This window comes from Tachyglossus aculeatus, chromosome 18 (assembly GCF_015852505.1).
Source record: "Tachyglossus aculeatus isolate mTacAcu1 chromosome 18, mTacAcu1.pri, whole genome shotgun sequence".
Classification (NCBI taxonomy): Eukaryota; Metazoa; Chordata; class Mammalia; order Monotremata; family Tachyglossidae; genus Tachyglossus; species Tachyglossus aculeatus.
The window spans coordinates 9075609-9351732 of NC_052083.1; the positions used below are offsets into that span (position 1 = coordinate 9075609).

Below are 276124 nucleotides of genomic sequence, written 5' to 3' on the forward strand. Positions count from 1 at the left end.
TACTATGTGCAAAGCACTGTTTTAGACTGTGAGCCCACTGTTGGGTAGGGACTGTCTCTGTATCATCATCATCAATCGTATTTATTGAGCGCTTACTGTGTGCAGATTGTTGGGTAGGGACTGTCTCTATATGTTGCCAATTTGTACTTCCCAAGCGCTTAGTCCAGTGCTCTGCACATAGTAAGCGCTCAATAAATACGATTGATGATGATGCAGAGCACTGTACTAAGCGCTTGGGAAGTACAAGTTGGCAACATAGAGAGACAGTCCCTACCCAACGGTGGGCTCACAGTCTAAAAGGGGGAGACAGAGAACAAAACCAGACATACTAACAAAATAAAATAAATAGAATAGATATGTACAAGTAAAATAAATAAATAAATAGAGTGATAAATATGTACAAACATAGGGACCGTCTCTATATGTTGCCAACTTGTACTTCCCAAGCGCTTAGTCCAGTGCTCTGCACACAGTAAGCGCTCAATAAATACGATGATTGATTAAGCGCTGGGGAGGTTACAAGGTGATCAGGTTGTCCCACGGGGGGTTCACAGTCTCCATCCCCATTTTCCAGATGAGGGAACTGAGGCCCAGAGAAGTGAAATGACTGGTCCAAAGTCACACAGCCGACAAGTGGCGGAGCCGGGATTTGAACCCATGACTTCTGACTCCAAAGCCCGGGCTCTTTCCACTGAGCCACAATGCTTCTCTTTATTTATTGAGCGCTTCCTGGGTGCAGAGCACTGGACTAAGCGCTCGGGAAGCAGCGTGGCTCAGTGGAAAGAGCACGGGCTTTGGAGTCAGAGGTCATGGGTTCATTCATTCATTCAATCGTATTTATTGAGCGCTTACTGTGTGCAGAGCACTGTACTAAGCGCTTGGGAAGTACAAGTTGGCAACACATAGAGACGGTCCCTACCCAACAGCGGGCCCATAGTCTGTTGCCTACTTGTACTTCCCAAGCGCTTAGTCCAGTGCTCTGCATTCATTCATTCATTCATTCATTCAATCGTATTTATTGAGCGCTTCCTGTGTGCAGTGCTCTGCACTCAGGAAGCGCTCAATAAATACAATTGAATGAAGGAGTGAATGAATAGTAAGTGTTTTAATAATAATAATAATGGCATTTATTAAGCGCTTACTATGTACCAAGCACTGGTCTAAGCGTTGGGAAGATTACAAGGTGATCAGGTTGTCCCCCAGGGGACTCACAGTCTTAATCCCCATTTTCCAGATCATCATCAATCAATCGTATTTATTGAGTGCTTACTGTGTGCAGAGCACTGTACTAAGCGCTTGGGAAGTCCAAGTTGGCACCATATAGAGACAGTCCCTACTCAACAGTGGGCTCACAGTCTAAAAGGGGGAGACAGAGAACAAAACCAAACATACTAACAAAATAAAATAAATAGAATAGATATGTACAAATAAAGTAAATAAATAGAATAATAAATATGTACATACATATATACAGGTGCTGTTGCCCAAATCAATCAATCAATCAATCGTATTTTATTGAGCGCTTACTCTGTGCAGAGCACTGGACTAAGCGCTTGGGAAGTCCAAGTGGGCAACACAGTCACACAGCTGCCGTGGGGCAGTGGCGGGATTTGAATCCATGACTTCTGACTCCAAACCCCTGGCTCTTTCATCATCAATCGTATCTATTGAGCGCTTACTGTGTGCAGAGCACTGTACTAAGCGCTTGGGAAGTACAACATATAGGGACAGTCCCTACCCAGCAGTGGGCTCACAGTCTAAAAGAGCACAGTCTACAGTGCTCTTTCCACTGAGCCACGCTGCTTCTCTTAACAAATTTGGCCTAGCAAATGCTATTATTATTATTATTATTATTATTATTATTATTATTATTATGAGGGTCTCTGTGGGTGGTCCGGGTGGCCAAGGGGCGTTGAGTTCCACCTGTCAGGTTGGGGAGACTACAACTCCCGGCGTGCACCGGGGCCCCGCTCGTGGCGGGGGTGGGTGGGCGGAGCGAGGGGCCGAAGGGAGCCGAACGAAGCCCGAGCGCAGCCGGACGGAGCCGAACGGAGCCCGAGCGCAGCCGAATGACCGCTCAATAAGCACGATTGAATGAATGAATGAATGAATGAATGGAGAGGAGCGGAGCCGAACAGAGACGAGTGGAGCCGAGCAGAGCCGAACGGAGCCCGAACGGAGCCCGAGTGGAGCCGAACGGAGACGAGCGACGCCAAGTGGAGCCGAACGAAGCCCGAGCGGAGCCGAATGAGCGCTCAATCGTCATCCTCATCAATCGTATTTATTGAGCGCTTACTATGTGCAGAACACTGTACTAAGCGCTTGGGAAGTACAAATTGGCAACATACAGAGACAGTCCCTACCCAACAGTGGGCTCACAGTCTAAAAGCTCAATAAACACGATTGAATGAATGAATGAATGAATGGAGACGAGCGGGGCCGAACAGAGACGAGTGGAGCCGAGCGGAGCCGAACGGAGCCGAATGGAGACGAGCGGGGCCGAATGATTGCTCAATAAACACGATTGAATGATTGAATGAATGAATGAAGACGAGCGGAGCCAAACAGAGACGAGTGGAGCCGAGCGGAGCCGAATGATTGCTCAATAAACACGATTGAATGAATGAATGAATGAATGAATGAATGAAGACGAGCGGAGCCGAACGGAGCCCGAGCGGAGCCGAATGATTGCTCAATAAACACGATGGAATGAATGAATGAATGAATGAATGAATGAATGGAGCCTAACGGAGCCCTAGCGGAGCCGAATGAGCACTTAATAAACACGATTGAATGAATGAATGAATGAATGAATGAAGACGAGCGGAGCCAAACGAAGCCCGAGCGGAGCCGAATGAGCGCTCAATAAGCACGATTGAATGAATGAATGAATGAACAGAGACGAGCGGAGCCGAATGAGCGCTCAATAAACACGACCGAATGAATGAATGGAGACGAGAGGAGCTGAATGAGCGCTCAATAAACACGACTGAATGAATGAATGAATGAATGGAGACGAGCGGAGCTGAATGGAGCCCAAGCGGAGCCGAATGAGCGCTCAGTAAACACGACTGAATGAATGAATGAATGAATGAATGGAGACGAGCGGAGCTGAACGGAACCCGAGTGGAGAAGAACGGAGGCCAAGTGGAGATGAATGAGCGCTCAATAAACACGACTGAATGAATGAATGAATGAATGGAGATGAGCGGAGACGAACGGAGCCCGAGTGGAGATAAGCGGAGCCCAATGGAGGCCGAGTGGAGACGAATGAGCGCTCAATAAACACGAATGAATGAATGAATGAATGAATGGAGATGAGCGGAGATGAACAGAGGCTGCGTGGAGACGGATGAGTGCTCAATAAACACGATTGAATGAATGAATGAATGAATGAATGAATGGAGACGAACAGAGGCCGAGTGGAGACGAGCGGAGCCAAACGGAAGCAGAGTGGAGACGAATAAGCGCTCAATAAACACGATTGAATGAATGAATGGAGACGAGCGGAGGCCGAGTAGAGACGAATGAGCGCTCAATAAACACGATTGAATGAATGAATGAATGAATGAATGAATGACAGTGAATGAATGAATGGAGACGAGCAGAGACGATCAGAGGCCGAGTGGAGCCGAGCAGAGCCGAACGGAGCCCGAGCGGAGACGAGCGGCGCCGAACGGAGCCCGAGCGGAGCCGAGCGGCGCCGAACGGAGCCCGAGCGGAGCCGAACGGAACCCGAGTGGAGACGAGCGGCGCCGAACGGATCCGAGAGGAGCCGAGCGTCTTCGTGCCGCCGGCAGGGGGCGGGACGAGGAAGGAGGCGGCCCCGGCCGGAGCCCCCGGGGGCGGGGAGCGGGAGTCCGGAGGACCGTCCGGAGGAGGAGGACGAGGAGGAGGAGGAGGAGGAGGAGAAGAAGGAGACGGAGAAGCGGGTCCGGGGCGATGGGGGAGCGGGGCGGCGCGTCGGGCTGCCGCCGTCGGAGGCCGGGCGGGCGGCACCAGCCCCAGGGCGGCGGGGGCGGCCCGGAGCAGGACCGGCCGGCCGAGCCCGGGGCGGAGGGGCTGCCCACCGGGGACCGGACCACCCCCCGGGGGCCACCGACGGCGCCGGGACCCGCCCCCGCCCCCGACAGAGACTGGAGGTACCCGGCCCAACTGAGCGGCGGAGCCGGGGGCAGGGCCGGCTGCACCTCGGGGAGCCTCAGCCGGGCCCCGAGGTCAAAGGTCACGGGCGGGAGGGCCTCCCCTTTTGAGAATAATGATGCTGCTGATGATGGCGCTTATTAAATAAGTGCTTACTATGCGCAAAGCGCTGGGGAGGTTACAAGCAGCGTGGCTTGTAGCATGGTTACGCGCAAAGCACTGCTCTGAGCGCTGGGGAGGTTGCAAGCAGCGTGGCTCGTAACATCATCATAATAATGGCATTTATTAAGCGCTTACTATGTGCCAAGCACTGTTCTAAGCGCCGGGGAGGTTACAAGGGGATCGGGTTGTCCCACGGGGGACTCGCAGTCTTCATCCCCATTTTACAGATGGGGGAACTGAGGCCCAGAGAAGTGAAGTGACTTGTCCAAGGTCACAGCTGACCAGTGGCGGAGTCGGGATTTGAACCCATGACCTCTCGACTCCCAAGCCCGGGGTGTTTTCCACTGAGCCGCGCTGCTGCTTCTTGCTTCTGCTCCAAGCAGAAGCAGCGGGTGTCAGTGGAAAGAGCCCGGGCTTGGCAGTCGAGAGGTCATGGGTTCGAATCCCGGCCCCGCCACTTGTCAGCTGGGTGACCTTGGGCAAGCCACTTCGCTTTTCTAAGCGCCAGGGGTGTGTGTGTGGGGGGGGGGGGTTACAAGGTGATCAGGTTGTCTCACGTGGGGTTGTCTTCATTCCCGTTTTACAGATGAGGTAGGTGAGGCCCAGAGAAGTGAAGTGACTGGCCCAAAGTCACACAGCCGATAAGTGGCGGGGCCGGGATTTGAACCCGTGATCTCTGACTCCCAAGCCCGGGCTCTTCCGGAGCGACCGTTGGGAGCCGGTGATTCCTGGTTTTCCCCGTGGTATTGGGGAGGGGGAGGTCGTGGGGTCCCCAGGGCCTACCAGGGGCTGTGGCCCCTTTTTTTTTTTTCCCTCTCCATTCCCGGCCTCCTTTAATAATGATGGTATTTGTTAACCAATTGTATTTATTGAGTGCCTACTGTGTGCAGAGCACTGTACTAAGCGCTTGGGAAGTCCAAGTTGGCAACATATAGAGACGGTCCCTACCCAACAGTGGGCTCACAGGCTAGAAGAGGTGATCAGGTTGTCCCACGGGGGGCTCACAGTCTTAATCCCCATTTCCCAGATGAGGGAACTGAGACCCAGAGAAGTGAAGCGACTTGCCCAAAGTCACACAGTTGCCAAGCGGCGGAGCCGGGATTAGAACCCATGACCTCTGACTCCAAAGTCCGTGATCTTTCCACTGAGCCACGGTGTTAAGCGCTTACTGGGTGCCAAGCACTGTTCTAAGCACTGGGGGAGAGATACAAGGTAGGTTGCCCCACGGGGGGCTCCAAGTCTTCATCCTATTTATTTTATATCCTATTTATTTTATTTTGTTGGTATGTTTGGTTCTGTTCTCTGTCTCCCCCTTTTAGACTGTGAGCCCACTGTTGGGTAGGGACTGTCTCTGTGTGTTGCCAATTTGTACTTCCCAAGCGCTTAGTACAGTGCTCTGCACATAGTAAGCGCTCAATAAATACGATTGATTGATTGATTGATCCCCTGAGGGAACTGAGGCCCAGAGAAGTGAGGTGACTTGCCCAAAGTCACACTGCTGACAAGTGGCGGAGGCGGGATTAGAACCCATGACCTTTGACCCCCAAGCCCGGTCTTTTTGTCCCCTGAGTCACGCTGCTTTAGACTGTAAGCCCCTGGTGGGCACGGAATGTGTCAGCCAACTCTGTTGTGTTGTACACAAGTGCCCAGTAAGTACTCCATCTGGGGAAGCAGCGTGGCTCAGTGGAAAGAGCCCGGGCTTTGGAGTCAGAAGTCATGGGTTCAAATCCCGGCTCCTCCAGTTGTCAGCTGTGTGACTTTGGGCAAGTCACTTCGCTTCTCTGGGCCTCAGTGACCTAGTCTGTAAAATGGGGATGAAGACTGTGAGCCCCACGTGGGACAACCTGATCACCTTGTAACCTCCCCAGTGCTTAGAGCAGTGCTTGGCACATAGTAAGCGCTTAATAAATGCCATTATTGTATTATTATTATTATTATAAGTACCTCCATCTATTGATGACCTTGCCCCTTTCCCTGCTGTCCAGCTCCTGAGAGAAGCAGACCCTTCTCCTGCCCCTGATTTTTTTTTTAAACTCCTGTGCATTTTTTTTTTGATGGCGTTTATTAAGCGCTTACTATGTGCAAAGCACTGTTCTAAGCGCCGGGGAGGTTACAAAGTGATCAGGTTGTCCCACGGGGGGCTCACAGTCTTCATCCCCATTTTACAGATGAGGCCCAGAGAAGTGAAGTGACTTGGCCAAAGTCACCCAGCTGACAATTGGCAGGGCCGAGATTTGAACCCATGACCTCTGACTCCAAAACCCGGGCTCTTTCCATTGAGCCACGCTGCTTCTCTTATCAACCTGGCCTTCCTACCAAGAGGTGGGCGAGGGCCTGCCCTGGGGTTCTGGAAAAAGTGGATCTCCCTGCAGGACCAGACTGGGGTGTTCTCTACATGGAGTGATGTGGGAAGTTGGGTAGGGACCGTCTCTATCTGTTGCCAATTTGTCCTTCCCAAGCGCTTAGTACAGTGCTGTGCACACAGTAAGCGCTCAATAAATACGATTGAATGAATGAATAATAATAATGGTATTTGTTAAGCGCGGCTTAGTGGAAAGAGCCCGGGCTTAGGAGTCAGAGGTCATGGGTTCTAATGCCGGCCCCGCCACTTGTCAGCTGTGTGACTTTGGGCAAGTCACTTCGCTTCTCTGGGCCTCAGTTCCCTCATCTGGAAAATGGGGATGAAGACTGTGAACCTCCAGTGGGACAACCTACCTTGGATCTCCCCCTCAGCGTTTAAAACAGTGCTTGGCACACAGTAAGCGCTTGGCACCGCGGTTCAGTGGAAAGAGCACGGGCTTTGGAGTCAGAGGTCACGGGTTCTAATCCCGGCTCCCTGGGCAGGTCACTTCTCTGTGCCTCCGTTACCTCGTCTGTAAAATGGGGATTAAGATCGTGAGCCCCACGTGGGACAACCTGATTACCCCAGTGTTTAGAACAGCGCTTGGCACATAGTAAGCGCTTAACGAACGCCATTATTATTATTATTGATGTATGCCAGGCACTGTACTAAGCGCTGGGATGGTTCAAGCAAATCGGGTTGGATTTAGTCCAACTGGATGCTTGGAGATAGAGGCAGGTGTGGGTTGGTATAGCCAGGCTTCCTGGATTCTGCCAAACTCCCCCGAATCTCATCTTTTTCTGGATCCGTTCAATTGCACCCCACTGACCCAGCGGAATAACCAAAGGTGAGACAGGCAGAACACCTGAGGCCCAGAACCCCCCGATAATGGAATTTGTTGAGCGCTTACTATGTGTCAAGCCCTGTTTTAAGCACTGGAGAAGGTACAAGCAGCGTGTAGTAAGCGATTAACAAATACTATTATTATTAATATTATTACAAGGTAATCCAGTTGGACACAGTCCCCATCTCACGCGGGGCTCACAGCCATCATCCCCATTTTACCCGCGAGGGAACTGAGGCCCAGAGAAGTGAAGTGACTTGCCCAGGGTCACGCAGCACACAAGAGGCGGAGCTGGGTTTAGAACCCGGGTCCTTCTGACTCTCAGGCCCAACCGTCGCTCCCTCTGGAGCCGCCGGTTGGCAGCGGGTAATCATCATCATCATCATCATCAATTGTATTTATTGAGCCCTTACTATGTGCAGAGCACTGTACTAAGCGCTTGGGAAGTACAAATTGGCAACATATAGAGACAGTCCCTACCCAACAGTGGGCTCACAGTCTAAAAGGGGGAGACAGAGAACAAAACCAATCATTTTTGGGGTATTCGTTAAGCGCTTACTGTGTGCCGAGCACCGTTCTCATCAGTCAATCAATCAATCAATCGTATTTATTGAGCGCTTACTATGTGCAGAACACTGTACTAAGCGCTTGGGAAGTACAAATTGGCAACACAGACAGTCCCTACCCAACAGTGGGCTCACAGTCTAAAAGGGGGAGACAGAGAACAGAACCAAACATACCAACAAAATAAAATAAGTAGGATAGAAATGTACAAGTAAAATAAATAAATAAATAGAGTAATAAATATGTGCAACCATATATACATATATACAGGTGCTGTGGGGAAGGGAAGGAGGTAAGATGGGGGGATGGAGGGGGGGGTGAGGGGGAGAGGAAGGAAGGGGCTCAGTCTGGGAAGGCCTCCTGGAGGAGGTGAGCTCTCAGCAGGGCCTTGAAGGGAGGAAGAGAGCTAGCTTGGTGGAGGGGCAGAGCTGGGGGAGATACAAGGTGATCAGGTTGTCCTACACGGGGCTCACAGTCTTAATCCCCATTTTCCAGGTGAGGTCACCGAGGCACAGAGAGGTTAAGTGACGTGTCCAAAGTCACACAGCTGATAAGGGGCAGAGCCGGGATTAGGACCTATGGCCTCCGATTCCCAAGCCTGCTGCCTCTCGGCTGGTCGTTGGCCGCTTCCCAACACTTCCTGGCTGGGTGAGGCCTTCCATGAAAGGCGAAGCCGAGGGTGGGGTTACCCACCAAGCCAGGGTGCGGCCGGACCCCCAAAAGCGAGTCACTCTCTGATTCAGCAGGAACCTCCACACCTTCCCCTGCCACCTTACTGAGAAGCAGTGTGGCTCCGTGGCAAAGAGCCCGGGCTTTGGAGTCAAAGGTCGTGGGTTCAAATCCCGGCTCCGCCAATTGTCAGCTGTGTGACTTTGGGCAAGTCACTTCGCTTCTCTGGGCCTCAGTTACCTCATCTGTAAAATGGGGATGAAGACTGTGAGCCCCCCGAGGGACAACCTGATGACCTTGTAACCTCCCCAGTGCTTAGAACTGTGCTTTGCACATAGTAAGCGCTTAATAAATGCCATCATCATCATCATCATCACCTTTTCAACTCCTCCCCGCCCCAGCCAAAGTCCCTCGTCTGCTCAGGAGTTCCTGAATTACGTGACGAGGTAGCTCAGTTCATCATCATCATCAGTCGTATTTTTTGAGCGCTTACTGTGTGCAGAGCACTGTACTAAGCGCTTGGGAAGTCCAAGTTGGCAACATCTAGAGACAGTCCCTACCCAACAGTGGGCTCACAGTCTAAAAGGGGGAGACAGAGAACAAAACCAAACATACTAACAAAATAAAATAAATGGAATAGATATGTACAAGTAAAATCAATCAATAAATAGAGTAACAAATATGTACATACATATATACAGGTGCAGTGGGGAAGGGAAGGAGGTAAGATGGGGGGATGGAGAGGGGGACGAGGGGGAGAGTAAGGAAGGGGCTCAGTCCGGGAAGGCCTCCTGGAGGAGGTGAGCTCTCAGTAGGGCCTTCCAGTTGTTGGAAGGGCAGGAGCCAGAGAGAGAGGAAGTGTGCGGTGTGCGCCTGTTTAATTGATTAAGAGCCTGGACTTTGATGCCGAGATTAGGGGAGTCGAGGGCCAGGGTTGCCCTGCACCTCCCCAAATGTCAAGGGATGCCCTCCCTTGTATTACCTTGTAATAATTATAATAGTATTTGTTAATCGCTTACTAAACGCTGCTTTAGAACAGGGCTCGACACATAGTGAGCGCTCCACAAATTCCATCATCGGGGGGTTCTGGGCCTCAGGTTTGACCCCCTTCTGGTCCCTCCCAACGCCTTAATCTGGAACGGACGCCCGGAATTGGGGAGGACTACCGATGTTCAACTTGTTTTAGTTTAGGCCTCCATTGGGACAGGGACCCAAGGGTCCCAGAGAAATGACATTTTTTTTCCCCCAGGCATCAGGGAAACAGCATGGCTTAGTGGAAAGAGCAGGGACCTCCTATTCAGGACCCGCGTTCTCGTCCTGGCTCTGCCGCTTGTCCGCTTGCGAGACCTTGGGCAAGTCACTTCACTCTGGGAATAAGAGATCTATTCTCCCTCCCTTTTAGACTGTGCGTCCCTGGCGGGACATCCTGATCTGATTGCATTGTCTTTACTCCGGTGCTTCGCACAGTGCCTGGCCCAGAGAAAGCATTTAACAAGCAGCATAATAATAACAATTATTATTTTTATTGGTCTCCCCTTTCAGAAATGGAAGAGCCTCTTATGCCCCGGACTGGTCCCCGGAGGGGCAAGCGTAGGGGCAGGGTGCCAGAATAGTCCCGGACAATTTGCTTTCTACATGGAGGAGGCAGGGGCATCCCTGAATTCCCGATTTGGGGGGCTGGAGGTGGTCTGGCTCTCTGGTGGAGCATATAATAACGATGGCGTTTATTAAGCGCTTACTATGTGCAAAGCACTGTTCTAAGCGCCGAAGCACTGCGGAGCAGGGAAGACTGATAAATCCAGGAGAGCCGGGGAGGGAGAAATCACCGGGAAGCCGAGAGAATTTGTCAAAGAATGCCTTCTGGAGGAAATGACTTTTGTAGGAGGGCCTCTGCTGTACTTTCCCCGCTGCTTAGTACAGAGCTTGGCACTCAGATAAGCGCTCAGCAATCGGGGAGGACGTGGAGGTGGGATAGTAGAGAGGTTTATCGCCGTAGAGGGCCCAGATCAGGCTTAGTTTGGGCTAGCGGGGGAGGCGTAGCTGGACTGAGGGGGTTATTAGGTGGGTGGGCAGCTTGGGGTAGGGGAGGGCCAACAGGGCCTGGAGGACTTACTCTACCCCAGCGAAACAATGCCGCACAATTCCCCTTCACCCGCCTCCCCTGCCCAGTCTTCCTCATTGTGAAATGGGCCACCTTTGCCTGCTTCTTTGCCCGCCATTTGGCATGGGTCTGCTTGGCGGCGGTCTCCCCAGGAGTATTATAATAATAATAATAATAACAATAATAATGATGTTGGTATTTGTTAAGCGCTTACTATGTGCAAAGCACTGTTCTAAGCGCTGGGGTAGATACAAGATATAATAATAATGTTGGTATTTGTTAAACGCTTACTGTGTGCAAAGCACTGTTCTAAGCACAGGGGTAGATACAAGATATAATAATAACGTTGATATTAAGCGCTTACTGTGTGCAAAGCACTGTTCTAAGCACTGGAACAGATACAAGATATAATAATAATAATGTTGGTATTTGTTAAGTGCTTACTATGTGCAAAGCACTGTTCTAAGTGCTGGGGTAGATACAAGATATAATAGTAATAATGATGTTGGTATTTGTTAAGCGCTTACTGTGGGCAAAGCACTGTTCTGAGTGCTGGGGTAGATACAACATATAATAATAATAATGTTGGCATTTGTTAAGCACTTACTATGTGCAAAGCACTGTTCTGAGTGCTGGGGTAGATACAAGATATAATAATAATAATAATGTTGGTGTTTGTTAAGCGCTTACTATGTGCAAAGCACTGTTCTGAGCGCTGGGGTAGATACAAGATATAATAATAATAATAATAATGTTGGTATTTGTTAAGCGCTTTCTGTGTACAAAGCACTGTTCTAAGTGCTGGGTAGATACAAGATATAATAGTAATAATAATAATGTTGGTATTTGTTAAGCACTTACTGTGTGCAAAGCACTGTTCTAAGCGCTGGGGTAGATACAAGATATAATAATAATAATGTTGGTATTTGTTAAGCGCTTACTGTGTGCAAAGCACTGTTCTAAGCGCTGGGGTAGATACAAGATATAATAATAATAATAATGTTGGTATTTGTTAAGCGCTTACTATGTGCAAAGCACTGTCCTAAGCGCTGGGGCAGATACAAGGTAATCAGGTTGTCCCACGAGGGGCTCACAGTCTTCATCCCCATCTTCCAGATGAGGTCACCGAGGCCCAGAGAAGTGAAGTGACTTGCCCAAAGTCACCCAGCTGACAAGTGGCGGAGCTGGGATTTGAACCCACGGCCTCTGACTCCAAAGCCCCTGCTCTTTCCACTGAGCCACGCTGCTTCTCCCCCCCACCCCGGGGAGGCTCCCTTGGGGCTGTGGGCCCCACGCGTGGTTGGATCTCTCCCCTCAGGGCTCTATTAATCAATCAGTCATTTGTGGAGCGCTTACTGTGTGCAGCACCCTGTATTAAGCGCTTGGCAGAGTATAATATAAGAGTTAATATAATATAAGAGTTAATAATAGAAGGTCGCCAGTGAGCGTACCTCCAGAAACCCCACTTCCACACCTCCTTTTCTCCGGCCCCTGTGCTTGTGTCTGATTGGGCTGGGTGGTCTTTTTTACCCCCTTTTCCCCCTTCTTCCTCCTCCCGCTCTATGCCATGCCACACAGGTGCCATCGGGTACAGGAGTCTCTGTTCAGCTCAGCCAGCGGATTCAGTAACTACCGGGGCATCCTCAACTGGTGTGTCGTCATGTTGGTGAGTGCGAGGGTCTCGGGGGGGAGGGAAAGGGGGTCGACGACGACGACGACTCAGGAATGGCCCGTCCCGTGGTCCAGGCCCGGTCCCGGACCCCGCCACTGCTGGGTGAGGTGGGAATGTGAGGAGGACTTAGGTGGGATTGGTTGTGAAGTGGGAGAGGGCTGGGGGCCAAGGAGGGTAATGGAGCTGGCTGGCTCTTAGGGATTTCTATAAATAGCCCCCCACGACTCCCCCCCATCCCAAAGCGGGCTGGCCCGGATGGTAAAACGGCCGGCCCGAGGCATCTCCCGCCTGGCTACTTGGGCCAACTCCGAGTGCAGCCAGATTCCGCCTTCCTCCCAAAGCCGGGGGCCTTGGCTGTCTGTCAAGGAACGGCTGAGAGGGTGGGGGGACCGGGGTTTGGGGGGCGGTGCAGGCTCTGTCCCTCCCCTTTCTAGACTGTGAGCCCGCTGTTGGGTAGGGACCGTCTCTAGATGTTGCCAACTTGGACTTCCCAAGCGCTTAGTACAGTGCTGTGCACACAGTAAGCACTCAGTCGGTACGATTGAATGAATGAGTGAATGTCTGCACTCTTCTGCCGGGTGGGGAGAGGTGAGGAGGAGGGAAAGTCTCCCCCCTGCCCCCCGGGGAGAGGGCTGGCCCAGGGAGTGAAGACTTCACCCTGAATCCGCCTTCTTTGCCCCCCAAACCCAAGGATGACAGGGAGAGCCGTTGGCCCCGGGGAGTGGGAGGGTTCCATTTTTTCTCCCACCCACAACTCATTTTCTCCACAACCCAGGAATCATCATCAGTCGTATTTATTGAGCACTTACTGTGTGCAGAGCACTGTACTAAGCGCTTGGGAAGTCCAAGTTGGCAACATATAGAGACAGTCCCTACCCAACAGTGGGCTCACAGTCTAAAAGGAATTCCTTCGCTCTTGGGGTGGAAGAGCCAGGGCCAGACTCCCGGGATCAGTTTCTCCCCGGGGGCGTGGGCAGGTGGGAGAGCCCCCCCCCCTGCCAGATTTTGGATCCAGGAGGGATGGGAGCTGATAAGCAGGGCCCTGGGGAGGGAAGAGGCTGAGAGTGGAGCTCGGGCCCTTATCTCTGGGGACCGGGCCTCCGCAACCCCGATCCCTGGGCGTTGGCTAATCTGTTTGCTAACCCTTGCCCTGCTGTATCAGTTCTTGCTCTCCACATCGCAGGGTGACAGGGTGACAGGGCCCCGATAGGACTGACCCCTGCCCTTCCCTTCCACTTCCACCTCGCTCGTGGGGATCAGAGGCCAGGCTGGCGGGCCAGGTTTTGCTATGAAACTTGGGGGCTGTTAGGGGACCCAGAGGACACTCTCATTTTTCATTTTTTTTTTAAAAAGCACCGTTCTAAGCGCTGGGGGAGATAAAAGGTGATCAGGTTGTCCCACGTCGGGCTCCCAGTCTCCACCCCCGTTTTGCGGATGAGGTCACTGAGGCCCAGAGAAGTGAAGTGACCTGCTCAAAGTCGCACAGCTGATAAGTGGGGGAGCCGGGATTAGAACCCGTGACCTCTGCTTCTCGCGCTCTGACGTGGAGCGCCCAAATGCCGGCCCGGCCCTCCGGCCATCACGTTGTACTTATGGTTGTACTTATTTATTACTCTATTTATTTATTTATTTTGCTTGTACATGTCTATCCTATTTATTTTATTTTGTTGGTATGTTTGGTTCTGTTCTCTGTCTCCCCCTTTTAGACTGTGAGCCCACTGTTGGGTAGGGACTGTCTCTATGTGTTGCCAATTTGTACTTCCCAAGCGCTTAGTACAGTGCTCTGCACATAGTAAGCGCTCAATAAATACGATTGATTGATTGATTGATCACGTGTCCCGAGGCCCCTCGCTGGGTCTGGCCAGGGTCCCGCCCCTGGGCGGAAATTCCCTCCCGCTTCAGCTTCCCTGTCCCACAGCTGGCTCTTCCCAGGTGGGATTCCTATGGAGTCAAGATCACGTTGCCTGTAGAGGCCGTCTCCTCCGGGTCTCCTCCGGCCACCGTCGGGGTCTCTCGGCCGGCCGCGGTCTACGGGTGCCGAGGCCGGCCTGGACAGAGCGTTCTGTTTTCCCTTGGCCTCTGCCCAGGCTGGCGGCAAAAACATCTCTCGTAAAAATAATAATGATAGCATTTATTAAGCGCTTACTATGTGCAAAACCCTGTTCTAAGCGCTGGGGAAGTTACATCAATCAATCGATCGTATTTATTGAGCACTTACTGTGTGCAGAGCACTGGACTAAGCGCTTGGGAAGTCCAAGTTGGCAACATAGAGAGACAGTCCCTACCCAACAGTGGGCTCACAGTCTAAAAGGGGGAGACAGAGACTGACTATGTGTAAAGCACTTCTAAGCCCTGGGGAGGTTACAAGGTGTTAAGGTCGCCCCACAGGGGGCTCACAGTCTTCATCCCCATTTTACAGATGAGGGAACTGAGGCACAGAGAAGTGAAGTGACTTGCCCAGAGTCACACAGCTGACAATCGGCGGAGCCGGGATTCGAACCCATGACCTCGGGCCTCCAAAGCCCGGGCTCTTTCCACTGAGCCGCGCTGCTTCTCCACCCCCAGGCCATCCTCCTTAGAGGTCAATCCATGTCCTACTGGGCTCATCCCCTCCCCGCCTCTTCCCTCTGGCCTAGAAGTTTCACAAGGACAGGGCCGGGATCTCTTCTTGTTTTTAGTGTGTTTTCCCAAGCCAGGACCGAGTACCCAGTTGGCATTCGGTATAAGTTGTCGTGGTGCCGCTGGGCTGGCAGCGGTGGTGAGGAGAAGGGAGGGGAAAGGAAGGGAAGAGGGAGTGGTCGGCCGGGTGTCGGTTTCCCCTGAACTGGCAGCTGCGGCCCCTGCGGCTCAGCCGGTCTGAGGTAACAGTGTCATTTCTTTCCTCTGCCAGATCTTGGGCAACGCACGACTATTTTTAGAAAACCTCATCAAGTAAGTGTCCCCGTCCGCTCCAGGCGGGCCTAGGGTTGAGGGGAGGCAATAGGCTCCGGAGATGGAGGGGGACCCATCCCGGGCTGGTCGGGGCCACGCTCGCCCCGGGCCAGGCAGGACCCTGCTGCCTGGTTTTGGGGCTCCCATTGGTGTGACCCCTGGGGTCCTGCCCCAAAATGTCCTTGTGTAGCCTCACCGCCCTTCGGCTCGGCCCTACGTAAACCGGGGTGTCTCGTCCTTGGGATCCGGGACGGGCTCGGCGGGCTGTTTTCCCCTGGCCCTGTTGGATGGGATGGTCCACCCCTAAACCCTCCTCCCCCTCCCCATCCCCCCACCTTACCCCCTTCCCCTCCCCAAAGCACCTGTATATATGCATATATGTTTGTATTTATTTTGTACATATTCTATTTATTTTACTTTGTTAATATGTTTTGTTTTGTTCTCTGTCCCCCCCTTCTAGACTGTGAGCCCACTGTTGGGTAGGGACCGTCTCGATATGTTGCCTATTTTATCTGTACATATTTATTCTATTTATATTACTTTGTTAATATGTTTGGTTTTGTTCTCTGTCTCCCCCTTCTAGACTGTGAGCCCGCTGTTGGGTAGGGACCGTCTCAATATGTTGCCTATTTTATCTGTACATATTTATTCTATTTATTTTACTTTGTTAATACGTTTTGTTTTGTTCTCTGTCTCCCCCTTCTAGACTGTGAGCCCGCTGTTGGGTAGGGACCGCCTCTATATGTTGCCAACTTGGACTTCCCAAGCGCTTAGTCCAATGCTCTGCACACAGTAAGCGCTCAATAAATACGATTGAATGAACAAACCCCCCCCGGGTGGTGGCAACCTCTGGGGAGGTCGGCTCTGTGAGTTGTTAATTGCTCATCAATCAGTCAGTCGTATCTGTTGAGCACTATGTGTACAGTACTGTACTAAGCGCTCGGGAGAGGGCAATACATCCTCCCCAACCTGCCTGGGAAGGCAGACGGCCCTGGGGAGCCCGACCCAGAGGCCAGCGTCCGCCCTCCCCACCGACCAGCTTCCATGCTCCCTCCGCTTCTTCTTCCCGACGCCCAGGTATGGCATCTTGGTGGATCCAATCCAGGTGGTGTCCCTGTTCCTGAAGGATCCGTACAGCTGGCCCTCCCCCTGCCTGGTCATCGGTCAGTCAGGCCGGGCGCTGCCCGCGGGGGAGCCTGGGTTCTCACGGGGTGGACGGGCCGGGCCGCGGGGCAGGTGGGGAAAACCAGACAGAGCAGGTGGGAATCAGCGCTGTCTGGGGAATGGGGGCCGGGGGAGACCGATTGGGAAGCGGGAATCCTCCGGGAGGAAGGCTGGGGGTGGCAGTGGTGTCTAAAACTTCCTCTCTGTTCCCAGTGGCCAATATATTCGCCCTAGCCGGGTTCCAGGTGGAGAGGCAGTTGGCAGCGGTAAGGGCCGGGCCCACCCCTCAATCCCGACCCTCACCCCGGAAACGGGTCCCGTCTGGCCACCTCCTCCGCGGTACCTGGGCGAGGGGCCGGACTCAGAGCCCCCCACATATAATAATAATAATGGTGGTATTTGTTAAGCGTTTACATGCCCGAAGCACTGTTCTAAGCGCTCGGGGGGATACAAGGCGATCAACGTGTCCCACGTGGGGCTCACAGTCTGAATCCCCATTTGACAGATGAGGGACCTGAGGCACAGAGAAGCTAAGTGGCTTGCCCAAGGTCACGCAGCTGACAAGCGGTGGCGCCGGCATTCGAACCCGTGACCTCTGACTCATTCATTCATTCGCTCAATCGTGTTTATTGAGCGGTTACTGTGTGCAGAGCGCTGTACTAAGCGCTTGGGAAGTCCAAGTTGGCGACATAGAGGGACGGACCCTACCCAACAGCGGGCTCACAGTCTAGAAGGGGGACTCCCAAGCCCGCGCTCTTTCCACCGAGCCACGCCGCTTCCGTGGGGTCGGGGGGCCGCATCGGTCGGGTCCGGACCCACCCAGACCCCTCTCTGGTCCGGTTCAGCCCCGCGGGACTTCCGTTAGCCGCCCGCCGCCCGATTTCATTCATCCACCCCCGTCTCATTTCCCTCTCAACCACGTCAAGCAGGCCGTGGGGTTGGAGAGGGTCAGGGCAGCTCCGGGGGTTGGAAAGGCGATTGGGAAGAGGGGGCGATGAGCCTGGCTGAAGCCGCGCGTTGCCCTCCCGCCGCCCCCCAGGGCACCATGACAGAGCGACTGGGGATTCTGCTGCACACGGCCAACCTCCTCACCATCCTGTGCTTCCCCGCGGCTGTGGTGCTTCTGGTCCGCTCCATCACCCCAGGTACCCTCCACCGCTGCCTCCTCCTCATTCATTCATTCATTCAGTCGTATTTATTGAGCGCTTACTGTGTGCAGAGCACTGTACGAAGCGCTTGGGAAGTCCAAGTTGGCATCATATAGAGACGGTCCCTATCCAACAGCGGGCTCACAGTCTAGAAGGGGGGAGTCCTCGGTAGGTGAGAGCCGGCCTCAGATTGCACCCCACCTTACTCCCTTCAGGCAGAGGAAGCCCTTGAGTACTTGCGTTCTCACTGCCATGCTGCCCGGGGGTAGGAGCGAGCCAAGGCACGGGTTCGGAAGCGGGGCGGAGGGCCCAGTGAGGTTCTGACGCTGACCTAGTATCATTTCCACCCCCTTGCCGTGCCATCCAGTTGGCTCCGTGTTTGCCCTGGGCGTCTACACCATCCTGTTTCTCAAGATGTTCTCCTATCGCGACGTCAACCTCTGGTGCCGGGAGCAGTGGGCCGGCGGCAAGGCAGGCAAAGCCGGTGAGGGGGCGGGCGCGGCGCGGGGACTGGGGGAGCCGGGGGCTTGGGGGGAGGCGTCTGCCGGCTCCCGGGGGTGGGGACGGGGAGGGGCGGCTTGGGGTGAGGACCCCAGAGATCCACCCCTCGGGTCCCCCTGCAGCCTCCGGGGCCAAGAAGGCCAACGGCGATGTGGGGTCCGGTGAGGTGAGCTACCCGGACAACCTGACTTACAGAGGTGAGGAGGGGTAGTGGGGCCTGGCGGAACCCAGACCTCCCCACCTGCCTTGGATTCGTCCAGTCGGGACGGGGGAGGGAACAATGGGGGGCACCTGGCATCACCACCACCGTCACCTCCTCCTCTTCCTCCTCCTGAGTCAGTCAGTCGTATTTATTGAGCACTTCCTGAGCGCAGAGCCCTGGAGAGAACAACAACAACGCTTGAGAAGCAGCGTGGCTCAGTGGAAAGAGCCCGGGCTTTGGAGTCAGAGGTCGTGAGTTCAAATCCCAGCTCCGCCAGTTGTCAGCTGTGTGACTTTGGGCAAGTCACTTTGCTTCTCTGGGCCTCGGTTACCTCATCTGTAAAATGAGGATTAAGACTGTGAGCTCCCCGAGGGACAACCTGATCACCTTGTAACTCCCCAGCGCTTAGAACAGTGCTTTGCACATAGTAAGCGCTTAATAAACGCTATTATTATTAACAACACGACAACAGAACAGACGCATTCCCTGCCCACAGGGAGCTTGCAATCTAGCGGGGGAGTCAGACACGGAGTAAAGTTACAGATGTGCACATAAGTGCTATGGGGCTGGAAGGTGGCGATGAATAAAGGGAGCAAGTCAGGGCAGCGCAGAAGGGAGTGGGAGAAGAGGAAAGGAGGGCGCAGTCAGGAAAGGCCTCTCGGAGGAGATGGGCCATCAATAAGCAGCATGGCTCAGTGGAAAGAGCCCGGGCTTGGGAGTCATAGGTCATGGGTTCTAATCCCGGCTCCGCCGCTCGTCGGCTGTGTGACTCTGGGCAAGTCACCTCACTTCTCTGGGCCTCAGCTACCTCATCTGGAAAATGGGGATGAAGATCGTGAGCCCCACGTGGGACAACCTGATCACCTTGTATCCCCCCAGCGCTTAGAACAGTGCTTTGCACATAGTAAGCGCTTAACAAATACCACCATTTATTATTATTAATAAGGCTTTGAAGTGGAGGAGGATCATTGTTCGTCAGATGGGATGAGGGAGGGCTTTCTAGGCCAGAGGCAGGATGTGGGCGAGGGGAGGCCTTCCCAGACTGAACCCCTTCCTTCCTCTCCCCCTCGTCCCTCTCTCCATCCCCCCCTGCCTTACCTCCTTCCCTTCCCACAGCACCTGTATATATGTATATATGTTTGTACATATTTATTACTCTATTTTACTTGTACATATCTATTCTATTTATTTTATTTGGTAGTATGTTTGGTTTTGTTCTCTGTCTCCCCCTTTTAGACTGTGAGCCCACTGTTGGGTAGGGACTGTCTCTATATGTTGCCAATTTGTACTTCCCAAGCACTTCGTACAGTGCTCTGCACATAGTAAGCGCTCAGTAAGTACGATTGATGATGATGAGGTAGACGAAATCGAGGTACAGTGAGAAGGTTAGCGTTAGGGGAGTGAAGCGTATGGGCTCAGGCGTAGTAGGAGTGCAGCGAGGCGAGGTAGGAGGGGGGAAGGTGATGGAGGGCTTTAAAGCGTTAAGTTCCCCTCCGCCTCCAGACCTGTACTACTTCCTGCTGGCCCCCACTCTGTGCTACGAGCTCAACTTCCCACGCTCCCCCCGCATCCGGAAGCGGTTCCTCCTCCGCAGGCTCCTGGAGATGGTGAGTCCCGAAGCGGGAGTGGGGAAGGGCGGCGGGTGGGCCCGGGCAGCCTGGGGCCCCGTGGCTTACGGGCCCTTCCCTCTCTCTCCCCTCCCTAGCTGTTCTTCATGCAGCTGCTCGTGGGGCTGATCCAACAGGTACGGGGGGCCGGGGTTGGGGTTCGATTCTGGGGAATCCACACCCGGGTGGCACCCCACGCCCCGCCGTCAGCGCCCGTCTGGGTGGCGCGGGGAGAGCGATGGGGCTCACTCCTCTTTCTCTCTCCTCCCCCTCGCAGTGGATGGTCCCCACCATCCAGAACTCCATGAAGCCGTTCAAGGTACGCGGGGGCTTAGCGGGAGGTGTCAGAGCCGGGGCTGGGGGAGACGTGGGGCGGGCATGGAGGGGAAGCATGGGTCGTGACCATCCTGTCCCCCCCCAGGACATGGATTACTCTCGCATCATTGAGCGGCTCCTGAAACTGGCCGTGAGTCTGTCTGTCTCTCTGGCAATGCAGCAAGGGAACAGAACCGCCCCCCACCCTCCCTTCCCTTCCTTTCCCCCCCACCCTCTCTCCATTTTCTTCATCTGCTCCCCTGGGCCTAATGTCTCATGGGGCCACGGAGGACGGGCAGTGCCCTGGTTAGCTGTGGGAGGCCGGCGGCGCTGGGGGTTCTTCTGGACTTATGTTCTTCTTCTTATGTTGCCAATTTGTACTTCCCAAGCGCTTAGTACAGTGCTCTGCACATAGTAAGCGCTCAATAAATACGATTGATGATGATGATGATGATGGACTGCCAGCTCACTGTGGGCAGGGGATTGTACGAGAGGAACTTTAACCTACTGCGGTTTTGAACTCAACAGAGCAGAGGAACTACATATAAACACTTAGACCCCAATAATAAAAATCACCTTACAGGCCTAAATAGTGAGTGAACATTATGAAGAGGAGTCAGAGGACCTGGATTCTAACCCAGCTCCGGCACTTGTCTGCCCTGGGACCTTGTTGAAGTCGCAGGTCTTCTCTTTACCTCAGTTTCCCGATCTGCAAAATGGGGGTGAGGTTGTCCCTCCCTCTTAGGTTGTGAACCCCGTGTGGGAGGGAGACTGTTCCTGTTTCCTCTCGTAGTGTCCCGTCCCAAACGCTTAGTACAGTGCTCTGCCCGCGGTAAGCACCCAAGAAATACCTTTGACGGATTTGGTCGTGGCACTGTCTGGCTGCATTCCCTCTCTTGGTCTGCTGTGCCCCCAGGTCCCCAACCACCTGATCTGGCTCATCTTCTTCTACTGGTTCTTCCACTCCTGCCTCAACGCATTGGCCGAGATCCTGCAATTCGGAGACCGCGAGTTCTACCGTGACTGGTGGTGAGGGGGGAAGGCGGAGGTTGTGGGGGGCTGGGGACGGGGGTTCTGGGAAGGGCAGAGGCCTCGGTGACTCCTGCCTCTTCTCCCTCTCCACCCAGGAACGCCGAATCAGTCACCTATTTCTGGCAGAACTGGAACATCCCTGTCCACAAATGGTGCCTCAGGTGGGAGTCAGTGTAACCTTTTGGGGGGTGGGGGGGTCTGGCCTCCCGCCGGGCACTGCTTAGCGTGACCTCTCCCCCCTTCCTTCCTCTCCCCCTCATCCCCCTCTCCATCCCCCCATCTTCCCTCCCTCCCTTCCCCACAGCACCTGTATATATGTATATATGTTTGTACATATTTTTTTTACTCTATTTAATTTATTTGTACATATCTATTCTATTTATTTTATTTTGTTAGTATGTTTGGTCTCTGTCTCCCCCTTTTAGACTGTGAGCCCACTGTTGGGTAGGGACTGTCTCTGTATGTTGCCAATTTGTACTTCCCAAGCGCTTAGTACAGTGCTCTGCACATAGTAAGCGCTCAATAAATACGATTGATGATGATGATGATCCCACCAGACACTTCTACAAACCGGCGCTGAAGCGGGGGATGAACAAGTGGTTGGCCCAGATGGGCGTCTTCCTGGCGTCGGCCTTCTTCCACGAGGTGGGTCGGCCAGGCCCGGGGGGCCGGGCCGGAGGCAGGGAGAGAAATCTCACCTCGCCCCCCGTTCCCTTAGGCTGGGTCACTGGTCGGCAGAGGGGAGGGTGGGGAAGGGCTGGGGCAGCTCTTGAGAGCACCGGTTTGGAGGGTGAGGGGTGGGGGGCGAGATCCAAACTGGGACGGAGCTGACCCTGCCCTGTCCGTCCCCCTCTCCCCAAACAGTACCTGGTGAGCGTGCCGCTCCGGATGTTCCGCTTGTGCATATTCACTGGCATGATGGCCCAGGTCAGAGCTGTGCCCCTTCTCCTCCCTTTCCCCTCCCTCAGTTCTCCCCCGTTCTGCCCCGCCCTTCTCTCCAGTGGGCCCTGGGGGAGGCTTCCCGGGCTTTCTCCCCCATCCCGTCCCGTTGACCCTCTCCCCTGCCCCCCCCGCAGATCCCGCTGGCCTGGGTCGTGGGGCGCTTCCTGCGGGGGAACTACGGCAATGCCGCCGTGTGGCTGAGTCTCATCATCGGGCAGCCCTTGGCCGTCCTCATGTACGTGCATGACTACTACGTGCTCAACTACGAGGCCCCCCCGCTCGAGGCCCCCTGACCGGACGAGGAGCGAGCGGGCCGGCCCGCCCGCGGGGGGCTGGCCCTCTCCTGCTCACGCTGCAGGCCGTCCACACGGCTCGTCGGGGGCCCCCTCCGCCCGCTGCCCCCAACGGGCCTCGGGCCGGGGGACCCAAGTCTGCCCCGGACGCTGGAGGAGGGAGAACCCCTCTTGTTGGGGGGCACCCTGATCACCTGTCCGTCCATCCGTCCGTCCATCCCCGCTCCTCTCCCCCCCGCCCAGGGACTTCAGAACGTGCGTCTGTGCCAGGGCCCGCCGGGGTCACCGCCCCCGTCCCCGCGTCTGCCATATTTTCAGGGATTTGGGGGAAGGGTGGACCGTCCGGCCTGGGCGCTTCCCTACCCGTGGAATTCCCCCTCCCGTGGCCGGGAGAGAGGGAAGAGCTCAGGGGGCCCGGGCACAGTGGGTGAGGGCTGGGGGGGGTCTTACCGCTTGATTGATTGATTGATTGATTGTTGACTTTTTATTGATTCCACTGTGCTGCGGCCATGTCTGTCATTAAAGTGTCGTCCAAAGTGGCTGCTGGGTGGGTTGGCCCCTCTCCCGCTGGCGACGGGCTGGGTGCTGGGGTGCTGGATGCCACTGGCCCCTTTTGGGCCCCGGGACCCCAGGTAGGTCGAAAGCACGACTGAGGGCTAGAGGGGGGGAAAAAGCCTAGCGTGGTCCCCTCTCTCCCGAAAGTGGCGTGAGTTAGGTGCCCACCCCAACTTCTGCCAGGCCTGAGGGAGGCAGCCCGGGACCCTGGAGGGCATCGTCTCCCCAGCCCTGTGCTGAGGGAGAGGCCACCCCAGGACAGTGGACTAAATCAACTTCAATTTCTACCCTGAGGAGGGGCCCGGCCTAGCAGCCTTCACCTCGCACCCCCCTACTATTTGCTGCTGTTTCTCCGCCTCTCTCCCGGGAGGCCTGCACCGAACTTAGCCACAATCCAGTCCAACCACCTCGACCCATCTCTCCCTCCTGGGCCAAAGGCTGCAGGGGGCATTTGGGGCTGGGAGCTGGCCGGCAGCGGGACCTCAGAGCCGAAGGATCAGAGGGAGGAGGGTCGTTACGGGGGCCGGGATCCCTTTGGGAGGAAAGATGAGACCTCAAGGAAGGGGCCCTACCTGTAGATTTGGAGGGGAGGAGGGCTCTACTTGGGACAGACTCCCCTCCTCACCTGCCTCTGTTCTGTCTTATGACCGTCCCTACCCACGGATTCCCGGAGCCGGGAACAGGGAGTGGGCCGTATCCTTGATGATGGAGTCTGGGAGCGGGTGCGGGGTGGTGGGGAGGATGAGCTACCCCTCGTTTGACGGCATCCTTCCCTCCCCTGCGCCTCCCTCTCCACCTTACTGAAGTAGGAGCGGTCTGTGGCACACCTGAGCGCCCAGCTAAGCCTGGAGGTCTGAGGGCAGCAATCCTCTGCCCTCACCAGGTGCTGGTTCTCATCACGGGAGGTGGGCGATCCCCAGGCCCTCTAATAATGACATTTATTAAGCGCTTACTATGTGCAAAGCACTGTTCTAAGCGCTGGGGAGGTTACAAAGTGATCACTTTGTAACCAAGTGATCAGAGAAGCAGCGTGGCTCAGTGGAAAGAGCCAGGGCTTTGGAGTCAGAGGTCATGGGTTCAAATCCCGGCTCCGCCACTTGTCTGCTGTGTGAACTTGGGCAAGTCACTTAGCTTCTCTAGGCTTCAGTTCCCTCGTCTGTAAAATGGGGATGAAGACTGTGAGCCCCACGTGTCACAACTTGATCACCTTGTATCCCCCCCCCCAGCGCTTAGAACAGTGCTTTGCACATAGTAAGCGCTTAACAAATGCCATCATTATTATTATCAGGTTGTGCCACAGGGGGCTCACAGTCTTAATCCCCATTTTACAGATGAGGGAACTGAGGCACAGAGAAGTTAAGTGACTTGTCCAAAGTCACACAGCTGACAAGCGGCAGAGCTGAGATTTGAACCCCTGACCTCTGACTCCAAAGCCCGGGCTCTCTCCACTGAGCCACGCTGCTGCAGACCCCTGAGCCTGTGGACTGGGTCTCCCGCTCCCACTTCACCCCACATATACCCCAGTGGCTTCCCCTTGAGAAGCAGTATGGCCTAGTGGATAGAGCACGGGCCTGGGCATCAGAAGGACCTGAGTTCTAATCCTGGCTCCACCACTTGTTTGCTGTGTGACCTTGAGCAAGTCACTTCACTTCTCTGGGCCTCAGTTAACCTGTAAAATGGGGATTCATTCAGTCATATTGAGCGCTTACTGTGTGCAGAGCACTGTACTAAGAGCTTGGGAAGTACATGGAGATTAAGACTGTAAACCCCATGTGGGACAGGAACTGTGTCCAACCTGAATGACTTGTATCTACCTCAGTGCTTAGAAGAGTGCTCGGCACATAGTAAGTGCTTAACAGCGTGGCTCAGTGGAAAGAGCAGGGGCTTTGGAGTCGGAGGTCTTGGGTTCAAATCCCGGCTCTGCCAATTGCCAGCTGTATGACTTTGGGCAAGTCACTTAACTTCTCTGGGCCTCAGTTACTTCATCTGTAAAATGAGGATTAAGACTGAGCCCACCGTGGGACAACCTGATCACCTTGTAACCTCCCCAGTGCTTAGAACAGTGCTTTGCACAGAGTAAGCGCTTAATAAATGCCATCATTATTATTAGTAGTAGTATGAGGGGCCACAGCCTCAGTGACCCTGCGTTGATCTAGCCTCCCTTGACGACATAGCTGGGAAGGGAGAGGGGGTGGGCGAGGATGTCTAGCTCATCAACCGTTATGGGTCAAATGGATTTCTGGAGTTTGCCAATTTTTAATATTGATCCTTTAGGGGAAAACCCCCCAGATATTTGGAAAGAAAATAATCATAATTATGGTATTTGTTAAACGCTATGTGCCAAGCACTGGGGTGGATACAGGGTAATCAGTTTGTCCCACATGGGGCTCACACCTTTAATCCCCATTTTACAGATGTGGTAACAGGCCCAGAGAATAATAATAATAATGGCATTTATTAAGCACTTACTATGTGCAAAGCACTGTTCTAAGCGCTGGAGAGGTTACAGGGTGATCAGGTTGTCCCATGGAGGGGCTCACAGTCTTCATCCCCATTTTACAGATGAGGTCACTGTTCTAAGTGCTGGGGAGGTTACAGGGTGATCAGGTTGTCCCATGGGGGGGCTCACAGTCTTCATCCCCATTTTACAGATGAGGTCACTGTTCTAAGTGGTGGGGAGGTTACAGGGTGATCAGGTTGTCCCATGGGGGGGCTCACAGTCTTCATCCCCATTTCACAGATGAGGTCACTGTTCTAAGTACTGGGGAGGTTACAGGGTGATCAGGTTGTCCCATGGGGGGGCTCACAGTCTTCATCCCCATTTCACAGATGAGGTCACCGAGGCACAGAGAATTGAAGCGACTTGCCCAGGGTCACACAGCAGACAAGTGGCGGCGGCGGGATTAGAACCCACGACCTCTGACTCCCAAGCCCCGGCTCTTTCCACTAAGCCACAACGCTTCTGCAGAATTACCCCCGGCTCCGCCACTTGTCAGCTGTGTGACTTTGGGCAAGTCACTTCGCTTCTCTGGGCCTCAGTTCCCTCATCTGGAAAATGGGGATGAAGACTGTGAGCCCCCCCACCGTGGGACAACCTGATCACCTTGTAACCTCCCCAGCGCTTAGAACAGGGCTTCGCACATAGTAAGCGCTTGATAAATACCATTTAAAAAATTAGGATTTCATGCAAGGACATTGGTAGAGAAAACCTAGAGTTTGCCGACCAGTGAGGGGGCGCCGGAGCTTGCCCCTCCGCGCCACCAGGGGGCGCTTGGCCTTTTCCACTTGTGTCCTCCGCCACCATAGAGACGGCCCCCCCTTCATTCATTCATTCATTCATTCATTCAATCGTATTCATTCATTCAATTGTATTTATTCAATCAATCAATCGTATTTATTGAGCGCTTACTGTGTGCAGAGCACTGGACTGAGCGCTTGGGAAGTGCAAGTTGGCAACACATAGAGACAGTCCCTACCCAACAATCAATCAATCAATCGTATTTATTGAGTGCTTACTGTGTGCAGAGCACTGTACTGAGCGCTTGGGAAGTCCAAGTTGGCAACATATAGAGACAGTCCCTACCCAACAGCGGGCTCACAGTCTAGAAGGGCGTGACAGAGAGGAAAACCAAACATATTAATAAAATAAATAGAATAGATATGTACAAGTAAAATAAATAGAGTAATAAATCTGTACAAACATATATACCGGTGCTGTGGGGAAGGGAAGGAGGTAAGGCGGGAGGGATGAAGAGGGGGAGGAGGGGGAGAGGAAGGAGGGGGCTGAGTGTGGGAAGGCCTCCTGGAGGAGGTGAGCTCTCAGTAGGGCCTTGAAGGGAGGAAGAGAGCGAGCTTGGCGGATGTGGGAAGGGGGGGGCATTCCAGGCCAGGGAAGTACATGGAGATTAAGACTGTAAACCCCGTGTGGGACAGGAACTGTGTCCAACCTGAATCATCATCATCATCATCAATCGTATTTCTTGAGCGCTTACTGTGTGCAGAGCAATGTACTAAGCGCTTGGGAAGTCCAAGTTGGCAACATATAGAGACAGTCCCTACCCAACAGCGGGCTCACAGTCTATAAGGGGGAGACAGAGAACAAAACCAAACATACTAACAAAATAAAATAAATAGAATAGATATGTACAAGTAAAATAAATAAATGACTTGTATTTATTGATGATAAATTTATTGATAAATTTATTGATGAGAAATAAATGACTGAATGACTTGTATCTACCTCAGTGCTTAGAAGAGTGCTCGGCACATAGCAAGTGCTTAACAGCGTGGCTCAGTGGAAAGAGCAGGGGCTTTGGAGTCAGAGGTCGTGGGTGTATGCTGGATGCCAAAAGCGAGTAAAATTGAGGAGCTGGATGTTCCCCAATACTGCAGGTGCGAGATCCAATTTTTCTTCATCAAACCGAGTAACTAAGCAGAAGCCATCGTGAGGCCAAAATGAAAGGGTTCCGCTGAAGCGGTAGCCAGCCGAGGCTAGACGGCTCCATCTTCACCAATTTGTACTTCCCAAGCGCTTAGTCCAGTGCTCTGCACACAGTAAGCGCTCAATAAATATGATTGATGATGATCTTCACGCCTCCTAAAGATGATTTCTTCCTTTGTCATGGGCAGGCATTGACTGAAAACGTTCGTCTGTGGGGTGTGATGAAACCAATCCAATAATCCGTTTTGAATGCCCGACTCCTCCTCTAAACTCCCTGTGGGCAGGGGTCCCATCGACCAACTCTGTTGGAGTGGACCCTCCCGGGCGTTTTGGACGGGGCTCTCCGCAAAGCAAGCGAGCGCTCAGTACATAGCAGAGATCGATCGATAACCATCGATAGATAAACAGTATGGCATGGGGATAGGGCACGGGTCTGGGTGTCAGGAGGTTTGCTGCTGTTTGTCTGCTGCATAGGGTTAGGGCATGGGCTTGGGTGTCACAATAATAATAATAATGATGATGGCATTTGTTAAGCGCTTACCATGTGCAAAGCACTGTTCTAAGCGCTGGGGAGGATACAAGGTGATCAGGTTGTCCCACGTGGGGCTCACAGTCTTAATCACCAATTTACAGATGAGGGAACTGAGGCACCCAGAATAATAATAATAATGATGGTATTTGTTAAGCGCTTACTACGTGCCAAGCCCTGTTCTAAGCGCTGGGGGGGATACAAGGCGATCAGGTTGTCCCATGTGGGGCTCACAATCTTAATCCCCATTTTACAGATGAGGTCACTGAGGCACAGAGCAGTCAAGTGACTTGCCCAAGGTCCCAGCTGACAATTGGTGGAGTCTGGATTTGAACCCATGACCTCTGACTCCAAGGCCCGTGCTCTTTCCACTGAGCCACGCTGCAGAGAAGTGAAGTGGCTCGCCCAAAGTCACCCAGCTGACAAGCGGCGGGGCCTGGATTTGAACCCATGACCTCCGAGTCCAAAGCCCGGGCTCTTTCCACTGAGCCACGCTGCAGAGAAGTGAGGGGACTTGCCCAAAGGCACACAGCTGGCAAGCGGCGGAGCCGGGATTAGAACCCATGACCTCTGACTCCATCGTAGTAAGTGCTTAACAAAAAATACCGTCATCATTCCCAAGGCACACAGCTGACAAGCGGCGGAGCCGGAATTAGAACCCATGACCTCTGACTCCATCGTAGTAAGTGCTTAACAAAAAATACCGTCATCATTCCCACACAGAACCCTGGACCCTCACGCCTGCTGGCCTGGAGGCTACAGCTTTAGCCCTGAAGTCCAGTGAGGCTGAGCCGGAGGCCTGGTCTGTTCATCCCCCTGGCTGCCTCTGGGTCAAGATAATAATAATAATAATTAGTAATAATTGTGGTATTTGTTAAGCACTTACTATGTGCCAGGCAATGCATTCATTCAATCGTATTTATTGAGCGCTTACTGTGTGCAGAGCACTGGACTAAGCGCTTGGGAAGTCCAAGTTGGCAACATCTAGAGACGGTCCCTACCCAACAGCGGGCTTGCAGTTTAGAAGGGGGAGACGGAGAACAAAACAAAACATATTAACAAAATAAAATGCATATGGAATAAATATGTACAAATAAAATAAATAGAGTAATAAATACGTACAAACATATATACAGGTGCTGTGGGGAGGGGAGGGAGGTAAGGCAGGGGGATGGGGAGGGGGAGAGGAGCAATGTACTAAGCACTAGGGTGGAAACAAACAAATTGGGTTGGACGCAGTCCCTGCCCCATGTGGGGCTCACAGTCTTAATCCCCATTTTACAGATGATAAAATAAAAAATAATAATACAATGATAAATATTAATATAATAAATAGCAACAAATGAATGATAATAAATAATAATAAATGAATGTTAATAAACAATAATGAAAGAATAATAAGAAAAATAATACATAATTACAAATGCATGATAATAATAATAACAATAAATAATAATAAACGAATGATAATAAATAATAATAAATGAATGATCATAAATAATAGTGATAAATAATAATAAATGAATGATAAATAACGATAATAAATAAATAATAAATGAAAACAAACAATAATAATAAATGAATGATAATAAATAATAATAAATGAATGGTAATAAATAATAGTAATACATAATAATGAATGAATGATAAATAATGATAATAAATAATAATAATGGAAAATAAATAATAATAATAAATGAATGATAATAAATAATAAATGAATGATAATAAATAATCGTAATAAATAATAATGAATGATAAATAATGATAATAAATGAAAATAAATAATAATAATAAATGAATGATAATAAATAATAATAAGTGAATGATAATAAATAACAGTAATAAATAATAATAAATGAATGATAAATAATGATGATAAATAATAATAAATGAAAATAAATAATAATAGTAAATGAATGATAATAAATAATAATGAATGAATGATAATAAATAATAGTAATAAATAATAATAAATGAATGATAAATAATGATAATAAATAATAATAAATGAAGATAAATAATAATAAATGAATGAGAATAAATAATAATAAATGTATGATAATAAATAATAGTAATAAATAATAATAAATGAATGATAAATAATGATAATAAATAATATAAATGAAAATGAATAATAATAATAAATGAATGATAATAAATAATAATGAATGATAATAAATAATAGTAATAAATAATAATAAATGAATGATAAATAATGATAATAAATAATAACAAATGAAAATAAATAATAATAATAAATGAATGATAAATAATAAATGAATGATAATAAATAATAAATGAATGATAGATAATGATAATAAATAATAATAAATGAAAATAAATAATAATAAATGAACGAAAATAAATAATAATAAATGAATGATAATAAATAATAATAAATGAATGATAAATAATGATAATAAATAATAATAAATGAAAATAAATAATAATAACAAATGAATGATAATAAATAATAATAATAAATAACAGTAGATGAGCAATGAATAATAATAATAATAATAATAAATAAAATACAGATGATAAAATCCCCATCTTACAGGTAACTGAGGCCCACAGAAGTGAAGTGACTTGCCCCAGGGCACACAGCAGACACGTGGCGGAGGCAGGATTAGAACCTAGGTCCTTCTGACTCTCAAGCTCGGGCTCTATCCGCTAGGCCATTGCAAGAGAGTGTCTGGGCCCAGGAGCCCCTGCACGCCTGTTTTTCCAGCTGCTGCGGGGCTCCCAACCCAGCTGGCGTGTCCTGGGCCAAGGCGGGCACAGCCACTTCATTCATTCATATTTACTGAGCGCTTACTGTGTGCAGAGCACTGTACTAAGCGCTTGGGAAGTCCAAGTTGGCAACATATAGACGGCCCCTACCCAACAGTGGGCTCACACTTGGCTGGGAGTGGCAGTGGTGACGACAATACTGCAGCAGCAGAAAGTGACTGCTCTCCCCCTTATGTCTCTCCCTCACTCTCACCCCCCGTTTCCTCCCAAACCCCCCAAATCCCTCTTACTTTCTTCCCCCTTTTGACTTTCTGCCACTTTGGTGTCCTGCTTCACCCCCAAACTGTAATTTGTCCTACCTCCATTTCTCAGTGCTTAGAACAGAAGCAGTGTGGCTCTGTGGAAGTAATAATAATAATAATAATGATAGCATTTATTAAGCGCTTACTATGTGCAGAGCACTGTTCTAAGCGCTAGGGAGGTTACAAGGTGATCAGGTTGTCCCACGGGGGGCTCACGGTCTTCATCCCCATTTTACAGATGAGATCACTGAGGCCCAGAGACTTGAAGTGACTTGCCCAAAGTCACACAGCTGACAAGAGGTGGAGTGGGGATCTGAACCCATGACCTCTGGCTCCCAACCCCGGGCTCTTTCAATCAATCAATCAATTGTATTTATTGAGCGCTTACTGTGGGGAGAGCACTGTACTAAGTGCTTGGGAAGTACAAGTTGGCAACATATAGAGACGGTCCCTATCCAACAGTGGGCTCACAGTCTAGAAGACTTTCCACTGAGCCACGCTGCTTCTCAAAGAACCTGGGCTTTGGAGTCAGAGGTCATGGGTTCAAATCCTGGCTCCGTCACTTGTCAGCTGTGTGACTTTGGGCAAGTCACTTCACTTCTCTGTGCCTCATCTGTAAAATGGGGATGAAGACCGTGAGCCCCCCGTGGGACAACCTGATCACCTTGTATCTCCCCCAGCGTTTAGAACAGTGCTTTGCACATAGTAAGCGCTTAATAAATGCCATCATTATTATCATTATTAGATACAGACACACTCGGGAGCTATAGAGCTACGCAGTATTCAGACAGAACCCCTGGCTCGGCAAGCCCACATTTGCGGGGGACCAACTCAGGGAGGGAAGAGGGAGACGAGGCCGTCGTCCCCACCGGATTAGGATTGTGGGGTTAAAGCGAAGGCCTCCAGGAGGCCTTCCCAGACTGAGCCCCTTCCTTCCTCTCCCCCTCGTCCCCCTCTCCGTCCCCCCCATCTTACCTCCTTCCCTTCCCCACAGCACCTGTATATATGTTTGTACATATTTATTACTCTATCTATTTATTTATTTATTTTACTTGTACATATCTATTCTATTTATTTTATTTTGTTAGTATGTTTGGTTTTTTTTTTCCTCTGTCTCCCCCTTTCAGGCTGTGAGCCCAATGTTGGGTAGGGACTGTCTCTATATGTTGCCAATTTGTACTTCCCAAGCGCTTAGTACAGTGCTCTGCACATAGTAAGCGCTCAATAAATATGATCGATTGATTGATAAAGCGATAAGGCGTTAATTAGCTTTCCCCCCAACAGCTTCTTGGACTGATGGGCAGACCTAGCCACCCTTTCCTGCTCCTTGGAGCTGGCTGGCGTCCAGCTGGAAGGGGAGCTACCATCTTGGCACATTAATCTATTCCTCTGGCCCAGCCTGGGGGCTCCTCTCACTGTTCTGGTCTTCAGGGCAGGGCCGAAGACGTTTTATTTCCCCGCCGGGGCCTGGGCAGGGCGTTCCACCCCTGGAAGCCAGGTCCCATAAACCCCATCTCCTGGATGCCACACCCCAATTTGTCAGGCACTCACAATGGAAGGTTGGCACCTGTGCCCATTTTGGGGACTTTCAGGAATATTCATACACACATACACACACACATATACCAGGTAGTTCGGTTCTCAGATGGGTGTGGGAACCACAACTCCTTGGGAGGGGAGGGGATGGGATCAGGAGGAGGTTGGGGGTGTGGGGTGGGGGAAGGAGACTTGGAGAGTAGAGCTGGGAAGAGCGGAGAGGCATGAGTTGAGGCGCAGGGAAAAAGAGGGGGAGTGGAGTTACCTGAGTAGCCGTCACAGTTCCCTGCACACGATCTGCTGAGTCCTGCCTTCCTCTGCTCTGCCTCTTTAATCCTCCACACAAAGGGCCTCTGAGCCCAGGCCAAAGAGGCGGGGGTGGGTGGGTGGGTAGGGGTGGAAGTGGGGGTGAGGGGATGGAGTCCAGACCTCCCTTCCTCCCCTCCCCAGGGGCTGGGTGGTGGGGTGAGGAGAGGGATTGGGCTTTGGGAGAGGTGGGTGGGGTAGTGAAAGGACCCAGGTGGCAGGACTTCCAGCTTGGCATTCCCCTGTCTCTGTAGTGTGTGTTGTCGGGGGGGACTAGACTAGGGGGCAGCCAGAGGATGGGGGCTTGGTGTGGAGTATCCCTAGACTCCTGTTTCAGCCAGGAAACAAAGACCCCTCCTAAAGCAGGGCCCCTGGGCCTGTCCCCGGCTCTTTCCCTCCCCCCCCAGGCCCCTCCTCTCCCGGCATCCCTCTTTCTTGGGGGCAGCAGAGCGGAGCCACCCAGGAGCAGCAGACAAAGGGGTATTGAGCGGGTGGGGTCTCCAGAAAGGGGCCCTTGTCCTGCCTCTTTCCACTGGCACCACCCAGCCCAACCCCAGTGCCCGGAGTCCCTTAATGCCTGCTCCCCGGACATGAGGTTGGGTCACTGAAAGGGCACATGCCAGGTCGGGGGGACCCAGGGACAGGAAACACGAAGGCGAGGTCAGTCCTGGGAGCCAGGATTCCCTGCCTCCTGGTCCCCCACAAAATAGCATCCACCTTCCACCTGCCCCGACCGGTGCTGTCTCCCTGGCAGGGGGTCACACAGCCAAGTCAGAGGTTTTTACCCCACCGAGTGGAGAATGCAGCTGTGACCCTGGGGGTCAGGATGGTGGGGGGAGGCCAGAAGCCAAAAGAACATAAAGTATTGCTCCAGCCCCAGAGGGAGAGGAATTTGTGTGAGTGTTGAGGGGTGAGGGCGGACACAGGAGCTGCCTGGTTTCAGGGAACACCATTCAGTTGTATTTATTGAGCGCTTACTGTGTGCAGAGCACTGTACTAAGCGCTTGACCAGCATCCCAGCTAACCGCTTGGAGGAGGGGGCCCCTACTAGATTCCCCATGACGCCCTCCAGGGAACCCTTCCCTGTGACCCCTTCGTCTAGGGTGACTTCAAACAGTCCCCCTGTCCTCAACTCCCTCTCAGAAGGGGGAGAGGTGGGAGGAGGGACGGACAGGTCAGTGGCTAGCCCCTCCCCAAGGCGGGCCTACCTGCTCCACCTCGTTATAGCCCAGGCCCCAGTGACCCGGCCCCCGCAGCCTCTGCTACCCACCTTCCTGCCGCAGCCATGGCTCCGTTGGCCCGGTGAGTGGGGGGTCCTCGACCTGCTGCCCCTCTCTCCTGGCGATGGGTCCCTGGGGCCAGCAAAGACTGGGAACCCAGGGAGGGCAGGATCCGGGCGGAAGAAAAGAGGGGAGAATGGGGGCGAGGGCCTGGGGTAGCGGAGACTAGGTATAGCAGGGTGGGCAGGAGGTTGGCAGGGAGGGGAGGAGAGATGAGTGGGAGATGGAGTACCTGGTGTGGGAAGAGGGCAAGTCGGCAGGGAAGGGGTAGCAGTGGGAATAGAGAGGTAGTGTGGAATTAGGGGACCCAGAAAGGCAGGGAAGGGGGCACGGGCTTGGCGTTCATGACATCCTGCCTGGGGAAGGGGCCAGGGCTCCTGAGACTCCCACTTTCCAATTCCAAACCAGTCAAGGGTTCAGGGACTGGCGGGGAGGGCCTCCCTGACTCCCAGAGGCCCCAGACCCAGGGTGGAAAGATCTGGGGGGGTTGTATCTGGTGCCTGAAGGGTAGGGGGGTCTGGGACTGGAGGCTGTGGGTAGGGCCTCCCTGACTCCCAGAGGCCCCAGACCCGGGGTGGGAAGATCTGGGGGTTGTTTCTGGTGCCTGAAGGGTAGGGACTGGGTTGGGGGGTCTGGGCCTGGAGGCTGCTGCTCTCTGACCCCTGCCCATTCACCTGCAGTTTGCTGTTGTCTGCCTCCGCTCTGGCAGTGTTCCTGGCCATCTCCGCTGCTGATGGTGAGGACTGGGCCGGAGCTCGCCCCTTCCCCCGGCCAACCCCAGCGGGGCCCGTCTCCCCCGCAACCTCGAGTCAGGGCAGAAGGTGGGCAGGGAGGGAAACGGCCGGTGCCTAACCCTGCCACCACCCACTTCTTCTCTCCCCAACCCGCGCAGACCCTGCCTCCACCATGGCGCCTTTCTCTTCCCCCTCAGACCCTGGCCAAGGTGAGTCCGGTCAGGGAGGGAAGGCTGCGGGTGGGAGTGGGGATGGAAAGGCCCTCTCGCCTCAACTGTTGTGGCAGTTGTCTTGGCCCCCTCAGGAAAAGTGGGGATCCCCACCAGTTTCCCTGGCCCAGGAAACACCACCCAGGCATCCTGGGCCCCAGTTTGCCCCTCCCCCGGACCCTTACCCTCCCACACCCCCACTCCTCCTGGGCCAGAGCTGCTGGCGGAGACCCCAGCCGTGGAGACCGGAGCCACCGGCCGGGCCCTCCCGGAGGCGGAAGACCTCGCCCCGGAACAAGAGTCGGATGGGCCGCACCCCAACAGCGATGCCAACCTCCCGTCGGCGCCGGATGGCAGCGAGGCTCCGAGCGGTGCGCTGTGACGCGGAGGGTCATGGGGTCGGGGCTGGAGCAGTGCCAGTTGGGAGTGCAAGCCACACCTCTAGATTGGAAGCTCATTGTTGGCAGGGAACATGCCAACTCGTGTTGTACTCTCCCAAGCACTTACTACAGTGCTCTGCATACAATAAGCATTCCGTAAATATAACCTGATTGAGCACCAGTAGTGCAGAGGTAGGTGCTCTTCGGCTTCATCTGACCCATTTCCTTCCACCCTTTTTGTGTTCCTTCAGAGCGAACAGGAGACAGCCCAGCCCAGTCCCAGGAATCTGAGGAAGGTGAGTACCCTTAAGTGCTTAGTACGGTGCTCTTCACACAGTAAGCGCTCAGTAAATGACTGAACCCAATGAATATCCTGCTATCCCTACCCTCCAGTCTGCCTGACATTTCTCTCTATTTCTCTCCCAGGTGTGGACCCGGACCGTGACTCGGAAGAAGAGTCTGCCCCAGCTCAAGGTTATGGTGGAAGGGTTGGGGAGGGGGGAACTGGAGTGGGTGGCGGCCCGCCTCTCCTTGTGAGCAGGAAACATATCTACCAAATCTAGATTGTATTCTCCCAGGCACAGAGTACAATGTTCTGCACATAACTACTCAATAAATCACATTGAGTGATTTAGCGTGGCTCAGTGGACAGAGCCCAGGCTTGGGAGTCAGAGGTCATGGGTTCAAATCCCAGCTCCGCCACTAGTCAGCTGTGTGACTTTAGGCAAGTCACTTCACTTCTCTGTGCCTCAGTTACCTCATCTGCAAAATGGGGATTAGGACCGTGAGCCCCACACGGGACAACCTGATCACCTTGTATCCTCCCCAGAGCTTGGAACAGTGCGCCACACATAGCAAGCGCTTAACAGATACCAAAATTATTATTTCTGACCTCTCTGTTTCCCTCCAGGCCTCTGAGGTCGACACGGGATTCCGGTCCAGGGCTGGAGTAGCCCCAACCATCAATCCTGGATCCTGCCGTGACCGGCAATTTCCCTTCTCCCCGCGGTGTCCCTGCCCTGCTTCGATTCCCTTTGGTGCTGGCTTTTCTTTACCCCCTCTTCTCCTTGCCCCAGCCCCCGTCCCCTCGGCTAATAAAGACTGCTCAGCAAATGGGTGGAGAGCTATTGTGTATATGGGGACAGGGGTGGGTGGGGGGAGCGGCAGGTGCCCCTGGGGCCACTGGCACACTTTCAGAAGAGAATGTGTGTTCTGGTGGCTGGGTGAAATGCCCCTTGCCCTGGCTGTGAAGGGGGCTGCAAGGTCAGGAGGCCCTCTCTGGAGCCCCTTTGGGGGAGGAGGAGTCTTCCCCACCCAGTTGGGCCACTCCTCGACCCACCTGCCGCCGAAGTGGGAGCCAGAAGAAATTCTTGTGTCTTGGCCCCCTCAATCTAGGGGCCGGCAGGCGCTGGGGGAGGGGGCCGCAGGCGGTGAACAGGACAAGGGGTGTCCAGTGGTCTGAGATTACCCGGGGGCCTGGAAGACCCCTCCACCTTCGCCCTAGCCCCCCGCCCCACCAAAATAAAACCGGCGCCAGAGTCAGACCAGCCATATATCCTGTCTGTTTATAGATCTCTGTCTGTCTGTCGGTAGATATATATTCTCTATATGGGCGGGAGGGGGTGTGAGGGGGGAAGTTGGGGCTTCTCTCTTGTAAAAATCCAAAATACAATTCTATTAACAATGGTAGGGCCAAGGGCCCATGCAATCGACGGGGGGACACACCTGGGGATTGCAGGGACTGTGGGGGAGCACGTGGCTGTGAGGGCAGGTGGGGGGGTGTCCCTGGGCCAACTGTGCCCGCTGGCGTGCGTGTGTCGGGGTCACAGAGACAGACCCGGCCTCTTACCGGCAGGGAAAGAAGGGGTGGTTGGATAGCTGGGGCGGGGAGGGAGTGGGGGGGAGGGGGCAGCGGAGACCCTCTCTGAACTCAGCCATTCCTGCTCCTGGTGGGGCCGGCAGCCCTGCCCCCCTCGGCGGAGGGGGCTCTTCCTCCTCCCCCCTCCACTCCGTACGACCATCTGCGACTCCTGGGCAGCCTCCTTCCTGACCGTCCCGGCCCCGATGCTCGCTCGCTCGCTCCCTCAACCTGCGGGTGGTCTCTCCCAGCGGAGGGCAGAGGGGCGGAGGGTTCGCCGCCGACCCTTGGCCGGGCGCCGTCGCGAGGGCCCGGCCTCGCTCCCCACGCCCCGCCGCCACAGAGGGGCCCTTAGGAGACGGCGGGGTCCTCGGCTTTGGGTGGCTCCGGGCCGCCTAGCAGGGAGGCGGTGGGGTCGTCGGCGTAATTGTCGCCCTCGGAAAAGTAGGACCCCTCCCCCAGCTCGAAGAAGATGGGCAGGTCCCCGGCCCCCACGTCCACGGCGCTGGAATCCACCAGGAAGAGTGGCTGTGCGGTGTAATGCACCAACTGCTTCCCTGTGTGTGCTGGGGGTGGGGTGGGGTGTGAAGAGCAGGACCAGAGGAGGGGATGGGGTGGGTGTTCTGGCCTGCAGGGCCCGGCCCGGCACTGGGGCTGCTCAGATTCTGCCCTCTTACCCAGCCCGGGCTCCGGGATCTCGGCACTCCCCCTCCTCCATCTCCCCTTTCCCCCCAACCTGGGCGGGAAACCCCATGGCCAAGGGGGAGGGTCTAGTTACCGCCGAGGGGTGGGCAGGCCCAGAGACGGGATTGGGTCCGGGCTGGAGCCAGGGCCGAGGGCCAAGGACGGTTGGTGGCTGGGGGAGCCTGGACTCACCCGAGTCTGTGCTACTGGGTTCCGTCTCTGCCGGCTTCGGCTGCTCCTGGGAGGAGAGGAGATCCTGGATCTGCAGAGTGGGCGCGTGCCCGCGTTAGAGTTGGGGGTCCGGGAACAGGCACGTGGTGGGCCACAGGCCACACGCAAACCCGCCCCCAGCCTGGCCTGGGGAAACTAAGTAAGGGCCGGGCAGTGTTCAGACCCCCTCCAATTCCCCCCCCGACGGCCCCCGTGGCCTTGGGTCTACAGGCCACTCACGCTGGCGAGGCTGCTGTCCAGGTCGGGCAGGTTCACGTCGGTCACCGTCATCGAGGGACTGAAGAGCTGCCGGGGGGAGAAGGACGGGGTTTGGGTTAGAGAGGGCACAGGGTGGGCGGGGGCCCACCAGTTGGGACGGGAGACCGCCGACTCCCCACTCACGTCCAGCAGGGCGCTGGTGTCGACGCTGAAGCCGTGGGCCGTTAGCATGGTCTGCAGGTTGTCCAGGTTGGAGTCCATGGCCTCCAGATGGTCACTGAGCTCGGCCCTGGCACAAGAAGGTGGCGGTGAGGGGAGGCTGAGAGAGGGCAGGGCTGCCCCCGCTGTCTGCTTCTCGTTGGATGACACGGATGGGGGCTGCCCCCCGCCTCCACACCCACTCTGTCACTGCTGGACCTCCCGCACACCTTTCCCGCCAGCCTGGCTGGCGTCCAGACCTTTCATTCATTCATTCAATCGTATTTATTGAGCGCTTACTGGGTGCAGAGCACTGTACTAAGCTTGGGAAGTACAAGTTGGCAACATATAGAGACGATCCCTACCCAACAGCGGACTCACAGTCTAGAAGATCTCTTGGGTTCCTCCTGCTCCAATCTCTCCTGCAGGCCCTGAGCTGAAGCCAATGGCTAGTGGAGGAGGTGGAAGCAGGGACCCAGCCACTAGCGCAGAGACCAGACCAGACCCCCCTTCTCCTGCTCTCTCAGCCTTCCTCCACCACCCAGAGACCCTCCGGTCCCCCCTCACCCAAGGAAAAGACTCCACCAGGACTCTGTTTTTCCCAAATCCACGCATCCCCAACTGCACCTTTCCAACTACTCTCCACACCTCCTGAGGGGCCACCTGTGGTCCCCCTAGACCGTAAGCTCATTACAGGCAGGGAACATGCCCGCTGATTCTGTTGTACTGTGCTCCCTCATTCATTCATTCATTCAATTCAATCGTATTTATTGAGCGCTTACTGTGCACAGAGCACTGTACTAAGCACTTGGGAAGTACAAGTTGGCAACATATAGAGACGGTCCCTACCCAACAGCAGGCTCACAAGCACTTAGCACAATGCTCTACACATAGTAAGCACTTAAATACGACTGACTGACCCTGGCTGGGATCCCCGTCCCGGTGGAGAACTAGGCGAGCACCTCTGGATGGACCGCAGGGCCGAAGGAGGGGTGACTGGGGGCAGGGGAGCCATGCGGGGCAGGGTTAGTGAAGACAAGAGCAAGAAGTGGGAGCAGAGACAGGGGGAGGCCCAGAACCTGGGAACGAGGGGCATTGCTACCTTGGGGTAGAGGGGAGACGGCAGAGCTGGCCCAGGGGAGGGAGAAGCCTCCTGGAAGCCCCCGAGGCTTGGGCAGAGAGATGGACGGGCACTGGAAGGGGCTGGAGACCCCAGGTCCCCGGTTGGGTAACCGAGCCTTAACCCGGGAAGGGGGGGGGAGGGATGGGGCTAACCCTGGCTGAGCTCGGCCGTGGAGAGAGGATGAGGAGGGGCTGGGGAAGAGGCGGGAGACCTCAGTCATCTGTGGAGAGCGGGTCAAGCTGCAAGACAGAAACACAACAGGGCAAGCGATTCAAAGCCCAGGAGCCGTGGCCCGGGGCGGCAGGAGGGGTAGGCAAATTGGCCCTCTGTGCTGTTCAGATCCCATATGGCACCTCCTCGGAGGGGAGGAGTACCCCCCTCTGGGAAACAAGGTGGGAATCCACGAAAGGGGACGTGAAAGTAGACGGGCAGTGGCATCGGCAGTCTTGCTTGGGCACCGTGTGGCTCCTGTGGCCTCGGCCCGGGCCCCGGCCACTGTTCTCTGCAAACACCCTGCTTGACCCGTCTTAGCTTCAGGTCCTTCGTGGGCTCCCGGGGGGCGGGGGGGGGGGGGGGGGGGTGAAGGCCTGAGGGGAGCTCTCCGCACTGAGCCCATGGCATCACCCAGGGTGGGGAGAGGGCCCTATTGCCGGAGGTGGCAGACTGGAAGGGTGGAGGGGATGGGTGGGGAAGGAAGGTGGGAAACAGAGAGCATCTGGTGGGTTAGTAATAGTGCCAAGAAGGTGGTATCTCAGAGTGGAAGAAACCTGGGCTGTCCAGAACCCCTAGATCAAAGTCACCCTGCTCACCCCTCTTGTCCACCTTTGCATCTGGCTTGGGCACCCTGTCCCACCACCCCACCCCGTCACCTGTGGAAAACCCAGCTCTGGAGCCGGGTGGGTCACAGGAAGCCCAGTGTCCCTGGGCCCGGACAACGCCCTTCCCAGCCTCTGGCCTTGCCCCGGAGGGTGTGGCGGTGGTATGTGAGGGGGCTCCGGATGCCATGAAGAAGTCGTGGTCTGTGTGTCTCCCCCAACCCCCCACTGGCTGCCGAGGGCTTCCTGAGCCTGGTGGAGCATCGCTTTCCCTGCTGGGGTCAGACACGATGGAGCCCGGGTGCCCACACGTTCTATCGCCGGGCCTGCTTCGACTCGGAGCGCCCCACCCCACTCCGGCGGGACTGGGAGGGGTGCGGGGACCCCGTCTCCCACTCACTTATCGAGGCAGGCGACGCTGAGGCACTTGTCTGTGGAGGGGCCGCCCCCGGCTCGGGTGGGGGCGGGGTTCGAGAGGCCCGGCTCGTGCTCCTGGAGGATGGAGTCGATGAAGGTGGAGGGTGACAGGGGCGTGGCCGCGGAGGCAGGGTGGCCGGGGCTGGCCTCCTCGATCCGGGGGCTGGGGGCCGGGCTGGGCGGCTCCTCTTTGATGCGCACCATGGGACTGGCTCTAGGGACACAGCCGGGGACCGTGAGGGGGGTGGGGGGGACACCAGTGGGGACCATGATGGGAGGCACAATTGAAGTCCGTGCCAGGAAGAGACTGACGGAGACGGGGGGAAGAGGGGTTTCCACAGCTGGGGCTGTCGTGGCCCAGACTGGCCCACGCTGGCCACCAGGATTTTCTCAGATTTCCAGTGGTCCACTCCAAACCAGAAGCTTTAGGGTGACGGTCCGAGACACAGCCCCCTGCGCCCTCGCCCACCCGCCCCGGCTCCCCTGAGGGTCCCACGGCCCCACGTGAGCGAGGGGCCTGGGCCGCCTTCCCCACCGTACCTGTCATCCAGACTGCCGCCGGGCGAGGCCGAAGGGCTGGATTCTGTGACGTCAGAGATGATGGGCCCAGAACTGATCGCCGAGTCGGCGGGGTAGAGGTTGGGGCTGCTGTAGGCTGGGGATGAAGCCTGGAACAGGCCGGCCCGCCGGGGAGGGGAGATGGATGGGTGTGCGGTGGCAGAGACGGGAGGGCAGGCAGAGAGGTGGGAGAGGCGGGGGCCGTTTCCCGAGACCTGGGCATCCCCGCCCTCTGCGCTTCCCTCCGGCCCCGGCCCGGCCCAGCCCGGCTCCGCTGCACTGACCGTGTACGGGGAAGAGCCGGGCACGTGCTCCAGGGAGTACTGGCGCCCATACTTGGGCATCGAATGGGTAGAGCTGCTGTCGTTCAGCATCAGCGGGCTGTGGTGGGGGGAGCGAAGGGCGACAAATGGTGGGCAGGCGAGAGGGTGCTGGGGGCGGGTGGGGTTTAGGGAGAGGGGCTTCCAGGAGACGGCAGTGGGGACGGGGGCCCTGGGGCACGGGTGTGGAAAATCCCTGAGTGAGGGGGAAGACGACAGGCTCAGGTGGGGCAGGGTGGCCCACCCCCTCCCCACCCCTCAACTCACATCTTCCTCTTGACGCCCAGGATCCGGTTCGACTGCACCAGCGAGATCAGGAACTGGATGAGCTGTGGAGGTGAACCGAGGGTCCTCAGTGGGATCTGGGGTCCCCTGCCCCCCAGCCTGCGGCCCCTCCCGTAGCACCACCGAGGACGGTGAGGGGTCCCCAGGTCCGGGGGAGCGGGGCGCTGACTGGTAGCCGGTAGCCCCAGCTGGCCGTGAGCCGCGTCAAGGGAGGTGCTGCTGTGATTGAAGCTGCTCTGGAGATCCCCCCCAACCTCAGCCCTGGACGGATCTCCAAACCTACCTGGCCCAACCACCCCACTAAACAATAATTTTGGTAGCCGTCAAGTGCTTATCGCGGGCCAAGCTCTGCGGTACGTATGAGATAATCAGATTAGAAACAATCCCTTGTCCCATACAGGAATCACAATCAAAGCGGGGAATAATAATAATGATAATGATGGCATTTGTTAAGTGCTTACTATGTGCAAAGCACTGTTTTAAGTGCTGGGGAGATGACAAGGTCATCGGGTTGTCCCACGGGGGGCTCGCGGTTTTAATCCCCATTTCACAGATGAGGTAACTGAGGCCCAGAGAAGTGACTTGCCCAAAGTCACACAGCTGACAAGTGGCGGAGCCGGGATTTGAACCCCGGACCTCTGACTCCAAAGCCCGTGCTCCTTCCACTGAGCCACGCCGCTTCCCCTAAGGGAAGAACAGGCACTGAATCCCCATTTTACAGATGAGGTAACTGAGGCCCAGAGAAGTGACTTGCCCAAAGTCACACAGCTAAGTGGCGGAGCCAGGATTTGAACCCCGGACCTCTGACTCCAAAGCCCGTGCTCCTTCCACTGAGCCACGCCGCTTCCCCTAAGGGAAGAACAGGCACTGAATCCCCGTTTTACAGCTGAGGGACCTGAGGCAGAGAGACAGGTGATCTGCCCAGGGTCTCACACCAGGCGAGAGGCGGAGCCGGGATCGGGATTGGGGTCTCCTGGCTTCCATTCCCAGGCTCTTTCCACCAGGGCCCGCCGCCTCCTCCCCTGGGGACCTTTCCCCGGCGGCTGCCATTCACCTTGTTGACGACTTTCTGCTGCTGGGCGTGCTTCTGCCTCAGACTGGCCACCTCCCGCCACAGCGCTTCGTTCTCACTGCAACAGAGCGGCTGCTGTCAGCCAGGCAGCGGCAGAGAGCGAGCCAGTCAGTGGCCTCTGGAGCCGGGGCCCCTGGCTGCACCCAGAATGCGACTGTAAATCTGGTCCTCCCGGCCCCCCACGGCCCCCGCGACCCTGCTGCTGGGGGCCGGGGGACCGACCTCCTTCCCGGCCCTGCCGTGCCGCACCATCCCCCGGCCTAGGCACCCCCGGCCCAGGAAAGGGCAGAGCTTTGTGCGCGCCCACAAGCAGCAGGGCGTGGGGGAAGGCAGACAGGGTCATCCACTGAAGCATTTCACCGGACCGCTGGGGCTCTGGGATGTCGTCACCTTGCAATTAGGGCCGCTATCAGTTGCGCCAGATCAGAGCGTTGGCCCGCGGCCCCGTGTTTGAGGCGGCCCTGCCCACCCCTCAGCTGTGCCTCAGCCCCCGGCAGATCTGCCTATCTATTCTATTTTATTTTGTTAGTATGTTTGGTTTTGTTCTCTGTCTCCCCCTTTTAGACCGTGAGCCCACTGTTGGAGGAGGCCTTCCCAGACTGAGCCCCTTCCTTCCTCTCCCCCTCGTCCCCCTCTCCATCCCCCCATCTTACCTCCTTCCCTTCCCCACAGCACCTGTATATATGTATGTACATATTTATTACTCTATTTATTTTACTTGTACATATCTATTCATTTTATTTTGTTAGTATGTTTGGTTTTGTTCTTTGTCTCCCCCTTTTAGACTGTGAGCCCAATGTTGGGTAGGGACTGTCTCTATATGTTGCCAATTTGTACTTCCCAAGCGCTTAGTACAGTGCTCTGCACATAGTAAGCGCTCAATAAATACGATTGATGATGATGATGATCTGCCTATACCTCCTGACCTCTGCCCTGGTGACGAGGGGGGCCCGGAAAATGGGAAGCGGTCGAAATCCTGAGCCCTCCCAGTCGCGGGCCCAGAGAGACCCGCTGGGTGCCGACCCTCTTCCTCACCAGCCGGGAGTGCCAGGAAGGGCCCCTCTCCGGGTCCCCTGCTGCTCCTGGGAAGGGTTTTTCTCTTTGGGAGGCTGGGCAGAGCGGGATTACGGAAAAGCAGCCAGGACTTATGGGAGGGGCCCGGGGAGCGCTCTCTCTGAGGATGGGACCCTGATGGGACAGAGATGCCGACCCAGCTGCTCGGGGTCCACCTGCCCCTCTCATGGGTCGGTCCATCTGATAGCGAATTGAATTGAATGAACGAATGAGGGAGCACAGTACAACAGAATCAGCAGGCATGTTCCCTGCCCGTAATGAGCTTACGGTCTAGAGGGACCACATTTGGCCCCTCAGGAGGCGTGGAGAGTAGTTGGAAAGGTGCAGTTGGGGGTGCCCGGACTTGGGCCAAGGCCAGCCTTGGGAAAAACAGAGTCCTGGTGGCTAGGGTGAGGGGGGACCGGAGGGTCTCTGGGTCTTTAGACTGTGAGCCCACTGTTGGGTAGGGACTGTATATGTTGCCCAATTGTACTTCCCAAGCACTTAGTACAGTGCTCTGCACACAGTAAGCGCTCAATAAATACGATTGATGATTGATGATGACTGATGACTCCTCACCCAGGGCCCGATCAGAGTCAAGGATCCCTGCCACAATGGGCTCAGCAAACCTCCCTGCTGGACCCACAGCTCAGGGCAGGGAGACAGCAGTGGGGGCGATGAGAAGAGGCGGAGAGAGAGGGAGGGAGAGGGAGCATGTATGTGTTTGGTGTGGTGGGGGGGTGGGACTAAGGAAAGACCGGACACTCACTGACCCACAGGGCTGCCCAGAAACCCAGCAAGATCCACTTGGCCCTGCCTGGCGGGGTATCCTAAGGAAACTGAATGTGTACATCCCATCCCACGCAACCCCCCCGCCCCACCCCAGAGCTGACTGAAGCAAATATGTATCAGCCCTGCATTCTCTGGCCAAGGTCCAGGCACCCAGGTCAGATCCCCGACTCTCTCCGCGTTTCCCTCGCCGCTGTCTCTGAAGCCCCGACTCCCGGCCTCCCTCTCCCTGCCTGCCACTTGCCCCAGGCTTCAGCCAGGAATGGCCTCCAAGATTCTGGCCCGGTTCGCCCCCTCCGTCAATTTTTCCAATCGAGCTCAGGGCCACCTCCACTGGGAAGGCCTCTGGGATTGACTCCCCTACACCCCCCTCAGATCAAAGAGACTGGGGACTGTTGAGGGGTCTCAGTTTGTCTTGGAGACTGCACTGGGCAACTCCCTCAAGTTTGGGGCCAGTTCTGTTTTCAAATTGTGAATGCAAGTGCCTAGCCCAAGGCTCTGCTAATTGTATAGTAATGACCACCCCCCCCCTTCACACACACACTTTAGGGAGACTAAGGTCCTCTGGCAGCACTAGAGCTTTGGGGAGAGGGCTGCTGGCTGGATCAGGGAAGCCCTGTCTGGAGTCAGGGATTAGATGGAGCGACCTCTTAGGACTCCTTCCAGTCTTCTGGTTGGGTGGGCCCTGGTGGTCCTTGGCGGGCACGGAGGGCCCTGCTCTCCACAGGGATGGGAGCTGAGCTGGTCTGCTGAAGGAGGGTCCGGGTTGGGGCCCGCCCACCCAGCTCAGCCCCCGCTCCCCACCCTAACCACTCTGACAACCCACCCTGGACGCCCAGCCTTCCCTGACGTCTAGCTGACATCCTTCCCGCTGCAATTTAGGCAGGGCTCGGTCGGGTTTCAGGTGGCTGGCTGAGTCCTGGGGCTGGAGGCCAAAGAGAACCTCCGACCCCAAGGCCTGCTCCTTCAGAAGAGGAATTCTGGGATTGCCTCTCTTCCTTTATTCCCGGGTAACGGCTCCCATGCCCTCGGCCCTGGGCTGTGGCCAGCCGGAGAGGAGAGGGCCCTTGCCGAACCCGGGCTCAGGCACTTCTAGGCAGGGTGAGGGTGGGCTGAGGTCAGCCCGACTAATGCCCCTGCCCACTCTGGGCTCTCTCTTGGAGCAGAGCTCCTCGCAGTCACCCCCAGAGCAGCAGCGCAGGTTCTCAGCACGGGGCTCCTGGATGTCTGGTGGGGCCGACTAGCGGGACCTAGCCATCCTCCAGGGAAATGACATAGCGGGTCCCCGAGGGGGAGGGCAGGGACGGCAGGTGGAGCACGGCCTTGGTGTTCAGGGGACGATGGCAGATACGAGCTGAGCAGTTGCCGCTGGCTAAGGACTGGCAATAGTTGGGGGCATCTTGGCCCTAAGTGGGCCCGAGGGATCAGGGCGCCCCACTACCAACATCTCCCAAGGGGCTGGGGTGGGGAGACTGCTCGGGGAAGGACGGTGCTTGACAAATATGAGGCCATGGAAGTGGGCTGTGGGTGATGGGGTCTTAGCCAAAGCCAACACCCCAACTCTGGGGGCACCGAGACCCAGAGAGATGGTGCTAGCAGCAGCAGCAGCTCGGGGCATCTAGGGTGCCAATGTTTCCACGAGCCCAAGGTGGCGGGGTGACGCTGTCTACTCCCGAGAGGAACATCAATCAATCAATCGTATTTATTGAGCACTTACTGTGTGCAGAGCACTGTACTAAGCGCTTGGGAAGTACAAGTTGGCAACATATAGAGACAGTCCCTACCCAACAGTGGGCTCACAGTCTAGAAGACTGTGAATATGTAGAGAACATATCCTCTCCTCCTCTCCATCCCCCCCCGCCCTACCTCCTTCCCCTCCCCACATCACCTGTATATATGTTTGTACAGATTTATTACTCTTTCTATTTTACTTGTACATATTTCCTATTCTATTTATTTTGTTAATGGTGCACATCTAGCTTTCTGTCTTTTTATTTTGATGATCTGACACCTGTCCACACGTTTTGTTTTATTGTCTGTCTCCCCCTTCTAGACTGTGAGCTCGTTATTGGGTAGGGACCGTCTATGTTGCCAACTTGTACTTCCCAAGCGCTTAGTACAGTGCTCTGCACACAGTAAGCGCTCAATTAGTACGATTGAAAGAATGAATGAATGAAATACAGCCGCCCGCATGTTCCCCCAGAGAGGCCCACCAGACTTGCCCCTGCTAGAGGCTGGAAGATGGCAGTGATTGCCCGGGGCTCCCTGAGGTCTAGACCCCACCACCCCCACCTCCTTGGAGTCCAGACCACCGCCCTCAGACCCCCTCTCCCTAGCTACTTGGTTCCAGGGGTCCCCCGCCGTTCTCGCCCCACCACCACGGTCCCCAACAGCACGTACTGCTTCATGGCGATGAGCTTGGAGTCCATGCTCTCCTGCTTCCCCTTCATCAACTGCACGTCTGTCAGCAGCTTGGTCACGTTGTCCTGCCTGACCTTGAAATCCTCACTCTTGATACTGGAGACCTGGGGGCCGAGGAGAGAGACGGGTAATCCAGGTGGCCCACTCGGGGATGGCCCGGGCACCCAGCCCCTGCCCCCACCCCCGGTGACTAGCCTTGGGCCTGGAAAGGTCTGGGGGTGGAGGGGAGGGCGAGGGAGAAGGCAACACGCACTTACACTGGTGACTTTCCTCTTGATGCTCTCCAGCAGCTGCTCCTGGCCGCGGACGAAGTACGGGTGCTGGAACTCCGTGTCATCCTTCTCCGGCTTTACCAGGCCACCCTGTTCGATGTGGACCACTTTCCGGAAGCCATCTGCCATCCCCGGGAGAGAGCGACCCAGCGTTGTGGTGGGGCCCAAGTAGGAGGGGGTCCCCTCCATCCTTCTAAGCAGGGGGCCCCTTCTGAGGTCCCAAGCCGACCAGAATGGACTTAGACCCCTCGGACACTCGGGTGGTGAAGCTCGCTTTCTGGTCAGGGGTTGTGTCCGGACACGAAGGCCATCCCACAACCGCGGGGCAGGGTGGTGGGGATGGGGCGCGAGGTTAAGGGATTTCTCCCACCCACCCTCTCTCCCGGTTACGGCAAGGGGACGGCAGGTGAGCCTGGCCACGTCCGTTCTCCCCTCCCGCCCCCCTCCCCACTCCATCTGATGCCAGCAGGGCACTGGCAAGCTGGAGGGGCGACTCACACATGTTAAGCTGCCGCACGAAGCTGGCCATGTTGTTGTGCTTGAAGTACTTGGGCAGCACCTCCTTGGCGAACTGTCCTTGGTCGAACACGTGGAAGCTGTTACCGCTCTGCCAGAAAACCCAGAGCAGGCCACCTGTCACCCGCTGCCCGGCCGCCCCGAAGGAAGGCCGGCCCGGGAAGTGGCCTTCGGGGACCTCTCTGCAGTCCGATGGCCCTCGGACTCCACAGGGGAGAGGTTTCTGAGGGTTTCCAGGAACCCGGCAGCCCAGACCCTGACGGCCTCCACCTAGGCCTCTGTGTTGGGGGGCGGGGGAGGGAGGGAGGGACCCAAGTTAGCTGGCATTGCCGGCTGCTCCCGCCTGGTGGAAGGAATAACAATGATTACGGTATTTGTAAAGCGTTTACTATGTGCCAGGCACTGTACTAAGTGCTGGGGTGGATACAAGCAAATCGGATTGGACAGAGTCCCAGTCCCACGTGGGGCTCACAGTTTCAATCCCCATTTTACAGATAAGGTAACTGAGGTACAGAGAAGTTAAGAAAGGGGTCCGGAGAACCTGGGGGTCGGGTCTCCTGGAGGTTCAGGAGAGCTAGAAGGGAAGCAGGGAACGGGGCTGAGGCCAAGAGGCCGGGCTTTGTCCCCCGATCCCTCCCTCTCCTGGGTGTTTGCCTTGGGAAAACAAACCCGCCTCGGCCCATTTTCCCTCTGTCCGGACGAAAAACACGCCACCGGCTTCTGGAGTGAAATCTCGTTTCCCTTCTGGTTCGTGAGGCAGGAACCGGACAATGGCAAAATCCAGGGAGGTGACCCAGTCCAAGGGAGACGGGGTTTCACATCCCAGCCAGGCGGGTGAGGGATGGAGCCCAGGTAAGGGTGGGCTCGCCCCTTGCTGCCAGGCCCCCACTTAGCCCCCTTTCCCTTCCAGTGCCTCGGTCCCCGAGGGGCAGCCGAGTGGAGCCGCTGACAAGCCCTAGATTTTCAGCGGGAGAAGGCCAGTGGCCGCTCGCTCTCCAGACCACCCACACGGAGCCAGGGAACGACAGAGCTCCCGCTGCCCTCCTGGAAGTCCGCCCAGGAGCCAGAAAACTGCCCAGAGAGTCGTCCGTCAAGCGGCACTCCCGAGAGTGGGGAGGAATGGGCCAGGCAGGGGAGAGACCACAATCATCATCATCAATCGCATTTATTGAGCGCTTACTGTGTGCAGAGCACTGTACTAAGCGCTTGGGAAGTACAAGTTGGCAACAATCCCAGGCCCCTCCCCAATTTGTGTGTCTCAGGGAGGGGGGACCATCCACAGGCCCCCAGAAGCTCCCACTAGATGTACCCTGCAGCCCCGGTACCTCGGTCCGGGCCGGAACGGCTCCGGTGTCTCAGGAGCGAGGAGGAGCCAGGTTGCAGGGAGGCCCGGGTTACTGGAGAGGAGCGGGTGCCCCTGGGGCTGCCGATTACACACATGGGGGAACACAAGTCATGAGCACACTGTGGCACCCCACTCACTCCCCTGGCTGAAGTTCCCAAATGAGGTCGGGAGGTGAGGCAGGCTCGGGATTTGGGGGGCTGGCTACCTCCCCTACAATTCCAGTCTGCTTGTTGTGGGCGAGATGTGTCAACAGGGTTCTCCCCACAGTGCCAGGCCCTCTGGCACCCCCATTTTAGGCTGGGCTTGGGCCATGGGGGCATTTGGGGGTTGGCTGGGGAACACCTGGGCACGTTTAGTGAGTTTGCTCACTCCTGACATTGTGGGTCCTGGGGAGAGCACCCACCCAAAAGCAAATTCACCCCCAGGCCAGGCAGGGCCCCTGGAGTCCGGGGCCTGGGTCTCCGACCCGTTCCAACGGGGAGGCCCAGCGTTAAAATTGGTCGAGCCCAAGCTTGGTGAAATGGATCAGGCCAGACAGTGCAGACGCAGGCCTGGCCCTGGAGAGCATCCAACCCCGCTTCCAGCTCGGCCTGGCAACCTGTTGAGGTCAGTGCTAACTCGAAGCCTTATGCCTCGGGTTCCAGCCTCCCTACTCAAAGAACACAAGGCGGACACCCGCAACAGGAACAGATGATGGTGCAGATCGGCTGGCCCGCCCTCACCCAGCCCCCTGCCAGCAGTCCAATCTGGGAGCGCCGGGGCTCTTAAATGGGCATTAAAGGTCTTGATTTGTGGCGATTCCAGAGGCAGATCGGTGGGGACTTCAGGGAGTGGCCCGACCCCGCTCCCCGCTTCACCAAGAACTGGGACGGTGCCAGGCAGAACCACCAGCCCCTAGGCCCTTCCGAGCTAGAGTTCAGTACGGAATTGGATGAATAGCTTGCCAGTGGCGGTTCTGACATCGCATTTCCCAGCAACAGGGCTGAGAGAGAAAGAGAGAGCGAGAGTGATGGTGGGGGAGGGAAGGGGAAAAGGGGGCATATGAGGCTATTACACAGACAAATGGCTTTGGGATCCTCACAGTTGGTCGGCAACGGGGACCAAATCACCCACCACCCCTCACCTCCCGAGGATCCCCCTGTGCGATGGACTCTGGCTTGATTGACTGACTGGTATCTGTTAAGCGCTTACTGTGTGCCAGGTACTGTACTAAGCACCGAGGTCAATACACCATCTTGCTTTTGTTTTCAAAGGTTCGGCTTCTGATGTCTCTGGGTACTCCCTCCTCCCTCAGAAGAGCTGAGATTGGGGCTGACACCGGAATGCTCGGTAAGATGGGAAGTAGGCCCGCTCAGCCTATCATTAGGCAGTCCTAACTCCTCAGGGAACTGGGATACCACCCCCCCTTTCTCCTTCCCACTCCCAAACGGCAAGACGGTGGCCATGGTACGGAACGATGGGGTTCAGGCGGAGTTCAGTCCTGCTTCGATGGTTGGGTTGCCGGTCCTTCACTGCCTGGAGAAGAATAGGGTCTAGCAGCCTCTCCCTCACAGCCCCAGGAGTGAGAAGTCCTGCCTGGTCTAAAGATGGGAATACCAGCTTGGGGGGGCGGGGGGGGATCGATGTCCAGCTGGATGCAGGGTAGACTGCAGGGGGATCCCCAAGACCCCCCTCTCCCTGGTCTGATTGATTCCATGGGGGCAGGAAAGTTCTTCAGAGTCCAGACCAAGGCACTCCCTCATCCTTGGACCCTGCCTCCCCTTTCCCCGGAGATCCCCCTAGCAGCGCCCGAGATGCCAGTTGCAGTGGGTGGGCGGGACCCCATGCGGGAAGCCCCCGAAGACACGCAGGCACGTGTGCCAGACGCACGAGACCCTCACCCCCCTGGAGCGAAGCCCAGACTGGGCCCTGGTCTTTGGCCTAGACAGGATTCCACTGGGGAGAGCCCAATTTGGGTCCCTGCCAGTCTCCAATCGAGATTCTTGGGACACGATGCCATCTCCCTGGTTCCGGGAACGGGTCCATGATTCCTCCCTCTCCATTTCCTTCAGAGTTACGGGGGGCAGAAAGTCTGGCCCGCAGACATTCCCACTCCAGAGAGGCCAACAGAGAAGAGTTCCGATGCCCCTTGGGAAGAAAGAGAGGGGAACATCTTCCCTCCCGATAGGGTACCGACACCTCTACTCACATCAAGTCCTCCCCATCCACTGTCCTATTGGCTTGGCCAAGCCTGGAAGGAAGTGGCGTTAAGTTTGTGGAGGCCGGGGCAGGTGGAGAGGAGTTTGGGCAGAGGGCTGCAGGGGAAACGGAGTAAGAAGGATGAGAAAGAGGAGGCTACGGACCTCCTTTGGTGTGGTGAGGCCCGGGACTCTTTCCCTGTATGCGGGCCTGGAGGCTGGAGCTTGCTGTGGGCAGGGAATGTGTCCACTTATTGTTATACTGTACTCTCCCAAATGCTCAGTACAGTGCTTTGCACACGGTAAGCACTCAATAAATATCAATGAATGAATCCCAGATCCCCCAGGATTCTGGGACCAGGGTCTGCCAGGACAAGCCTCGGGGCGGTAACCCTCAGACCGGAGAGGCGCATGGAACCTCCCTCCCAGCCCCGCCACAACGCAACTTCCTCCGTCAGTGGGGGGCCGGGCTGTCAGATGACGGTTTCCTCCACTGGGCAGGGGAGGGGAGAGAGAAGGGCCACGTCTGGGCCTTTTCTCCTGCCCACCCCGGACCTGCGAACTCCAGGGAGCTCAATCTCCTCTCTGATCTCATTTGACGTTCACACCAGTCCGGCCAGACCCAGAGGTGGCCCAGGAGACCTGGGGTGAGGACGGCCGTTGGGCTTCCGCTCGGGCTCTCCACCAAGGGGTTGGCGGGAACGGATGCTCCCACTCCCGCCACTGGCCTGACCCCCTGAGTCCAGGCCTACCTCAGAACCCCTTCTCATTTTCCTCTCCTCCCCGGTACGGCGTGTCTGGTCTGTCACCACATCCTGCCGGCTCCCGGGGCCATAGTGCTCCCTCACCACCGGGCCAGCTCAGCGCTATCCTTTCGGGCTCTCCGGCCTCGCCTCTTCAAGCTAACGGGTGAACAGCTGCACCTTCGCCATCTGATGAGGCTGACCAGAGCCCATCACTTCTCTCCTCAAAAGCCTCCGATGGCTCGTCATTGCTTCTCCCGTAAAACAACATCTCCCGCCCCTTGGCCTCGGGACTCTCCAAGACGGCCCGGCTCCCTTTTACCTCAGCGCTGTCTCCTTGCTCAGCCTAACCCTTCTCCTAGCCGCCCCATGCCCTTTTTAGACTGTGAGCCCACTTTTAGACTGTGAGCCCACTGTTGGGTAGGGACTGTCTCTATATGTTGCTAATTTGTACTTCCCAAGCGCTTAGTACAGTGCTCTGCACATAGTAAGCGCTCAATAAATACGATTGATGATGACGATGCCCTTGACTCCCCTGCTCCCAACAGTTCTGGGAGAACCCCTTCCTCTCCAGCTTCACCAAACCACATCCACCTCCTCCTTCCAAGCCCTCCGTAGAAAGGCTACCTCCTCCAGAAAGTCGTCCCCAACTAATCCTCCAAACACGACACCCTATCGTTGCCACAGAACTCTAGCGGTATCCGTTCATTCACTGTCTCGGTCGGATCTTTTACTTCTTTTGTCTGTTTTCCAAGGCCTCAGGACAGTGCTCTGCGCACGGTAAGTGCTCGATCAATACCACTGATTAAAATAAAAAAGAATGAGGATGACCCCAGGGGTGACAGACCAGTCAGCTTGATTTCAAGGCCATTCACTCAATCGTATTTGAGCGCTTACTGAGCGCAGAGCACTGTACTAAGCGCTTGCCAGGGAAGACGGCCACCAAAACCAGTGAGGAGACGATCCCCAGTCGAGGCCCGCGACGTTGGAAAGTGACCAAAGAAGGCCGTGTCGGACGGACCGGATCAATTGGGGTTTTGGTTACTCCAGCCTGGCAGGCCCGAGAGCCGGGGGGCGGGGAGGGGAACTCGATTACCCAAGGACGTCTTTCGTCCAGCTGCACATGGTGTCCTCATCCACGAGCCAGCGACTCGCAAGTAGGGTTTCATGGAAGCTTCTGGGCAGCAGGCTCTGGAATTCTATCACATTGCCATCTTTAATTTCCCCCCACCTGCGGCTCCCCAGCTGGGAGGTGCCTCAGGACCCCCCGCGCTGTAGTCACCCGGCAGAGTTGAGAGCTGGGCCCTCACCGTTCGGCTCGGCCCGGAATATAAAGACGGAGGCACCGACTCACGGACCAGGGCCTGGAGCCAGGCAGGATTCCTGTCACCCGGGGCTACCCCAGAAGGGCAGCTGACCGGTGCTCGGCATCAGGCTAGGGGACCTACTGGGTGGGGTGACCCTCGGGGAAGGGAGCGGGGGCCTGGGGGAAGGACTGTTCGGATCTTCTTTAAGGAGCTGGTTGTGTTCATCAAGTCTGCAGATGGCATTCAGTTGGGTGGTGGCGTTAACACCTCAGAAGGCCAGGAACAGAAGTCAAAGAGAACTGAAAAAATTTGAGAAAATAACCCTCAATACTAGGATGAAATTCGTCCGGGACCTACGTGCCAGGTCTTCCGCTCAGGCACAAACAACAGACCTCGTGGCGACGGGATGGGGAGTCTGGCTAGGTACCGTTTCAGCAGAGAAAGAGCAGGGGACGGAGGTTCCAGTTGACCCGGGGTGAAGAGGAGTCAGCAACTCTGTGCAATTATTCAAACCACCAACGCGGTCACGGGCTGGCTCAACACAGAGCAGCGTGGCACGTGGGCGCTGGGCCAGGAATCTGCCTGATCAGGCATCTCTGAGTGGCCCGGCTTCGCTCACTGCGCTTTACGTGAGATGGGGAGAAACCCGAGAGGCCTGTGGGGTAGTGATGGAAGATGGGTACCAAGAGGAAACGTTAAATAAAGGAACGGTGGCGGTTCAGCGTGCGGAACATCAGAAGCAAAGTGATCCTGGGTCAGGCTGACGAGACACCCGGCAAAATATTCTGTTTCCGACACCCGCAGGAGACGGAAAGGCCAAAGGATGGGGGTGTGAGAGGAGGAAGTGGACGGACTGCCTGAGATGCTGCCTTCTAAGTCTCTCAAGATTTCTAGGTGGAGGATCCCAGAGCCGAGACAGGAGGAAAGAAATGGTTTTTAATTGCAGCAGGAGAGAGAGCTGGATTGGACACAAGAACTTCTTGGCTGTCAGGAGGTTACCCATAGCGACAGCCTTCAAGGGAGCCGATTCTAACCGGGCAAGATTGGAGTTGCCCGTTGTGACGAAGGCCTGGGATTCAGATTCAGGCTCCTGGCCTGACTCCCTGGCAGCCCAGCTCCTGAACTCGCTTCTTCGGGCCCCGCTTAGCCGGGCTTGAAGTAGTTTGCACAAAGGTTTTCGGGCTCCTAGAAGGCCAAAGTTCCCCGATGTCTAAGTGTGGTGCGGTGGCGGCAGCGGGGTGGGGGGACTGGGACTCATACCTGATTACTAGATTTGGGAGTCTGGCCTGGCCCCAACCACCCTGGGCGGTGCCACCTGGCTGGGGCAAAGTCAGGAGAGAACCCAAGCCCCCCCGTGCTGGCCGTACCGTCGGCCCTACGGGGTGAGCTGAGCCCACGTTCCCAGCTACTTCCAGTAGCCTGGCTTAGCTGGTGGCCAGCTCTGTCCTGGCCAGAGACAAGCAAAAAAGACAGGCCCATTTTGGGGACCTCCAGGAAAGAGGATTGTGCCCTGGGGAAGGGGAAGAGGGGAGTGCTCTGGACACTAGGACTGGCGTCCTCACCCCCACATGCGATGTGAGCAGTAGATACGGAAATATTTCTCCAAGTTGATTAGAAAATCCTCAGATTTAGAAACTGGTCAACTACAGGTCAATAACACCCCCGCAAGCTCCAGAGAACGTCACAACGTACGGGCGTAATTTAACCTCCTAGAAGTGCCTGGGCAGTGGGCTGATTTTCCAGCCCGCTTCTGGAGGGGTCAGGCAAAGCGCTGGGACAGTTAAGGACAAACAGACGACTGCTCCGGGACCAGATGAGTCCAAGCAGCAAGTAGCACTCGCTGGGCAGGGTGCTCGGAGCAGGCTGCCAGGGAGAGGCCAAGTACTGTGGCTTTGTGAGAAACAAGAGTCCATCTTTCCTTTTTCCCATCCTTTTGGGGAGGCGCGGGAGGGAGAGACAGAAATCTGAATGGCACCCCAAAGCTTTGGTGTCTGTCTCCCCCTTCTAGACTGTGAGCCTGCTGCTGGGTAGGGACCGTCTCTATATGTTGCCGACTTGTACTTCCCAAGCGTTTAGTACAGTGCTCTGCACACAGTAAGCACTTAATACAATGAATGAATGAATGAATTTCGCTCGGGGTGGGGAGGGTGGCCTCAGTTTGAAAGTTTCTACCCAGATTCCTCCCCATGCCCAGGCTATTGATCCCTCAACCCTCCCACTGTCTTTGCTGTTCACTACACACCCAACCCCACAACATCCATCCCATGTTAACAATAAAAAGAAGAGGAACGATATTTGTTACTTACTATGCGCCAAGCATGGTTCTAAGCACTGGGGTAGACACAATGGGGTAGATACGTGGGACAACCTGATTACCCTGACTACTTCAATACCCTCATCTGCAAAATGGGGATTGAGACTGTGAGCCCCAAGTGGGACAGGGACTGTGTCCAACCTGCTTTGTATCTACACTATGTGCGGGGCACATAGTAAGCGCTTAACGAATCTCATAATTATTATTATAATTCTTAGTGCTGCTGCCAGCCCCGGGGAAAACTGGGGAGTCCCACAGACTTGGGGCATTTCTGTCGAAGCAGACCCGGGCCTTCCTAGAATTCACTGGCTTGATGCCCTGGTATCCGAGTGGAAGCTGTTGCTATGGAAACGAATCATCTGATCCCAGGGACTCAGCAGAGAGGCCTTGCATGCTCTAGCGGGTTTAAAGGCTATGACCCCACTCTCAACTCTGCGGGGGACCCACGGGGAGGGGAAGCACCATTAGGACACCCCCCCCATCCCCCCGGGGGCAACTTGGTCTGTCCACGAGGTCCTGCCCTCTCTGCTGTTCACTACAGTACAGTGCTCTGCACACAGTAAGCGCTCAATAAATACGACTGAATGAATGAACCCCCCCAATATCCATACCATAATAACGCAGCTCCGTGGAAAGAGCCCGGGCTTCGGAGTCAGAGGTCATGGGTTCTAATCCCAGCTCTGCCCCTTGTCAGCTGTGACTTTGGGCAGGCCACTTCACTTCTCTGTGCCTCAGTTACCTCTTCTGTAAAATGGGGATTAAGACTGTGAGACCCATGTGGGACAACCTGATTACCTTGCATCCCCCCAGTACGTAGAGCAGTGCTTTGCACATAGTAAGCACTTAAATGCCATAATTATTGATATTATTATTACTTTTAATAAGCAGGGTTCTAAGCACTGGGGTAGAGAAGCAGCGTGGCTTAGTGATAAGAGCATGGGCTTGGGCGTCAGAGGACGCCTGAGTGACCTTGGGGAGGCCACTTCATTTCTCTGTGCCTCAGTACCCTCATCTGGAAAATGGGGATTAAAACTGTGAACCCCAAGTGGGACAACCTGATTACTACTCTGTATCCCCCCCCCACACCGAGCTTAGAACAATGCTTGGCCCATAGTAAGCGCTTAACGAATACCATCACTGTTATTATCATTGTTACAAGTTGATCAAATTGGACGCTGTCCATATCCCACACGGCACTCGCAACCTTCACCCCCATTTTACAGATGCGGTCACGGAGGCATGGAGCAGTAAAGTGATGTTTTATCTGAACTTAAACTTTGGGGCCCGGGCCTCAGTGCCCGTCCCGGGGGCGGAGACCCCAGCCTGGGTGCCCCCGGGGGAGGAGGAAGAGCAGGTGGGCGCGAGTCACTTCACTTCTCCGGGCCTCAGTTCCCTCATGTGTAAAATGGGGGCAAAGACTGTGAGCCCCACGTGGGACAACCTGATTACCTTGTATCTCCCCCAACGCTGAGAACAGTGCTCGTCACACAGTAAGCGCTTCACAAACCCCATCATCATTACTACTATTCTCCAGGCCTCAGTTCCCTCATCTGTAAAATGGGGGTGAAGACTGTGAGCCCCACGTGGGACAACCTGATTTCCTTGTATCTCCCCCAGCGCTTAGAACAACGCTTGTCCCATAGTAAGCGCTTCACAAACACCATCATCATTACTATTATTATTATTCTCTGGGCCTCAGTAACCTTTGTAAAATGGGGATTAAGACTGTGAGCCCCATGTGGGACAACCCGATTACCTTGAATCTCCCCTAATGCTTAGAACAGTGCTTGGCACATAGTAAGCGCTTCACAAACCCCATCATCATTATTATTATTGCTCCCCGGGCCTCAGTGACCTCATCTGTAGAACGGGGATGAAGACTGCGTGCCCCATGTGGGACAACCTGATTACCTCGTATCTCCCCCAGCGCTTAGAACAGTGCTTGTCTCATAGTAAGTGCTTCACAAACACCATCATCATCATCATTATTATTATTTTTCTCCGGGCTTCAGTTCCCTGATGTGTAAAATGGGTTGAAGACTGTGAACCCCACGTGGGAGAACCTGATGATCTTGTATCTCCCCCAGCGCTTAGAACAACGCTTGACATATAGTAAGCACTTGACAAATACCACCACCATTATTACTATTATTCTCCAGGCCTCAGTTCCCTCATCTGTAAAATGGGGATGAAGACTGTGAGCCCCACGGGGGACAACCAGATCACCTTGAATCTCCCTCTAAGTTGGCTTAGAACAACGCTTGGCACATAGTATGCGCTTCACAAACCCCATCATCATTATTATTCTCCGGGCCTCAGTGACCTCATGTGCAAAATGGGGATGAAGATGTGGGACAACGTGATCACCTTGTATCTCCCCCAGTGCTTAGAATGGTGCTTGGCACATGGTAAGCGCATAATAAATACCATTATTATTATTATTATTACATACTAGGCGCTTAACAAATACCATCATTATTATTGCTATTATTCTCCAGGCCTCAGTTCCCTCATCTGTAAAATGGGGGTGAAGACTGTGAGCCCCACATGGGACAACTTGATCACCTTGTATTTCCCCCGGCGGTTAGAACAGAGTAAGTACACAGTAACTTACAGACTAAGTACATAGCAAGTGCTTAATAAATGCCATCATTATTATTATTACATAGAAAGGCTTAAATACCATCACTGTTATTACTATTATTCTCCGGGCCTCAGTTCCCTCATCTGTAAAATGGGGGTGACGACTGTGAGCCCCAAGTAGGACAACCTGATCACCTTGTATGCCCCCCGGCGCTTAGAACAGAACTTTGTACATAGTAAGTGCTTAATAAATGTCACTATTATTATGATTATTACAAAGTAAGCGCTTTACAAATACCATCATTATTATTACTACTATTATTGAGAAGCAGCATGGCTCAGTGGAAAGAGCCCGGGATTTGGAGTCAGAGGTCATGGGTTCAAATCCCAGCTCCAACAACTCTCAGCCCTGTGACTTTGGGCAAGTCACTTAACTTCTCTGTGCCTCAGTGACCTCATCTGGAAAATGGGGATTAAGACTGTGAGCCCCATGTGGGACAACCTGAGTACCTTGTATCCCCCCACCACTTAGAACAGTGCCTGGCACATAGTAAGTGCTTAACAAATGCCATAATTATTATTATTCTCTGGACCTCAGTTCCCTCATCTGTAAAACAGGGATGAAGACTGTAAAACCCCACCGTGGGACAACCTGATCACCTTGTAACCTCCCCAGTGCTTAGAACAGGGCTTTGCACATAGTAAGCACTTAATAAATGCTATTATTATTATTATTCTCCAGGCCTCAGTTCCCTCATCTGTAAAAACGGGGATGAAGACTGTGAGCCCCCCGTGGGACAACCTGATCACCTTGTAACCTCCCCAGCACTTAGAACAGTGCTTTGCACATAGTGAGCGCTTAATAAATGACATGATTATTATGATTATTCTCCAGGCCTCAGTTCCCTCATCTGTAAAATGGGGGTGAAGACTGTGAGCCCCCCATGGGACCACATGACTACGCTGTATTTACCGCAGTGCTTAGAACAGTGCTGGGCACAGAGTTAGCGCCTCCCAAATGGCAGGGTGATTCGTGGTGGAGGGTTCATTCATTCATTCAATCGTATTTATTCATTCATTCATTTCATTCAACCGTATTTATTGAGCGCTTACTGTGTGCAGAGCACTGTACTAAGCACTTGGGAAGTACAAGTTGGCAACATAAGGAGGCGGTCCCCACCCAACAGCGGGCTCACAGTCTAGAAGGGGGAGACAGACAACAAAACATATTAACAAAACAAAATAAATAGAATAAATATGTACAAGTAAAATAGAGTAATAAATATGTACAAACATATATACATATATACAGGTGCCGTGGGGAGAGGAAGGAGGTAAGGCGGGGTGGGGTGGGGAGGGGGAATGAATTCATTCATTCAATCGCATTTATTGAGCGCTTCCTGTGTGCAGAGCACTGTACTAAGCGCTTGGGAAGTACAAGTTGGCAACATCTAGACACGGTCCCTACCCAACAGCGGGCTCACAGTCTAGAAGGGGGAGACAGACAACAATTGTTAGCTGTGTGACTTTGGGCAAGTCACTTAACATCTCTAGGACTCAGTTACCTCATCTGGAAAATGAGGATTAAGACTGTGAGCACCCTGTGGGACAACCTGATCACCTTGCTACCTCCCCAGCGCTTAGAACAGTGTTTTGCACATAGTAAGCGCTTTACAAATGCCATCATTATTATTATTACTGAGTGCTTGGGAAGTACAAGATGGCAACACATAGAGACGGTCCCTACCCAATAACGGGCTCACAGTCTGGAAGGGGGAGACAGACAACAAAACAAAACACGTAGACAAGTCGGCAACATATAGGGACGGTCCCTACCCAACAACGGGCTCCCAGTCTAGAAGGGCGAGACAGACAACAAAACAAAACATGTGGACAGGTGTCAAGTCATCAGACTAAATATAAATAAAGCTAGATGCACATCATTAACAAAATAAATAGAATAGTAAATGTGTACAAGTAAAATTAAAAGGGTAATCAATCTGTACAAACATATACAGGGGAGACAGACAACAAAACAAAACATGTGGACAGGTGTCAAGTCATCAGACTAAATAGAAATAAAGCTAGATGCACATCATTAACAAAATGAATAGAATAGTAAATGTGTACAAGTAAAATTAAAAGGGTAATCAATCTGTACAAACATATACAGGGGGAGGCAGACAACAAAACAAAACATGGACAGGTGTCAAGCCATCAGACTAAATAGAAATAAAGCTAGATGCACATCATTAACAAAATCAACAGGATAGTAATTATGTACAAGTAAAATAAATACGGTAATAAATCTGTACAAACATATATACATATTTGTATATATATATACAAACATATATACATATATATACATATATATGTATACACATATACATATATATATATATATATAATAAATGCCATTATTAATATACAGGCTCACAGTCCATGTTGCCAACTTGTCCTTCCCAAGCGCTTAGTCCAGTGCTCTGCACATAGGAAGCGCTCGATAAATATGATTGAACGAATGAATGAATGAACATGTGGACAGGTGTCGAGTCATCAGGCTAAGTAGCAATAGAGCTAGATGCACATCATTAACAAAATAAACAAGATAGTAATTATGTACAAGTAAAATAAATAGGGTAGTAAATCTGTACAAACATATATACAGGCTCACAGTCTATGTTGCCAGCTTGTCCTTCCCAAGTGCTTAGTCCAGTGTTCTGCACACAGGATAAGGCTCAATAAATACGATTGAATGAATGAATGAACATGTGGACAGGTGTCAAGTCATCAGACTAAATAGAAATAGAGCTAGATGCACATCATTAACAAAATAAACAGGATAGTAATTACGTACAAGTAAAATAAATAGGGTAATAAATCTGTACAGACATATATACAGGCTCACAGTCTATGTTGCCAGCTTGTCCTTCCCAAGCGCTTAGTCCAGTGCTCTGTACACAGGCAGCGCTCAATACAATTGAATGAATAAATGAATGAACACGTGGACAGGTGTCAAGTCATCAGACTAAATAGAAATAGAGCTAGATGCACATCATTAACAAAATAAACAGGATAGTAATTACGTACAAGTAAAATAAATAGGGTAATAAATCTGTACAGACATACATAAAGGCTCACAGTCTATGTTGCCAACTTGTCCTTCCCAAGCGCTTAGTCCAGTGTTCTGAACACAGGAAGCGCTCAATAAATATGATTGAATGAAAAGGGGGGGACAGACAACAAAACAACACATAGTAACGAAGTAAAATAAATAGAATAGTAAATATGTACAAGTAAAAGAGAGTAAGTAATCTGTACAAACATAGAGGTGCTGTGGGGAGGGGAAGGAGGTAAGACTGTGAGCCCACCTTTTAGACTGTGAGCCCACTGTTGGGTAGGGACCGTCTCTATATGTTGCCAACTTGGACTTCCCAAGCGCTTAGTCCAGTGCTCTGCACACAGTCAGCGCTCAATAAATACGACTGATTGATTGATTGACTCCCCCTTTTGGACTGTGAGCCCACTGTTGGGTAGGGACCATCTTTATATGTTGACAACTTGGACTTCCCAAGCGCTTAGTCCAGTGCTCTGCACACAGTAAGCGCTCAATAAATACGATTGATTGATTGATTGATTGATTGACTCCCCCTTTTAGACTGTGAGCCCACTGTTGGGTAGGGACTGTCTCTGTATGTTGCTAACTTGGACTTCCCAAGCGCTTAGTCCAGTACTCTGCACACAGTCAGCGCTCAATAAATACGATTGATTGATTGACTCCCCCTTTTAGCCTGGGAGCCCACTGTTGAGTAGGGACTGTCCCTCTATGTTGCCAACTTGGACTTCCCAAGCGCTTAGTCCAGTGCCCTGCACACAGTCAGCGCTCAATAAATACGATTGATTGATTGATTGACTCCCCCTTTTAGACCGTGAGCCCACTGTTGGGTAGGGACCGTCTCTAGATGTTGCCAACTTGTACTTCCCAAGCGCTTAGTCCAGTGCTCTGCACACAGTAAGCGCTCAATAAATACGACTGATTGATTGATTGACTCCCCCTTTTAGACTGTGAGCCCACTGTTGGGTCTGGACCGTCTCTCTATGTTGCCAACTTGGACTTCCCAAGCGCTTAGTCCAGTGCTCTGCACACAGTCAGCGCTCAATAAATACGATTGATTGACTGACTCCCCCTTTTAGACTGTGAGCCCACTGTTGGGTAGGGACTATGTTGCCAACTTGGACTTCCCAAGCGCTTAGTCCAGTGCTCAGCACACAGTCAGCGCTCAATAAATACGATTGATTGATTGATTGACTCCCCCTTTTAGACTGTGAGCTCACTGTTGGGTCTGGACTGTCTCTCTATGTTGCCAACTTGGACTTCCCAAGCGCTTAGTCTAGTGCTCAGCACACAGTAAGCGCTCAATAAATACGATTGATTGATTGATTGGCTCCCCCTTTTCGACTGTGAGCCCACTGTTGGGTAGGGACCGTCTCTCTATGTTGCCAACTTGGACTTCCCAAGCGCTTAGTCCAGTGCTCAGCACACAGTAAGCGCTCAATAAATACGATTGATTGATTGATTAATTGATTGATTAAGGCGGGGGGGGGGAGGATGGGGAGGGTCTCACCGGGCTCCAGCAGATGAGGGTGTCGGTGTCCGGGTCTCCCACCAGGCTCCACAGCTTGGTGAGGAAGGCCGGGACGTTGCTGGGCCCCGCGGCTCCGGGGGTCCCCGACAGCTCCATCGCCCAGGGCGACTGAGGGGCGACTGAGGGGCTAGTGCGGGCCCAGTTCCCTCAGGCCCAGCATGGCCGCCGCCATCTTCGGACGGGCTCGTGCCCGCCGCGCGCATGCGCCGCAGGGGCGCGCGCCTCGGCTCGCCGGGCCTCACCGCGCATGCGTCCCCGGCCGTCTGGGCGCGCCGGCCTCACCGCGCATGCGTCTCCGGCCGTCGGGGAGCGCAGGCCTCATCGCGCATGCGTCTCCGGCCGTCGGGGAGCGCCGGCCTCACCGCGCATGCGTCTCCGGCCGTCGGGGCGCGCCGGCCTCACCGCGCATGCGTCTCCGGCCGTCTGGGCGCGCCGGCCTCACGGCGCATGCGTCTCCGGCCGTCGGGGAGCGCCTGCCTCACCGCGCATGCGTCTCCGGCCGTCGGGGCGCGCCGGCCTCACCGCGCATGCGTCTCCGGCCGTCGGGGCGCGCCTGCCTCACCGCGCATGCGTCTCCGGCCGTCGGGGCGCGCCGGCCTCACCGCGCATGCGTCTCCGGCCGTCGGGGCGCGCCGACCTCACCGCGCATGCGTCCCCGGCCCCTCAGGCCGTCAGGGCGCGACCCTCATCGCGCATCCGTTCATTCCATCGCATTTTCATTCATTCATTCATCCATCCATCCATTCATTCATTCATCCATCCATTCATTCATTCATTCAATCAATCGTATTTATAGAGCGCTTCCCTCATCGCGCATCCGTTCATTCCTTCATTCAATCGTATTTTCATTCATTCATTCGTTCATCCATCCATCCTTGGGAGAAGTAGCGTGGCTCAACGGAAAAGAGCACGGGCATTGGAGTCAGAGGTCATGGGTTCAAATCCCGGCTCCGCCAATTGTCAGCCGTGAGCCCGCTGTTGGGTAGGGACCGTGTCTAGATGTTGCCAACTTGGACTTCCCAAGCGCATAGTACAGTGCTCTGCGTACAGTAACCGTCAATAAATAAGACTGAGTGAATGAATTAGTCTATTATTATTACTATTATTATTATTTCTAGACTGAGTGCTCTGCGCACAGTAAGTGCTCAATAAATACGATTGAATTAATCTATTATTATTACTATAATTAAAGCGCTCAATAAATACGCTTGAATGAATGAGTCTATTATTATCACTATTATCATTACTTCTAGACTGCGAGCCCGCTGTTGGGTAGGGACCGTCTCACGATGTTGCCAACTTGGACTTCCCGAGCGCTTAGCCCAGTGCTCTGCGCCCAGTAAGCGTTCAATAAATACGATTGAATGAATGAGTCTATTATTATTACTATAATTATTATTTCTAGACTGTGAGCCCGCTGTTGGGTAGGGACCGTCTCTCTACATTGCCAACTTGGACTTCCCAAGCACTTAGTACAGTGCTCTGCGCACAGCAAGCACTCAATAAATACGATTGAATGAATGAATTAGTCTATTATTATTGCTATTATCATCACTTCTAGACTGCAAGCCCGCTGTTGGGTAGGGACCGTCTCTCTATGTTGCCAACTGAGAGTTCACCTCCTCCAGGAGGCCTTCCCAGACTGAGCCCCTTCCTTCCTCTCCCCCTCGTCCCCCTCTCCATCCCCCCCATCTTACCACCTTCCCTTCCCCACAGCACCTGTATATAGGTATATATGTTTGTACAGATTTATTACTCTATTTATTTATTTATTTATTTTACTTGTACATATCTATCCTATTTATTTTATTTTGTTAGTATGTTTGGTTTTGTTCTCTGTCTCCCCCTTTTAGACTGTGAGCCCACTGTTGGGTAGGGACCGTCTCTCTATGTTGCCAACTTGGACTTCCCAAGCGCTTAGTCCAGTGCTCTGCACATAGTAAGCGCTCCACAAATACGATTGATGATGATGATGATGACTTCCCAAGTCCAAGCGCTTAATAAATACGCTCCACAAATTCATTCAACGATTGAATGAATGAATGAGTCTATTATTACTACTATTATCATTACTTCTAGACTGCGAGCCCGCTGTTGTGTAGGGACCGTCTCGCGATGTTGCCAACTTGGACTTCCCGAGTGCTTAGTGCAGTGCTCTGTGCCCAGTAAGCGCTCAATCAATATGATTGAAGGAATGATTTATTTATTTATTTATTATTCTATTTATTTGTTTATTACTCTATTTATTTATTTATTACTCTACTTATTTATATTTATTTTACTTGTACATATCTATCCTATTTATTTTATTTTGTTACTATGTTTGGTTTTGTTCTCTGTCTCCCCCTTTCAGACTGTGAGCCCACTGTTGGGTAGGGACTGTCTCTCTATGTTGCCAATTTGTACTTCCCAAGCGCTTAGTCCAGTGCTCTGCACATAGTAAGCGCTCAATAAATACAATTGATGATGATGATGATATCTATCCTATTTATTTTATTTTGTTAGTATGTTTGGTTTCGTTCTCTGTCTCCCCCTTTTAGACTGAGAGCCCACTGTTGGGTAGGGACTGTCTCTCTATGTTGCCAATTTGTACTTCCCAAGCGCTTAGTACAGTGCTCTGCACACAGTAAGCGCTCAATAAATACAATTGATGATGATGATGATGACTGTCTCTATGTGTTGCCAATTTGTACTTCCCAAGCGCTTAGTACAGTACTCTGCACATAGTAAGCGCTCAATAAATACGATTGATGATGATGATGACTGTCTCTATATGTTGCCAATTTGTACTTCCCAAGCGCTTAGTACAGTGCTCTGCACATAGTAAGCGCTCAATAAATACGATTGATGATGATGATGATGATATCTATCCTATTTATTTTATTTTGTTAGTATGCTTGGTTTTGTTCTCTGTCTCCCCCTTTCAGACTGCGAGCCCACCGTTGGGTAGGGACTGTCTCTCTATGTTGCCAACTTGGACTTCCCAAGCGCTTAGTCCAGTGCTCTGCACCCAGTAAGCGCTCAATAAATACGATTGATGATGCTGATATCTATCCTATTTATTTTATTTTGTTAGTATGTTTGGTTTTGCTCTCTGCCTCCCCCTTTTAGACTGTGAGCCCACCGTTGGGTAGGGACTGTCTCTCTATGTTGCCAATTTGTACTTCCCAAGCGCTTAGTGCTCTGCACACAGTAAGCGCTCAATAAATACAATTGATGATGATATCTATCCTATTTATTTTATTTTGTTAGTATGCTTGGTTTTGTTCTCTGTCTCCCCCTTTCAGACTGCGAGCCCACCGTTGGGTAGGGACTGTCTCTCTATGTCGCCAACTTGGACTTCCCAAGCGCTTAGTCCAGTGCTCTGCACCCAGTAAGCGCTCAATAAATACGATTGATGATGATATCTATCCTATTTATTTTATTTTGTTAGTATGCTTGGTTTTGTTCTCTGCCTCCCCCTTTTAGACTGTGAGCCCACTGTTGGGTAGGGACTGTCTCTCTATGTTGCCAATTTGTACTTCCCAAGCGCTTAGTGCTCTGCACATAGTAAGCGCTCAATAAATACGACTGATGATGATTGAAGGAATGGTTGAAAGAGCCCCGCGCGCCCTCGCCACGCATGCGCGCGCGCGGCGTCGTCGCGCATGCGCGCCCGTGGCCTCGCGCGCCCTCCTCGCGCATGCGCCCCCGCCCCCCACGAGGGCGCCTGCGCGAGCCGGGCGGCGCGAGGGGAAAGTGGGCGGGGCCGGCCTTCCCCCGTGCCCTTTGACCCCGCCTCGCGCCTCACGCGGCGGCCGGTCCTGCGCGAGGCCCGGCCTGAGGCGAAGCGGCGGCGGCGGGAACATGGCCGGGGACGGGAGGAGCCGCCGGGAGAGGCCGGGGCCCGTCAAGAGGGCGGCCCACCGTCACCACGACGACGACGACGACGACGACAAGGAGGGGGAGCCCGTTCCTGAGGTGACCGGGGGACCCTGACGGGAACCGGCCCACACCGGAAGTCGCGTCCCCCGCGACGTGCCCATCCGTCCTGACGAGATCAATCACCCCCATACCGCTTCAGAAGCGCCTACGAGGTGCCGGGCACTGTACTAAGCGCCGAGGGCGGCGGGGGAGACAAGCGAGTGGGGACGGCCCTCGTCCCTGACCCGCACGGGACTCACAGTCTCTTCACTCTGCACGTGAGGAAACTGAGGCACGAAGAAGCCCAAGTGATTCTGTAGTGATGATGGGGTTGGGGAAGCGCTTACTAGGTGCCAAGCGCTGTTCTAAGCGCTGGGGGGAGAGACACGGTCATCAGGTGGTCCCACGTGGGGCGCACAGTCTTCATTTTAAAGATGAGGAGACTGAGGCACAGAGACTTAATAGTAATGATGGTCGTTGTTAAGCGCTTACTATGTGCTAAGCGCTGTTCTAAGCGCTGGAGGGAGAGACACGGTCATCAGGTGGTCCCACGTGGGGCTCACAGTCTTCATTTTAAAGATGAGGAGACTGAGGCCCAGAGAAGCCCAAGTGGTTCTGTAGTGATGATGGGGTTTGTGAAGCGCTTACCAGGTGCCAAGCGCTGTTCTAAGCGCTGGGGGGAGAGACACGGTCAGCCCGTGGGGCTCACAGTCTTCATTTTGCAGATGAGGAGACTGAGGCACGGAGAAATCAAGTGACTTAATAGTAATGATGGTGGTTGTTAAGCGCTTACTATGTGCCAAGCACTGTTCTAAGCGCTGGGGGGAGAGACACGGTCATCAGGTGGTCCCACGTGGGGCTCACAGTCTTCATTTTAAAGATGAGGAGACTGAGGCATGGAGAAATCAAGTGACTTAATAGTAATTATACTTGTTGTTAAGCGCTTACTATGTGCCAAGCACTGTTCTAAGCGCTGGGGGGAGAGACACGGTCATCAGGTGGTCCCACGTGGGGCGCACAGTCTTCATTTTAAAGATGAGGAGACTGAGGCACAGAGAAGCCCAAGTGGTTCTGTAGTGATGATGGGGTTTGTGAAGTGCTTACCAGGTGCCAAGCGCTGTTCTAAGCGCTGGGGGGAGAGACACGGTCATCAGGTGGTCCCACGTGGGGCTCACAGTCTTCATTTTAAAGATGAGGAAACTGAGGCCCAGAGAAGCCCAAGTGATTCTGTAGTGATGATGGGATTTATGAGGCACTTACCAGGTGCCAAGCGCTGTTCTAAGCGCTGGGGGGGAGAGACACGGTCAGCAGGTGGTCCCACGTGGGGCACACAGTCTTCATTTTAAAGATGAGGAGACTGAGGCACGTAGAAGTCAAGTGACTTAATAGTAATGATGGTCGTTGTTAAGCGCTTACTAGGTGCCAAGCGCTGTTCTAAGCACTGAGGGGAGAGACAAGGTCATCAGGTGGTCCCACGTGGGGCTCACAGTCTTCATTATAAAGATGAGGAGACTGAGGCATGTAGAAGTCAAGTGACTTAATAGTAATGATGGTTGTTGTTAAGCGCTTACTATGTGCCAAGCACTGTTCTAAGCGCTGGGGGGAGAGACACGGTCATCAGGTGGTCCCACGTGGGGCTCACTGCCGTCATCCCCGTTTTACAGATGGCCTCCCAGTCTTCACTTTGCAGATGAGGAAACTGAGGCACAGAGGAGTCCAAGTGATTCTGTAGTAATCGTAATGGTGATGGGGTGATGGGGTTTGTGAAGCGCTTACCAGGTGCCAAGCACCGTTCTAAGCGCTGGGGGGAGAGACACGGTCATCAGGTGGTCCCATGTGGGGCTCACAGTCTTCATTTTGCAGATGAGGAAACTGAGGCACAGAGAAGCCCAAGTGATTCTGTAATGATGATGGGGTTTGTGAAGCGCTTACCAGGTGCCAAGCACTGTTCTAAGCGCTGGGGGGGAGAGGCACGGTCATCAGGTGGTCCCACGTGGGGCTCACCGTCTTCATCCCCGTTTTATAGATGGACTCACAGTCTTAGTTTTGCAGATGAGGAGACTGAGGCACAGAGAAGTCCAAGTGTTTCTGTAATAATCGTAATGATGATGAGGCTTGTGAAGCGCTTACTAGGTGCCAAGCACTGTTCTAAGCGCTGGGGGTGAGACACGGTCAGCAGGTTGTCCCAGGTGGGGCTAACAGTCTTCATCCCCGTTTTACAGATGACTTAACTGAGGCACAGAGAAGTCAAGTGATTTAATAATAACAACGATGGTGGTGGTTAAGTGCTTACTAGGTGCCAAGTACTGTTCTAAGTGCTGGGGGAGAGACGCGGTGATCAGGTTGTCCCATGTGGGGCTCACAGTCTTCATCCCCATTTTGCAGATGAGGGAACCGAGGCACAGAGAAGTCAAGTGACTTAATAGTAATAATGATGGTGGTGGTTAAATGCTTACTAGGTGCCAAGCACTGTTCTACGCACTGGGGGAGAGACACGGTCATCAGGTTGTCCCACGTGGGGCTCACCGTCTTCATCCCCATTTTGCAGATGAGGGAACTGAGGCACAGAGAAGTTACGTGATTTGCCCAAGGCCACACTGCAGACGAATGGCAGAGCCGGGATTAGAACCCATGACCTTCTCACTCCCAGGCCTGGCTCTGTCCACTACGCCATGCTGCTTCCCCTGATTGATATTTGACCGGCAGCACTGACGTACCTATCTTTAAATTGTATGTTATAAATTATTTACTTGTATTAACGGCTGCCTATCCCACTGGACTGCAAGCTTGTTCTGGGCAGTCAGTCAAGCAGTCCTATTTATTGAGCGCTTAACTAGGCATGGAGTACTGTACTAGGCGCTTGGGAGTTGGTAGGTACAATCCCTGCTCACAATGAGCTTACAATCTAGAGTCAGGGAAAGTGCTTATTCTGTTGTACTCTTTCAAGTGCTTAGTACAGTCCTTTGCACATAATTATGGCATTTGTTAAGTGCTTACTATGTGCCAGGTGCTGAACTAAGCACTGGAGTAGGCGCTCAGTAAATACCATCGATGGACTGGGATGGTTTAGGCTTGGGCCTGCCTAGATAAAGGCGGATGGAGGATGTGATCTGTCAACAGGGCTGATTATCCTATCGTTCAAGGCAGGGGACTGTGTGTGTGGGGGTAATTCATTCATTCAGTCGTATTTATTGAGCACTTACGGTGTGCAGAGCGCCGTCCTAAGCGCTTAGTACATGTAAATGTAACTTCAGAATTCGAGTCAAGGGCTCAGTAGTCTGGGAGGTGGAAAGGCTGTTTACTTGTTTTGATGCCTGTCTCCCCCTTTCTAGGCTGTGAGCCCGTCGTGGGCAGGGGTTGTCCCCATTTGCCGAATTGTACTTTCCAAGCGCCTAGTACAGTGCTCTGCACACAGTAAGCACTCAATAAATACGATCGAATGAGTGAATGAAAGGCTGAACAAAAGGGGTCCAGGTGAGAGTATTCCTGGAGAAGGTGACACCTAGGAAGGAGTTTGAAGGAGGGCAGCGTGGCCCAGTGGATAGAGCAGGGGCATGGCAATCAGAAGTACTTGGGTTTTAATTCTGGCTCCGCCACTTGTCGGCTGTGTGATCATTTAGCTTATCTGGGCCTCAGGTACCTCATCTGTAAAATGGGGATGAAGACTGTGAGCCCCATGTGGGACATGGATTGTGTCCAGTCTGATAAATAACGGTGGTATTTGGTAAGTGCTTACCGTGCGCCAAGCCGTGTACTAAGTGCCGGAGTGGAAACGAGCGAACTGGGTTGGACACGGTCCCTGTCCCACCTGGGGCTTACAGTCTCAATCCCCATTTTCCAGATGAGGGAACTGAGGCCCAGAGAAGTGAAGTGATTTGCCCAAGATCCCACAAGAGGCACGTGGCAGAGCTGGAATTAGAACACATGACCGGTCCAACTCCCAGGCCAGTGCTGTATCCACTATGCCGTGCCTCTTCTCACTATCCATCCCTGTGCTTAGTACAGTGCCTGGCACATATGTAGTAAGCGTTTAACAAATACCATAAAAAAAAAGAGAAGAGAGGCTTGATTTAGCTGAGGAATGGGGGCGAGGAGGGCATTCTTGGGCTACTGTAGGGGCATGTTCAGGGGAAGGACTGTATACGGTGACAAGTTGATTTGCCTGAGGTAAGGGCGATTAAGTAAAGTGTTTGGCACATAGTAAGCGCTTAACAAATCATCATCATCATCATCAATCGTATTTATTGAGCGCTTACTATGTGCAGAGCACTGTACTAAGCGCTTGGGAAGTACAAATTGGCAACATATAGAGACAGTCCCTACCCAACAGTGGGCTCACAGTCTAAAAGGGGGAGACAGAGAACAAAACCAAACATACTAACAAAATAAAATAAATAGGATAGATATGCACAAGTAAAATAAATAAATAAATAGATAACAATAGATAAATACCATCATTATTATAACTCTTGTGTTCGTTAAGCGTGTCCCATGTACTGAGCGCTGGGCTAGAGTCTAAGAGGCTCAGAGTCTGAGGAAGGGAGGACAGGTATTTTATCCCTATTTTACAAGTGAAGAAACTGAGGCACACGCTTCGAACAGTGCCTGGCACATAGTAAGTGCTTAACAAATACCATCATTATCATTATTATTATTATTATTAAGTGATTTGCCCAAGATCACACAGCAGAGCCAGAATTAAAACCCAGGTCCTTGGACTCTGAGGCCCAGGTTCCTTCCACTAGGCTACGTGACTCCAGCAAGATGCTTTCAGGCTAGGAATGGAAGTTGTATGTTTATTCAAGAAGTAACTTGGGGCTATTTCAAGACTCCGGGAGAGAGGAATATTGTGGTCAGAAGGGCTGCCGGAGGAAGAGGAGCCTTGCTCTCTTTGAATCAGTCGTATTTATTGAGCGTTTACTGTGTGCACGACACCGTACTAAGTTCTTGAGAGAGTACAATTCTGCAGTGCAGTAGAGTTGGTAGATACAATCCCTGCCCTCAAGGAGCTTACAGTTGAGTGGGGGAGATGGGCATTAAATGGACATTAAAGATGGACAGCGAAAGAGACTGAGGAGGAGCCGCCGGAGAGAGAGAAGGCGATCCAAGAGAGGACGGGGTCAGTGACGCCGAGGTTCGGTAATGTTTCCAGGAGAAGGGGGTGGTCCAGTGTCGATGGCAGCTGAGAGGCTGAGGAGAATTAGGAGGGGAGTAAAGGCCGTTGGATGGGGCCAGAAGGAGGTCATCGATGACCTTAGAGACGGCTGTTTCTAAGGAGTGAAGGGGAAGTTTGGAGGCGAGGTGGGAGTTTCAGGTGCCCCTTGCAGTGGTCTAGGTGGGAGGTGATGGAGGGCTGTAGTTGTGGACATGAAGAAGCAGATCTGTGAAACAGAGCAGAGGAAGAAACAACAGAATTTGAGGATGGAATCAATGAGAGGGGCGAGGAATCCCCAGCCTTCCCGCCCCTCGACCAATGGAGAGATGAGTCCAAAATATTCATTCATTCAATCGTATTTATTGAATGCGGTGTGCAGAGCACTGTACTAAGTGCTTGGGAAGTACAAGTTGGCAACATATAGAGACGGTCCCTACCCAACAGCGGGTTCACAGTCTAGAATGTTGCCCGGGTTTTGAGTTTGAGGGAGGACCTGGGAGGATCAAAGTGCCACTGTCAGCGAGGGAAAAATTGGGACCAGGAATAGGGGAAGGGATTGGACTCTGTTTCGGCAGATTTTTGGAAGGCGTAGACGGAGAAGTGTGAGATTGGTGAGAGGTTAGAGCTAGAGATCTGGCAGTGAGCTTCATGCAGGGGCAAGCCCATCCAAGGTAGAGCTGTTTGCCTTTTTCCGTTCTTCACTTTAGCTTAGAGATGTATATATACAGGTATGTATGTGTCTATATATAATATATATCTATATATCTGTATGTAGCTTACAATTACATGATGCTTATACGTATATATCTGTACATGTGCAATTAATATGAGCCTGTTGTTGCGTAGGGACCGACTCTATATATTGCTGATTTGTACTTTCCAAGCGCTTAGTACAGTGCTCTGCACACAGTAAGCAGTTAATATGACTGAATGAATGAATGGTGTAAGTCTTCCTGATACCAAACGCTTAATCGCTTGTTTGCTCCGAAGGGCCATCCAGTTGAAGGGATCTGAGGTGCTCATCCCCCCTTCCCCACCCAGGGGCTGTTTTTCCTGTGTTCCTCCGGCCTAAATTCCTGGCCACTGTATTCCTTTGACTCTCAGGAGCTCCAGCAGGCAAATCTGACACCCGGGAGGTGAACTCTGGAGAAACTGCTCGCCCTGGCATCTGGTGTCTCGGGACATCCAAATCCTGGTCCCACGGACGAGGCCTGGGATCCTCGGATGTGTGACCTTTGCCCAGCGCAGAGACGAGATTTCGATCTCACTCCTCAAAGTCTCTGAGGTTAGGGGAGCGGCGTGGTGGTAGTGAAAGCCCCACACAAGGGCTTCTCATCAGGAACTCCTGGCCGAGGGCAAACCACTTAATTTCTCTAGACCTCGGTTTCCTCATCTTTAAAATGGGGGTTCAGTACTTGTTCTCCCTCCCTGCTAGACTGAGCCCCAGGTGGAACACGGACTGTGTCTGACCTGCTTATGTCATGTTCATGCCAGTGCTTAGTACAGGGTGGGGCACATAGTAAACGCTTACCAAAATTACTATTATTATCTTCTAGACTGTGAGCCCACTGTTGGGTAGGGACCGTCTACTATATGTTGCCAACTTGTACTTCCCAAGCGCTTAGTACAGTGCTCTGCACACAGTAAGCGCTCAAATAAATACGATTGAATGAATGAATTACAGTGTTTGATTTCTCAAGTGGGCAGTAGACGTCTTTGCTCTTAGAATCTGTCACCCTTTTCCCAGTGCCAGTGGATCGCTGTCTCCCAGCCTCATCATCATAATAATAATTGTGGTATTTGTTAAGCACTTATTTGTTAAGCACTTAATATGTGCCAGGCACTGTACTAAGCAGTGGGGAAGATAGAAGATCATCACAGGGCTCCCCCGGGGGAACAGCTAATGTGCTTCCCGCTCAGACACAGTCTTTGCCACAGCTTTAAATGTAGGTGGTCAGTAAGTATCAGTTATGATTGCCACGAGAGGTTGATGGCCCCACACCTTGACCCTGGTTCTTCTTTTGCAGTTGCCGCTCTTCAGCCAGCTGGACCACGGCCGGAGTGATGCGGACAGCGAGTCTGACCAGTCAGACAGTGAAGAGAGTGTGTTCTCCGGGTTGGAGGACTCCGGCAGTGACAGCAGCGAAGATGAAGAGGAGGAGGAGGAGAGTGCCAAAACTCAAGCTGACCATGGCATCAGTGTGAAGGACAGTTCAAAGGGCCACACGGCTTCTCTGCAGACACAGGTAAGAGGGATGATTCTCAGTTGCCCGGGAGACAGAGAGATGGTGGTCCACTCTGTCTCTCTTTTTATGGCTTTTGTCAAGTGGTTACTATGTTTCAGGCACTGTACTAAGGATTAAGGTAGATTAAAGCTAATGAGTCGGACACCGTCCGTGTCCCACATGGGACTCACCGTCTTATTCCCCATTTTTACAGATGAGGTAACTGAGGCGCAGAGATGCGAAGTGACTTTCCCAAGGCCCCCCAGCAGACAAATGGTGGAGTCAGGATTAGAACCCGGTCCTTCTAACTTCCCAGGCCCGTGCTCTATCCATTAGGCCATGCTGCTTCTCTTGTTGAGTGTTTGTTATTTGGGAAACTGCGACCCGAGCATGCAGTGGGACACCCCCGGGGTCCTCTTGAGAGGTAGGTGTCAGGCCGCAGATTAGGATGCCCAACCCTACCCTTGAGAACACCACAGTTGCCTCCTCTCCTTCACATTCCCAGCCTTGGCCTGACGTCAGCCAAGCAGTAGTATTTATTTATTGAGCGTCCCCTGTACTAGACTGCACCAGACAGCTCTGGAGAGTATGTTGGAATTAGCCGACGACTTGAAACCTCGCCCCCGAGGAGGGTCCCGACTGGCTGGAGTCCCAAGTGGGAGCTGGAGGCAGATGGTTGGGAAGTGGGGAAGGAGAGAGGGGGCCTCCACAGGAGGATGGGGAAGCAGGTGGCCATCCTGGCCTCCTGGGCGAGCGTGACAAACCCTGTGGTGGAGTGGGATCTAGGAGAGTCCCACCTCTGATATTTGGTCTTGGTTTATCGAGAGGACTTGGGGCCCGGCGGGGAGGGGAGCGGGAGACTTCCCGATAGCTCAAGTGGGCATTTGCGGAGCGTTTGGTGGTTATTTCTCAAAGTTTTGGGGAAGGGGATGGTCCGGACTCAAGCCAGTTGATGAGGGATGGAGGCAGATATGGCTGTGCCCCCACCGGGCGGGGCAGAGACCACCCCTCTGGTAGGTTAAGCCCTGTGGGGCTCAGCTGTGTGTAGTTTCTAATTTAATTTAATTAATGATGGCATTTACTAAGCGCTTAACTATGTGCAAAGCACTGTTCTGAGCGCTGGGGTAGATACAAGGTAATCAAGTTGTCTCACATGGGGCTCACAGACTTAATCGCCATTTTCCAGATGAGGGAACTGAGGCCCAGTGAAGTGACTTGCCCAAAGTCACACAGCTGACAAGTGGCGGAGCTGGCATTTGAACCCATGACCTCTGACTCCAAAGCCCGTGCTCTTTCCACTGAGCCACGCTCGAGTCGTGGAGAAATGTCCCGACTCTGAAAAGTCTGTGGTGAAGGGCACCGGGCTGAGGGAAGGTCTTTAGCCACGGGAAGCAGCGTGGCTCAGTGGAAAGAGCACGGGCTTTGGAGTCAGAGGTCATGGGTTCAAATCCCGGCTCCGCCACTTGTCAGCTGTGTGACTTTGGGCAAGTCACTTCACTTCTCTGAGCTTCAGTTCCCTCATCTGGAAAATGGGGATGAAGACTGTGAGCCCCTCATGGGACAACCTGATTACAGCGTTTAGAACAATGCTTTGCACATAGTAAGCGCTTAACAAATACCAACTTTATTATTATTATTATTTAGGGACCACCTGGTCCTTTTTCTAACCTCCTGCTCCTCGGGAATAACAATAAAAATAATAATAATAATGATTGCATTTCTTAAGTGCTTACTATGTGCAAAGCACTGTTCTAAGGGCTGGGGAGGTTACAAGGTGATCAGGTCCCACTGGGGGCTCACGGTCTTCATCCCCATTTTACAGATGAGGGAACTGAGGTGCAGAGAAGTTAAGTGACTTGCCCAAAGTCACCCAGCTGACAATTGGCAGAGTCGGGATTCGAACCCCTGACCCCTGACTCCAAAGCCTGTGTTCTTTCCACTGAGCCACGCTGCGGAGTCTGTGTCGAAAGTCACGGGCCTGGCCCCCCACCCCACTGCCCGTCCCAGAGGACCCCCGGGTGGACTTTTAGACTGTGAGCCCACTGTTGGGTAGGGACTGTCTCCATATGTTGCCAACTTGTACTTCCCAAGCGCTTAGTACAGTGCTCTGCACACAGTAAGTGCTCAGTAAATACGATTGATTGATTGATTGATTGACTTCAGATTCCAGCCCCTCCCAGCCAGGCCGGGCTGGGTTGGACCCATGCTCCAACGGGATGAGAAGGGCTTTGGAGTGCCGGATTAACTTCTGCCCTCGGTGCCATGACCTCCCAGGAGGCCAGGATGGCCACCCGCTTTCCTGTGACGCACCCCTCTTTCCTTGACCGGGGCCCTGACCAGAAGCATCGGAGTAAGGGTGCATGAAGCAGCGTGGCTCAATGGAAAGAGCACGGGCTTTGGAGTCAGAAGTCATGGATTCAAATCCCGGCTCCGCCAGTTGTCAGCTGTGTGACTTTGGGCAAGTCACCTAAGTTCTCTGTGCCTCAGTTCCCTCCTCTGTAAAATGGGGGTGAAGTCTGCGAGCCCGCTGTGGGACAACCTGATCACCCTGTAACCTCCCCAGCGCTTAGAACGGTGCTTTGCACATAGTAAGCGCTTAACAAATGCCGTTATTATTATCATTATTTTTTGTGCCTCAGTTCCCTCCTTTGTAAAATGGGGATGAAGACTGTGAGCCCCCCGTGGGGCAACCTGATCACCTTGGAACCTCCCCAGCGCTTAGAATGGTGCTTTGCACAGGGTAAGTGCTTAATATAATGCCATCAGTGTTATTATTAAGGGTGGAGTCGGGGGGGGGTAATAATAATAATAATAATAACGATGGCGTTTGTTAAGCACTTACTATGTGCCAAGCACTGTTCTAAGCGCTGAGGGATGAGCGAGGAGCACCAAGTCTGGAGTCTCCCAGTGTCCGGCAGAGGAGCAGGAGGGTGGGGGGTGGGTTCTTGTAGACTTGTGAGCCCACTGTTGGGTAGGGACTGTCTCTATATGTTGCCAACTTGGACTTCCCAAGCGCTTAGTACAGTGCTCTGCACACAGTAAGCGCTCAATAAATACGATTGATGATGATGATGATGATGATCCCCCCCCACCCCCCCAATCCCCTCCCACCCACCTCTCCCAGCATCTCCTGGGAGAGGCCTTCCCAGACTGAGCCCCTTCCTTCCTCTCCCCCTCGTCCCCCTCTCCATCCCCCCCACCTTACCTCCTTCCCTTCCCCACAGCACCTGTATATATGTCTATATGTTTGTACATATTTATTACTCTATTTAGTTATTTTACTTGTACGTATCTATTCTATTTATTTTATTTTGTTAGTATGTTTGGTTTTGTTCTCTGTCTCCCCCTTTTAGACTGTGAGCCCACTGTTGGGTAGGGACTGTCTCTATATGTTGCCAATTTGTACTTCCCAAGCGCTTAGTCCAGTGCTCTGCACATAGTAAGCGCTCAATAAATACGATTGATGATGATGATGATGATGATGATGATGATGATGATCTCCTGCTGCCCTCTGGTGGATTCCGGCCAGCGGTGCAGCCTGAGCATCTCTTGCCCCTCCTCTCCTTTGGCCGGCCTCCCTCCCTGAGCCCGGGGTCCCTCCTGGCATCCCTCCCGGCCAGCGGTGCAGCCTGAGCACCTCCTGCCCCTCCTCTCCTTTGGCCGGCTTCCCTCCCCGAGCCCGGGGTCCCTCCCCAGAGCGATGGCGGACGGGAAGAGGGAGGTGGCTCTGCTCTCACTCTCCCCCTCAGTCCCTCCGGAGAGCCGTCCCCCCATTTTTGTCCCTGTGCCTCTCAGCGGGCCCGGCTCAGACCGGCGTACCCGGTGGTATCCTGAGCTGGCCTCGCCGGACCGCCCCCCGCCTTCCCACGGGTACTAAGCTGGGCCCCGGCTTCAGGACTAGAGGGAATCTGGGGCCCGTTGGTCTGATCTTTGCTGTGGTAGGGCCTAGAGGATCTGGGGGGATTGGCAGCCCTGGGGCCACCCCCTCATTGGCCTTCTGGGGTGCCATCCTCAGAAGCAACTGGGGGCCCGCCCGGGAGCACAGCGATGCCTGCTGGGGGTGAGGGACGGAGTCAGCGGGGGCTTAGCCGAGAGACACCGAGGCAGTGGTACTCTTCGGCTAGAAGGCGGGCAGGTCCCCAGGCAGGGGTGTTGGGGGTGGGCATCACCCAGCCGCCGGGGCCAACTTCCGGACCTTCCCGGGCCCGGGGCACCGCCTCAGCTGCGCTAGCCCAGCTCGGGCCCACGGGCTTGCGGCAGGGCGCCAGGGAGGGAAGAGGCCAGAGACCTGGAAACTGAACTCCACCCTCGTCCTCGCCTGTAGAAAAACTTAGCCCCCATCTTTCTTTCTGAGCACAAAAGGGTAAAGGCGGATTTCAGCTTAACGAAGGCTTTTGTCTTTGTGGCTGCAGTGTGAGGCCAGCAGAGCCCCCGGCTGGCGGGGGTGGGGTGGGGGGCTTGGAGGCCGGGGGTGGGCCAAAGAGGCTACAGAGGCTGAAGGTGATCCTTGCACAGTGAGGAGTTTACTACTCCCGAGAGAGGCGCGACGGGGGCTGTTTTTCCGATCATTTCCTGGTTCCTCCAGCAAACCCGACCCGGCCTAAGTCCCGCTCCCCACGCCCCAGCCGGGGGAGGGAGCGGCGGGAGAGGGGGGCAGTGGGAGAATCTGTTTTCCAGGGCAGGATCTGAGCATGTGCATGCCTCTGCGCGCCCACTCCCTGACCTTCGGAGTGGGTGCCAGGCCTGACTAGGGAGGGATAGCGAGCGCTGGGTCTGAGCCCTGGCTTCCTTCGCTGCCTATCCGTGGCTGCCGGCTGGCGTGGGTGGGCGGGACTCGCTGCCGTTGGGGAGAGGGTCACCCCTATCCGGATCCGGATTGGGAGATGATGCGCCCGGAGCCCTGACACCGGAGACTGGGTTCAGACTCCGGGCGGGCAGGGAGGGGACCAAAGCTCCAGGCAGAATGGGGGCCAAGCCCCGGAGGGTGCTTCCCGGGGCCGTGGTGGGGTTGCACGCCGTCACAGGTGCTTGGGCGCATCATGGTGTATGTGTATAACTGCTGGGAGGAGAAGAGAGGAGGGGGAAGTGAGCCACCGCCCCATCCGGCCCCCCTCCCGTATAGTTTTCCGACAGCTTTCCCCACCTCCCCTTTTCCTTGGGCTGCAGCTTCCCCTGCTGGGCCCGAGCCCAGAGTGAGGTGGTTGTGCGGGGGCCATCGGAGAAGACTCCCGACAGCCGTTTTTTGACTTATCAGAATTTGCAGGAGTCTGGGGGGGGGGGGGGCGGAAGATTTCTAGACACCCCTACTCTGTTGGGTCTCTAATCATCCTCTCCCCCACACCCCCAGCCCACTGTCTCTGCATCCCTCAGGATCGGGGTTGGCGGGGGTGGACAGACTCCAGGGTGGTGACCGGCACCTGGGGGAAGGGTGACGGGCTCTGGGCTTCCCCCAACGCATTGCCCAGGTGCCCACGGACCTGTCCAGCTCGGGGCCCTCCCTGGCACAGGGCCACGTGGGCTCCTCCAGCGATGCTGCACCCCACGGCCCGCGTTCTTCGATAATAACTGCTCTCCTTCCTGTCCCCAGGCCGCCGCCAGACCCCGGAAGCCGGAGGAACCGAGCTCCCAGCGCCCCGCCTCTGCCCCGGAGCCGAAGAAGGAAGACGAGTATGCGGAGGACAGCTCCGACGAAGAGGTGAGACCCTTGTGGGGCGCCTGTGGTGTTTGGTGTCGGGGTGCTGAAGGAGGTGGTGGGGAGTAGGGTGCCGTCTTCCCCGGTCCCGTCGCTGGATCGGGGTGCGATTCTCCATCCCGGACCAGAGCCAGGTTTGGGATCTTTAGCACCTTTGTCTCAGATCCTGGCCTCCCAAAAAGGTGGGTCACGGGGTCGGGGTTTTGTTTGGCGCGGTGTGTGCTCGGTGCCAGCGCCTCCCATTAGGCCGGAAGAGACCAGCGGCCCCAGGTTGGCAGGCCGCTCTCCGTGCCGTGCGGTTCCTCGCCTGCCCTCCGGCGGGAAACAGGTGGGGAGGTGGGAGGGGCAGCCCAAGGGATGTCTGGTTCTGGTTCCATTTTCCATTTTCCATTTGACCTCGCGGCCCCTTTCGGTCTGCCCTGGTTAGGAAGCTGAGGGGCGGCACGGAACTCAACTCTTCCCAGGTGGGCTCCCCGGGTTGGGGCGGGAGCCGGGGCTGGGCCGGACCCCGGGAGGTTGTCCCTCCCGAGTCGTCGCCGGGTGATCGGTGGGGCGTGACCTCGAGAAGCCGGGGCGAGCGTGGGGCGGGCGGAAGGGGATTTGGGGGTGGGGGGTGGGGGGGCGCGGGCTTGCTTGATCAGCAGCTGTAGATGAAGAGCCCCCGCCCCAAGATCTGGAATAGAAATTTAGGAGCTGGGAAAATCGATGAGTGTAGAAAATGTGCACGCGTGTAATGTCTCAGACGTTGCCGCCCGGGGTGGGCGGGAGGGAGGGAAGTCGGCCCAAGGACCCTTCGTGCAGGAAGCTAAGGTGTCTCTTGCCTCACTTGTCCTCTGTGTGTGTGTGTGTGTGTGTGTGTGTGTGTGTGTGTCTGCGCCCAGACCCCCAGGGTGGGCGGTGTTAGGGTACCTTCCCCAACCCGCTTCCCCCTCACCTCTCCGACCCCACGCCCACATCTCGTCTTCAAAAGAGCCCCGACTTTGGTGACTCGGGTACTGGTATTAGCTGCGTCGTCCCAAGCAGGTTGGGTGGACCCAAAGTGCTCTCGGGCCTGTTTGCGGTGCAACTGATGGTCACTCTGAATGGTGGGCCTAGCCAGAAGGTTCTGCTCTCGGTGACTTCGCCAAGGTCACCCAGCAGTCAAGCGGCGGAGCCGGAATTAGAACCCGGGTCCTTCTGACACCCAGGCCCCTGCTCTGTTCACTCAGCTTCACACATGGGGCTGTCCCTCTTGGGACTCCCAGTCTAAGGGGTGAAAGGCAGAACGGGTATCCCCATTTTATAGACGTGGAAACGGAGGCACCGAGAAGTTGTGCCTCGTCCTGGGTCACTGGGCGGTGCAGAGGCGGAGCCGGGTTTAGTTAGGTCTCTCAACTCCCAGCCTCGTGCCCGTCCGGCAAGCCGAAGACGTGCCCATCGCCGCGTCGGGGTGCTGCCGGTGGACAGGCCGGTGATGAAGCCGACTCGGGCCCAGAGGCTCCCGTTGGCCCGCGTCCTGGCTGCACGGTCTACTGGGAACCGTAGTCCGCCCCTGCGGGCGTCACCTCCCGGGGACAAGGGTGGGTCCCAGTGGGCCTGTCTCTCCAGGAAGGGATTTTCCCTTTGGCGTCGTCGCTTCCTTCTTCCCCCTTCCTTGCCGGGCCGCATTCAGGTGCCCAGTTCCTGCCCGTGGTCTCGTGTGACCCCCCTTTCGGGTAGCCCCAGCCGGGGTCGTCGTCTCCCTTCCGTTCCCCACTTCTCTGCCCCCGCCACTGGTTCTGCTAGTCCTCCCCACTCAGCCCTCCCGCCCTAGCCCGTTGTTGGGGAGGGACCGTCTCTATCTGTTGCCGATTTGTACTTCCCAGGCGCTTAGTCCAGTGCCGTGCACACGGGAAGCGCTCAGTAAATGTGAATGAATGAATGAGTAGGGGAGGAGCTTCCCCCATCCCCTTCCTCCCCCGGCCCTGCCCTTTCCTCCCTCCCCTCCCCTGCTCGGCACACGCCACCGTCCTCCTGTTCACTTGGCAGTCCGCTGCACAAGCCTTTTGGCCGCCCGCCCGCCAGCCCGATCCGCTCTCTGCTGTGTGTTCGGCGAACAGAGACAAAACAAAATAAATTGGTTTCCTGGCCGGGAGCAGCCGGGCGCACTTGGGCCGCCCCCCTCCCCTCGCCCCCCCCCAACCCCTCCCCCGCCCGGCATCCCCCTCCCAGGGGCTCTGGCTGTCGGCAGCCACATCCTGTCGGCTACTTTTTATATTCCGAGTTTTCTAAAATAGATGGTGATTGCACATGGTGCGTTGGTCCGGGGTGGGGGCGGGGGGGAGGTGGAAGTCCGGCCCCCATCGGCAGGTACGGGGGGGGCGAGGGGGGGCAGGTGGTCATGGGCCCTCCCCCCTCCCTCCCCCCACCAAGCCCAGAGCGTCTGGTCCTCATGCCCGGCCGCCCGCGGGGGGCTGAGTGGTGGTGCAGCCGCGCTGGGAGGAAGCAGGTTGGGGGCTGCCTGGGTCTGTTTCCTCCCGCGATGACTATTCCATATGTCCGGGCTAATGAATGACAGCGCGCTGACTGCTCCTCCGTGAGCCCTCACCCCCACGCCCATTCCAGCTCCGCCTCCTCCCGCTTCTCATCCTCCTCCTGCCACCGAGGCCGCACAGCGGACCCAGGGCTTGTGAGGGACCTTCCCGTCTCCCCACTCCCTCTGGCCCTGGGCCTTCAGGGTCTCATTGCCCCGTCTCCAGTACGGGCAGGCTTGATCCAGGCTTAGTATCCTGCCCGTCAAAGCTGAGCAGGTTTTTCTCTGAGAGTCCTGCCCCAGGGTGAGGGGTTGCGGGGAATCGGGGCTAGCCGTGACCTAGGTCCACCCTCCCCCCCAGGGTGGGATCCTTGCCCTCTAAGGGAGGGGTATTTGGGCTGGTGGTGGTGGGAAGGTGATGGGCTTTCTGCCAGACTGTGAGGGTCGCAGGGGCTTGCCCTGCCAGTGACAGGGAAACCTTAGGAAACCTGGGCAGGGGGTTGAGTGGGGGGGCCGTGGACCGTTGCGAGTTGGGGCTCCTGGACCCAAGGTTACTGGAGCTGGGCAGAGAGTCCCCCACATCTCCCGGTCGGCCACCCCCAAAATGAGGCTCGAGGGCTCTAGCTACCGGGAGCCCCGGTCGCTTGGGCGATGGCTCTTGGCAAGGCCACGGGGCTAGTGTCAGGGCCAGTACAGCCCTACCGCTTCCCATTTCGCCTGCCCTGTTACCGCCGTGGGTCCCGTCCCCGCCTGGGGGGCCGGGCACCTGGCCAACCAGGCGGGGAGGGGGCATCGTCCGGTAGGATGCTCAGGGACCATTTCCCCTTCACCCTTTGTGGTTGGAGTGCAGGTTTTTCTAGGCCGGGTGTGTGTCTGTGTGCGCGCGCGCTCTTCCCTTTCTGTGCAGAGAGGTCATGGCGCCTGTCCAGCCTGGCTGTGTTTTAGAGGGGCTTGACCGGTCGGGGTTTGTGCGTTTCCAGGCCCACGCTGCGTCGGCCCCGAGGGGACGCGGGGCAGAGGGCTCCACGGGAGCGGTCCCAAGGGCTGCCGGAGTCCCCTCCCGTTGCCGTCCGTCCGTCCACCCATCCATCCGTCCGAACTGGCTCGCTCCCCGCCAGACCGGGTTGGCAGAGCCACACGGAAAAACAGATTGGCCTTGGGGCGGCTGCTGGCACAGCGGGCGGGGGAGTAGCCACGCTGCTATTCTGGGCCCTCCCTTTCCCCTCCCTCCCTCCTTCCCCTCCCCTTCTCCCACATCCCCCAGCTCTGCCTGGGGGGTCTCGAGTGGTGAGAGGAGCAGGAACCGCGGGCGCTGGGGCCCTCATTAAGGCGGGCCTGGTTCGGTTTCCGCCGTCCGTCCATCCCCGTCCCCCCCTTTCTGGCGCTCCGGCCTTGGGGCTGGTGGGGCGGGATGGGGGGGGGGGGTTCTGGAGAGGGCTGCTCCTCTGGAAGAAATGACATCAGCGAGAGCATTGAAAGAGAACGCGTCTCTCGGTTGCGGTGGGGGGCGCAGGGGGACCCGCAGCGCCTCCGACTGAGGAGTGGAAAGTCCGATCCTCGTTAAACACCGTGGGTGTGCTCCTTGGCTTCCCTCCCCCGACCCTCCGAGCCCAAGTGCCGCCACTCGGGGCCTTCCCCACCCTCCTCTTCCCTGGCTCGGGCCGGGCTGGGCCGGTTGGGACCGTGGGGCCCAGGGCGCCGGGATCCCTGCCTCCCGAAAGGCGGGCCGTCGGCTCCCCGCGGCGCTCAGCGGAACGGGGCGGTGGGGGGCTGGGAGACAAAGGCTCGGAGGAACCCGACGGCCTTTACAAGAAGCGGTGTGGCCTAGTGGAAAGACCCCGGGCTTGGGAGTCAGAGGTCATGGTTCTAACGCCGGCTCCGCCACTCATCCGCTGTGTGACTTTGGGCGAGTCACTTAACTCCTCTGTGCCTCAGTTTCCGCATCTGTAAAGTGGGGATTTAGACTGAGCCCCACGTGGGACAGCCTGGTTACGTTGTATCTACCCCAGCGCTTAGAACAGCACTGAACAGATATCATCGTTATTATTACTTCTCAAGCTCCCCGGCCTCATCCGGTCACCCAGAACCGGGGCAAGAGAGAGAGGGCTCGCCCCAGGACCCACAGAGACCTTCCACCTCTGGCCTCCTTCCGTCCGGCCTGCCCTCGGCGGGCTGCCCGCGTTCGGTGGCTTTTCAGTTTCTCCTGAGGTCGGGGCACCTGTGCTCCCACTCCCCGCTTTCCTCATCCCCCGTGTCACACCTATTCCCGGGCAGTCGCTGCCCTGTGGTGCCCAGAGAGGGGTCTGGCCAGGGGGAGGAGACGGGAGACCCTCCCTCTGCTTCCCCACACTCCTCTCCCCACAAACCCTACCGCTTCACAGACATGATCTCATCCAGCCTCCTGGCCCCCCGGGGAGGAGGGGGGCTGGGGGTGAACGGAAGGAGTAGGGGGAGGCCTCAGAGATGGGGATTTCTCTCTCTCCCCTCCGCCCCCCCCCTCGCTTTAGGGAAACTGAGACACTGAGCAAAGCAGGGTTGAGCCTCCGAGTTCCCGGGACAGCCAGGGGTGGAGCCGGGAGCCGAACCCAGGCGTCCTGGCTCCTCGCCGGGCACCGGTCACTGCCCCCGGCCTGGGCCGTGCGGCCGCTTCTCGGCGTGTGCAGAGCCTTGTTTTTCTAGGAAGTGCGGAAGAGGTCACGGGAGTTCGCCTGCCGCTGTGAACTTTCCCCGAGAAAGACTCATTTAGCCTAGCGGGGCGGGGGCGGGGAGCCAGAGGCTTTATTCTTGCCGCTGCACCCGCCACCCGGTAGCCCCCCCTCCCCTTTACCTTTCCCTCTACCGTCCCGCTCGGGGGTTTCCCAGCATCCCAGGTCGGGGCAGAAGTTGGGACCCCCTGCTCTGGTGGGCCCCGGGCCCCGTGTCCCCCCCCCGGCCAGTGGCCGAGGCGTCGGTTCCGCCGGCCCTCCGGCCATCAACAGTAGCGGCGAGGGGCCGGGGCTCTGGGGACCGGGGGCCGTGGGGGCCGGTGGCCCCGGGCTCGCCGTCCCGCCCCGGGGCTCGACCGTAACCGTAGATCCCGAGGGGCCGCGGCCCCGGCCTGTCTGTGTGTCCAGGAACCGCGATCCCCTCTGCTCTCCAGCCAAATGCCGTTAATGGCTTCTCCCGGCTACCGAACCGGCAGCTGCCTGCAGTGCTGGCGGCCTCCCCCTGCTCCCGGAGCGGGCCCCCGCCTGGGCCCCCCTCCTTCCCCTCCTTCCCTCCCCCAGCCTCAGAATGGACGTGTCTGCTCTGGCACGGGAAGCCCTCTCCGCTCAGGTTTCCCGAGCTCCGGGGCCCTCCCGTTCTGTTTGGGAGCCGCGTCGGGCTCCTATTTGTGTCTTGAAAATCACTCACATCCTCCGCAGCCGCAGCCATCCTTCTCCGCCCCTAACCCTTCCCCTCCCGCCCTCCCCAAGGTTCATGCCCTCTCCCCTGGAGTGAAAGTGTCAGTCTCTCTCTCCTCTTTGTCTTTGTCCCCGTTTACCTGCCATTCCCGAGAGCCCGTTCCCCAACTCTGGCAGAGGCGCCGGTTTGGATCGCCGAGGGGGCCCAGTTCCCGGTCACGAGCCACGGATGGACCCCCGCATCTGTACTCAGGACCGTTAGTCCTGTTTCTTCCCAGGGAGCGGGGCTGCTATGGGCCCCCTCTTCGTGGTCATCACTGTCGTCATCTTCGGCCACCGTGGCATCTTCTCTTTGGTTCTCCCACCCCACCATCCCGTCCCCGGGAGTCCTGGCCCTCGTGAGCAGCCTTGCGGAGGGGTGACCAGTCTCCTCTCTGGGAATCAAGGTGACCCCAGCCCAGCGGAGGGCTTCTTGCATCTCCTTCTCCCCCCGATAAAGGGGCTGTTATGGATGGGAGTCTCGGATGGGAGAAGGGGCCAGACGGTCTGAGAGAGAACAGTACCGGGGTGGGGAAACACACGATTTCCCAGCAGGCGCCCGCTGGGAGCATCCCCTCAGACCCCGGGTCAGGAGAGCCCCGGGCTCGGACATGGGCTATTGCGGGGGAAACGGAGGAGTTGGAGAGTGGATTAGGAGACCCAGAGGGAAGCGCCCCAGCCCCAGTGTGGCCGAGGAACGCGGAGAGGGAGAGTGGAACTGGGAGTCATCGGCTGCTCCAGGCCGGGGGACATGGGTGGCCCGGCTAGTTTCCTCCTTCTGGTCTTGTCCCGTCGCCCCATCTTCTCCCTGACCCCCTTCAGAAAGTCTTTCTGCTTGGAGTGGCGAGGCCTTATTTCACTAAACCCAGAAATGTCTTGCACTGAAGACCCGGGGCCGCCTCTTCTAGGGAGATTCCTCAAAGTGTCCCCGACAGTTCGAATGCAGCCCCTCTCCACCCCAATGGCTAATGCCTGGGCCGTCGTGCGCTTGTGGCCGGTGGGTAGTGGGGTTTGCAGGTGCGTGTCTGTGGCGGGAGGACAACCCCGCCTCATCTGCCAGACCGGCCACCTGTCGCTCCGCTGCCGAGGGGCGGTGTGGGTTTTAGAGCCGTTGCCCTCCATCCGGCCCTCCTCGCTCTGGCTGAGGGCATGGAGAGGAGGTGGCCCTGTGGAGCAAGGAAGCCCGTTGTGGCGTGGGGAAGGGGAGTGGCCCGGCTCTGCTGTATTTTGTGGAAGGTATTGGTATTTATTGAGCACCCACTGGGGCCCTGGGGGAGCAGGCAGGCAGCCCTAGGACTCCAGGCCCCTCCTCACCCACCCCCGGGACGGTGAGGCATTAGCCGGTCGAGAAGCTTGCTGCGATCACATGGAGGATTGTTGGGGGTGGAGGGGGAAACGAGGACGCCAACTCTCAGAAATGGGTTTCTGCCCCCACGTGCCCTCCGCCCGGCTCTCTCTGGGTCTCCCCGCGGCTGCCATCCCGGGAACTGGAGCGGGCTGTTCTCCGAGTTTGCCTCCATACTCGGGGCCTGGGAGTTTTCCAGAGGAGGGGCAGAGTTTTGGGGCGGATCCGGTGCCGTCGGCCCCGGGGATGCACCGAGAGGAGTCAACGGGCAGGGCCAGGCCTCCGCCGGCTTGGGAGCTGAGCTCTCCTGCCGGGGCGCGGGGATCTGTGCTGCAGGATGCCAGAACTCCAGGAATCTTGGATGGGGAAAAGGAAAGTTCCTTTGTGGGCAGCAACTCTGGATGGAAAGATTGGGGGAGGAGAGATCCAGGGGGTGGGATGGGTGGCTCTTGTGGTATTTGTAAAGCAATTACTATGTGACAGGCGCTGTTCTAAGCGCTGGGGTAGGTACCAGTTAATCAGGTGGGACACATGGGGCTTACGGTCTAAGTAGTGGTAGCAATGATGGGAACCCTTTTAGGGAAGGGGCCAATCAGTTATGATGGTCGGGATGGGGCTGACCGGAGAGAGTGAACTGGGGGCTTGGAAGCACGAGTGCGGGTTCACAATGGCCAGGTGCCCTCCTCCCAGAGGACACCCTCCACCCCGACACCCGCCGTCTCTCCCGGGGCTGAGGGAGAGCTACTTCTGCCCCAGAGGGAAAAGTCCCAAACAGCGGTAGCCTGGGTGTCCCTTAGTGAGTTTGGGGGGAATTGGTCGGGAAAAGGATCAGGGGTTTAATCTGAACTGGGTTGGTGGGTACGGAGTCCGCCGACCAAGCCGTGGCTGACCCCCAGCAACCCGAATGGCCCCATGTCATCCGCCTGTCCAACTCTGGCCCACCCCGGCCCTCCGGTTCCCGGTTGGGAGCTAGTCTGGGCCATCCCTGGCCTCCGGGGCCCCGGAGAGTCCGACTCGGCGCAGGCTTTACATCTCCCCTCCCCACCTTCTGGCCTTCGGGTCACAGTTCAGAGTGGCCAGAGGTGCCCTGGGCGGCGGCGGGTCGGACCAGAACCCAGGGCCCTCTGAATGGTGTCTGGCGGCCCCCGAGCCCCTGGGCTCCTTCCTGTTCCCTCCCCGAGCGGCCGGATCTTCCAAGCGGTGGCCAGCGGCGGCAAAGAGCTGCGAAGGAGAAGAGCTCCGTGGCCTCTTGCCCCCTAGCCCTCAGCTAGCCAGATGGCTTGACCCGGGCCCCGGGAGCCCAGTCCCGCGGCGGTCACTCGCCGCTGGGGTCAGCCGGCCTCCCACCGGGCAGGCTCGGGCCGAGCGGCCCACGGCCGCCGCCGCCTCCCCCGCCCGGGCCCGCTCCCTCCTCCGGGAGCCACCGTGCGCCGTTTGTCAGGGAGAAAAAATCGCGGAGGCGGAATGGAAAGACAGGAGGCACAGGAAGGCGGTTCAGTCGTTAGAGACAGAGGCACAGAATTAACGTGCAGTGGGGGAGTTGGAGCGAACACTGCCTGCATTGTAATCGGAGAGGGGGCAAGGGAAAAGAGAGAGGGCGGCTGACCCCAAGCTCCCCGGGGACAGGTGGGGAGAGGCAGAACGAGGAGAGAGTGAAGGATTCCAGAGGTGGACTGGCTTCCTCTTCGGCAGACAGACACAGGGGAGGCGGGCAGCGGGCCAGCCCCATACCTGCACTTCCAATCTGTGGCCCTGACAGCTGCAGTCACTTTGGGGGGGCGGCGGAGGAAGAGGGGGCCGGGGGAGACGCGGCCAGAGATCGGAAAAATCACAGCCGACGGAGCGGCCGCGGCGGCCGGCCCCCGCCTGGCCCTCCTCGGGCTCCGGGCCTTGAAACCGGAGAGAGGCGGGGGGCGGGGGCGGATGGGAAGAGGGAGAGCACGAGCGAGCGAGCCCGGGAGAGTCTTCCCGGGACCTTTTGGCTCGGCGGGCCTACCCGTGCATCACATCGTGGGAGCGGGAAGGGGCGGTCCGCTCCCGGCCACCCCCCCCCACCCCCCCGCCGGGTGGCCCCGGGATGGCCCGGGTTGGGGATGCAGGCGAGCGATCGTCTCGGCCGAGGGGCGAGCGGAGGGGGCCCCCGGGGGTGGAGGCCGGGGTGAGGGGGGGCGAGGCTCGCAGCAACTAAATCAGAGGGAGCAGCGGCCTGCGAGCTTGCACCCGCGGGTCACATGTGTTTCCTGGCAGCGCTGCAGGTGCTGAGCGGTGGCAGAGGGAGGGAGGGAAGAGGGAGGGAGGGAAGGAGGGAGAGCGAGCAAGGACCCGGTGATGAATCATGTGGCGAGAGCGGCAGCTCATTCTCCGGGCCCCGGGACAGGGGGTTGATAGCCGAGGGCCCCGAGTGCAGAGTGTTTCCAGGCCAGGCCCGGCCCCTGGCCCCGGCCAACCTCGGGCCAGTCCCGGGATGGGGATGACGATGACAGTGGCAGGACTGGAGCGGAGGCCAGTGCGTCAGAGCGGTCATGGGTCCCCGCGCTCCTCCTGCCGTTCCCCGTTCCCGTCCGTCCGCGGCGAGGAGGGGTGGCAGCGGTGTTCCTACCGTGCAGCTTCTCCCTCCGTCCTCTTCAGGGGCAGGGCCGGGATGACGTTCCCGGAGCGGCCGCGGTGACGGTCCTCCCCACCCGCTTGCCTGCTTCCCGCCGGCCTAGAGTCGGCCGGGCCAGGATCTAGGCAGCTACCGAGCGCGGCGCTGCCGGGAGCAACCTGGGCTCGCTGCCCAGGGCCAGTGGCCCTGCCAAGCTGCAGCCGTCGGGGAAGGGAGAGCAGGCCCGGGGCCGCCGAGGGCCGGGAGCCGCAGCTCCCCGGGGAAGCCGGGAGACGGCCGGAGGCGGGGGAGTTGGTGCATAAGTAGCCGGGGGCGGGCGGCAGCAGGGAGATGTGTCCAAGAGGTCGGTCGGGGCATTTTTCAGTTAACCAGGATTCCTCGTCGACCCCTCATCCCTGCTCTTCCCCGTCAGCTCCCAAGCCCTTCTTGCCGGGCCCCGTTCGCTCCTCACGTAGCCACGGCAAGGGTCTCCAGAGGCCTGAAGAGGGTTTGAACCCGAGAAACCTGGGAGAAGCCCTCCCCGTCCCCAGGCCTCAGATCTGAAGGCCCGGCAGGGTGGGGGGTCTTGAGCCTGGAAGGAGCAGCTGTTGGGGGGGGGGGGGGGGGGTCACAACAGCAGCAGGAAGGGAACTAGTTCAGCTACAGGAATCGTCCTTGAGCCTTTCCCACCTCCAAAGAAACACTTTTGGCCCAATCGAGGCAGGGTCTGCGCTTAGGTCATTCCCAGTCCGGGGTGTCCCGGGAAGGCTGGGGGGGCCCAGCCCTGGGTCAAACCCTCCCCAACCCTCAACCGCCAGCCTCTGCGTATGAGATGCCGAGTGCCGCGGCGAAGCTCGAGAGCCAGGGCGATCCGCGGAGAAATTTCCAGCGGGAATAATCATTGTGCTATTCATTCAGCACTTGCTGCGGGCCAAGTGCTGTACTGAGCGCTGGGGTACATACAACGGAGGCAGATCAGATCCGGTCCCTGCCGCATGTGGTGCTCACAGTCTAGGTAGGGCGGGGGGGAGAACAGGTAACAATAATAATAATAATAATAATAATTATAATGGAATTTGTTAAGCACTTACTACGATCAAAGCACTGTTCTGAGCACTGGGGGGTTACAAGGTGATCAGGTTGTCCCACGTGGGGCTCACAGTCTTCACCCCCATTTTACAGATGAGGTCACTGAGGCTCAGAGAAGTTAAGTGACTTGCCCAAGATCACACAGCAGACGTGGCGGAGCCGGGATTAGAACCCATGACCTCTGACTCCCAAGCCCAGGCTCTTTCCACTGAGCCACGCTGCTTCTCTAAGGTAACGCAGCCCCTTTGTACAGAGGAGGAAACCGAGGCCCAGAGAAGTTCAGAAATGGGGGAAATTGGGGGAAACTGTCAGTCACCATCCCTGGTGGAGGCACTTAGGGTTGGTCAGGGTCCAGAATGTGCCTCGTGCTTCTTTAGCCTTGTTCATTTGAGCCTGGGGGCGGGCAACGGAGGCCCGAGGCTGCTGTCCTTGGGCATCCGTGATATTCGCTCGGGTCTTCCCCGGACCGACGCAGTAGTTGCTGGCCCGGCCCCATCTTCGCCTTTGCCTTCGTCCCGTTGGGGTGTTGACTCAGGATGGGAGAGTGTCCCTCGACCTATCATTTTGTGTTCTCATCATTTACGGTATTTGTTAATCAGTCGGTCACTCGTATTTATTGAGGGCTTACTTTGTGCAGAGCACTGTACTAAGCTCTTGGGAGAGTACAATCCAACCAAATTAGCAGACATGTTCCCTGCCCACAACGAGCTTACGGTCTAGAGGGGGAGTCAGACAGTAATGGGATGCATAATTTGTTAAGAGCCTTCTGTGTGCCAGGCAGTGTACTAAGTCCCCACGTAGATACAAAATCATCAGGTTGGACACAGTCCCTGTCCCACATGGGGCTCACATGCTCATCCGCATTTTCTAGACGAGGTAACTGAGGCACGGAGAAGGTAGTAAGCGACTTGCCCAAGGTCAAAGGCAGACCAGTGGAGGGGCTGGGATTAGGACTCCCGAGCCCGTGCTCTGTCCATTAGGCCAGGCTGCTTCTCGTGCTGCTTCCACTCAGGTGATATTTGAATTTTCGTAGCCCTCTCCTCTCCCCCTGACTCCGGCTTGGGGGGTCCGGGGCACAGAGCACGTAAGGGAGCTCCAACGCAGCCTGTCAGATTAGTGTGCCCTTCCTCCTCCTCTCCCCGCCCCCTCCCCGTCTCCGCCAGCTGTGGGCTCCTGCAGGATTAAGGGGAGGAAATCTGGAATTGGGTTTCTCTCCGAATTGAACCTGCCATTATAATGTTTTTTATCCTGTAATATTTCTATCAGATTGGACGCAGCCCCCTTTCTAGCCCTTAATGGCTTTGGCTTTGAGAATTTCCTCCAAAATTACACCGCGGGCTTCCTGCTTCCAGGGGTCCCTGGAGCTCGCTGCCGTGCAGAGGGGCTGGGCGAAGGCAGCCCCGGAGCGGGGCTTCGCCCTTTCAAACCCCGGGTTTCTGCCCCGAGGGGGAGCGGGCGCTGAGCCAAGGGGGCTCCTGGAGGGGTTGGGGGGCCGGTGCCCCAGCCCTGGAGCTCGGTGGGGTCCCCGCTGCCGTTTCGGCCTGAGTTTCGGGAGCTGCTGGGGGGAGGAGGGAGGATAGAGAACGGCCTGCAGACGCTCTCCCCTCCCTCCCCCTGAGAGGCCTCTTCCCGCCCAGCTTGGCGGGAGAGGGACACCAGGGGTCCGGGTGGGGGGCTGGGGGGATGGCATATAGCCAGGGCCTTATAGGGTGGGGGCGAGGTGCTTCTGGGCCCAGGCTTGGGCCCCGGGACCTCTCTGAGGTTGGACTTTGCCGTCAGTGACTCAGTCCTGGTAGCCCGTCCGGGCGCTGAGCTGTCTGGACACTCCCGACTTCTACCCGACTGTCTCCAGGGGCGGAGCTGCCCTGGGGCAAGATATACAGGGGGCAGAGCAAAGCCCCCAGGCATCCTCCGCACAGCCTCCCCCTCTCCTCCCCCGCCAACAGCCTCGTCCTTCTCCCCATCCCTGCTTCTCCTTCCCATTTCCTTTCCTTCCCTCCCGGCTGGACCCTCAGAGGGAGCTGCCAGAGGCCGCACAGAGACGGATGCCGGGACTCCATGGTTCTAACTGGGAGCCGGGCAGGACGGGCCGTGCTTTCCCCGATGCCCCCCGGCCCCCTCCCTCTCAGCCGGCTCGGCCTTTCTTCTTGATTGCCAGGCTCCCAGGCAGCTCGCTAACCTAACCTATAATCGTCACCTGCAGCATTTTAATGGGCGGCCAGCTGTGCAGAGCTCGGGGTGGGGGGACGGGGGCCGCCCGGCCCCCACCGGCTCCTTGTAGCCCACGCTTTGGTTTTTTGATCTTTACTGCTTCCTGGTCGTCATCTGCTCTTGGGGGTGGGTGAGGAAGGGAGGGTCTGGTGCGGCACCCCTGTCTGTGCGGGGGTGCCCCCCCTTCACACACATGCTGCTTCTCACCCCAAGTGTGGGGGCCCAGGTGGGAGTGACAGGGAAGATGAGGCCGAAGGGTGGGTTTCAGCGGGATGGTCTTGGCCATCCCTGTGCCACAGGTGCTGCCTTGGGTGTTCTGGCTGAGAGGCCGAGCGCTTCCTCCGGGGTTTTGTGACGGCGTGGGGTGGGTGGGCGGCGGGGTGGGGGGCTTCCGCCAGACGTGGGTGCCCGCTCAGGTGCGCTGCCGGCTGCCCCGGGGCCACGGGAGGCAGCGACCTCAGGTAACGGCGGAGAGAGGGGTCTGTGTGGGTTCCAACTCAGGTTGCCGCCGCAGTAATGCGCTCCAGATCCGTGACGGAGCCAGCCGAGCCCCGGTGACCCGGCAGAGCGGGGAGGGGGAGCGAGCGGGGGGGAGGGGTGACCGGAGCTGACCTCGCCAGGGACCGTCCTGTCTGAGGGTAGGGGAGGGAGGGGGGCCGGAGGAGGGGCACCTGGTCCCGGAGCAGCCCACTTGACTAAGGGCTTGGGAGAGGACAGTGTAATCGAGTGGGTAGACCCGATCTGGGCCCTCAAGGGGCACCGGACTAGCTCTTGGCCGAGGACAGTACGACCAAACTGGAAGAGCCGACGGATCCTCTCCCTGTCGTCCCCCACCCCCAGCCTCCTGTGGCAGGATTTAGGATTCCCAGGTGAAGCTCAGGGCTGTGGAGATGGCCCTCGGGGAGCTGCCGGGTCCGAGTTTGGGTCTCTCCCATTTGGTCTCCCAACACCGGGAGGTGACACAACCTCCCGCAGCAGACGCGCTTCCCTTCCCGCTGAGAACGGCGTGGCCACACCCCAGCTCTCGGCGAGGGTCAGCGTCTCCCGAGCGACCCCGTTGACTGGCCGGGGATGGGACGGGGCAGCTGGCACAGGGCATAGGTGGGGCTGAGCTCCGGCGAGGAAGAGGGCAGCCGCTCCTGGATCTGGCGAGACCTCCGCCCGGGCTCGGGCTTCGCCGTGAGCTGGGCGGCTGCATGGGGTTTTCCCCGGGTGGGCACGGAGCCAGCCGGGTCCCTCCTCTTCCCGTGTCCCCTTCGGACACCTTGCCCCCGGGACCGGAGGCCTGGGCTTTAGGGGGATGTGCGGATCCCGGAGATCACCTGTGATTTCACGGAGCAAAAATGTGGTGGAAAATGAAGTCCAGCGTGGAGCAATCATCCAGCTCAGGGTAATTGCCTCCCGGCTCCAAGCGGGCGTCCGCTCATCCCCTTGGCACCGACGGAGAAACGGAAATAACTCCAGGAGCCGGCCCAGCGGACTCCAGACGTGGCTGGGGAGCCCTTTCTGTGGGGAAGGGGGGGTCAGAGTTGAGGGACCCTGTCTGCCTGCCCGTAGCTCTGGGGATGGGCGTGAACCAGCCACGAGCGCGATGGGGACCGGAGTCCGGAGGAAGTCGGGGAGTTGGAGGTGGATGTTTGCGGCCGAAGGAGAGGTGGCTTGCCAGGAAGCCTTGAGCCCTGAGCCTCTTCTCCAGAGGGCAGGGCTGGGGGCGTCATCCGTCCGGCTCAGACGTCCCCTGCCCGCCTCAAGTTGAGCGGTTGCACTGCCACTGCTGGGGAGAGATGCCTGCCCTTCGGGCGGGCGGGGAGAAACCTGCCAGGAACTGGAAAGGAGGGTCAGGGCTGGGGCCGGAACGGAGCCAAAGGTCCGAGCGGCGTTCCCTCGGAGGGTGCGACTGGCTGAAAACATCTTGTGGGATTCCCCCCTCCCCCCCCGCCCCGGCCCACCCAAATGGTATTTGTTAGCACTTACTATGTGCCAGGCCTACTTAGCACTGGGGTAGATACAAGTTAATCAGGGACTGTGTCCCTGTCCCACATGAGGCTCCCAGTCTAAATCCCCATTTTACAGGTAACCGAGGCACAGAGAAGTGAAGTGACTTGCCGTAGGTCACGCAGCAGAAGTCGTGACTTGCCCAAGGGAAGATGTGCAGCCCCGGGTAGGGGGAGCTATGGACCCGTGGGGTAAATCCGGGCATGTGTACACGTGGGGGCATCCAGCTCTACCTGGCTTGCCTGGTCTCTGGCACTCACGCTGCAGCACACGCGTGTCTCGGGGAATCTTAGAGTGCCTTTGGCCGGCCCCAGGTGTCTGCAAACATGCCTTGGAGGGGGGTCTGGATTGGGTCTCGATCTTCCAAGATGCCCCGGGCACTTTCTCGCCTGTTTCTCCTCCTTCACCTCCACCTGGCGCTGAGCTGAGGGCCCCCACTGTAGGATGCTTCCACACCTGTAGCCCAGGGCTACAGGCAGGAAACGGCCCCCACGGCTGTCAAACGGCTTCCTCCGGGCAGGCCCACTGGGCTACTCAGGCTTCTCGGGGAGGAGGCCCCCTGGCCACCCCATCACCCTGCAGAGATACGTTTCTACCCTGGCCTGGGCTGAACTCGGGCCTTCATGCCCCATGCCTGACAGTAAAACCTCCTTCCAAGGCACCAGTTCTCTGCAAGTGGCCCAGGGGCCTGGAGGTCCTCTCGCCCAAGCTGGGTGTCTTTAAAAGCTCCCGATCGTTCCTGGGACTGGTGGGGCTAGATAGGGCTCCCAGTGGGGCATTTCGAGTCAGGCTGCCGCACTCCGCTCCCTCCCGCCTTCCTCCGGGCAGCCTGGCCGGCCTCTGTGGTCAAAGAATAATAATAGTAATAATAACGATGGTATCTGTTAAGCGCTTACTGTGTGCCTAGCACTGTTCTAAGCGCTGGGGTAGATACAAGGTTATCAGGTCCTCTCACAGGCTCACGGTCTTCATCCCCATTCTACAGGTGAGGGAACTGAGGCCCAGAGAAGTGAAGTGACTTGCCCAAGGTCACACGGGAGACAAGTGGCGGAGCCGGGATTAGAACCCACGGCCCCTGACTGCCAAACCCGGGCTCTTTCCACTCAGCCACGCTGCTTCAGGGGCCATGCTTCCCTGGGGACTCGAGGAAATGGCCCTCTGATTCCCAAAGAGAGTAGCCACCGAAAGAGTGAAGGAATTGCTGGGGAGGGGGGCAGAGGGAGGCAGGCCGAGGGGGCCCCGAGGCCCACCTGGACCCCACGATGCCTGCCGTTCCCCCTCCTCCACGTAAGATTTCCATGTCTCCCCGTCTGTCTGGCCTCCTGCCTGACCCTCGGTGGTCTCCGCTTGTCACTTGCTGTTTATCTCCTTTTCTCTCCAGCTCGGGCCGGCCCGCCACGTGCGGCCTCTCGGACCGCACGTCCACTCGATCTCGCTCTGTCTCTGCCTCCGGGTCGCCTCCCACCTGTAATTTCCGGGTCACATTTCCCGGCCTCCGCTCCTGCTCAGGACCGTGTGGGCCGCCTTTGGGTTTTTTGTCTCCTCCCTTTGGAGGGTCGGTCCCCCAGGGAGGCTGCAGCGTCTAGACCCTGGTGGTGCAGGGGGCCATTCTGGGGGCCAGGGGAGCTCTCAGGACCCTGGTGGGCCCCCCACCCCACCAGCCGGGCTTGGACTTAGGAGGGCTTCCCAGCCTGAACCAGTCCCTGCCCAAAAGTCCGGACCGCACCCTCACCTCCCCGCCCAGTCTGGGGAGAAGATCACTGGCCACCCATTTAAACCTCCCCTTCCTTTTGTGTCTACCACTCCTCTCCGGCCCCCGGAAATCCACGCGGACCCCAAACTGGCCAAGGATGGGTCAAGGCAGAGGCCAACCGACGTCTCTTGAGTGAGGGGCACGCACCCCGGCACTCCCAAGGCCACACTTGTGCCTAGAACCGAGGACCGGTAGGACGGGGGCCCGGGAGCCACCCCGGGGCGAGACGCTGGCGCCCGGACCCGTGGCGGGATTTCACTTTTTAATTAGACAACGTACCCAGGCGTTATATTATTGCATCAATGACATGAAACACCAGCACGCATTGATTCAGAAAGGAAACCGGGTCGGGACGGTAGACATCAGAACCGTTCTCGGTGCCCGGCGAGGGCGGGGAGAGCGAGGCCTCCAGCTCTGCCCCGTTTCTCCTGCCCAGTCAGGAGTCCGTCGCCGTCCCCGGGGCTGCCTGTTCCCGGAGAGGCGGGAGCGGTGTCCCCCTCCGGCGGCTGGGCGCGGGGAAAACTCCCGGAGCCGCCCTGGGCTTTGGGTCCCAGAGCGCCGGACGGTCCCGGAGGCGGGGCCCGGGGCATCCCCGGATCGGGATGCGGCAGTTCCCGAGGGGCCGAGCCCAGGACGCGGCGGGTCCGGCGGGGAACCAGGGTCCTCGTCGGCGGGGGGCGCAGAAGGGGTGTCGGCCCGCTTCCTTCCCACCCTCTGCTTCCTCTCCCTGCCTTCTCCTCCTCGTCATCCGCCGCCTCCTTCCCCCAGAGTTGGTTCTTGGTCTCCTAACTCCGGATCGCGGTCTTCCTGTCACGGTCTTTACTCTGGAAAGGAAGTTAAGAACCGGGTTAGGGATCCCAGGGAAAGCAGGGGGGCGGGAGCTAAGCGACGGGATGCACGGGCCCGGGGTCAGGCCGGGTCCAGCGCCCTTGTCCTCCTCTCCTTCCCCGGCTTCGCCTACGGCAGGGAGCCTTCCGAGGATTCCCCTGCCTCTCCCTCGCTCATACGGAACTCGGTTCCGCCTCGTCTCTCGTTACCACGGTCTGTGGGGGTGGGGGAGGTGGCGGGGCGGAGATTGGGGAGCGTCGCGGGGGTTGGGGGGGCCGACAGAACAGAAATGGTAAAATTAAATTTCCCAGATGTTCAGGCCCCAGGAGCCCTCGCGCTGTCTGGAGAGGAAATGGGGATTGAGCAAGGCCGTCTTGTCTCTTTTCCCCTCTCACCTTGCCTTTCCGGTGCCACGGGAACCGTGCAGCGGGAACCGTAAATTAAGGGGCTCTGAGGCCGGCCCGCCTCCTCGATGCCAGGGAGGGCTGATTGAGGCCCGGGGCCCGGGTGGTTTGGGGCGGAGGGGCGGGTCCGGCCCCAGGGGGTGGCGGTGAGGTGCTGGGCCTGGGGGGTGGGCACGGAGGAGGACCCCGGGGTAGAGGAGTGAGGCGGTTGAGAGGGGACAATGAGGAGATGGCTATGCCCTCCCCCTGCTCTGACACTGCTCTCTAGGGCCTGTCCCTCCCCGCATCTCTGCCTCTGACCCACTCAGAGTCGACCCTCATTGAGCCTTGGGCTCGGGGCTGCAGATGGAAGCCGTTCCTCAGATCCATTCCCCTCTCTTCTCCTGCTGTCCCATTCCCCCTCCGCTCCGCTTCTCTATACAAAGCCCCCCCCTGGGTCCCCTGATGTGACAGCCCTCTCTCTTCATTCAGTCTGTCCGTGATATCTGTGGAACATTTAATCGCCGGGCAGAGCACCGTTTTAGGCGCTGGGGAAGGTGCGGCCCGAGACAGTTTGTAGACACGATCGATCCCTGCCCAGAAGGAGGTTACAGGAAGACTGCTTCCGGGGCCTTCCCGCCCTGGGCTTGGGAAGAGCTGATCCCTGTCACCCCCCTCTTCCCCGCCCCCTCCCGAGGATCTCCCCCGGGGCTCAGCTCCAGGGCCGTCGGGGGCAATCGAGTGGATGCCACCGGCTCCCCAACCCCAGCAGGGCCCGTTCTCTCTGTCCCGCCTGAGGAGCCACCCGGCTCATGCCCTCTTCCCAACCCCCGATCCCCAACAGATCCATCGCTTTTGCATTTGCTGTCTCGGACGGCCCGAGCCAGCGGTCAAGGAGGGTCCTCCCCGTGGCTCCCGGCGCAGCCCCGTTTCCCTGGGGTGGGGTTTCATTGGCAGAGGAGCCCAAACCCTGGCAACCCCCGGGGCTCCGCCGCTGCCCCGGCAGCTCCAGAGCCTCTCTGGGCTCTTCTCTGGGGACCAGGGATTTTGAAGTGAGAGGGGTCGGGGCTGGGGGAGACCGCCCCAGGTCTCCTCTGTCAGACCTGAGGGTCTTGGAAATTGGAGAGCAGCTGGATTTTGCAAAACCTGGCCTGACTCCCCCGTGCCCTTCCGTTCACACGTTGCCGATTTGTACTTCCCAAGCTCTTCGTCCAGTGCTCTGTACGCCGTAAGTGCTCAATAAATGCGATTGAATGAATGAATTCAGTTGTATTTATTGAGCACCTACTGCGGGCAGAGCAGTATGCTAAGCACTTGGGAGACTACAATACAACAATAACCCACTTCCTTTCTGTCGGGTACCCTCTCCTCCTCCTCCTCCTCATTATCTGCCCCCTGCTCCCCAACCCCTCTGTCCTCCTGGTGCTCCTCCTCTCCCCTCCCCCCATCCCCTTTCTCTCTCTGCCCCTCTCCGCTTCCTCCTTCCCCTCCCCCTCTTCTGACAGAGAGGTGAACAGGAGGAGGGAGTGGACTCTTGGGAAGGCAAAGCCCAAGCTGCAACTCCATCTTCCCTCGTGGCTCCCCCCGGCCCGCCTCCTTAATTGCCTGCGGACGTGCATGCGTGCCCCCTGCGTGCCCGTGCCCCTTCCCCCACCGGACTAAAGCTGGTGACGGGCAGGGATGCTCAATGGAGACTCAAGCCGAGCTCTTCCCTCCAGTGTGGGCCCTGCATCTGGGAAGATGGGGGGGCGGGGGACATCCATTTTCTACCCCCTAGGGCTGGGGAAAGGGGCTCTAAGGAAGGGGCAGGCAAGAAGAGGCTCTGGGCATCCTCAGACTGGGGAAGGGGATGGCGGGGTGGGAGGGCGGGACCCTTCCGCCTGAATCTACACAACCGGCGACCGGGGCTTCTCGCCGCTTGCGTTTTGTCAGGGTGCCTTGGGGGTGGCGGGTCGGCAGTGATGACGGAGGAGCCGGGCCGGGGGGACCTTGAGGAGGGGCTTTGAGAAGCCTGATCCCCGGTGTGACCACAGGGCAGGGGTGAATCCTGACCTCCCAGTGTCCGGGGAAAGCAAACCGGCGGCCACACCAAGCCGGCCCCCGCTCTCCTACCCGGGAGCCGCTTGGTGGGGGTTGGTGGGGAGGGGGTTGCATCTGGCTTGAATTTCGCCGCTCTCCCAGGGAATCACAGCTGTGCTAATGGGACTAATTGCCCCTTCCCAGGAGTCCGCCCCCGGTCCCAGGGGCCCGTGACGGAGCGGGCGGGCACCCTCCGAGGGGCCGAATGCGGATCCAACCCCCTCCCGGGTTGCGCCCGGCAAAGAGAGCGGGAGGCGGCTCTGGCCGGGACCCTGGGATCCATCGGTCTACTTCCCGGGGGTCTCGGCCCGAATCGCTCCTCTGACAAGCCCGGCCCGGCCCGGCCGACGGGGGTCCCCCACGGTGACGGGGTGCCCCCGCTCCTCCTGGCCCCGGCTCCCCCGCAGCCAGGACCGAGAGGCCCGGCGGTCTTCCTCCCTCCCACAGCGGGCACACGGCGCGTGCACACATGCGCTCCGTAGGTGCGAGCGGCCAGCCGCGAGGCCGGAGGCCCGCGCCACTCACCAGCTTCCTCTGGTTGCTGAGGCAGAAGGTGCAGATCTGTTTGGGCTGGGCGTTCTCGCCGTCCCGGGGGGCGGGCGGGGGGCTGCCGCCGGCGTGGTGGAAGAAGGTGGGGGGGGTGTGGCAGGGCTGGCCGTCCCCGCAGGCCTCGCCGACCAGCAGCACGTTGCCCAGGTGGGAGATGTAGCTGGAGGCCAGGCGCAGCGTCTCGATCTTGGACAGCTTGCGGTCGGCGGGCTCGGTGGGGATCAGGGTGCGCAGAGCCGTGAAGGCCGTGTTGACGCTGTTGGTGCGGTCGCGCTCGCGGGCGTTGGCCGTGTGCCGCTGCCGGGGCTCCCGGCCCAGCCGCCCGCCCCCGCCGCCGGCCTTCTTGCCGCCCGGCCTCCGCTTGCCGGCCTTGAGGCCGAAGCCGTCGGCGTCCAGGTGGTAGGGCTTCTCGTCGGAGCCCGAGCTCTCGCTGCCGTTCTCCTCGTCCTCCGACAGCATGCTGATCTCGGGGTACAGGTAGCGGCTGGGGGGCGCCGAGCGCAGCAGGGCGAAGGACATGGTGCCGGGGGGCGCCCGGCGGGGTGCCGACCGCGGCCGCCTCGGAGCCCGGGCCCTCAGCGCCGACCTCGCCTCATCCCGCCCGCCCGCCGAGGGCCCGGGGGGCGGCCGGCGCCAAGCCGGGGTCCTCTCCCCGACAGGCGGGGAGCCGGAGGGGGGCCGCCGTCAGGGCCCTGGCGGGGCGGGAGTTAAGTCCGGGCTCTCACGGGCCGCGCTGCTGCCGGCGGCGGTGGTGGTGGCGGCGGCCGCTCTCCGCACACATGTGCATCCTAAGAAGCGGAGTGTGGCAGGAGCCGGGAGCTTTATAGCAGCCGCCGGCGGGCGCGGGTCAGCCTGGCCCCTCCCCCTCCCATCCACTGCGTCCGCACAGCGTCCGCACGGGCCCCGGCGGGGCCGCCGGTCATTCCGGGGGCGCATGGGGGGCGGGCCCCGGGGTCGGGGTCCCTCCTCCGGTACCGGGGAGCTTGGGGGGCAGGGGCAGGGGTTGGGGAGATGGGGCGGCTTCCCCTTCACCCCGGGGGAGGGGCACGGTCTCCACGCCCAGCCCTCCCCTCCCTTCCCAGCTGGGGAAGCGGGGAGTCCTATTTCAGCAGGGCTGGGGGTGACTGGCTTCCGTGGCCGGTAGGGTGACGAAGGGAAGTCCGGGGACAAGCCCTGGGGTGAGCCCTGGCAGCGACCGGGGAAGAGCCAGCAGCAGGAGAGGTCACCAGGTGCCCCCCTCCTCTCCTGCCCCGCGCCCAGCAGGGGCCGAGGGGCAGCGGCCTGGCCGGGGCCACCGAGCAGGGCCGGCGGGGCCCGTCTCTTTAAACCCCTTCGGGGCCGAGCGCCTGAAAGGATCAGATGGGTTGGCAGGGGGTGAGGGGGCAGTTAGTTAGTTGTCCCCGACCCCCTGGGAAGTCCTGGAAAGTCCCGGGCCCGGGCTGGAAGGTGGAGGGGGAACGATGACACGCTTGGGAAGGGGCCTGGGCCTTTAAAGGGCTCTGCCCCTCCTGCCTCTCCCGGCTCTGCCCGGCCACCGCCCTCCATCCGGGGCCGTGCCAGCGCCCGCAGCGAGGCACCTGGGAGGGCGGTGCCACCCGCCTGAGCTCCGTGGGCACGAATTGGCGCCCCAGGGCCCGGGCGGCTGGAGGGGAGGGAGCGGAGAGGGGTCCGGGCCCCAAGAGGCGCCGGACTCGGAGGTGGGGGGCCTCGCCTGCCCATTCTCTGCCCGAGCCACGGTCCCAAAGGGGTTCCCTCCCCTGCCCTCTTCTCACTTCTCCTCTCCTCCCCTCTCCAGTCGGTCATCCGCTCCCCCGGCCCTTCTCCACCTACAGAGAGGCAGGTCCCGGGGCGGCCTTGTCTGCGGACAGGGGAAGGTCCCTGGGCCCTGCCCACCGCCATCCCGAGCAGGCCCCCGGGACCCTCCCCGCAGAGCGTCCGGGCTCCCCTCTCTCCGCCCCTCCACGTGGCCACTGTTGCAGGAAGCTGCCGGGGAAGGAACCCTGTAACTGGGGAGCCAGCGAGCGAGCGAGCGAGCCGGCCCAGCCCGGGGATGGGGATGGGGCGGGGGGGGCGGGGAAAGGGGGACCGGGAGGTGGGAGCCTGGGGCGGGAGCCTGGCCAGGAATGCTTGTCTCGGAATGCGGCTGCCGTCCTGGCCAACGGCTCGGCTTCCAGACGGGGGCTGGGGAGGCGGGGGGAGCGGGGAAGGAGGTGGTGACGGCAGCCCCCGTGCGTGGGGGGGTGGGCGGGCGGGGGGAGTCCTCAGCCCAGAGACACCGGGGATCCCTCCGGCAGCCTCTGTGCACCGTGGGGGGCTGAGAGGTGCCGGGAGGGAGTCCCCTCGGTGGAGCCCGTGGTGCCTGGGGAAGTCCAGCCCTGCTCCTCTTCCGCTCCTCCTCCTGCCAACTCTGCCCTCCCGGGCCCCCTTGGCATCTCTCTCGGGGTGCTGCCCCCGGAAGCCGCCCGGGCCCCGGGTCGCAGCTCTTTCCGTGCGGAGTCGGGGGGGCGGGCGGGTGGTCAGGCTGAGCCGAACGGGGACCCCCACCCCCGGGGCCGTCGGCTGCCCAGGTCTGGCCTCGGGGAAGGGGCCGGGGTCCCTCCCTCCCTCCCTGGGGAATCCTGGGGTTCTTGCGCTTGGTCACCCCCTCCCTCCGGCCCCCAGCCCCAAACCCCTGTCTCTGTCTGTCTGTCTGGGCCCAGGGGAGTAGCTCCCGCCGGGTGTTTATGGAGACCAGATGGTGGTGCCGGGAGGCGGCCTCTGGCCTCAGAGTGTCCCGCCCCGGGCAGCTCACACCTCCCTCCCCGGGGCCGTGGGGCCGCGCAGGCACCTGGAGGCTGAGGGGGGCTGGGGGGTGAGGCCGAGCCGGGGCCGCAGATGAGGCAGAGCCGGGCACGGGCCTCACCCCCAGCGGTTGGTTGGAGGGGGCTGGGTGGGGGTCGACCGTACCCCCCACCTCCCACCAACCGAGCCGAGCCGCCTGGGGCCCGTCAGTGTGCCGGGAGCCCTGGCGCGGGGTGCCAGCCGCATGCCAGGCGGGTGAGTGAGCGAGCGGTGAGGTCACCGGTGCTGCAGCCACTGCCCGGGGTCCCGGCCAAGGAATCCACAGTCGGTGGGGAGGGGGAAAGGGGGGCGGGCGGGCTGCGGGGCTGGCTTCCGCCCAGTGGAAAATGTGAGAGCCACCACCGGGCGTCAGAGGGACGGACGGACGGACACGGGGATGGAGGGGGCAGCCCCACCGCTCTTCCTCGCCCGCCCCTCAGAGTGCCGGGCTCGGCGTTGTGGGTTGAGGTTCCGACCCGCCCGGCCCGGAGGTCGGAAGCGGGGAGGGGTCCCTGGAATTTGGGGAGGGGCCGGCCCCTGAGTCCCAAGTGTGTAGCCCGGCCTAAGAGGGAGAGGCGGGGCACGAGGGCCCTTCTGTGCCCTCTTGCCCAGACGGCCTACCACCGGTCGCCTTGTCCCCAGAATCTTGGTCGTCTCTGGGCGGGCGGCCTGGGAGGGGCTCAGGTCCCGTGGGCTACCGGCTGCTGGTCCCCTATGAGTCCGACTCCCTCCCGCTTCCAAGAGGTTCTGGAGACGGCTGCTGGCCTGTCTGCCCATCCGTCTAACCATCTGCCCGCCGGCCTCCGCTCTCGGACCACCGCGGCCTCTGCTCCGCGCCTCCCTTTCCCGGGCTCCCCCGGCGACCGTCGAGAGCAGACAGTGACGGGGACAGGCCGGTCCATCTGCCTGTGCCCGCTGCCGTTGTGGGTGGATTTTCCGCCCTCCCATCCCTGTGCCAGGAGGGCACACCCTGAGGGCAAGGCTGGCTCCTTCCTCAGGAGATCCCCCCCGTCTCTGGCCTCACAACTTGGTCTCGAGGCCGAGGTGGTGACCTCTTCACTGGCCCCCCCATCTCGCCGTTCACCCTCTGACTCAAAGGGGCACAGGGGCGGGTGGGGCCAAGTCCGGCCCAGACTGGAGACCACGGCGGGGGCTACGTGTGTCCGAACCCACCGTGCATCACCAAACCCCCCTACTCACCAGACCCACCCGTGACATCGCCCCTCCTCCCGGCAGAACGGGCCCGGCGGCCGCCCTTCCATCCATCCGCGCGCTTTTCACCCATTTAGCTGGCCGGTCGCGGTCCCGCCCGGACCCCGATCGCCGTGCCCCGTTGGCACGGGAGGGGCGGGCCAAGCCGAGGAACGGCAGCGGTGTGGGCCCCTTCTCGGGGACGGGGCAGAACACAGGGTGGGCACGGGGGATCTGAGGGATGCCGCTCCCGCCCCCAGGACATCCGGAACACGGTGGGGAACGTGCCCCTCGAGTGGTACCAGGACTTCCCCCACATCGGCTACGACCTGGACGGGCGGCGCATCTACAAGCCCCTGCGCACCCAAGACGAGCTGGATCGCTTCCTGGACAAGATGGACAACCCCGACTACTGGTCAGCGGCCGGGCTTCGGTGGGGCGGGCGAGGGGGCGGGAAGACGACGACACCCGGGGAGGCCGCCCCCCTCCCGCCTCCCCACCGCCCAACGGCTCCTCCTCCCCTCCCGGCCCCCCCAGGCGCACGGTGGAGGACAGGATGACGGGCAGGGAGGTGAGGCTGACGGACGAACAGCTGGCGCTGGTGCAGCGGCTGCAGAAGGGGCAGTTTGGGGACGCCGACTTCAACCCCTACGAGGTAGGAGAGGCAGGGCGGGGCCGCGGGAGGGCGGGGGGGCGGCGCCGGGCGGGGGGCCGCCCGGGCCCTGACTCCGTCTCCCGTCAGCCGGCCGTCGACTTCTTCAGCCACGACGTCATGATCCACCCCGTGACCAACCGCCCGGCCGACAAGCGGAGCTTCATCCCGTCCCTCATCGAGAAGGCCAAGGTGACGGACGCCCCTTCCCTCCCCGCGCCCAGGTGGGGCCCGGCCCCACTGCCGCCCGCGTCCCCCTGACCCGGCCTCTGCGCCCCAGGTCTCCCGCCTGGTCCACGCCATCAAGATGGGCTGGATCCAGCCTCGGAAGCCCAAGGACACCACCCCCCGCTACTACGACCTGTGGGCCCAGGAGGACCCCAACGCCATCCTGGGGCGGCACAAGATGCACGTGCCCGCCCCCAAGCTGGCGCTGCCCGGCCACGCCGAGTCCTACAACCCGCCCCCCGAGTACCTGCTCAGCGAGGAGGAGGTGAGGAGCGAGGGCGGGCCGGGGGACCGGGAGGGCCCGGGGCCGCCCGGCGGCTCCTGACCGCTCCCACCCCCGCCTGGCAGCGGCTGGCGTGGGAGCAGCAGGAACCGGCCGACAGGAAACTCAGCTTTGTGCCGCGGCAGTTCCAGTGCCTGCGGGCCGTGCCCGCCTACGCCCGCTTCATCCACGAACGCTTCGAACGCTGCCTCGACCTTTATCTCTGCCCGCGCCAGCGCAAGATGCGGGTACGTAGAGCCGGCGACGGGCAGGAGCGTCCGGAGGCCCGGTCTGGGGCTCGGGCCCGGCTTAGACGCGGGGTGGGGCTGGCGTCGCCCCCTTGCCCGGGGGCCGGCAGATCGACCGACCACCCGGAGATGGACGGAGCGACGCGGCCGGGCAGAGCGTGGGGAGCCCGAGGGCCCCCGGCCCGGGTCGAGTGGCACGCATCGCCCGGGCTGCCAGGGGTGGGGGCGTGCAAGGCCGTGCTCCCTTTCTCTCGGGTGTCGCGGGGGTCGGCTTACGCTCCCTGCTCCTCCCTCTCCCACATCCAGGTGAACGTGGACCCTGAAGACCTGATCCCGAAGCTGCCCAAGCCCCGGGACCTGCAGCCGTTCCCTACCACCCAGGCCCTGGTAGGGACGGGCCGATGGCAACGGGGAGCGGAGACGGGGAGGACGGGGCGGGCCGGGGCAGGTCGGCCGCGGGCCCCCGCGGCCTGAGCGGCAGCCGTCCCTTTCCCGCAGGTTTACCGGGGCCACAGTGACCTGGTGCGCTGCCTGAGCATCTCCCCCAGTGGGCAATGGCTAGCCTCAGGTAGGGAGCCCAGCCTCGGGAGGGAGGGAACCGGGGGGCCGGCCGCCCCCGGCGCTCACTCACGGCCGAACCCCCCCCCCCCAGGCTCCGACGATGGGTCCGTGCGGCTGTGGGAGGTGGCCAGCGCCCGCTGCGTGAAGACCGTGCCCGTGGGAGGGGTGGTGAAGAGCCTCGCCTGGAGCCCCAACCCCGCCGTCTGCCTGGTGGCCGTCGCCGTGTGAGTGGCCCCCTCCCGCTCCCCGGCCGCGCCCGGCCCGACGGCGGCGGGGGGCTGAGGCCGGCGCTCTCCGCTCTCCCCGGCAGGGATCGGTCGGTGCTGCTGCTGAACCCGGGGCTGGGAGACCGCCTGCTGGGCAGCGCCACCGACCAACTCATCGGCAGCTTCGCGCCCCCCGACGAGCCGCCCCTGCAGCCGGTGCAGTGGCGGGAGCCCGAGGGCACTGGGCGGGACCAGGGCCTGCGGCTGACCATCCTCCACGGCAAGGTGCGGGGGCCGGACGGGCCGGGGCGGGCGGGCGGCGGGGAGGGCGTCCGGCGGCCTCCTCGCTCACCTCTCCTCCGCCCCCTCCCCTCCTCCACCGCAGCCCGTGAAGCAGGTGGCCTGGCACGGGCGCGGGGATTACCTGGCCAGCGTCCTGGCGGACAGCGGGCACACGCAGGTGCTGATCCACCAGGTGAGCCGCCGCCGCAGCCAGAGCCCGTTCCGCCGCAGCCAGGGGCAGGTGCAGCGCGTGGCCTTCCACCCCAGCCGCCCCTTCTTGCTGGTGGCCTCGCAGCGCTGCGTGCGCCTCTATCACCTGCTGCGCCAGGAGCTCACCAAGAAGCTGCTCGCCAACTGCAAGTGGATCTCCAGCCTGGCCGTCCACCCCGCGGGTGAGGGCCGGCCCCGCGTCTCCCGCCTCGGTCCCACCGCCGACGGCCCCGACTCCACGCGGTTCTCGCCCTCCCTCCCCCAGGTGACAACGTGATCTGCGGCAGCTACGACAGCAAGCTGGTCTGGTTCGATCTGGATCTGTCCACCAAGCCCTACAAAGTGTTACGGTGAGGGGCGGCGACGGCGGCCGGGGGTGACGGGGCGAGGGGCGGCGGGGACTGAGGCCGCGTCCCTCCTTCTACCTGCAGGCACCACAAAAAGGCGCTGAGGGCCGTGGCCTTCCACCCCCGCTACCCGCTGTTCGCCTCGGGCTCGGACGACGGCAGCGTGATCGTGTGTCACGGCATGGTGTACAAGTACGGTCCCCCTCGGGCCCAGGGCGGCGGGTGGGAGCGGGCGGGCCTCGTCCCCCCGGGCCTGACCGTGTCCGCCGGCTCGTCTCCCTCCTCTTGCAGCGACCTCCTGCAGAACCCCCTCCTGGTGCCCGTCAAAGTGCTGAAGGGCCACGCGCCCTCGCGGGACCTGGGCGTGCTCGATGTCGTCTTCCACCCCTCCCAGCCCTGGATCTTCTCGTCGGGGGCCGACGGCACCGTGCGCCTCTTCACCTAGGACCCCGGGGCCGGCGGGCGGGCGGGCGGGCGGGCACGCGCGCTGCCCATTAAAGAGGCAGAAGGGGCTCAGAAGTTGCCTGCGGTTTCCTACGGTGGCATTTGGGCGACGGGGGCAGAGGAGCAGCAGCAGCAAGTCAGGGTGGGGAACCGTCAACCACAGCCGCCATCAGCCGGAGCAGAGCGAACAGCTTTTATTTAGAAAGAAGGGGAGGGCAGCGCCATGCGGTCTGAGCGCTGTAAAGCCCCCCGGGCCGGGCCCGGCCAGGAGGGATTTGGTCTCAGTCATTGGTCCTTGTGGATACAGGGGGGCCAGAGGCTCGGGGAGCCCAGCTCCCCGCGTACACGCTGGCCCCCCGGGTGGCTCAGCCTGCAGGGAGGGCTCCGTATCGCTACTAGGCGAGGTGGAGGGCCGCGGGCCGGGACCCCTCAGGCAAACTTGACCAGGCGGCCCAAGGCCTCGGCCGCCTTGATGCGGACGGTGGGGACCGGGTCCTTCAGCAGTACCTGGAGGGCTGACCGACACAGACAAACATCAGGAGGGAGCGGGGCCCGACCCGCCCGTCGCCCCTTCTTTCCCGGCCTCCAGCTGGGAAGCTCTCTCTCTTTCCTGGGCAAGGCGCTTCAGGCGGCCTGGTGGGGCAAGGAGGGCACACGGTGGGGGGGCAAGTGTGGACCCCCCCCCAACCCCCTCCAGCTGGAAGCGGAGGCAGGATGGGCCTCGCCCGCTTCCACGGTAGCTTGTTTACACTGCGAATCTGTGAATCTCCATCCCTGCAAATCCCCACGGCCACTCAGCTCCCGAAACCTCCTGATTTATGTGCCGCGGCTTCCTGCTCAAGAAGTCTCAACTGCCGCCTCCAGCGGGGCGGGGGGTTCACCGGACATGGGCTGGGGGGGAGGGAGAGGGGAGGGGATGGGGGGGCGGCCGGCCCAGGGCTGGCCCTGTTGGAGCTAATCCACTCCCGGGCCCCGCCGCTGGCAAGCAGAGGCCTGCGTGTGCACACACTCCAGCTGTTTGCCCTGCCCCTGCCCACCCGCCCCCCGCCCCCCACCTCTCTCTTCCACAAAGCCCCAGAAAAGGTTGACGACTTTCCCTTTTTCAGTCCTCCTTCAGCTCCGCTGGCCCCTCTCGGAAGTTTCCGAGCGTTACCCGAGACTATGAGGTCACTCACTGTGACGGGAAAAAATCCCCGAAATCCAGGAAAAATCGCTTTTCCCCCACCGCGTGCCCCCACCCCGCTCCCCAGGGTAGGGGTGGAAGGAACTGGAAGAGCCCGGGCCTCCGGGGGAGCCTTGGTGGCAGATGCGCCTGTCCCCACTTACCAAGTCTGAGACACCTGCCCCTCGCCGTGGGAGCCGGGGCAGAGCCCGGGAGGCACTGGCAGCCTCCGGAGCCCGCTTGGGGCAGGGGAAGCTTCCCCCCGATCTCCCATCTTTGGAAATCCCTCCCAAGCCGCCCGTTCCCTTCCTCTCCCCGCCATCCCTCCCATCAGAGAGTGGGCAGACCCTCTCCTGGCACCTCCAGCCCCTGTAAGGGGCTTTCCTCGCCCAGACCGGCCTCTCCTGCCTCGATGGCAGGGCCCCGGCAGACACTCTCAAGGGGAGCCGGACCGACCGCGCCGGTCACCGAGGCGGGCCGGGGTGGGGGGAGGAGGACCAGCTCCGGCCCGGCAGGCTCGAAAGGGCTCTAGGTCAGCGAAAGGCCGCGCTCACCGGAGATGAGGTGATCCAGGTCCAGCTGCCAACAGTGTTCCCTCTCCCCGTGCAGGACCAGGAATCCTGAAGGCAGAGGAGACGGGTCAGGGGAGGGGAAGGGAAGAGGGGAGGGGGAGCCCGCGTCTCGGGGTGGGACGGGCGTCTCACCGACGAACATGGCGGCGGCGGCCCGGATGGCCTCCCAGCAGCTCTTGAAGTAGAAGAGGTTGGTGGCCACGAAGCGGCTCAGCAGGTCGGGGAAGCTCTGCATCTGCGGGGCGGCGGGGGCGGGTTGCCGGCTCGGGGTGGGCTGCCCGGGGATCCCCGCACCGAAGGCCGAGGACGGGCGCCCGCCCCCCCCCCGACACCGGCCGGGGCTCACCAAGTGCTTGCAGACGTCGTTGAGGAACTCGCCGTAGTGCAGGCGGTGAGCCTCGGGCCGGAGCATCTGGAAGGTGGCGTCCAGCTCCTGGCAGGCCATGTTGGGGCCGCACATGCGCAGGGCAAACCTGCAGGCCTGGAGGAGGCGGGGAGCGGGTCCCGGGTGTGAAGAGGGGGGCCCCGGGCCCGGTCCCCCTCCCCGCCCGGCCCCTGCCCCCCAGGGGGCCGCTCACGTCGACGACCGCGGGCTTGGGGTCCTGCAGGTGGAGGAGGAGGGCGACCAGCCCGCTCACGATCTGCTCCTGGAACACGTCCTCGCAGTTCCCGTGGCAGAACTTGTTCAGGTTTCCGAACAGCTCGACCGACGACTTGCGGAAGTCGGCCTCCTCCTGCCGACGGCACGGGCCGGGTGGGCCGCCGCCCCGCGTGGGCCTCCGCCCGCCCGGCCCCCCGCCGCCCCCGTGCCCCACCCCCGGCCCCGGGGGGCTCACGCTGTCGAAGAAGGGGCGGATGCGGATGGCCATGTGCAGCAGGAGGGAGCGGGCGTCCTGCTCCTCCACGTGGGCCAGGAGGAGGGACAGGCCGGCCACGGCCTCCAGGGCCACCGCGTTGTGGGGGTCGTCCTTGTCGTCCAGCCCGTTGATCATGGACGTGAGGAGCTGCGGTCCGTGTCTCCGCACCTGGCGGGGGGAGACCTGCTCAGCTGGGGGGTGTGTGTGCGAGCGGCGGACCCACCGGGATTCCCACCGCATCCCGGACGGGGAAAGACGCCGCTCCCCTCTTGTGTTAATCTGCCCCCTGCCACGAGTTTTGGCGGGGCCCAGGGTGGCGCCGAGGTCGCCCCGGGGGTCGGGTCTGTCCCCGTGCCCGCTCACCTTGTCCGGGGCGCTGGTGGCGATGTTGGCCAGGCCCCTCAGGGCCAGCCTGCGCACGCAGGCGCACGGGTCCCGCTGCCGCCCGGTCATGTGGTCCAGCAGGGGCTCCAGCAGGGGCAGGTCGTTGACCACGTTGCTGCCGAGCAGCTGGAGGGCGGAGCAGATGCTGCTGGCGGGCGGCCGCTCGCCGGCCCGCCACCCCCAAAGCCGGCGTCGGCAAGAGGCTGCCCGGACCCTGGATCCCGAGGCGCCGGGTGCGCTCCCCGAACCGGCCCCCGCTTCCCCGGGGGGCGGCTCCGTCCTCACCTCGGCGAAGAAGGCGGTGGCCGTGACCCGCTGGATCTCAAACACGCTGTTCAGGATCGGGGCCAGGGTCTTCACCACCATGGGCAGGCGGGGGCCGGCGTGCTTGGCCATGGCCCTGCGGGTAGAGGGACACGTGTGTGAACGCCTTCGCCTCCGGAGCGGAACGCGCCCGGCCCACCCACTCGTCCCCTCCCACCAGCCGGCCGGTGGTGGGGCGGCCCGCTGCCCACAGGGGAAGGAAACAGGTGCCAAGTCTGCCAGGACTGACTAGGGCAGGGGGGGACGGGAGAGGTCTAATAATACTGACTCGGTGGTCACTTTGAGTCCCTGGGGGGATTCCTCCCTCCCTCCGGGCCCCCACTCCTCCCAGGGACAGCAGGTGGTCAGCAAGCCGGCATTGGTGGGCCAGGGTCTTATATTTTATATAATGGCATTTATTAAGCGCTTACTATGTGCAAAGCACTGTTCTAAGCGCTGGGGAGGTTACAAGGTGATCAGGTTGTCCCACGGGGGGGCTCACAGTCTTCATCCCCATTTTCCAGATGAGGGAACTGAGGCCCAGAGAAGTGAAGTGACTTGCCCAAAGTCACACAGCTGACAAGTGGCAGAGCCGGGATCTGAACCCATGACCTCTGACTCCAAAGCCCGGGCTCTTTCCACCGAGCCACGCGGCTTCTCTACCCTCAGATAATAATGACAGTATTTGTTAAGTGCCTACTATGTGCAAAGCCCTGTTCTAAGTGCTGGGGAGGTTGCAAGGTGATCAGGTTGTCCCACGGTGGGGGGGCTCACAGTTTTAATCCCCATTTTACAGATGAGGGAGCTGAGGCCCAGAGAAGTGAAGTGACTTGCCCAAAGTCACACAGCTGACAGCGGAGCCGGGATCTGAACCCATGATTTCTGACTTCGAAGCCCGGGCTCTTTCCACTGAGCCACGCTGCTTCTTCAGGCCCTGGCTGCTGCCCAGTGACTGTGGGCAGAGTGTTGCCCATGTCGGGGCGCCAGGGTCCTTGCTGGCACAGCGGGTCAACCCTCGCTGCCAGGTGGGGTGCGGGGGGCAAAGAAGATGGGGTGATGGGGTTGCCGCTGCTTGGCTCTGGGCTCTGCTGGGCACGAGGCTCACGCGTGGGAGAGCGGGCAGAGGGAGCAGGGACCTTGGGCAGGCTGTCTCCTGTGCGACCGGGCAGGAGTCCTTGCTCCCCGCCATCCCTCCGGCCCCAGGGGAAGGGTCACCCTCACTGGCCCTCCGGACACTGGAAGGAGAGCGTGACTGAAGTGGGGTCTGACCCCTCTCTCACCTGGCGAGCTGCGCTGTGCCCTCGGGGTGCCCATCCAAGGTGGTCATCAGCTCCCAGCCTCCGGCCAGCCCCACGGCCTTGACCACCTCTTCGCCACCCCCGCGGAGTAGCATGGCCTGCAGGGTCTCCACGGCGCCGCTGTAAAGAACGATCGACCGGACCGTCGGTGGGCTCTAGTGGGTAGCGGGGGTGGCCACAAGGCATCCTTCCCCGCCTCCCCAGCGAGCTCCCGAGGGCAGCCCAAGACAGTAAAGAGAGAGCGGGCGATGGGCAGGCCAGCCAGCCAACATAAAGGCCGGAGGAAGGCGGGTTGGTTTAAGAGGATGGCAGAGAGGACCAGGCCAGCTGGGTCTGGGGGACCTGGGACCAACTGTGACGTGGAGCCAAGCCCAGACAACAAAACCGCCCCATCTCCCTACTCGCCAACCCCGCTGCTTCCCAGCGGGAGAGGCGACGCTCCCCACGCGCCAGGGGTGCCAGGCGTTGCCCTCATCTAGTCCCTCGAGGCCCGCACGGGCAGGGCCAACCGAGGGCCGGCCCGGGACCGCCAACCCTCCTGCCTCTGTTGGCGGCGGGGGCGGTGCGGGTCTTCTGGTCTACCTCTGTCCCGCTCCCCTCTGCGCCGCGAGGGTTTTCCGCTCCGTCAGAAGCGGGGGTCGCCAAGGAGCCCCGAGGCGCCTGGGGATGCAGTAATGAGGCCCAGGCTACCTGGGGCCCTCGCCGGGTGCAGGGCGGGCGGGCGGCCGGCCGCACAGGGAAGCGTCCCTGCCAGCCAGCACCCAATCAGAGCACCCGCCTCCCTCTGCTCCACTGGGGCGCGGCCACATCTGGGCTGTTAATTTTAATTGTTCCATAAAGCGCCCAGCCGTCCTCACCGCTCCCCTGACACCTTCCGGGCCACGTGTGGCGAGCTCTGCCCAGCGAGCTGCCTGGCACCTGGCCCGGGGCTTCGGTCCGGCCCACCAGGTACGGCCAGCTGCCCGCAACGGGATCGGGGCACGACACCGGCGCGGCCTGGGCCTCCTCATCCAGCTGGGACACCCCCTCCGGACCAACCCTCCGCCCCAGGCCCTATCAGGCCCCCGCCAACGAGCGCTTATCCTAGCCCATCTTCACTACTGTGTGAGCCTCCTCGCGGACCTCCCTACCTCCTCTCTCCCCCAGCTCCGGTCCACACTTTATCTGCTCCCTGCCCATCATTTTTCTGCACGACCGTTCGGTCCATGTTTCCCCACTCCAGAACCTCCGGTGGTTGCCCATCCACCTCCACATCAAACAAAAACTCTTCACCGATGGCTTTAAAGCATTTGATCACCTTGCTCCTCCTCCCTTACCTCGCTGATTTCCTACCACAAACCAGCGTGCGACTTCACTCTAGCACCAACCTACTCGCTGTACCTCCATCTCATCCAGCACGCCGCCGACCCCTCACCCGCGTCCGGCCTCTGGCCCGGAGCATCCCGCCTCTTCGTATCCAAAGAACGATCGCTCTCTCCCCCAGCGCTTAGAACAGTGCTTTGCACATAGTAAGCGCTTAATAAATGCCATCATCATCATCATCATCATCATCTCCACCTTCGAAGCCCTATTAAAGTCACATCTCCGAGAGGCCTTCCCCAAACCCTCATTTCCCCTCCACTCCTTGTGGCGGGGTGTCTCTACCCACCGACCATTGAACCATCGAAGCACTGAACTCTTCCCAGCACTTAGTAGAGTGCTCTGCCCGCAGTAAGTGCTCAATAAATACCATTGATTTCCCAAATGCACCCTGCTTCCTGCCCCGGGTGAGCGGCTCCCAGGACCTCCCGACGCATGGTCGGGAACAGGAGCGGGAGGTGGCAGAGGGGCCTGGGGTGTCAACCAGGAAGACCAGGGATGCCCACAAGAACTAACTGCGCGCTTCTGGCTCCTGCAAAGCTGCAACAGCGGGAAGGGAGAGCGGGCCTTGTCCCGGCGACCCGCCGGTCTCTAAGGATGATTTCCCACCGGGAATCAACTCCGGAGGGCAGCCCAGAAGACTCACACCCACGCACGCGCTGCTGGGGGGTCCGGCCCGCGCCGCGACATGTGGTCTAAATCGAATCCTAATCAGTCGGCCGCACCGCTCTCCAGCACAATAACCTGCTCCCACTCACTGAGCCTCTGCCGCCGGAAAAAACCCACCGTCGGAATCGGTGGCGGCTTTCCAAGCTGGAAACGGGGCCTATGGCTCCGCATCTGGGGCAGATACAACCGATCCAGACCGATCAAACCCATCGCCGGCCCAGGCGTCTATTAGCAATGGAAATTAGGCTCTGCCCGTCTCCCCATTAGAAGAGATGACTCCCGGTGGGTCGGGGGTCCGGCCACACCTTCTGGCCGAGCCGCCCGGCTCCTCCAACTGATGAGGGAGTTGCGGGGAAGAGGGGCGGCGGGGATTCCGGGGGGAGTGGCAGCAAGGGCGCACGAGAACCCCCAAGAAGGCGCCACGGGTGGCAATCGCGTGAGGCCGCCTTGGGCAGCCGACTTCTATGCCTGATGGGGAACGGTTGAGTAGGAAGAGGCCTGGCTGGGCAGACGCGGTCGGGGTTGGCGCGTCTGCGGAACTGATTTCAGAAGCTTGGAGCTGAGGGGCTCCCGGGGCGGGTGCGGGGAGAAGGACGGGGGGAGGAGGAGGAGGAAGAGGCAGGACTCATATTTCACGGGAGTCGTCACGGCCCCGGGTGTGCTGCCGTCACTCAGGGGCCCGGCCCCTAGCACGTGCCAAGCAGACGCCCGCCAGCTCCGCTCCCGGCGAAGCTCGGGGCTCCTCCTTTCCCGGGGGTTCAGCGGGGCTGGACGCCTCGAGGGCCCAACTGAGAAAATCCCTCTCGGGCAGGAAGCCGCTTGGAGGAGAACCCCCCAATCCCCCGGGAGCCCCCGGCGGGCCAACGCCACCGGACCGGATGCCATCCAGCCCGGAGATGGAAGACAGCGCGGGCGAGCAGCCCGAGATGGTCAGGGATGGGCCGACTAACGGCCCTATCGTCTCGGAAGTCCCAGATCCGTCTGTCACCCAGACCCCTCGTGAGCTCCTGGGCCGGGCCGGGTCCCGGGGGAAGGAGTGCCGTCTGCTCCCACACGGACAAGGATAAAGAGTTTCCCGGAATTGGCTCCGGGCCGACCCACTTGCCGCTCCAGCGGCGGAGCTCTGGCCCTGGATCTCCCGGCCTCCGGGAAAGGTCATCACCTCCCGCTGCCCTGGGGGGACCCGCTGCCATGGGGCCGGGACCAGAGACGCCCCGCACCGCCCCGGCCTTCCCTTTTGGAGGCAGAACCCGGGTTTGGCCAAGAGCAAAGTCCCCTCCCCGTCCCGAGTAGTTTGTATGATGCCCCCCGGCCCCAGCCAGCCCTGAAAGGGAGGGGGAACACGAGGGAGAGCTGGGAGGGGGAGAGGAGGAGATCCATTACCTCCGGAGTAGCGTCCCCCACCTGGGTAAACCCTGCCTGGGTCTGGCGAGTATTATCCAACCATCACAGCCCCCCACCCCTCAAACCTCGCCCCCCCCCCCCCCCCCAACCGCCGCGGCCCGGGTGATTATGTTTACGAAAAACAAAAATCAGTTCCACATGGCAAGGGGCGGGGAGCGGAGCGGCATCCCCGAGGCAGCTGGCCGAGGCGGTACCTGCAGGGGTCAAGGGTCCTGGGCCCTGGGCTGCAGTGGCTGCTCTTCTTCTCCCTGGACTGGAGGCCCCTGGGGAGCTGGACGCCCACCGTGCAGCTGACCCGCAGCAGGAGAGTCACAAACAGCTCCGGGTAAAGCCCCAGCACCGCTGCCCCAGACTCCGGAGCAGACATGATCTCATACAGAGCACATGTGGCCTGGAGGGAGAGGAGTGGGGGGGAGAGGGGGAAGACAGAGGAGAAGGGGGGAAGACGGGGATTAGAGGAAGGATCTTCTACCTGCCCGCGGGACGGAGCCCGGAGAAAACCAGACCCCGTCTCCGATTCCGGCTCCCTAACGGGCCGGCCCTCCCTTCCCTCGGGAGGCGGCGATATCAAAAGCTGGAAAACCGGGCACCGGGCCTAAAAGCCACCGTTGCCACGAACCCTGCTTCGGTGAAGCCCGAAAGCCCTAGGAGCTAGGAGAGCTCCGGGAGGCCGACTTCTGGCTGTGGGGGCGGAGAGGGACCGGCTCACGTTTTATAAGCAGGAAGGCATCGCCCGTGGGCAAGCGGGGGATGAGGCGCAGGGAGCTGTAATGAGGCCACCCCCCCGCCCCTCGCCTCCCCGGGCGGCTAAAAAAGCCAGGGTGGGAGGCAGGGACGGAGTGTCCCCTTTCAGTGTGACGGATTCCGTCCCCTCTGAACCCGGTCCTTCAGAGAGGGAGGAAATTTTCACAGCTGCTTTCCTGCTTAAAAAGCTGCCAAGCTGAGTTTATTTTTTTTTGAAGGGATAAAACGCAAAACGATCTCCCCGGGGGATGAACACCTGAGAGGCTTTTTATGGGCCTGTGGATTAATGCTAATAGGCATTATGCGGGCCACGCTGGGTTCCAGAATCGGGGGCGGGCACGAGAGCCCTGGGCGACGGAAATGAAGAGAGCGGGCCAGGTGGAGGGATGGTCAGGAAAGCCTCTCCTGGGGGGCTGGGGGGAGGCGGAGACTCCAAGGACCAGTCCCCCAGGCCGGGGGAGGAGGAGGAGGACGGAGAGCAGGAAGCCCGGGAGGAGGAGAAGGGGACCCACTCACGGCCAGCGGGAGGACGGTGGCGATCCGGTCGTAACTGCTGCTCAGGAGGGAAGGTTTGTTCTCTTTGAAAGGGACGTCTTTGTTCATCTTCTCCAGGAGCAGCTCCAGGATCTGGCTGGTCAGGCTGGGCTCCAACGCCAGGGCCCTCCACATGGCGCACACATGTCTGCAGGGAGCAAAGGGAGGCAAACGGAGGCTCTCTCTGGGCCCGGGGTCAGGGGTCAGGAATCGGGCGGCTCGTATGTCCCCCATCCCCCCTCCGACACCCCTATCTGACCTCCGCTGCCGGCAGACCCTAGTCCCGGGGAGGGCCGATGGCTCGGGGCCTGGGGGAGGTCGGGCAAGGGCTTCCAGGGAATGCTCCCCTTCCCCCTCCCACCCCACCGCCAGCCTGTCCGCCGGGCTGACCTGCGGCAAGCGGAAGTTCCCCCCCGAGGACGCGCCAACCGGGAAGCACAAGTCCCAACCGGGCCGGCCGGTCCGGCTCCCGTTAGCCTGGGGCCCTGGCCTCTGCTCCCTGGGAAGGGGACGAAGCCGGCTCGGGCCTCCCACGACTTCCATCTTCCCCTGAAGGGGCCGGGACAGAGCGGCAGTTGGCCTGGACCCAGAACGGGTCTGAACCGGTCTGACCCGGGGCAGGGCCAAACGGTCAAGGGCCCCTTCCCCCGACTCCGCGTGGACAACACACCTGCTCCGCACCTGCCGGGCACCAGGGAAACACCTCCTGATCCCAAACAGGATGAGACGGGGAGGCGGGGGGGAAGCCCAGCCCCGGACTCTCATATACCCACCAAGTCGGACCCCGCGTGTCCCCGGGACATTTTCACATCAATCCTCTCCCTTTTCTCCCCACAGCGGCCTTGCGAGGCGGAGAGAGGCGGAAATGACTATCCACTTTCTACGGGTGAGGAAACAGAGGCTCAGAGCGGGAGAGTCACTTGTCCAGGGTCACAGAACTGACCAGTGGCACAGCTGGGACTGGTGCCCGGAGGCTCCTGACCAGCAGGCCGGTACCCCTCTCCCCGTCGGGCCTGAACCAGGTATGTTGGGGATTTTGCCTCCCGCTCCAGCACGCCTGACTCCGCTGCTCAAACTGAGCTTAATGATCTGAGTGGGACGATCTCAGCCCGTCAGGCCCGGGGGTTAGCGGACACCAGAGACCAGCTCCTCCACTGACACCTCTCAGCTAAGGAAGTCAGAAAGTCTGAGGCTTTTTTTTTGCCTATCATTTACCGCAGAGCCGCTCCCTCTCCCCAGAACCTTTCTCTTGGCACCAATCTGAGAGCAAGAGGATGTGGCCCGGGGCCTTGGGAAGATCTGCTGCCTCGGGTCTGGGGAGGGGGCATTCAGGGGAACCTTCATCTGGCTCTCCGTAGCCCTTATCCTCAGGACCACAGTCGCACGGTGGCAGAGGGCCTCCAGTATATTCCCGGCCTGAGTAGATGGCGAGGGAAGGTTCAGAGGTCTCAGCTTAAAGGGCCAAGGTGGACGGCCGGCAGGTGACCACTGCTTTCAGCCTGGCAACAGAACCCAGAGGGCCCTGGGGAATGCCTTTGGGATCGGAGAAGTGGTTATTCAGAGCCAAGTGACCACCTTTTGGCCTTAAGATCCAGCCGAGGGGCCTGGAGAAGTCAGAACCCCAGAGAGCAACGAGGGTTAAAGAGAACGGGGTGGGGGGGTCCTCAAACCGCAGACTTTGACTGCCTTCCCAGACTGAGCCCCTTCCTTCCTCTCCCCCTCGTCCCCCTCTCCATCCCATCTTACCTCCTTCCCTTCCCCACAGCACCTGTATATATGTATATGTTTGTACATATTTATTATTACTCTATTTATTTATTTATTTTACTTGTACATATCTATTCTATTTATTTTATTTTGTATGTTTGGTTTTGTCCTCTGTCTCCCCCTTTTAGACTGTGAGCCCAGTGTTGGGTAGGGACTGTCTCTATATGTTGCCAATTTGTACTTCCCAAGCGCTTAGTACAGTGCTCTGCACATAGTAAGCGCTCAATAAATATGACTGATTGATTGATTGATTGACTGGCAGTCCCCCCTGGGAGAACCGGCTTCCACCCGCAGCCAAGAGCAGGAGAGGATTCGGAAGCAACAGGATCCCATTTGCAGGCACCCACTGAAGCACGAAGGTAGGAATTCAAAAGAAACCAATCCTTCCTCGGCAGGAACTCGTTCCCACGGGAGGCTGGGCGGGCTGAAGAAAAACCGGTCAGCGGGACCAAATATCGGTAGGGAGGGACAGTTCTGGAGGTTGGCTGGATGGTCCATCCCAAATTCCGATAAGGACCACCATCGCCCGGGTTCCTCCAAGAACCCGGGCGCCACTGCCGGAGATGGAATGGCTTCACCTAGGCTTTTATTCTCAGCTGCTGGGGCAGAGCCCGCGGACTTGGCCGCATCCGTGACAGGGCAGTGCTGCCGTCAGAGCCTTGAGCGGATGTCAAGGTCCCTGAGCAGAGAATGAGAGCCACAGACCACTTAGCCCGTGAGCCCCGACCGGGACTGCGACCGACCTAATTGTCCTGTACCAATCCCAGCGCCCGGAACGGTGTCTGACACATAGCAAGCGCTTAATAAGTACCATAAAAACAAAATGACATTGGACACATCTCCCTGAAGAAACGGGCAAAGGGCAGCACACTGCGTGTAGCTCCGTGGCAGGAGCCCAGGCTTGGGAGTCAGAGGTCGTGGGTTCTAATCCCGACTCCGCCACTTGTCTGCTGGGTGGCTGGGCAAGTCGCTTCACGGTGCCTCAGTTACCTCATCCGTAAAATGGGGATGAAGACTTGTGAGCCCCATGTGGGACAACCTGATTACCTTGTATCCCCCCCCAGTGCTTGGCACATAGTAAGCGCTTAACAAATGCCATCGTTGCTGTTGTTGTTGTTGGTCTCTACTCTTTGAGAGACCCTGGACGGAGTTATTCCACTCCAGCACTGCCCACTGATTGTTGCCAGGCCGCTGCAGGGTGGCACAGAGCGAAGCAAAGAGGAGCTGCTCTGGGGTGGCACAGAGGGAAGAGTGGGCAACGCCGTAAGGACCCGTAGCCCGGTTTCATCCACTATGCCCAAGCATATGACCCCTTCGGGCCGCCTGACCTCTGGCTTCTCTCTAGCAAGCCCGCTTCCCGAGTTCATCAAGGCGGCCGAAGTCTGTCCGACGGTGATTTTTCAAGACCGGGGAAGTTGGGTTACGGTGTTTCCAGACCCTTGGGAGACGCGGCCGATTATAAACACTCTCAAAAGTCATCCCGGGTCTGATGGGCATAGCGAGTCCTCTCTCTCAAAGCCCAAACGAGACGGAGGCCACGGGCCACTTGAGAGGCAGCACAGCGCTACGACCTGCTGCAGAGGCTCGACGCCTGTGCTGCTGTGAAATCCGAAGCCGGCTGAAATCGGAGCTGGAAATGGAGCTGAAAGATGCCGCGGAATTCCACTACCTGGGCAGCGGGTGCACTCTTGTACAGATGGGACTAAGGAAAAGGGAATCCGGGAGGCCACCGAGTCCTTTGAAAGACGGGCAGAGGGAGGTGGCGGCAACAAGGCCAAGGGCTATGCACCCAACTGAAGGTCAGCAAGGCTCCAACAGTCTCATCAGCTTAGTACAGTGCTCTGAACACGGTAAGCACTTGATAAATACGACTGAATGAAAATCAGCGTTATCCGCGAGCCAAACGCCGCGTCAAAGCGTGACCCGGGAGGCAGAAGCTTGGAACGGAGCCGACTCGCCGCCGTCCGGGCAGTGCTGGCTGCAGTCCGGCTCCTCCGGACGGGCTGGTGGAGGGGAATGGATGATGGCAAAATATTGGCAGCCAGCAGGATGGGCCGAACAGACACCGAGGATGCGCCGGAGCAATTTCGGGTCAGACGGGGGCAGATGCGCGGTGCCGAGGACCGAGAGCCGGAGCTACGCTAAGCTGGCCCGTGCCCGGTGGAACTGTGGAGGCCGCGTCCACGTTCGGGTTTGGGTGAGGCTGGGACCCCGAAGGACAGGCTTGACGGGGCGCCTAGGTGGGCACCGCAGTCTCGTCAACTGCACCGGCATTCTGGAGAGGGCTCAAGGAAGGCGATGGCCTCTCCCAGAGAGACGGGCAATGAATCCAGGGGCTGGGCAGGCTAGCCTCCACCAAGGTCTGGGGCCTCCCCAAAGACAGCCCCAGGGCACCCACCCTGGGAGCCTGCAGAGCTCTCCTGGGGCCAGTCTCCAGGAAGCCATCAGCAGCCTGGCTCGGACACAGGCTAAGGGGGCAGAAATGTGGCAAGGTGCTGGAGAAACTCCCTCGTGTTCAGGGCTGCTCCCCTGCTGGCATGCCCAGATTCTAGGAAAATGCCCCCGTGGTGCTTAGAAAGGAAGCAAAACCACCGAAACGGAGCAATCCCTCAAACGCAGTCTCAGGCTCTTCCCGTCGCTGGCAATGGGGAATAATAATAATGATGATGGCATTTATTAAGGGCTTACTATGTGCAAAGCACCGTTCTAAGCACTGGGGAAGTTACAAGGTGATCAGGTTGTACCACAGGAGGCTCACAGTCATCATCCCCATTTTCCAGATGAGGTAACTGAGGCCCAGAGAAGTGAAGTGACTTGCCCAAAGTCACCCAACTGACAATTGGCAGAGCCGGGGTTTGAACCCAAGATCTCTGACTCCAAAGCCCGGGCTCTTTCCACTGAGCCATGCCGCTTCTCCTTCCTGGGGAAGCCCAGGAAGGGTTAGGAAGCACGTAGAAACATCAATTAGCCATCTCTGGAGTCATCAGCTAGGTTCCTTGCCCCGGCTGGAGAAGCCATCAAGCTGAGAGCTCACCCGCGGGACCCTCATCCATCCCAGACCGGCACGGGGAGATCTCCGCGGCCCAGCCGAGAAGCTCCAAGGGGCTACGCAAAGGCGAGGGAACCGAGGAACCCTTAGGAAAAGATGAGGTCGGAGCGGGGCCAAGTCGAGGGGATCCTTGAGCCGCCACACTGAGAAGGGGAAATTGGGGAGAGGGGCTCGGCGCCTCCCCGAGACCTGCGGCCCGCTCTCCCGGTTGGGACGTCATGGCCGGCGAGCGATCGGCCAGCTCCATGCAGGTCACGGCGGCCCCAACCTAGACCCGGGTTACGCTCTGTGGCCCGGCCCCGGCTCAGCTGACCCCACAGGGCGGTCGGTACCTGTCGAACGGGAGGGCGCTGGCCAGGAGGCTGCCCACCACGGCGGCCTTGTGCTGGGAAGCCAGGATGTAGACGGTCTGCTGGGCGGCCTTCTGCACGTGCTCCTCGGAGACCTCCTGCAGCTTACTGTGCACCAGCCCCACCATCTCAGGCACCTGAAGAGGAGAGCAGGAATGCACCGTAACCTTCAGCTTCATCACTCCGAGGCCCCGCCTCCCCTCACCTGTGTCCGGTGAGGTGTGCGCCGTCCCATCCGGTCCCCCGGGGCCCCAACTACTTTGCATCCGGAGACAGAGAACCCGCCGTCGGCAGCTATACGTGGGCCTCGAAATCGTGCCCCTGACTGCCCTTTGAGCATCTCCTACTTCCTCTAGCGTGAAAGGTGGCCGCTGCCACCTTCTCGTCTCCCCCAGCCCTAAGGGCTGCCCCTTCTTAGGACACCGTGGGGCTGCCAGGCTCAGGGAATCAAGCTGGGGGTGTGCTCTCTCCATCAGGCTTAGTCCCCAAGGTGCGGGGAGTCCATCAGCCAAGCTAGACGGCCCTCAGGCCTTTCCCCGCCTGCCCCAACCTCTGAAGCCAGACTGTCTGATGCTCCGTCAACATCCTCAGCCAAGCAAACAGACCAGGATGCTTGTTCTATTGTCCCCTGCCAATGCTCTGAACACGCTAAGCGCTCCATAAATACGCCTACTGACCGACTGGAGCTCGGGAGGGGGACCGTGGCTCCCGGGCCCAGAGCTGCGAGCGGCAGGCCCGGCCCCGGCGCGCTCCCTGCCCCCGGCTAGGCTCCCGGGCCTCGCGGGCTCAGTGGGGCTTAGCGTCGCTTCAAGTTTCAGGATCTGGGCTCGGCTGGCCGGGACCGAAAGGTGAGTCACATGGAAGCCGGAGCGGTTGCAAGGAGCCACTCGATCGGGGGGGTGCGGGCGCAGGGCCTCAGCAAAGGGAGCAGCAGGAAACCCAAGAAGGGAAGGGAACTGGTGTTTCCAATTATGGCCCCCAAACAGCGGTGGGAACCGGAGGAGAACTTGATCCAAAGCTTAAGGACCGAGCGAGGGGGAAGCCAAAGCCTTATTTCTGCACGCCTGGCCGCCGGCAAAGCCGAGAGCCCCCTGGCCCGGGACCTCTCTGCGATGGAACTTGGCCCCAGCCCGGCCCCGAGCCTTCTGTTCAGGGCTCCGACAGGCCCCTCTTGGCCACCTCAAAGGGAAGATGCTCCACTTGCTGGCCGCCACTGGTCCCTTTAGACGGTGTTGGCTGGGACTGGAGGCCCCCTGGCCTGACAAGTGTTGGCTGCTCCATCCTCCAGGACCTCTCCAGGTTACGGCCCAAGGGACTGGTGGGAGGGAGGACGCTCCTCACCTTGCTTCGATCCAGAAAAAACTAAGGGCCAAATTCACTATCCCGGGGCTACTGGCAGACGCCGGCTGGGCCGCAGGCCCTTTGGAGCTGCCAATCTTGGGGCTTATCCCTTAGATAGAGGTCAAGCAACAAACAGGGGAGAGGCTCAGAGTGGCCTGGCCCAGCACCAGGCACCCAAAGTTTTGGGCTGCCTCCTGGCTCTCTTCTAGAGAGCTTCCAGGACTGACCGAGGCCTATGGGGTGTAATAATTTTATTTTATTTTGTTAATATGTTTTGTTTGGTTGTCTGTCTCCCCCTTCTAGACTGTGAGTCCACTGTTGGGTAGGGACTGTCTCTATGTGTTGCCAATTTGTACTTCCCAAGCGCTTAGTACAGTGCTCTGCACATAGTAAGCGCTCAATAAATACGATTGATTGATTCTAGGGCCCCCCAGCACCCCGACTCCAGCAGGTACGCATCTCCACCCTCACGGGATCCCGACGGCCACACAGGCCCTGGGCTCCCCGACACAGCGGCCACCCCCGACCCGCACCGCGGCCCCCTCCCTCCCGACCACCACGGGCCGGGCGGCGGGTACGGACCTTCTCCAGGAGCCCCGAGCCCCGCTCCTTCAGCAGGCAGTTGATCATCACGGTGGCCGCCCGGGAGCAGTTCTTGTCCACATCTCCCAGCGCCTCGAACATGACGAACAGCAGGCTGACGAGCTGGTCGGGGGGAAGCCGCTTCCCGATAACCTGGCAAGGCGGGGGAGAGGGTCGGAGGGGGTCTCAGGGAGAACCGCAGGTACCGCCTCCCCGAGACAACTGGTCTCGCAGTCTCCCTCCGGGTCCCTGGGGAGCGGGAAGGGGAAGAGACCGGCTGGGTCCTCTAACCTGGTGACCCAAGAAGGGAGCGGCACAGGGCCGGCTCGCCCACGGCTGGCTGCCGTGGGGCGTCCCAACCACCTGGGCTCCGCCTAGCCTGGTCCTCTTCGGATGAACATGTGAGCGTTGGCTCTAATCTTCCCAGCCTGCCTGGCAGGGGCACGCTTTCAGCCCACGAGGGCTCGCTGACCAGGCTGGGCACATCACCACAGCCTCTGTGGGCTGGGGGCTCTCACCCACCTGCCAGAACCCAGAGCCCTCTGGCCGGGCTGAAAGCCCAAACTTACTATGCGTTCAGCACTGTACTAAGCACTGGGGTAGATACGAGACATAATAATAATAATTTTGGTATCTGTTAAGCGCTTACGATGTGGCAAAGCACCGTTCTAAGCGCTGGGGAGGATACCAGGTAATCAGGTTGTCCCACAGGGGGCTCACAGTCTTAATCCCCATTTTACAGATGAGGGAACTGAGGCCCAGAGAAGTGAAGTGACACAGAGCTGACAATTGGCGGAGCCGGCATCTGAACCCATGACCTCTGACTCCAAAGCCCGGGCTCTTCCCACTGAGCCACGCTGCTTCTCCGATATTCAGGTAGGACACAGACTGTGAGCCCCACGTGGGACTGGGACCAAGTAAGAAGGAGTAGGAGTGAATCCCCATTTTACAGATGAGGAAACTGTGGCACAGAGAAGTTGAGTTGCCCAAGGTCACACAGCGGACAGGTGAGGGAGATGGGGTTAGAACCCAGGGCCTCTGACTCTCAGCGCTGCACACTTTCCACGAGGCCTCGTTTCTTCCCTGGAATGTCACTTGAAAAGGGTTGGGGGGATCCTGGGAACAAGGCGTCTTGCGTAAACCAGACCAAGCACTTGGCAAGACTCCAACCCACTCCTTCAACCGCCCTTATCCCGCTATCTTCGTCTCGTGCCTGTCCAGCGGGAATCTAATACAGCGCTCTACACCCCATAGGCCTCGGTCAGTCCTGGAAGTGTTGAGGACGACAGTTGAGGCCCCAGGCTTAGCTGGTGAGGAGTTTTTTGGCTGGCGCTCAGCCTGGGACACCACCGAGGCCAACTTCTGGCTCCCCAGCTGCTTGAGGGCCCAGGTGGCAGGTGGGACTGGAACGCTTTTCAGCAGAACCCCGGGGCTCCATGTCACCACCCCTGTTCTGGAACAAGGTCTTGCCCTCGGTCGCTTGGGTTCGGCTGCAACAAAGCCTGCGAGCTGGGGCCTCTGGGAATATGCCCCAATTTTCGGAGCTCAGCCTGGGCACCTGGGAAAGGCGGGTTGGGCTCCCAGGACCCACCGGACAGATTGGGCAGGGCCCAACCTAACTCCTCCCTACAGCTCGGCGGCCAGCTGGTCCCAGACACCAAGGCCCTCCGTGCTCCGGCTCCGGCACCATTTCCGAACCTCCCTACCCCTCCACTTCCCTTCTGGAAAGGGAATTTATTACTCTATTTATTTTACTTGTACATATCGATTCTATTTATTTTATTTTGTTAGTATGCTTGGTTTTGTTCTCTGTCTCCCCCTTCTAGACCGTGAGCCCACTGCTGGGTAGGGACTGTCTCTATGTGTTGCCAGCTTGTACTTCCCAAGCGCTTAGTACAGTGCTCTGCACACAGTAAGTGCTTAATAAATACGACTGATTGATTGATTGATTGACCTTGGGCCGGTCACTTCACTTCTCTGTGTCCACATGAGCTCAGCCGTAAAACGGGGTTGAAGCCTGTGAGCCCCATTTGGGGCAGGGACTGTGTTCAACCTGACAAACTTGCATCTACGCCAGTGCTTAGGACATGTTTGTACGGATTTATTACACTATTTATTTTACTTGTACATATTTATTCTACTTATTTTATTTTGTTAGTATGTTTGGTTTTGTTCTCTGTCTCCCCCTTCTAGACTGTGAGCCCACTGTTGGGTAGGGACTGTCTCTGTATGTTGCCAGCTTGTACTTCCCAAGCGCTTAGTACAGTGCTCTGCACACAGTAAGTGCTTAATAAATACGATTGATTGATTGATTGGAACAGGGCAAGCCTTCCCTCCCACCCGCACCCGGTAGCTCCGTTTTCTTAGCCGAGAGAGAGACCAGGATCCAGGGAGAAAGGTGCCGGGTTTGCCGGGATCATCGGGGTAGGAGAGCAAAGCCAGACTTTTGGATCATGAGGGGTAGGAAGGCAAAGCCAGACTCTGGGCATGGCCTGCTGCAGATTTCTGTCCCCCCAAATCCCGGCCACGGTGGTGGCTGGAGCCCATGGTGGGGAGACAAGCCGGGGGCAAGCTGGGCTCGGCTCTCCCCAATCAGATAAGAGGAAGTTGAGGAAAGAGCCGGAATATTCACGGACAACCGGTCTGGAACTGGAAGGCTCTTTCCCTTGGCCTCCTTTCTCTGCCATGCCCGTTCCAAAACAGACCTCAAACTTCCTCCTTCCCCTGGGACGGAGGCCACCGGGTAGGGACTGTCTCTATATGTTGCCAACTTGTACTTCCCAAGTGCTTAGTCCAGTGCTCTGCACACAGTAAGCGCTCAATAAATACGACTGACGATGAAGTAAGGTGGGGGGCAATCTGAGGCTGGCTCTCACCTCCCGAGGACTCCCCCTTCTAGACTGTGAGCCCGCTGTTGGGCAGGGACCGCCTCTCTATATTGCCAACTTGGACTTCCCAAGCGCTTAGTCCAGTGCTCTGCACACAGTAAGCGCTCAATAAATACGATTGACGATGATGAAGTAAGGTGGGGGGCAATCTGAGGCTGGCTCTCACCTCCCGAGGACTCCCCCTTCTAGACTGTGAGCCCGCTGTTGGGCAGGGACTCTCTATCTATATTGCCAACTTGGACTTCCCAAGCGCTTAGTCCAGTGCTCTGCACACGGTGAGCGCTCAATAAATACGACTTTATGAATGAATGAATGAATGAATGGATGAATGAAAGAGTAGATAACTATGGCCTGGCACGGGGAGAAAAGGTGGGGAGGAAACGAGGAGAGGAGGAGGAAGAGGAGGCCGCCCTCGGTCAGGCGGGGCCCAGGTGGGACCGTAAGCGCTGGAGGGCAGCCTTACCGTGGCGATACTGAAGCAGGTACGGAAGAGGACCGAATAGTCCGGGTTGACCAGGCCATCTTTCAGAGGGAGCAGCGTCTCCACCAGGTTGTCCCTGTGATCTTGGGCGAAGCCTGCAAGGAGGGAGGGTTTCCAAGAGCCGGGCTGGGCCGGGGCGGCCCAGTCCCCAGGCTCCCTCCTCGGTGGCCGGGACGGGACGGGAGCGCCCCCTTCTGGACCCGGTGGCAGCTGGGCCCTGGCCGTACAGGCGCGGGGCGGCGCGGGGCGGGGCGGGGGGCTCCCTCCTCAACGGGGTTGGGGCGGAGATGGTGCCCGGCCAATTCCCCCCCAACCCCAAGCGGGACGGGGAGCCCGGGCTGAGCTCGCGTCTGGAGCGGTGCACGGGAGCTCCGCCAACCACCGGCTGGCTTCGGCCCGTGTCGGGGAGGGAGGAAGACTGAAAAGAAACCAAAACGCCCCACCCTCAATCCCCAGGCAAACGCCGTGGGGCTACGGTTCTCTAGAGGAGGTGGGAGTTTTGCTCTAGTGGGGATAATTATAATAATTCTGGTATTCATTCAGTCGTATTTATTGAGCGCCTACTGTGTGCAGAGCACTGGACTAAGCGCTTGGGAAGGACAAGCTGGCAACATAGAGAGACGGTCCCGACCCAACAGCGGGCTCACAGTCTAGAAGGGTATTTATTCATTCAATCGTATTTATTGAGCGCTTACTGTGTGCAGAGCACTGGACTAAGCGCTTGGGAAGGACAAGTTGGCAACATAGAGAGACGGTCCCGACCCAACAGCGGGTTCACAATCTAGAAGGGCATTCCTTCAATCGTATTTATTGAGCGCTTACTGTGTGCAGAGCACTGGACAAAGCGCTTGGGAAGGACAAGCTGGCAACATAGAGAGACGGTCCCGACCCAACAGCGGGCTCACAGTCTAGAAGGGTATTCATTCATTCAATCGTATATATTAAGCGCTTACTGTGTGCAGAGCACTGTACTAAGCGCTTGGGAAGGGCAAGTTGGCAACATATACAGACGGTCCTGACCCAACAGCGGGCTCACAGTCTAGAAGGGTATGTTAAGCGCTTACTATGTACTAGGCACCGTACTAAGTGCTGGGGTGGATACAAGCAAATCCGGTCGGACACAGTCCCACGGTCTTAATCCCCATTTTACAGATGAGGTAGCTGAGGCACGGAGAAGTCAAGACACTTAGTAGAGCCGGTATTAGAACCCATGACCTCCTGAATCCCGGGCCTGTGCTCTACCCCACGGCTTCCTGTGTTATCCCTGGGAATGCCAGCTCCCCAAGACCCGGCTACACATCCCAGGAAGTTCCCCAGAAACCAGGACCGGGCTCGTTCGGACGGCGTCCGGACCAGGGCCACAAAGAGAAGGATCCCACCCCGGCTGCCAGAGCCCCGACCGGCCCATCTCCTTCCCTGCCCTCGGCCTTCACTTACTGCCTCCCGGGGTGGGGGCTCCTTACCCTCGTAGCTCAGCTGGATACAGAGCAGGGAGTACACGCAGTCCACGGCCGGTTGGCGGATGGTGGCCAGCGAGTCGGAACAGCGGGGGGCAACAAGCCCCAGCAGGACCCCCAGGTTGTGAAACGGCACCATTGACTGGGGGAGAGCGGAGAGAGGGGGAAACTGGGCCAAGAGTCAGTGGGAGAACGCCTCAAGAAACCCCCCCCAAATCCTTGGGACAGTGCAATGCAACGGAGTTGCTAGACACATCCCGCTCCCACAAACAGCTTACGGTCCAGAAGGAGAAACGGACATATTAAATTACAGAGAGGAGAAATGGGAGGGACAGGAGATGTACATAAGTGCTGAGGATGGGGTGAATGGCAAGTGCTTTAAGGGGTACAGATCGAGTGCACAGATGACCCCCAAGGGGAGATGGAGTAGGAGAAATGAGGGCACAGTCTCTCGGAAGGCCTACTGGAGGAAGGTATGATTTTAGGAAGGTTTTAAGAGCGGGGAGAGAGGTGGTCTGTTAGATAGGAAGAGGGAGGGAGGGAGGGCCAGGCCGGAGAGAGGACGTAGGGCGGAGAGTTAGACGAGCTCAAGGTACAGTAAGTAGGTGGGCGTTAGAGGAGTGAAGGGTGAGGGCTGTGATGTAGCACATCAATGAGGTGAGGTAAAATAATAATAATAATGATGGTATTTGTTAAGCGCTTACTATGTGCAATGCACCGTTCTAAGCGCTGGGGAGGTTACAAGGTGATCAGGTTGTCCCATGGGGGGCTCACGGTTTTAATCCCCATTTTACAGACGAGGGAACTGAGGCCCAGAGAAGTGAAGTGACTTGCCCAAAGTCACACGGCTGACAAGCGCTGGGGAGGTTACAAGGTGATCAGGTTGTCCCCCGGGGGGCCCACGGTCTTCACCCCCATTTTCCAGATGAGGGAACTGAGGCCCAGAGAAGTGAAGTGACTTGCCCAAAGTCACACGGCTGACAGTTGGTGGAGCCGGGATTCGAACCCATGACCTCTGACTCCAAAGCCCGGGCTCTTTCCGCTGCTTCTCGAAAAGGGCGAGAGATGACTGAATGATGTTGCCAACCTGTACTTCCCAAGCGCTTAGTACAGTGCTCTGCACACAGTAAGCGCTCAATAAATACGATTGATTGATTGATTGATTAAAAGCTGGGGGTGGGGGAGGAGGGTGAGTGATTTCTGGTCACCCTGGGTCCGAGCACCAGGCCACAAAGCCCAGTTCTCGAGTCCGAGGAGATGGTGGAGGGGAAGATTCTCAGGGAGAGTAAGCAGCCCTGGCCCCCAGCAGCGGAGGAAGGGCCCGAGGAGGATTGGGAGCAAATCTGGAGGAAAAGCTGGGGGACCTGGGAGGAGGGAGATTGGGGGTGGGCTGCCAACCGGGTGGCGGAGGCAAGACTCACCCTGACGTGCAGACGCTCCAGGAAGTAGCGCAGCAGGCAGGCGCTCACCCCCACTGCCCTCTCACGCTCGTGCTCTTTAACGGATTTCACCCATGGGCCCAAATGCTGCAAAGGAAGGGGGAATTCCTGTCACCGAGCCGGGCGGGGGAAGGAGGAGGGAAGCCAAGCTAGGAGGGAGGACCAGGCCTTCAGCCCTGAGCCTCAGCCTGGTGAAGCGATTGATAAATATAATTGAATGAATGATGCAGGACCTCAGAATGCCCAAGCACGCCCGAGAAGGGGGAGGGGGTACACCAACTACACTCCCCTAGGTGAACTGGGACCCAGACGGGGCCACCCTGCTCCCAGGAGGGTCAATGCACGCCAGGGCCCACCCTGGTTCCAAGCATAAAGCCCCCAAGAGAAGGCATCTCCCATCGCCCGAGCGCCCAGGCCAGGTTGATGATGATGATGATGATGGCATTTATTAAGCACTTACTACATGCAAAGCACTGTTCTAAGCACAGGGGGGATACAAGGTGATTAGGTTGTCCCATGTGGGGCTCACAGACTTGATCCCCGTTTTACAGATGAGGTAACTGAGGCACAGAGAAGTTAAGTGACTTGCCCAAGTCACACCAGCTGACAATTGGCGGAGCCGGGATTTGAACCCATGACCTCTGACTCCAAAGCCCGGGCTCTTTCCACTGAGCCACGCTGCTTCTCTATGCTTAACAAACGCCATAATTATATTTCTAGACTGTGAGCCCATTGTTGGGTAGGGACCTCCTGGTTGGTTCCAGGTCCAGATTCCTCACGGGTTCCCGGGGACCGGTATGCCCTCTTTGCATTTAATAATAATAATGATGGTATTTGTTAAGTGCTTACTACATGCTAGGCACTGTAGTAAGCGCTGGGGTGGATGCTTGCAAATCAAGTTGGACCCAGTCGGTTGCCACCCTTCCAGGAGGCCATCCCAGACTGAGCCCCCTCCTTCCTCTCCCCCTCCTCATTCATTCATTCATTCAATCGTATTTATTGAGCGCTTACTGTGTGCAGAGCACTGTACTAAGCACTTGGGAAGTGCAAGTTGGCAACATATAGAGATGGTCCCTACCCAACAGTGGGCTCACAGTCTAGAAAGGGGACTGGGAAGGACTCCCCGCCTTACTTCCTTCCCCTCCCCACAGCACCTGTATATATGTTTGTACGTATTTATTACTCTATTTGTACATATTTATTTTATTTTGTTAATACGTTTTGTTTTGTTCTCTGTCTCCCCCTTCTAGCCTGTGAGCCCACTGTTGGGTAGGGACCGTCTCTGTATGTTGCCAACGTGTCCTTCCCAAGCGCTTAGTACAGTGCTCTGCCCACAGTAAGCGCTCAGCAAATACGACTGAATGAACCCCACTGCAGAAGGACAGGATGGGCTCAGGGTGATTCCTATTCCAGAGGCCCTGTCTCCCCCCCGCCGCAGATCTGGGGGTGGGGGATCCCTAGGACAGATGACACCCACCCGACCTCACCTTACCTTAAACATGTCCTGCAGCCCATGGGGAGTCATGTCCCGCACTATGAGGCTCGTCAACAAGTCCTTGAGGGCGCTGACGGTGTCGAAGTACAGGAGCTGGATCGTGGGGGAGAGGATGGAGTAGCCAGAGGCCCCAGGTTACAGCCAGGTGGTACCCACAGCCCACCCCGAGCCCAACGAGGCCGGGCACCGCCGGGCCTGAGGGCTCCCCGCCCACTCGCCCGCAAAGCCGGCCACACCTCCTGCCCGCTGTCCTCCACCAGGCCGGCCGGGGCGGGCAGGACCAGCACGCTGTGGAGACAGGCTTGAATCAGCTCGGTTCTCTCCGGCTCTCCCAGCGGGGGCTCCAGGGGTCTGAGTAGGGAGTTAAGGAGCCCGGCCCGGGGTTGACGCAGGCTGCCCGGTCCAACCGCCGCCCCAGAGAGGCTAGCGGGACTCGGGCCCGCACACCCCTTCGGACGGGACAGAGAAGTCACCTGGAGCTCCGGAACACGCAATAATGACAACAGTAGTGACACAACTCTGTGCAAACACTGTGCTGGGTAGAGCCAACATAATCAGATCGGACACAGTTCCTGTCCCTCGAAGGGCTCGCAGCCTACGGACTGCAGAGGGGACCCAGGAGGCCCCGGGTCTCTAGCCCTTCCACAGCATCTGCTAAGCACCTGTGTGCGGAGAGGGTACCAGGAGCTTGGAGAACGGCCAGTGGGAGAAAAAGTTCCGACCCTACTCTCCAGAAGCTTACAATCTAGTCATTCATTCATTCAATCGTATTTATTGAGCGCCTGCTGTGTGCTGAGCACTGTACTAAGCGCGCTTGGGAAGTCCAAGTTGGCAACAGATAGAGACGGTCCCTACCCAACAGCGGGCTCACAGTCTGGGGGGGGAGACAGACAACAAAACAAAACATGTGGTCAGGTGTCCAGTCATCACAATAAATAGAAGTAAAGCTAGATACACATCATATATGTTGCCAATTTGTGCTTCCCAAGCGCTTAGTACAGTGCTCTGCACATAGTAAGCGCTCAATAAATACGATTGATTGATTGATTGATTGATCAGAGAAGCAGCGTGGCTCCGTGGAAAGAGCACGGACTTTGGAGTCAGAGGTCATGGGCTCGAATTCTGGCTCTGCCACTTGTCAGCTGTGTGACTTTGGGCAAGCCACTTCACTTCTCTGGGCCTCGGTTACCTCATCTGGAAAATGGGGATGAAGACTGTGAGCCCCCTGTGGGACAACCTGTTCACCTTGTATACCCCCAGCGCTTAGAACAGTGCCTTGCACATAGTAAGCGCTTAATAAATGCCATCATTATTATTATTATCATTATCATTGACAAAATAAATAGAATAGTAAATATGTACAAGTAGTCGGTGGGGGGAAGAGTCCCACCCCAGTGGGGTGGGAGAGAAAGAGTCTGGATCCCTGGCTGGAAGCCCCCGAGGTGATTCTGGGTCTCGCCCGGCCCGCGGGAGGGAAAAGGATACACCAGGTACGAGCAGGTGATCATCGCTCTCTTGCGAATCGGGGTCCTCAATGAGTCCAGGGGTTCTGCTTTGATAAACTCCTGGGCAGAGCAAGCCACATCCCCAGTCAGCCCCCACCCCGACGCTCCCTTGAGAGGCTCAAACCAGCCCTCCGCTCACTCTCCTCTCCCCGCCGGGCATCTCAAAGCCATCCCCGCCCATCCCGCCTCCCAAGTCCCAGCAATCGCCTCCTTCCATCACCACCATCTGAGCCACTTGTCCACCCCCGCCCCCCAACCCAATTCTCTCAGCCCCCAGCCCAGCCCGGCCTCGCCACCACCTGAGCCCCCCGGTCAACCCGGCCTCCAGCCCGGTCCGGCCGCGCTCACCACCATCTGAGCCACCAGCTCCGCTTTGCGGGTGAAGACGAAGGAGGTGGCCTGCACGCTGTTGCAGATGGCCTGGCTGATCATACACAGGCTCCGGATGAGGCACAGCTTCAGCGTCAGATCCTGAAGGGAAGACACCCCGGGCAAGGCAGGGCAGGTCAAAGGAAGACAAGAATGAGCTGCCTCAGCTCAGGGGGCGGCAGGCCAGTGACCCGGGAAGCCCAAACCCACTCCTCCCCCTAGCACGGGAGCAAAAGCCTGGCCCCTGGGTCCCGGGCCCCGACCAAGCCTCTTTTCACTATTCGCCATTAGGCTTTCGATTTCTCCTATTACGCCGTGAGCTCCTAGACAGCGGGGCTACAGCGAGCCACACCAGTATTTATTGCCGGCCTGGCTACTGAGTCCCCTGAGGACTAGGACCGTGGCCACCAACCCTGCGGCATCCTCCCAAGCGCTCACGTCGGGGCTCCACACAGCAAGCGCTCACTGAACATTTAGACTGTGAGCCCACTGTTGGGTAGGGACTGTCTCTATATGTTGCCAATTTGTACTTCCCAAGCGCTTAGTACAGTGCTCTGCACATAGTAAGCGCTCAATAAATACGATTGATTGATTGAGCATCACTGATGGACTGGCACGTGGAAACGTACGGCTCAGCTTGTTGCCAACTTGTACTTCCCAAGTGCTCAGTACAGTGCTCTGCACACAGTAAGCGCCCAATAAATACGACCGAATGAACTCAAGTAGAAGACGCAGATTCTGCCCACCAGGGGAGACAGGCAGACACAGCGGCAAACGTACGACAGAAACAGGAGTGGGTAACGAAACGACCGACGAGAACGGCAGTAGGAAATGATACAAACGATTAAAGTAAGTGAGAAAGATATACCCATCTCCTGCTTTCTCTGATGGTCCCTCTGTTCCCATACTGCGGGGAATGAATCTTACGGGTGTTAGTTGCCCCAAAGCCTCCCAGGGCCTGGCAGGGAGGGGGCCACAGCCCCCCAAGCTTGTCACCCTGTCCACTTTCAGCCTTACGCTGAAGGCTGAGGGGCCCGATGAAGGCTGCCTCTGCCTCCTCCTCCTCTTCTTCCCTCCCCAACCAAGGCAGGCCCTGCCGGGGAGCCCAGGCCTGGATTCTGATGGGGAATCAGGGCCCAGACCCCATCAGGGCTCAATTCCAGCTGACCCTAACCCTCCCCCAGGGTTGGAAGGAGCAGCTTGAAAGGGGCTCCAGGAGAGAGACCTGGTCAGAATTCCCAGCAAATCGGTCTCCTTTAATCCCAGTCTTTGTTCCTGCCTCTCCCTTCTCCCCAGGAAAAATTACCTAATTAAGGGCACTAGCATCCTCCAGCCTCCGGCCCGTCACGGAGTTGCTTGGGCGATAGAACCCAAAGCCACCGCCAGCTGCCTGACCCCAAATGACTAGATAGTTTCAAATCCCGGCTCCGCCTACTGTCAGCTGTGTGACCTCGGGCAAGCCGCTTAACTTCTCTGTACCTCAGTTACCTCATCTGGAAAATGGGGATGAAGACTGTGAGCCCCCCGTGGGACAACCTGATCACCTTATAATCTCTCCGGCGCTTAGAACGGTGCTTTGCACGTAGTAAGTGGTTAATAAATGCCATCATCATCATCATTATTATTATTATTGTTATTATTAGAGAGGGTGTTTGGGTTGGGTGAGTGCCCATCGGAGGCCAGGATGGGAAACCCATTAGCAAAGGGCCTTTTGGCTCGGCCTTGGGTGGTGCCTGACTAGAGGGTCAGGGCGGGTCCGGCTAACGGGCCGCAACCCAGTCGAAGTGGGGAGGGCCCGGCACGCTGGCCTCCCCCACGGACACAGGCAGAGACAGAGGCGGAGCGAAGAGGGACAGGAGGAGGAGGAGGAGGAGGAGATCACACCGGGGGGCTTTCGTTCCTATACACTGTACCTTGGTTTCTACCTTTATCCCCAGAACCTGAACAACAAAAAAAAAAGTAAAACAAAATGAAGTTAGAGAATCCTGCCGCCTCCAGCACGCCCTGCCCTCGCCCCGGGCCAGCCCAGTCAGCCGGGACCAACCGACCGGCCCACCCTGGGGGTCACCCTCCCCAGCTCTCGGAGCCCGCCAAGGATGGAAAAGCTGTGGCAATCCGGAGGCCCTTCTCTGCGGAAGCCGCACCCCACCTTACCCACACCCCCCCCGGCCCGCCGCTGCTACCTTCGTGTTAAAATACTGGAAGACATTTCGGAGGATGTCGGCCTCGATTCTGGACAGCACCAGCTCCGGTGGGGCCTGCACGGCCACGTGGCCGTAGCACAGGATCAAGGTACTCTTCACTTTCTCCACCTCGGTATCGTTGCGATCCTGAACGGACGGAGACGTGGGAGAAAGGGGAACACCTGCACCCCACGGGCGGTACCCGGCGGCCCCGTTAAACCAAAGGGGGTGGAGCGGAGGAGGGGGCGGGGGTGGGTGGGCAAGCAGGGAGAAGGGGTTTTCCACTGGGTCACCATGGGACATTTCAGAATCCCAACCCAGGGCTGGAAATCAGAGGGCCTGGGTTTTAATCCCAGCTTTGCTACATGCTAACTGTGTGCACGCCACTTAAATTACCCGTGCCTCAGTTTCCTCAATTGGAAATGGGAATTCAATACCTACTTAGCCTGGGAGCCCCATGTGGGACAGGGGCGGTGTCCAACCTGATAACTTGTATCTATCCCTGTATATATGTATATATGTTTGTACATATTTATTACTCTATTTATTTATTTTACTTGTACATATCTATTCTATTTATTTTATTTTGTTAGTATGTTTGGTTTTGTTCTCTGTCTCCCCCTTTTAGACTGTGAGCCCGCTGTTGGGTAGGGACTGTCTCTATATGTTGCCAATTTGTACTTCCCAAGCGCTTAGTACAGTGCTCTGCACATAGTAAGTGCTCAATAAATACGATTGATGATGATGATGATGATATCCCAGCACTTAGAAAGTGCGTGACACACAGTAAGAGCTTAAATGCCATAGAAAGGAAAATCTACAGAACTCCAGCCCAGCAAAGGTCGCACTCCAAAGAAAACGGACCGACGGGCCAACTCAACCCAAGAGGGTTCCTTCCCTGAGGTCTGAGAAGTCCCTGGGTGCCAGAAATGGTGAAGGATGGGAGGAGGAGGGGAAGAGAGGGAAAGGGAGGAGAGGATGGGAAAGAGAGGGGTAACGGTCGGATTACGGTGTTCCCGTGAGGAGTCAGGAAAATCCCCCTGCTCAGAGCCTCCAGGCCGGACGCAGGAGCAGGATTCCTTCCGTAGGGCTCCTCATATGACCCAGCCCTTTGGGGTCGGGTGGTGATAAAGCCAGCCCCCGAACAAAGATGAAGCTCATTCTCCTCAAACTGCAGTCCCTTATCCCTTCCCCAACCCCGACTGATGCTAGCCAAGTCTTGGGGCAGAGGTCCCAGTGTCCTGTCTCGGATTTTGCCTTGCTCCCTCACCCTAGGGGAGACAGTCCTGTTCCCTGTCTGTTGCAAGGGGGACAAACTGGAGGGCAGAGACTGGGAAATCCTTGGGGATTCCCCCAAGTAATTTCCTCTAGAGCAGCGGCCCCTCTTCCTCCCCGCCGCCCCCCACCTCAATCCTGCCCTCAGGAGAGGAGTCAGAGAAAAGTGGCGGCAGTAAGGGAATCCCAGAAAGAAAAAGGACCATTTATTCCCAATTTCAGGCCCGCAGGGACTGCCACCTCCCTGTGGTCTCCTGAGCAGAGGAGCAGGGCTGTGTACCTTAAAAAGGGTGAACCTTCCTATGGTCTTCTTGAACACATCCGACTTGACAAAGTCTTCCAGCTTGGCCAAAGTGTCGTCTAGGTGGGTGACTGCACAGATTCCAAAGCTGCATGCGAGTCCCTGGTGAGGGCGGGGGATGAAGGAGGAGGAGGGAAAGGGCTCCCCTGAGTTAGGGTCGGTAGGAAGGGAGGGAAGGAAGGAAGGCTACAACTTTCTACCCAGGCTCAGCAGCCGGGCCCAGCTTCTGCTCAAATGGCCCAGGGACTCCCAGGGTCTCCCCTGGCCCCTTGGGGCAACTCAAGAATAGGTTGCCACTTCCGGCTCGTCTCCCTCCCCCAACTCTCCACTCACTGTCCCATCGGCAAGAGCCATCCCCTCCATAGCCAGGGACGAGGGCCCACCCCAAAAAAAGCCAACAGCGGTAGCCCCGGGGGGCCCCGGAAAAGAGCGCATCCATCTCTGAGCTTCAGCAGTCAGCACGGGATGAGAACAGAGAGGAGCTCGGGATAGGGGCAATGAATTGCCCGACCACGGGGGCACCCAACTGATGTGCGACCGGGCTTACTCCCCGACATCTGGCTGGCGCTCGGCTTTCCAGGTGCTGAGATTGTGTACTCCCTACCCGTGCGCACGAGAGCCACTTTGCTCAGTCAGAGAGTTGACCTGACCGGGCACCGTTTGGCCCCCTCTGGACCTGCTAGCCTCGCGTTCCCTGGTTCCCCTACTGCAGGGTGGGAGAGGGGACGGATGCCTAGCTCAGTCCGGGATCTCCAGCCCCTCCCCTCTCCTCTCCCAACCCCCAGGTGGAAAGTGGTGGCTAAGGACAGGAGAGCCACCGAGTCAGAGCACGGGATGCCGACCACCAGGACATCCTGGCCATCCGCCCTTATGGTGGGGGGTAGGGGCGGGTGGGAGGGGGGCTCTTACCTCCCGCTCGCTTTCCTCCTGGTATCTGGCCGTTTCCAGCAGCTCCTGCAGCTGCTTCCTCACCATATCTTTGTTGGAACACACCCCCAGAGTGGTCCCGATGCATTTATACAAGAAATTCTGGAAGAAAAAGTCTCCGTTGTAGAGTCCCGAGGTAGCTGCCATCACTCCACGGACCTAGTCCCATCGCCTGGGACAATGGGAGGCCCGGCTCCTGTCGGCCAGGAGGCTGGCCCGGAATCGAGCCGGCTCTGGCCCCTAGGAATGGGAAAGTCAAGGCAGGCGGGCAGGGTCCAGCCCTGGTGGTTTGGAGGAGGATGGAAGGAGAGGAAGGGGGTGGGGGCAAGGGGAGAATGGAGGGAGAGCGATTGAGCACTCCAAACTCATCGGGGGAAGTCTCATTCCCAGTGGCTAGTCTCCTGCGACGGGGGCATAGTTCCTTAAATCCCTGAGCACACCCCTCTGGCTAACCGGACACCCCAGCAGCTCAGTGAACAAGCTGTTCGCATTTTACAGGAACCGTGGGTGAAGGCAGCTCAGGACCCAAGCTAATCATAATGATAATAATAACAATCTTCCCAGTTCGCGGTTGGATTTCTGCTCCACACAGTTTTTCCATAATTTTTGGATCTAGCCTGCTGATGGGGAGTGTTCTCCCTACAACGCGTGGCTGCAGAAAACACGGCGTGGCATAGGAAAGAACAGCTGGGCGGGATAATGTGTGTTTTCCTGAAATGTGGGATTTGTCTGGGAGAAGTGAACCCCCGTTTGGAGATCGTCCCTGCTGGAGGATGGGTCTGGGGCCCAAGGGCACGGGTTTAATAGGTAGGGAAGGGCTAGTTCCCAGTCCTGGGACTTCTCTGCCCCTCCTGTGGGGTTTTCAGAAGGGAAAAATGCCTTAGGGTTGGTCCCAAGCTACCCACTGTGTTTGCAAACTCAGTCCAATCGGCTCCAGCTGAGACCGCCCCCAGAGACGTGCGTGCGCTAACCATTCTTCTCCTTCCTCTGACACAGTCTAAGGGGCAAAGCGCTGCCCTCACTGGGGAGACAGGTCTCCTGTGGAGCACTGGAGACCTCTAGAAAAGCAGCGTGGCTCAGTGGAAAGAGCCCGGGCTCTGGAGTCAGAGGCCATGGGTTCAAATCCACTTGTCAGCTGTGGGACTTTGGGCAAGTCATTTACCTTCTCTGTGCCTCAGTTCCCTCATCTGTAAAATGGGGACAAAGACTGTGAGCCCCCCCATGGGACAACCTGATTACCTGGTAACCTCCCCAGCGCTTAGAACAGTGCCTTGCACATAGTAAGCACTTAATAAGTGCCATCATTATTATTATGATTACTGGGCGATGAAGGAGGGCTTGGCTTCTCAGGGCCCAACTTCTCCCGCCGGTGCCATCCCCGACTCCGGCGTTCTCTATCCAACCCACCCCCCTCCCACAGACCTTCTCGAGGGGAGATCCATTGTAGCAGTTCAGCTGCTGACACATCTCCAGGCTGAGTTGGGAAATCCAAGTGCTCTCGGCCACCACGGTGAGGGTGTCCCGAAGAAACTGTGCAGGAGAACACGGGCCACTGAGCGAAGGAAGAGGGGAGAGGGAAGCCCAAGTGTCCCCTAAGGGGTTGGGGTAGTCCAGTTCAGTCCTGGAGACGGGCAGGCAACGTCGATGGGCACGAAGTCCTCCGTGCAAGGACAGTCCAAAACCACAGTCTTGCCCTTCTACCCATCCTCTTTCTGTCCCAAATTCTAGTCCCCCTCCTCTGGGGAGTGGGTCAGTATGGAGGGGCACAGAGAAGAGCCCTAGGAAGTAAAAGCCAGGCCACCCCCACTCTGAACAGCAGATGCCCTGGGGTTCATTTTCCCAGTCCAGGGCAGAGAGAATCCTGGCTGGTCGAGGAGGGGAGAGGCGGTGAGCTGGCAGGGCAGGAGGGAGGGAAATCTAGGTCATCTCCTCCTTTGGGCAGGGGGTGGACAGAGTGCAGGGGCGCCGTGTCCCCCGAGACTCAGAGAAGCAGCAGCAGCCCAGCAGACAGTTGGCAAGGTCACTCTGGATGCAAACCCCTCCTTCTCTCCATGGCCCCTGGCCCCTCCACCCGAGCTGACCACCTCAGGCCCCGTCCTGCTCACCCTCGGGGCCCCTCGGCCTAGCCCACCTCCCTACCCCACATAGATCCTTGCCACCCTGGGGGCCGGGCAACGGCCTGGCAAGTCATCATTCTAAATGCCAGGGCCCGGCCTCTCTGACGTCCCCTCGATCGATGTCTCTTCCCCGCTGAGGAGCCATTCCGGCCCTCTCCTGAAAGGAAACGGCCCCACCCTCCACAGGCTCCTGGCCCCCTGTGGCCCAACTAGCCATCCCTTACCATCAGCAGCCTCTCCTCCCACTCCTTTTGAGACAGGGAGTCCTCGGTGTTCTCTGGAAAAAGCAGTCAGTCAGTCTGGGCTCTGGCCAAGCCTCCCGCAGCCCTGGTGGGGGAGGGAAAGGGGCAGGGCAGGGCCCGGGTCCAGCTCACCCTTAGAGCCACACTCAGCCCCGTCCAGAGCCCCGACCCTTGTCGAAACGCAGCCCCGCTCATCTTCCCCTAGGGTAAGGTTTGCCCCCCGACAGTCCAGGCCCCCATGCTCCCATATGGCTGAGCTCTCTGAAGTTCTGCTCGCCTGGAGAATATCTACCCTCCTTTCCCCCGTTCCCTGATGGCGTGCCATCCCCGCCCTCCGGCCTCCTGTTTCCGGAGGGACCCGCGACCAGCTCCCCGTGGTCCTGGCGGCAACTTGGGCCTTTCCCAGAGAGAGAAACCACCCTCCCAACTTTTCAGCTGTATTGCAAGGAGGAAATTTCGGTCCCAACCAAGACCCAGGGATGCCTCAGGGAAAAGGGCTTCTCCATTCCCACAGGGAGCTTCGCCAGTGGGCATAAAAGTGTCAGCTTCTAGTCAGTCTCTCTCTCTCTCCTGTCCTACCTCCTTGGGCACCCAGCTCCCTGCCCTCACCCAGCCAGGGCTTCACCTTCCAGGAAATCCACCAAGGCGGGTATGGTCTTCTTCCAACGAGGCCCCACGGCGGGGTGGATGTTCAGGTGGAGAGCGCCCAGGAGCCGCAGACTGGCTACCCCGCGGCCCTCCCCCAGGAAAGGGTGGGAGGACACGATCTGGCATGCGGAGGGCAGAAAGGCCATCAGATAAGGTCACGGCTGCCTAGCTCCAGGGAGAGGTGGGCCCCGGCCGTCCGGACAGGGCGGCTAGCGGCAGGTTCTCCTGGGGGTGGGGGGTATCGGCCACCTCCCCAGGGGACCCCTTTCCATTAATCAGGGAGCCAGAGAACAGAAACAGCCCACCGTAACTAAGTCCAGCCCTCCTCCTCCGTTCAGGATCACTTATTCCTGGCTTGGGGGACTGACAGAGAAAGCTGAGATCAGTCCACCAGACAGCCCATCCAATGGCCCCGGGGCAGCCCAGTTGGAACGAGGGAGTCATGAGTCAAAAATCATCTTCCCCCGGAGATGAATCTAGGCCAGGGACAGCTAAGCCGGCCAGGTCTTGCCCGTAAAGACGGAGCCTGCACTCTGGGGCGGTCAGTCCCTGCTAGCCAGGAGTCCACTCAATTCCAGCCCCCGGACAACCAGACTAAGGGGAAGAATTCACCCCCAGCCCGAGTCCTTCTGAGTGCCCCCCTGCTTCAGAGTCGGGCTCAGCCCTACTTTAGGAAACGGAAGTGAAGGTTAAGTTCCCCCAAATCGCCCAGCCACTGCAGGAAAAACTCACCAGGAGCCTTGTCTTCAGGGCGAATGGAGAGGGCAAGTTCACTGCGATGAGAGAGAAGGGAGGGGAGAGGGAAAGACCCATTCATTCAAGGCTCCAAACTTCTGAGGGGCGGGGTTGGTAACTGTCAGTGGCATTGCCCCAAGTACCCACGGGACACACCGTGGGAGTCATACTGGAGCAGGAATGCGTTCTCTCCTTCCTCCTGCCTCTTCGCGGCCAGGTGCACGAGGCTCTTGCAGAGGGGGGTCAGTGCATTGGTGAACTGTATGGGGGTCAGGAACTCCAGGAGGAAGGGCCACAGCACCTAGTCGGGGGCAAAGGACACAGCTCATCGAGGGTATTTCTGGTCCCGCCGCTCCGGCTCCTCTGGGCCTGAAACCACCCATCCCTCTGCCGGATGCACCCTTCCACGCTCAGTCGCCAGGATTCTGGTCACTGAGGCAACCTGCTTAGTTGGATCCAAGGCTGAACCCACCCAAGAGCAAAGTCAATGGCTTCCTGGTCCAGGAAGATCCCGGGCCCTGGGACTCCATGGAGAACCTAAAGGGATGAGGTCTCACACCCAGAGGCCAATTTCAGACCGCACGCCGACTATTCGCCCAAACGCTAAACCCTCCTGCCGGGTTCTTTCATCTGGCCACGGATGTGATTTTCCTCAGGCATTAGTCAAAAAATCCCAGGGACTTGAGGGCCTTTGGGCGATCATTTACTTCCTCTCTCTGCTCTTGCGCCCAGCTTTACAGTGGCCCATCAACGGGCCCCAGAGCGGGTGGGAAGACAGGGGAAGGGGCTAGAAAGGGAAGAACGGGAAGACAATAGGCAGGCAGTTGCTGTCCCCTGGACTTATTCTTCTTCCTTCCCCGAGGAAAACGCTGACTCTTCCACACCAGCCCCCTCCAACTTCCACAACTTTAGCCCCCCTCCCACCCAGCAAGATCCCGTACATCCAGACGGCCTCCCCAACCCCAGCGACGGGCGGCCACCCCGTGGAGGCGGAGAGGCCGGGAGGCCTCACCTCATTCATCCTGTCCACGGTGGTGCTGATGAGATAGAGGGTGTTGATGCTGATGATGCGCACGCTGTCGCTGGTCAGGTCTTCGGTGTCAGGAGATTGCTTCTTGGGCTTGGCAAGAGAGGATGTAGGAAAATGAGAAGTCAGCTGGGCTACTGCTTCGGGCTTTTCCTCCCTGGGCCGGAGACCCCGGAGTACCCGCCGAGCAGCTCAGAGCGGCTCCCAACGGACAGGACTACCAGGATCCCCCGACGCCTTCCTGTCTGTCGAACGGTTACGGGGTCAACTCCATTGACCTCCATCAGTCCCATCGCCCCCACTCATCCACCTCACTTGCAGCAGAATGTCAGGCTGGGTGCCCAACAAGCCCCCTCGCCATTGCACGGGGAGTCTTCGTCCTCCAGAGCGGCATTTAGGGAGGGCCCCCCCCGCCACTTCCCCGCCATTACTCCCAACCAGACACGCAACTTCGTGACGCGTTCCATATTTTAGCTAGCTCTCTTCCTCCCTTCAAAGCTCACCTCCTCCAGGAGGCCTTCCCAGACTGAGTCCCCTCCTTCCTCTCCCCCTCCTCCCCCTCACCTTACTTCCTTCCCCTCCCCACAGCATCTGTACATATGTATATATGTTTGTACGTATTTATTACCCTATTTATTCATTCAATCGTATTTATTGAGCGCTTACTGTGTGCAGAGCACCGTACTAAGCGCTTGGGAAGTACAAGTCGGCAACACATAGAGACGGCCCCTACCCAACAACGGGCTCACAGTCTAGAAGGAGGAGACAGACAGCAAAACAAAACAAATTTCCTCAAGTACTGCATAATGGAGCCACCAATGAAGTTTTACGATTACTTATTTATTTATCACATTTATTTTTTATTAGTTATTTATTTTATTTGTACACATTTCTTCTATTTATTTTTATTTTGTTAATAAGTTCTTTTTGGTTCTCTGTCTCCCCCTTCTAGACTGCGAGCCCGCTGTTGGGTAGGGACCGTCTCTATACGCTGCCAACTGGTACTTCCCAAGCGCTTAGTACAGCGCTCCGCACACAGTAAGCGCCCCACAAATACGATTGACTGAATGAATGAATGAACCAGACCCCAGGACGTTACGGGGCGACGCCATACCGAGGGATCCGGGGCGAGGGCACACTGTCGCACGATGTACTCCAACATGACTGTCCCGCCGGGCTGCTCCAGGTAGCCATGGTGGGCCATCGCGCTGATCACCTGCACCACAGCTCGCTTCACCTGCCGGGGCGGGAAGTTCGGCCAGCCGCATCCCACTCCTTGCACCCCCCGGGTTCCCCGCACCCCTCGACCCACGGCCAGCCCGCGGTTGGAGCTCTCTACCAGTCCCAAGATGCCCATCCTGATGCCTGCTTTAAAGCTGGAATCTGGCCCGGGCAGCGGCTTCCCCGGGGGGAATCAGGCAGGCACAGACCGCTCTCAGCTGCTGCTCCTCACTGCGGGTTTTCTTTTTTTTCCCCAATGAGCCCACTGCTGGGTAGGGACTGTCTCTATATGTTGCCAACTTGTACTTCCCAAGCGCTTAGTACAGTGCTCTGCACACAGTAAGCGCTCAATAAATACGACTGATGATGACGATGATGTTAAGCCCTTAGTATACACCAAGCACTGCACTAAGCCCTAAGGTAGCTACAGTGCCTGACCCACAGGGAACTCCCAATCTAACTAGGAGGGAGTAGGATTTAACCCCCATTTTACAGATGAGGAATCTGAGGCACAGGGAAGTAATAATAATAATGATGGCATTTATTAACTGCTTACTATGTGCAAAGCACTGTTCTAAGCACTGGGGAGATTACAAGGTGATCAGGTTGTCCCATGTGGGGCTCATAGTCAATCCCCATTTTACAGGTGAGGAAACTGAGGCACAGGGAATTAATAATAATAATCATAATGATGGCATTTATTAAGCGCTTACTATGTGCAAAGTGCTGTTCTAAGCACTGGGGAGGTTACAAGGTGATCAGGTTGTCCCATGTGGGGCTCACAGTCAATCCCCATTTTACAGATGAGGAAACGGGCACAGGGAGGTTAAGTAATAATAATAATAATAATAATAATGATGGCATTTATTAAGCGCTACTATGTGCAAAGCACTGTTCTAAGTGCTGGGGAGATTACAAGGCGATCAGGTTGTCCCATGTGGGGCTCACAGTCAATCCCCATTTTACAGGTAAGGAAACTGAGGCACAGGGAAGTTAAGTAATAGTAATAATAATGATGGCATTTATTATAATAATAATAATAATAATAATAATAGCATTTATTAAGCGCTTACTATGTGCAAAGCGCTGTTCTAAGCACTGGGGAGATTGCAAGGTGATCAGGTTGTCCCATGTGGGGCTCACAGTCAATCCCCATTTTACAGATGAGGAAACAGGCACAGGGAGGTTAAGTAATAATAATAATAATAATGATGATGGCATTTATTAAGCGCTTACTATGTGCAAAGCACTGTTCTAAGCGCTGGGGAGATTACAAGGCGATCAGGTTGTCCCATGTGGGGCTCACAGTCAATCCCCATTTTACAGATGAGGTAACTGAGGCACGGAGAAGTGATGTGACTTGCCCAAAGTCACACAGCTGACAATTGGCAGGGCCAGGATTTGAACCCATGACCTCTGACTCCAAAGCCCGGGCTCTTTCCACTGAGCCACTGCCCAAGGTCACACAGCAGATGAGTGGCAGAGGGGAGAGTAAAATCCAGGTCTTCTGTCTCTCAGGCCTAGGCCACTAGGCCATGCTGCTTCTCATTTCCTACCACAGTAGTATTAAGGGGAGGAGGAGGAGGAGCATTAACTGAGCATCTGCTTGGTGCGGTATACTGTAGTAGATGCTTGGAAGTACCAGAATAACCAAGTGACCCTATCCCTGACCGTGAGGAGCTTACCCTTTAACGTGGGAGATAAACAGCCAGAGTGGTCAACATAAATAGATGGCGCAGACCCGTCTCCCTAATTGCTAAGAAGGCCGGAGACTAGGGAGAAGCCATTCTGGTTACCTTGTTGTTGGTGTCCATCAGGGGCAGCCTCATGGAAGACAGGATAAAGGGCTTTTTGATCTCCATCTGAGTAGCTGAGAGAGAGCCAAAGATCAGGCTTGGACTGCTGGCCCCCAAACTCTAAACCGCCATCATCACCTGCTCAGGAAGCGATCCCTGGCTCTGTGAAAACCCAGCAGGACCCGCCACATCCCAGCCAGGATCAAAGGTTGCAAGGAACAGAGAAGTCAGAATGCCCTCCATCCTCACCCCTCCCCAATTCCTCCCCGAGCATAAACACCTCCCGTTAGCCCCACCCTGAACACCAGAACTAAGTGGAGAGTGGCACTGACGGCTGAATTCTCTGGTCTTTTAGCTCTGTTCTTCCTCCCTTCCAACTTCAAATATGAAACTTAATCGGGGCAGGTTCTCGGACCCTTGCTGTTGGTGACGAGCGGACTACGCTCCAGCCGGAAGAGGCTAAGGGACCATTCCAGGGATTGGGTGGAAGTACCAAAGGGTCTCTGAGCTGAGCGGAGCTCAGATAGAGGAGCTGTGGGTGTCAGGGACATAGCGGGGTCCGGAAGGACTGAGCAGGCCGGGCCCTGTCTCCATGAGGAGCCCCAGTTGGGCAGCCTGATGATGCACCCCAAGAGAGCATCAGCACCGACTCCCCTGGTGTCCGGCCCTCACTCCGCCTGCCCATCAGGGCCAGCCGGAGGGAGAGAGGGTAGAGGGAGGTGGGGAAGGGGCCGCGGAGCAGACAGACTGGTTCTCCCTTGGGCCCTGCTTCAGCGCTGAGCTTGGTTAAGGTTGGCGAGAAGAGGGGGAGCCGGGACCAGAACCAGGGCCAGAGACGGGAACGGGACCGATCGCTGAACTGGGGCTCGGTCCAAATCCATTCTGACCACTCAAGCGTTGTATTGTACTCTCCCACGTGCTTAGCATGGTGCTCTGCACACGGTAAGTGCTCAATAAATACTACTGAATGAATGCTCTCCTGGCAGGGGTACGTAGCGGGGAGCAGGCCTCCGCCTATCCAGAAGCCCAGATATTTCAGCCTAAGCAGAGGAAAAGGACAAAGCAACATCGCCAACTCCAGAGACCCCTTATTCATTCATTCAATCGTATTTATTGAGCACTCACTGTGTGCAGAGCACTGGACTAAGCGCTTGGGAAGTACAAGCTGGCAACAACTTAGCCTTCGCCTGAACCAACTCCCTATGCTGCCCTCAGCCAGGGCTTTTCCAGGACTGCTCTTGAGTTCACCCATCTCGCTGCCCCGACACGCTCTGGAAAGCGGGAAGTAGCCCGGAGCGTGCTGGCGGAGAAGGAATACGGCACAGGAGGCCGACCCCTCCTGTCCCCCGACCGGTGCCATCAGCCCGAGGAAGGGAGGCAAGGCCTGGCCCTTGAGTTACTTACAGGCAGAATTGATGACTTGCCTCATGACAAGTAGCGTTCCCACCCGGATTCGCTCATTGTTGTTCTCCAGTTTAGGGAGCAGGAAGGCCAAAAGGCGGTCTGGGAAGGAGCAGGCTGTAGAGCGGGGCGGGCACACCGTTCGAAGGAGGAGAAGGACGAGGGAGAAAGTGGAGAAAGGTGAGGGAAAGGGAGAGGGAGGAGTGGCCACCCCATCGCGGGAAGGGAAAAAACAAGGGCAGCACCTCCCCAACCCCAGACGGCTCTCTGAAGGAGCGGTTTGCTGGCCTCCCAATCCAGCACAAACAGCCCCCGAAGCCCCAGTGCGGAGCGAAGGTGGTGTGGGGGGGGTAAAGAGTCATTCAATCATATTTATTGAGCGCTTACTGTGTGCAGAGCACTGTACTAAGCGCTTGGGAAGTACAAGTTGGCATCATATAGAGACGGTCCCTATCCAACAGCTGGCTCAAAGTCTAGAAGGGGGAGTCCTCGGTAGGTGAGAGCCAGCCTCAGGTTGCACCCCACCTTACCCAGGACCGTGAAGCAGCGCAGGACCTCATTGTGATTCTTGACAACCAGGGGGTTGGACGAATCCACCGGGGCACATATCTGCTCAGAGAAACACAAAGCAAGGCTAGCAGGCAGATGGCACCGACCCGGGCCCGGCAGGCCAGGCTCCGGAGCCCAACTTCCTCTTCCGCTGAGCCACAGGACTGAAGTCTACGGGGCAGAGCCGCCCAAGGGACTTTCTGCTCCGGAGACGTTGGTCCAGGCAGAGAGGACAAGATGCTGTTGTGTGGTCAAGAGGAAGGAGCCCAGCGCTAATAGGAAAAACAGGGGGCTTTGGTGGGGGGGGGGGGCAGGAAGTGGGGTTGTATTCGGTTATAGTACTTGGTATATGTTATTATATGGCATGCGCCGGGCACTGCACTAAGCGCTGGGGCAGATATAATCAGGTTGGACATAGTCCATGTCCCACATGGGACTCACAGCCTCAATCCCCATCATCATCATCATCAATCGTATTTATTGAGCGCTTACTATGTGCAGAGCACTGTACTAAGCGCTTGGGAAGTACAAATTGGCAACATATAGAGACAGTCCCTACCCAACAGTGGGCTATTTTACAGATGCAGTGACTGAGGCACGGGGAAGGGACTTGCCCAGGGTCACACAGCAGATACATGGAGGAGCCAGGATTGGAACCCGGGTCCTCCTGACACCAAGGCCCTTGGCTCTATCCACTAGGCCACGCTGCTTCTGCGGTGTACGTCTCCAACTTCCCCTCAGTTACAGAACCAGAGCACCGGGCCCCGGGGGGGGCAACCGAAGCCAAGGTAGCGGATTAGGAAGGGACGGAGCACAGGATGGTCATTCCCTCCAGAAACTGCCCCATGAACTAACCCTCTATTTTTCCAAACTGCCCCCAATCCCGGGCTGTCGGTGGACAGGGTGTTTTTACCCCCATCCCTAGCTACCCAGCCCCAAGCCCCTCTGGACTCGGGACAGGGAAGAGGCCAATCACCGGGGAACCTCCGTGAGAATCCAATGCTGAGCCGGCAGCCCCCGGAGGTTCCCAGAAAAGGAAACTTGTGTTTTCCCACTTGGCTCACTTCTTGCTACTGCGGCTTTCCAAGTGGAGTTGTGTTTGTCTGAAACCCAAAACGTTTTTGTTGGATGAACCTCCCCCGTCGCCGGGGCACTCGACTGATACTCGGCTCCCGTGGCTGGGTCCGGCTAGTCAGCGACGGGGAAGCCGGAGAGCGGCCTCAGACCCTGGCTCCCTCCCGGGGCGGGGGGGTCACTGCCAGTTGCAGGGCCGGGCCTCCCTCCATACCCTCACTGAACAAACAGAGCAGGAAAGGGATTTTCCAGGTTTCCCAGGCGAACGGCTGGGAAGCAGCGTGGCTCAGTGGAAAAGAGCCCAGGCTTTGGAGTCAGAGATCATGGGTTCAAATCCCAGCTCCGCCAATTGGCAGCTGACTTTGGGCAAGTCTCTTAACTTCTCTGGGCCTCAGTTCCCTCATCTGGAAAATGGGGATGAAGACTGTGAGCACCCCCCTTGGGATAACCTGATCACCTTGTAACCTCCCCAGAGCTTAGAACAGTGCTTTGCACATAGTAAGCACTTGGAAAATGGGGATGAAGACTGTGAGCACCCCCCTTGGGATAACCTGATCACCTTGTAACCTCCCCAGAGCTTAGAACAGTGCTTTGCACATAGTAAGCGCTTAATAAATGCCACTATTATCATTACTATTATTATTATTAAACAGCTAAGATGCAGGCCCTTACTGACGGGGGGAGAGGCGAGCTTTCCCCCCAGGGTTCGCCAGCAGCCCAATCCCAATCCAAGAGGTGGGAGGGAAACAGCCTGAGGTCAGAGGGCAGCTGGGCCCTGGAGGCCAAGAGTTTCAGAGTCCACCAAAATCCGAGGGCGGGCCGGAAAGTGGAAAATCCAGAGCCGGAGGAGAAACGAAAACTCATCACGCTGTCAAGCCCCCTTGAGAATGGCGATCTGCGATAAGGAACAGATTTCCTCCTGTCTGTATTCCTCGCGCACCCCCTATGTTCTTTCCCAGCGCTTAGTACAGGCCTCTGGCTATAGTAACCGCTTAATAAATACTTCTGCTAGTCTGTGTCCATTTGGTTCGGATTAAGGCAGAAGTCCGACCGAACACGCTCGGAACAAACTTGCCCCGTCTCCGTCTCAACCTCCAATTTCTCCCGAACCCCTCCCCGCCTTCCCGCTCCAGTCCGGCCCAGCCCCAGCCCCACCTGGACGTGCAACGCGCTCAGCAGTGCATCCAGCTGCACTTCCAGCGTGCGGCTCCCAGAGTCCACAGAAGCTTCGAGGATCTGGCCCAGACTCTGCTCGGCGGAGGAGAGGAGGGAGAGAGAGAGCTGAATTAGGTGTGAGCCAGGGAAGATACGAATCCGGGATGGATGACATTGGGAGTTGAGCCGAATGTGTCTGAGTGCGGAGGTGGGTGGGGAGGGAAGAGGCTGGGTCAGGGCCTCACAGGAATCCACCTCTCTGGATTCAGGGGGGAAGAACCTACAAGCCTATTGATTCATTCATATTTATTGCGCACTTACTGTGTGCACAGCACTGTACTAAGCGCTTGGGAAGTACAAGTCGGCACCATGTAGAGACGGTCCCTACCCAACAACGGGCTCACCGTCTAGAAGAGGAAGGCACTTCCTCTAAGCCCCGAAGGAAGGCACACATCGAGCCGCTCACTTACGGCCAGGAATCTCCTCCCAGTGTCTAACCTAAATCTACCCCGCCAACGGAGCCATCTCCTCCCCTCAGCACTCTAGATGACGGAAGTTCCCGCTTCAGCCTCATTCCCTCACCCCCACTTCCCCCCCTCTAGACTTAAAGCTCATTATGGGCAGCCAATGTGGCTGCTCATTCTGTTATACTGCACTCTCCCAAGCGCTTAGTACAGTGCTCTGCAAACAGTAAGCGCTCAATCACTACCACTCACTGATGGATCGATTGATTCCCCCCCCAAGGCTTTGCCGGAGAAGGATGAGGTGCGTGGCTGTTGTCAGGGCCCAGGGCTGACCTTAGACAGGTAGAAGGCCTCAGCGTGCTTCTTGTAGAGAGCGAGGATGCCTGGGATCAGCCGGGGAAGCTGCTCTTCCAATTTCTCGCACGGCAGCAACTGACTCATGGGCCCGAGGGCCTCCACCACAGCTAGCCGGAGCTGGAGGGAGAGAGCCAGAGGCAGACGGGCGGCTGATTCTGGGACGGCTGGGGCCCACGGCCCTCCTCAGGCCGACGATTTGGCAGGTTCGGGAGGGGAGAAGGCAGGCAGCACCCTGCCAGCCTCAGAGAAGCGGTCTGGGGGCCACACGCACCCTCCCGCTCCCAAAGGCAGGAGAACGCTAGACCGCTCCAGGGAGCGCGAGCACCTTGGCCTCTCGGCTCGGCAGCCAGAAGTGGAACAGCACGTCGTAAGCGTGGAAGAGGTCGCAGGAGAAGGTGTCCTTCCTGACGGTGGGGTCCGGGGCTTTGTCCAGGTTAGCCAGGTACTCCAGGATGCTCTCGCCGAAATGCTGCAGGGCTGCAGGCAGAGAGGGCTAAAGCCAAAGGGCGTCGGTCGGTCCATCCAGCCCCCTGCCTGCCTTGAGCCCCGCTGTGGCCGAGAGCTCCCTCCCCCCGGCCCGATGGGGCAGACGGGGCACCCACACGTACAGAAGAACTCGGGGACAAAAGAAAACCCAGCCTGAGTCAGACCGCATGATCTGGCCAGTCCTGGGTTCTTTTTTGCAGAGGGAGAACCAAACACTTAGAGGGATAACCATCCTCCTCATACTCTACTAAAGGCTGCGGGGGGTAACGGAGGGAGAAAACAAAGTCCCTGCCTGCTCCCTGATGATCTGAAGGAGAAAAACAGGCCCGATAATAACAATAATGATAATAATGGTGGTATTTGTTAAGCGCTTACTATGTGCCAAGCACCGTTCTAAGCGCTGGGATAGATCTAAGGTTATCAGATTGTCCCACACGAAGCTCACAGTCTTAATCCCCATTTTGCAGATGAGGCAACTGAGGCACAGAGAAGTTAAGGGCTCTGCCCAAGGTCACCCAGCAGACACGCTGGCAGAGTCAGGATGAGAACCTACGTCCTCCAACTCCCAGGCTCATTCTCTTTCCTCTAGGCCACACTGCTTCCGCCCTGTGGCTTCAGTTCCCTCACCTGTAACCATGGGGTATTTTAGCTAGCGGAGAGATTACACCCAAAAGAACGTGGAAGGCCGAAGAAGCCGGGATTAGAGGAAGCCCTGGCTGGTGCAGACTGTGGGGTAACAGGAGGAGAGCCCCAGCCATCACAGTGCCACACCCTACGCCAGGCCACAGAAGCCTGGGGGAGACTGCACTCTCCCAGGAACGTGGAGGGATAAACTACACGTCGGCAGGAGATAATTCCCAACCGTAGGCTAGAAAAGGGAACAACAATCAGTACAACTAACACACACAAACACACACAGAGCCACCCACCCATCAGCCCATCCCCTTCTTACCATAACAGAACCCACACTTCATCTGGTCCTGCTTGGCCATGCCCAGCATGGGTACCATGGTGCCCAGGATGGAATTTAAGAAGGGCACCATGCCAAACACTGCGGGAAGAAAAAGCACAGAGTCTTGTCTCCTCTCCATCCTCATCCCCTCCAGCCTCCTGGACCACTAATGAATAGGCAACCCCTCCTATAAGCTGCCCATCTGCCACGTCCAGATTCCCCGCTTCCGGATGCCCCAATCTCGACTGGCTGCTCCATAATTTGGGGAAAATCATTCACGGGCACTGGACTTCCACTCTCAAGAACTGAGAAGCGGCGTGGGCTCCGATCCCGGCCCCGCCATTTGTTGGCTGAGACCTTGGGCAAGTCACTTAATCAATCAATCGTATTTATTGAGCGCTTACTGTGTGCAGAGCACTGGACTAAGCGCTTGGGAAGTCCAAGTTGGCAACATATAGAGACGGTCCCGACCCAACAGTGGGCTCACAGTCTAAAAGGGAGAGACAGAGAACAAAACCAAACATACTAACAGAATAAAATAAATAGAATAGATATGTACAAGTAAAATAGAGTAATCAATCAATCAATCGTATTTATTGAGCGCTTACTGTGTGCCGAGCACTGTACTAAGCGCCTGGGAAGTACAAGTTGGCAACACTTAAGTTCTCTGTGCCTGTCACCTCATCTGTATAAGGGGACTAAGACCATACGCCCTTTGTGGGACAGGGGCTGGGTCCAACCCGATATTGTCTCGTATCCATCCCAGTGCTCAGAACAGTGACCGGAACATAGTAAGCGCTTAATCTCAGGAATGTGCCTGCTAATTTGGTCGCACTGTACTCCCCCAAGCGCTTTAGTACAGTGCTCTGCACACAGTATGTGCTAAATAAATACCACTGGTTGCCTGATTAACAAATACCATTATAAAAAAAGACTGCTCAAGGAAATTCCGAGGTAAAGCCTCAGCTGGCTTACAGGAATTCATTCAATCATATTTCTTGCGCGCTTACTGTGTGCAGAGCACTGTATTTAGCGCTTGGGAAGTACAAATCGACAACTTATAGAGACGGTCCCTACCCAACAATGCCAGGCACTGTTCTAAGCGCTGCGGTAGATACAAGGTAATGAGGTTGTCCCACGTGGGGCTCACAATCTTACTCCCCATTTTACGGATGAGGTAACTGAGGCATCCCCGTGGAGTCTAGATCCTTGGCCTCCTGCAGGAGGGACCAGTTCGCCAATGACTCCACAAGCCTCTGGCTTTCCAGAGCCCTAAATGTCACTGCAGGGAACGGGGCAGCGGAGCAGGAGCCCTGGGCCGCGGCCCTGGCCGAGGACCCGGTCCCTAGCCTGGCATCGCCAGGGATGCAGCAAATCGAGTTCATATTTATCAATCAATCAATCAATCAATCGTATTTATTGAGCGCTTACTATGTGCAGAGCACTGTACTAAGCGCTTGGGAAGTACAAATTGGCAACACATAGAGACAGTCCCTACCCAACAGTAGGCTCACAGTCTAAAAGGGGGAGACAGAGAACAGAACCAAACATACCAACAAAATAAAATAAATAGGATAGAAATGTACAAGCAAAATAAATAAATAAATAAATAAATAAATAAATAAATGGAGTAATATAGTAATATATTAATATTAAATATTATTTAATATTAAATTTTAATTTAATTAATTTAATTAATATTAAATATAATAGTAATATTTAGATGGTGAGAGTCCAATCGCATCACACTTAACCCTAACTCTGACCTTTAATCCAAGCCCCTAACTATCGCCGAGAATCCAGGGGTCAGTGGCCCACAGTGTGGCCAACTCACGACCCAACGATGGCCAACGCAGGGAACTGGCACCTAAGGCCCAACACTCCCACTGCGGTCCAGTGTGGTGGCCGGTCAGCTTGAAGCTTTGAATTTTCTGTGGAAAACTGGACCCATTCTGGCTCTCCCCGTTTCAAGCCCCTCTTCTCCCAGGCTGATAAGCCCAGCCCTGTCTCCAGGACCTTCCCACCGCCTCTAAGCTCAAAACCTGAACACAGAGGACTAGTAACTGAGAACCCTCTCCCTGAGAAGGGCCTCTGGACCCAACAGGGTACGCGATTTTGGCCGGGAGAGTAGCGAGCGGGGAAGGAGAGGGGAAATGGAGGACCGGCTCGAACCATTAGACACGGAGAGGTTTGCGAACGTCTGCATGATGAAGTAGTGAGGCAGGACCCCGGGCTGGAATTTGGTCAGGACCTCCTCCATGACTTGGTTGATGAATCGCTTCCCCACCGCGACGAGGACGCTACTTGCCGCCTGTTGCCAGTCGAAGATCACCTCCTGGATCCCAGGAAATGAAAAACAGAGGAAAGACCAAAAGTTCAGCCCAGACCTTCGGAGCAGGAGCTCTCCCAAAGAGACCCCCCTGCCCTGTTGAGGCCGATGCAGGACGGCTCTGGGGTTGCAGGGGAAGCCAGACGCAACCCTGTCCTGGGACCCTACCCAACGGCTGCCCTGTGGTTTGAAGCGCCGGATTTCAGTTCATCAGTCGTTTGCCCTTATCTGCCAAATCCCCGTGCGGTGCGGAAACTAAGGAGGTGGGGGAAGGGGCAGTTTCAGTCTCCCGTACGGACTGATGTCGCTTCTCCCCACCCCAGGGCCAAGCCGGATTCCAGGCAGTTCCATCACCGCTCAGCCATTTCTGTCCCTGACCAGACAGCCAGAGGATCAGGCTGGCCGAGAAGACGGGAGCAGGTTACAGGGTACGAGCGTGACTGTGGATGAGGATAAGGGGTGGAGGAGCAAGCGCGTAAAGCCGAGGGTGGGAGTGTTTCGGAGGGAACATCTGTGGCCTGGGGGTTATTTCCCAGCAGGTTCTGGCCTGAGGACCCAGGGTCCCCCACCTTTACAAGGGGACCCCCCCCCAACAGTGACAGTGGGACTCAGTAAGCCAGGCCAGCAGCCTCTGTCCTTGGGAAGGGTCGGGAGACACCGGAGCTGACGAGACAAGGGGCTCTCACCTTAGACCTCGTCATCTCCAACGATGCCAGGAGGATAACCATCTTGGCCGTGTCCTTGTCCAGATCGTCAAGGTTGTTCTTCACCACCGACTCCATGGCTTTCAGGATGATGATTCGTGACGGGTAAGGCAGCTAAAGGAAGAGACCCACCCCGGGGTCAAGCCGGAGCCGCCACCACCACCTTGGGCAGTTGGGAAATGACGCCGCTGCCCCGTCAGTACTACGGAGTCGGGGTGGGTTCTCCACGTCTCCTTCCCGCGCTGAGAAAAGTCCAGTCCGGCCATTCCCCTGCCACCCAGCCCCAGGCTCCCCGCTGACTACGGAAGTTCAACGTTTCCGGCCACACACCTTCTCGTGTTTCCTCAGGTACTCGTCACAAGCGTGAAGGGTCTCTTCCACCTCCGACTCGCCCAGGTAGCACAAAGCCTGGAAGATCTGCTCCTGCACCAGGGGGTCCTTGTCCACGGAAGCATCCAGCAGCACCGTCGATAGTTCTGACAGAGGCAGAGCAAGTCTGGGGCCCATGCAGATGGCAGTGCCCACCCCGCCAACTCGATGCCGGTCATTCGGAAGGAACTACATGCTGCCGGCGGGCTTCTGGAATTAACCTCCCACATTCTCAGACAGTCTCCGCCCCGGGTCTCTCAGTGGACAGACCGCGCTCATGGCCTCCAGGGTGAGAAAGGTAACCCAAAGGCAGATTGCAAAACTGACCCATCAGCTCTAGGAGGAAGAGGCCACATGAGTCTCCGAGGAGCAGGATGGCCCAGGATCATGGACACCCCAATAGTTTGACGCCCGTTCCCTCCCACCCAAGAGTATCGTCACCTCCCCAAACCCTGACTTCCTGCACTCAGAACACCTGTTAAGATACTCCACCTCAACCCTGATTCCCCATCTCCCGTGTCCCTTTCCGGTCTCGTGGTGCCGATCTCTCCCCCTTCACTCAGAAGACCTTTCTAAAACGCTACCGGAGAACATTACTCCCCTCTTCAAAAAAATGCCAATGGCTCCTCATTGCTTCTCACATAAAACAAGAACTCCTGACTGTCGCTTGCAGGGTTTCCACTGGCTCATTCCCTCTTCTCCCTCCTCCCATTCCCCAGCTGCCCAGGCTCTTCGCTTGTCCGCCTCTACGCCCTAAGAGTCCAGGTGTGCTCGGTGGGAGGAGGGCTCTGTGCTGCCTCAGGGCAGACAACCTCAAAACTCTGTCACTCCCTGCTGCCTTGATAATCCACTCCTCCCGAATCCTGTAGTCCTCGCCCAGGGCTTCAGCAATTTGACCCTGGAGAGGCCCAAAGATGAAGAGATTGTTCAAATGTCTGCAGGTGACAGGCTGGGAGCCACTTGCTCGTGGAGAGGGTGACTCATCCGCGGATAACTGCGGTTAGAGACCAGACAATTCCAGCAAAGGACTGGGACAGAAGGAAGATCAACAGAAGCGGTGAAATGACCAGATAGGGAACAGACTTCCTCTTGCCTTCCTGCTCCAAACTGAAGAAGAGTGTCAATGGTTTGAGACTACAGAAAAGCCAGGGGAAGAGCTTATCCCCAGGAGAGGAAAAATTAAAGAAGGTGCTGCTAAGGTCTGGGAGAACCCGGGTTAAGTACCAGACTAGGTTGAGTCTGCAGTTCGACCGGAAATTGTTTTTAAAGTCTCCAGGACTTACTGTTATTTCCTGAAGGAAATATGAGAGTCTGACTTGGATGCACTCTACATGGAATAAATACTGCAATCAGCATAGCTCAGGGGAAAGAGCACGGGATTGGGAGTCAGAGGCTGTGGGTTCAAATCCCGACTCCATCTGTCAGCCGTGTGACTTTGGGCAAGCTACTTCATCTCTCTGTGCCTCAGTTACCTCATCTGGAAAATGGGGATTAAGACTGTGAGCCCCGGGTGGGACAACTTGATAACCCTGACTCTACCCCAGCACTTAGAACGGTACTTGGCACATAATAAGCGCTTAACAAAGACCATCATTATTTCTCTATTTATTAAAGACGGGTGTCTGGGGAGAGCAGGCTATTGCTTGGGAGAGGCACATAGTAAGCGCTCAATCAATCAATGGTATTGAGTGTTTACTATGTGCAGAGGACTGTACTACGCTCTTGGGAGAGTACAACAGAATTAACAGTCACCTTCCCCGCCCACAACGTAGTTACAGTCAATAAATACCATTGATTGATTGATTGATTGATTAACTGGTTGACTGGAAGAGCTGAGGCTTTTGGCTTGTATTTTATTGACTCCACACGGTGCAAATCAGCAGCAAAAATCCCCCAAAAGCTCCCTGGGCCTGTTGGGGTGATCCAATAGTAACTGCGGTATTTGTTAGGCACTGACTATGTGCCGGGCACTGTACTAAGCACTGGGGTAGATACGCGCTAATGGGGTTGGACGCAGTCAAAGGCAACCAGTCACAGGACGGTGGCGGCAAATTGTCTGGCCGATCTTAGGGAGAACTAGCCAGGGCGATGCAGGGCAGAGAACAAAGGTGAGGCAACTGGAGAATTCTCTTTCCTCCTGGACTTTTGCAATCTGGGTGGGTAGTGCTAATGGGCAATTCCAGGAATTCCAGGACGGTCCTGGAAGTTTGGGATCGAGGCCCTCCCCCTGATCGGCCCCGGGGATAGCGGAGCCAGGATTAGCTTTGCCCCAGACTATGCCCTGCGACAGCAGAGAGACAACGCCTGCATATGTCGCAGCGTCGAATCCGGGGCAGGTCTCGAGCGACGGTCACGCCACAGAAGGGAAATAATAATAATAATAATAATGATGGTATTTGTTAAGCGCTTACTATGTGCAAAGCACTGTTCTAAGCGCTGGGGAGGTTACAAGGTGATCAGGTTGTCCCACGGGGGGGCTTACAGTTTTAACCCCCATTTTACAGATGAGGTAACTGTGGCCCGGAGAAGTTAAATGACTTGTCCAAAGTCACACAGCTGACAGTTGGCAGAGTCGGAATCTGAACCCATGACCTCTGACTCCAAAACCCGTGCTCTTTCCACTGAGCCAGGGTTGCGAGTCTCTCGGGGAGCCGCTTTTCTAGTTCGATCACCACATGGGCTAAGACGGGGCAGAAGCAGGGCCCCGTGGAGCGCGGCTCCCCAGTTGCGGGCGGTCAGAAGATGAAAGGAAAGGGAAGTGGCCTGACAGCGCGAGGGGCGATGACTTGGATGAGAGATTAGAATCCCCATGTGGGCCAGAGGGGACTCACTGATATGTAAGCCCGTTGCGGGCAAGGAATGTGTCTATTTATTGTTATATTGTACCCTCCCCATTTCTTAGTACAGCGCTCTGCACACAGTAAGCACTCAATAAATACGAGTGAATGAATGGAATGAACGAGAAGCAGCGTGGCTCAGTGGAAAGAGCCCGGGCCTTGGAGTCAGAGGTCATGAGTTCAAATCCCGGCTCCACCAATCGTCAGCTGTGTGACTTCGGGCAAGTCACTTCACTTCTCTGTGCCTCAGTTACCTCACCTGTAAAACGGGGATTATGACTGTGAGCCCCCTGTGGGACAACCTGATCACCTTGTAACCTCCCCAGCGCTTAGAACAGTGCTTTGCACATAGTAAGTGCTTAATAAATGCCATTAAAAAAAAAAATGAACGAATGAATGGACAATGAATAGCTCGCTGTCTACCCCTAGAGCAGGGTTTCTCACACAGAGCTAGGTTCCTGCCAGATGGAAACCATGTTACCCAAGCAACAAGAGCAGAATCTAAGTGCTCACCATTAAACGCACAATAAAACAATGAGAATCCCGTCATACACCACCGCTCTGAAGCCAAAGAGCTAGCAGTGGCCAGTAGTGTCCTCTTCTTATAGCCAAAAATAACTGCCTGCCAGATGATCTCCTTGGAAAGCCCATTTACAAAGACTAGCCCAGGGAGCTGGAGAATGATAAGGAGATTTTCTCCTTCATCTCCCCCAAGCGCTTAGCACAAGCACTCTTCCCACAGGTAATTATCACTGATTAACTGAGAGAAATGCAGACCCAATAATGGATGCTTGGAGGAGTCGGGTGGGGATGCTGGCAGAAAAATGTCCAGGGAGTTTGAGGGTCAGTTCTCAGAATACACACAGATCACTCACTAGAACGTCGTCCCCAAGGAATAACAGACAAAGCAGGAGATTGCAAGCTGACTGACAAGGAATAAATGCTGGTTCAAAACAGTAGGATGTTTGTTTGGTAGGTCAACTATCAACCAATCAAATTTATTGAGCGCTTACTAAATGTAGAGCACTGTACTAAGCGATTGGGTGAGGGCAATACGGAGTTGGCAGACACGTCCCCTGCCTGCAACAAGCTTCCAGTCTAGAGGGGGAGATCAACGTTAGTATAAATTAATTAATTTACAGATACGTGGGGCTGAGGGTGGATGAATAAAGGGTGTTAATCCAAGTGCAAGGGCAATGTAGGAAGGAGTAGAAGAGGAAATGAGGGCTTAGTTGGAGAAATTCTCTTGGAGGAGATATGCTTTCAATAGGGCCTTAACTAGTCTTTAAACTTTAAAGGCAAGACTTACTTCTACTTTATGTGCTTTCAATAGGGCCTTAACTAGTCTTTAAACTTTAAAGGCAAGACTTACTTCTACCGCATGTTCCCAAGGGCCTAGAACAGTGCCCTGGTGATAAAGGACTTAGTCTGACTGATGGCTAAGCGGTCCGTAATTATTTTAGAGAAACGTTAAGAATGTTAGATGGTCTATCCCAAACCACGGGGATGGATGACCCAAAGACCCCCCTCAAAATTCCTCCCTGCATCCTGGTGTGGCTATCAGAGAGAGAACCAATCTACTTTCCTAAAATTGTCATACACTGCTCAGAGGCAAAGTAATACTGTCTCCCTCCCCCTTGCCCGAAACTATAGCTGAAGCAAAAACTGACTGTGAAGACTCCTAGCTTACCAGCCCTGAGTCCGGGATTACAATCAAGGGGCCACGTGCCTCAGTTTCCCCAGCCACTACGGCATCTTTCAGTCATCAGTTGATCCCACAGCACCCTGGCCCTGCAATGAGGGGAGGCTGGGGACGAGCAGGCCAAAAGAGCTTTTAAGGCTAAGTGGAGGAAAGGTGAGAAGGGAGGAAGGTAGCCGGATGGATAGATGGAGGAAAGGCTATAGAGGGGACTTGTGGAATGGAGAGGCAACAGAACTAAGTCTGGAGTTACCAGAGAACTCGGGAAATCTGCTAATAATAATAATAATAATAATGGCATTTATTAAGCGCTTACTATGTGCAAAGCACTGTTCTAAGCGCTGGGGAGATTACAAGGTGATCAGGTTGTCCCATGTGGGGCTCACAGTGGAACAGCACTTTGGACAATCATCCTTCCTGGTTTGAATTAACGTGGGGGAATTAATTGAATTAGCACATGTGCAAGCACACACACATACTCTCTCTCTCTCACACTCTTTACACACTTACTTTTCACCCCTGACTCTGCCATGGTCTTGGGTTTCGTCGGTTCCCACCTCACAATACAGCGAATGGCTGCTTCTCCAGCCTGGAAGGGTGGAGGGGGCTGAGGTGGAATTCACGAGCTCTGCCCCATTCCGGAGGGATCCGGCGTGGTTTTCTCGGGGCCACCTCACCCTCTCTGCCGGGGTCAGTGGCCGGTGAGCGCTGACTGGGAGGTGAAGGAGAGAGGGTGTTAAGCTAGCCCCAGCGCTGGACAGCAAAAATCCTCTTCGGTACAACCTCCTCCGTCTCTGGGGTCCCAGTGGCCTCTTCTTGACGACCGCTCCTTCAGAGCCTCACTTTGAGCGTCTCTCCCGGTCGCAATCCAGACAGGACCCGCAGAATGAACCGCGCTCTCCGGCCTCGGCCTTTCTCCCCGACCTGCGAGTCAGAAGTCGAAAAGTCAAATCACTTGCCCGTATTTGCTCAGGCTGTGTTCCCTTCTCGGTAATTCAAATATCCCCTCCACCGGGCATGAAGAGGAATTAGAAGCTCAGATCATTTCTGAAGTCATTTCTGAGAAGCAGCGTGGCCTGGCGGATCGAATCCGTGCCTGGGAGTCGGAGGACCTGGGTTCTAATCCCGGCTCTGCCGCTCGTCTGCTGTGACCTCGGGCAAGTCACTTCACTTCTCTGTACCTCAGTAACCTCGACTATAAAATGGGGATTAAGACTATGAGCCCCAAGTGAGACACGAACTTTGTCCAACCTGATTATCCTGTATCTACCCCAGCGCTTACTGCAGTTCCTGGCACATAGTAAGCACTTAAATACCATTATGGAAATACCATTAAGGACAGATGAGACCCCCCTAGTCCACCCAGACCATAATTCTGCTCCAACAGGGGCATCTTGGCCAAACACTTAAAAGAACCACAAAGTTACCATCCCCAATAGTATTTATTACAGGTCTACTAGGTGCAGAACATTGCTCGAAGAACTTCGGTGAAAAAAAAAGGTTACAATCCAATGGGGGGGAAAAAAAGGTAATGCAAATGATTTACATTTAGCAGAAGCAGGCCGAAGGAAAAATAAGGGAATAAACAGAGAAACGAAGTAGCATAATAATAATGACAATCATAATTGGGATACCTGTTAAGCATTTATGTGCAAGAACTGTACTAAACACTGGAATAGATCTTAGATAATCAAGTAGGGCACAATTCCAGTCCCACATGGAGCTCACAGTCTAAGACACAGGGACTGTGTGTGATTTGCCCTCTACTGTAGTCTTCCCCAACGCTCAATACAGAGCTTTACACGCAGTAGGCATTCAGTACTATGCACGTTATGCCGAGGCACTCTGTGCATGCTATAAATACATAACTGCTAAAGAGAACATTTGGGATGCCATGATCTGGGTTAAAGGATTACAATCAAGATAATAATAATAATAATCATAATAATAACGGCATTTGTTAAGCGCTTACTACGTGCAAAGCACTGTTCTAAGCGCTGGGGGAATACAAGGTGATCACGTTGTCCCACGTGGGGCTCACAGTCTTAATCCCCATTTTACAGATGAGGCAGCTGAGGCTCAGAGAAGTTAAGTGACTTGCCCAAGGTCACGAGATGAGAGTTACCTTCCTCGATATCCATCCCTAACATTTCCCTCTACACCCTTAACTTTTCCTCTAGTGATTGATTACAGACTCGCCTCCACTAATATATCCCAACCCCTAATGAACCTGTTGTAATTTTCAGCCTGCAAACTCCCCGAGGGAACAAATTCCATATGCTTCCTACCCACTGGGGAAAAAGTGGGTCTTTCGGTTTGCTTTGAACCTACCACCTTCAAGTTCGAATGGGTGCCCCTCATACCAGGGGGGTACAATTCCCTGTTTCTCAAGCCCACACCCTTTACGGTTCAGCTGAGCCCCTCTGAAGCCTTCATCTTTCCAGAGCCCTAATCTTTTCAATCAATCAATCAATTGTATTTTTTAAGCACTTACTGTGTGCAGAGCACTGTACTAAGCGCTTGGGAAGTACAAGTTGGTGACATATAGAGACGGTCCCTACCCAACAGTGGGCTCACAGTCTAGAAGGGGGAGACAGAGAACAAAACAAAACGTATTAACAAAATAAAATAAATAGAATAGATATGTACAAGTAAAATAAATAGAGTAATAAATATGTACAAACATATATACAGGTGCTGTGGGGAAGAGCCTCTCAAACAGAAGCTGCTCCTTTCCTCCGACTCCCCTGGCCCTTCTCCGCACGCTCGGCTCTCCTGAGTGCAGAGATTCTCGCATTAGGGAAAACTCGTTCTGCCTGCTGACACCACAGACACGCGCACAACCGGTTCTTCTAACCTATCGCAATCCCATCCCTGCAGGCCCACATGACCGTCCCAAGATGTGGCAACCCAAACCACAGCCGGCATTCCAGACGGGGGAGGGCTATGGCTTTCTAGACAAAGGGGCAGAACTCTTCCCAAGCGCTCAGGACAGCGCTCTGCACACAGTAAGTGCTCAATAAATGCGACTGAATGAATGACTTAATGAATGAACTCTGCTTTTCGGTTTGTGATCCACCAGGGGTACAGTCCAGGATTTCCTCTCTACCAAAGCTCGGGTGGCGGGGTGATTCTTCATGCTCTTTTCATGGAACATTATACACTACGCTATTAGAGAATGCTTCATGTACGATGAGAGTTTCTTTGGCCTTATCTTCGGCAGGAAGCTAGCTGGGTCCTCATGCCTCCTCCAGCCAGACAAGTGGCCCTCCCAAGTTCAAACCTCTAGGCTTTTGGCCCAGTCTCCTACTTTGTGCTTCAGATGGGCTGAAAACCATTCTGGGAAAAATATCAGTATTAACCCTCCCCTCCCCGTCTATCTCAGGAACACCCCCAGCCCCACAGGGAGGGCAGGGTGCTAGATGGAAGTTACCTCAGCTCCCACGACTCAGCCAGGAGCTATACTCCACGAGTTTTGGCCTCAGATACTCTTTATTCTGGGCCGCCTTCAGAGAAGGCTCAATACCGGAGGCTAGAGCTAGGAGAAAGATGTCACCTTTCTGAGAAGTCTGGCCTGTCATAGCAGGGGATGTCAGGAAGGGAGGGTGATGGTACTTAGAAGGGGAGGGGAAGGAGAAGGGAACAGAAATGCAGATTTTGGGGAGTGGGCTTGAGATCCATGGAATTGTACCCCCCCTGGTATGAGGGGCACCCATTCGAACTTGAAGGTGGTAGGTTCAAAACAAACCAGAAGACCCACTTTTTCCCCAGTGGGTAGGAAGCGTATGGAATTTGTTCCCTCGGGGAGTTTGCAGGCTGAAAATTACAACAGGTTCATTAAGGGTTGGGATATATTAATGGACGAGAGTCTGTAAGGGGAAGGAGAAGGGAACAGAAATGCAGGAGATGCAGCCCGGCGGAAAGCACAACATTCCTGCTTGGAACGTGATCCCCTTGTAACCTCCCCAGTGCTTAGAAAAGTACTTTGCACACAGTAAGCGCTTAATAAATGCCATCATTATTATTATTATTACACCAGGAAAGACCTGCCCCGCCAGTCGCTGGATTAGATCAAAGGATTCATCCACGCATCGGCACTAAGAGTTAAAAGTTTTCAGGACCGGTGATGCAAAAGTCTTGACACTAAGCCCTTGTCTTCTGCTGGGACATTTAAATAAGTTATCTCCGGCTGGCTCTCTAAACCCACTCCCTCCACTTGTGCCGCTTACCTTACCCCTTGTCATCTCCTAAGAGCACTCACTCCCCGTCTTCTCCCCTCCCTCGCTGCTCTCTTCAACCTCTCACTCCCTGGAGGCTCCGTCCCTTCTGCTTTCGAGCATGCTCAAGTCTCCCCCATTTTACAACAGTCCCCTTGAGCTACCGCACCATCTCCCTGCTCTCGTTCCTATCCCAACTCTTAGAACGGGTTGGATTCGGCAGCTGCCTTCCTTTCCTTTCCACCGGATCTCTTTGAACCAGCTTCACTCAGGTTTTCATCCCCTTAATTCCACTGAAACTGCACTAAAGTCTTCAATGATCTCCTTACAGCTAATCCAATGGGTTCTACTCTGTTCTAATCCTTCCTGACCTCACAGCTACCCTGGGCACCGTGGACCGCCAAAGCCAGTGTTCCAGTTTTGGGGAGGACCCCCGGTTTTCTACAGGGTGGCAGAAATCTGCCTTTTCTTTTGTGAGCCACAATTCCTCTCCACCACTTCTCCGGCGAAGATTCTCCAAGCAGTTTTCGTGGAACATTACGCACTACACTGTCACAGACTGTTCCCTCATGTAGGCCGTGAATTCCTTCGGCTTGAAACTGGGTCCTTATGCCCTTTCCTCACGGCCTAGTCTTTGCTGGACAAGTGGGCCGCCCAAGTCCAAGCTTCTAGGCTTTTTATCCAGTGTCCTGCTTTGTGCTTCAGCTGGGGTGGGAGCCCGTTTAGAAAACATCAGTCTTAACGTTGCCCGCCCCGCAAACCCCAGCTGCAGATATGGCTTCCCATTTCCATTTCCATCAACAAGATCACTCATAAATGGGCTTCAAGGCTCTCAAACGACTCGCCCCATCTTATAAATCACCCCTCTTCACCCACGCTCTTCTTTCCTCCGTAGTCAACCTTCTAGCTGTACCTCGTTCTCAACTCTCCCATCTCCTCCTCCTCGCTGTTGCTCTTCTAACTGCTTGGAACTCCATCCCCACCCCTCAACGGACCACAGCTCTCCCCACCTTCAAAGAGCTCCCAAAATCTCCCCTCCTGCACCAAGCCTTCTCCAATAAATTCCCAAGGCACAGCAACCCTGTTACCTCCACCACATAGAACGGTGCTTGGCACATAGTAAGCGCTTAACACCATTATTATTATTATTATTATTACATATTTAAACAATCCCTCAGCCCTTATAGACATACATACAATCAATTGTACAGCCAATTTTTTCCACTCACCCCATTAGGAGATACTTGTGTGGGTCTCCCCAGTTGAAACAACCTCCTTTGGGGGAGGGAACATTTCTCATTTTTTTGTGGTACTTTTCTGAGCATTTGGCATAGTGGATTGCATCCAAAGAACGTTCAAGTCATACTACTAATTTCCTTCAGTCTTAACTAAAGCATTCCCCCCGCCCAAAGGGAAGAAGAAAGGATAAACTCACAATTCATTTTCTGCAAAGCCTTGGATCTCCCAGAGAAGGGGACTAGAAAAATGTTTGGAAGATCATTCTAAAGCCCTCACATCACAGACTATGGAACGCAGCCCGCCGCCACAGTGTGCTAGATGCCGGGGCTCACCATTAAGGCTGGAACAGCCACGAGGCAACAACTGAAATAAGCTTAAATTTACAAATTGTTCAGGCTCATGTAGCAGTCCATCGGTGATGCCGAGAGAGCAAGGACTTCAGCTGTTAACCCCTGGATCTCAAATATAACTTATCACTCTGCCCCTGGCCGACGGGCACCCCAGTGTTAGTATTTAAATGAGATTCCCACTAAGCCAGGGGTTGGAACAGGAGAGATAACATAGATAATTGTGGTATCTGTTTCGCTCTTACTACATGCCAGGAACTGTACTACGCACTGGGGTCGGTGGAAACGAATCGGGTTGGACCCAGTCCCCGTCCCACGTGGGGCTCACAATCTTAATCCCCATTTTACGGCTGAGGGAACTGAGACACAGAGAAGCTAAGTGACTGGCCCAGGGTCACACAGCAGACAAGTGGTGGAGCCGGGAGGTCCTTCCAACCCCTGGGTCCGGTGCTCTCTCCACAAGGCTTCTCTAAACACATCTTGCCGGTATGAGAATTGAGTCCGGCTCCCCTGGTCAGCAACCTAGGCGCTAAAACCGGAGCAAGCACCCTGCAAGGGGCTTAGCATTTCCTCTGAACGCCCCTTTTAGCAATTCCATTGCCCCTGCGCCCACCCAAACTACACCACCAGTTTCTCTGGAGCTCCCTCCCTCCCTCCCGTAACGGTCAAGAGGCTGGGGATGTTGAGTAAGACGGAGCGATTCGGGCAACCAACCACTAAGAGACCAGAAACATCCCCAACCACTGCTCAGAATGAAACTACCAAGGCTCTGACATTCCCCCGCGAGGGTCTCGACCAGGAAAAACTGGTAGAGGTGAAGGATTCACCTAAAAAAACCTGGTGTTGGCGAGATAACAACTGTGGCATTTGTTAAGCGCTTACTATGTGCCAAGCACTGGAGTAGATGCAAGGTCATCAGGTTGGACACAGTCCCTGTTCCTCATGGGGCTCACGGTCCTGATCCTCATTTGACAGATGAAGTTACTGAGGCACAGAGAAGTGACTTGTCCAAGGACACGCAGCCGACGCAGCCATGAGAAGCAGCGTGGCTCAGAGGAAAGAGCCCGGGCTTTGGAGTCGGAGGTCGTGGGTTCAAATCCCAGCTCTGCCACTTGTCAGCTGGGTGACTTTGGGCACGTCACTTAACTTCTCTGTTCCTCGGTGACCTCATCTGTAAAATGGGGATGAAGACTGTGAGCCCCATGTGGGACAACCTGATCACCTTGTAACCTCTCCAGTGCTTAGAACAGTGCTTTGCACATAGTAAGCGCTTAATAAATGCCATCATCATCATCATCATCATGCGGCAGAGCCAGAATTAAAACTGAGACTCATGTTCTTTCCACTGGGCCAATTGCGTCTGATCAGATTTCCCCACCTCTAGCCTAAGCTCACTGGAGGCAAGGAATGTTTCTGTTTATTGTTGGATTGTTCATTCATTCAATCGTATTTATTGAGCGCTTACTGTGTGCAGAACACTGTACTAAGTGCTTGGGAAGTCCAAGTTGGCGACATATAGAGATGGTCCCTACCCAACAGCGGGCTCACAGTCTAGAAGGGGGAGACGAACAACCAAACAAAACATAAACCAAATAAAATAAATAGAATATGGACAAGTAAAATAGAGTAATAAATATTCATTCATTCATTCAATCGTATTTATTGAGCGCTTACCGTGTGCAGAGCACTGCACTAAGCACTTGGGGATGAAGACTGTGAGCCCCACGGAGGACAACCTGATGATGCTTAGTACAGTACTCTGCATACTATAAGCGCTCAATTAATACGACTGAATGAATGATTGTAATGCATCTACCCCAGCGCCTTGCAAAGTGCCTGTAGACTACACGCAAATTCGTGAAGCATTCCATATTTTTCTATTTATTTTACTTGTACATATTTTCTATTCTATTTATTTTATTTTGTTAATATGTTTTGTTTTGTTGTCTGTCTCCCCCTTCTAGACTGTGAGCCCGCTGCTGGGTAGGGACCGTCTCTATATGTTGCCGACTTGGACTTCCCAAGCGCTTAGTCCAGTGCTCTGCACACAGTAAGCGCTCAATAAACACGATTGGATGAATGAATGAATGGGCAGGGAGTGTGTCAGTTTATTGCTGCATTGTACTCTCTCAAGCGCTTAGTACAGTGCCCTGCCCCCAGTAAGCGCTCAATAAATACGACTGAATGACCCACCCATAGTAAGCACCTAACAGATACCACAGGCAGCAGTAAGCCTGTCTGGGGGACACGGATGCTCGTGCCCATTCTGGTCCTGCATCTGCTACTCTGCATCCTGCAGAGAAGCAGCGTGGCTCAGTGGAAAGAGTGCAATTTGGGAGTTAAAGGTCATGGGTTCTAATCCTGCCTCTGCCACTTGTCAGCTGTGTGACTTTGGGCAAGTCACTTCACTTCTCTGGGCCTCAGTTACCTCAATCGGGAAAATGGAGATTAAGACTGTGAGCACCACATGGGACAACCTGACCACCTTGTATCCCCCCCAGTGCTTAGAACAGTGCTTTGCACATAGTAGGCGCTTAACAAATACCATCATTATTATTTTATTATTATCTGTTGCAAAAGAGGCCAAAATCAGGGCCTTACTGCAGAGAAGAGAGTTTAAAACCGCACAGTCATTTTCGGGCTCCGTGCCAGGCTACTTGCTGCCACCCAGGAGAGGAGGAGGAGGAGGATGGGGAGGAAAAGGAGGAGGAGGAGGAGGAGGTGGAGGAGGACGAGGAGGAGGAGAAGGAGAAGGAGGAGGAGGAGGAGGAGGAGGAGGAAGAGGAGGAGGAGGAGGAGGAGGAGGAGGAGGAGGAGGAGGAGGAGCAGCAGGAGGGGGAGGGGGAGGAGGAGGAGGAGGAAGAAGAGGAGGAGGAGGAGGAGGCCAGGCTCTGGCTGTGTGACAGGGGTGAGTCACAGTCAGGTGCTGCCCCATTTGGAGGCCTGGAGAATGGGGATGGAGGAGTGGGCTGCTGTTCATTCCTTCATTCAATCGTATTTATTGAGCGCTTACTGTGTGCAGAGCCCTGGACTAAGCGCTTGGGAAGTACAAATCGGCAACAGATAGAGACAATCCCTACTCAACAACGGGCTCCCCGTCTAGAAGTGGGGGACAGACAACAAAACAAGTAGACAGGTGTCAATACCATCAGAATAAATAGAATTATGACTATATACACATTATTGGGCGCTTACTGTGTGCAGAGCACTGGACTAAGTGCTTGGGAATTACAAATCAGCAAAAGATGGAGAGGATCCCTACCCAACAACGGGCTCACAGGCTAGAAGGGGGAGACAGCAAAACAAAACAAGTAGACAGGTGTCAATACCATCAGACTAAACAGAATTATGACTATATACACATTATTGAGCGCTTCCTGTGTGCACGGCACTGGACTAAGCGCTTGGGAAGTCCAAGTCGGCAACACATAGAGACAGTCCCTAGAGACAGTCCCTACCCAACAACAGGCTCCCAGTCTAGAAGGGGGAGGCAGACAGCAAAATAAAACAAGCAGACGGGTGTCAATACCATCAGAATAAACAGAATTATGGCTATAGACATATCATTAATAAAATAGAGTAATAAATAGGTACAAATAGACACAAGAGCCGTGGGGAGGGGAAGGGGACAGAGCAGAGGGAGGGAGTGGGGGCGATGGGGAGGGGGAGCAGAGTGAGCCCGTTGTTGGGTAGGGATTGTCGCTATCTGTTGCCGACTTGTACTTCCCAAGCGCTCAGTACAGTGCTCTGCACACAGGACGCGCTCAACTCATTCATTGAATCGTATTTATTGAGCACTTCCTGTGTGCAGAGCACTGTATTAAGCGCTTGGGAAGCACAAATCGGCAAGACAGAGACGGTCCCTACCCAACAGCTGGCTCCCAGTCTAGAAGGGGGAGACAGACAGCAAAACAAAACAAGTAGACAGGTGTCAATACCATCAGACTAAATAGAATTAAAGCTATATACACATTACTGAGCGCTTCCTGAGTGCAGAGCACTGGACTAAGCGCTTGGGAAGTCCAAGTCGGCAACAGATAGAGACGGTCCCTACGCAACAACAGGCTCCCAGTCTAGAAGGGGGAGACAGACACCAAAACACATAGATAGGTGTCAAAACCTGTCTCTATATGTTGCCAACTTGTACTTCCCAAGCGCTTAGTACAGTGCTCTGCACACAGTAAGTGCTTAATAAATACGATTGAATGAATGAAAACCGTCCAAATAAATAGGAAAAAATGTGATTGAATGAAGGGAAAAGGGGGGGCTCAATGTGGGAAGGCCTTCTGGAGGAGGTGAGCCCTCAGTGGTAGAGAAGCAGCATTCATTCATTCAATCGTATTTATTGAGCGCTTACTGTGTGCACAGCACTGGACTAAGCGCTTGGGAAGTCCAAGTTGGCAACATATAGAGACGGTCCCTACCCAACAGCGGGCTCACAGTCTAGAAAGGGAGTTGCTCAGTGGAAAGAGCCCAGGCTTTGGAGTCAGAGGTCATGGGTTCAAATCCCAGCTCCACCAACTGTCAGCTGTGTGACTTTGGGCAAGTCACTTAGCTTCTCTGGGCCTCTGTGACTTCATCTGTAAAATGGGGATAAAGCCTCTGAGCCCCCCGTGGGACAACCTGATCATTGTGTAACCTCCCCAGCGCTTCGAACAGTGCTTGGCACATAGTAAGCGCTTAATAAATGCCATTTCAGGGCTTTGAAGGGAGGAAGAGGGCTAGTTTGATGAAGCCTGTGAACCCCGTGTGGGACAACCTGATCACCGTGTAACCACTCCAGTGCTTAGAACAGTGCTTGGCACACGGTAAGCGCTTAATAAATGCCATTTCAGGGCTTTGAAGGGAGGAAGAGGGCTTGTTTGATGAAGCCTGTGAGCCCCGTGTGGGACAACCTGATCACTGTATAACCACCCCAGTGCTTAGAACAGTGCTTGGGACATAGTAAGCGCTTAATAAATGCCATTTCAGGGCTTTGAAGGGAGGAAGAGGGCTAGTTTGATGAAGCCTGTGAGCCCCGTGTGGGACAACCTGATCACCGTGTAACCTCCCCAGTGCTTGGAACAGTGCTTGGCACATAGTAAGCATTTAAAAAACGCCATTTCAGGACTCTGAAGGGAGAAAGGGGGCTAGTTTGATGAAGCCTGTGAGCCCCGTGTGGGATAACTTGATCACCGAGTAACCTCCCCAGCAGTTAGAACAGTGCTTGGCACATAGTAAGCGCTTAATAAATGCCATTTCAGGGCTTTGAAGGGAGAAAGCGGGCTAGTTTGAAGCCTGTGAGCCCTGTGTGGGACAACCTGATCACCGTGTAACTTCTTCAGCGCTTAGAACAGTGCGTGGCACACAGTAAGCGCTTAATAAATGCCATTTCAGGGCTTTGAAGGGAGGAAGAGGGCTACTTCGATGAAGCCTGTGAGCCCCCTGTCTCCCCCTTCTAGACTGTGAGCCCACTGTTGGGTAGGGACCGTCTCTCTACGTTGCCAACTTGGACTTCCCAAGCGCTTACTACAGCGCTCTGCACCCAGTAAGCGCTCAATAAATACGACTGAAGGAATGACAACCTGATCACCGTGTAACCTCCCCAGCGCTTAGAACAGTGCTTGGCACAGAGTAGGCGCTTAATAAACGCCATTTCAGGGCTTTGAAGGGGAGGAAGGGGGCTACTTTGATGAAGTCTCCTATGGGACAACCTGATCCCCGTGTAACCTCCCCAGCGCTTAGAACAGTGCTTGGCACATAGTGAGCGCTTAATAAACGCCATTTCAGGGCTTTGAAGGGGAGGAAGAGGGCTAGTTTGATGAAGCCTTCTATGGGACAACCTGATCACCGTGTCACCTCCCCAGCGCTTAGAACAGTGCTTGGCACATAGTGAGCGCTTAATAAACGCCATTTCAGGGCTTTGAAGGGGAGGAAGAGGGCTACTTTGATGAAGCCTCCTATGGGACAACCTGATCCCCGTGTAACCTCCCCAGCGCTTAGAACAGTGCTTGGCACAGAGTGAGTGCTTAATAAACGCCATTTCAGGGCTTTGAAGGGGAGGAAGGGGGCTACTTTGATGAAGCCTCCTATGGGACAACCTGATCCCCGTGTAACCTCCCCAGTGCTTAGAACAGTGCTTGGCACATAGTAGGCGCTTAATAAACGCCATTTCAGGGCTTTGAAGGGGAGGAAGAGGGCTAGTTTGATGAAGCCTCCTGTGGGACAACCTGATCACCGTGTAACCTCCCCAGCGCTTAGAACAGTGCTTGGCACATAGTAAGCGCTTAATAAACGCCATTTCAGGGCTTTGAAGGGGAGGAACAGGGCTAGTTTGATGAAGCCTTCTATGGGACAACCTGATCACCGTGTCACCTCCCCAGCGCTTAGAACAGTGCTTGGCACATAGTAAGCGCTTAATAAATGCCATTTCAGGGCTTTGAAGGGAGGAAGTGGGCTAGTTTGATGAAGCCTGTGAGCCCCATATGGGACAATCTGATCACTGTGTAACCACCCCAGTGCTTAGAACAGTGCTTGGCACATAGTAAGTGCTTAATAAATACCATTTCAGGGCTTTGAAGGGAGGAAGAGGGCTACTTCGATGAAGCCTGTGAGCCCCCTGTCTCCCCCTTCTAGCCTGTGAGCCCACTGTTGGGTAGGGACCGTTTCTCTATGTTGCCAACTTGGTCTTCCCAAGCGCTTAGTACAGCGCTCTGCACCCAGTAAGCGCTCAATAAATACGACTGAATGAATGACAACCTGATCACTGTGTAACCTCCCCAGCGCTTAGAACAGTGCTTGGCACATAGTGAGCGCTTAATAAACGCCACTTCAGGGCTTTGAAGGGGAGGAACAGGGCTAGTTTGATGAAGCCTTCTATGGGACAACCTGATCACCGTGTCACCTCCCCAGCGCTTAGAACAGTGCTTGGCACGTAGTAGGCGCTTAATAAACGCCATTTCAGGGCTTTGAAGGGGAGGAAGAGGGCTACTTTGATGAAGCCTCCTATGGGACAACCTGATCCCCGTGTAACCTCCCCAGCGCTTAGAACAGTGCTTGGCACATAGTAGGTGCTTAATAAACGCCATTTCAGGGCTTTGAAGGGGAGGAACAGGGCTAGTTTGATGAAGCCTCCTATGGGACAACCTGATCCCCGTGTAACCTCCCCAGCGCTTAGAACAGTGCTTGGCACATAGTAGGCGCTTAATAAACGCCATTTCAGGGCTTTGAAGGGGAGGAAGAGGGCTAGTTTGATGAAGCCTCCTATGGGACAACCTGATCCCCGTGTAACCTCCCCAGCGCTTAGAACAGTGCTTGGCACAGAGTAGGCGCTTAATAAACGCCATTTCAGGGCTTTGAAGGGGAGGAAGAGGGCTACTTTGATGAAGCCTCCTATGGGACAACCTGATCCCCGTGTAACCTCCCCAGCGCTTAGAACAGTGCTTGGCACATAGTGAGCGCTTAATAAACGCCATTTCAGGGCTTTGAAGGGAGGAAGAGGGCTACTTTGATGAAGCCTCCTGTGGGACAACCTGATCACCGTGTAACCTCCCCAGCGCTTAGAACAGTGCTTGGCACAGAGTGAGAGCTTAATAAACGCCATTTCAGGGCTTTGAAGGGGAGGAAGAGGGCTACTTTGATGAAGCCTCCTGTGGGACCACCTGATCACCGTGTCACCTCCCCAGCGCTTAGAACAGTGCTTGCCACATAGTGAGCACTTAATAAACGCCATTTCAGGGCTTTGAAGGGGAGGAAGAGGGCTAGTTTGATGAAGCCTCCTATGGGACAACCTGATCCCCGTGTAACCTCCCCAGCGCTTAGAACAGTGCTTGGCACAGAGTAGGCGCTTAATAAACGCCATTTCAGGGCTTTGAAGGGGAGGAAGAGGGCTACTTTGATGAAGCCTCCTATGGGACAACCTGATCCCCGTGTAACCTCCCCAGCGCTTAGAACAGTGCTTGGCACATAGTGAGTGCTTAATAAACGCCATTTCAGGGCTTTGAAGGGGAGGAAGAGGGCTACTTTGATGAAGCCTCCTGTGGGACAACCTGATCCCCGTGTAACCTCCCCAGCGCTTAGAACAGTGCTTGGCACATAGTAGGCGCTTAATAAACGCCATTTCAGGGCTTTGAAGGGGAGGAAGAGGGCTACTTTGATGAAGCCTCCTGTGGGACAACCTGATCACCGTGTCACCTCCCCAGCGCTTAGAACAGTGCTTGGCACATAGTGAGCGCTTAATAAACGCCATTTCAGGGCTTTGAAGGGAGGAAGTGGGCTAGTTTGATGAAGCCTGTGAGCCCCGTATGGAACAACCTGATCACTGTGTAACCACCCCAGTGCTTAGAACAGTGCTTGGCACATAGTAAGCGCTTAATAAATGCCATTTCAGGGCTTTGAAGGGAGGAAGAGGGCTAGTTTGAAGCCTGTGAGACAACCTGATCACCGTGTCACCTCCCCAGCGCTTAGAACAGTGCTTGGCACATAGTAGGCGCTTAATAAACGCCATTTCAGGGCTTTGAAGGGAGGAATAAGCGCTCAATAAATACGACTGAATGAATGAATATGTTGCCAACTTGTCCTTCCCAAGCGCTTAGTCCAGTGTTCTGCACACAGTAAGCGCTCAATAAATACGATTGACTGATTGATTGAGGAAGAGGGCTAGTTTGGGGGGGCAAGGAGGGGTCAAAGGTCAAGGTGTTGTTCGCTCGACCAGGCCTCCCCCGCACTCCGAAGCGTCGCCTCAGAGAGGAGGGGAGGGGGCTTCCGGGCGTCGGTTCCCCGCGGTTCGAGAAGGGCAAGGGAACCGGGGGGTTTAAGGGGGTTTTGGGGGTGCAGGAGCCGGAAATTCGGGGCTCCTTCGGTGTCCTTCGCCCCCAAATCGGTTACCTGCTCCGCCGGGACGAGCCTTGCGCGCCGCCGACGCCGCCTGAGGCGAAGCCGCAGCGCGCGCCCGCAGCGCCTGGAGGCGCCCTTCGACACCGCCCCGCGCGGCCACGCCCACCCACGTCGCCACGCCCCCCTCGTGCGTCGTCACGCCCTCCTCGTGCGTCGCCACGCCCTCCTCGTGCGTCGCCACGCCCTCCTCGTGCTTCGTCACGCCCCCCTCGTGCGTCGTCACGCCCTCCTCGTGCGTCGTCACGCCCCCCCGTGCGTCAATCAATCAATCAATCAATCGTATTTATTGAGCGCTTACTATGTGCAGAGCACTGTACTAAGCGCTCGGGAAGTACAAATTGGCAACACATAGAGACAGTCCCTACCCAACAGTGGGCTCACAGTCTAAAAGGGGGAGACAGAGAACAGAACCAAACATACCAACAAAATAAAATAAATAGGATAGAAATGTACAAGTAAAATAAATAAATAGAGTAATAAATATGTACAACCATATATACATATATACAGGTGCTGTGGGGAAGGGAAGGAGGTAAGATGGGGGGATGGAGAGGGGGACGAGGGGGAGAGGAGGGAAGGGGCTCAGTCTGGGAAGGCCTCCTGGAGGAGATGAGCTCTCAGCAGGGCCTTGAAGGGAGGAAGAGAGCTAGCTTGGCGGAGGGGCAGAGGGATTGGGGGCATTCCAGGCCCGGGGGATGACGTGGGCCGGGGGTCGACGGCGGGACAGGCGAGAACGAGGTACAGTGAGGAGATTAGCGGTGGAGGAGCGGAGGACGCGGGCTGGGCAGTAGAAGAAGAGAAGTGAGGTGAGGTAGGAGGGAGCGAGGTGATGGACAGCGTCGTCACGCCCCCCTCGTGCGTCCTCCCCGTGCGTCGCCACGCCCTCCCCGTGCGTCCTCCCCGTGCGTCCCCACGCCCCCCCGTGCGTCCCCGCACGTGCGCGCGCAGCCCCCCACCCCGCCCGCGCGCTCGTCCTCCCTCGCGCGCCCCCGACAGTTGGGCGCTAGTCTCGGCCGTGCGCATGCGCCTAGTGGAGGGGCGTGGCTCTGCTTTTTTTTCATACTAGTAATGCATTCAATCGTATTTATTGAGCGCCTACGGTGTGCAGGGCACTGTACTAAGCGCTTGGGAAGTCCAAGTTGGCAACACCTAGAGACGGTCCCTACCCAACAGCGGGCTCACGGTCTAGAAGGGGGAGACAGAGAACAAAACAAAACATATTAACAAAATAAAATAAATATGTATAAATAAAATAAATAACTAAATAGAGTAATAAGTACGTACAAACATATGTACATATTACAGGTATATATATTTGCACTATATATATATATACTATATATATATTCATTCATTCAATCGTATTTATTAAGCGCTTACTGTGTGCAGAGCACTGGACTAAGCGCTTGGGAAGTACAAGTTGGCCACATATAGAGACGGTCCCTACCCAGCAGCGGGCTCACGGTCTAGAAGGGGGAGACAGACAACAAAACAAAACATATTAACAAAATAAAATAAATAGAATAAATATGTACAAATAAATAAATAGAGTAATAAGTACGTACAAACATATATACATATATGCACGTATATATTTGTACTATATATATACTACATATATTCATTCATTAATATGTACAAATAAATAGAGTAATAAGTACGTACAAACATATATACATATATACACGTATATATTTGTACTATATATACTATATATTCATTCATTCATTCAATCCTATTTATTAAGCGCTTACTGTGTGCAGAGCACTGGACTAAGCACTTGGGATATATACTATATATATTCATTCATTCATTCAATCGTATTTATTAAGCGCTTACTGTGTGCACAGCACTGGACTAAGCGCTTGGGAAGTCCAAGTTGGCAACATAAGAGAGACGGTCCCTACCCGACAGCGGGCTCACAGTCTAGAAGGGGGAGACAGACAACAAAACAAAACATATTAACAAAATAAAATAAATGGAATAAATATGTACAAATAAATAGAGTAATAAGTATGTACAAACATATATACATATATACAGGTATATATATTTGTACTATATATATATATATACTATATATATTCATTCATTCAATAGTATTTATTAAGCACTTACTGTGTGCAGAGCACTGTACTAAGCGCTTGGGTAGTCCAAGTTGGCAATGTATAGAGACGGTCCCTACCCAACAGCGGGCTCACGGTCTAGAAGAGGGAGGGAGACAGACAACAAAACAAAACATATTAACAAAATAAATTAGACTAAATATGTACAAATAGAGTAATAAGTACGTACACACATATATACATATATACAGGTATATATATATGTATTTGTACTATATATATACTATATATATTCACTCATTCAATCGTATTTATTAAGCACTTACTGGGTGCAGAGCACTGTACTAAGCACTTGGGAAGTCCAAGTTGGCAACGTATAGAGACGGTCCCTACCCAACAGCGGGCTCACGGTCTAGAAGGGGGAGACAGAGAACAAAACAAAACATATTAACAAAATAAAATAAATAGAATAAATATGTACAAATAAAATAAATAGAGCAACAAATACGTAGTGATCTGCACGCAGTAAGCGCTCAAAAAATACGATTGAATGAATGAATGAACAATAATAATAATGATGGCATTTATTAAGCCAAAATAAAGTCACCCAAAGTCACACAGCTGACAATTGGCTGTGAGCCCCCCGTGGGATGACCTGATCACCTTGTACCCTCCCCGGCGCTTAGAACAGGGCTTTGCACATAGTAAGCGCTTAATAAATGCCATTATTATTATTATTATTATTATTTGGGCAAGTCACCTCACATTCAATCGTATTTATTGAGCGCTTACTGTGTGCAGAGTACTGGACTCCGGACTCTTGCCAAATTGTACTTCCCAAGCGCTTAGTCCAGTGCTCTGCACACAGTGAGCGCTCAATAAATACGATTGAATGAATGAATGAATAGAAGGGGGAGACACAACAAAACAAAACATGTGGACGGGTGTCAAGTCATCAGAATAAATAGAAGTAAAGCTCGATGAACATAGTAATGATGGTATTTGTTCATTCATTCATTCAATCGTATTTATTGAGCACTTACTGTATGCAGAGCACTGGACTAAGCGTTTGGGAAGTACAGGTCGGCAACATATAGAGACGGTCCCTACACAACAACAGGCTCACAGCCAGGGAGGGGAAGACAGAAAACAAAACAAGTAGACAAGTGTCAAGACCATCAAAATAGATATTTTACTTGTACATATTTACTATTCTATTTATTTTGTTAATGATGTGCATCTAGCTTTACTTCTATTTATTCGGATGTCTTGACACCTGTCCACATGTTTTGTTTTGTTGTCTGTCTCTCCCTTCTAGACTGTGAGCCCGTTGTTGGGTAGGAACCGTCTCTCTATGTTTCCAACTTGGACTTCCCAAGCGCTTAGTCCAGTGCTCTGCACACAGTAAGCGCTCAATAAATACGATTGAATGAATGAATGAATAAATAGAATTATAGATAGAGCATTTACTATGTGCCAGGCACTGTAACCACAATTAATAATAATGATAGTATTTGCTAAGCGCTTACTATGTGCCAAGCCCTGTTCTAAGCGCTGGGGCAGATACATCGGGTTGTCCCTCGTGGGGGTTCACAGTCTTTAATCCCCATTTTACAGTTGAAGTCATTGAGGCCCAGAGAAGTGAGGTGGCTTGCCCAAGGTCACACAGCAGACAAGTGGCGGAGCCGGGATTAGAACCCAGGTCCTGAGAGGAACAGAGGGCAAAAGGAGTCCCACCCCCAACCTTTCAATGCTGAGGAAAATCCAAACCACAATCTGCTGGCACCCAAGGGGATATCAATATTATTATTATTCACATCGCCTTACCTCCTTCCCCTCCCCACAGCACCCGTATATATGTATATATGTTTGTACGTATTTATTACTCTATTTTATTTGTACATATTTATTCTATTTATTTTATTTTGTCAGTATGTTTTGTTGTCTGTCTCCCCCTTCTAGACCGTGAGCCCGCTGTTGCATAGGGACTGTCTCTAGATGTTGCCGACTTGGACTTCCTAAGCGCATAGTACAGTGCTCTGCACACAGTAAGCGCTCAATAAATACGATTGAATGAATGAATCATATTTCACATCAGGTCACACTGAGCCCACCGTGGGTAGACACCTGGGGGGAGAGGGAGGGAAAGAGGAGCAGGTGACAAGGTTTTGTCTCTGTCTTTGAGAGACAGGGAGGCCTTCCTCTCCCCCTCATCCCCCTTTCCATCCCCCCCGTCTTACCTCCTTCCCTTCCCCACAGCACCTGTATATATGTATATATGTTTGTACAGATTTATTACTCTATTTATTTCTTTTACTTGTTCATATCTATTCTATTTATTTTATTTTGTTAATATGTTTGGTTTTGATCTCTGTCTCCCCCTTCTAGACTGTGAGCCCACTGTTGGGTAGGGACTGTCTCTATATGTTGCCAACTTGGACTTTCCAAGCGCTTAGTCCAGTGCTCTGCACACAGTAAGCGCTCAATAAATATGATTGATTGATTGATTGATTGATTGACTGGTAGTCCAAAGGGAGAGCCGGGACACACAGCGTGGCTCAGTGGAAAGAGCCCGGGCTTTGGAGTCAGAGTTCATGGTCCAAATCCCGGCTCCGCCAATTCATTCATTCAATCGTATTTATTGAGGGCTTACTGTGTGCAGAGCACTGGACTAAGCGCTTGGGAAGTACAAGTTGGCAACATAGAGAGACGGTCCCTACCCAACAGTGGGCTCCCAGTCTTGTCAGCTGGGTGACTTTGGGCAAGTCACTTCACTTCTCTGGGCCTCAGTTCCCTCATCTGTAGAATGGGGATTAAGACTGTGAGACCCCCGTGGGACAACCTGATCACCTTGTAACTTCCCCAATCAATCAATCAATCAATCAATCGTATTTATTGAGCACTTACTGTGTACAGAGCACTATACTAAGCGCTTGGGAAGTACAAGTTGTCAAACTAACAAGTCATCCCCAGCGCTTAGGACAGTGCACATAGTAAGCGCTTAATAAATGCCATTATTATTATTATTATTATTATTATTATTACATTGACACATAGGCCTTAATAAATGCCATCATCATTATTATTATTATTACATGGACACGTAGGCCCCTGGACTCAGTCCCGCGCCCAACGTAACCGTTTTCTGTGGGCCGAAAAGACAATGCGGCGGATTCTGGAACGGCAGATGTAGCTTCCATTCTAGAATTCTCCCCCTCCCCTCTGCCTGCCTGGATTTTTCCCAGCGCAAGCAAGTACCCAGTCTCCTCTGGGCACTGAGAAGTCCCCAAACTCCCAAGGAGCCGTTGTTGCGATTGGTCCCGCCACCCCCATCCCCCATCCACACAAAGCCCCTTCCCACTACTCCGGGGGGCAGGCCCCTGTTTTGAGCTCCCTAACGGTTTCTTCGGAGCTGCCCGCTGCCCACTGGGTGATGAGCACAACCCTCCGCCCCCGTCCCGAGACCATGAGGAGCGGAGGCAAGCGCGAGTCGGACCACAGGACGTTTATGGACCAGGTGCGGGAGTGCAAGGACAGTGGCTACCTGCTTTCGACCAAGAAGATCGGTTCGGGGGCTTTCTCCAAGGTCTACCTTGGCTACGCCACCCACGACAAGCTACGACAGAACGCCAAGCTGGCCGCCGACCTCCATGCCAAGCGGCACACCATGGTGAGGGCAGCCTTCTCCCTTCCCATCACCTGAGATCCAGGGGCTGGGCATCCTCCGTGGCATGGATGGATGGAAGAGGAGGGTGGGACTTCCCAGCCTGACATCTGGCCCTGACACCCCAGCCGCGCAAATTCACGCTGCTCGAGTCTCTCTGCCACGGCCAGACTATCTGCCAAGCAGTGGTGTCTACTGAGCACTGACCGGGTGCAGAGACTAAGCGCTTGGGGGAGTACAATACAGTAGAGTTGCCGGACATGATCCCTGGCCTGCAGGAGCTTACAGTCTAGACTACCTAGGGAGAGGGCGGGGGGCAAGCTGAGACCTCTCTGTCAGCGTCAGAAAGTCAGTCAGTGGTGTTTATTGGGCGTTTAGTGTGTGCACAGCACTGTACTAAGTGCTTGGGAGAGTATCGTATAACAATAAATAACACTCGCTTCCCACAATGAGCTTACAGTCTAGAGGGGGAGACAACATTAATATAAAGAAGTTAAAGATACGTACAAAAGTACGGTGGAGCTGGGACGGGAGAAAGACAAAGGGAGCAAGTCCGGGCGACGCAGAAGGGAGTGGGAGAAGCGGAAATGGGGGGCCTCTTGGAGGAGGTGGGCCTTCACTACGGCTTTGAAGGTGGGGAGAGTATCTGTTGGATATGAGGAGGGAGGGCATCCAGGCCAAACCAAAGACCTAACCCCCATGATTCATTTAGAAAAGGTCCAAGCCTCTCCGGCCCCTTCTGTGGGGTGGAGGTAGGAGGGCTGGGTGGGTCTGAGAAGCAAGAGTGAGGGTGTCCCTAGAGTGGTGAAGAGGAGAGTGCTAAATCATACAGGAGGACCTCACCTCTGCCCTTGAGTTCCCAATGGTAGATGAGGTCAACCACACAACAAGGGCTAAAGGGGGATGAAAGGGGGACGAAGCAGAAAAGAAGGGTAGGAAGGCGGGAGGGAGGATCAGGAAGCGGTGAGGGCGGAGGGATGGGGGACCCACTCCCACCCTCGGGCGACTCCTTCCCTTCTCCATCTCTCTGTCTTCCCCCACTCCGACAGGTGGCCATTAAGATCATCTCCATGGCAGAGGCCCCAGTCGAGTTCGCCCAGAAGTTCCTCCCGAGAGAGATCTACTCTCTCAATGCCACCTACAAGCACCTCAACGTTGTGAGCTGAAGATCCGGGGAGAAAGGGAGCGAGGGGCCGAGGGAGGGGGACCAGAGGGGCAGGCCATTTCCCCAGCCTCAACCCAGGGGACCGATTCCTTCCTTCAAGAGCCCTCAGCCACACCTCATTAGGATTCCCTTCTTCGGGAAGGGTTCGGGGCAGAACTCGGACCCCCCTGAGTCCTCAGGACAGAGGGGATTATCGGAGAAGTCTGCCTGAGGAGAGGGATGGGATGGCCAACACCGGAATGCTTCAGAGGGAGGAATTGGGCCAGGCCCCCCGACTTCTTGCAGTTACTTTCCTCTCTCCTATCCGACCCCAAGTGACTCCTCCCTTAATCCAAGCTCCGGGCAACTAGGAGTCAATTGAAACCAAGTCACTTAACTTCTCTGTGCCTCAGTTATCTCAACTGTAAAATGGGGATCAAGACTGTGAGCCCCCCGCGGGACAACCTGATCACCTTGGAACCTCCCCAGCACTTAGAACAGTGCTTTGCACATAGTAAGCGCTTCATAAAATGCCATCATTATATACAGGTGCTGTGGGGAGGGGAAGGAGGAGAGGAAAAGGGGGGCTCAGTTTCATTCATTCATTCAATCGTATTTATTGAGCGCTTACCGTGTGCAGAGCACTGGACTAAGCGCTTGGGAAGGACAAGTGGGCAACATGGAGAGACGGTCAATCAATCAATCAATCAATCGTATTTATTGAGCGCTTACTGTGTGCAGAGCCCTGTACTAAGCGCTTGGGAGAGACAAGTTGGCAACATGGAGAGACGGTCAATCAATCAATCAATCAATCGTATTTATTGAGCGCTTACTGTGTGCAGAGCACTGTACTAAGCACTTGGGAAGGACAAGTTGGCAACATGGAGAGACGGTCAATCAATCAATCAATCAATCGTATTTATTGAGCACTTACTGTGCGCAGAGCACTGTACTAAGCGCTTGGGAAGAACAAGTTGGCAACATGGAGAGACGGTCAATCAATCAATCAATCAATCGTATTTATTGAGCGCTTACTGTGTTCAGAGCACTGTACTAAGCGCTTGGGAAGGACAAGTTGGCAAAATGGAGAGACAGTCCCTACCCAACTAGTCACAGTTTGGGATTTATGACACTTGTCCCCGAAACTGCGGGTCAAAACGATGTTGCTGGCAACCCCGGGCACGGGGTGGGCAGGTGCGGGATGGAAGGAAGCCCAGGGGCCGTGGGCAATGCTAGCGGTGGTGGGCATGGCAGATACAGCTGTACGAGACCTACCGGAACAGCAAGCGCTCCTACCTGGTGCTGGAGCTGGCCCCGCGGGGAGACCTGCTGGAGTACATCAACACCACGTCCGACCGGCGCCGGTACCCGGGCCTGGAGGAGGAGGAGGCCCGGCGGCTCTTCCGCCAGCTGGTCAGTGCCGTGGCCCACTGCCACGGCTCGGGCATCGTCCACCGGTGAGAGTGGCGTCGGCCCGGGCCCGCTGGCCCGGCCCCAACCTTGGGCCCCCTCCCGCAACTTACAGAGCCCGGGCCTGGGAGTATCAAGGATCTGGGTTCCGATCCCGGCTCCGCCACTTGCCTGCTGCGTGACCCTGGGCGAGTCACCTCGCTTCTCTGGGCCTCAGGGCTCTAAACTGTAAAATGGGGGTTAATAATAATAAGGGCATTTGTAAAGCGCTTACTATGTGCCAAGCACTGTTCTAAGCACTGGGGAAGGTGCAAGGTGATCAGGTTGCCCCACGTGGGGCTCAGTTTTAATCCCCATTTTATAGATGAGGTAACTGAGAATAATAATAATAATGATGGTGGCATTTATTAAGCGCTTACTATGTGCAAAGCACCGTTCTAAGCGCTGGGGAGGTTACAAGGTGATCAGGTTGTCCCATGTGGGGCTCACAGTCAATCCCCATTTTACAGATGAGGAAACAGGCACAGGAAGGTTAAGTAATAATAATAATAATAATGATGGCATTTGTTAAGCACTTACTATGTGCAAAGCACTGTTCTAAGCGCTGGGGAGATTACAAGGCCATCAGGTTGTCCCATGTGGGGCTCACAGTCAATCCCCATTTAAGTTAAATGATTTGCCCAAAGCCACACAGCGATTGATCCATCAATCAATCAATCGTATTTATTGAGCGCCTACTGTGTGCAGAGCACTGTACTAAGCGCTTGGGAAGTACAAGTTGGCAACATACAGAGATGGTCCCTACCCAACAGTGGGCTCACAGTCTAAAAGATTAAGTCTAAAAGATTAAGACTGTGAGCCCTCTGTGGGACAGGAACTGTGCCCAACCTGATTATCTTGCATTTACCCCAGCGCGGAGAACAGTGCCTGGCACATTGTGAGCGCTTAACAAATACCATCATTATTATTATTATTGTTATAACTCCTCTCCCCCATTAACTCATCAGTGGCTGGGTTGGACTAGAGGAAATCCCCTGCCCCCTGCCCCTTCCCTTCCCTTCCACTCCCCCCATGACTTGCCTCCCTACCTTCCTCCTCCCGGCCCCAGCTTTATCCCAACCATAGAAGCAGCGTATCCTAGTGGGAAGAGCATGGGCCTTGGGAGTCGGAGGAACTGGGTTCTAATCCTGCCATACGATCTTGGGCAAGTCAGTTAACTTCTCTGCCCCTCAGTTACCTCATCAGTAAACCAAGGCTCCGTTTGGAACGAAATGATTAGCTTGTATCCACCTCAGCCCTTAGTACAGTGCCTGGCACATAGTAAGGGCTTAACGAATACCACTACAAATAATGATCATAATTAAAAAAAAACCTGTCTCTCCCACCCATTTCCTGCCCCAGGGACCTGAAGTGCGAGAATATCCTGTTGGACGAATGTGGCTTTTTGAAACTGACCGGTGAGTGGACCCCCGGCCTTACCCTCCCTCTCATCATCATCATCATCAATCGTATTTATTGAGCGCTTACTGTGTGCAGAGCACTGTACTAAGCGCTTGGGAAGTACAAATTGGCAACATCTAGAGACAGTCCCCACCCAACAGTGGGCTCACAGTCTAAAAGGGGGAGACAGAGAACAAAACCAGACATACTAACAAAATAAAATAAATTGGGGCTTGGACTTTCTCCTTCTGCCAGGAGGCAGGGGAAGTCCCGGTGATAACGGGTCACTGGGCCACGGGGGTTTGGAGGTGTCGGGGGCGATGGCACCAGGTAGCGGTGGAGTGGTCCCCAGCTGCCCCTCGTCAACAAGGATGGGACTCTTCTTTCAGAGAACTGGGGGGAGGTCACCCCTCTCCCTCTCCTCCCAACGACACCGTGAATCCAGAGGATTAAGATTCACCCCAGCGCCATCGCCCACCCAGCCCCACGGGCTCCTCTCCCTCCTGGGCCCGAGAGCCCAGTTGTCCCCCTTTCCCCTGCTCCCTCAAAACCTGCCGGCCCCCCAACCTCCCGAACGATCGTCCCCTCAGACTTCGGCTTCGCCAGCCGCTCGGCCAGGAAGAATTCGCTGCTGAGTACCTTCTGCGGGTCCGTGGCCTATACAGCCCCCGAGATCCTCATGAGCAAGAAGTACAACGGGGAGCAGGCTGACCTTTGGAGCCTGTGAGTGACCGGGAGGCCTGGGCCTTGCTCAAAAGGGAAGGGGATTAGGAATCAACCAACTGTATTTTATTGGGCGCTTACTGTGTGCAGAGCACTGTAATAATAATAATAATAACGGTATTTGTTAAGCGCTTACTATGTGCAAAGCACTATTCTAAGCACTGGGGGGATACAAGGTGATCAGGTTGCATGGGGCTCACAGTCTTAACCCCCATTTTACAGATGAGGGAACTGAGGCCCAGAGAAGTTAAGTGACTTGCCCCAAAGTCACCCAGCTGACAAGTGGCGGAGCCGGGATTTGAACCCCTGACCTCTGACTCCAAAGCCCGGGCTCTTTCCACTGAGCCACGCTCATCATTTATTGAGCGCTTACTGCGTGCAGAGCACTGTACTAAGCGCTTGGGAACTACAAGTTGGCAACATATAGAGACAGTCATCATCATCATCATCATCAATCGTATTTATTGAGCGCTTACTGTGTGCAGAGCACTGTACTAAGCACTTGGGAAGTACAAGTTGGCAACATATAGAGACAGTCCCTACCCAACAGTGGGCTCACAGTCTAAAAGGGGGAGACAGAGAATAAAACCACACTAACAAAATAAATAGAATCCTAGAGGGAGAGGGGGGGTGACCCCGGCCCACTGACCGGCCGGTTCCTCCGCAGCGGGGTGATCCTGTACGCCATGGTCACGGGGAAGCTGCCCTTCAAGGAACACCTGCAGCCCCACAAGATGCTACGCCTGATGCGCCAACGCCTCACCTTCCGCCCCTCCCTCTCCTGCGGTACCCGGGGTTGGGGTTGGTAGGATAAGGGGCGGGTTGGGGGGGAAACTGGGGGGCTCCCCGAGCAGAAAGCCGTGTAACTTGGGGAGGATTTGGGAAGCCCGGAGCTCCGGGGAAAGGAAAGGGCCGTTCTAGCCTCCTTTTCCCCCCCTTGGCCTGCTCCCAGAGTGTCAGGATCTGATCCAGGGGCTCCTGCAACTACAGCCCGGGGCCCGACTGGGCCTGCAGCAGGTGGCCACGCACTGCTGGATGCTGCCCGCCACCTCTGCTCTCTTCTACAACATCCTCAGCGCCGCACCAGGTATGCCCAGCGCGGAGCTGGGGGAGAAAGGCGGCACGCTCAGCCAGTGGAGGATCACGGGTCCCTCCCCGCAGCGCCAAACCCGGGAAGTCCCCGGCCACTGCCTGATCTGTGTCTCGTTATTCTTATTATGACATTGGTTGAACACTTACTGTGTGCCAGGCACTGTAGTAAGCGCTGGGGTGGATACAAACAAATCGGGTTGGACGCCGTCCCCGTCCCACGTGGGGCTCACAGGCTCAATCCCCATTTTCCAGATGAGGGAACTGAATTACGGAGAAGTAAAGTGATTTGCCCGAGGTCACACAGCAGACAAGTTGCGGAGTCAGAATCAGAACCCATGACTTTTAGACTGTGAGCCCATTGTTGGGTAGGGACTGTCTCTATATGTTGCCAACTTGGACTTCCCAAGTGCTTAGTACAGTGCTCTGCACACAGTAAGCGCTCAATAAATACGATTGATGATGATGATGATGACCTTCCGACTCCCAGGCCTGTGCTGTTGGGTAGGGACCATCACTATATGTTGCCATCTTGTACTTCCCAAGCGCTTAGTACAGTGCTCTGCACACAGTAAGCGCTCAAGAAATACGATTGAATGAATGAATGTATCCACTACGCCGAGCTGCTTCTCTTAGCGTCTCTAATCCCGGCTCCGCCACTTGTCTGCTGTGTGACCTTGGGTAAGTCACTTCATTTCTCTGTGCCTCACTTACCTCATCTGTAAAATGGGGATTAAGACTGTGAGTCCCCTGTAATTATAATAATAATAATAATGATGGCATTTATTAAGCGCTTACTATGTGCAAAGCACTGTTCTAAGCGCTGGGGAGGTTACAAGGTGATCAGGTTGTCCCACGGGGGGCTCACAGTCTTCATCCCCATTTTACAGATGAGGTATCTGAGGTGCAGACAAGTAAAGTGACTTGCCCAAAGTCACACAGCTGACAATTGGCGGAGCCGGGATTTGAACCCATGACCTCTGACTCCAAAGTCTGGGCTCTTTCAGGGACTGTGTCCAACCGGATTAGCTTGTATCTACCCCAGTGCTTAGAAAGGTGCTTGGCACATAGTAAGCACATTATAATAATAATAATAATGATAGCATTTATTAAGCGCTTACTATGTGCCAAGCACCGTTCTAAGCACTGGGGAGGTTACAAGGTGATCAGATTGTCCCACGGAGGGGCTCACAGTCTTCATCCCCATTTTACAGATGAGGTAACTGAGGCGCAGAGAAGTGACTTGCCCAAAGTCACCCAGCTGACAAGTGGCGGAGCTGGGATTTCATTCATTCATTCCTTCAATCGTATTTATTGAGCGCTTACTGTGTGCAGAGCACTGTGCTAAGAGCTTGGGAAGTCCAAGTTGGCAACATATAGAGACGGTCCCTACCCTTCCTTCTTCAATCGTATTTATTGAGCACTTACTGTGTGCAGAGCACTGTACTAGGCGCTTGGGAAGTCCAAGTTGGCAACATATAGAGACGATCCCTACCCTTCCTTCTTCAATCGTATTTATTGAGCGCATACTGTGTGCAGAGCACTGTACTAAGCACTTGGGAAGTCCAAGTTGGCAACATAGAGAGACGGTCCCTACCCAACAGTGGGCTCCCAGTCTAGAAGACTGGATTTGAACCCGTGACCTCTGACTCCAAAGCCCGGGCTCTTTCCACTGAGCCACGCTACCATGATAATAATTATTATTATTTTCAGAGGAGCAGCTGGTGGCAGGACTTCAGGAAGGGGGCCAGCCCCCAGGACGCAGCACCGGTGCCGGCGAGCCCGAGAAGAGTCCAGCGACCAGGGAGACAGAGCTGGACGCCTCCAAGGTGGCAACTGGAAGACGCTCTCCCCAGCGGATGCCAGCCCCGGCAGCCGACCCCGGGCAGGCCCCCCGCCGGCTCCCCTTCTCCCACCTCCTGTGTGACTTCGGCAAGGCCGGGGGGCTTTTGGGACGAGGCCTTGGGACCCAGAGCCTCCTGGGGCTCTCCTCCCCGTCCAATAAGGTCCGGGCCCTCTCAGCCGGGGCAGGGGGCTGCAAAACCTCCCCGCACTGACTGCTCCCCTAAACTAGCAGCGGGAGGGGCGAGGGGGGCTGGGCCTGCAGGACAGAGCCAGATAAAGCGTTATTCAGTCCGTTCTGCTCCTTCCATTCATTCGATCGTATTAATCGAGCGCCTAATGCCTGCGGAGCACTGTACTAAGCGCTCGGGAAGTACCAATCGGCAACAGATAGAGACGGTCCCTACCCGGCTTGCAAAGCCGGGGGGAAGCCGGACCGGGAGAAGCAGGGGCATGACACAGAGGACGGAACACAGCCCATCCCGGGAGTCAGAAAGTTGCGGGTTCTAATTCCCACCTCCGCCACTTATCCGCTGCGTGACCCTGGCCGAGTCGCTTCACTTTGCCAGGCCTCGGTTCCCTCGTCTGAAAAATGGGTATTGAGATGGTGAGTAATGCGCGGGACAGGGATTGTGTCCCCCCAGCCTGATTTGCTTGGATCCACCCCAATGCTTAGCGCATAGTAAGTACCTAACAGATACCGTCATTAATATAATAATTATGGTGGGGAGGAGCTGCCCCATCCCATCGACTCCTCGTCCCCCGAGTTCCCCTCCTGCCTTCGCTCAGCTGACCTGGGCTCTGCAGAAACCCCTGGGAGATTGTGGGGACGGGTGGGGTCAGAGGGCCTGTGTCCCCCAGTGTTGAGCCTCCACACCCCTCCCTGCCGACTCTTCCACGCTCAGTCAGCTTCCTTTCCCTCTCTGCGGGCTCCAAACCAGCTCCCGCTCACTGGAGCCTCCACTCCGCAGACTCTCACTCCCAGACGCAGGAGTCGAGCGGTCCCCAGACTCCACGGAAGGAGCCCAGCTCCCCGGCTCCAGACCCAGCTCCAGAAAACGCCTTCTGGTCACCACACCCTATCCCGGCCCTTTTCCTCCCTCTGACTCTACGGCTCCTTGGCTTCATTCATTCACTCGATCGTAGTTATTGAGCGCTTACCGTGTTCAGAGCACCGTACTAAGCCCTCGGGAAGTCCAAGTTGGCAACATATAGAGACGGTCCCTACCCAACAGCGGGCTTACAGTCTAGAGGAATAAGGATGATGGCACTTGTTAAGCACTTACTAGGTGCCAAGCACTGTTCTAAGCGCTGGGGAGGTTACAAGGTGATCAGGTTGTCCCGCTGCCCTTTAACTCTCCCTCTTCCACAGCCCGAGCTTCCTCCAAACCTGGGCCTCCCCTGGACCCCGTGTCTCCCCATCACCATCCACATGCTCTACAGTAGAGAACTTTATTGGCATCCCCGCCTCTGCGGCTCTAACGGCCGGGAAGGGCGCTCTCCCTTAGCGTGCCATCTTCTCCTCCTCCTTCTCCTCCTTGCCACGCTCCAGGTCGGAAGCGGGACCCCGGGGGCCGGACCGCTCGCCCGGGAAGGGCGGGCGGAGGCCGGGCTGGGGGAGGCGGAGCGGGAGGGTCGACGTCCGGGCGGGGGCTTCGGTGCAGCCAGCCGTGGGCCTGGGCCAGGTCCCGCCCGAAGCCGCTCTCCCACCGGAGCAGCTCCCGCTGCTCCCGCAGCTCCTGCCGGGCGTCATAGAGCAGGCGGGCTCGGTTGATGAGGGTGAGCAGCTCCTGCCGCAGGTGGTTGTTCTCGGCCTTGATGGCCTGCGTGTGCTGGATGAGGGCACGCACGGCCTCCCGCTCCGCCCGCCGGGCCAGCGCGTGGATCTGCTGGCGGGCCTGGCGCTCCCGGCTCGCCTTGGTCTCCAGGAAGCGGCTCTTGATGTGGTGCATCTGGCGCGTGTGCTCCAGGCGCGCCTGGAGCAGCTGTCGTTCCAGCCCCCGGATCCGGGCCTGCTGTTCCCGCTGCAGGGCCTGACGATCGGAACGATAATAACCATCGTTAGCATGGTAGGCAGTAAGCGCTTACTACAACAGCAAGCGAATCGGGGCGGACAGAGTCCCCGTCCCACGTGGATCTCGCAGACTTAATCCCCATTTGTACAGATGAGGTCACTGAGGCCCAGAGAAGTGAAGCGGCTTGCCCAGGGTCACACAGCGGACAAGCGGCAGAGCCGGGATTGGGACCCATGACCTTCCGGCTACCACGTTCTACCACGTTGAGGAGCAGCGGGGCTCAGTGGAAAGAGCCCGGGGTTTGGAGTCAGAGGTCATGGGTTCAAATCCCGGCTCCGCCAACTGTCAGCTGGGTGACTTTGGGCAAGTCACTTAATTTCTCTGTGTCTCAGTGACCTCATCTGTAAAATGGGGATGAAGTCTGTGAGCACCCCATGGGACATACTGATCACCTTGTCACCTCCCCAGCGGCTTAGACCAGTGCTTTACACATAGTAAGCGCTTAATAAATGCCATCATTATCTTCTAGACTGTGAGCCCTAGGGACCGTCTCTATATGTTACCAATGAGAGAAGCAGCGTGGCTCAGTGGAAAGAGCCCGGGCTTTGGAGTCAGAGGTCATGGGTTCGAATCCCAGCTCTGCCAATTGTCAGCTGTGTGACTTTGAGCAAGTCACTTCACTTCTCTGTGCCTCAGTTACCTCATCTGTAAAATGGGGATCAAGACTGTGAGCCCCCTGTGGGACAACCTGATCACCTTGTAACCTCCCCAGAGCTTAGAACAGTGCTTTGCACATAGTAAGCACTTAATAAATGCCATCATTATTATTATTGTACTTCCCAAGTGCTTAGTTCCGTGCTCTGCACACAGTAAGTGCTCAATAAATACGATTGAATGAATGAATAAATGCCATCACTATCTTCTAGACTGTGAGACCTAAGGACCGTCTCTATATGTTGCCAACTTGTACTTCCCAAGCGCTCTGCACACAGTAAGCGCTCAATAAATACGACTGACTGAATGAATGAATGTTCTATCTACCAGGTCACACCGCGTCGGTCTCGACATATCTATTCTATTTATTTTCTTTTGTTAATATCTTTGGTTTTGTTCTGTCTCCCCCTTCTAGACTGTGAGCCCACTGTTGGGTAGGGACTGTCTCTATATGTTGCCAACTTGGACTTCCCAAGCGCTTAGTACAGTGCTCTTCACACAGTAAGCGCTCAATACGATTGATTGATTGATTGACAGCCCTGCCTGCTCTTCTGGATTTCACCCGACTGGCCTCTTTTCCTCTCTCCATCCCCCTGGGGCCCCAAGCCCACGGACACCCCCCAACCCGTACACCGCCCCCAGACCCGGGCTGGGGACCAAATCCGACTGGGGGCGAGTCCGGGCCCCGACTCTGGGGGAACGGCACCGTTTGGGGCTAATCGCCCACAGGGCTGCCGGGAGTTGCCGTCCAAGAGTTCAGAGGGCGATCACAGCCGAGATTTGGGGATGGGTGCAGGGTCGGAGGCTTAGGTTATCTGAGCCACTGAACGCCAGCCTCACCGGACCTCCAAACCCCCGAGGACTCTACCGTCCCCCTCCCCTACTCCGGCTCTCTCCAGGAAGCCCAAGACATCACCTCCGACCCCTACAGCAGGCTCCCTTTCCGCCTGGCTTCCCAGTCCCTGCCGAATGGCAGCGGTAGGAACCGTATTGACTAGGCACTATACTGTGTGCACAGCACAGGGAAAGACCCGGTTGGGAATTTGACGTGGAGCGCATTCTTCCCAGTGCTCGCCTGACGCACGTCCAGCCCACTGCCCGGCTGCCCCCGCCGCACCTTGTAGGGCTGAAGCTCGGACACCTCCCGGGCCATCTGGGCGAAGCGCGACTCCATGTCGAGCAGCTGGGCCCGCACCTCCTTCTCCTTGTCCCGGTACGTGGCCTCCAGTTCCTCCCGCTGGCCCCGCAGCAGGCCCAGCTCCTGGCGGTACTGGCCGTCCAGGGTGACCACGGTGGCCTGGCAGCGGTGGGCCCGCATGCCCACGTAGGCCACGAACAGCTTGTTCTCCTCGCGGATGCGCTGCGCCTCGCAGTCCAGAAACTCGTTCTCCCACAGCATGCGCTTCACCTGGGCCAGCCAGGTTCTCAGCTGCTCGCTCAGCGCCGCGTTCTCCTGCTGCAGGTACTGGACCCGCTCCGCCAGCAAGGGCTCGCCCGCTTCCCCCCAAGGGAGGACCGTCCTGGCCCCCGCCACGGCCACCTTCTTCTTCTTAGGGGCCATGCCGGGTCCTGGAGCCTGGGGAAGGGGAGGGCTTCAGGCCACTCCTCGTCACCGGAGGGACGCCCTTTCCTGCCCCGGGCAGGGCCGAGGTCTCCTTCTCCTGACCGCTGAAGGCCACCCTATTCCTTAAATCCCAGGCAGAGCCCTCCAGCCACCCTCCCCGGCCCAATGTATCGCCGCAGCCGGGAACCGCCGTCACCATCCCGCCACGGCACCCAACAGAACCCAAGCTGCCTGTCTCCATGGTAACGGCCCCGACCCGGGGTTAGGTCAACCGGAGCTCCGCGGGGATGGTTCGCGCCACCATCCTCCACGGCTAGACTGCCCGGGACCGAACTCCCGCCTTCTCCCCGAGCTGAGCCCGCTGAGAGGGGCACCGAGGGCGTGGGTCACGGGGAGGAGAGTGGCAGCGACAACCCAGGCGCAGAGTGGGGAGGGGATCGCCCTCTCTCCACTTACCCGAGGATCTGGGGGCAGGTGGTTGGGATTGGGGCTAGCTGAAGCCCTCGTGCCCTCACCCCTTCGCCAGGTCAGCGAGAGTCGCCGGCTGGAGGAACGGAGGCCCCCTGAGTAGGAAATACGACAGTCGGTGGGTGGGAAAGCGCCTTTCAGGACCTCAGCTCCCGGGATCGGCGGCAGGAATACGGCAGCACGGATGGAGCCAATACACGGCACGAGAAAAGGGCAGTGGGAGGGAGAAAGAAAGAGGTGAGGGGCGGGGGATGCCCAGCTCCTACTGTCCACAATCTCCTTTTTCCTACCCAGGAAGCAGAAACAGGTAAATGCCATTTCTCACTTCCATTTCCTCCCACCAACGAGGCCAGCCGGCCCACTGGAGGGTCTCGGGGAGAACAGGCCGGAGGGGGCCCTCAAGTCTTCGAGCGAGAAGTCTTTATTGAGCCCGAGGGGCCCTGCCCTCTCCCCCCGACACTCCACCGCTAGCCAGTCCTGGTCCCAGATGGTCTCCCGGGCTCCTCCGGGCCACTGGGGGCCGAGGTCAGCCAGCCTTCGGCAGGCACGGGGGGAGAGGCTCCGGGGGTCGCCTGCCGCTCCGTCTCCTCGCTCTCCCGCTGCCGATCTGCTTCCTCCTGCTGGTCCAGTTGCCGGAGCCGCTGTTCCACCTCAGGGGGGACGGTCGCCTCCAGAAGGTTCTCCAGGCCGGGCCCCGGCTCGTCCCCGATCAGCACCTGCCAGAGGCCGAGGGAGGAGAATGGGACGGGGCCCTCAGGAGCTCCCCCGGCCCCGCGGGTTTCCCACCCTCACCTGGATGAGCTTCTCACAGGCGCTGCGTACGGAGGGATCCGGCTCCCAGGAATGCAGCTCCCGCAGCACCAGGTAGGCGCCCTGGTCGCGCACGAGCTTCCTCCCGGCCTTCGTGGCTGTCAGCTGCCGGGGAAGGGAGGATGACCAGGACTTCCAACCTGGATCACGGGCTCAGGCCCCAAAGGGCCCCTCTATCCTGGGGCTCATCAGAGAACTGCCACACACCCTCACGTGCACGCCTGCACCCTTCCCTATTTCCCACCCCGGCCCCTGCTCCCCCTCACCAACATTATGGCCTCGATGAGCATCTTGCGGATGTCCGGATCCGGCTCCCGCTGCTTCTCCGGAGGCAGATACTGCAGGTCCATGGGCAACCCTGGGGGAGCCAGGGAGAACCAGGGTCCCACGTTCGCAAGAATGGCCTCAGACCGACCCCAGGCCCACGCCACACACCTGGTCCCTCCGTCGGCCCCCTTCCAGGCCGTGGTCTCCCGGCCCCTCGCCGATGCCCCCAAACCGTCTTGCCCAGTCCTAGCTGCTCCCTCACTTTCGGTTTCCTCCTCAGAGAACTCCTCCGGGCCGGCCAGCGGCAGCAGCAAGAAGGGAAGCACGTCCACCTGGGGTCCCAGGAGCCACTCGTGATGAGCTGAGTGAGTGAGGAAGGACAGTCAGGCAGGGCCGAAGGGCCCGGGTACGATCCGATCGAGGCCTGGTGGGTGGAGGCGGTGCGGGGGGAGGATCTGAGTGATGGAGACCGGCGGCCCCTCATCACAGGTGCCCGTTTCCACACAGACCGGCCCACAGGCCCCGCGGCAGCTGCCCATCCGCCCCGTACGAACACGAGCATCGGAGTCAGCCCGGGGCCAGTCCGACCCAGCATTGCTCCGACAGTGACCACAGAGCACCAGAGGGAGCGATAAGATGGTTGCCCTCCCGGATGCCGTGGTTAAAGCGGAGCTGATAATAGTAACCATCATCATCACCATAATGGCATCTACCGAGCACTTACTATGTGCCAAGCACCGTACTGAACGTTAGGGTAGAAACGGTACAGTCGGGTCAGACACGGTGCCTGTTCCGCATAGTGCCCAAAGTCTAAGGAGAAGAGGTTTTTCATCTCCATTTCAGAGCAGGGAACTGAAGACAGAAGAGCCCGAGGTCACACGTCGGGCAAGTGGCAGGGCTGGAATTAGAACACAGGCCTCCCGACTCCCAGTTCTGACTCCGTAGCCCCACTAGACCGGCCTGAGGTCCCGCTCTCCTCTCCCTTTCATTCATTCATTCAATCGTATTTATTGAGCACTTACCGCATGCACAGCACTGTACTAAGCGCTGGGGAAGTACAAGTCGGCAACATACAGAGATGGTCCCTACCCAACAAAAGGCTCACAGTCTAGAAGGGGGAGACGGACAGCAAAACAAAACACGTAGACTTGCCTCGTGGAGCTGGGATTGGAACCCAGGTCCCTGACTCGTTCATTCAATCATACCCCGTGGCACTCGCTACACTGTCAGGTTTTTTTATTTCTATCAACACCCATCCTCCCCGCTCTTATCCGCTCGTCAGCTCCCTGCCCAGAAGAGAGGGGTCCAGAGCCCCCCGGCCTGCTCTCCCGCTCAGGAGCCAGGGCCGCCCGAGGCCCTCGACTCACAGTGCTCAAAGCAGCAGTTGCGGAGCGTCCCGACCACCCCGCCGCGGCACACGGTGGAATCCGGGAACTGGATGAGGGGCAGGAGTCGCTGTACCACGCACCTGGGAGAGGAAACGGGGGGTCTGAGAGCAAGTCCGGGGTGGCCCCTCGGAAGCCTTCCGGATTGGTGGTCCAAAATAAATCCAGCCCATCCCAGCACCCCCTCACCTGTCCCTGTCGAGCAGGAATGCCCGGGCCCGGGGCAGCTGGGTGAGGTTGGAGAGCAGCGGTCCCAGGTAGTGTAAGGGGGCGTGAGGGTTGTAGCCGGGGTCGCACAGGGCTTCCAACAGGCTGGGCAGCCTGGGGCCCGGCTCCTTTTCCTGCCCCCAAAGGACGGCCAGCAGCTTGTGGCAGGGTCCCTCCTCCCGCGTCAGGTTGGCCAGGACGGCGCAGGCTCGCCCGGCCCAGCGGCAGCCCGGGTCCAGCGTGCGGTCCGCCAGCTGGGCCAGGAGTCCCGGGAGAGCCCCCAGCAGCGCGTCATGCACGCCAGGGTCCGCGGCCAAGTTGACCAGGGCGTGGAAAGCGTCTCCGGTTGGGGCGGGGGCAGGGGCGTCGGTCAGGGCTCCCAGCGCCTCCAGCAAGGCCGGCTGGGCGGCCAGCAGGGCCCGCCCGGGCTCCGTGGCCGTCAGGCCCAGCAGGTAGCCGGCTGCCGGACCCTGGAGATCCGGCCGGCTGCCGGGGGCCAGGAAAGTCAGCAACTCCCTGGCCAGCGTGGCGTCCATGCTGGCGGACCTCCTGACTTCGGGAGACAGAGGGAAAGAGGACCCGGGGGAGGGTATCCCGGCTCTGCCAATTGTCAGCTGGGTGACTCTGGGCAAGTCACTTCACTTCCCTGGGCCTGTTACCTCATCTGTAAAATGGGGATGGAGACTGTGAGTCCCGTGAGGGGCAACCTGATCACCTTGTAACCTCCCCAGCGCTTAGAACGGTGCTTTGCACGTAGTAAATGCTTAATAAATGCCATCATTATGATTATTCCCGTCCAGAAATCAGCATGGGCAGTGCCACCCTGGAGTTCCCCACCCATCTCCACCCGGCCAACGTGCCGCCCGGAGGGGCATCGGATTCTCGGAGGGATGGGAAAGGGGATGCATGGACGAGACTCCTGAATTCAAGGGGGCAAAGTGACAGCATAGGCTGTAAGCTCCTTGTGGGCAGGGAATGTGTCTGTTTATTGTATTGCTGTACTCTCCCAAGCGCTTGGTACAGTGCTCTGCACACAGTAAGTGCTCAATAAATATGGTAGAATGAAGGGAAGCAGTGTGGCCTAGTGGCTACAGCCTGGGCCGGGGAGTTAAAGGTCCTGGTTTCTAGTCCCGGCTCCGCCACTTGTCTGCTGTGTGACCTTGGACAAGTCACTTCACTTCTCTGTGCCTCCGTTCGTAGCTTAGTGGGAAGAGCCCGGGCTTGGGAGTCGGAGGTCGCGGGTTCTAATCCTGGCTCCGCCACTTGTCAGCTGTGTGACTTTGGGCGAGTCACTTCACTTCTCTGGGCCTCAGTTCCCTCATCTGGAAAATGGGGGTGAAGACTGTGAGCCCCACGTGGGACAATCTGATACCCTTGTATCTCCCCCAGTGCTTAGAACAGTGCTTGGCACATAGTAAGCGCTTCACAAATACCATCATTACTACTATCTGTAAAAGGGAGGGGTAAGACTGTGAGCCCCACGTGGGACAGTCTGATATCCTTGTATCTCCCCCAGCGCTTAGAACAGTGCTTGGCACATAGTAAGCGCTTCAAAAATACCATCATTATTATTATCTTTAAAAAGGGGGGTAAGACTGTGAACCCCACGTGGGGCAGGGCCTGTAATAATAATAATAATGACATTTATCAAGTGCTTACTATGTGCAAAGCACTATTCTAAGTGCTGGGGGAGATACAAGGGAATCAGATTGTCCCATGTGGGGCTCACAGTCTTCACCCCCATTTTCCAGATGAGGAAAATGAGGCCCAGAGAAGTGAAGTGACTTGCCCAAAGTCACAAAGCTGACAAGTGGCGGAGCCGGAATTAGAACCCGCGACCTCCTACTCCCAAGCCCAGGCTCTTTCGACTAAGCCACGAACGGTTACAAGGTGATCAGGTTGTCCCACGTGAGGCTCACAGTCTTAATCCCCATTTTACAGATGAGGGAACTGAGGCCCAGAGAAGTGAAGTGACTGGCCCAAAGTCACGCAGCTGACAACTAACTGTGGCCAACCTGATTAGCTTGTAATCATAATAATAATGATGGCATTTGTTAAGCGCTTACTATGTGCAAAGCACTGTTCTAAGCGCTGGAGGGGGGGACAAGGTGATCAAGTTGTCCCACGTAGGGCTCCCAGTTTTAATCCCCATTTTCCAGATGAGGTAATTGAGGCTCAGAGAAGTGAAGTGACTTGCCCAAGGTCACACAGCAGACATGTGGCAGGGCCGGTATTCGAACCCATGACCTCTGACTCCAAAGCCCGGGCTCTTTCCACTGTTACAATGCTTCTCTATAGCCACCCCAGCCCTTACTACATTCATTCAATCGTATTTATTGAGCGCTTCCTGTGTGCAGAGCACTGTACTAAGCGCTTGGGAAGTACAAATTGGCAACATACACAGTGCCTGACACATAGTAAGCGCTTAAGAAATAGGGTTACTCCCCCTCTCCATCCCCCGTGCCTTACCTCCTTCCCCTCCCCACAGCACCTGTATATATGTTTGTATGTATTTATTACTCTATTTATTTATTTTATTTGTACATATTTATTCTATTTATTTTATTTTGTTAATATGTTCTGTTCTCCGTCACCCCCTTCTAGACTGTAAGCCCACTGTTGAGAAGGGACCGTCTCTATACGTTGCCAACTTGGACTTCCCAAGCGCTTAGTACAGTGCTCTGCACACAGCAGGCGCTCAATAAATACGACTGAATGAAATGAAAGAGGGGAGGAGGATGGGTTCGAATCCCTGCTCCCCCACATGTCTGCTGTGTGACCTTGGGCAAGTCACTTCATCATCATCATCATCAATCGTATTTATTGAGCCCTTACTATGTGCAGAGCACCGTACTAAGCGCTTGGGAAGTACAAATTGACAACATATAGAGACAGTCCCTACCCAACAGTGGGCTCACAGTCTAAAAGTGGGCTCACTTCACTTCTCTGAGCCTCAGTTCCCTCACCTGGAAAATGGGGATGAAGACTGTGAGCCCCAGGTGGGACAACCTGATTACCATATATCCCCCCAGCGCTTAGAACAGTGGTTGGCACATAGTAAGCGCTTAACAAATGGCAACATTATTATTATTATTATTATTATTAGGAGGAAGGCCCAGCCCCCTGAGGCCTAGCGCTCCACGTTACCTGGCACCCGCCATTGGCTTCCTTCTTCAGCTCGCCCCGTGAAGCCAGGCCCCGGCCACTTCCGGCCTGGCAGCCAATCAGAGAGCGCGTCTGGGCCGGGAGGCGGCCAGGCGACCAATCAGAGAGCGCGTCTGGGCCAGGAGGCGGCCAGGCAGCCAATCAGAGGCAGCGAGACGGCCGAGCAGGGTGAGGGCAATTGTGGGAGGTGGGGCTGAGGGGACATAATGATGGCCTTCGTTAAGCGCTTACTATGATGCCAAGCGCTGTGTACCGAGGGGTATACAATAATAATAATAATAATAATGATGGCATTTATTAATCGCTTACTATGTGCAAAGCACTGTTCTCAGTTTGTCCCACGGGGGGCTCACAGTCTTCATCCCCATTTTACAGATGAGGGAACTGAGGCCCAGAGAAGTCTATCTTAAGTGCTTAGTATGTGCCAAGCATTCATTCAATCGTATTTATTGAGCGCTTACTGTGTGCTGAGCACTGTACTAAGCGCTTGGGAAGTCCAAGTTGCCAACATCTAGAGACGGTCCCTACCCTTCCTTCTTCAGTTGTATTTATTAATAATAATAATGTTGGCATTTATTAAGCGCTTACTATGTGCCAAGCACTGTTCTAAGCGCTGGGGTAGATGCAAGGTAATCAGGTTGTCCCACGTGGGGCTCACAGTCTTCATCCCCATTTTACAGAGGAGGGAACTGAGGCCCAGAGAAGTGAAGCGACTTGCCCAAAGTCGCACAGCTGACAAGTGGCGGAGTCGGAATTTGAACCCATGACCTCTGACTCCAAAGCCCGGGCTCTTTCCACTGAGCCATGCTCATCATTTATTGAGCGCTTCCTGTGTGCAGAGCACTGGACTAAGCGTTTGGGAAGTCCAAGTTGCCAACATATAGAGACGGTCCCTACCCTTCCTTCTTCAATCGTATTTATTGAGCGCTTACTGTGTGCAGAGCACTGGACTAAGCGCTTGGGAAGTCCAAGTTGGCAACATATAGAGACGGTCGCTACCCAACAGCGGGCTCACAGTCTAGAAGGGGGAGACAGAGAACAAAACAAAACATATTAACAATATAAAATAAATAGAATAAATATGTGCAAATAAAATAGAGTAATAAATATGCACAAACATATATACATATATACAAGTGCTGTGGGGAGGGGAAGGAGGTAAGCCGGGGGGGATGGGGAGGGGGAGGAGGGGGAGAGGAAGGCGCTGGGGTGAATACAGAGAAGCAGCGTGGCTCAGTGGAAAGAGCCCAGGCTGTGGAGTCAGAGGTCATGGGTTCAAATCCCAGCTCTGCCAGGTGTCAGCTGTGTGACTTTCGATAAGTCAATTCACTTCTCTGGGCCTCAGTTCCCTCATCTGTAAAATGGGGATTAATAATAATGATGGCATTTATTAAGCACTTACTATGTGCAAAGCACTGTTCTAAGCGCTGGGGAGGTTACAAGGTGATCAGGTTGCCCCTCGGGGGGCTCACAGTCTTAATCCCCGTTTTACAGATGAGGTAACTGAGGCCCAGAGAAGTGAAGTGACTTATCCAAAGCCACCCAGCTGACAATTGGCGGAGCCGGGACTTGAACCCACGACCTCTGGCTCCAATGCCCGGGCTCTTTCCACTGAGCCACGCTGCTTTATGATGATGATGATGGCATTTGTTAAGCACTTACTACGTGCAAAGCACTGTTCTAAGCGCTGGGGGGGATACAATGTGATCAAGTTGTCCCACGTGGGGCTCACAGTCTTAATCCCCATTTTTACAGATGAGGGAACTGAGGCTCAGAGAAGTTAAAAGTGACTTGCCCAGGGTCACACAGCAGACTTGTGGTGGAGCCGGGATTCAAACCCACGACCTCTGACTCCAAAGCCCGTGCTCTTTCCCCCGAGCCACACTGCTTCTCATACTGTCAGTACCCTGCGCAAAGAAAGTGCTCAATAAATGACGGATCGATTGATTATTGCTTGCAGTCTATTGTGAAGTCTATGCTCAACAGTCACTTAACTTCTCTGTGCCTCAGTTACCTCATCTGTAAAATGGGGATTAAGATTGTGAGCCCCCCGTGGGACAACCTGATCACCTTGTATCCCCCCCCAGCGCTTAGAACAGTGCTTTGCACATAGTAAGAGCTTAATAAATATATATGTATATATGTTTATATGTATATATATATGTATATATATGTGTATATATGTATCTATATGTATATATGTGTATATATGTATATATGTTTGTACATATTTATTACTCTATTTATTTATTTATTTATTTTACTTGTACATATCGATTCTATTTATTTTATTTTGTTAGTATGTTTGGTTTCGTCCTCTGTCTCCCCCTTTTAGACTGTGAGCCCACTGTTGGGTAGGGACTGTCTCTATATGTTGCCAATTTGTACTTCCCAAGCGCTCAGTACAGTGCTCCGCACATAGTAAGCGCTCAATAAATACGATTGATTGATTGATTGATTGATTGATTGATAAATGCCATTATTATAACTGGTTGTCTCTCCATCTCTCCCCCCCCAGCTTCCTGCGGCCACTCGCGGAGCAAGGGGGAGCTAGCCAGTGGAGGGGGATTCTGGTGCGGGGCACGGCCACTGTTTATTCTCTCCAGGAGCCCCCCGCTCCCACCCTCAGCGGGGAGGGGTCCCGGGGCATCCCGCGGTGGCAGGGCCGGGGTCAGGGGTAACTGTCCGGGTGGGTGCTGTGCGGCAGGAAGTAGCGCTGCAGGGTTGGCTCCAGGAGAAGGGGTGGCAGGGGGCGGGTGGCCAGCGGCCAGCCCGGCGGGAAGGGCAGAGGCTCCACACGTGGCAGCGGCAGCTTCAGGGCGCGGACGAAGCCCGACAGGAGCGGCCCCGGCGGGAGCGGGGGCAGCCAGTGGCCTGTGGGGAGGCCAAGGATGCGGGGGGTGAGCCCATGGGGCAGGGAGGCTAAGAGAGGGAGAGCTTGGGGGGATAGAGAAGAGAGCTAGGGGTCCAGCCCCCCTCTGCCCTCACCATTTCCCTCCCACTCCCACCACTCACCATTTTGGGCCACCCTGCGGGGCAGCACTTTAGTCTCCTGGAGGCGTGGGAGGGGGCGGCTCCTTTGGGTGGCAGGGGAAGGGCAAGTCAACGGACCAGACAAGGCCCCTTCCTTCCTTCCTCGCCCTCCTCTCGGTCCCCAGGGGCAGCTCCGGGCCGGGGTGAAGGGGAGAAGGAGAGGAGTTGGGCGGGACGGATGCCGAGGGGTGCGAGGCCGGGGCCCAGGTGAGGGACCCGAGGATTTGGGGAGGTGGGACCAGAGGAGGTGAGCTCACTGCTACTGAGAAAATTAAACTTGAACGACGGAAAGAATTCCCCACAGCAAGGGTTGGGCCACCAAGGCTGGGTGAAGCCAAAAGGGCCCCCCGGGATGGGTGGAGGATCTGGGCCTCTGTTTTGGAGCCCCTGTTTCACCCTTCCCCCCGGGACTGACCGTGAGGTCCAGGGCAGGGGGACGACCGCATTGGGGGCCTGGTGGGCCTGGATCTCCTTCCGCAGCAGGGCCTCCAGCTTCTGCTCGCAGAAGAAGTTGAGGGCGTCGATTGGCCGGACTAAGGGGTCCTGAGGCTCCGGGGGCTTCAGGGGATCCAAGAAGGGGCACAAATGGAGAAACGGGAGGGGTTGGGATCGGCAGGAGGGCCGGGACAGGAGACAGGACCGGTAGACGTCGACTGAGGAGAGTAGGAACAGGCCAGTGGAAGAGCTGAGGGGCCGGGGAGGAGACGCTGCCAGTCAGTCGGTCAGTCAGTCGATTGTATTTATTGAGCTCTTACTGTTCTAAACGCTTGGGAGAGTACAATAGAATAATAATAATAATAATAATGGCATTTATTAAGCACTTACTATGTGCAAAGTACTGTTCTAAGCGCTGGGGAGGTTACAAGGTGATCAGGTTGTCCCCCTGAGGGCTCACAATCCTAATCCCCATTTTACAGATGAGGGAACTGAGGCACAGAGAAGAGAAGTGACTTGCCCAAAGTCACACAGCTAAGTGGCGGCACTGGGATTTCAAAGCCCTACTGAGAGCCCACCTCCTCCAGGAGGCCTTCCCAAACTGAGCCCCTTCCTTCCTCTCCCCCTCGTCCCCCTCTCCATCCCCCCCATCTTACCTCCTTCTCTTCCCCACAGCACCTGTACATATGGATATATGTTTGTACATATTTATTACTCTATTTATTTATTTATTTATTTATTTCACTTGTACATATCTATTCTATTTATTTTATTTTGTTAGTATGTTTGGTTTTGTTCTCTGTCTCCCCCTTCTAGACTGTGAGCCCACTGTTGGGTAGGGACCGTCTCTATATGTTGCCAACTTGGACTTCCAAGCGCTTGGCACAGTGCTCTGCACACAGCAAGCGCTCAATAAGTACGATTGAATGAATGAATGAACAGAGAAGTTAAGTGACAACTTCATCTGGAAAATGGGAATTCATAATCGCAATCATATTTTTTAAGCACTTATGTGCAAAGCACTGTTCTAAGCGCTGGGGAGGTTACAAGGTGATCAGGTTGTCCCACGGGGGGCTCACAGTCTTAATCCCCATTTTACAGATGAGGTAACTGAGGCCCAGAGAAGCAAAGTGACTTGCCCAAAGTCACACAGCTGACAAGTGGCGGAGCTGGGATTTGAACCCATGACCTCTGACTCCAAGGCCCAGGCTCTTTCCACTGCTTCTCTAATATAACAATATTCCCTGCCCAAAAAGAGCATACAGTCTACAGGGAGAGGCAGACATCAACAGAAATTCATTCATTCATTCATTCAATCGTATTTATTGAGCGCTTACAGTGTGCAGAGCACTGGACTAAGCGCTTGGGAAGTCCAAGTTGGCAACATATAGAGACGGTCCCTACCCAACAGCTGGCTCACAGGCTAGAAATAAATAAAGACAGATATGCACACAAGTGCCATGGGGCTGGGTAAGAGGATGAATAAAGGGAACGAGTCAGGGAGACACAGAAGGGAGCTGAATAAGAGGAAAAGAGGGGACAGTCAGGGAAGGCCTCCTGGAGGAGGTGAGCCTTCAACGAGGCTCTGAATGGGGGGAAGAGTCATTGCCTGTCGGATATGAGGAAGGAGGGCGTTCCAGGGCAGAGGCAGGATGTGGGTGAGAGGTCAGCGGTGAGATAGATGAAACTGAGGTACGAGGAGGAGGAGGAGGTTTGCATTAGAGGAGTGAAGGGCTGGGTTGGAGTAAGAAAGGAAGTAGGTGTGAGGTAAGATGGGGCAAAGTGATTGAAATTGTGTTGTGTCGTTGAAAATACACTTGAGACTTTTTCCTCTTGGCTGGGTCATCCCAACACTATGCTAGGAAATATTTGGACAGTGTTAACCGCCATTGGAAAACGTTTAGTACACATTTACTATTCTTTTTATTTTGCTAATGATGTGCATATCGCCTTAATTCTATTTGTTCTGACGATTTTGACACCTGTCTACATGTTCTGTTTTGTTGTCTGTCTCCCCCTTCTAGACTGTGAGCCCGTTGTTGGGTAGGGACCGTCTCTATATGTTGCCGACTTGTACTTCCCAAGCGCTTAGTCCAGTGCTCTGCGCACAGTAAGCGCTCAATAAATACGATTGATTGATTGATTGATTTGATTCTATTTGTTCTGACGATTTTGACACCTGTCTACATGTTTTGTTTTGTTGTCTGTCTCCCCCTTCTAGACTGTGAGCCCATTGTTGGGTAGGGACCGTCTCTATATGTTGCTAACTTGTACTTCCCAAGCGCTTAGTCCAGTGCTCTGCACACAGTAAGCGCTCAATAAATACGATTGAACGAATGAATGATTGAGTGTTTCAAAGTCAATGGTGAGAAGTTTCTGTTCGGTGCAGAGGTGGATGGGCAAACACTGGAGGTTCTAGAGGAGTGGGGAAAATGGCAGCAGTTGATGGGTGTTTGGACTCGGAGGGGCAGGGGGAGTGGAGGAACTGATTGAGAGCTCACCTCCTCCAGGAGGCCTTCCCAGACTGAGCCCCTTCCTTCCTCTCCCCCTCGTCCCCCTCTCCATCCCCCTCATCTTACCTCCTTCCCTTCCCCACAGCACCTGTATATATGTTTGTACATATTTATTACTCTATTTATTTATTTATTTTACTTGTACATATCTATTCTATTTATTTTATTTTGTTTGTATGTTTGGTTTTGTTCTCTGTCTCCCCCGTTTAGACTGTGAGCCCACTGTTGGGTAGGGACTGTCTCTCTATGTTGCCAACTTGGACTTCCCAAGCGCTTAGTCCAGTGCTCTGCACACAGTAAGCGCTCAATAAATACGATTGATTGCATGATTGATTGATTGACTGTCTCTAAATGTTGCCAACTTGTACTTCCCAAGCGCTTAGTCCAGTGCTCTGCACACAGTAAGCGCTCAATAAATACGATTGATTGATTGATTGATTGACTGTCTCTATATGTTGCCAACTTGTACTTCCCAAGCGCTTAATACAGTGCTCTGCACACAGTAAGCGCTCAATAAATACGATTGATTGATTGATTGATTGACTAATTGGCAAAGGAAGCACCACTGGAGAATTGCTCTTTTAGAGTTCCTCACCTGCTGGGAAGCCCCCTCGGGAAGTGAGCGCTTGTTCTTCCGGTGAGCCTGGAAAGACGGAGGCTGGTCAGCCGCGCTCCCGCCCAGCCTCCTCCATGCCCTGGCAGGCTGGACCAGCCTGGGCTCCACCGCCTCCCCTCTCATCTACGCCAGCCCACCCCATCCACAGTCTTGGCCCAATTTTTTGGGGAGCAGGGTTGGGGAGGTGGGGGGATCCAGGATTAGACCCTAGAAGAAGGTCAGACTCCTTGCCCTTGTACTTCCAACTTGTACTTCCCAAGCGCTTAGTACAGTGCTTTGCATACAGTAAGCGCTCAATAAATACGATTGATTGATTGATTGATTGCCCAGTGCTGATGTGGAGGGAAGCAGCGTGGCCCAGTGGAGAGAGCACGAGTCTGGGCGTCAGAGGACCCGGGTTCTAATTCCGGCTCTGCCACCAGTCCGCCGTGTGACGCTGGTCATGTCCCTTCCCTGTGTCTCCGTTCTCTTCTCCCTCCTACTTAGATTGTGAGCTCCGTAAGGGGCAGGGACTGGGTCCAACCTAATTAACTTATGCCTACCCCAGCGCTTAGAACAGCGTTTGACACATAGTGCTTAACAAATACCATTTAAAAAATCTTGCTGGGGAGGAGTTGAAGCGTTAGAGCGGAGTTGGGTGCCACCCGTCGAGAGGCTGGGGACCAGGGAAGACAAGGGGGAGGGGGCCGGGACCTTCAGCTCCTGGATCATGCCGTCCAGGTGGTGCTCACAAAGGGCCTTCAGCCTGGCCTTGCTGGCGTTGGCTTCGGCCTGCACCCAGCCCTCCATCTCCCGGCGCAGGAAGCCGTGTGGGTCCCGCAGGCCGAGTTCTCCCAGCAAGGCCCACAGGATCGCCCTGGGGAGGAAGAAGAGCTGGGGACCCACCTTTGTGGGGGCTAGAGGAGCCGTCGGGAGGAGGGGCTGGCGGAGAGGAGTGGCCCGGGGTCTCAGGGGCCGGGGGCAGCGGGCTCACCTCTGGGTAATGGGGGAAGAGAGGAAGTACGCCATCAGCTCCAGCACCACCTCCTTCGTGCCATCTCCCAGCTCCATCAGAACGTGCAGCGCCAGCAGAACGAACCTCTTTTCATCCTCCGCCTGGAGGGACGGGGTTCTGTCAGCCCCGGGCCCCTCTGCCCGGAGAAGACGTCGGGTGGCGGGGAGGACGGACGCGGGAAGGGAAGAGGAACCTTAGTCGGGAGGGCCCCGCTTCCAGATGGGAGCTGTGAACTGCGGCAGGGGTGGCCCCGGTAGCAACAGGGAGGCGAGGGGGAGAAGGAGGAGGAAGGAGAAAGGAAGAGGAGGAAGGGAGGAGGAGGAGGAGGAGGAGGAAGGAGGAGGAAGAGGAAGGAAAGAGGAGGACAGAGGACGGAAGAAGAGGGAGGAAAGAGGCTGCAGTGGCAGAACTGGAGCCAGCCCATTTGCGGATCTTTTTGAGTTTTTTTTATCGGATTTGTTAAGTGCTTACTATGCGCCAGGCACCGTACTAAGCACCGGGGTAGGTAATAATAATAATGATGGTATTTGTTAAGCACTTACTATATGCAAAGCACTGTTCTAAGCGCTGGGGAGATACAAGGTGATCAGGTTGTCCCACGGGGGACTCACAGTCTTAATCCCCATTTTACAGGTGAGGGAACTGGGGCACAGAGAACTTAAGTGACTTGCCCAAAGTAACACAGCTGACAATTGGCAGAGCCGGGATTTGAACCCATGACCTCCGACTCCAAAGCCCGGGCTCTTTCCACTGAGCCACGCTGCTTCTCTTCAAGATAGAAGCTAATCAGGTTGGACTCAGTCCCTGTCCCACGTGGGGCTCACAGTCTTAATCCCCATTTTACAGCTGAGGGAACTGAGGCCCCGAGAAGTGAAGTGATTTGCCCAAGGTCAAATGGTGGACAAGTGGAGGAGCCAGGATTAGAACGCAGGTCCCTCTGGCTCCCGGGCCCGGGCTCTAGCCACTAGGCCACGTTGCTTTTCAGCCCCACTGGGAGATTCCCTTCAGGGAGTCAGGCCGGGCCAGCTGTCAGGACGCCCCTGCATCTGCCCCGGGGAAGGGACACATCCCGCAACAGTCCAGCTCAGCCGGGGCCTCCTCTGGGGCTAAAGTAGAGGCAGAGCTGGAGCGGAGGAGCCGCTCCCCTGTTTCCTCCTCTCTGCTCCGTCTCCCCTCTTCCTTTCTCACTTGTCCGGGAGGCAGAGGAGCGGGTGGGCCCGGGCAGCCGGCAGGGGCCGTGGGTTGAGGAGTGGGGGGCTGGGGGCCTGGGTTACCAGCAGGCCTGGTGGGGGCTCCTGATTGAGCAGGCTGAACAGCAGGTCCTGCAGCTCCCGTCTCTGGTCGAGCGAGAGTTGGGGCAACAGGAACAGCAGCGCCTGCAGCACATCCGCGGCCTCGGCCCAGGCGGCCCCCGGCAACGTCCCCAGCAGCAGGTTCACCAGGCCCGAAAGGGAGCTGGCCTCCGGGAACGCCTGCCGGAAACACGGGCCATCGGGGCACGGGGCCGGCTATCACCGGGCCAGCCCTCCCTACCCAAGGCAGTTACCCCTCCGGCTCTCCCTAGCCCCAGGAGGTTACCCCTCCGGCTCTCCCTCCCACCGCACCCCGTGCCCTCCCCCTCTTCGTTTCCCGGTCACCCCCCAACACAGGGTCCCAGCCCTGGCCCTGGCACCTGGAGGCTGAAGCCGGGAAAGAGTTTCTGGAACCACTCGCTGGCCAGGTAAGGCAGCAGGAAGGAGGGCAACGAGGGGCTGGAGAGGGAGCCCTGGGCCCCAGAGAATGAGGATCAGGGATCATCTGGGCTAGGCCCCTGCCTCGGAGCTGCCTGTGGCTCCGACGGGCAGGGTGACCCTAGCCTCGTTCCCGGTCACCCAACCCCCAACACTCTGGCTAAAATAGCCCACCCGCTCCCTCCACCTTCTCCAAAGTAACCCTCCCGCAGCCAGCCCGATCTCCTTCTCGCCCCCTCCTCCGTTCAAGTAGACAGAACAATATTGCTAAATCCACCCTTTCCTCTCCATCCAAACTGCTTCCATATTGATCCAAACGCTTATTCAATCCCACCTCAACTACTGCATCTAGCGCTTAGAACAGTGCTTTGCACATAGCAAGCGCTTAATAAATGCCATCATTATTATTATTATCTACCTCCTCGCTCACCTCCCTGCCTCCCGTCTCTCCCAACTCCAGCCCATATTTCACTCGGCTGTCGGATCATTTTTCAGAAAATAAAGTTCAGTCCACGTCTCCCCACTCCTCATCGGTTGCCCAACCATCTCCACATGGAACAGGAACTCTTAAGCATCAGCTTTAAATCACCTTGGGCACTGCTACCTTACCTCCCTTATTTCCTATTCCAACCCAGGATGCTTACTTCGCTCTTCTTCCATCACCAAACCATCCACCATGCCTCTATGTCATCTATCTCTCCACCGACCCCTCGCTCACCTTCTAAATCCGGCCTGGGACTCCCTCCCCCTTCTTAACTCTCCCAGCCTTCAAACCCTCCTAAAATCACCCCTCTTTCTAGAAGCCTTCCCCGACTATGCCCTCATTTTCCCTACTCTTTCTCTCTTGCACTTGGATTTGTACGACTTATTCACCCGCCCCGTCGGCCCATAATAGCCGTACCTTACGTTAATGTCTCTCTCTCCCTATTGACTGCAAGTTCCATGTGGCCAGGGAACGTGTCTAACCCACTCTGCCATATTGTGCCCTCCCAAACGCTTTTTCCAGTGCTCCGCACACAGTAAGACACTCAGTGGTTCATTGAGTCCCACCTGCCGTGAGGGAGTCTGGGAAAAGGATGTGGTGCTCGAGACGTCCAGCTCCCACTCTTCAAGGCTATCGTAGTCCTCCTCCTCCTGCTCCTCCTCCTGCTCTTCCTCTTCTTCCTCTTCCTCCTCTTCCTGCTGTGGTTGCTCCTGCTCCTCTCCACCGCGGCGTGGTCGCAGATAGAGCAGTCGCCGCTGCCGCTCCCTGCTCAGCTGTTCCTCCATCTCATACTGCAGACACGAGGTGGGGGGAGCTGGGCTGGGGGGACCACCGTGGACTGGGGCCCTCCTCCTGAGCCCTGCCTGCCAGAGACCCCCGGACGGCAACGCCCCTCAGCGCCCGGCCCCCTTTCGATACCTGCCGTTGGAGAGCGCCGAGGGGTGCCAGGACCGTGGCCTTCCCCGGGCCCCCCATCTCCTTCTGGGGCCACAACTGCTGCAGGACCACGGAGTTAGGGACGAAGCCAGGGAGGATGCAGGGTGCCGGCTGGCGTGCCTGCTTGAGGGAGGGAAAGGGCGGGGAGAGGGCAGGAGGGCACGTGTAACTCTACCCCAGGAGACAAAGCATCAGACGGGCCTCCTCTCTGGACTGGGGTGGCCCTGGAGACGGGGGCAGAGTGGGGAAGAGATCAGCTCCCCTACTGAACTGAAAACCCACCTGCCTCCTCCAGACATATCACTAGGCAACGATTCTTCTCTCCAACTACGATGAAGGCACTTTTTTTTTAAAAAAAAACTGTATTTCATAAGCACTTAGTGCCAGGCACTACACTAAGCTGGGATAGACACAAGCTAATCGGATCGCACACAGTCCGTGACCCACACCAGGCTCACGGTCTTCATCCCCATTGTACAGATGGGGGAACCGAGGCACAGAGAAGAGGGGTGACTTGCCCAAGGTCACACAGAGGACAAGTGGAGAGGCCGGCATCAGAACCCCGGCCCTTCTGACTCCAGGCCCGGGCTCCAGCATTGGGCCACGCTACTTCTCACTCTGGCTCCCAGTTCTGGGTTCTAGATCCGACGGGTCTCCCTCTGTTAAGGTTTGTCTGTGAACGGGAATGACTGAATCACACCCACCCGCACAGGGTCGACGGCCCAAAGCCGGACTTGGGCTCAAGGCTGAGGGACAGGATGTTCTGGGGAGGAGCAGGGAGGCCTCGCGGGGCAGGCCGGAGTCATCGGGGGGCAACGGGAGGGTGGAGGGGTAGCCAGGATCTCACCTGGAGGGCTGAGCTGGCCCCGTAGGTCCGGCGGGCCGCTGGGAAGAAGCCCGGGAGGACTGGGACTGGACCCTGGGCCGCTGTGAGAGAGCTCCGTCCGAGTCGGTGCGGAGGCTGAGGGGGAGGCGGTGTCAGTGCTCAGCTGATTCTCCTTACCTCCCCAGCATCTCCACCCCGCCCGGCCGCCTTCTGCCCCCCACAGCCCCTGCTCCCCGCCCCACTGTCCCCTGCTGTCCCCTGTATATATGTTTGTACATATTTATTACTCTATTTATTTATTTTACTTGTACATATCTATTCTATTTTATTTTGTTAGTATGTTTGGTTTTGTTCTCCGTCTCCCCCTTTTAGACTGTGAGCCCACTGTTGGTTGGGACTGTCTCTATATGTTGCCAACTTGTACTTCCCAAGCGCTCAGTCCGGTGCTTTGCACACAGTAAGCGCTCAATAAATACGATTGATGACGATAAATACGGTTGATGATGCTGGCTCACCCTCACGCTGGACGGGGACTGCGGTGCTGGGGGCTCGACGGCCGAGGAGCCCCGGGATCCCGGAGTGGGCAGAGGACTCGGAGGAGCCGGGGGGGGGCATGTCTGCCAGCTGCAGGTCCAGGGACAGACCCAGCTTGGAGCACAGAGAGCCCTTCGCCAGCAACTGGGGAGTAAAGTGGGGGGGGGGGGGGTGAGGACCTTCAGCTGGGCACTGGAGGGAGGGACACGGTTCCCCTGCCCTCAAGGAGCTGACGTTCGGAAGGGGAAGGCATTACATACACACAAGACACTGGTCAGCGGGCCAACTGAGAGCTGGCAGTTTGATGGAGGAGGCGGTACACCCATACACTCATATACATGGGCTTTGGAGTCAGAGGTCATGGGTTCAAATCCCGGCTCCGCCAACTGTCAGCTGTGTGACTTTGGGCAAGCCACTTCACTTCTCTGGGCCTCAGTTACCTCATCTGGAAAATGGGGGTGAAGACTGTGAGCCCCCCCGTGGGACAATCTGATCACCTTGTATCCTCCCCAGCACTTAGAACAGTGCTTTGCACATACTAAGTGCTTAATAAATGCCATTATTATTATTATTACATACTCTCTCTCTCTCTCTCTCTCTCATGGTGCCAGGGAACTAGGCACATACACACTCACGCACACCCTGAGTCAAGGATATGGGTACACAGATGTGGAAAGGGAAGCTGATCCGTAGACACAGACGTCAAGCAAAATCAATCAATCAATCAGTCAGTCAATCAATGGTATTTATTGAGCACTTTCTATGGTCAGAGCACCGTACTAAGCGCTTGGGAGAGGACACTACGACAGAATGGGTAGACACATTCTCTGCCTGTAGAGAGCTTACTGTATAGAGGGGGGAATCAGAGATTAATATAAATAAATAGATTATGGATGGGTACATCATCTAAACTGGGAGCCCGCTGTTGGGTAGGGACCATCTCTATATGTTGCCGCCTTTCCAAGGGCTTAGTACAGTGCTCTGCACACAGGAAGCGCTCAATAAATACGACTGAATGAATGAATGACTTCTTCTAGACTTCTAGACTTCTAGACTGTGAGCCCGCTGTTGGGTAGGGACCATCTCTTTATGTTGCCAACTTGTACTTCCCAAGCGCTCTGCACACAGTAAGTGCTCAATAAATACGACTGAATGAATGAATGAATGAATAAGTGCTGCGGGGATGAGGAAGGGGTGAATAAAGAGAGCAAATCCAAGTGCAGAGGTGACATGGAAGGGAGAGGGGGACAAGGAAGTGAGGGCTTCATCTGGGAAGGCCGCTTGGAGATGGGTAACAGGGCAAACGCATGGCACAAGGAAGATGTCCAGGGACCACAGCAGGGGCTTGATAGGGGTTGGGCGGGAGTTGTTCCCTGCTGAGTCTGGGATCCGGAGGGATCTGTTTTTCTGCCGCTGGCTGGAATGTGAGGGCCTGCAAGGGCAGGACGCACTTGCTCCATTGCAGCTGGGACCAAGAGGGGACCGCAGGGCCAGTTCCTGGTTTGAGGCCACAGCTGGGAAGGCCTGGGACAGGAGAGACCCATCCATGGCCAGGCACCCTCTCACAGTGCCAACGGCAGGCCAGCGCCCTGCCCCATCCCCCCTGCCCTCTGCCAGGGCCCCGCAGGACGGGCAACCCAGAAAGCGGCGGAGAAAAGCTAATGGTTCCATCCTCAAGGTCCCAATTCTGGAGAACGGTGGCCCCCACTTAATAATGGCATTTATAATGGCATTATAAGGGACCCACTTCAGCCCAGGGGTCCCTGCCTTGGAGGAGTGTACAGTCTGATAGTCCCTTCCCCACAGCACCTGTATATATGTTTGTACATACTTATTACTCTATTTATTTTACTTGTACATATCTGTTCTATTTATCTTATTTTGTTAGTATGTTTGGTTTTGTTCTCTGTCTCCCCCTTCTAGACTGTGAGCCCACTGTTGGGTTTTATGTTGCCAACTTGTACTTCCCAAGCGCTTAGTACAGTGCTGTGCACACAGTAAGCGCTCAATAAATACGACTGACTGATTGATAGGAAAGACAGAATGTGCAGTCAAGCACGAGCACTCATACACACATCCACCCCCACAAAAACACACAAGCACATATCCTTCAGCCCTGGGATTGCTAAAAGATTTGAAACAAAGAAGGGAAGAGTTTAGATGTTGAGCAGGGAGGGAGACAATCCGGGTTGAGGAATGGCTTGTGCCGCGGCTCGGAGGTAGGAGAGCTGCGGGAGTGAGGAGCGGAGAGGCTACGCGGGCTCATCTGGGCCTCAGAGAGGGAGCCACTCTGTCAAGAACCCCAGGCCCACAGAGCAATCCCTCTGCCTCCAATCCCCCTGGGCCTCGTCCTGGGCTGGATGGGGGACAGTCACAGGGGAGAGAAGAGGGGTGAGGAGGGGCAAAGTGGGAAGACTCACCAGGGAAGCTGCGCTGTGGAGCTGGAGGGCTGGGGGTTCCAGATCCTTCATCCCCGGGGAGCGACGGGACTGACGGGACTTTTTCCCAAGAGCCTAGGGAATAGGAGGACGGGATGGGAGGCGGGCCAGAATCGTGCCTGCTTCCGAGTGACTCTTTCTTGCTCAGACCTTCAAAGAGACATCATACGCCAGCCGGGAGAAGAACATCTGCTTCTCAAACCCCCTCCCAGCCCCCCACTGGTAAGCGATCCTGCCACGACTCAATCAATCAATCAATCAATTGTATTTACTGAGTGCTTACTGTGTGCACAGCACTGTACTAAGCGCTTGGGAAGTACAAGTTGGCAACATATAGAGACAGTCCCTACCCAACAGCGGGCTCACAGTCTAGAAGGGGGAGACAGAACAAAACCAAACACATTAACAAAATAAAATAAATAGAATAGATATGTAGAAGTAAAATAAATAGAGTAATAAATATGTACAAATAAATATGTACAAGTAAAATAAATAGAGTAATAAATATGTACAAACATATATACATGTATACAGGCACTGTGGGGAAGGGAACGAGGTAAGATGGGGGGATGGAGAGGGGGATGGGGGGAGAGGAAGGAGGGGGCTCAGTCTGGGAAGGCCTCCTGGAGGAGGTGAGCTCTCAGTAGGGCCTTGAAGGGAGGAAGAGAGCTAGCTTGGAGCCTAGACTCCCCAAGCCAACCCTGGCTACGGGAGAAAGGGGCTGTGTCAGGGTCCGTTCCCGGGGTCCATGCTCGGGGTCCGTGCCCAGGAGGGTCCGCCCGGCCCTGCTCTTCTCCCGCCAGCTCCAGGAGGGGACTCACTGTGGAGGCTGGGCTCTGGGCCCAGTCAGGCATGGCCACTCTGGGGACCAGGGCCTCTGGACCCTCCGCTTTGGTCAGCGACATCTGTGGCCCTCGGGAGCCAGAGCGAGGGGCAGCTGGGAAAAGGTCTAGATGGTGTTCCCAGAACTCCGGAATGGTCCAGACAGAGCCTGAGCCCTGGGCCCTGTATCCCTCCTTGGGTGGGAGTGGGGGGTCTGAATGGCCAGGCGGCTGTGGAGAAGAATTTCATACAGACAGAGGTCCCGTGGAGAAACACTACCATCCCCGCCGTTCCCCCGGCTGCAGGACTCCCGCCATCCCCACCCCCAGTCCTCCCTGACATTTCTTCCCGGGCTCCCCTCACCGGGATGGGCAGCGCCGGACCATACAGCAGGGCCAGGTAGCTGTGGAAGGCTTCGTCCTGCAGCCGGCGAGTGCGGGGAGCTGGGGAGACCGTGGGGGACACCTGACCCTGTGCCAGGAGCTGTAGGTCTTGGTTCCGAGCGGCCAGATGGGCGCAGGCCTGTGGGGTCAGAGGTCACGGCTCCACCCCTCCCCAATCCCCTCCCGGACCAATTACAGGTCCAGAGAAAAACAAGACGAGACCTAGGAGAGTCCTGTCACCCTGGAGACGGCACGGTGGGGAGAGGGAGCTAGAGACAGAGGAGCAGGGCGGGTAAGGGTCACAGAACAGGGCGGACCCCGGGCCAAAAAGAGCAGGCACACTTCCTGTATTTCTCCATCCCACTCCCTGGTACCTCCCGGTCCTCCAGTTCCTTCGGTTCCTCCTCTCCGCCCTCCGGCTGACTCCCTGGCTCCTGAGGCCTGGATACAGGAGACCCGCCATGCGGTCACAGATGTAGGCCGCCGTTCCGGCACACCCGGAGGGAACGTGGACGTGGAACACACCCGGGCCGCCGATCCCGAGTCCGGCCCCGGGGCGGGCCGGGGGCCGGGGGGGTGCTCTTACAACCGGCCGGAAGATGAGGCCGCGGGGCTCGGGCGCGGGTGATGAGCAGGGGTCAGCACCTTCTCGCTGGAAGACGGAGGTGGCGGCTCTTCCGGGGACTCCGGCTGCTGCTGGCACGTGACCTGGTTCGCGGCAGGGCGGGGGCCCGGCTCGAGACCCCATCCCTTCCCGGCAGAGACCCTGGCCCCCAAATGTCCCCCTCCCCCGGACCCTCTGAGGCAGGGTCTCCGGTCTCTGGTGGAGTCGGGGACCTCTCCCTCTCACTTTCTCCTCTCCTGTCCCCTCCCCGCTCTTGCCGCAGGCACCTTAATCAAGTAGGCCGTGGGAAGATAGACCGTGTGGGGCAGTAAGCAGAGGTGGGAGCCTAAAGCCAGCACCAGGTCCCCCTTGTCATTGCAGAAGGTCATATCCTGCGGCGCGGTATCCAGATACAGGATCCTGCGGGACAGCGGACGAGGGCATCGGGGAGGGCGAGGAGCAGAAGTCTGCCGGACCGGTCCCCAGGCGGCGGTGGGCTCTCTCCCTCTCCCCGGTCCCTCTTCGCTGCCCTCCAACCTGAGCAGCTGGTTCTGGGCCGTCCAGATCCGGACGGTGCGGTCCAGGCTGGAGCAGGCGTAGATCCGGAGGGCTGGGCAGCAGCACAGGCCTGGGGAACCGACGGGGAGGGGGCATGGATCACAGCCGGGGACGGAGCAGAGCTCGGGGCGCCAGGTTTGGAGGGCGGCGGCCGAGCGGGCAGCGCTGACCCACCGGTGATGTGATCGGTGGGGTCGTCCTGGGGCCGGTGATCCCGCCGCGCCCCGTCCTGCAGCCCGTACTGGACGAGGCCGTACGTGGCGCTGCCCGGCGCCTCGAAGGCCACGGTGAGTTGGGTCCCGAGCAGGCAGAGGCCCACGGCTGGGTGGCAGCAAGGGAAGCTGCGCAGAAGGGTCAGGCTCTCCTCCGCGTACGGGTACACCCGCCACATCTTCACCGTCAGGTCTGCCCCTGTGGCGGGGAGAGGGAGGAGGCCCCGCGGGGACCCTCGGGGACCAGCGCCGTGGGGACCCGGGGCGGGGGGGGGGGGGGGGGGCAATTCTGCGGGGATAATATTGGCATTCGTTTTAGACTGTGAGCCCACTGTTGGGTAGGGACTGTCTCTATATGTTGCCAACTTGTACTTCCCAAGCGCTTAGTACAGTGCTCTGCACACAGTAAGCGCTCAATAAATACGATTGATGATGATGATTAAGCGCTTACTATGTGCAAAGCACCGTTCTAAGCGCGGGGGAGGTTACAAGGTGATCGGGTTGTCCCACGGGGGGCTCACAGTCTTCATCCCCATTTTCCAGATGAGGGAACTGAGGCACAGAGAAGTTAAGTGACTTGCCCAAAGTCACATGGCTGACGAGTGGCGGAGCCGTGGAGCGGTGCGGGGACGGATGGATGTGGGAGCGGGTACGGACGTCGCCTGAGGCAGAGACCGGACCGAGTGACCTCTATGGTCCCTTCCAGCCCGGGAATTCTAGGGCAGTTGAGACCCAGAGACTTCTAGACGGTGAGCCCACTGTTGGGTAGGGACCGACTCTCTATGCTGCCAACTTGGACTTCCCAAGCGCTTAGTACAGTGCTCTGCACGCAGTAAGCGATCAATCAATACGATTGAATGAATGGAAGAGTTTAGGTCTCCCAGGCCCTCAAAGGGCAGCACAGTCCCTTAACTTCTCTGTGCCTCAGCTTCCTCAACCCTGGAATGGGGATCGAATTATCCACTCTGCTTTTTGGGATCGAGTTATCCACTCTGCTTTTTGGGATCGAGTTATCCACTCTGCTTTTTGGGATCGAGTTATCCACTCTGCTTTTTGGGATCGAATTATCCACTCTGCTTTTTGGGATCGAATTATCCACTCTGCTTCTTGGGATCAAATTATCCACTCTGCTTCTTGAGATCGAATTATCCACTCTGCTTCTTGGGATCGAATTATCCACTCTGCTTTTTGGGATCGAATTATCCACTCTGCCTCTTGGGATCGAATTATCCACTCTGCTTCTTGGGATCGAATTATCCACTCTGCTTTTTGGGATCGAATTATCCACTCTGCTTTTTGGGATCGAATTATCCACTCTGCCTTTTGGGATGGAATTATCCACTCTGCTTCTTGGGATCAAATTATCCACTCTGCTTTTTGGGATCGAATTATCCACTCTGCTTCTTGGGATCGAATTATCCACTCTGCTTTTTGGGATCGAATTATCCACTCTGCTTCTTGGGATCGAATTATCCACTCTGCTTTTTGGGATCGAATTATCCACTCTGCTCTTTGGGATCGAATTATCCACTCTGCCTTCGGCTTAGACTGCGAGCCCTACGTGGGGCAGGGACCGTGCCCGGTCGACTTACGTTGTATCTACAGCAGTGTTTGGCACATAGTGGCGGAGGAGGGACTGAGGAGAGGGGCACTGACCGGTGGATAAGAGAGTTTGGGCGCAGGAGGCCAGAACGCTGACGGGGCCGGGGCCGTGAGCTGCCGTGTGGAAGAGCGGGCGGGCAGAGAGCCAGTCCAGCACGCTCAGCGACCCGTCCTCATAGCCCAGCACCGGCAGGAACCTAGGTCCGGACAGAAAAGGGTCATCTTGGGACCTCCTGCTCTTTCCTGATCTCCAACTCTCCCCATCCCACCCTATTCTCTCCCCCCACGCCGCGTCTCCGTTGTTCCTTCCGCGAGCCAAGAGCTCCCATGAGGGGCACTGGATTGGTTCTGGGGTTGGACTTCATTTATTCATTCAATCGTATTTATTGAGCGCTTACTGTGGGCAGAGCACTGGACTAAGCGCTTGGGAAGTCCAAGTTGGTTAACATATAGAGATGGTCCCTGCCCAACAGCAGGCTCACGGTCTCGAAGACTGTTGGAGTTCATTCATTCATTCATTCAATTGTATTTATTGAGTGCTTCCTGTGGGCAGAGCACTGGACTAAGCGCTTGGGAAGTCCAAGTTGGCAACATAGAGAGACGGTCCCTACCCAACAGCGGGCTCACGGTCTGGAAGACTGTTGGAGTTCATTCATTCATTCATTCAATTGTATTTATTGAGTGCTTCCTGTGGGCAGAGCACTGGACTAAGCGCTTGGGAAGTCCAAGTTGGCAACATATAGAGACGGTCTCTACCCAACAATCAATCAATCAATCAATCATATTTATTGAGCGCTTACTATGTGCAGAGCACTGGACTAAGCGCTTGGGAAGTCCAAGTTGGTAACATATCGAGACGGTCCCTACCCAACAGTGGGTTCACAGTCTAGAAGGGGGAGACAGAGAACAAAACATGTTAAAATAAAATAAATAGAATAGATGGAGAAGCAGCGTGGCTCAGTGGAAAGAGCACAGGCTTTGGAGTCAGAGATCATGGGTTCAAATGCCGGCTCTGCCAACTGTCAGCTGTGTGACTTTGGGCAAGTCACTTCACTTCTCTGTGTCTCAGTTACCTCATCTGTGAAATGGGGATTAAAACTGTGAGCCCCCTGTGGGACAACCTGATCACCTTGTAACCTCCCCCAGCGCTTAGAACAGTGCTTTGCACATAGTAAGTGCTTAACAAATGCCATCATCATCATATGTACAAGTAAAATAAATAAATAGTGGGCTCACGGTCTAGAAGAATGTTGGAGTTCCTTCCCAGACTGAGCCCCTTCTTTCCTCTCCCCCTCGTCCCCCTCTCCATCCCCCCGTCTTACCTCCTTCCCTTCCCCACAGCACCTGTATATATGTATATATGGTTGTACATATTTATTACTCTATTTATTTATTTATTTATTTATTTTACTTGTACATTTCTATCCTACTTATTTTATTTTGTTGGTATGTTTGGTTCTGTTCTCTGTCTCCCCCTTTTAGACTGTGAGCCCACTGTTGGGTAGGGACTGTCTCTATGTGATGCCAATTTGTACTTCCCAAGCGCTTAGTACAGTGCTCTGCACATAGTAAGCGCTCAATAAATACGATTGATTGATTGATTGATTGATTGATATTGGAGTTCATTCATTCATTCATTCAGTCGTATTTACTGAGCGCTGGCTGTGTGCAGAGCACTGGACTAAGCGCTTGGGAAGTCCAAGTTGGCAACATAGAGAGACGGTCCCTACCCGACAGCGGGCTCACGGTCTGTTGGAGTTGAGACCGAGGCTGGGCCTGAGGTTTGCTCTGGGCCAGGGGTTGAATTTGGGGTCGGGGCTGAGACAGGGTTTGGGTTTGGGGTCGACGTCGGGCTCAGGCCAGGGGTTGAGGCTTGAGGCCGGGACTGCGGGCCCTCCCTCACCGATTCCTGTCTTGGAAGTTCAGGGGCTTACAGCTGCGCCTCCTGAGCTCCCGCCCGCGGAGCCGGACGTCGCTCCAGGAGGCTTGGGCGGCGGCGGGGTCGGGCAGATGGTGGTAGAGGTGGAGGCGGCAGGGCCGGGGGGCCGGGGCCGGAGGCGGGGCGACGCGCTGCACCACCTGCACGGGGCTGACCGCCACGTTGACCCTCAGCAGGCCGCCGCCGCCCGTCAGAACGAGCAGGGTCTCTCGGACCAGGCAGTAGGCCGCGGCCGCGGGGGAGCCCGCGGGGCCGTCGTCGAGCTGCAGGGCGGCCACTGGCCGGCCGGACGGGGCGGCCAGCAGCCGCACCGACCGGTCCCGGCACAGGCAGAGCAGGCGCCGCGGGAAGGCGGCCCGCGGGGCGGCGCAGATCGGGGGCGCGGCCTGCAGGGCCAGCACCGGGGCGGGCAGGGCGGCCAAGGGCACGTACAGCTCCCGCAGCCGCCACAGCTCCACCCACGCCGGCCCCAGGGCCACCACCGGCGCCCCGGGCCGGGCCGGGGGCAGCAGCCGGGTCACCTCGGGGTGGGCCGCCCCGGCCCCGGCCTGCAGCGTCACCTCCCCGACCTGTTCGCCGGCGTCCAGGTCCCACGTGCGCAGCGTCCCGTCTCGGGAGGCGGACAGCACCCGCGGCGTCGAGGGCAGGACGGCCAGGGCGGTCACCGGGCCTGAGGGGAGAGGGGTGGGTGGGCGGGCGGGCGGAGGAGGGACGGGCCCGGGCGCGCGACCGGGGGGCGGACGCGTCCTTACCCATGTGCCCCACGAAGACTTTCCGGAGCTGCCACTGGGCCTCCCACACTTTGACCGTGCTGTCCCGGGACGCGGTGACCACGGCGCCGGCCGCCTCGCAGTACGCCACATCCGAGATGGTGCTGCGGGGTGGGGAGGGGGCTCGGCGGGGACCCGGGGCCGCCGCCGCGACCAACCCCGCCGCCCCCCCAGGCGGCCCGCACCCTCACGTCTTATGCAGCTCCCTGCGCACGTCCAGCCTCAGCCCCTTCTCGAGGTCGAAGGTGGCCAAGGCCGACCCGTAAGTGGCGAAGCAAAGAGGGAGGGCCCCGGGAGGGGCGGGCAGCTTCAACGCCAGGCGGGCCAAGGGTCCGGGGAGCCCGTCGGCGGAGGAGGAGGAGGAGGTCGGCTCTAGGTGCCGGCGGAGAGCCAGCCGACGGCCCCCCGCTCGGAGCTCCCAGAGCGTCAGGCCTTCCGGGCCCCCGGCCACCAGTAGCCCGGACTCGGGCACCAGGGCGCAGCAGCAGAGGGCCCGGGCCGCGGGAAGCGTGCTGAGCGACAGTAACCGCAGGTCCGGGCCCAGCAGGGCCAGCCCCGCCGGCCCCCAGCCCACGAAGTGATAGAGGCCCTGGGGCGGCAGCGGCAGGGCCACCAGCCCGGACAGCTGTACCGGGGCCGGGGCGCTGCCCCGGGCCCAGCCGTCCTCGCCGTGCACCAGCAGCCGGCGGCCCCCGGCCTCCAGCAGCACCAGCCGCCCGCCCGCCGCGTCCTGCGCCGCCGCCCGCAGCCCCGCCGCCACCTCCAGACGCCGCACCAGCTCCAGGCCTTGGGTCAGATGAGACAGCCGCCGCTCCGCCTTCCGCATCTGGTGGCCGGAGAACCTGAGGCTGAAGCTTCCTCAGGCACCGGGGGCTGGGGTGCAACTAAAGCTGGGGTCCCACGGAGGGGACGATGCCCATCTCAGATGGCGTGGGACTTGGGGGTTGAGGACCGGTCAGGGGTAACTAGGGACGTGTGGCCCCTGGGCTTGAAATTGGCCAGCAGACCACGGGGGAGCAGAATCTGGCTCTATAAGGGTTTTCTTTTCTTTGCACGTGTGTGGGTGCCGACGTGAGCAGGGAGAGGGTCTCCCTGCCTGTCCCAGCCACCCCCGACCTTCTCCAAGACTACGCGGAGCCCACGTCGCAGCAAACTCCAGAGGCGGCGGGGCCGTAGGGAGGGAAGAGGGTCGCCCGGCTCCGGCGTGAACGGCTCTGAGGAGGCTGAGGGGGGGAGAAGCTGCCATGGGATGGAGACTGGTCCCCGGCTTCCCTCCCTCCCCAGGGGTTTCATTCGCAGATAATGATAGTGGTATTTGTTAAGCGCCTGCTATGTTCCAAGGCCCGTTCTAAGCGCTGGGGTAGATAATAATAATAATGATGGCATTTGTTAGCTCTCTTCCTCCCTTCAAGGTCCTACTGAGAGCTCACCTCCTCCAGGAGGCCTTCCCAGACTGATCCCCTTCCTTCCTCTCCCCCTCGTCCCCCTCTCCATCCCCCCCATCTTACCTCCTTCCCTTCCCCACAGCACCTGTATATATGTTTGTACATATTTATTACTCTATCTTACTTGTACATATCTATTCTATTTATTTTATTTTGTTAGTATGTTTGGTTTTGTTCTCTGTCTCCCCCTTCTAGACTGTGAACCCGCTGTTGGGTAGGGACTGTCTCTATGTGTTGCCAACTTGTACTTCCCAAGCGCTTAGTCCAGTGCTCTGCACACAGTAAGCACTCAATAAATATGATTGATTGATTGATTTGTTAAGTGCTATGTGCAAAGCACTGTTCTAAGCGCTGGGGGGATACGAGGTGATCAGGCTGTCCCACGTGGGGCTCACCGTCTTCATCCAACTCATACTTCCCAAGGGCTTAGTACAGTGCCCTGCCCACAGTAAGGGCTCAATAGATAGGATTGATTGAATGAATAAATCCCCATTTTACAGATGAGGTCACTGAGGCTCAGAGAAGTGAAGTGACTTGCCCAAGGTCACACAGCAGAGCCGGGATTAGAACCCATGACCTCTGCCTTCCAAGCCCGGACTCTTTCCACCGAGCCCCTCCAAGATACACGGTAATCAGGGTGGGTGCAGTCTCCATCCCCATTTTACAAATGAGGCAACGGAAGCGCAGAGAAGTGAAGCGACTCGCCCGAGGTCACAGAGCAGACGAGTGGCAGAGTGGGATTAGAACCCATGACCTTCCGACTCCCAGGCCTGTGCTCTATCCACGCCATGGTGCTTCTCCAAGGTGCGGGGGGATGGAGAAGAGGGTCGCCCTCACCGTCTTCCCCATCCGGCTCCTCCACATCGGGGTCTTTGTCCCCGTCGGGCTCCTCCTGGGAGTCCTCCCCGCGTTCGGGAAGCCTCAGCTCCGGCCTTCTCGGCCCCATGGTGCGCGGCTCGGCACCCCGAGCCCTTCCGGAGCCCGAAAGTCGAGGCCGGGGGCTCCCCGCGTCCCACTCCCGATGCTCGGGATGGGCTTCGTTGGTCCCTCGGCCCTCCCGTTGCTAGGAGACCGGCCACCGCGGGGCTGAATCACAAAAACTTTATTGAAAACGGACATGAACACGGCTGCAGCAAAGTGATACTTCAGTGTCGGGGCGGTGGGGGGGACGACGAGGGGGAGGGTTGGGGGGAGGGCGGAGGAGAACGGGTCTGCTCTTTAGAAAAAACACAAAGGGAGCAGAAAGTTGCTCTTAAAAGGTCAAGCGGGGGCCGTCGTGGGGCTGGAGACTGAGGCAAGGGAGCGGACGGGCTCCCGCCTGGGCCACGGACAGTTGGAGAACGAGGCTGAGGCTCCCTGCAAAAACGGGGGGGTGGGGGGAAGGAGGTGGGGGGCAAGGAGAGAGCCCTGCGGCCCTTCTCCCTTGTACAAAATACAAAAATAAAATCTAGAAGTGGAGCTGCTTTCTCCCACACACGCCAACCCCTACAAGCCCGGTTCCCCTCTCCCCGCTCTGGCCGAAGGGGTTGCAGGGGCATGCTTTTTGCTAAATAAGTGAGGGGAAAGGCTTTTATTTGGAGGGGGTGGGGGGGCCCAAACAGTCTGCGGGCCAGCGCCACCCCGCCCCCCTCCATCCCCATGTGAGCAGTCAAAACGGGGGGCTGATCTTTCCCCTGCTGGTGCACGGCAAGGAAGGCGGACGGATGAACAGAGCGGGACACGGTCACAGTCTGGAGACAAAGTGCTAGGACGTGCCGGAAGCCCCCGTCCCAAAGTGCGGGCCGGCCTCGCCCAGGGGAGGGCTGGCAGGGGGCCGGCCGCGTGGAGGTCCGGGGGCCCGGCGGCGGCGGCGGTCCGAGGCCGGAGGATGGAGCGGCGGAGGTCTCACATGCAGATCACCTGGCATCTAGGGCGGAGGAAGGCGGAGTGAGGACTGAGGGTCTGCGCTACTGCTCGGGGTGGATGGGGGGTGGGCCCGGCAGGGGCTGGCCACTGTGGGATGCTCCCCACTGCTACGAGACCTACGAAGTAGCGGGGCCCAGTGGATAGAGCAGCGGGGCCTAAGTGGAAAGAGCCCGGGCTTTGGAGTCAGAGGTCGTGGCTTCAAATCCCGACTCCGCCGCTTGTCAGCTGGGGGACTTTGGGCAAGCCACTTCGCTTCTCGGGGCCTCAGTTACCTCGTCTGCAAAACGGGGGTTAAGACTGTGAGCCCCATGTCGGACAACCTGATCACCTTGTATCCTTCCCGGCGCTTAGAACAGCGCTCTGCACATAGTGAGCGCTTAACAAATTATTATCATTATTAGAACAGTGCTTTCCACATAGTAAGCGCTTAATAAATGCCATCATTATTATTATGATAAGCTCTGGGTGTCAGAAGGCCCTGGGTTCTATCCCTTGTCCGCTGTGGGACCGCGGGCAAGTCACTTCTTCTCTGGGCCTCAGCTACCTCTTCTGTAAAATGGGGATTGAGACCGTGAGCCCCACGGGGGACAGGGACTGACTCCAACTTGACTTGCTTGAATCCTCCCCAGTGCTTAGTACGGGGCCTGGCACGTAGTAAGCGCTAAACGTATGCCATTATTATTCCTACTAAAATCCTAAAGCCAGAACACCGTTTCGCCGGGATTGGGCCCAACCACCCAGGGTACGGTGCCGGGCTCACACAAATCCCAGTTTAGACAATAAGGAGATGGTGAAAGGGAATGGAAAAAAGAAGATAAAAGAGCCAAGGAGGAGGAGGGCAAGGGGGCAGTCGAGGCTCGGGGCTTGCTTACCCTCCCCCTTCCTCCCCAGCCAGCCGGCCGAGGGTGAGCGATCGAGGGTGAGCGATCGAGGGTGAGCGATTGCGCCCGCTCCCCCCGGCCCTGACCTGTCCTCCTCGATGTTGCTGGTCTCGTCATCGTAGGCGTCTGTGTTGTCTTCGCTGCTGCCGCGCCCGCTCTCCTCCTCTTCCCCCAGGTCCATGTCGAGCTCGTTACCCGCCTCCGACCGCGTGTACGTGGAGCCGCTGGGGAGGGGAGGGGAGGAGGATCACGGCCCGCCCCCACTCACCCTCCGGCTTCCAATGCCGAATCCCCCGTTTCAGGGACGGCAAGTGGGCACTGCGGGGGCCGACGGGAGGCACTTGGAGATGCTCAGCCACCCTGGAAAGACCAGGTGCTGTGCGTGGGGAGGAGAGGACGCGTTTAAAACCGCGGTGGTGGCGAGCAGCAGGAAAGGCGAGCCGCTCCAGTCCACCCTGCAGATCGGCGATCACACTGGGAACATCACGGGTCCCCCCGGGCCGGAACCGCCTTCCTCCTTCTCCCCGACCACTCCGTGCCCAGCCCAGAGCCACGTCGGCCCGCTGCCCGTGGCCGCCTGGCACACCGCGGCCCGGCCCCACACTCCGGCCTCCGGGTCCTGGCCAAATCCACCCCGTGACCACACTGAGATGCCAGTGAGGGGCCGCCGAGTCGGCGCCGGATAGCTCGGAGATCATCAGGGGCACGATGCCCCCACCGCCGGGCCTTTGGGTTTTACGGGCGCCCCGTTCCGCGGGGGCTCTGGCTGCCGCCCGGTATCCCAAGGCACCCTGGACAAGGGGGAGAGGCGAAGGGGAGAGAGGGAGGGAGACGGCCCCATCGGCTCGGACCCCGGGTGGCCCGGCGCGGGCACAGACCTGATGGAACGGCAGCTGAAGAAGACGATGCGTTTCAGCCTCTTGTTATAGAAGAAGTAATTGAAGGACCACAAGCTGCCCTCCTCCCCGAACGGGTCCGAGTCCAGGTCCGGGTTATAGCTGCGGGGCCAGCGGGAGAGGACGTGACTCAAGGCGGCCTCCCGGCTCCTCCCCACCTCGGGGCCGGCCACCCCCGTGGAGCTCCCCTCACCCCCCGACCGCCCCTCGGGACAATCCGGGGCGGCTGGATCCCGACGGCCCCTCCCGCGCTCTACTCATCTGACGCCACTGGCTCAAGCCCGCGTTTAACGGAAACGGAGGGGTGGGCTCCGGGACCCCTCGACGGACTGCCTGCCCCGCTGGGCTTCCCACCTGTAGATATCGCACTCCGAGAGGCAGATTTCTTCATCGACAGCATCCCACAGCTGTGGTTTCAGTGCAGTGAAGTCCTCGCGCACGGCGGAGAACAGGCTACAGTTCACCGCATTCACCACCTGGGCGGGGGTGGGAGGGGGGGGGAACGGGCAGAAATTGGGGCGGGGGGGAGAACCGGGGGGGGGGGTCCGGGTCAGGTCCGCACAGCCGGCCCGGGGCGACGGGGGGGGGGGAGACCGGGGGCCCGGATCGGGGAAGCGGCGGAGAATCCGGGAGACGGGAGGCATCAGCAGACCCGGAGCGGGCGGAGACCCCGCTCCCCACCCCCAAGAGCCGACCGTCCCCCAAGGCGGCAGGCAGGCTGCCCGGCCGGCCGGGCGCTCCCGCTCCGTCTCCGCCCCCTTCCCCCTTGCGCCCGCCGCCCCGCCAGGCAGACCCCGGTCCCCCTGACCCAGTTGAGGCTGGGCTCGCGGCTGAACTCGTGGCTCCGGGCGGTACTGAAGTCGTAGTCGGGCCGGAAGGATTCGTTGAGGGTGGCAATCAGGTAGAACAGGGTCTTCCGGCTGCACTTGTCACTCAAGGGCCCCTCGTCCTCCCCGCCCTGGCTCTTGCCCAGCCTGCAGAGCACACGTGGGGTGACCCCCGGGCTCCCCGCCGCCCCCGCCGGGCCCCCCAGCCTCCCAGTCTGCGGGGACCGCTCCCTCCAAGCCAGCCATCCCCCGGGAGCAGGGGCGGGGAGGCGGGGCACCTGCTGGGGCTGATGCCGGAGGTCTGCGGGGGAGACAGGGCCTCCAGGACGTGGGGCTGCCCCTCCTGGCAAAACTGCTTGAACATGTGTTTGTCGTCGCCGGCCATCTTACAGGAGTAACTCTCAATCCTGCGGCGGAGGAGGAGACGGCAGTTAAGATGATAATAATAATAATAACGTTGATATTTGATAAGCTCGACCCCCCGCCCACGTCATCCCCTGGGCCTGGAATGCCCTCCCTCTGCCCATCCGCCAAGCTAGCTCTCTTCCTCCCTTCAAGGCCCTACTGAGAGCTCACCTCCTCCAGGAGGCCTTCCCAGACTGAGCCCCTTCCTTCCTCTCCCCCTCGTCCCCCTCTCCATCCCCCCCATCTTACCTCCTTCCCTTCCCCACAGCACCTGTATATATGTTTGTACATATTTATTACTCTATTTATTTTGCTTGTACATATCTATTCTATTAATTTTATTTTGTTAGTATGTTTGGTTTTGTTCTCTGTCTCCCCCTTTTAGACCGTGAGCCCACTGTTGGGTAGGGACCGTCTCTGTATGTTGCCAATTTGTACTTCCCAAGCGCTTAGCACAGTGCTCTGCACATAGTAAGCGCTCAATAAATACGATCGATGGATGATGATGGCATACTAAGACTGTTCTAAGAACTGGGGTAGATACGAGGTAATCAGGTTGTCCCACGTGGGGCTCGCAGTCTTCATCCTCCCCATTTTCAAGATGAGATAACTGAGGCCCAGAGAAGTGACTTGCCCAAGGTCACACGGCTGACAAGTGGCAGAGTCGGGATTAGAACCTCTAGCTCCCCAGCCCGTGCTTTTTCCCCTCGAGCCACGCTGCTTCTCTCAGATCCACCCGCTCCCCCTTCTGCCCCTTGCTCCCCGCTCCCGCCCACCTCCCTCACTCTGGTGACCTGGTCCCCCTAATTTGGGGTGGAAAGTGAGGCCCCACCGCAGGTGCGGACCCGCAGGGGGGACCACGGGCCCTCGGGGGGTGGCCCCACGCCCCCCGGCCCGATAACCCAGATTAGGGGGGGAGCGGCGGGGCGCCTGGGGCCCGTTGGCGCCCGCCTCAAATGGACCTGATACAGCCCGGCCTGGCTTCGGCAACAAGAGGCCCACTGGCCACCTCTGCCACCTGCCCGCTACCTCCGCTGGGTCTGAGCTAGCCCTTTGCTGGCCCGCTGAGCCTGTGACTGGAGGAGCTCCGCCTAAAGCAGCGTGGCTCCGTATCAAGAGCCCGGGCTTCGGAGTCCGAGGTCATGGGTTCGAATCCCAGTTCCACCACTTAGCTGTGTGACTTGGGGCAAGTCCCTTCACTTCTCTGGGCCTCACTTCCCTCATCTGGAAAATGGGGGTGAAGGCTGTGAGCCCCACGTGGGACAGCCTGATCACCTTGTAACCTCCCCCGAGCTTAGAACAGTGCTTCTCATATAATCAGCGCTTAATAAATGCTATTATTATTATGTGAGCGGTGGTTGACAACAAGGCAGCGATCTCAGCTCTTTTGCCCCATCAGCTGCATAAGGAGGCAGGCCCAGGGATCAATCAATCAATCGGATTTACTGAGCGCTTACTGTGTGCAAAGCGCTGTACTAAGCACTTGAGAAGTACAAGTTGGCAACATATAGAGACAGGGATGCGGGTCTAGACTGAACACTCACCCTTTGGGCTGAAAGCTCACCCCCTAATAATAATAATTCTGGCACTTTTTTAAACGCTCACTCTGTGCCAAGCACTGTTCTAAGGACTGGGGTAGATACAAGTTAATAATAATAATGATGGCATTTATTAAGCGCTTACTATGTGCAAAGCACCGTTCTAAGCGCTGGGGAGATTACAAGGCGATCTCAGGTTGGACACAGTCCCTGTCCCACATGGGGCTCATGGTCTTGATCCCCGTTTTCTCCAGATGAGGTAACCGAGGCCCAGAGAATAATAATAATAATAATGATGGCATTTATTAAGCGCTTACTATGTGCCGAGCACTGTTCTAAGCGCTTGGGGAGGTTACAAGGTGAACGGTTTGTCCCGTGTGGGGCTCACGGTCTTCATCCCCATTTTACAGACGAGGTGACCGAGGCCCAGAGAAGTGAAGTGACTTGCCCAAGGTCACACAGCGGACATGTGGCGGAGCCAGGATTAGAACCCAGGGCCTTTTGACTCCAAGGACCGGGCTCGATCCGCTAGGCCACGCTGCTTCTCTACCCTGAATGCCCGCGCTCTAGCCTGACGGCTCCTTGTGGGCAGGGGCCTTGTCTACTGACTCCGCTGAACTGTACTCTCCCAAGCGCTTAGCACAGTGCTCCACACACAGTAAACGCTCAATAAGTCCCACGGGCTGACCGATTTGGGCCCAGGGACGAGGCCTCACCTGCCAATGATGTGGGCATCGCCGGTCTCCACTGTCAGCTGCGAGTTGATCGCCTCAAAGCTCGAGTTCTCCAACAGCTTCATCTTCTGCTGGGTGAGGAGGACTGTGGGGGCAAGGGAGGGCCTTTAAGGATTACAGTGAATAATATCTATTTTATTTATTTTATTTTTTTAGTCTGTTTGGTTTTGTCCTCTGTCTCCCCCTTTTAGACTGTGAGCCCACCGTTGGGTAGGGACTGCCTCTGTATGTTGCCAATTTGTACTTCCCAAGCGCTTAGTACAGTGCTCTGCACATAGTAAGCGCTCAATAAATACGATTGATGATGATGATGATGATTATGGGGTTTGTTAAGCGCCTACTAGGTGCCAAGCACTGGGGTAGATACGTGTTCCTAGAGAGCCCTTCAGTCCAGGGACATTCCCCAAGTGCAGAGGAGAGGGGGGATTTTCCCCGTCTTCTTCAATCCTGGGACCGTTCGGAACATCATCAATCGTATTTCTTGAGCGCTTCCTGTGTGCACAGCACTGTACTAAGCGCTTGGGAAGTACAAGTCGGCAACATATAGAGACAGTCCCTACCCAACAGCGGGATCACAGGGAAAGCCTCTGGTTTCCCACCCCTGGGAGCTGGGAGTCCCGTGGGGAGGGGACCCACCCTCGGGCCCCTCGGAGCCGCCCGCACTGGTCGCCGTTTCACCCCGCCGGCCTCCGTCGGGGCCTCCCCTCCCGAAAACCCAGCGTACCCGCTCCGAGGCTGGCAACGGTCCCGTGGGTCTCGTCGCTCACCCCCCTCCAACCCACCAGTCCTTGAAGGACGGGGGTCCCGGGCCAGGGTGGCCAAAACACAGCCCCCTCCTCCCAGCAGCCCTCGACACCCCCGACGGGCCCCCGCTTTCGTCCCGGGTTGGGCCCTGCCTCCTTCCCAGCCCCCACCATGTAAGCAGAGAGGTTGTAAACAAGATAGGGGCTGGCTTCTGCCCAAGGCTCTGCCAAGAAGGGCAGCAGTGAAGGGAAGGGCATCGCGGGGCCAAGCCCATGGCGGCCTGTGCCCAGCCCGGCTACTCTCCCTTGGGGGGGAAGGTATTTGCGGCCTTCAAAAAGGAGTGAGGCATTCAATGTTGCCCCAGGAGCCGAATAAACAAGCCTCCCTCTCCCCATTCGTGCGGATAAATAATCCCCCTCCCCACTCGTAGCAGGCCCTGGCAGGCACCAGACGTCAAATGCCCCCTGGGCAGGGCAACTCTGGTGGCTGAAGAAACGATCCTGTCTCCCTAAGATGAGGAGCTGATTCTGGATTTTCCTTCAGAATCCTCAAGGATAATAATAATAAGGATGGCATTTGTTAAGCGCTTACTATAATAATAATAATAATGATGATGGCATTTGTTAAGCGCTTACTAAGTGCAAAGCACTGTTCTAAGGATCTTAGGGGCACCCCCTGAGGGTACAGACCAGAGCCCCAGGCTAGTTACTGTCATTATTATCACCATCGTTAAGTACTTACTACGTGCCGGGCACTGGACTAAATGTTAGGGTGGATACGAGTAAACCGGGTTGGACGGGGTCCCTGCCCCATGCGGGGCTCACGGTCTTAATCCCTCCTTTACAGATGGGGTAACTGAGGCACAGAGAAGCGAGCTGACTTGCCCAAGGTCACACAGCAGACAAACGGTGGAGCCGGGATTAATAATAATGATGGTATTTGTTACGCGCTTACTATACGCCAGGCACCGTACTAAGCGCTGGGGTGGATACGAGCAAATCAGGTTGGGCACAGTCCATGTCCCACATGGGGCCTCCTTCAAGAGGCCTCCCCAGACTGAGCCCCCTTCTTCATCATCAACTGTATTTGTTGATTTATAAATCAATATGTATTTATTATTTATTATTATTATTATTTATCAATACATATTTATTAATCGTATTTATTTATTTCTTCCTCTCCTCCTCCCCATCGCCCCCGCCCTACCTCCTTCCCCTCCCCACAGCACCTGTATACATGTTTGTATACATCTATTACTCTATTTTACTTGTACATATTTACTATTCTATTTATTTCAACGACGTGCATTTAGCTTTCATTCTATTTATTCTGACGACTTGACACCTGTCCACATGTTTGGTTGCCTGCCTCCCCCTTCTAGACCGTGAGCCCGTCGTTGGGTAGGGACCGTCTCTCTATGTTGCCGACCTGTACTTCCCAAGCGCTTAGTCCAACGCTCTGCACACAGTAAGCGCTCAATAAATACGATTGAATGAATGAATGGGGCTCATACTCTTCAGCCCCATTTTACAGATGAGGGCACTGAGGCACAGGGAAGTGAAGTGTCCTGCCCAAGGCCACGAAGCAGAGAAGCGGCGGAGCCCGGCGTTAGAACCCATGACCTTCTGAATCCCAGGCCTTGGCTCTATCCATCAGTCCTTCTGACTCCCGGATTCGGTCAGCCCTGCCCCTCCTGCCTGACCTCCCTGATTTCCTAGCATAATCAATCAATCAATCAATCAATCGCATTTATTGAGCGCTTACTATGTGCAGAGCACTGTACTAAGCGCTTGGGAAGTACAAATTGGCAACATATAGAGACAGTCCCTACCCAACAGTGGGCTCACAGTCTAAAAATCCAGCCCAAACGCTTCACTCCTCGAAAGCCAACCTACTCATCGCACACCTTGTTCTCAATAAGCGCTTAGTACAGTGCTCTGCACACAGTAAGCGCTCAATAAATACGATTGACTGACTGATCTAACTTACGGCCGACCCCTTGCTCAGGGTCTCCCCTCTGGGCTTGGAACTCCCTCCCCCCTCCGTATCTTTCATTCAGTCGTATTTAATCGATTGAATCGTATTCAATCGTATTTCATTCAATCGTATGTATATATGCATGTATCATCATCAATCGTATTTATGGAGCGCTTACTATGTGCAGAGCACTGTACTAAGCGCTTGGGAAGTACAAATTGGCAACATATGGAGACAGTCCCTACCCAACAGTGGGCTCACAGTCTAAAATATGTTTGTACATATTTATTACTCTACTTTTATTTATCTTGTACCTATCTATTCTATTTATTTTATTTTGTTAGTATGTTTGGTTTTGTTCTCTGTCTCCCCCTTCTAGACTGTGAGCCCGCTGTTGGGTAGGGACTGTCTCTATATGTTGCCAGCCTGTACATCCCAAGCTCTTAGTCCAGTGCTCTGCACACAGTAAGCGCTCACTAAATACGATTGATTGATTGATTGATTTATTGAGCGCTTACTGTGTGCAGAGCACTGTATTAAGTATCTGACAGACAGCCACTCTCCCCACCTTCAAAGCCTTACTAAAAATCACCCCTTCTCCAAGAGGCCAACTAATCCCTCATCTCCCTTACCCCCTCCTCCCTCCTGGGTCACCTCCACTTAGGGATATTTATGAACACATCCATAATCTATTTTAACGTCCGTCTTCCCCCTCTAGACTGTAAACTCCCCGTGAGCGGGGAACTCGGGACCAGTCAAGCTCCCGAAACCCCACCGGGCCCTACCGGCTCTCCGGACGCCCGCCAGAGCATCGTTAACGAGGATGAAACTTCCCGGTAGGCTGTGATCTCAATCAATCAATCAATCGATCGTATTTATTGAGCGCTTACTGTGTGCAGAGCACTGTACTAAGCCCTTGGGAAGTACAAGTTGGCAACATATAGAGGCAGTCCCTACCCAACAGTGGGCTCCCAGTCTAAAACGGGGAGACAGAGAACAAAACCAAACATGCTAACAAAACAAAATAAATAGAATAGATATGTACAAGTAAAATAAATAAATAAATAGAGTAATAAATATGTACAGACATATATACATATATACAGGTGCTGTGGGGAAGGGAAGGAGGTAAGATGGGGGGGATGGAGAGGGGGACGCGTCTACCAACTCTCGTGGTGTATTCCCCCAAGTGCTCGGCACACAGTAATAATAATAATAATAATGGCATTTATTAAGCGCTTACAATGTGCAAAGCACTGTTCTAAGCGCTGGGGAGGTTACAAGGTGATCAGGTTGTCCCATGGGGGGCTCACAGTCTTAATCCCCATTTTCCAGATGAGGGAACTGAGGCCCAGAGAAGTGAAGTGCCTTGCCCAGAGTCACCCAGCTGACAATTGGCGGAGCTGGGATTTGAACCCATGACCTCTGACTCCAAAGCCCGGGCTCTTTCCACTGAGCCACGCTGCTTCTCTTGAGTAAGTGCTTGATAAATACTTCTGATGGACTGACCGATTGACCGATTGATCAGTGCTGACCATCGCCATCGTCGGCAGTATTTTGTGAGTGCTGAACCAAGCGCTCGGGAGAGTACGGTAATAATAATAATAATAATGGCATTTGTTAAGCGCTTACTATGTGCAAAGCACTGTTCTAAGCGCTGGGGGGGATACAGTGTGATCAAGTTGTCCCACGTGGGGCTCACAGTCTTAACCCCCATTTTTACAGATGAGGTAACTGAGGCTCAGAGAAGTTAAGTAACTTGCCCAAGGTCACACAGCAGACTTGTGGTGGAGCCGGGATTCGAACCCATGACCCCTGACTCCAAAGCCCGTGCTCTTTTCACTGAGCCACGCACGGGCCTTGCCCACAGCGGGCTTAGGGCGTAGCGGAAGGTGTCGCCCTTGCTGACGATGCTCCGGCAGGCGTCTCGGCAGTTGGCCGGGCCCCGTGGGGTTTCGGGAGCTCGAATGGTCCAGACAACCTCTGCTCTCCCGCCTCCGGGATCCCTCTGGGATCCGTCCGGGCCGGAACGAGCTGCGGGAAGAGATGACCGGCTCGAAAGAGCCGTAGCCTGGAGAGTCCCGGTCCTTATTGCGGAGTCCGGGCCAGCGGCACAGCAATCCTGGTTCGATCCCAGCGTGGCTCAGTGGAAAGAGCCCGGGCTTCGGAGTCAGAGGTCATGGGTTCAAATCCCGGCTCCGCCACCTGTCAGCTGGGTGACTTGGGCAAGTCACTTCACTTCTCTGGGCCTCAGTTACCTCATCTGTCAAATGGGGATTAAGCCTGTGAGCCCCCAGGAGGCCTTCCCAGACTGAGCCCCTTCCTTCCTCTCCCCCTCGTCCCCCTCTCCATCCCCTCCATCTTACCTCCTTCCCTTCCCCACAGCACCTGTATATATGTTTGTACATATTTATTACTCTATTTATTTATTTATTTATTTATTTATCTTGTACATATCTATTCTATTTATTTTATTTTGTTAGTATGTTTGGTCTTGTTCTCTGTCTCCCCCTTTTAGACTGTGAGCCCACTGTTGGGTAGGGACTGTCTCCGTATGTTGCCAATTTGTACTTCCCAAGCGCTTAGTCCAGTGCTCTGCACATAGTAAGCGCTCAATAAATACGATTGATGATGACAACCTGATCACCTTGTAAACTCCCCAGCGCTTAGAACGGTGCTTTGCACATAGTAAGCGCTTAATAAATGCCATCATTATTATTATTATTATTATTATCCCGGGACCGTTCAGAACAGGGAACCCAGAGCCCAAAAAGCCTCTGGTTCCCTACCTCCGGAGGAGCTGGGAGTCCCGTGCGGAGGCCTTTCCGGGTGATTTTTCACCCTCAGCGGCGTGGTCTTTGAGCACGGAGGTCTTCTAGACTGTGAGCCCGCTGTTGGGTAGGGACCGTCTCTCTATGTTGCCAGCTTGGACTTCCCAAGCGCTTAGTCCAGTGCTCTGCACACAGGAAGCGCTCAATGAGTACGACTGAATGAACGAACTCAGGCTATCGCAGGCCGCCTCAATCCACCCTAAGCAGGGATCGTGGGTCAAAGTACCAAGGATCGAGGATTCTCCACCTCTGTGCCAGGCTCTCCCCGGGAGACCAGCTGCACGGGGCAGCGTGGAGGGGCAGCGTGCCCGACTGGAAAAGGCCAGGGCCGGGAGTCAGGAGACCTGGGTTCCAGTCCCGATTCTACCGCTTGTCAGCTGTGTGGTTTTGGGTTCCGCGCCTCAGGTTCCTCTTCTGAAAAACGGAGAGACGGCACCTGTTCTCTCTACCTTTTTGGACTGCCAAGGCCCTACTGAGAGCTCACCTCCTCCAGGAGGCCTTCCCAGACTAAGCCCCCTCCTTCCTCTCCCCCTTCTCCCCCTCTCCATCCCCCCCGCCTTACCTCATTCCCTTCCCCACGGCCCCTGTATATATGTATATATGCTTGTACGGATTTATTACTCTATTTATTTTACTTGTACATATTCATTCTATTTATTTTATTCTGTTAATATGTTTTGTTCTCTTGTCTCCTCCTTCTAGACTGTGAGCCCACTGTTGGGTAGGGACCGTCTCTATATGTTGCCAATTTGTACTTCCCAAGTGCTTAATACAGTGCTCTGCACACAGGAAGCGCTCAATAAATACGATTGAATGAATAGAAGGGGATTATTATTATCGTTATTATTATTATGTTGCCGACTTGTACTTCCCAAGCTCTTAGTCCAGTGTTCTGCGCACAGCAAGCGCTCAATACGATTGAATGAATAGAAGGGGATTATTATTATCGTTATTATTATTATGTTGCCGACTTGTACTTCCCAAGCTCTTAGTCCAGTGTTCTGCGCACAGCAAGCGCTCAATACGATTGAATGAATAGAAGGGGATTATTATTATCATTACTATTATGTTGCCGACTTGTACTTCCCAAGCGCTTAGTCCAGTGCTCTGTACACAGGAAGCGCTCAATAAATACGATTGAATGAATAGAAGGGGATTATTATTATCATTATTATTATTATGTTGCCGACTTGTACTTCCCAAGCGCTTAGTCCGGTGCTCTGCACACAGCAAGCGCTCAATAAATACGATTGAATGAATAGAAGGGGATTAGAGAAGCAGCGTGGCTCAGTGGAAAGAGCCCGGGCTTTGGAGTCAGCGGTCGTGGGTTCAAATCCCGGCTCCGCCAGTTGTCAGCTGTGTGACCTTGGGCAAGCCACTTCACTTCTCTGGGCCTCTGTTACCTCATCTGTAAAATGGGGGTTGACTGTGAGCCCCCCGTGGGACAACCTGATCACCTTGTATCCCCCCCAGCGCTTAGAACAGTGCTTTGCACATAGTAAGCGCTTAAGAAATGCCATCATTATTATTATTATTAAGTTGTCGACTTGTCCTTCCCAAGCGCGTAGTCCAGTGCTCTGCACACAGGAAGCGCTCAATAAATACGATTGAATGAATAGAAGGGGATTATTATTACTGTGTTACCGACTTGTCAATCAATCAATCATATTTATTGAGCGCTCACTGTGTGCAGAGCACTGGACTAAGCGCTTGGGAAGAACAAGTTGCGCATAGTCCAGTGGTCTGCACACAGGAAGCGCTCAATAAGTACGACTGAATGAATGACAGTGCTCTACAAACGGGACTGAATGAATGACTAAATACGACTGACTGAATGAATGTCTGGGGAGGCTCGGCCACGGACGGCCGCCAGGGGGCGGGTGGAGCGCGGCATCCGCGCATGCGCGCCCCTCCGGGAAGGGGGTAACCGACTACATTTCCCAGGAGGCAGCGCGGCCCGGGAGGCCGGCGGGGGAGGGGAGGGCGCGCGCGGGGGCTGCTGGGAGTCGTAGTCCCGCCGGAGCCGAAGTCGCGCGCAGGCGGCACCGACCTGAATGCGGGGCCCGGGCTCCGAGGAGGCTGTCGGCGGCGGACGGATGGACGGGCGGATGGATGGACGAACGGGGGCCGCTCGGCGGGCTCCTCAGGCCTGGGGGGCGGCGCCGCGGCCTCCGCTCAGGCCGCGCTGTATCCGGGGGAAACTCGGCGCCGACATCCCGCTCCTCCCGGCCCCACCGGCCTGCCACCGCCACATAGCCCCGCCTACAAGCGCCGAGGGTCGCGCCCGACCCGTCCGGCCGACCTCCTCCGGACAACAACAACAATCGCCCGCTCCTCCCGTCCCCCCTTTCCGCCTATTGACCCAGCGCTCCCATTGGGCGAGCCGCCCGCCCATCACGCCAGCCTCCCCTCGCCATTGGCTGCTCCCGCCGCCCGTCACCCGCCCGGGCCCCGCCCCTCCCCGGAGCTGATTGGGCGCCGTCCCTCGGGAGCCCCACGCTCGCCGATTGGCCGCCGCCGGACAAAGGCGGAGGCGGTTGGAGGGGCCGATTGGCTGGGCGGCACGTCAATCAGGGGGCCCCCTCCCCCCTCCGCCTGTGGCGTCACTGACAAGAGGGGGGCGGGAAGATCCGACGCTGATTGGGCGCCGTCCCTCGGGAGCTCCACGCTCGCCGATTGGCCGCCGCCGGACAAAGGCGGAGGAGGTTCTAGGGGCCGATTGGCTGGGCGGCGCGTCAATCACGGGGCCCCGCCCCCCTCCTCCTGTGGCGTTGCTGACAAGATGGTGGGCGGGGAGAAGAACGGGCCGAGGGCGGCCTGGAGGAGCTCAGCTGCTCCCCGTCGCCCCGAGGGACCAAAAACCGTCCTGGGGCCGCCACACTCTTTGTCCTTTCCCTATTTATTATCATCCAAGACCTTCGAGCCGTTTCCGATTCCCAAAGACTCCGTGGATACACTTTCTCCACAACGACCTGTCCTTTCCCATAATCCACCACTTTTCTAACGGTTCTTCCGATATGGTGGCCAGGGCTCTCGACGCTCGGCTGCCTCTGACACGTTTTCCCTCGACTTTTCCTGGCATTAGGGTCTTTTCCAGCGAATAATAATCAATCAATCGTATTTATTGAGCGCTTACTGTGTGCAGAGCACTGGACTAAGCGCTTGGGAAGTACAAGTTGACAACGTATAGAGACGGTCCCCACCCAACAGTGGGCTCACAGTCTAAAAGGGGGAGACAATAAAACCAAACATACTAAGAAAATAAAATAAATAGAATAAGTATGTACAAGTAAAATAAATAAATAAATAGAGTAATAAATATGTACAAACATATGTACATATATACAGGTGCTTAATAATAAAAATGACGGTATTTGTTAAGTGCTTACTATGTGCCAATATCTGTCCTAAGCGCTGGGGGAGATACAAGGTCATCAGGTTGTCCCACAAGGGGCTCAGTCTTAATCCCCATTGTACAGATGAGGCCTGGAGAATAATGATAATAATGATAATAATAATAATAATAATAATAATAATAATAAGTGCTTACTATGTGCCAATATCTGTCCTAAGCGCTGGGGGAGATACAAGGTCATCAGGTTGTCCCACAAGGGGCTCAACTTTTAATCCCCATTGTACAGACGAGGCCTGGAGAATAATAATAATAATAATAATGGTATTGGTTAAGCGCTTATTCATTCATTCGTTCAATCGTATTTATTGAGCGCTTACTGTGTGCAGAGCACTGGACTAAGCGCTTGGGAAGTCCAAGTTGGCAACATCTAGAGACAGTCCCCACCCAACAGCGGGCTCACAGTCTAAAAGGGGGAGACAACAAAACCAAACATACTAACAAAATAAAATAAATAGAATAAGTATGTACAAGTAAAATAAATAGAGTAATAAATATGTACAAACATATATACATATATACAGGTGCTTAATAATAATAATGACGGTATTTGTTAAGCGCTTACTGTGAGCCAAGCTCCGTTCTAAGCGCTCGGGGAGATACAAGGTCATCAGGTTGTCCCACAAGGGGCTCAGTCTTAATCCCCATTGTACAGATGAGGCCTGGAGAATAATAATAATAATAATAATATTTGTTAAGCGCTTACTACGTGCCAATATCTGTCCTAAGCGCTGGGGGAGATACAAGGTCATCAGGTTGTCCCACAAGGGGCTCAACTTTTAATCCCCATTGTACAGACGAGGCCTGGAGAATAATAATAATAATAATAATGGTATTGGTTAAGCGCTTATTCATTCATTCATTCAATCGTATTTATTGAGCGCTTACTGTGTGCAGAGCACTGTATTAAGCGCTTGGGAAGTCCAAGTTGGCAACATCTAGAGACAGTCCCCACCCAACAGCGGGCTCACAGTCTAAAAGGGGGAGACAACAAAACCAAACATACTAACAAAATAAAATAAATAGAATAGGTATGTACAAGTAAAATAGAGTAATAAATATGTACAAAGATATATACATATATACACGTGCTTAATAATAATAATGACGGTATTTGTTAAGCGCTTACCGTGTGCCCAGCTCCGTTCGAAGCGCTGGGGGAGATACAAGGTCATCAGGTTGTCCCACAAGGGGCTCAACTTTTAATCCCCATTGTACAGATGAGGCCTGGAGAATAATAATAATAATAATAATAAATAATAATGGTATTAGTTAAGTGCTTATTCATTCATTCATTCAATCGTATTTATTGAGCTCTTACTGTGTGCAGAGCACTGGACTAAGCGCTTGGGAAGTACAGGTTGGCAACATCTAGAGACGGTCCCTACCCAACAGTGGGCTCACAGTCTAAAAGGGGGAGACAACAAAACCAAACATACTAACAAAATAAAATAAATAGAATAGGTATGTACAAGTAAAATAAATAAATAAATAAATAGAGTAATAAATATGTACAAAGATATATACACATATACAGGTGCTTAATAATAATAATGACGGTATTTGTTAAGCGCTTACTGTGTGTCAAGCTCCATTCTAAGCGCTGGAGGAGATACAAGGTCATCAGGTTGTCCCACAAGGGGCTCAGTCTTAATCCCCACTGTACAGATGACGCCTGGAGAATTATAATAATAATAATAATATTTGTTAAGCGCTTACTATGTGCCAATATCTGTCCTAAGCGCTGGCAGAGATACAAGGTCATCAGGTTGTCCCACAAGGGGCTCAACTTTTAATCCCCATTGTACAGACGAGGCCTGGAGAATAATGATAATAATAATGGTATTGGTTAAGCGCTTATTCATTCATTCATTCAATCGTATTTATTGAGCGCTTACTGTGTGCAGAGCACTGCACTAAGCGCTTGGGAAGTCCAAGTTGGCAACATCTAGAGACGGTCCCTACCGAACAGCGGGCTCACAGTCTAGAAGGGGGGGCCAGAGAACAAAACAAAACATATTAACAAAAGAAAATAAATAGAACAAATGCGTACAAATAAAATAAATACATAAATGGCAACTTTCTTCTGAACAGGCATATAGAATATAAACTTGTTATACATAAAGCAAGAAAACCTGACAAAAAGTGACCACACAACCTTCAACTCATGGCCTCATGATTCCCAGGCTCGTGCTCTAGCCACTATGCCGTGGTGCTGCACACAGTAAGCGCTCAGTAAATACGATTGAATGATGAATGAATGAATACTAAGCACTTGGAGAGAAGCAGCATGATTGGGTGGCTAGAGCCCCATCCTAATCGCGGCTCTACCGCTTGTCTGCTGCGTGACCTTGGGCAAGTCACTTTTCTCTAGGCCTCAGTTACTGAGCCCCTTCCTTCCTCTCCCCTTCATCCCCCTCATCTTACCTCCTTCCCTTCCCCACAGCACCTGTATAGATGTATATATGATGATGATGGCATTTATTAAGCGCTTATGTACCAAGCACTGTTCTAAGCGCTGGGGAGGTTACAAGGTGATCAGGTTGTCCCACGGGGGGCTCACAGTCTTCATCCCCGTTTTACAGATGAGGTAACTGAGGCCCAGAGAAGTTAAGTGACTCGACCAAAGTCACCCAGCTGACAAGTAGCAGAGCCGGGATTTGAACCCCTGACCTCTGACTCCAAAGCCCATGCTCTTTCCACTGAGCCACGCTGCTTCATATTTATTACTCTATTTATTTATTTATTTTACTCGTACATATCTATTTATTTTATTTTGTTAGTATGTTTGGTTTTGTTCTCCGTCTCCCTCTTCTAGAGAAGCAGCGTGGCTCAGTGGGAAAGAGCCCGGAGTCAGAGGTCATGGGTTCAAGTCGCGGCTCCGCCACTTGTCAGGTGTGTGACTTTGGGCAAGTCACTTCACTTCTCTGGGCCTCAGTTCCCTCATCTGGAAAATGGGGATGAAGACTGTGAGCCCCACGTGGGACAACCTGATCACCTTGTATTCCCCCCAGCGCTTAGAACAGTGCTTTGCACACAGTAAGCGCTTAATAAATGCCATCATTATTATTATTATTCTAGACTGTGAGCCCACTGTTGGGTAGGGACCGCTTCTGTATGTTGCCAACTTGGACTTCCCAAGCGCTTAGCACAGTGCTCTGCACACAGTAAGCGCTCAATAAACACGATTGACTGATTGATTATTATCATTATACGACTGAATGAACGAGTGACGGAATAGGGAGGCGGGCTGGGGCGCGGAGCCACGCTGCCCCGGCTTCCAGCGGAAGGGGCGCTTCCGGCGGAAGTGGGGCGGCCCCTCTTTCGAGAGGAGGCAGTAGGGGAGTCGGCGCTTCCGGCGGAAGTGGGGCGGCCCCCTCTTTCGGCTGCACGGGGGAAATCGGCGCTTCCGGCGGAAGTGGGGAGTGGGGCGTCCTCTCTTCCGGCGGAAGTGTGGCGGCCCCTCTTTCGGGGGGGGAGGCAGTAGGGGACTCGGCGCTTCCGGCGGAAGTGGGGCGGCCGCTCTTTCGGGGGGAAGTAGGGGAGTCGGCGCTTCCGGCGGAAATGGGGCGGCCCCTCTTTCGGCCGCGCGGGGGGAATCGGCGCTTCCGGCGGAAGTGGGGAGTGGGGCGTCCTCCCTTCCGGCGGAAGTGTGGCGGCCCCTCTTTCGGGGGGAGGCAGTAGGGGAGTCGGCGCTTCCGGCGGAAGTGTGGCGGCCCCTCTTTCCCGTGGGGGGGGCAGTAGGGGAGTCGGCGCTTCCGGCGGAAGTGGGGCGGCCCCTCTTTCGGCCGCGCGGGGGGAATCGGCGCTTCCGGCGGAAGTGGGGAGTGGGGCGTCCTCTCTTCCGGCGGAAGTGTGGCGGCCCCTCTTTCGGGGGGAGGCAGTAGGGGAGTCGGCGCTTCCGGCGGAAGTGGGGCGTCCTCTCTTCCGGCGGAAGTGTGGCGGCCCCTCTTTCGGGGGGAGGCAGTAGGGGAGTCGGCGCTTCCGGCGGAAGTGTGGCGCCCTCTCTTCCGGCGGAAGTGGGGCAGCGGCCCGGAGCAATGGCGCAGGCCGGGGAAGCAGCGGCGGCGGCGGCGGCGGCGGCGGGGTCCGTGCCCGTCCCCTCCTCCTGCTCGTCCCCGTCCCCGCCGCGGTCCCCTCCCGCCGGGGGCCCGGGACCCGCCCCGCCCCCCGCGCTGCCGCCGCCGCCGCCGCCGCCGCCGCTGCCCACGGTGCTGATGTGGGTCCGGGCCCGGGTCCGGCCGCTCCCGCCCGCGCTGGCCCCGGGACCCAACGGCGGCGGCGGCGGGAAGGAGGAGGACCAGGAGGAGGAGGAGGAGGACGAGGAGGACGAGGAGCATCCCGAGCCCCTGCGGCTGCAGCTGAGCGTGTCCCCGGAGCGTCCGGGGGTCGGGCAGTTCCGGCTGGCCCTGCGGGGCCCGGGGCCCGGACCCCGCCCGGTGAGCCCGGGGGACCTGCTGCTGCCCACCCGAGAACCATCATCATCAGAGTCATGATAAGAACGGTGGCATTTAGGAGGCGCTTACTCTGTGCCAAGCACTGTGCTAAGCGCCGGGGAGGTGACAAGGCCATCAGTCACAGTCTTCATCCCCATTTCAGTAACGATGGCATTTAGGAAGCGCTTACTCTGTGCCAAGCACTGTGCTAAGCGCCGGGGAGGTGACAAGGCCTTCAGTCACAGTCCTCATCCCCATTTCAATAACGATGGTATTTAGGAGGCGCTTACTCTGTGCCAAGCACTGTGCTAAGCGCCGGGGAGGTGACAAGGCCATCAGTCACAGTCTTCATCTCCATTTCAATAACGATGGCATTTAATAAGCGCTTACTCTGTGCCAAGCACTGTTCCAAGCGCTGGGGAGGTGACAAGGCGATCAGTCACAGTCTTCATCCCCATTTCAATTATAATGGCATTTAGGAAGCGCTTACTCTGTGCCAAGCACTGTTCCAAGCGCCGGGGAGGTGACAAGGCCATCAGTCACAGTCTTCATCCCCATTTCAATAATGATGGCATTTAGGAGGCGCTTACTCTGTGCCAAGCACTGTGCTAAGCGCTGGGGAGGTGACAAGGCCACCAGTCACAATCCCCATTTCAATAATGATGGCATTTAGGAAGCGCTTACTCTGTGCCAAGCACTGTGCTAAGCGCCGGGGAGGTGACAAGGCCATCAGTCACAGTCTTCATCCCCATTTCAGTAATGATGGCATTTAGGAAGCGCTTACTCTGTGCCAAGCACTGTGCTAAGCGCCGGGGAGGTGACAAGGCCATCAGTCACAGTCTTCATCCCCATTTCAATAATGATGGCATTTAGGAGGCGCTTACTCTGTGCCAAGCACTGTGCTAAGCGCTGGGGAGGTGACAAGGCCACCGGTCACAGTCCCCATTTCAATAATGATGGCATTTAGGAAGCGCTTACTCTGTGCTAAGCGCTGGGGAGGTGACAAGGCCATCAGTCACAGTCTTCATCCCCATTTCAATAACGATGGCATTTAGGAAGCGCTTACTCTGTGCCAAGCACTGCTCTAAGCGCTGGGGAGGTGACAAGGCGATCAGGTTGTCCCTCGAGGGGGCTCACAGTCTTCATCCCCATTTCAATAATGATGGCATTTAATAAGCGCTTACTCTGTGCCAAGCACTGTTCTAAGCACTGGGGAGGTGACAAGGCGATCAGGTTGCCCCTCGGGAGGGCTCACAGTCTTCATCCACACTGCAGTAATAATAATAATTATTATTATTATGCTTTGCACATAGTAAGTGCTTAATAAATGTCCTCATTATTGTTAATAGTAATGGCATTTAATAAGCGTTTACTATGTGCCAGGAACTGTTCTAAGCGCTGGGGGGGGTGATGCAAGATGATCAGGTTGTCCTGCGGGGGCTCACAGTCTTCATCCCCATTTTAATAAGAATAATAATGGTGTTAAGCGCTTACTATGTGCCAAGCACTGCTCTAAGCGCTGGGGAGGTGACAAGGCCATCAGGTTGCCCCTCGGGGGGCTCACAGTCTTCATCCGCGCTGCAATAGTAATAATAATAGTGATGGCATTTAATAAGCGTTTACTATGTGCCAGGAACTGTTCTAAGCGCTGGGGGCGATACAAGGTGATCAGGTTGTCCCGCGGGGGCTCACAGTCTTCATCCCCATTTTAATAACAATAATAATAATGATGGCATTTATGAAGCGCTTACTGTGTGCCAAACACTGTTCTAACTGCTGGGGAGGTGACAGGTTGATCAGGTTGCCCCTCGGGGGGTCACAGTCTTCATCCGCACTGCAATAATAATAATTATTATTATTGTTATGCTTTGCACATAGTAAGCGCTTAATAAATGTCATCATTATTGTTAATGATAATGGCATTTAATAAGCGTTTACTATGTGCCAGGAACTGTTCTAAGCGCTGGGGGTGATGCAAGGTGATCAGGTTGTCCCGCGGGGGCTCACAGTCTTCGTCCCCATTTAAATTATTATGGCATTTAATAAGCGCTCACTATGCGCCAAGCACTGTTCCAAGCGCTGGGGAGGTGACAAGGCGATCAGGTTGCCCCTCGGGGGGCTCACAGCCTTCATCCCCGTTTCAATGCTGATGGCATTTTTGAAGCGCTTACTATGTGCCAAGCACTGTTCTAACTGCTGAGGAGGTGACAAGGCGATCAGGTTGTTCCTCGGGGGGCTCACAGTCTTCATCCCCATTTCAATACTGATGGCATTTAGGAAGCGCTTACTATGTGCCAAGCACTGCTCTAAGCGCTGGGGAGGTGACAAGGCGATCAGGTTGTCCCTCAGGGGGCTCACAGTCTTCATCCCCGTTTCAATGCTGATGGCATTTATGAAGCGCTTACCATGTGCCAGGCACTGTTTTAAGCACTGGGGAGGTGACAAGGCAATCAGGTTGTCCCACGGGGGGGCTCACAGTCTTCATCCCCGTTTCAGTAATGATGGCATTTAATAAGCGCTTACTATGTGCCAAGCACTGTTCTAACTGCCGGGGAGGTGACAAGGCCATCAGGTTGTCCCTCAGGGGGCTCACAGTCTTCATCCCCACTTTCGTAATAATAACGATGGCATTTATGAAGCGCTTACTATGTGCCAAGCACTGTTCTAAGCACTGGGGAGGTGACAAGGCCATCAGGTTGCCCCTCTGGGGGCTCACAGTCTTCATCCACACTTCAATAATAATAATGATGATGGCATTTAATAAGCGTTTACTATGTGCCAGGAACTGTTCTAAGCGCTGGGGGTGATGCAAGGTGATCGGGTTGTCCTGCGGGGGCTCACAGTCTTCATCCCCATTTTAATAATAATAATAATAATGGTATTAAGCGCTTACTATGTGCCAAGCACTGTTCTAAGCACTGGGGAGGTAACAAGTTGATCAGGTTGAGGCACGGAGAAGTGAAGTGACTTGACCAAAGTCACACTGCTGATAAGCGGCAGAACCTGGATGCTTTTTGCCTAAACTACCTCTTCTCATTCGTTCGTTCGTTCGTTCGGTTGTATTTACTGAGCGCTTACTGTGTGTAGAGCACTGTACTAAGCGCTTGAAAAGTGCGATACAGCAATAGAGAGGGACAGTCCCTGTCCACATCATCATCATCATCATCATCATCAATCGTATTTATTGAGCGCTTACTGTGTGCAGAGCACTGGACTAAGCGCTTGGGAAGTACAAGTTGGCAACATAGAGAGACAGTCCCTACCCAACAGCGGGCTCGCAGTCTAAAAGGGGGAGACAAAACCAAACATACTAACAAAATAAAATAAATAGAATAGATGCGTACAGCGAGCTCACAGTCTAGTGGGGGGGAGGCAGCAATACAGATAAACAGACATCCAGATTAAATAAGTAAATAAATAAATAAAATGGCAGCTATATATGTAAGTGGTTTGGGGCGGGGAGCGGGCAGAGCAGAGGGAGCGAGTCGGGACGGCGCAGAAGGGAGTGGGAGATGAGGAAAAGTGGGGCTTAGCCTGGGAAGGCCTCTTGGAGGAGGTGGGAAAAGTAAGGCTTTGAGGGGGGGGAAGAGTAATAATAAAATAATAATAATGATGGTATTTGTTAAGTGCTTACTATATCTTCTCCTTTTAGACCGTGAGCCCACTGTTGGGTAGGGACCGTCTCTATATGTTGCCAACTTGGACTTCCCAAGCGCTTAGTACAGTGCTCTGCACACAGTAAGCGCTCAGTAAATGCGATTGATGATGATGATGATGATGATGATGCAAAGCACTGTTCTAAGCGCTGTGATGAGGTTGTCCCACGGGGGGCTCACAGTCTTAACCCCCATTTTACAGACGAGGGAACTGAGGCCCAGAGAAGTGAAGTGACTTGCCCGAGGTCACACAGCTGACACGTGGCGGAGCGAGGATCCGAACCCACGCCCTCCGACTCCCAAGCCCGGGCTCTCCCCACTGAGCCACGCTGCTTCTCTAGTAATAACGGCATTTCTTAAGCGCTTACTACGTGCAAAGCGCTGGGGAGGTGACCAGGTCGGTCCCACGGCGGGCTCACGGTCTTCGAAGGTGAGCCCCACGTGGGGCTTGGACTCGCGTCCACCTCAGCGCTTAGTACAGCGCCTCGCCGACCCCCCGATGGGTGCTCATTATGCTTCTTATTTCCGCCCGACCCCGCGACCTCCCCCTCTCAGGAGCTGGAGTGGCCGCTGGAGTCACTGACGTACACGGTGCGGGGCCCCAGGGAGCACGTCCTGCAGCCTCCGGGGCCGCCCGGGCCGCTCAGCATCACCTTCGCCGAGGCCCACGAGGCGCAGCGCTGGTGGACCGTCGTCAGCAGCTCCGCCAGAGAGGCCCGGCGAGGTCAGGGCGCCGCGGGACCGGGCGGGGGCCGGGCCGCGCTGGCCGCCGCCGCCGCCCGCCTCCCCCCCCACCCCGTCGTTTCCCTTTCAGCGGCCGCCGACGCCGCGGCCCCGCCGGCCCCCGAAGCCGGCCCCCCGCGGACCCCGGGAGACCCGTCCGAGAAAGGCGGTGAGGAAGGAGGCCGGAGGGTGGTCCGGGAAGGCCCCGAAGGGAGGGCCGGGGGGCCGGGCCGGGACCCCGCTCCCGGCTCCCCTACCGCGGCGGAGAACCTGGCCGCGCAGCTGGCCCGGGCCATCGCCGCGGGGGACGAGGAGGCGGCCGTCGGCGCGGCGGCCGCCCTGGCCCAGCAGCGCGTCCCCCTGTGCGTCCGGCTCCGGGAGAGCTGCTTCCCCGCCGGGGCCATCAGGTGAGGTCGCCGCCGCGGCCGCCCCTCTCTCCCCCGGTCCTCGAATCCATCCCCGTCCCGCGTCGTGATGCCCCCCCCCCCCCCCCCCCGCCTCTCGCAGCCTGCAGGTGGGGGTGGAAGACGCGTCGTCGTCGGCGCACATCACCCTCAGCGTCCACGCCCACGACACCATCGCCACCCTGCAGCAGCAGGTGGGTCCCGGGCGGGGGGCGGGCCCCGGGCCGGGGGCCGGGGGCCGGGGGCGGATCCCGGCGACCGGGCCCGTGACGGTTTGCCCCCCGCTCGCCCAGGTGTTCGAGGAGTACGGGTTCCCACCCCGCGTGCAGCGCTGGGTGATCGGGCGCTGCCTGTGCGTGGCCGAGCGCAGCCTGGGCTCCTACGGGGTGCAGCGGGACGGGGACCAGGCCTTCCTCTACCTGCTGTCCAACCCCGAGGCCCGCTCGGCCCGCCCGGCCCGCCCGGCCCCCCGCCCCGGCCCCACCGCTGACCCCTCGCCGGCCCCGCCGCCCGCCGGATCCTCCTGGGGTGAGCACGGGCTGGGGCCGCGGGGCGCCCGGGCCGGAGGGGAAAGAGGAAGGGGGCTCCTTGTGGGCAGGGAATGGGTCCACCGTTCTCTCCCAAGTGCTCAGTAATAACAATAATAATAATAATGGCATTTATTAAGCGCTTACTATGTGCCAAGCACTGTCCTAAGCGCTGGAGAAGTTACACGGGGGGAATAATGGCATCTATTAAGCGCTTACTATGTGCCAAGCACTGTTCTAAGCGCTGGAGTTGATCAGGTGGTCCCACGGGGGGCTCACAGTCTTAATCCCCATTTTCCAGAGGAGGTCACTGAGGTTCAGGGAAGCGAAGTGACTTGCCCAAAGTCACACAGCGACAAGTGGCGGAGCAGGGGTTTGAACCCGTGACCTCCGACTCCAACGCCCGGGCTCCTTCCACTGAGCCGCACGGTGCCCTGCCCTCAGTAAGCGCGCAATAAGTAGGATTGAGCGAGTGGGCTTGCCTCCCCTAGGGCCGGATGGGGCCGGGCTGCCCGCTGGGAAGATGAACATGGAGGAGATCAGCCACCTGCTGAGCCGGGAACTCAGGCTTCCCGGGGGCTCGGCTCCCCCCGTCCCCAACCGCGCCCCCACCGCCCCCTCCCAGGTGCGTCCTCCCTCTTCCCGGGGGGCGGCGGGGAGAGCGGCCTTTGGGAGTCGGGGTGACTTGGTGTCTCCCCCCCCTCCATCCTCCTGCCCGCCTCCCGCTGCCAAGCGGGGGTCCGGGCCGGTGGGTGGTAGCGGGGGGGGGAGCCCGGGGCCCGAGCCCACCCCGCAGCCTCCCCCTCTGTGACCCCGCCAACAGCCCGGCTGGCCCTGCCCCTCCTGCACCTTCATCAACACGCTGTCCCGGCCCGGCTGCGAGATGTGCGGCACGGAACGGCCCCGGCCCGAGGACGGCGGCGCCCGAAAGCCGCGGCAGGTACGGAGGGCTGGGGGCGGCGGGGGGCGGGGGCGGTGACGGCGGGGTGACCCTCCCTCGCCGCTCCCGCCCGCAGGCCCCGGGGCCCGGGCCCCTCAGCTCCGGCTCCCTGGACGACTTCATCCACCTGTCCTCCGAGTTCTGCTGACCGGACAGATCCTCCCGCCTCCCCTCGCCCACCCAGCCCGCCGGCGTGCGGGGCGGAGAGTGCTGCTTGTTTTTTTCCTGAAACGGAGCGGGGGGTGCAGCTGGACTCCTGAAGAAATCACCCACCCTCCTGCCTTGGGGAAGGGACCCCTCGGCCGTTGTGGCAGGGAGCCCACAACGGGGAGCACGATCCGGCCCTTGGGACTCCGGGCCCCGTCCCCCACCTTCACCGCGGCAGACTCTGGGGAGCGGGAGGAAGGCCAGGGGGCCCGGATCCCCACCTCTACCTCTCCCTCAGCCCAGAGCTAAGGGGAACTGTTTGGGCTCTTTGGCCGTTGCGGTCAGCTCCTCTATTACAGACTGTGTAGACCGCGTGCGCGCTCGTGTGTCTCCTCCGTGTGCTATGCGGGCAGAACGCCCGGAGTAAGGAATGGGGAGATGCAGGAGGGGCCGGAATCTGGATCGGACCTTCAGTTAAGGCCTGGGTGGGGGGATCGGGACGGTGCCAGTGGCGCACGAGGGGCAGCGGCCCCGATGCCAGCGGAAAGGCCAAGTGGAGCCTTTCCGTCTGAGTCTCTCAGGGCGGAGGGCGGCCCCGGCCCGCGCGGGTAGCGGGGGACCCTCGGGCCCTGGAGTGGGGCTGGGGAAGAGAACGCCAACCTGCTGTCTCGCTTCCCCTTCCTGCTGCCGGTCGCGGGCCAAAATCCCCCTTCCCCAAAGGAAGCCTAAACTGTCGGCCGCCGGGCCCCAGGCCGCCCAGGGGATGGAGACCCTATAAGGGCCGGGCTGTTCAACACATAGGGCAGCCCAAGGAGACCCACTTGGCGGAATCTAGCTGGTCCCAGCTCTGCTTCCAAAGGCCGACTGCTCTGTCCCCGCAACCACAGCACAGCTCAAACAGGTGCACCTTCAGAAACTTAATTTATTCTGGAGGAGGGGCGGGGGGGAGGCGGGGGCCGAGCCGCAGCTCCTGCCCCCCCCTCCCCCTTTCCCTTCCCTCCGCCCCACGGGGCGGACAGCACCGGGGGAGGTCCGGGGACTGGGCGGTGGGCGGGAGGGTCCGGGGCGCTCACTTGGGGGGCCTGTACGCCAGCTTCCGGCTCTTCAGCACAGACCACTTGTGGCGCTTCATGGCGTAGACAAGGGGGAGCAGCAGCCCCATCATCAGCAGCATCTGCGGAGGGAGGGGATGACCGGGGGGGTCGGGGCGGGTTCCTGCCACCCCCGACCTCCCCGGAGTAGAGCGGCCGCCCCGCCCCACTCACTTTGAGCCCCATCCGTTTGCGGCTGTCGTGCTCGGGCTCGGCTGCCCAGCGGAGGAACGTGCACACGTCCTTGGCCACCTGAGACATGGTGGCCGGCGTGCCTAGGGGATGGGGGGGGAGATTGGGGGTGAGTCCACGCGGCCCCCCGCTTAGGCAGGAGGGCGGTGGGAAGGGAGATATGGGGGTCTGGACCCCCCTCCTCCCCTCACACACACCCTCCAAGCCCCCCTTCCTACCATCAGCCCCAACTCCCCGAGCTCCTCGGGACTCACGGGTCGACGAAGACCACCGGGTTTGAGGGAAGGGGTGTGGGGGGGAGCACTCAGCCCCGGAGGAAGTCGGGGTGGGGGGAGCTCACCGTCGTCAAACTCGAGGACCTCGTTGTAGATGGGGGGGGCCATCCCGATGGCCTGGCCGGCGAAGTAGGGGTTGAAGTAGAGGCCCTCACGCAGAGACACCCCGGTGGGCGGGTCGCAGTAGCCGGTGAGGAGGGAGAAGACGTAGTCCTCGCCGCCGTGCCTGCAACGGTCCCCTCGGCTCACTGACCCGGGGCGGACCTCTCCCCCTCTCTCCCCTCACCGGGTCCCCGCCTCGACCGGCCGCGGGGCGCTACCTGGCTCTGATGATGTAGCTGAGGTCGGGGGGCAGCGCCCCGTTGTTGGCGGCGCGGGCGGCCTCGGGGTTGGGGTACGGCTTGGGGAAGTAGTCCGACAGTTTGCCGGGACGCGTGAACATCTCCCCTTCCTCGTTGGGGCCGTCCTGGACCTCGGCCTGCGAAGACGGCGCCGTTCAGCCGCGGCCCCCGCCGGCCGGGCGCCGCCCCCCGCCCCGGCCCTCCTCACCTCCTCGGCTAGGGCCTTGGCCTCCGCCTCGGTGTAGCAGACGCCCACCAAGTGGCGATAGGCTAAGTAGTCCATGCTGTGGCAGGAGGAGCACACCTGCTTGTACACCTGGTAGCCTCGCCGTATACTAGGGGAGGGGGTAAGAGGGAGGTGTCTTAGCCGGGGGCCTCCCTCCGCCGACCCCTCCCCTCGAGCTGCCGGACCGTGCCCCCGGGGTCCCACCTGGCGTGGTCCAGGGCGGAGAGGAAGCCGCGGTGACTCCACGGGTAGCTGGGAGGGTGAAGCTCCAGGTCGCTGGCGGCCACGGCCGTGTGCAGGGCCACCGCCAGCCCCGCCCCGCCGGCGGCCAGCACGCCCAGCGTGGACAGGGCCACTTTCCGGCCCCGGGACAGGCTGGGAAACGAAGACATGGAGGCCTGCGAGGGCCCCCGTCCAGCTGGAAACGCTCGCAATGCCCTCCCTCCGCACGTCCTCCGATCTAGCTCTTCCTCCCTTCAAAGCCCTCCTGCGAGCTCACCTCCTCCAGGAGGCCTTCCCACACTCAGCCCCCTTTTTCCTCCCCTCCTTCCCCTCCCCACAGCACTCGTGTATATATTTGTACAGATTTATTGCTCTATTTTACTTATCATCATCATCAATCGTATTTATTGAGCGCTTGTTGTGTGCAGAGCACTGTACTAAGCGCTTGGTAAGTACAAGTTGGCAACATATAGAGACAGTCCCTACCCAACAGTGGGCTCACAGTCTAACATATTTACCATTCTATTCATTTTGATAACAACGCGCATCTCGCTTTAATTCTATCTGTTCTGACGACTTTGACACCTGCCTACGTTTTGTTCATTCATTCAGTCGTATTCATTCATTCAATCGTATTTATTGAGCGCTTACTGTGTGCAGGGCACTGTACTAAGCGCTTGGGAAGTCCAAGTCGGCAACGTATAGAGACGGTCCCTACCCAACAGTGGGCTCACAGTCTAGAAGGGGGGACACGGACAACAAAACATATTAACAAAACCAAATAAATAGAATAAATATGTACAAATAAAATAGAGTAATACGTACAAACATATATACATATATACAGGTGCTGTGGGGAGGGGAAGGAGGGGGAGAAGAAGGAAAGTCACACAGAAGACAACTGGTGGAGCTGGGATTCGAACCCATGACCTCTGACTCCAAATCAATCAATCGTATTTATTGAGCGCTTACTGTGTGCAGAGCACTGTACTAGGCGCTTGGGAAGTAGTCTTATTCATTCATTCAATTGTATTTATTGAGCGCTTACCGTGTGCAGAGCACCGTACTAAACGCTTGGGAAGTACAAGTTGGCAACGTATAGAGACGGTCCCTACCAACAGTGGGCTCACAGTCTAGAAGGGGGAGACGGAGAACATAACAAAACATATTAACAAAATAAAATAAGTAGAATAAATATGTACAAGTAAAAGTTGAAAACATATAGATACGGTCCCTACCCAACAGCGGGCTCACAGTCTAGAAGGGGGAGACGGACAACAAAACAAAACATATTAACAAAATAAAATAAGTAGAATAAATATGTACAAGTAAAAGTTGGAAACATATAGAGACAGTCCCTACCCGACAGCGGGCTCACAGTCTAGAAGGGGGAGACGGACAACAAAACAAAACATATTAACAAAATAAAACAAGTAGAATAAATACGTACAAGTAAAAGTTGAAAACATATAGATACGGTCCCTACCCAACAGCGGGCTCACAGTCTAGAAGGGGGAGACGGACAACAAAACAAAACATATTAACAAAATAAAACAAGTAGAATAAATATGTACAAGTAAAAGTTGGAAACATATAGAGACGGTCCCTACCCGACAGCGGGCTCACAGTCTAGAAGATGCCATCCCAGAAAATTTCTCCTAGTAGGACAAACTCTCTTCACATCCTGGTATGGACAATCACATTTCAACTCAAAGGAAGACTACAATGCAATCCAAAAGCTCCACCATTTTATTGAAGGAGCGCCTTAGATTCAAAAAACCTAAGATTTTCATCTGCTCAAATTTAAATTTGATGACCTAAACAGTTAGAGACCCTGAATTCCCCCCCGCCCGCCCCACAGGTAAAATAGAAGGGACAGTTATATATGTAAAACCACACCATGAAGAAGCATCAACTTAAGCAAGTTTCTGAATTGAGATTTTTCATCAATAATGGCTATGGCAGTGCTCCTTACTTACTGACGCAAAACACACTAATCCATTCAATCATATTTACTGTGAGCCCACTGTTGGGTAGGGACCGTCTCCATATGTTGCCAACTTGGACTTCCCAAGCGCTTAGTACAGTGCTCTGCACACTGTAAGCGCTCAATAAATACGACTGATTGATTGAGCGCTTACTGTGTGCAGAGCACTGTACTAAGCGCTTGGGAAGTCCAAGTTGGCAACATAGACGGTCCCTACCCAACAGCGGGCTCACAGTCTAGAAGGGGGAGACGGACGACAAAACAAAACATGTGGACGGGTGTCAAGTCGTCAGAACAAATAGAATTAAAGCTAGATGCTCCTCATTAACAAAATAAATAGAAGGGTAATTATGTCCAAGTAAAATAGAGTAATAAATCTGTACAAATATATATACAGGTGCTGTGGGGAGGGGAAGGAGGTGCCTCGGTTCCCTCATCTGGAAAATGGGGATTAAGACTTTGAGCCCCACAGGGGACAACCTACAGTAGGCTACTGACAGGGCATTTAAAAAGAAGGGACTTGGAGTACTGCTGCCAACTTGTACTTCCCAAGCGCTTAGGACAGTGCTCTGCACACAGTAAGCGCTCAATCAATACGATCGAATGGATGAATAGTAATTACGGTATTTGTTAAGCTCCTTACTATGTGCCAAGCACTACTACTTTCCCTTGTCAGCTCCCCTACCCAACATTTATCCTTAGGGTTTCAACTTGTACTTCCTTAGGGTTTCAACTTGTACTTCTCAAGCGCTTAGTACAGTGCTCTGCACACAGTAAACGCTCAATAAATACAATTGAATGGATGAATAGTAATTAAGGTATCTGTTAAGCTCCTTACTATGTGCCAAGCACTACTACTTTCCCTTGTCACCTCCCCTACGCAACAATTATCCTTAGGGTTTCAACTTGTACTTCAACTTGTACTTCCCAAGCGCTTAGTACAGTGCTCTGCACACAGTAAGCGCTCAATAAATATGATTGATTGATTGATTTCCCCCATCCCTCGGCTCTCTTGCTCCATTGAACTGACCATCTTAGCGAGGGTCAGCACGATCCCTTCTAAGCCCCGGACCCCGAGCTGGGGGCAGCCGGAGACCCCCGGGGAGCTAGAGAAGCAGCGTGACTCAGTGGAAAGAGCCCGGGCTTGGGAGTCATGGGTCGTGGGTTCTAATCCTGACCCCGCCACTTGTCTGCTGCATGACCCTGGGCAGGCCACCTCACTTCTCTGGGCCTCGGTTCCCTCATCTGTAAAATGGGGATTGAGACTGCGAGCCCCCCGTGGGACAACCTGATCACTTTGTCTCTCCCCCAGTGCTTGGCACATAGTAAGCGCTTAACAAATAGCATTACTGTTATTAGAGGAGGCACCCAGGAGGTTCTGCGAGGGGCCCGGCTGGGACATCCGAGGGGTCGGACCGAGGGCGGCGGGGAACCCTTGCGATGTGCAGTGCCTGGCACGTTGTAGGCGCTCACCAAACACCATAATAATAGTACTCCTCGCCCACGCGCTGAGTCCAGTGCTCGGGACGCTGTAAGTGTTCAACCAATCCCACTGATTGATCGGAGGACGGCCCAAGGTCAGGGTCAGCTGAGGGTCAAGCTAAGGCTGTGACCCCGAGGTGGAGGGAGGATGAGGGGCTGTTAGAAGGGACCGGGACCGGAAGTGTCCATCATCACTGGGGCCAACAACCCCCAAGACACACACAGGTCATCTTGTCCACCCCCCTGCCTCCACGCTTAGAGATCAAAGGAAAAGGAGGGGAGCCTGACTTGGAGGGGAGACTGGAAGTGGCCATCATTACTGGGGCCTACATCCCCCCCCACAGGTCATTCATTCATTCACTCAGTCGTATTTATTGAGCGCTTACTGTGTGCAGAGCACTGTACTAGGCGCTTGGGAAGTCCAAGTTGGCAACATATAGAGGCGGTCCCTACCCAACAGCGGGCTCACAGTCTAGAAGATCTTATCCATCCCCCTGCCTCCACAATTAGAGGTCAAAGGAAAAGGAGGGGAGCCTGACTTGAAGGGGGGGGGACTGGAAGTGGCCGTCATCACTGGGGCCTACACCCCACCCCCAAACGGGTCATCTTGTCCATCCCCCTGCCTTTACGCTTAGAGGTCAAAGGAAAAGGAGGGGAGCCTGACTTGAGGAGGGGGACCGGAAGTGTCCATTATCACTGGGGCTTACCCCCCCCCCCCCCCCCGCACACACAGGTCATCTTGTCCATCCCCCTGCCTTCACGCTTGGAGGTCAAAGGAAAAGGAGGGGAGCCTGACTTGGTGGGGGACTGGAAGTAGCCATCATCACTAGGGCCCCCCCCCCCCCACACACACACACAGGTCATCTTGTCCATCCCCCTGCCTCCACACTTAGAGGTCAAAGGAAAAGGAGGGGAGCCCGACTTGGGGTGGGGGGGGACCGGGAGTAGCCATCATCACTGGGGCCTACACCCCCCCCCACACACACAGGTCATCTTGTCCATCCCCCTGCCTCCACGCTTGGAGGTCAAGGGAAAAGGAGGGGAGCCTGACTTGAGGAGGGGGGCCGAAAGTGGCCACCATCACTGGGGCCTACACCCCCCCCCCACACACACACAGGTCATCTTGTCCACCCCCCTGCCTCCACGCTTCGAGGTCAAGGGAAAAGGAGGGGAGCCTGACTTGAGGGGGGGACCGGAAGCGGCCACCATCACTGGGGCCTACACCCCCCCCCCCCCCCACACGGGTCATCTTGTCCATCCCCCTGCCTCCGCGCTTAGAGGTCAAAGGAAAAGGAGGAGAGCCTGACTTGAGGGGAGGGGATCGGAAGTGTCCATTATCACTGGGGCCTACACCCCCCCCCACACACACACGGGTCATCTTGTCCATCCCCCTGCCTCCACGCTTCGATGTCAAGGGAAAAGGAGGGGAGCCTGACTTGAGGAGGGGGACCGGAGGTGTCCATTATCACTGGGGCCTACACCCCCCCCCCCCCCACAGGTCATCTTGTCCATCCCCCTGCCTCCACGCTTGGAGGTCAAGGGAAAAGGAGGGGAGCCTGACTTGAGGGGGGGGCCGAAAGTGTCCATCATCACTGGGCGCCCCACACACGGGTCATCTTGTCCACCCCCCTGCCTCCGCGCTTAGAGGTCAAAGGAAAAGGTGGGGGGAGGTGAAGGGGCCCGGGCTGGGTATGGCCAACGGGGCCGGGGGATTGACCGGGCCCCCCGGTGACCTTCAGGCGGGCGGCTGGCCCCGGGGGGAGGGGGTGGGGGAGGGGACGGGGACGGGCGCGCGCGCGCGCACGCGCACGCGCACTGACCTGAGGCGCCGGTCGGAGGAGGGTGGCGCGCCGCGCGCCCCCGAGCAGGCCCCCCCGCAGCCGCGCGCCCCGCGCCCACAGCGTCCCCCCCGCCGCCGCCGCCATCTTGGGCCTCGCCGCACGGGCCCCGCGCTCTTCTCGCGAGAGCCCGCAGGGGGCGGGGCGGCGGGGACGGGCGCGCCCAGCGAGCGCGCCCAGGCGCGGGGACGAGCACGCCCAGGCGCGGGGACGCGCACGCCCAGGCGCGGGGACGAGCCCGTCCAGGCGCGGGGACGAGCACGCCGCCGTCGCCTCAGCCTTCCCCTCAGCCGTCGCCTGAGGAGACGACGGCTTCGCTCGTTCATTCCGTCGTATTTATTGAGCGCTTACTGTGTGCAGAGCAATCAATCAATCAATCAATCAATCAATCGTATTTATTGAGCGCTTACTGTGTGCGGAGCAATCAATCAATCAATCACATTTATTGAGCGCTTACTGTGTGCAGAGCAATCAATCAATCGTATTTATTGAGCGCTTACTGTGTGCAGAGGAATCAATCAGTCGTATTGAGCGCTTACTGTGTTCAGAGCAATCAATCAATCGTATTTATTGAGCGCTTACTGTGTGCAGAGCAATCAATCAATCGTATTTATTGAGTGATTACTGTGTGCAGAGCAATCAATCAATCAATCGTATTTATTGAGCGCTTACTGTGTGCAGAGCAATCAATCAATCGTATTTATTGAGTGCTTACTGTGCAGAGCAATCAATCAATCGTATTTATTGAGCGCTTACTGTGTGCAGAGCAATCAGTCAATCGTATTTATTGAGCGCTTACTGTGTGCAGAGCAACCAATCAATCAATCATATTTATTGAGCGCTTACTGTGTGCAGAGCAATAAATCATCAATCGTACTTATTGAGCGCTTACTGTGTGCAGAGCGATCAATCAATCGTATTTATTGAGTGCTTACTGTGTGCAGAGCAATCAATCAATCAATCGTGTTTATTGAGTGCTTACTGTGTGCAGAGCAATCAATCAATCAATCGTATTTATTGAGCGCTTACTGTGTGCAGAGCAATCAATCAATCGTATTTATTGAGTGCTTACTGTGTGCAGAGCAATCAATCAATCGTATTGAGCACTTACTGTGTGCAGAGCGATCAATCATTCGTATTTATTGAGCGCTTACTGTGTGCAGAGCAATCAATCAATCAATCATATTTATTTAGCGCTTACTGTGTGCAGAGCAATCAGTCAATCGTATTTATTGAGCGCTTACTGTGTGCAGAGCAACCAATCAATCAATCATATTTATTGAGCGCTTACTGTGTGCAGAGCAATAAATCATCAATCGTATTTATTGAGCGCTTACTGTGTGCAGAGCGATCAATCAATCGTATTTATTGAGTGCTTACTGTGTGCAGAGCAATCAATCAATCAATCGTGTTTATTGAGCGCTTACTGTGTGCAGAGCAATCAATCAATCGTATTTATTGAGCGCTTACTGTGTGCAGAGCAATCAATCAATCGTATTTATTGAGTGCTTACTGTGTGCAGAGCAATCAATCAATCGTATTGAGCACTTACTGTGTGCAGAGCGATCAATCATTCGTATTTATTGAGCGCTTACTGTGTGCAGAGCAATCAATCAATCAATCATATTTATTTAGCGTTTACTGTGTGCAGAGAGAGCAATCAATCAATCGTATTTATTGAGTGCTTACTGTGTGCAGAGCACTGGACTAAGCGCTTGGGAAGTCCAAGTTGGCAACATATAGAGACGGTCCCTACCCAACAGTGGGCTCACGGTCTAGAATGGGGGGAGACAGAGAACAAAACCAAACATACTAACAAAATAAAATAAATAGAATAGATAGGCACAAGTAAAATAAATAAATAAATAAATAGAGTAATAAATATGTACAAACATATATACATATATACAGGTGCTGTGGGGAAGAGAAGGAGGTAAGAGGTAAGGAGGTATAGTGAGCACTTACTGTGTGCACAGCACTGAACTAAGCGCTTGGGAGAGTACAACAGAACAATAAACAGACCAAGGGGCTCGGACCCCATCGCCCCATCCGCCTACTTGCCCTTTCCAAACTTCCCATTCCGGCCTCCGGGATGAGGGAAGGAGAGGCGGGAGATCCTTCCCGGCTCTTCCGATGAGAAGCAGCGTGGCTCAGTGGAAAGAGCCCGGGCTTTGGAGTCAGAGGTCATGGATTCAAATCCCGGCTCTGCCAACTGTCAGCCATGTGACTTTGGGCGAGTCACTTCACTTCTCTGCACCTCAGTTCCCTCATCTGTAAAAGGGGGATGAAGACCGTGAGCCCCCCGTGGGACAACCCGATCACCTTGTAACCTCCCCAGCGCTTAGAACGGTGCTTTGCACATAGTAAGCGCTTAATAAATGCCATTATTATTATTATTATTATTATTATTAAGCAGCGTGGCTCGGTGGAAAGAGCCCGGGCTTTGGAGTCAGAGGTCATGGGTTCAAACCCCGGCTCCGCCAACTGTCAGCCGTGTGACTTTGGGCGAGTCACTTCATCATCATCAATCATCAATCGTATTTATTGAGCGCTTACTGTGTGCAGAGCGCTGTACTAAGCGCTTGGGAAGTACAAATTGGCAACATATAGAGACAGTCCCTACCCAACAGTGGGCTCACAGTCCAAAAGACTTCACTTCTCTGTGCCTCAGTTCCCTCATCTGTAAAAGGGGGATGAAGACCGTGAGCCCCCCGTGGGACAACCCGATCACCTTGTAACCTCCTCAGCGCTTAGAACGGTGCTTTGCACATAGTAAGCGCTTAATAAATGCCATCATTATTATCATTATTACTCCCCTTTAGCCTCGCTGGCAGCTCGCCCAGGCCAGCCCAGCCCACTACCGCTGGGGTAATTCATTCATTCAATTGCATTTATTGAGCACTGGCTGTGTGCAGAGCACTGGACTAAGCGCTGGGATTTGTACTTCCCAAGCGCTTAGTACAGTGCTCTGCACATAGCGCTCAATAAATACGATTGATGATGATGGTGGCCAGGGGATCCACACCCCAAAATGTTAAATCGACCCTGGTTCACAGGCCTCACTCCAAACCCGTTAGGGAAGGGAGCAGAGGGAAGGGTGCAGGGGCCCAACTCAGCCCAGGAGAGTCCAGCTAGTGGGCCAGGATGGGGGTGTTGGTTGCTCGGAGGCAGGGGGATGGGATAGATGCTCCAAAGGGGCAGGACTGAGTTGGGGATTCGATCCTGCCAGACTCCCCCCGGCTTCGGCTCAACTCCTTCATCCCCCAAGTCCGTCTTCTCTCCCCCAGTCTCTCTCCAAGGGGCAGCCCAAACCCAGCCAACCGCAGAAACGGGCCCGCGGGCCACAAGCCGGACTGGGGCCTCGGATGTTCGCTCCTCGCCGGGCTGGGCAGCGGGCATTCATTCATTCAATCGTATTTATTGAGCGCTTACTGTGTGCAGAGCGCTGTACTAAGCGCTTGGGAAGTCCAAGTTGGCAACGTACAGAGACGGTCCCTACCCAACAGCAGGCTCACAGTCTAGAAGGGGGAGACAGAAAACCAAAACAAAACATATTAGCAACAGTCCCTACCCAACAGTGGGCTCACAGTCTAGAAGGGGGAGACAGAGAACAAAACCAAACATATTAGCAAAATAAAATAGAATAAATATGCACAGATAAATAAATAAAAAGATAAATGCACAGTAAACTAGCTCTCTTCCTCCCTTCAAGGCCCTACTGAGAGCTCAGCTACTCCAGGAGGCCTTCCCAGACTGAGCCCCTTCCTTCCTCTCCCCCTCGTCCCCCTCTCCATCCCCCCATCTTACCTCCTTCCCGTCCCCACAGCGCCTGTATATATGTATATATGTTTGTACCTATTTATTACTCTATTTATTTATTTATTTATTTTACTTGTACATATCTATTGTATTTTATTTTGTTACTGTGTTTGGTTTTGTTCTCTGTCTCCCCCTTTTAGACTGTGAGCCCACTGTTGGGTAGGGACTGTCTCTGTATGTTGCCAACTTGTACTTCCCGAGCGCTTAGTACAGTGCTCTGCACACAGTAAGCGCTCAATAAATACGATTGATGATGATGAAGTAGAGTAATAAATACATGCAAACAATATGGATATAATACGTATCTGCCTCTCTGTGTCTCTCTTATACGCACAGGTGAACCCTAGGTCGCAAGCATCCCACAATACATATAAACCGGGAATCTGTTCTCCACCTTTGACTGACACGCCCCAGTATATGTAAGCTCCACTCCCAACGTGGCAGGAAAGCGGCTTTGCACATAGTAAGCGCTTAATAAATGCCATCGGTATTATTATTATTACAGTGGTTTGCATCCGGCGAGCACTCAACAGAGAAGCAGCGTGGCTCAGTGGAAAAGAGGATGGGCTTTGGAGTCAGGGGTCATGAGTTCAAATCCCAGCTCTGCCGATTGTCAGCCGTGTGACTTTGGGTAAGTCACTTAACTTCCCTGGGCCTCAGTTACCTCATCTGTAAAATGGGGATGAAGACTGTGAGCCCCCCGAGGGACAACCTGATCACCTCGTAACCTCCCCTGCGCTTAGAACAGTGCTTTGCACATAGTAAGCGCTTAATAAATGCCATCATCATCATCATCATCATCAAAGCTGGTTCCTCCTCCCTGCTCCCATTTCCCCTCACCACTTTTCAGGCCCCTCCTGTCCCCCTTTATGCTGAACTGATCAGCATCTCGGGGCTGCTGACCTTGTCTCCATTTCTCCTGGCCATATATATCTCCTGTATATATGTATATATGGTTGTACATATTTATTACTCTATTTATTTATTTATTTTACTTGTACATATCTATCCTATTTATTTTATTTTGTTGGTATGTTTGGTTTTGTTCTCTGTCTCCCCCTTTTAGACTGTGAGCCCACTGTTGGGTAGGGACCGTCTCTATGTGTTGCCAATTTGTACTTCCCAAGCGCTTAGTACAGTGCTCTGCACATAGTAAGCGCTCAATAAATACGATTGATTGATTGATTGATTGATTGATTGGCCAGAGAGGGGCTTCCGCCCGCAGAGAAGGAGTCCAACGCGGCACGGTTAAAGAAAGAATCCGTTTATTGCCCCCCTTCCCCTCTCGGCGACCCCCGCCGGCCTCCACCATCTCGCAAGTCCCTCTGCGGTGGGCAGAGCCGGAGGTTCGGCATTCCCGGGGTCGCCCACGGAGGTCCCTCCCTCCGACTCCGGCCGGAGCCAGGGATCCGGAGGGGCGGGATGGTCCGGGAGGTGGCGGTTTTCCAGTCCCTCTTCGGGTAGGGCAGCGGGCAGGAGGGAGGGAGGGAGGGCCGGCGGAGCCCCCTACTTAACAATAATAATAATAATAATGATGATGGCATTTGTGAAGCACTTAGTATGTGCCAAGCACTGTTCTAAGCGCTGGGGGGGATACAATGTGATCAAGTCGTCCCACGTGGGGCTCACAGTCTTAATCCCCATTTTTACAGAGGAGGGAACGGAGGCTCAGAGAAGTTAAGTGACTCGCCCAAGGTCACACAGCGGACTTGTGGCGGAGCCGGGATTCGAACCCACGATGTCTGACTCCAAAGCCCGGGCTCTTTCCACTGAGCCACGCTGCTTCTCTAATTATTATTATTATTATTATTATTAATTCTCTACTTCCAGAAGACGACGTTCCAGAAGAGCAGCCAGCAGGGATAGAGGCCCAGCGCCAGCAGCGGGTAGAGGAGAGCTCCGTACAGGTGGTGGTCTAGGATCCCCTGGGCCAAGGCTGCCAGGAAGAGCTGCCAGCCCTCTGCCAGGCCCACGGGGGTCTCCTGGAGTTCCCGCCACAGGAACAGGCAGCCCAGCAGCACGGCCCCGGGGCTGGCCAACAGCAGCAGCACGGCGTGCAGCGGCCTGGGCGGGGGGGGGGGGGACAGCGGGGGGACGTCAGGAGGGGCACAGAGGGAGGCCGAGCATCCCCGCCACCGCCCGAGGGGCACAGAACTGGGGCCGCCGGGCCGGGCGAGGGCCGTGGCGGGCACCATGGCGGCGGAGGGACACAGAGGGAGGCCGAGCATCCCCGCCACCGCCCGAGGGGCACAGACCTGGGGCCACTGGGCCGTGGCGGGCACCACGGCGGCAGAGGGGCACAGAGGGAGGCCGAGCATCCCCGCCACCGCCCGAGGGGCACAGACCTGGGGCCGCCGGGCCGGGCGAGGGCCGTGGCGGGCACCATGGCGGCAGAGGGGCACAGAGGGAGGCCGAGCATCCCCGCCACCGCCCGAGGGGCACAGACCTGGGGCCGCCGGGCCGGGCGAGGGCTGTGGCGGGCACCATGGCGGCGGCGAGCAGGAAGCCGAGCGAGAAGTTGACCAGGGCGATGCAGCCGAGCTGCAGGGCCAGGTAGAGCAGCGCCAGCAGCTTCAGGGTCATCCAGCCCCGGACGGAGCCGCGGGACAACCTGCGGGGGTGCGGCGGCCATCGCTCAGGCCCCCCCCGGGCCCGGGGCTCCCCCCGGGAACCGCGGCCTCCCTCCACGCCCCACCCCGGCTTGGCCTCGCTCCCGCCCCGGCAGTTCCCTGGCCCCCTCTCACCGGGGGGTGTGGTGGGGCAGGGCCAGGCCGGCCACGTAGATGGCCAGAAGGGTGAGGACCACGGCCTCGGCCTCGGCCACCGGAAAGTGCTGGGTGGCCACGTGCTGGCCCAGGACCGGCAGCAGGTAGAGGGCCAGCCCCGTGGCCTGGCAGATGAGCACCGGGGCTACCAGCCCCGTCAGCCCCAGGCCCCGCGGCACCTGCCAACGGGGACGGGCGCGGCTCAGGGCCAGGGATCGGCCCAGTCGGGGGAGGGCGTGTTTGAGGAGCGAGGGCAGAGTGTGCTTTGGAATAATAATAATGATGGCATTTGTTAAGCGCTTACTATGCGCAAAGCACTGTTCTAAGCGCTGGGGGGGATACAAGGTGATCAAGTTGTCCCACAGGGGGCTCACAGTCTTCATCCCCCTTTTCTGTCTCCCCCTTTTTTCTCTGTCTCCCCCTTTTAGACTGTGAGCCCACTGTTGGGTAGGGACTGTCTCTCTATGTTGCCAATTTGGACTTCCCAAGCGCTTAGTCCAGTGCTCTGCACATAGTAAGCGCTCAATAAATACGATTGATGATGATGATGATGATCCCCATTTTACAGATAAGGGAACTGAGGCCCAGAGAATAATAATAATAATGATGGCATTTGTAAAGCGCTTACTATGCACAAAGCACTGTTCTAAGCGCTGCGGGGGATACAAGGTGATCAAGTTGTCCCACATGGGGCTCACAGTCTTCATCCCCATTTTACAGGTGAGGGAATTGAGGCCCAGAGAATAATAATAATAATAATGATGGCATTTGTTAAGCGCTTACTATGTGCAAAGCACTGTTCTAAGCGCTGGGGGGGATACAAGGTGATGAAGTTGTCCCACATGGGGCTCACAGTCTTCATCCCCATTTTACGGATGAGGGAACTGAGGCCCAGAGAATAATAATAATAATAATGATGGCATTTGTTAAGCGCTTACTATGCGCAAAGCACCGTTCTAAGCACTGGGGGGGATACAAGGTGATCAGGTTGTCCCACATGGGGCTCACAGTCTTCATCCCCATTTTGCAGACGAGGGAACTGAGGCCCAGAGAATAATAATAATAATAATAATAATAATAATAATAATAATAATAATAATAATAATGGCATTTGTAAAGCGCTTACTACGCACAAAGCACTGTTTTAAGCGCTGGGGGGGATACAAGGTGATCAAGTTGTTCCACCTGGGGCTCACAGTCTTCATCCCCATTTTACAGGTGAGGGAATTGAGGCCCAGAGAATAATAATAATAATAATGATGGCATTTGTTAAGCGCTTACTATGTGCAAAGCACTGTTCTAAGCGCTGGTGGGGATACAAGGTGATGAAGTTGTGAGGCCCGGAGACCTGAAGTGACTCGCCCAAAGTCACACAGCTGACAAGTGTGACAAGTCGAAAGAGCCCGGGCTTTGGAGTCAGAGGTCGTGGGTTCAAATCCCGGCTCCGCCAGTTGTCAGCCGGGTGACTGGGCAGGTCAAGTCACTTCTCTGGGCCTCAGTGACCTCATCTGTCAAACGGGGATGAAGACCGTGAGCCCCCCACCGTGGGACAACCCGATCACCTTGTAACCTCCCCGGCGCCTACAACGGTGCTTTGCGCATAGTAAGCGCTTGATAAATGCCATCATTATTATTACTATTACTAAGTGGCGGAGACGGGAGCCCAAGCCCGGGCTCTTTCCACTGAGCCACTCTGCTTCTCACGCTGCTTGTAGGGGGGCGGAGGTCACAAGGATGGGGCGTGTCGGCACAGGGGACCTCGCGGTCACCGTCCCCCGCCTACCGGCCCTCCCCCTCCGTCACCTCACCTCTCCTCCGGGCCGGGGGTCGGGCCCCCCGGGGGACGGTTCCTCAGGGCCCAGGTCGGCCCCGCTGAGCCGCATCCACAGCTCCAGAGCGTCCGGGAGTCAAGGAAAGCGGGAGAGGCCCGGGGTTGGGGGGGGGGGGGACAGGGGCACCCCTCTCTGCCCCCCACCACCCGCGGCCGGGGCGGAGGGATATCTTCAGCGTGGGGACGAGCAACAGGAACCCGGCGGCCGGCATGTAGAGGCCGATGGACACGAAGCGCGACAGCGACGGGAGCAGGTAGAAGAAGTAGGACTGGTGCAGTCGCTCCAGCAGGTTGTTCAGCTTCCGGAAGAGGCCCTCGAAGGTCCTGCGGGCCCAGGGCAGGCCGGGCAGCGCGGGCCCGGGGCGGCGGCCCCCCCCCGCCCCCCGTCCCCCCCCCGTCCCCTCCTCCCGGGCCTCACTTGCCCAGCGCCGTGAGGTCGTATTTGTAGTGGCGGAGGCTGTTGACCCCTCGCAGGGTGAGGGCCTCCACGTGGTAGCGCAGGAAGAGGCCGTGGGCGCCCTGGGGCCGGCCCGATCCCTGCCGCAGGACCATCAGCAGCAGCGTCCGAAAGCCGTGCAGGGAGCCGCTCAGGGAGGCCCAGTCCGGGCGCTGCAGCTGAGGAGGGCGGGAGGTCACGGAGGGGACGGGCGCCCGGCCCAACCCCGGGCCCCGGCCCCGCCGGCCCCTACCCGGCCCTGCAGCGTGCACAGCAGGGCTCCTTTCTGGCAGAAGGCGTGCACGAGGTTAAGCAGGTCCAGGTTGGGCAGCTGCCCGTTGAGCCCTTCCACGGCTACGTCCAGGCTGGTCACCACGTCGCTGCTGAGCTCCAGCGCCAGGGCGGCCTGGATGGCCCCGGCCCGGCCCCGCAGCCCCGACGAACGCATCCCTGGCCGGGGGCGCGGGCGGCGAGGGCGGGGGGGGGAGAGGGAGGGACGGGTCGGTCCCGGGCCACCAGCCGCGCCGCGCCCCCGCCGCGGGCTGTCCGGGGACGTCCGGAGGGGCTGTGGGGGGGAGGAGGAGGAGGACGTGGTCCCCGCGGGCGGTCGCGGATGGGACGTGAGGGAGGGGGGACGGGGGAAGGGGCTTGGAGCTACCCGTGATGTTGACCCCATGGTAGGCTTCCAGCCAGGCCTCGGTGCCCAGGAGGTCGTGTTCCGTCACCAGGAAGATGATGTCCTTGGCCCAGTAGATCTGCCCTGAGCGGCAGGCGGAGGGGCAGGGGGACCCGTCAGACCCCCGGGGTCTCGGGCCGGCCTCGGGGTCCCACCCCCCCGCAGTCCTCGAGCCGGGGCCTCACCGCGGAAGTAGGCGGCCAGAGCGAGGAGCAGCCCCACGGCCTGGTTGTTGCGCGTCCCGGGGCTGCAGGGCACGGTGAGCACCAGGGACTCAGTGCTGGCTGCCCGAGGGGCGCGCAGGATCCCGTACACGTTGGTCCCCGACACCATCTGCGACACATGGACGGGTCGCCCCCCGGGTCTCTCGCGCTCCCGCCCCGCTCCCCCTTCCCCCGCGCGGACGCTCGGCCGAACCTACGTATCTCTCGTGGGCCTCGTCGGGGAAGGGCAGGGTGCGGGCGAAATCCTGGGTGTACACCTCCAACCCCAGCGCGGTCATTGTCTTCTCCAGCCAGGCCACCGGCATCCCCCTGGGGGCAGCCCGTGAAGGCGGGGCGGGGCAGCGGGGCCGGGCACGGGGCCCGAGGCGCAGACGGGCAGGCCGAGGAAGGTGAGAGGGGAGGCTGAGGTAGGGGAGACCCCCTCTCCCCACCTCACCCTGCACGGGCTCTGCCTGCCCCAAGGGTCCAGGGTCCTTGGACGTCGAGTTGTGCCCGGCGGGGCGGAGGACGCCCCTCACCCCACAGAGCGGGCGTGTGGCAGCGGCGGCCGGGGAGCGGGGGGATTTGCCCATCCGGCCCTTCCCCGCCCCCCAAACTTACCCTGCTTTCTTTTTGTGGGCGGCAAAGTCCCCGGCGAAGGCCAGGGCTCGCTCCCCGCCGGCAAACTGCTCCTCCACCATGGTGGAGCCCATGGCGTTCTCGGACATGTAGGTGCGCAGGGTCAGCGGGGGGCACGCCAGGGCCACGAACCAGGCCAGGCCCGCGATGTAACTCAGCACGCTGCGGGAGGCAACACGGCACGGGGCACCGCTGGCTCGGGGGTCACGGCTCGGGAGGCATAGCTGGGGTGGCACGACCACTCGGGGGGGCGTGGCAGGGGTGGCACGACCACTCGGGGAGCGTGGCTGGGGTGGCACGGCTGGGGGCCGTAGCTTAGGGGGGCACGACTTGGGGAGCACGGCTATGGGGGCACAGCTGGGAAGGCATCACTCGGGGGGCATGGCTGGGGGCCGTAGCTTGAGGAGGCGTGACTTGAGGGCACAGCTAGGGGGGCATGGCTGGGGTGACCCGGCTGGGGGGCAGGACTCGGGGGCACAGCTGGGGGACCGAGACTCGGAGAACACGGCTGGGGGGGGGGGGCACGGCTGAGGGTCACAGGTGGGAGGGCATGACTCGGGGGGCAGGGCTGGAGTGGCACGGCTCGGGAGGGCATGACTCGGGGGCATTGCTGGGGTGGCACGGCCGTGGGGCATGACTCGGGGGCCACAGCTGGGGTGGAAAGGCTTGGGGGGGCCTGTCTGGGGGGCATGGTTTGGGGGGGAAGAGTTGGGTGGCAGGGCTGTGGGGACATGGTTTGGGGGGAAGGGCTGGGGGAGATGGTTTGGGGGGCAGGGCTGGGTAGAGATGGTTTGTGGGGCTAGGGCTGGGGGAGATGGTTTGGGGTGTCAGGGCTGGGTGGAGGCGGTTTGGGGGGTCAGCATGGCTGAGGGAGATGGTTTGGGGTGGCAGGGCTTGGGGGAGATGGTTTGCGGGGGCAGGGCTTGGGGGAGATGGTTTGGGGGGTCAGCATGGCTGAGGGAGATGGTTTGGGGTGGCAGGGCTTGGGGGAGATGATGGTTTGGGGGGCAGGGCTTGGGGAGATGGTTTGGGGGGTCAGCATGGCTGGGTGGAGGTGGCTTGGGGGGTCAGCATGGCTAGAGGAGATAGTTTGGGATGTCAGGGCTGGTGGAGGTGGTTTGGGGTGGCAGGGCTTGGGGGAGATGGTTTGGGGTGTCAGCATGGCTGGGTGGAGGTGGTTTGGGGTGGCAGGGCTTGGGGGAGATGGTTTGGGAGGGCAGGGCTGGGGGAGATGGTTTGGGGGGTCAGCATGGCTGGGTGGAGGCGGTTTGGGGGGGGAGCAGGGCTGGGTGGAGGTGGTTTGGGGGGCCAGGGCTGGGGGAGGTGGTTTGGGGGGCCAGCATGGCTGGGTGGGTGGAGGCGGTTTGGGGGGGCAGCATGGCTGGGTGGAGGCGGTTTGTGGGGGCAGCAGGTCTGGGGGAGACGTTGTCCCGCGGGGTCCCTCACCAGAGCGGGGTGTTGAGGCGCAGGACGAGTCTGGCCAGGGCGCGCCGCCGGTGCGGGTCGGACAGCAGCCCCATGGCCCCCGGAACCGCCGGAACCGCCGGAACCGCGGGGAAGGGAGCCCCGGGGAGCCCGCTCGGAGGCGCACGCTTCCGGCCGCCGCCCACCTGGGCCCACCCGGGCCCCATTCGGCGGCGCGCACTTCCGGCCGCCGCCCACCCGGGCCCCATTCGGCGGCGCCCCCTGCCGGCCGACGCCGACCCGGCCCCCCGGCGCACACTTCCGGCGGGAGTCGAGCCCGGCCGGGGACTACAACTCCCAGCAGCCTCCGGGACGCCGCGGAGCATGCCGGGAGGGGCGGTGTCCGGGCTCCTTCATCATTACTAATAATAAGAATGGCATTTGGTAAGCGCTTACTATGTGCCAAGCCCTGTTCTAAGCCCTGGGGGAGATACAGGGTGATCAGGTTGGCCCACATGGGGCTCGCTGTCTTCATCCCCATTTTACAGATGAGGGAACTGAGGCACAGAGAAGCAAGTGCCTTGCCCAAGGTCACACAGCAGATGCAGCATGGCTCAGTGGAAAGAGCCCGGGCTTTGGAGTCAGAGGTCATGGGTTCAAATCCCGGCTCCGCCAATTGCCAGCTGTGTGACTTTGGGGCAAGTCACTTCACTTCTCTGGGCCTCAGTTCCCTCATCTGTAAAATGGGGATTAAGACTGTGAGCCCCCCCGTGGGACAACCCGATCACCGTGTAACCTCCCCAGCACTTAGAACAGTGCTTCTCACATAGTAAGCGCTTAATAAATGCTATCATTATTAACCCATGACCTCCGACCGATGGCATTTGTTAAGCACTTACTACGTGCCAGCCACTGTACTAAGCGCCGCGGTGAATACAAGCAAATCGGGTGGGACACAGGCCCTGTCCCCCGTGGGGCTCACAGCCTCAATCCCCATTTTGCAGATGAGGTAACTGAGGCTCAGACTAGTGAAGTGACTGGCCCAAGGTCACGCAGCAGACAAGCGGCGGAGTCGGGATTAGACTCCCGGGCCCGTGTTCTACCCACTAGGCCACGCTGCTTCTCCTTACTTCCTCCCCAAGGTCCCGGGATCACCTCCAACTGCCCCTCGAATCCCCCCGGCCCACATCTTCTCTCCTCCATCCCACGGGAGCAGAGGGTGGCGGATGCTGTGGCCACGTGTGACGTTTTCCCCAACTTTTAGCTCGCCGGGAGAGTTTAGGAAAAGGGCAGCCCACAGTGCTCTGCCCACAGAGGGAAGCAGTGTTCCCTACTGGTTAGGACCTGGGTCATAATCCAGCCTCCGCCACTTGTCTGATGTGTGAGACATTCTCTGGGCCTCAGTTACCTCCTCCACAAAACGGGGATTAAGACTGTGAGCCCCACGTGGGGCACGGACTTGTATCAACCCCGCGCTTGTTAAAGTGCCTGGCGTATAGTAAGCACTTAACAAATGTCGTAAAAAAAATTCGGAGTCTCGGGTTCTAACCGTGGTTCGGTTCGCTGGGGCTAAACCGCCAGTGCTGAAGATTTCTGACTAAAGAACAATGTGGGGTGGTGCGTGAAGGTGAGTGGATTCCCCCCAAATAAGTGGCAAAAGACTAATTGGGCTATCAAGATACCGAGCCCACCGGGACCCGAGGCAGTGGCACGCAATCGCCCTCGCTGTGGGGAAACCTTCATGGGCACTTTGCCCCGTTTGGCATCCCGCCCCCCTATTCGCTCATAGACGCCCACTCCCATGGGGGTGACAGCCCCCACGGACTCCCAACCTCGTTCATTATAACTCTCAGACCAAGCAATTAATCAATCAGATTTATTGAGCACAGAGCACTGTACTAAACGTTTGGGAGGGCACGCTATAACAGTTGGCAGACCTGTCCCCCGCCCTCATCTAGTTTTACGGTCTAGAGGAGGAAGAAATTAATATAAATAAATTACATATATGCCCGTGAGTGCCGCGGGGCTGAGGGAGGGGTGAATAAAGGGAACAAAGCCGAGTGCAAAGGGGATGCAGGAGGGAGCGGGAGAAGAGGGAAGTGAGGGCTTAGCGGGGGAAAGCTTCTGACATGACCTGAGAGCTTCCAGTCAAGGCTGAACAGCCCCGAACGCCTATGGCCTATTTGCTCTTTCCAGCTCAGTTCTTCTTCCACCTTAAATCCCCTTTCCGTTTCACCTCGCACTCAAAATTTAAAGTCCCGTGGTATTCCTTGAGCACCGGGGGCAGAGAACCGAACCAAGCATTTGGGAGAGTTGAACTGAATAAGCAGGCATGAGTCCTGGCCTCAAAGATCCTACAACCTAGCAGAGGAACCTTTGTTATTCTCCACATTAATCTACAGACCCAGAGTCCAAAGCGACCAGGGCAAAATGGGGGACGACGACACACCCGACAGGGCAGAGAGCGGGCGAGCGGCGTTGCACAAAACCACTAGCTTTAGAATCGTTTCCCTCACGCAGACTTCGGCCTGGAAGGGTCGGATCCAAAGCCCACCCGCCGTTTCTCTTGGGCGTCTACCAAGCGCTTAGCCCAGCAGGCTGCCCAGCCCCGAAGGAGAGTCGCGGCACAAAGGGAACGGCTGAGTTTGACTCCCGGGGGCCCGGCGGGGAGAAGCTCACTCCCCGAGCAGGGCGGACACCTGACGGACGTGTTGGCGCACCACCCGGTCCAGCACGGTGTGGACGTCGCGGGCGGCGGCGGTGGCGGCGTCCAGCACCCGCTCCAGGTGATCCTCGTGCACCCGGGCATCCAGGCCCAGGAGGGTGATCTGGCCGGAGCTGGGCAACAAGGCCAGGGCCACCTGGGGCCCGCCGGCCGCCTCCTCCACGTAGCTGAGGTCGGCCAGGGGCGTGTCCTCCACGAAGCCCGCCGAGCTGGCGCACACAAAGTCCCGCAGCGGGATCCCGGCGTCCAGCACCGCCAGCGTCGCCGCGTTGACGCACGCGGCGTAGTTGCCGCCGTCGGCCTGCAAGATCTGGAGGGGAAGGGAGGAAGAGGGGCTGTCCTTTCTCCTCCCCGGCCCCCCGGACGGTCACCTGGGACCCCCAGCCCGGTCCAGAGCCGCTCACGTGGCGCCTCAACCCGGTCCGGAGCCGGTGAGCCCCGCGGGACCCGCCGGCCGCGAGCCCCACCTGCACGTAGATGTCGATCTGCGAGCGGGGATAGAGCTGGGTGAGGATGGCGTCCTCAAACGTCTGCTGCAGGTGCTGGCTCATCTCCGTGGCCTTGCGGTCCCCGTGCGGCCGCCGCTTCCGCTCGCCGGTGCTGAAGGTGGCCATGCTGAACTGGCAGTTCACCAGCGCCCGGTCCGGCAGCGCCCGCGAACGCGACCCGCGCATCTGATGGGGGAGGGAGGGAAGAGGAGACGGGCACTTGTCACCGGGATGGAGGGCGGCTTTGTCTTTCCCGGTCATCCCCCTGCCTGTGCTCCTGACCCGCCCCCTGAAGCAGTGTGGCTCAGTGGACAAAAAGCCCGGGCCTGGGGGCCAAAGGTCGTGGGTTCCAACCCCGGCTCTGCCACTTAATAATAAAAATAATAATGGCATTCATTAAGCGCTTACTATGTGCAAAGCGCTGTTCTAAGCGCTGGGGAGGTTACAAGGTGATCAGGTTGTCCCACGGGGGGCTCACAATCAACCCCCATTTTACAGATGAGGTAACTGAGGCCCAGAGAAGTGAAGTGACTCGCCCAAAGTCACACAGCTGACAATGGGCGGAGCTGGGATTTGAACCCATGACCACTGACTCCAAAGCCCGGGCTCTTTTCACTGAGCCACGCTGCGTCTCTTCACTTGTCACCTGGGTGACTTTGGGCGAGTGACTTCACTTCTCTGGGCCTCAGTGACCTCATCTGGAAAATGGGGTTTAAGGCTGTGAGCCCCCCGTGGGACAACCTGATCACCTTGTAACCTCCCCAGTGCTTAGAACGGTGCTTTGCACACAGTAAGCGCTTAATAAATGCTATCATTATTATTATTTAACTTCTCTGGGCCTCAGTGACCTCATCTGTAAAATGGGGATTAAGGCTGTGAGCCCCCCCTGGGACAACCCCATAACCTTGTAACCTCCCCAGCGCTTAGAACAGTGCTTTGCACATAGTAAGCGCTTAATAAATGCCATCATCATCATCATTATTCTTCTTCTTCCCTGGGCCTCAGTGACCTCATCTGTAAAATTGGGGATCAAGGCTGTGAGCCCCATTTTACATAGAGAGAAGCAGCGTGGCTCAGAGGGAAAGAGCCCGGGCTTGGGAGTCAGAGGTCATGGGTTCAAATCCCGGCTCCGCCACTTGTCAGCTGTGTGACTTTGGGCGAGTCACTTCACTTCTCTGGGCCTCAGCTCCCTCGTCGGTAAAATGGGGATGAAGACTGTGAGCCCCACGCGGGACAACCTGATCGCCTTGTATCCTCCCAGCGCTCAGAACAGTGCTTTGCACATAGTAAGCACTTAATAAATGCCATCATTATTATTACTATTGCAGATGAGGGAACTGAGGCCCAGAGAAGTGAAGTGACTCGCCCAAACAGCTGACAATCGGCGGGGCCGGGATTCGCACCCCTGACCTCTGACTCCAAAGCCCGGGCTCTTTCCACCGAGCCACGCCGCTCCTCTGCAACGGCCACGGAGGCGCTTAGTGCAGCGCTCTGCACCCGGCAAGCGCTCAGTAAGTAGGGCTGAATCATCATCCTCATCATCAATCGTATTTATGGGGCGCTTACTGTGTGCAGAGCACTGGACTAAGCGCTTGGGAAATCCAAATTGGCAACATGTAGAGACGGTCCCTCCCCAACAGTGGGCTCCCGGTCTAAAAGGGGGAGACAGAGAACAAAACCAAACATACCAACAAAATAAAACAGACTAGACTAGATATGGACAAACGACTGAATGACTGAATGACTGTGGCCACGGTGCCTGGCACGTCGTGAGCGCCTAACCGAGGGCCTCGCTCCCCTCCCCCGGCCCCCCCCCCCCGACCTCGTGCGGCCCGTAGACGACGGCCAGGGCCTTGGTGTTTCCCTGCTCGATGTAGGCGGAGCCGTCGGTCTGGGCGAACAGGCCCATTCGGGCCTGGATCTTCCTTAGCTCCCCGGCACGACGCCCGTCCACGCGGTAGCCCTGGTCCGACAGCAGCTCCAGCCCCGCCATGTCAACCAACGACGCTCCCGGCGGCCTCCGCGCCCAACCACTTTTCTTCCCGGCAGCCTCTGCGCCCAACCACTTTTCTTCCCGGCAGCCTCCGCGCCCAACCACTTCTGCTCCCGGCAGCCTCCGCGCCGCGCAGAAAACTACAGTTCCCGGCAGCCTCCGCGCCGAAAACTACCGCTCCCGGCTGTCTCGCGCCGAACCACTTCTGCTCCCGGCAGCCTTCGCGCCGAACCACTACTGCTCCCGGCAGCCTCCGCGCCGAAAACTACCAATCCCGGCAGCCTCGCGCCGAACCACTTCTGCTCCCGGCAGCCTCCGCGCCCAACCACTTTTCTTCCCGGCAGCCTTCGCGCTGAACCACTTCTGCTCCCGGCAGCCTCCGCGCCGCGAAGAAAACTACAGTTCCCGGCAGCCTCCGCGCCGAACTCTACCGCTCCCGGCAGCTTCGCGCCGAGCCACTTCTGCTCCCAGCAGCCTTCGCGCCGAACCACTTCTGCTCCCGGAAGCCTCCCGCCGAAAACTACCGCTCCCGGCAGCCCCCGCGCCGAACCACTTCTCCTCCCGGCAGCCTCCGCGTCGAACTACTACTACTCCCGGCAGCCTCCGCGTCGAACCACTACTACTCCCGGCAGCCTCGCGCCGAACCACTACTGCTCCCAGCAGCCTCCGCGCCGAAAACTACAGTTCCCGGAAGCCTCGAGCCGAACCACTACAGTTCCCGGCAGCCTCCGCGCCGAAAACTACCGCTCCCGGCAGCCTCGCGCCGAACCACTTCTGCTCCCGGCAGCCTCCGCGCATAAAACTACCGCTCCCGGCAGCCTCGCGCCGAACCACTTCTGCTCCCGGCAGCCCCCGCGCCAAAAAACTACCAGTCCCGGCAGCCTCCGCGCCGAACCACTTTCTAGGCTGTGAGCCCACCGTTGGGTAGGGGCCGTCTCTATATGTTGCCAACTTGTACTTCCCAAGCGCTTAGTCCAGTGCTCTGCACACAGTAAGCGCTCAACAAATACGATTGAATGACTGAATGAACCACTTCTGCTCCCGGCAGCCTCCGCGCCGAAAACTACCGCTCCCGGCAGCCTCCGCGCCGAAAACTACCGCTCCCGGCCGCCTCCGCGCCGAAAACTACCGTTCCCGGCAGCCTCCGCGCCGAAAACTACCGCTCCCGGCAGCCTCCGCGCCGAAAACTACCCTTCCCGGCCGTTTTGCTCGATTTGCATATTCCCTCCCCTGCGTAGCGCTTAACCAATATTCATTCATTCAATCAATCCTATTTATTGAGCGCTTCCTGTGTTCAGAGCACTGTACTAAATGCTTGGAAAGTGCAATTCGGCAACAGAGACAGTCCCTACCCAACAACGGGCTCCCAATCTAGAAGGGGGAGACAGACAACAAAACAAAACAT

The 276124-nt window shown here is 56.5% G+C and overlaps 14 protein-coding genes and 1 pseudogene across 17 annotated transcripts; 5 read left to right on the forward strand and 10 right to left on the reverse strand.

Moving 5' to 3' along the window:
• The first annotated feature begins 3942 nt into the window (after positions 1-3942).
• On the forward strand, positions 3943-23170 carry DGAT1 (diacylglycerol O-acyltransferase 1). Its single transcript, XM_038760218.1, has 17 exons — positions 3943-4142; positions 12403-12490; positions 15387-15427; positions 16505-16590; positions 16805-16857; positions 17631-17736; positions 18107-18223; positions 18363-18437; positions 19946-20049; positions 20148-20186; positions 20327-20368; positions 20471-20515; positions 21281-21393; positions 21492-21557; positions 21954-22041; positions 22261-22323; positions 22473-23170. The coding sequence occupies exons 1-17, from the start codon at positions 3943-3945 to the stop codon at positions 22629-22631; spliced, it is 1485 nt and encodes a 494-aa protein (XP_038616146.1). The 3' UTR covers positions 22632-23170.
• Positions 23171-37190: 14020 nt separating this feature from the next.
• HSF1 (heat shock transcription factor 1) lies at positions 37191-63739 on the reverse strand. Of its 2 annotated transcripts, XM_038760625.1 has the most exons (14): positions 63547-63739; positions 48432-48540; positions 47919-48055; positions 47641-47765; positions 43381-43456; positions 42309-42370; positions 42006-42102; positions 41704-41831; positions 41147-41377; positions 40084-40170; positions 38794-38899; positions 38632-38697; positions 38374-38443; positions 37191-38063 (listed from the first exon to the last, which is right to left on the reverse strand). In XM_038760625.1, exons 1-14 carry the CDS (start codon positions 63661-63663, stop codon positions 37849-37851), a joined length of 1626 nt encoding a protein of 541 aa, XP_038616553.1. In that variant the 5' UTR covers positions 63664-63739; the 3' UTR covers positions 37191-37848. The 2 variants fall into 2 exon arrangements, with proteins under 2 accessions (XP_038616553.1, XP_038616554.1); XM_038760626.1 differs by lacking the exon at positions 40084-40170 and having other exon boundaries at positions 63547-63738.
• A 3593-nt stretch (positions 63740-67332) lies between these two features.
• BOP1 (BOP1 ribosomal biogenesis factor) lies at positions 67333-108819 on the forward strand. Its single transcript, XM_038759949.1, has 16 exons — positions 67333-67527; positions 74653-74871; positions 80438-80545; positions 105543-105697; positions 105820-105937; positions 106025-106126; positions 106215-106427; positions 106511-106672; positions 106979-107059; positions 107171-107240; positions 107325-107457; positions 107544-107724; positions 107825-108113; positions 108197-108281; positions 108363-108470; positions 108570-108819. Exons 1-16 carry the CDS (start codon positions 67414-67416, stop codon positions 108721-108723), a joined length of 2292 nt encoding a protein of 763 aa, XP_038615877.1. The 5' UTR covers positions 67333-67413; the 3' UTR covers positions 108724-108819.
• Positions 98076-101810, reverse strand: SCX (scleraxis bHLH transcription factor). Its single transcript, XM_038759950.1, has 2 exons — positions 101248-101810; positions 98076-98256 (listed from the first exon to the last, which is right to left on the reverse strand). Exons 1-2 carry the CDS (start codon positions 101788-101790, stop codon positions 98218-98220), a joined length of 582 nt encoding a protein of 193 aa, XP_038615878.1. The 5' UTR covers positions 101791-101810; the 3' UTR covers positions 98076-98217.
• An 81-nt stretch (positions 108820-108900) lies between the features above and the next one.
• Positions 108901-176304, reverse strand: MROH1 (maestro heat like repeat family member 1). Of its 2 annotated transcripts, XM_038759947.1 has the most exons (43): positions 176248-176304; positions 162090-162503; positions 157005-157150; positions 156657-156788; positions 155814-155976; positions 153642-153740; positions 152529-152680; positions 152180-152320; positions 151383-151475; positions 149135-149213; positions 148608-148721; positions 147204-147277; positions 145301-145423; positions 144172-144279; positions 143316-143460; positions 143157-143197; positions 142402-142543; positions 141759-141811; positions 140840-140947; positions 139400-139519; positions 138470-138592; positions 136915-137061; positions 136645-136671; positions 134711-134833; positions 134343-134422; positions 133094-133208; positions 132855-132950; positions 131345-131449; positions 129930-130065; positions 128449-128561; positions 125098-125250; positions 123157-123311; positions 117991-118156; positions 116925-117121; positions 113281-113418; positions 111983-112097; positions 111677-111823; positions 111293-111481; positions 111035-111190; positions 110803-110937; positions 110589-110691; positions 110439-110504; positions 108901-109237 (listed from the first exon to the last, which is right to left on the reverse strand). In XM_038759947.1, exons 2-43 carry the CDS (start codon positions 162109-162111, stop codon positions 109152-109154), a joined length of 4926 nt encoding a protein of 1641 aa, XP_038615875.1. In that variant the 5' UTR covers positions 162112-162503; positions 176248-176304; the 3' UTR covers positions 108901-109151. The 2 variants fall into 2 exon arrangements, with proteins under 2 accessions (XP_038615875.1, XP_038615876.1); XM_038759948.1 differs by lacking the exon at positions 136645-136671.
• Positions 113392-114136, forward strand: LOC119939928 (annotated as a pseudogene).
• Positions 176305-181566: 5262 nt separating the features above from the next.
• LOC119940331 (testis-specific serine/threonine-protein kinase 5-like) lies at positions 181567-189921 on the forward strand. The gene is made up of 8 exons (XM_038760547.1): positions 181567-181992; positions 183036-183143; positions 184385-184587; positions 185942-185997; positions 186571-186703; positions 187371-187489; positions 187656-187790; positions 189506-189921. Exons 1-8 carry the CDS (start codon positions 181756-181758, stop codon positions 189847-189849), a joined length of 1335 nt encoding a protein of 444 aa, XP_038616475.1. The 5' UTR covers positions 181567-181755; the 3' UTR covers positions 189850-189921.
• A 1147-nt stretch (positions 189922-191068) lies between these two features.
• Positions 191069-194724, reverse strand: CCDC166 (coiled-coil domain containing 166). The gene is made up of 3 exons (XM_038760654.1): positions 194384-194724; positions 193481-193939; positions 191069-191667 (listed from the first exon to the last, which is right to left on the reverse strand). Exons 1-3 carry the CDS (start codon positions 194711-194713, stop codon positions 191113-191115), a joined length of 1344 nt encoding a protein of 447 aa, XP_038616582.1. The 5' UTR covers positions 194714-194724; the 3' UTR covers positions 191069-191112.
• Positions 194725-194800: 76 nt separating this feature from the next.
• Positions 194801-197693, reverse strand: HGH1 (HGH1 homolog). Its single transcript, XM_038760655.1, has 6 exons — positions 197047-197693; positions 196840-196940; positions 195735-195833; positions 195472-195563; positions 195188-195310; positions 194801-195111 (listed from the first exon to the last, which is right to left on the reverse strand). Exons 1-6 carry the CDS (start codon positions 197598-197600, stop codon positions 194863-194865), a joined length of 1218 nt encoding a protein of 405 aa, XP_038616583.1. The 5' UTR covers positions 197601-197693; the 3' UTR covers positions 194801-194862.
• A 5127-nt stretch (positions 197694-202820) lies between these two features.
• Positions 202821-222611, reverse strand: WDR97 (WD repeat domain 97). Its single transcript, XM_038760080.1, has 25 exons — positions 221850-222611; positions 221641-221762; positions 220853-221558; positions 219004-219146; positions 217310-217546; positions 217115-217205; positions 216865-216997; positions 216560-216681; positions 216348-216414; positions 215954-216112; positions 215590-215820; positions 214751-214843; positions 212312-212474; positions 211818-211931; positions 211671-211753; positions 210953-211090; positions 210601-210825; positions 209493-209585; positions 209095-209292; positions 207800-207921; positions 207520-207682; positions 206806-206853; positions 203678-203820; positions 203245-203306; positions 202821-203103 (listed from the first exon to the last, which is right to left on the reverse strand). Exons 1-25 carry the CDS (start codon positions 222482-222484, stop codon positions 202901-202903), a joined length of 4494 nt encoding a protein of 1497 aa, XP_038616008.1. The 5' UTR covers positions 222485-222611; the 3' UTR covers positions 202821-202900.
• Positions 222612-224684: 2073 nt separating this feature from the next.
• On the reverse strand, positions 224685-238163 carry MAF1 (MAF1 homolog, negative regulator of RNA polymerase III). 2 transcript variants are annotated; one of them, XM_038760249.1, is made up of 8 exons: positions 237892-238163; positions 230272-230374; positions 227891-228019; positions 227594-227759; positions 227140-227261; positions 226768-226887; positions 225976-226113; positions 224685-225009 (listed from the first exon to the last, which is right to left on the reverse strand). In XM_038760249.1, the coding sequence occupies exons 2-8, from the start codon at positions 230352-230354 to the stop codon at positions 224988-224990; spliced, it is 780 nt and encodes a 259-aa protein (XP_038616177.1). In that variant the 5' UTR covers positions 230355-230374; positions 237892-238163; the 3' UTR covers positions 224685-224987. The 2 variants fall into 2 exon arrangements, with proteins under 2 accessions (XP_038616177.1, XP_038616178.1); XM_038760250.1 differs by lacking the exon at positions 237892-238163 and adding an exon at positions 231014-231078.
• SHARPIN (SHANK associated RH domain interactor) lies at positions 231306-250460 on the forward strand. The gene is made up of 12 exons (XM_038760081.1): positions 231306-231315; positions 233729-233846; positions 234933-235076; positions 237786-238727; positions 243443-243692; positions 247901-248069; positions 248160-248475; positions 248576-248666; positions 248766-249000; positions 249491-249624; positions 249823-249939; positions 250016-250460. Exons 1-12 carry the CDS (start codon positions 231306-231308, stop codon positions 250085-250087), a joined length of 2598 nt encoding a protein of 865 aa, XP_038616009.1. The 3' UTR covers positions 250088-250460.
• A 629-nt stretch (positions 250461-251089) lies between these two features.
• LOC119940230 (cytochrome c1, heme protein, mitochondrial) lies at positions 251090-252609 on the reverse strand. The gene is made up of 6 exons (XM_038760370.1): positions 252416-252609; positions 252194-252320; positions 251965-252122; positions 251710-251870; positions 251352-251452; positions 251090-251260 (listed from the first exon to the last, which is right to left on the reverse strand). Exons 1-6 carry the CDS (start codon positions 252601-252603, stop codon positions 251156-251158), a joined length of 840 nt encoding a protein of 279 aa, XP_038616298.1. The 5' UTR covers positions 252604-252609; the 3' UTR covers positions 251090-251155.
• Positions 252610-263338: 10729 nt separating this feature from the next.
• On the reverse strand, positions 263339-269651 carry GPAA1 (glycosylphosphatidylinositol anchor attachment 1). The gene is made up of 12 exons (XM_038760251.1): positions 269556-269651; positions 268092-268271; positions 267689-267800; positions 267453-267600; positions 267250-267351; positions 266845-267041; positions 266574-266770; positions 266326-266479; positions 266133-266222; positions 264304-264503; positions 264006-264170; positions 263339-263623 (listed from the first exon to the last, which is right to left on the reverse strand). Exons 1-12 carry the CDS (start codon positions 269627-269629, stop codon positions 263380-263382), a joined length of 1863 nt encoding a protein of 620 aa, XP_038616179.1. The 5' UTR covers positions 269630-269651; the 3' UTR covers positions 263339-263379.
• Positions 269652-271375: 1724 nt separating this feature from the next.
• EXOSC4 (exosome component 4) lies at positions 271376-274824 on the reverse strand. Its single transcript, XM_038760304.1, has 3 exons — positions 274549-274824; positions 272706-272912; positions 271376-272548 (listed from the first exon to the last, which is right to left on the reverse strand). Exons 1-3 carry the CDS (start codon positions 274717-274719, stop codon positions 272189-272191), a joined length of 738 nt encoding a protein of 245 aa, XP_038616232.1. The 5' UTR covers positions 274720-274824; the 3' UTR covers positions 271376-272188.
• Positions 274825-276124: the final 1300 nt, after the last annotated feature.

Bases quoted from the DNA above. Each gene is read 5' to 3' on its own strand.
- DGAT1 (XM_038760218.1), top strand. From the start codon at position 3,943: ATGGGGGAGCGGGGCGGCGCGTCGGGCTGCCGCCGTCGGAGGCCGGGC. The intron at 12,491-15,386 runs GTGAGTGCGAGG...TTCCTCTGCCAG, and splicing joins ACTGGTGTGTCGTCATGTTG to ATCTTGGGCAACGCACGACT. The intron at 20,369-20,470 runs GTACGCGGGGGC...GTCCCCCCCCAG, and splicing joins ACTCCATGAAGCCGTTCAAG to GACATGGATTACTCTCGCAT.
- HSF1 (XM_038760625.1), bottom strand. From the start codon at position 63,663: ATGGAGCTGTCGGGGACCCCCGGAGCCGCGGGGCCCAGCAACGTCCCG. The intron at 47,766-47,918 runs GTAAGTGCGTGT...CTCGGCCCCCAG, and splicing joins TCAAGAGGAAAGTCACCAGT to GTCTCCAGTATCAAGAGTGA. The intron at 38,444-38,631 runs GTGAGTGGCCTG...CCCACTCTGCAG, and splicing joins TGGACAGCAGCCTCGCCAGC to ATCCAGGATCTCCTCTCCTC.
- BOP1 (XM_038759949.1), top strand. From the start codon at position 67,414: ATGGCCGGGGACGGGAGGAGCCGCCGGGAGAGGCCGGGGCCCGTCAAG. The intron at 74,872-80,437 runs GTAAGAGGGATG...TCCTGTCCCCAG, and splicing joins CGGCTTCTCTGCAGACACAG to GCCGCCGCCAGACCCCGGAA. The intron at 108,114-108,196 runs GTGAGGGCCGGC...TCCCTCCCCCAG, and splicing joins CCTGGCCGTCCACCCCGCGG to GTGACAACGTGATCTGCGGC.
- SCX (XM_038759950.1), bottom strand. From the start codon at position 101,790: ATGTCCTTCGCCCTGCTGCGCTCGGCGCCCCCCAGCCGCTACCTGTAC. The intron at 98,257-101,247 runs GTGAGTGGCGCG...CTTCCTTTCCAG, and splicing joins TCAGCAACCAGAGGAAGCTG to AGTAAAGACCGTGACAGGAA.
- MROH1 (XM_038759947.1), bottom strand. From the start codon at position 162,111: ATGGCAGAGTCAGGGGTGAAAA. The intron at 117,122-117,990 runs GTGAGTGGGTCC...CTCTCCCTCCAG, and splicing joins CCACCGTCCTCCCGCTGGCC to GCCACATGTGCTCTGTATGA. The intron at 111,482-111,676 runs GTGAGCGGGCAC...TCCCCCCGCCAG, and splicing joins CCACCAGCGCCCCGGACAAG to GTGCGGAGACACGGACCGCA.
- LOC119940331 (XM_038760547.1), top strand. From the start codon at position 181,756: ATGAGCACAACCCTCCGCCCCCGTCCCGAGACCATGAGGAGCGGAGGC. The intron at 183,144-184,384 runs GTGAGCTGAAGA...TGGGCATGGCAG, and splicing joins CCTACAAGCACCTCAACGTT to ATACAGCTGTACGAGACCTA. The intron at 185,998-186,570 runs GTGAGTGGACCC...TCGTCCCCTCAG, and splicing joins TGGCTTTTTGAAACTGACCG to ACTTCGGCTTCGCCAGCCGC.
- CCDC166 (XM_038760654.1), bottom strand. From the start codon at position 194,713: ATGGCATTTACCTGTTTCTGCTTCCTGGGTAGGAAAAAGGAGATTGTG. The intron at 193,940-194,383 runs GTAAGTGGAGAG...CCCCTTCCCCAG, and splicing joins ACCTGCCCCCAGATCCTCGG to GCTCCAGGACCCGGCATGGC. The intron at 191,668-193,480 runs GTGCGGCGGGGG...TCCGATCGTCAG, and splicing joins CCGAGCTTCAGCCCTACAAG to GCCCTGCAGCGGGAACAGCA.
- HGH1 (XM_038760655.1), bottom strand. From the start codon at position 197,600: ATGGACGCCACGCTGGCCAGGGAGTTGCTGACTTTCCTGGCCCCCGGC. The intron at 195,834-196,839 runs GTGAGTCGAGGG...TCACTCACTCAG, and splicing joins CAACTGCTGCTTTGAGCACT to CTCATCACGAGTGGCTCCTG. The intron at 195,564-195,734 runs GTGAGGGAGCAG...TGGCTCCCCCAG, and splicing joins CTCTGAGGAGGAAACCGAAA to GGTTGCCCATGGACCTGCAG.
- WDR97 (XM_038760080.1), bottom strand. From the start codon at position 222,484: ATGCGGAAGGCGGAGCGGCGGCTGTCTCATCTGACCCAAGGCCTGGAG. The intron at 209,586-210,600 runs GTGGGACTCAAT...TCTGGGGCCCAG, and splicing joins CCCAGACTCCCTCACGGCAG to GGCTCCCTCTCCAGCCCCTC. The intron at 203,307-203,677 runs GTCAGTCCCGGG...TGCCACCCAAAG, and splicing joins CCCCTGCCCTGGACCTCACG to GAGCCGCCCCCTCCCACGCC.
- MAF1 (XM_038760249.1), bottom strand. From the start codon at position 230,354: ATGAAGCTGTTGGAGAACTCGAGCTTTGAGGCGATCAACTCGCAGCTG. The intron at 228,020-230,271 runs GTGAGGCCTCGT...CCTCCGCCGCAG, and splicing joins GATGCCCACATCATTGGCAG to GATTGAGAGTTACTCCTGTA. The intron at 227,262-227,593 runs GTCAGGGGGACC...ACCCCCGCCCAG, and splicing joins GCGAGCCCAGCCTCAACTGG to GTGGTGAATGCGGTGAACTG.
- SHARPIN (XM_038760081.1), top strand. The intron at 248,667-248,765 runs GTGGGTCCCGGG...CCGCTCGCCCAG, and splicing joins TCGCCACCCTGCAGCAGCAG to GTGTTCGAGGAGTACGGGTT. The intron at 249,001-249,490 runs GTGAGCACGGGC...TGCCTCCCCTAG, and splicing joins GCCCGCCGGATCCTCCTGGG to GGCCGGATGGGGCCGGGCTG.
- LOC119940230 (XM_038760370.1), bottom strand. From the start codon at position 252,603: ATGTCTTCGTTTCCCAGCCTGTCCCGGGGCCGGAAAGTGGCCCTGTCC. The intron at 251,871-251,964 runs GTAGCGCCCCGC...GGACCGTTGCAG, and splicing joins AGCTACATCATCAGAGCCAG to GCACGGCGGCGAGGACTACG. The intron at 251,261-251,351 runs GTGAGTGGGGCG...CTCCCTCCGCAG, and splicing joins GCAAACGGATGGGGCTCAAA to ATGCTGCTGATGATGGGGCT.
- GPAA1 (XM_038760251.1), bottom strand. From the start codon at position 269,629: ATGGGGCTGCTGTCCGACCCGCACCGGCGGCGCGCCCTGGCCAGACTC. The intron at 267,352-267,452 runs GTGAGGCCCCGG...CCTGCCGCTCAG, and splicing joins TCTGGCCGCCTACTTCCGCG to GGCAGATCTACTGGGCCAAG. The intron at 264,504-266,132 runs GTGAGGTGACGG...CCCCGTTGGCAG, and splicing joins ACCCCCGGCCCGGAGGAGAG to GTGCCGCGGGGCCTGGGGCT.
- EXOSC4 (XM_038760304.1), bottom strand. From the start codon at position 274,719: ATGGCGGGGCTGGAGCTGCTGTCGGACCAGGGCTACCGCGTGGACGGG. The intron at 272,913-274,548 runs GTCGGGGGGGGG...CTCCCCCATCAG, and splicing joins TCGTCTACGGGCCGCACGAG to ATGCGCGGGTCGCGTTCGCG. The intron at 272,549-272,705 runs GTGGGGCTCGCG...CTTCCCCTCCAG, and splicing joins AGATCGACATCTACGTGCAG to ATCTTGCAGGCCGACGGCGG.